The 288,358-nt window shown below is 36.2% G+C and overlaps 19 protein-coding genes across 21 annotated transcripts in view; 10 read left to right on the top strand and 9 right to left on the bottom strand.

Annotated features, from left to right (window-relative positions):
* The window catches only part of LOC120630834 (arginine--tRNA ligase, cytoplasmic), a 2,407-nt gene extending 1,973 nt beyond the window's left edge, over positions 1-434 (bottom strand). The window contains exon 1 of the mRNA XM_039900128.1: positions 1-434. This exon is cut by the window's left edge and continues 1,973 nt beyond it. Coding sequence (XP_039756062.1) covers positions 1-292 — 292 coding nt within the window. The 5' untranslated portion in view covers positions 293-434.
* Positions 435-841: 407 nt separating this feature from the next.
* On the top strand, positions 842-13,727 carry LOC120630966 (katanin-interacting protein-like). The gene is made up of 15 exons (XM_039900336.1): positions 842-933; positions 1,262-1,363; positions 1,462-1,568; positions 2,207-2,386; positions 2,544-2,848; positions 3,082-3,264; positions 4,013-4,150; positions 4,715-4,985; positions 5,482-5,715; positions 7,525-7,702; positions 9,030-9,214; positions 9,969-10,131; positions 11,219-11,312; positions 12,186-12,301; positions 13,499-13,727. The coding sequence occupies exons 1-15, from the start codon at positions 860-862 to the stop codon at positions 13,605-13,607; spliced, it is 2,439 nt and encodes an 812-aa protein (XP_039756270.1). The 5' UTR covers positions 842-859; the 3' UTR covers positions 13,608-13,727.
* Positions 13,728-17,787: 4,060 nt separating this feature from the next.
* Positions 17,788-43,847, bottom strand: LOC120630831 (DNA-directed RNA polymerase, mitochondrial). The gene is made up of 24 exons (XM_039900125.1): positions 43,601-43,847; positions 43,375-43,485; positions 42,519-43,056; positions 42,161-42,295; positions 41,700-41,874; positions 35,236-35,346; positions 34,702-34,863; positions 33,825-34,154; positions 32,990-33,130; positions 32,683-32,801; positions 31,969-32,143; positions 31,502-31,620; positions 30,358-30,576; positions 29,149-29,298; positions 28,061-28,255; positions 27,036-27,245; positions 25,698-25,852; positions 24,688-24,839; positions 23,496-23,655; positions 22,071-22,200; positions 21,182-21,322; positions 20,178-20,349; positions 18,922-19,013; positions 17,788-18,380 (listed from the first exon to the last, which is right to left on the bottom strand). Exons 1-24 carry the CDS (start codon positions 43,746-43,748, stop codon positions 18,254-18,256), a joined length of 4,167 nt encoding a protein of 1,388 aa, XP_039756059.1. The 5' UTR covers positions 43,749-43,847; the 3' UTR covers positions 17,788-18,253.
* Positions 43,848-49,746: 5,899 nt separating this feature from the next.
* On the top strand, positions 49,747-94,397 carry LOC120630882. Its single transcript, XM_039900200.1, is given in 25 exon segments — positions 49,747-49,862; positions 49,944-50,025; positions 50,629-50,716; positions 50,951-51,050; positions 51,200-51,281; positions 51,817-51,913; positions 52,547-52,757; positions 54,194-54,275; positions 54,356-54,446; positions 55,878-55,983; positions 57,598-57,691; positions 57,918-58,014; positions 58,915-59,250; positions 60,424-61,224; positions 79,642-79,706; positions 83,046-83,265; positions 84,228-84,461; positions 84,860-85,064; positions 88,430-88,597; positions 89,025-89,176; positions 89,721-89,866; positions 91,164-91,320; positions 91,961-92,020; positions 93,151-93,316; positions 94,265-94,397. Coding segments are annotated over 25 exon segments (3,900 nt in total). The 5' UTR covers positions 49,747-49,840; the 3' UTR covers positions 94,303-94,397.
* Positions 94,398-104,835: 10,438 nt separating this feature from the next.
* On the bottom strand, positions 104,836-109,091 carry LOC120631311 (UPF0047 protein YjbQ). The gene is made up of 4 exons (XM_039900814.1): positions 108,748-109,091; positions 108,408-108,544; positions 106,324-106,452; positions 104,836-105,718 (listed from the first exon to the last, which is right to left on the bottom strand). Exons 1-4 carry the CDS (start codon positions 108,902-108,904, stop codon positions 105,644-105,646), a joined length of 498 nt encoding a protein of 165 aa, XP_039756748.1. The 5' UTR covers positions 108,905-109,091; the 3' UTR covers positions 104,836-105,643.
* Positions 109,092-109,937: 846 nt separating this feature from the next.
* Positions 109,938-118,110, top strand: LOC120630960. Its single transcript, XM_039900331.1, has 4 exons — positions 109,938-110,061; positions 113,951-114,103; positions 116,256-116,345; positions 117,548-118,110. The coding sequence occupies exons 1-4, from the start codon at positions 109,938-109,940 to the stop codon at positions 117,712-117,714; spliced, it is 534 nt and encodes a 177-aa protein (XP_039756265.1). The 3' UTR covers positions 117,715-118,110.
* Positions 118,111-124,349: 6,239 nt separating this feature from the next.
* LOC120630881 (actin-related protein 2/3 complex subunit 2) lies at positions 124,350-146,932 on the bottom strand. Its single transcript, XM_039900199.1, has 9 exons — positions 146,757-146,932; positions 145,278-145,371; positions 144,825-144,924; positions 140,395-140,581; positions 139,158-139,293; positions 137,351-137,435; positions 129,323-129,423; positions 128,702-128,808; positions 124,350-127,896 (listed from the first exon to the last, which is right to left on the bottom strand). The coding sequence occupies exons 1-9, from the start codon at positions 146,828-146,830 to the stop codon at positions 127,869-127,871; spliced, it is 912 nt and encodes a 303-aa protein (XP_039756133.1). The 5' UTR covers positions 146,831-146,932; the 3' UTR covers positions 124,350-127,868.
* Positions 146,933-147,437: 505 nt separating this feature from the next.
* On the top strand, positions 147,438-163,112 carry LOC120630829 (serine/threonine-protein kinase mTOR). The gene is made up of 10 exons (XM_039900123.1): positions 147,438-147,834; positions 148,854-149,651; positions 150,213-152,788; positions 153,693-153,865; positions 154,529-154,814; positions 155,158-157,041; positions 157,679-157,894; positions 158,673-159,038; positions 159,700-160,014; positions 160,884-163,112. Exons 1-10 carry the CDS (start codon positions 147,615-147,617, stop codon positions 161,313-161,315), a joined length of 7,266 nt encoding a protein of 2,421 aa, XP_039756057.1. The 5' UTR covers positions 147,438-147,614; the 3' UTR covers positions 161,316-163,112.
* Positions 163,113-165,999: 2,887 nt separating this feature from the next.
* On the top strand, positions 166,000-168,317 carry LOC120631006 (cytidine deaminase-like). The gene is made up of 2 exons (XM_039900394.1): positions 166,000-166,104; positions 167,158-168,317. Exons 1-2 carry the CDS (start codon positions 166,068-166,070, stop codon positions 167,589-167,591), a joined length of 471 nt encoding a protein of 156 aa, XP_039756328.1. The 5' UTR covers positions 166,000-166,067; the 3' UTR covers positions 167,592-168,317.
* Positions 168,318-171,912: 3,595 nt separating this feature from the next.
* LOC120630904 (serine/threonine-protein kinase Tor-like) lies at positions 171,913-186,547 on the bottom strand. Its single transcript, XM_039900243.1, has 11 exons — positions 186,255-186,547; positions 184,024-184,785; positions 181,245-183,826; positions 180,996-181,159; positions 180,598-180,883; positions 178,779-180,520; positions 178,294-178,453; positions 177,232-177,447; positions 175,798-176,169; positions 174,329-174,643; positions 171,913-172,775 (listed from the first exon to the last, which is right to left on the bottom strand). Exons 1-11 carry the CDS (start codon positions 186,478-186,480, stop codon positions 172,341-172,343), a joined length of 7,260 nt encoding a protein of 2,419 aa, XP_039756177.1. The 5' UTR covers positions 186,481-186,547; the 3' UTR covers positions 171,913-172,340.
* Positions 186,548-187,410: 863 nt separating this feature from the next.
* Positions 187,411-218,886, top strand: LOC120630818 (ubiquitin conjugation factor E4 B). The gene is made up of 18 exons (XM_039900110.1): positions 187,411-187,595; positions 187,752-188,357; positions 190,182-190,323; positions 190,618-191,177; positions 192,980-193,228; positions 194,316-194,559; positions 200,140-200,313; positions 201,756-201,876; positions 202,405-202,536; positions 203,091-203,300; positions 204,115-204,457; positions 205,104-205,199; positions 207,837-208,103; positions 209,053-209,166; positions 210,646-210,766; positions 214,315-214,421; positions 215,014-215,107; positions 216,047-218,886. Exons 1-18 carry the CDS (start codon positions 187,572-187,574, stop codon positions 216,100-216,102), a joined length of 3,660 nt encoding a protein of 1,219 aa, XP_039756044.1. The 5' UTR covers positions 187,411-187,571; the 3' UTR covers positions 216,103-218,886.
* A 102-nt stretch (positions 218,887-218,988) lies between these two features.
* On the bottom strand, positions 218,989-222,171 carry LOC120631088 (ubiA prenyltransferase domain-containing protein 1 homolog). The gene has a single exon (XM_039900515.1). The coding sequence runs from the start codon at positions 221,849-221,851 to the stop codon at positions 220,853-220,855; it is 999 nt and encodes a 332-aa protein (XP_039756449.1). The 5' UTR covers positions 221,852-222,171; the 3' UTR covers positions 218,989-220,852.
* A 1,937-nt stretch (positions 222,172-224,108) lies between these two features.
* Positions 224,109-231,301, top strand: LOC120631033 (MATH and LRR domain-containing protein PFE0570w-like). Of its 2 annotated transcripts, none has more exons than XM_039900427.1 (2): positions 224,109-224,190; positions 230,787-231,301. In XM_039900427.1, the coding sequence occupies exon 2, from the start codon at positions 230,791-230,793 to the stop codon at positions 231,292-231,294; it is 504 nt and encodes a 167-aa protein (XP_039756361.1). In that variant the 5' UTR covers positions 224,109-224,190; positions 230,787-230,790; the 3' UTR covers positions 231,295-231,301. The 2 variants fall into 2 exon arrangements, with proteins under 2 accessions (XP_039756361.1, XP_039756360.1); XM_039900426.1 differs by lacking the exon at positions 224,109-224,190 and adding an exon at positions 224,204-224,452.
* On the bottom strand, positions 225,333-227,749 carry LOC120631032 (sedoheptulokinase-like). Its single transcript, XM_039900425.1, has 2 exons — positions 227,196-227,749; positions 225,333-226,783 (listed from the first exon to the last, which is right to left on the bottom strand). Exons 1-2 carry the CDS (start codon positions 227,474-227,476, stop codon positions 225,676-225,678), a joined length of 1,389 nt encoding a protein of 462 aa, XP_039756359.1. The 5' UTR covers positions 227,477-227,749; the 3' UTR covers positions 225,333-225,675.
* Positions 231,302-235,482: 4,181 nt separating the features above from the next.
* Positions 235,483-239,375, top strand: LOC120631147 (DNA ligase 1-like). The gene is made up of 4 exons (XM_039900594.1): positions 235,483-235,757; positions 236,673-237,740; positions 238,220-238,327; positions 239,202-239,375. The coding sequence occupies exons 1-4, from the start codon at positions 235,620-235,622 to the stop codon at positions 239,334-239,336; spliced, it is 1,449 nt and encodes a 482-aa protein (XP_039756528.1). The 5' UTR covers positions 235,483-235,619; the 3' UTR covers positions 239,337-239,375.
* A 264-nt stretch (positions 239,376-239,639) lies between these two features.
* LOC120630999 (SET domain-containing protein SmydA-8) lies at positions 239,640-248,128 on the bottom strand. The gene is made up of 8 exons (XM_039900386.1): positions 247,932-248,128; positions 246,226-246,433; positions 245,238-245,436; positions 244,049-244,173; positions 243,060-243,286; positions 241,779-241,942; positions 240,864-241,056; positions 239,640-240,286 (listed from the first exon to the last, which is right to left on the bottom strand). Exons 1-8 carry the CDS (start codon positions 248,062-248,064, stop codon positions 240,054-240,056), a joined length of 1,482 nt encoding a protein of 493 aa, XP_039756320.1. The 5' UTR covers positions 248,065-248,128; the 3' UTR covers positions 239,640-240,053.
* Positions 248,129-250,739: 2,611 nt separating this feature from the next.
* Positions 250,740-257,062, top strand: LOC120631026 (voltage-dependent anion-selective channel-like). 2 transcript variants are annotated; one of them, XM_039900416.1, is made up of 6 exons: positions 250,740-250,850; positions 251,619-251,777; positions 253,517-253,680; positions 254,492-254,719; positions 255,613-255,821; positions 256,417-257,062. In XM_039900416.1, the coding sequence occupies exons 2-6, from the start codon at positions 251,622-251,624 to the stop codon at positions 256,506-256,508; spliced, it is 849 nt and encodes a 282-aa protein (XP_039756350.1). In that variant the 5' UTR covers positions 250,740-250,850; positions 251,619-251,621; the 3' UTR covers positions 256,509-257,062. The 2 variants fall into 2 exon arrangements, with proteins under 2 accessions (XP_039756350.1, XP_039756351.1); XM_039900417.1 differs by lacking the exon at positions 250,740-250,850 and adding an exon at positions 251,168-251,186.
* Positions 257,063-258,541: 1,479 nt separating this feature from the next.
* On the bottom strand, positions 258,542-265,417 carry LOC120631206 (COP9 signalosome complex subunit 4). The gene is made up of 9 exons (XM_039900685.1): positions 265,233-265,417; positions 265,073-265,152; positions 264,421-264,572; positions 264,156-264,259; positions 263,255-263,440; positions 261,761-261,879; positions 260,376-260,530; positions 259,452-259,668; positions 258,542-258,719 (listed from the first exon to the last, which is right to left on the bottom strand). Exons 1-9 carry the CDS (start codon positions 265,313-265,315, stop codon positions 258,586-258,588), a joined length of 1,230 nt encoding a protein of 409 aa, XP_039756619.1. The 5' UTR covers positions 265,316-265,417; the 3' UTR covers positions 258,542-258,585.
* Positions 265,418-265,780: 363 nt separating this feature from the next.
* LOC120631041 (protein lin-54 homolog) lies at positions 265,781-286,761 on the top strand. Its single transcript, XM_039900437.1, has 22 exons — positions 265,781-266,167; positions 266,321-266,468; positions 266,700-266,785; positions 267,439-267,546; positions 268,116-268,356; positions 268,851-268,954; positions 269,210-269,285; positions 269,998-270,116; positions 270,584-270,692; positions 271,869-271,969; positions 272,422-272,496; positions 273,794-273,908; positions 276,630-276,713; positions 277,734-277,804; positions 278,774-279,046; positions 279,395-279,535; positions 279,769-279,859; positions 280,494-280,701; positions 281,587-281,698; positions 283,008-283,141; positions 284,926-285,124; positions 286,267-286,761. Exons 1-22 carry the CDS (start codon positions 266,120-266,122, stop codon positions 286,276-286,278), a joined length of 2,655 nt encoding a protein of 884 aa, XP_039756371.1. The 5' UTR covers positions 265,781-266,119; the 3' UTR covers positions 286,279-286,761.
* The last annotated feature ends 1,597 nt before the right edge of the window (positions 286,762-288,358 follow it).

Here is a 288,358-nt window from a genome sequence, read left to right as displayed (position 1 = left end):
CATCTACGGAATAGATATCAGTAATCAGCGTGGGTGGTTTCTTAGACTCCTTTTTTACCGCTATGGAGCTTTCTCCTCCTCGTTCCTTTTTGATTGCATTTTCTAGGATTACTAGGCGATGTTTTAATTTTTCGTTGTCAGTGAGCAGTTTATCAAGTCGTGGATCACCTATAAAACTAAGATCTTCCTTCGCCAACTTGTCCATTTCATCTTCAATTTCCATCACCTGTTTTTCGGCACTTTTAGTCCTTTCTTCTAGGAGTTCCGGATTTAGATCAGACATATTGACCATACAAATAACACTGGGTTAATAAAGTAAGTTTTTCTTTAATAAAATTTGTGAGTTTTTCACTAATTCATTGAAAAACAGTTGGTACAAAAATACTTTTTAGGTTATCTGCCGACGTAGATACAAAAGTTGAGCTGACTGTTGGTTGACACTGTTGACATTTACACAAGATGACAATAAAATATCTGTGACATTGACTCACAGGCAGATAATGTAAAGTCGATTGAAAGTTTAGCACGCTAACTTTTTCTCGGTGAGAATACAAACATCATATATTTTGACAGTTTGAACGTCACCATAGTAACCAAGGTCAAACAAACAGCGCCAAATTATGTTTCAAAAGTGGCAAGTGGCAATGAACCGATAAAATAACGCTGTAAATAAATAACTATTATAAAAGCAAATTAAATAAATTGTGCAAAACAGTTATTAATTAATGTCTTTTATAGTTCAGCTCCCAGTATAGAAATCGGCTAGAATGATTTTTAATCAAATATTTTTTTTATAAACCTTCGCAGCGCTTACAAAGGTTCTTGTTAATGGATAATCCAATAAACTGATGGCTGAAGAATGGCACAGCAACGCGGTTTTGAGCTTTCGGCTGAGGACGCGAAAGTTCCATTATGGCTCGAAGATATTACCAAGTAATGTTTACTTTTGTAGATTATTAAGTAATTGTTTCTTGGCATCAAAATATCAAATACGTTGTTAAAATGCCTTTATGTTTACCTACATTGGAAGTCGTTGCACGCTGCTTATACTTACTTACGCGATTTTCCTAGATATCTGGTTTTTGTTTATAGGCTTTTATGTATTGTTTTCTAACCTTAAGACTAACGCAGCAGGGCCACGCATTTTAGTAGATTACGTTACGTACTAACAAGTAGCTGCTTGCTCCTGACGCCTGTACCATGGTGTCCAGTAGATAATAGTTTTATTCAATAAATACAGATTATTATTGCTTTATTCCAGGAAAATCAAAGAGACGCACATAAAAAACAACATAGGTGATTCCTCTTCAACATACGAACTTCCAGGACCAAGATATGGAAATACAAAAATGGAAAACCACAGGCAGGTTCTTAACTAATAAGTGTAAAAATGCTTTTAATTTCATTTCGAAACTTAAAAAAAACGAAAGTGAATTTAACTTAAATTTATTACTTCTTTAGATTTTTACGACGAACGTCGTTAGATACGCCGATGGATATGATTTTGAAGCCCCAAAAACAACAAATTGCACATTCAGCTGGCACTTTACGGAGTAATCGTATAAATGGTAATAAACGACTATGTTTTCTTTGTTTTTTTCTTTTCACAAGCTTTTAATTACAAACTACGTAATTATACAAAAGTCGTTTTTAATCTATCAAGCAGTTGCGAAAAACCATAGTCATATCAAGCGACCCAACACCGCGCGCCTTAGTAGATTTACGTGAATTTTCGGTTAAATGAGTTTTCAGTTTATAAAAAAAATATCTATACAACTTCTCACAGTTCTATAAACAGCATTGGCTCTCTGAATAATTTATCTTTATGAAAATAAGAAGATAGAGGCTCCTAAGAAAGATAGCTAAGTTAGAAAGATAGATAGCTATCTCAAATTAATTGCATAAAAGCGGAAATATTGTGCGTAACGATAAAACTTTTAAGCATATTTAACGATAAAACTTTTTTAATTCTAATTTCATTGGAGCTGAATAGAAAGCCAATTATATATAATATAATATTCATAAATAATATAAGTTGCGGTTTAGATAGAAATGTTGAGGGCAGAAATGTGCTGATGTGAAGTCTCTTAAAATCTCTAGACGTCACGTAAGGCTGGCGTTACGCTTTACTGTTGGTCGTTTCCATCCTCGCCACTAAACGTACCTAAAAATAAAAACAATACATAATTAATGTTATTCTAATTAGGTTATACCCATAATGGACGAAGAAAACCAAATGTCAACGGCAAACTTGAATGGAGTGATTCTACAAGCGGTGCAACAAATGATTTCCTCTCGGACCTTCTTCCGCATTACGTGACGCCGCGGCACAGGGTCTTAAACAGTAATGGCGATGATGATTTTAATGACGTCGTTTTAGGATCACGTAAGATTATTTTTAGTATATTTTTTAATTAAAGAAAATCTCACAGTATCTTATTCTTATTTTACCATAAATTCAGATATTCTGCTAGGAGGACCAATTGTTATTCTATTTAATTTTCTGATTTATTTTTTACTATAAAATAGATGCACTATTTTAGGTTTCCATGAAGCTAACAGAAATAACCAAAAACTTTTTTCGAACGAAGCATCATCAAATGGTTCACAGCTTATCTATAAAAAGACTATCACCAACGTGAACCCAAAAAAACCTACATCATACATTTCAATGCCGAGTAAAAATGTCCAAAAGGAGAGACCTAAAACTGAATTTATTATACCAGAACTACCAGAAGGGAGACTGTTAGAGATTAAAATTTATTCAAACTGGGGAGACAAATTTCTTGTTGGTTTGAATGGCGTGGAGATGTTTGATTCGAATGGTCATCAGGTTAAGATTGAGAAGGTAAGTTATATCACTAATGCGTCTTGTAGAATACTCCCAAAGAGAGACTAACCGCATTTTTTTAGATTAAAAAGCATAAGAGCGTAGGCACTAGGCGTAAGACTTGAATTGGAATAAGTTGGACTGTTGACATTTTCTGAGCACCTATCCGATGGTCTACCGAAATACCGAAATATTGCAAATTTGATCTTCTAGAGACGTTTCGGTTTTATTTTTATTTATGTCACTCCTAGGTCTGGACCGATTCAGACACCGGAGATCATTCCAAGTACGGTCGTTTAGAGAACATAGTGGATGGCGTGTGTCGCACAAGGGATGACAAAAATGCGTGGAGCGCGTCCGCCCCTCGAGCACTACCTATTGCAGTTAGTGTGTTGTTGACGACTTGCACTAAACTCGCTGTTTTGAGGATATGGGTGAGTTTGGCTCTCGGCTTTAGATGGTCTTCATGCCTGAATTCCATTTCAGCGCTGGATTGGAACCAAAGCTATTCACCTAATTCCAGAAGAAATCCAGCACTGGATCAAAATGTAAACTAGGTATTGAGTTATAAGGCATACATTTTTGACTTGTCCTTGATGTCGTAGAAATTTTAAAGTGCATTTCTTATCATCCCATACTCGGCTAACTAAACGAATGTATTTGTTAATAGCTTTAACGGACTCGAATAGTTAAGAAACACTTTACAATGCAACGACAAAAGAAATTGGTTTTGTTGATCTTTTATTCTCATTAATGTGATAATGGACTGATTGTGATTGTGTCGTACAGATATCTTGTTATTGTCTCGAATTCCCTTTCGGGAGGCCGAGTTTGAATCCCAGCACGCACCTCTAACTTTTCTAAGTTTTGTGCGTTTTAAGTAATTATAATATCACTGGCTTCAACGGTGAAGGAAAACATCATGAGGAAACCTGCATGCCTGAGAGTTCTACATAATGTTCTCAGAGGTGTGTGGAGTCCACCAATCCTCACTAGGCTAGCGTGGTCCTACCTACCCATTCATTGTGGGAGGTGACCTGTGCTCTGAAGTGGGCCGGTAATGGGTTGATGTGATGACGATGATAAGGTTAACTTTGTAAACAAGCTCAAGTCTTCAGATTTCTATTTCCGCGAAGTGATAAACTACTTATTCAATGTGTACTTATTCAACTATGTCTATAGAATTACAACAAGTCACGTATCTATTCGAGCCGCGGTATACGCTTGGTTCAGATCAAGTTAGACGACCAGATTATATTCCACGGTGAAATTGCTCGTGCCAGTGGAGAGCTAGTAGGGTCGATGCAGTGTTTTGGAGACGTGAGTACCAATTTTTTTCGCGCTCTCTAGTTTATACTCGCTAGTTGACGGCCAATTGGCACAGCGACCCTGATTTCTGAGTCCAAGGCCTATTACAACAGCTGGAAAATGTTTGTGTGATGAACATGAATGTTTTTCAGTGTTTGGGTGTTTATATGTATATTATAAGTATTTATGTATATTATTCATTGAAATATTTATCATCCATATTAGTACCCATAACACAAGCTACGCTTACTTTTGGGCTAGATGGTGATGTGTGTATTGTCGTAAGTTGTATATTTATTAAAGTAGTAGTATATCTCCTACATACCGAATTGAGGTTTCTTTAAAAAAAATTATCACGCTCAGATATGGATTTTCACAATTTAATTCACTTTTTACCACGACCATTTGTCAATCTTTCGAGTCCAGACCTATTAATATTTTAGGATAAATTCTGGATAAAATGACGCATATATATATATTTAAAGGAGCACTGGCCTTGGATTAGCAGTTTAAATAAGCTTCACGCTTTGCCGCCGAAAATTGGTTGTTAAAATTGGATTTTGTTTTTATTTGCAGACCATTCTCTTCACCAAAGATCCCAGTATCCTCGAATCGATCTTGGCTAACGATAAGAACTTTCAAGAACTTTTGAAGGACGTTGAACCACTGGCTGATGCTTCAATTGTTGAAAAACGTCCACCTACAGCAAATGCGAGTAAAAACAATTCGAGTCCTACGACATTAGAGGATTTTGAGAGCAACGATCAAGAAATTAAATATGTTGTGAAGAATATAAGGTTGACTTTAATGTCCAATTGGGGGCAGAAACAACTTATTGGTTTGACAGGTACGCTCGCAATTTTAAGTATCCAACACCATTTATTCATACAACTTGTGGAAGAATTACGAAGTACTGTTGATGGGTGCATAAGTATATTTCAAGAGGAATTACTTGTACAAATATTAAATCAATAAAAGCATATTGATTTTTAATGAAAAAATATCGGTTTTTGATGTTTAATGAGCTGTCTTCAAAATGCAGCTCAAAATAATATTAAAATTAGAATTTTTAATTGAAACTTTCAGGAACTTATTTTTTATGGTCTATAAAAATATACCGAAACGAGAAAAAAATTAAAAAACTTGGAAAATCCAAAAGTGCACGCCTCATAGCGGTCATTCACATTAACAAAAACTACATTACTAAAAAAAAAAATAGTCGATTTTTTTGCGGCCACCCTAGCATTTTTGCAGCACCCTGCATAGGTACTTAGTGTCGGAATAAAATCCATCCCGATCGTGTGGAATATAGGTACTTTACATAACATGAGTTATAATTTCAGGCGTAGATATACTGTGCAATAACGATAGAATTGAAGTAAATCGCGCATATGCCTATTCGTTAAATATAAGCGATGATTTAAGTCCGACATACAAAAATTTCATCGAATGCAAAAGTTTATTTAACGGTAACAATATTACCACGGAAGTTGGTGATATGTGGTGCACTAAATTCGCCTCGGGATCTAAATTCTGTCATATCGTCATGGAATTTATGGTGCCAACGGAAATAACTAGTAAGTATTAAAAAAACTCTATATGCGTACTTAATATGCTTCATCAAAAAAAGATTGTCTGGAGAAGATGGCTTAAAGCGATAAGGACGCCTTCGCGCAAATAAATTTATTTACCTTTTGTTTTGTTTAATTTGTTTCTTTCTTTTTGTGCAATAAATACATTCTATCTATCCATCCTTTAGTGTTTTCAAATTTGTGGGTAGTTTTTAAAAGTTACTACTTACACAGCTACAATGTAATGAAATTATTTCTTTAATTGCTCGCAATATGAATTAAAAAAATACTCAATAAAAAATATGCATATTTGTTTGTATAGTTTTTAGTAATAACAAAGAAAGTAATTTGTAATACTAACAAAAAGAGTATAAGACGCTTGAAATAAAATTATTGTTATTATTATATGAATATATATATGGTTTTGAGGTGAGAGGACCGTATTCTGTGCTCCGTTAGAAAATATTGTTAATAATAGTGTTGTGTGGATTTGCAGCTGTACAAACTTGTGCAATAATATCAGAATATTCTTATTGTCCGAAATTGTATATACTTTCATCTTGTTTGTGTAGTTGTAAGCTAGTTCAACGCTATTAAATTGCATGCGGTGTTTACCTGTAAGTAGATTTACATTTTGTCTTCATACAGTATAAGCTAGTTTAAATTGTTTTTTTGAAATGTAAAGCTGTTGGTAAACCAAATAAAGAAAAAAAAAATATATATTAATACTAAAGTATTACCTACATCAATGTGGTAACTAGGCTTGCATTGGTTCTAATCTTGATCCTGCGGCATAGCCAGTTTAGAAGCAATTTATTTATTTGTATTGTACACTGTTTGGTGTTATTGAGTGAATCTGATCTAGTGGTCTAAATAATGAATAATTAATTACTAAACTTAATTATTTATTTTTTTAATTACTCAACCAAGGCCGGCTGCCTTAGCTTATTAATTATTTACCTAGTCAGGTTTAAGTTTACCTTAGTACGATGTTACGTAGAATAGGAACGAGAATCTGTAGAAATTCTCTTGCCTCTTCTAAGTTAGCGTACTTTCAGCTGAAACAACATTGCGAAGCTAAAGTGGTAAATGGGGCGTATAGGCCTCGGAGATTGAAGGGTCCCAACTCCCAAGGTGGTGGGACGGCTTCGCACCGATAAATGCAGCGTTTGTAGACCCTTGCGTCGCGGAGAGCCACTGGACCCAAACGGCACAAGACCGTGTTTTTCGGAACTCCCTATAAAAGACCTATATCCAGCACTAAACGGCCATTCCCCCCGATGTCATCGAGCCCTGGGGCTCTTCTAATGGCGAGCTGTCCCGCTCGCCCCACTCCCCCGGTGACGCCGTAGCAACCCCTCAGGTGGTTATCGGCAAGTGTCCATCCGAAAAAAAGACTAATCGTCCATTGTTTGACATGAAATGATGATGATGATGAAAACCACAATTGATAGATAGATAGATAGATAGATAGATAGATAGATAGATAAATAAATTCTTTATTGCAGACAATTAAGGGATAAAAATAATAAATATTGGAAACAGAAATACAATAAAAATAAAAATGTGCAAAGACAGTCTTATCGCTTTAAGCGACCTCCCCTAGACCACCCTTAATGAAAGAAGAAAATGATTATGGAAACGGGATAGTGCAATATTTCAAAAATGTTATATGTTATAACATAAACTACATATAACAATAATACATATACATATAAATATATATATATATATATATATATATATATAATTGATTTTGCTGTCACTCATAAAAGTCCAGATTCACACGTTTTTTGACTAAAACTAAACATGTAGGTATCCGTATATGGAATTACAACGCAAGCATGGAAATGTCGTACATTGGCGCGAAACATGTACGCATTTCGCTCGATGAGGAGCCATTACATCAGCAAGCTATACTACTGCGACGGGCTCCAGGCGACACGAGCTATGACTACGTACAGCACCTCGAACTCGCTACACTAGATGATAGGTAAGTTATACCTTAACTTTAATACGTTACTTTAAATACCTGTATTAAAAATTAATCCAGTAAATAATGTTTCTCTGAAAAATTTACTTAAGTACTGGAAGAAGTTGCTGAGTGATGAGACATCTCTGTCGCTAATTGCAAATATCAATATAATGACATACTTGTGTATGTCATCATATTTATATTACATAAGCACATAACCAGTATGTGCTTTTATTGCATTAGTATAAGATAGGAGTGAATCAATGAAAAATATAACTTTCGTGCAAAGAATTAAGAACCTACAGAACCCTCATTCCGCCATTATTGCATGCGCAGGTCTCACTTCACATCCACGAAATGTTGCTAGCTCATAAACTTTCCCGTTTTCCCCATTTTATGCAGTGCCGGATTAACCTCGTAGCAAGAGTAGCAATTGCTACGGGCCCCGCGCGAAAGAGGGCCCCGCATATTTAATACCACTCATCTCTGCCTGACTGACTGACCCACTGACACGCCCACGCACACAGACATCGCCTATAGCAATTTACTATAACCCACAAAATTGTAACCTATAGATAGCAAACACGTATTGTGTTTAAGATACGATTACACGTATTCAAGATACGTATTGAGTATTGAATTATATTTTTACTTCTTTATACTTAAGAACCCATAGCAGATCAAAGGCTTTTTTAAAGAATTTGCTACGGGCCTCGCGCTTGCTTAATCAGGCACTGATTTTATGTTAAATGTTTAGAACATTACAGGTAAAATAAATACTGCCAACTGCTAGTTGGAAGCGCCTAACCGATTGTTTGAGATACATTTCTAAAGTGGAGTGGTTTTTGATGCTTCAATATTAGTCGTGTACACGGTTTTTGTATCTTCTTAATTCTGTGATTTCGTGATGTAATTTTATTATATACAGAATTAACTTCATATTCAAAGTCAAAGTCAAATATTTCTTTATTCAAATAGGCACATAGATGGCACTTTTGATGCGTACATTACATGTAAAATATGACATATGAGTGAGTTGATAGCGATAAATAAATTCGTCAACTTAAAACTAAAGCTACGAGAGTTCCAAACGCGCCGTGGTCTAAGAAGAAGCCAGCAACAAACTTAGCCGGTTGTTATTTATTTTATTTTTTTACATGCAATGCAAGCCACTGTATAGTAGACGAGAATAAGTATTTCGTGACGTTTTATTTCATTTAATAATTTAAGACCATATAAATACTTATAAAATAACAAAATAGCGATTAATAATCTCATTTTCAACGTTTTTTTTTAAAAGGTGTCTTGTCATATTTTGAATACTAATTATTAACATTAATCCTAGGTCAAAAAGTCAGCATGTTTCTGACACGACTCCGGAATGGTACGGTACACTAGAACTGAAAGTACCAACGGGCTTCGTCCTGCAAATCAGTATTTATTCTACATGGGGTGATCCTTACTACGTCGGGCTTACTGGCATCGAGCTGTATGATCCCCACGGAAATATGATCAGCGTTTCCGAGTCTAGTAAGATTATGTTTTTATCTATCCATTACCTAAGTTTAAAAAGGTCTGTAGTGCATCCTGGCTATTTGTAATCTTATGAGAAAAAAAATAATTGACAAAAAAGAGACGACTTTGTCTTACAACTAAAAAGCAAGAAATTTTATTATCTTACAGCATTTTAAGTCGGTGCCAAGTAAAATGTAGAAAGTTACTATGTATATGTATTGATCATATATTTCGCATTTTTTTTTTATGTAGCCAGAAAAGTACCAGTAATTTAGTGGGTAAGTTGGTATTATAGCCGAATTTCAACTGCTCATAAACTTCTACAAAGTTCTATAGGTGTCCGTGTAATATTTAAAGAGTTCCCTCAGTTTCTCCAGGATCCCTAAACATATCTTGCTTTGATGAAATGGAATAACATGGGAAGTATACCCAATAATTTTTTAAATAAGTTTATAAATGACAGAGTTCTGAGCTAATACAATAAAAATTAACTTTTATGTAAGTCGGTTAAAAAGTTTCCCGTCAGAAACTGAATTATCAGTACAAGCGAAAGGATTCGGCTTGTTTGACATTCATAGCAAAACTTTCAACGGATTCAATTTCGGTTGATTAATATTCTGTAGACTTCATAGCTTATACTCGTAGCTAACGGTAAGCGGTATGCATACCGCGGTAAGCGCTTCTAAGTATGTACAAAAAGAAAATTAAAAATCTTAAAGTATAAAAGTTACGTACGTCTTAAAAATTGATGATTTTTCCCGTACTGTAGATGTATGCGCGCAGCCAGCCAGTGTGAATGTACTGGAATCGCGCGGTTCTCGTGGCGTCCGTGACGTCCGCACGCCCGCGCGTCTCGTGGACGGTCAGAACTCGCGCGCGTCGCACGCGCACCACTCGTGGCTTGCACCCATCTTGCCACATACACTCAACAGGTAGGGTACTCGCTGAATAAATAGTCACATTTCGCGAACATTAAAACATGGCGATTTGTGCGTTCAGATAACGGATAAACCTACTTGGATAAGTCCAAAAAAAATTTATAATTCATTTATTTCAAGTAGGCCTAGTTTATAAGCTTTTTGGAAACGTAATGTCATTCTGTTTGTAGTGACTCTACCACCGGTTCGGAAGGCAGATTTTATAGTTTAACAATCTTTAGAATTTTTCTGTTTTGTGAAAGATGAGAGCGGAGTGGCCTGCTTCTAAACATCCTTGTCGTTAAGGAATTCATCAATCGTGTAGTAACCACGATTGGTCAAATGTTTAATACATTGTTTAACTTAGGTAAAGGTAGATCTAATATTACTCGTACGTTCGGTATCATGTTATAAAAGCCCATCCCCACAGAGGATTTCTGTACCTACTTTTCTCAGACGATATGCAGATATCACTAATTCTCTACACTGTACTGTACACTGCATAGGTATCCATACGCCTGGACTACTTGTATTGCGTTCACCATAGATATATTTACCTACTACTTTAAAAATTGATCGCTAATAACATTAGTCCTCTGACGAGAGATATACTTTCATAAAAATATAAATGCCCGTTTTCACTAAATCTAGACATCGCCTTAAGCGAGTGCCTAATGATTTAAGTGATGTAGAAGTGTAGAAAAAAAACGTTTCAGCAACTCTCAGGTGATAACTATTGGTGAACGATTTATGTATGCCTATAAATCTTCGGCAATGTCATAAATAAGTTAAGCGTAATCTAAGATTAAGCCAAAAAGCCATTAATTAACCCAAAGAAGAAGAATATTCAGCTTAACTTTTTGCGGCATTGCCTAGATCGTCGTTAGAGAAAACGGGTAAATGTCTCCGAAATCTCGAAAATCATTTTTCCATCACGAGACTTTTATTTTGCTCAAATAACAACTAATTCTTAGTTTTTTCAATTCGTAGATAATCCAAAACAAGCAAAATCTTATTAGTAAATTTACTGTGGAATGATTGAAGATAACACAAAAAATACTCTCTTACTGTTATTTAAAATACTTACTTTTCATTTTTGCAGGGTATTTTTCGTCTTTGATACCCCTGTTTCAGTATACGGAATGAAGATTTGGAACTACGGCAAAACACCTACTAGAGGCGTGAAGGAATTTGGGGTAAATATACTAAATTATGGAAACCACTATTTGTGATCATCTTTGTAATGCTTTCTTTTTTCTTTCTAGACGTTAGTCACATTCATGACGTAAATAATAAACGTCTCTCTAGGAAATAAAAGTCTGTCCAGGAAATAAAAGTCTATCTAGGAAATTAAATTGAATCATAATCTGTTAAATTTTTAACTTATTTTTTTCTCATTGTTGTTACTAGTTGGTATGTATCTTGTATATAAGGCAATGTATTATGTTAATCTTTATTATTTCACTAGCTTTTGCCCGCAGCTTCGCTCACGTTAAGGCCAATTTTTGATTTGGTAAATTTTAACTACAAAGGTTTAAAAAAATGTCTTGCTGCTAACAGAAAAATATGAATGTAAATTACTTTAAAAATCAGAAACTTTCAGATAAATTTTTCACTCCTATTTGATGTATTTAGGGGTGGAATTTTTTAAATTTGTGAAACACGTATTTCTTTATTTTTAATCGAAAACCTAAAATCAAAGTTTTATGGACGTAACTTGAATAATAAATTCATAAATGAAGAATTTTATACAAACTTTTAAACCTCATAGGGTTGGAATTTTCAAAAATCCTTTCTTAGCGTGCAAACTTTCAGCCCGATCCGTCAAGTGGTTAGAGCTGTACGTTGATAGTTCAGTCAGTCAGTTGTTACATATATATATATATATATATATATATATATCTATATATATATATATATATATATATATATAGATATATAGATATATAATCTAGCATGTACTTTTAATAATGTTCATTTTGTCCTGTACTTTTTATCCGTTTTCATGCAATAAAGTTATTTAAAATAAAATAAAAGAATACCAATATTAAAGAGTTTTATGTTTCAAGGTATTAATGGATGACCTGCTGGTATACACGGGCTCACTGGAAATGGCCAAAGATGAAGAGTTAGTTGCCCAGTGGATATGCTTACAGGACGTCGATCTGGACAATCTTTCACCCAGGTATTCTATTTTACGTCGTTATTTCAAAAACATTGTAAACTTTAGAAACATTCTTATCATAATGAAAGAATGAATGAATAAATGGATGAATGAATGAATGAATGAATGGATGAATGAATGATTTATTATTAATTAATTACCGTACAGCAAATCCCTTTCAGATTCTGTGTGGAATTGAACTCTTAAATGCGCTTGAAATGATTTTCGTGACGTCAATTTTTACACTTGTCTTTAAAGGGAGTATCTAGCCAATACATCTGCATATAAATAAAAACATACAGAAACCTCATTTAGCCATGATTACATAAAGGGCATTGTGTCCAAAAACAATGAAAACGCCCCGCGCACGTCTCACTTCACACCCGGAATATTGCTAGCTCTCAAACTTTTTCTCAATTTCACATTTTTATTTCTGCCGTTAAGCAGCATTGTGCAAGCAAGGAGCAATGCTGTGTTCCGGTCTGGAGGGCGTAGTTGCCGGTGTAATTACGGACACATGAGCCTTAACACCTACGCCTCAAATTGATGGACACAGGGTGGCATGTTCCAGGATGTGCAATTTGCAGAAGTGTGAAGTGTTGTTTTTTTAAAGGCGATGGTTGTCCACTTACCATCGGGTGGCCCATCTGCCTAATCCGTCAATTATAACTACAAAGAAAAAAAGAAAAAAAAAAGCTCGATACTGATTAGTCTCGCAAAAAATACGTTTAAGTCGAATATTAACTATTATAATATAAATTTTTAGTAGGTATACATATATTCAAAACTAACTAACTATATTCTAACTGAAAGCCAACTAACTAACTGACTATATTCAAAACTAACTACAGTAAAAAACACAAAGGACTTCAATTAAAGGTGAAGAATTTGGGTTGGACAGTCAAAGTGTTAAGATGCAGAGGGACATATAACGGTTTATATACGATTGTTTATCTCAAGAAAAACTATTTTTTTCCTTTTTTTTTTTCTTTATTTGGTTTACCAACAGCTTTACATTTCAAAAAACAATTTAAACTAGCTTATACTGTATGAAGACAAAATGTAAATCCACTAACAGGTAAACACCGCATGCAATAAATAGCGTAACTAGCTTACAAGATACAACTACACAAACAAGATGAAAGTGTATACAGTGTGGGAAGGAAAAAATATATTATATTAAATATGTTTATGTACCCACGTCTTGTCTGCCTTCAGTCCGTCCGACGCAAGTCGCAGTACGACGAGTGGTAGCGCCGCCGATCCCGCCGCCAGACCTCACACCGCAGTACATGGGTTTACGTTTAGAAGCGATCACGCACACTGAGCGTGATTTTAGACGCTGCGCTAATGAACACTCTGTCTTAGCTCCAGATTTTCGAACTTTTCTTATAATGTTAACAATATAATATAATATTTGACGGCCGATTGGCGCAGTGGGCAGCGACCCTGCTTTCTGGGCCAAGGCCGTGGGTTCGATCCCCACAGCTGGAAAATGTTTTTGTGATGAACATGAATGTTTTTCAATGTCTGGGTGTTTATATATATTATAAATATTTATGTATATTATTCATATAATTATTCTTCAGTCATCTTAGTACCCATAACACAAGCTATGCTTACTTTGGTGCTAGATGGCGATGTGTGTATTGTCGTTTTATATTTATTTATTTATTACTTATTAATATAATTATTATTATTATTTATTTGTATAGTAGAGCATAAATTGAAAATAAAGGATAATAACGAAAGTTATAGCTAAATCAAATTTGCTGATTATTTTTATAGAATAACCAGTCTTTGACTTAAATGTTTATATAGCAAAAAAGTAATACTTAAAGGCTTTATAGCCGCGTGCAAATTACAAATAATAAAAAAAAAAATTATTTACTTTGTCCGGAATTTTAGTTGTTTATAATAATTTATTGGTGTAAAGCACAGAACTTAGAACATACAGAACCCTTTCTGCCATTACAGAATGCAGTGCATTGTGTCCAAAAACAGTGAAAACGCCCAGCGAACGTCTGATAATAATCATACGATAAATAATTAAATACTTTTGAAAACAGACCATAAAAAAAGCAATAATTAAAACATACTTTCCCATATCCCGGCCAGATATTCTACACGTAAATAATATTTTAAGTTTAAAAAGCTGTTGTCCACTTTCTCTAACGAATATCTTTTAAGATAACGTGACACTAGCACGGAAATTCTTAGTAACCACTTCTAGTTACGTTTTCCTTAATCTTTTTTCCTCGACATCGTTCACACCCACGTAATATTAGCTAGCTAACAAACTTTACTCATTTTCCCCATTTTATGGTGAAAATTTCGAACATTAGAAGTAACTTAATTACTGTCAACTGTTACATGGAATGAAGTGACTAACCGTGTTCGAGAGGCACTACTAAAATGGAGTGGTTTTTGATACTTCAATATAAGTCGTGTACACGGTTTCTTTGTGTTCTTAATTCTGTAGTAAAAAAATAATTTGTAATTATTTATTGCTCTAACAAAATATATATTTAATTGTAGTAATGCCTATACAGGACATAAGTCCTTGTTATAAGGAAAGCGTTTGTCCCAATGTTATAAATGTTTCTCGGCCAATCTAGGGTCATCAAACTTTCTAATTGTATGAAAAATAGGAAAATAATACGTAATTATAAAATCATAATATTGTAACTTGAACGGGCCTCGTGCAAACTTTTTAAAATTGCTTTTCAGTATTTTAATAACGCTGCAAAAAAAAGCAAAAAAAGCAAAAAAATTTTAATAGTAGACAACGAACCAAGAATAAAAAAATACCGTATTAGGTAGTTAATTCAGAAAAAGCCAATTTCTATTGCACCATACAAAACTTTATTAGGTAGTGTAGTAATAAGTTTCTGTTCTTGTCAGTATGAAAAGTTTTCCATTCTGTGTCCTGACTTTCGAATTTGTGAAATTACAATGTGTCACGTATACATTGACAGTCCTAGTATGAAGGGTCCAATAATTATACTTCACAAATTGTATTTAAATTGCAACATCAGAGTACCCTTAGTAAAAGATTAGTACCTCGCAATCGTAGTGGTTTACGAGTTTCAAAACGCTGGTCTACAACTCATCTACAATTTCAGCTAGTGCTTTCCGAGGACGGTTTGTAAAATAAAAATGTATATAGTAATTTATTGCTCAAGACAGTTTAATTTTTCGACACGCGATGGCTACAAAGATTGCGAGCGTGCAAAACATTTAACTAACGGTACGTGGCACTGAGAATGTGGAATGCATTTTGATGTCAATGTTGACAGCACTTTATGTCAGAACTGTCACGATTGGTCGAAAACTGCGTTCCTGCACTCGTAGACAAGTTATGTAGGACTGAAGTTGGCTCTACAAATGTCTCCTCATACTGGTGTTCAATAGTTAAAACTACTTAATAAGCAGCTACTCGCGACCACTTCTTACAACAACGCGTACAAGACTTACTCGCTCGCAACCGAGGAGTCGTTTTCGAATATGGAAATACATATAACATGGGAGAAAATATAGATCTTATTTACATAGCTTTAAAGCTCAATTTAACACTATGCAAATTGGGATTATTGGCTTTGATATGAGGAAATGAATCCTCGATTGCGAACGAGCAAATACTTTACCTAGGCTTATACTGTATACGTACTAAAGCATTTTGTGACTCACTTTCGTCAGTCAATTTATGACTATGTTCTTTACGTTCTGGCCAGGCGAAAAATCGCGTCGGGCTGATTTTTACCCGATTTTTGCCAATGTCCGAGGCATACTTGGTATATTTCGATACATTTGTTTCAGTCATCGGACGCGACACGGATGCCCCTTGGCCAGCTCGTTAGTTGTACTCATAAGCATATAACAGAATTGCAATCATTGAATCAGTAGACTGCACTTGCGCCAAATATTTACCATACCCCATTGTTATATTTTGTAATAGTTCTTGTAGCAATGTTGAAAATAATGTTAATTGTGTATTAAAAAGTTAAAAACAAATGTTATCTTAATTCGTCATCAATGTTTAGTGACTAGTCCGCGTAAATTCAATTGTATATAAATAAGAATTAGTTATTTCCTGTCACTGTCGATAGTAATTTTGTACCAAAAAATAAATTGATTTTTTCTATGAAAACAAATGTTTTAATATTTTGAGAGTAGGCACCCCGAAAGAGCAGACGATAAAACACTTTATTCATTCTTTATGTACTCAACTGATATCCCATATATGGGCCAACCCTCTGTTATACGTGAGAGATAGGGCTATACCTACAGAGAATACTCATACAGCGGTTTCTTTATGGTAGTACTTCTTAACTTAGCTTATTTGCGTTTTTGCCCAAAAACGGTAATGTGTGGAGGAAAACATAGCTTTATTTGTACTAACGCTACTAATTATAGCAGCAAAATGCTCATAATATTCCCATATAGAATTATTCCCACTACGCCGCTTCGCAAGATTACTACAGAAGTGGCACTAAAACATGTGCGTACGCGGCAAAAACCACATAGATTTACTCAGTCGCAGCAACAGAGCCATATGACCTATTAAAATATTATTTTTGTGTACTGACTTTGCAAGTTATGTGCGTTTTAAGCAATTAAAACATCACTTGCTTCAACGACGAAACAAAACATCGTAAGGAAACCTGCATACCTGAGAGTGCTCCATAATGATCTCAAAGGTGAGTGAAGTTCACCACTCCGCACCGAGCCAGCGTGGTGGACTACGGCCTTAACCCTTTCTCATTGTGGGAGGAGACCCGTGCCCTGAATATGATGATGATTAAGGCCATATTATAAAAAAAAACCCATACTGTATTTCATATATTTATTTTTATGTAACTCTACGTAATCATCACAGACTAATACTTGAACTATATATTTTGGTTTGTAAATCATTTCCATACAGTGCTAGCTAACTAGAACTGGGTATAGGGGGAATTAATTGCAGCTAAAAAGCTTTACAAAGTGTCATAGCAAAACAATCTTATTTAAACTTACATAAGTATATAAAATCAGAGTACACAATCAGTCTAGGTTTCACAAAAAACATATACCCAGGGCAGATTATCTATAACATTAGAAGTATAACACACGTAACTGCTATTTGTGACGTCAAAGAACAATGACCATTTTGGATTCGGAAAATATAGAATATTAATTTGTATCATCAGCTTATTTTTAAAAGAGCAGTGGAAAAAAAAATTAAATTTTTAATCTTGAATAAAAGTAAGAAGTCCATATGTTAAAGATTATTAAATTGATTCTTTATTATTTAATTAAATCCCAGATAATGGGAACCCTACCCATGTTTACATAAGTTACATAATTTGCTGATACAGAGATAGTAGTAATTCTTTAAATATTTTAAATATTTCCCGTTTTCCTAACTTAATTCTCTACCATAAAGGGTTGTCTGGAGAAGATCGCTTAGCGTTTAGACTGCCTTTGCGCATCATATATATATATGTATTTTATTTGTTTTTGTTATTTCTTGTTTTCACTTTTAATTTGCGCAATAAAGACTTTATCTATCTATCTATCTGTATACTTGAATTACATATAGACCACATCAGGTAATTTTAAAAACATTTTCATTCTGCATATTAATAGGAGATAATGTAACCCCAAATAACGTATTACATAATTATAAATTTCTCTATTTTTGAAGATATTTGAAATGCCATAATAAATTAACTTTTTAAAGTCAATAATAAATATTTAACAATGTTTCAAAAAGCGTCGTTTGCTCTTCTTGATTATTGTTCTTTGACAGTTATTGCACGTTATAAACAAAATTCATATTGTAGCGTCACATCATATCAATTATGGTTCTGTACCATATCAAATTGCGTCAACAGTTTCCATACAACGGCCGAAAGCTTAAATTTAAAATAATTACAACATGACCAGCTGTATTCACAGTCGCATATCATTTCACGGAATATTCTAGAACTAACTGAAGAAGTAAACTGAATCCAGCACACTTTTGATGTCAAAGTTCCCTTTTTCTGGCACTTTCTTTAGCAGCAAGTTCACCCGTCCTTTATTCGCCGCGCCTACGGTGCCATCTTCAAGCTCACTGGAACAACATGTTTATTAGTTAATATAGATTACTTGTAGCAATAAACTTTTAATTTGCTCTTATACATAATATTTATAAAACATCAGAAACACGGTCGCTTATGGGTCACGGCAGGTGATGAAGTATTTCTCCGTCATCAAGTCAAAAATGAGGAGTTCTATAGTAGAACCAGAGCAAAAGTGGCATATAGCTCGGAGAACCGTTGGACGTTAGAGTCAAAAGGTGTTGGTTGACCCCCGACGAGGTAGACAGATGACGTCAAACGAATCGCATGGAGCCAATAGACCCAAGCGACACATGACCCCGTGGTATTTAGAAATCACTATGTCTTGCACTAGACTTTTATTGGATGATGACGATGATTCTATTAATCAATAGCCTGTAACGCAACAGACCACTGCTGGACGTAAGGCCTCTCCAAATGGGAAGGTTTATAGGGGTGATGAAACTGAGGTGACAACTGCATTCTGATCTGCCGTCACCACACGACACATCCATTACTGTTATTAATTTGGTAAGCAAGTAAGGAATGAATTACCTCTCAGGATAACTGTATCGTTTTACGAGGAAGTCGGATAGATTTTCCAAAATCGGTTGCGAATGTAGAGCCACGAACTGCTCCCGACATATCTGGAAATAAACAATAACTATTTATTTACGTTAATCTACGGTAGTTGGCGCTTTTGTATAACATCGGATACTAAAAACCGGCTATTTGTGAGTCGGACTCACTTAAATAAGAATATAGATATACTACGACAATACACACTGCCATCTAGACCTAAAGTAAGCGTAGCTTTTGTTATGGGTACTATGATGACTGATGAATATTTTTATGAATAATATACATAAATATTTACTATACAGACGTATATATTATACAGACGATCACCCACCCACTGAAAAACATTCATGTTAATCACACAAAAAAAATTCAGTTGTAATAATCGAACCCACAGCCTTCCACCCACAGGACTCAGAAAGCAGGGTCTTTGCCCACTGCGCCAATCAGCCATCCACAAAAATGGCAAATAATCATGTCCGTTGTACGCGAGCCCCTTATATATTTAACGGCAACATAAATACATGTTGACAGATAGGCAGACGAACGGTCAGCGGAGTCTTAGTAATAGGGTTCCGTTGTATCTTTTGGGAACGGATTCTAAAAATGTTTTCCTCTTTGAATCTAGCGATAGTAAATATGCCTAAAGTTGGCAATAATGATGCGTACATTACATGAGAATGTGTACATAGTAGTGCGATAAGAGCGATAATCATATTAAGCGTAGTATGAATGAATGAATGAATACACTTTAATTGTACACCACATTAACATAAAGAAAAATTATAAATAAAAATTTAACAAAAAGTATATAATGTGGCGACCATATCGCTACATAGCGATCTCATCCAGGCAACCAAAGGCGTTAAACACAGCTTAAGAAGAGAGGTAGGTGGTGCATATAAATAAACATATATATATCCTAGCTTTAGTTTTAACTTGACGAATGCAGTTATCACCATCACAAACATCAGTGTAACATGTTAATTGTATGAACGCTTTATAAGTGCCTGTAATAAGGTAAGGTCTACATGAATAAAATAAATTTGAATTTATACATATATAATAATGAAATAAAATGAAATAAATATAATAAACTTACAATATAATATATAGATACTGATAATTAAAATATACCTATAGAATGAATATCAATAATACATAAATATACAATATTGTCAAACCAAAAACTACTACCCCGAAGTATAATGGCAAGCAGCAGATCTTCAAACCTGGTTCATCTGGTCGACGGTGTCGGGGTGCGTCCAGAAGCAATCGTGCACGGACACGAAGGTGACCGCGCTCGCTTCACAGTGTAGCGCCGTCAACATCATGTGCGACGAGTCCAGCGAGTGGATGAAGTTCGGCGGGAACGCGTTGCGCTGCTTCATTGTACACGGACGCCTGCGATACGTTCAATAGAATTTTATAAAAGCTATCATTTTTATTAGTGTCTTCACCTACTATATATCTTATGTGCATTCATACAAATATGAAACAGTTCCTCCAGGTGGGTAAAAACACCATAATAAATATGATTAAAAAGTAATGTGTTATCTCATGTTTCTAAGTGTTTTATAATAATACGGACCTTTGTAAAAGTAGATCGAAACTACAGTGTTTCCTACTAGATGACGCTACAGTCGCTATAAGATTGATATATATGGAGAGAGAGAAAAAAGGGAGAGAGAAAAAGAGGGGAGAGAAAGAAAGAGGGGCAAGGAGAGGGGTGAGAAGGACAGGGAAATAGAGAGAGAGAGCGCTCGTCTGGGGAAGTATTACCGCCATTCTTATTTCTGCCGCCAGCATTGCTATGTTCCGGTATGTAGGGCGTGGTTGCCGGTGTCATTACAGGCAGATCAGATGCCTCAGATTGAGCGACACAAGGCGGCACTCGTAGGACTTGTTGCGTGCATGTGCAAAGTGTTGTTCATTTTGAGGGGCCATCTTCTTAATCCGTCAACTATTATTATTACTAGCTGTGGAAACCAGCGGCCCAGGACCGTGGATTTTCGCACTAAATTCAAAATATCAGCAGTTGTCATCAATCGGTTGTAATGATGTGCTCGATTTGACTGTGCGTCACCACTCATTAGTTGTTTGAGTTTATTATAAAAGCATATACTAAAATAGATTTCTTCTGTCACAGACCATATGCAGCTGTCGCTAATTAATTATGCTAAGAGTTTACAGAACTAATATTGTATTAATAAATATATATGGAGTTGTCACTCACTGGTGCAGATCAATAGGGGCAGCAGGCGAATGTTGCGCGGCGTTACCCGTGGGAGAGCCGCGACGATAATACGGCTGCAGCACGGGCAACCCTAATGGAGTTACCCACTCGACACTTTCGCCGCAAACGCCCGATATCACCCTGTTCATTACAACATGTTACAATATATTATCTGGGGGATTACTCACATGACAATTTGTATTAATTATTTTTTATATGTTTTTAACCCAAAAAACCAGGCTGCGTTATTACAGATATCAGTCTGTTATAACGCAGCCTGGTTAAGGGGTTTTGGCCCTATCGATAAAGATGCGCCGTAAGCGATTTAGCAGTACGGTACGGATCAATGAAGTTAAAGCACAGTACACCAAAAAAACCCAAAATATTCATGTGTCCGATGAAACATAATTTTCCTGATTAAAGGTTTAACAATAATAGTATATATTATAATTATGACGCCACGGAAACTATAGTTCTTGGGCGTCCACCTCCATCTTGCCATCGCCAGCTAGGAAGAATGAGGGTTGTAACTGGAGTGGAGGGGAGCGCCCGGAATGGTAATGTGTAAATGGGCAGTCTTATTTATACCCTGTTCCCCTTACTTATAAACATTGTAAAGTTGTAGCATGGTTACACAATGTTTGGAGTTCTTCTTTCGAATATCAAACCACTGATGATGACTCATAAAAGAGAAAATATTGTACAACTAATCACCTGTTATACAAATTTTATTAATTAGGGCCTTTTCTACTGAGTTTTATTGTGTTAAACATACTAAGTTTTAATAATAGTTAAATTTTGGTAAATTTAATAAAAACCATTAAATTGAAAGCAGTTTTTTTTAGTTAAAGTTAATTTAATATTCTTGTTAAATAAATAAGTATCTTACTTGGCGCAGTCGGTAAACCAATCTTGGATGAGTTTGGTTGAGGAGAACATCTCTTGTAACGAATCAAACGTTCGCGCCGTCAGGTACTGCGAACACGCCCATACTTGATCCTTGGGGAAGTCGTCGATATCTGCGAATAAAACAAAATAAACTAATACCTGCACCTCGCGTTATCTACTATTATAGTGACGAATCTTACTTAATCTTACTCATAGATTTTGATGGCGGACTGGCGTAGTGGGCAGCGAACCTGCTTTCTGAGTCGTGGACGTGGGTTCGATTCCCACAACTGGAAAATGTTTGTGTGATAAACATGAACGTTTCTCAGTGTCTGGGTATTTATGTGTATATTATAAGTATTTCTGTGTATTATATTCATAAAAATGTTCATCAGCTATCTTAGTACCCATAACACAAGCTACGCTTACTTTGGGACTAGGTGGCGATATGTCTAATGTCGTAGTATATTTATTTATTTATACTATACAACTTCGAAAATAAGGACTGTAGGTCTATTTAGTCTGACATTTAGTGCAATTTTAGAGATATTTGCTATCGTCTGCGAAAGCAGATTGTAGCATTATCTTTTCTTAAAAAGTGCCATCTATTTATTTATACTCTTTTATTTGCACATGAAAAAAATACAGAAGAAAAATAAAAAAGAAAACAGACAGGAGCAGCATACAAAAGGCGGTCTTATCGCTTTGTAGCGATCTCTTCCAGGCAGTCTTAGGATAAGGAAAAGAAAAGGATACCAGACTGCAGGTTGCGCGTATTAAAAAAATACATACTAATACTTGAACTAGATTACATAAATAAAATAATACAAACGATAGTCAATATTAAAAAAATATAATAATAATATCTACTTTGACATACCATAAATACATTAACAACAGTGAATACTATTACAAGTCGTCTTTAATGTAAACTATAGTGATCTATACATGGCTGTTTTTCAGTGTCTGGGTGTTTATATGTTATATTATAATTATTAATGTATATTATTCATTAAAATATTGATCAGTCATCTTAGTACCCATAACACAAGCTACGCTTACATTGGGGCTAGATGGCGATGTGTGTATTGTCGTAGGATATTTATTTATTTTATTGTTATTAAACTCTTTATTTGTATACCACAACATTAACATATACAAAATATAATAAAAACAGAAACATATAGCGATCTCTGCCAGGCAACCTTTGAATAGGAAAATAGAAGAGGAAAATAGACTGCTGGTGGAACAAAATACATACATGCAAATAACTACATACTAATACATAAACTAGTGTACACAAATAGATCAAAAGTAATCAATGAATAAATATAATAATAAAATAATATATTTATAATACAACAATATATTTTATCTATTTCAATAAGGAAATATTTGACTTTGGTACACTCGATTTCAAAATTACCTTTAAGTTGCTTGGCGATCTGCAACCGAGCACCGAACTTGGTGACTCCGTACACAGTGGTCATGACGGTCTGCTTGATGACCTTCCGTCGCACGAAGTTCTCCAGTATTATAGCAGCGGGCACTCCAGCAGCCGCGTCCCGGACTCGCATGCTTTCCACCTAAAAAATAATAATTTTATTGTGTAACAAATAGCAGAAACAGTCATCCTCATCATCAGCTCAACCCATTTCCGGCCCACAACAGGGCACGGGTCTCCTCCCTCAATGAGAAGGGGAAGTTGTAGTCCACCACGCTGACCCACTGCGGATTGGTGGACTCCTCACACCTTTGAGAACATTATGGAGAACTCGCGGGCATGCAGGTTTCCTCACAATGCACTCCTTCACCGTTCAACGGCGAAGGAGTGCAAGTGATTTTTTTTTTTAAATATATAAATAAATATACTACGACAATACATACATCGCCTTCTAGCCCCAAAGTAAGCTTAGCTTGTGTTATGGGAACTAAGATGACTGATGAATATTTCTATGAATAATATACATAAATACTAAGAATATACATATAAACACCTAGACACTGAAAAATATTCACGCTCATCACAAAAACATTTTCCAGTAGTGGGAATCGAACCCACGGCCTTGGACTCAGAAAGCAGGGTCGCTGCAAACTGCGCCAATCGGCCGTCTAATTACTTAAAACGCACAATACTTTAAGTTAAAGGTGCGTACTGGGATTCGAACCGCTACATAACTATCACTGCTAATATTGGTATAATAAGATTATTAAATGTGTAATTGTGAATAAAGTGAATAAAGGACAAAGGCCACAGAAGAGTGCAATCAAGCGAACTTATACCCACTGGGCTATCACCGCTAGCAGAAATAGTACAATATTATAATTATATTTTAATACAAGTTAAATTAAATTATTTTAGAATTAATTGAGATACAAAATTGAAGTAGCTGATGTCTTCCAAACTAATTACAGTAAATTTTGTAAAGGGGGTAAATAATTAAAAACCTGCGGTCAAGCGATTTCCAGTACGTTGCTGCGTAGAAACCGACTAAACCGACTCTGACTGAAACGCATAACCTGACCGAAATGGGTTTTACCCAACAGGTTAACCCTCGTCCATATAACGTAACGACTAACGTTTAGAGGAATTTAAAAAAACCATAATATATACTCACCAGAGCAACAATTTCACTGTATACGTCTTGCGGTTTGTCGCGCGACGCCAAATTAACCGCAGCCGCACCGGACGCGTCACCACCTAGTGCCGCGTAATGTTGCAGACCGTTACAGGAACCGTCCTGATGTACGGGGAAACCGCACATGTACTCTGCGGACAAAATGATGAATGAATGAATGAATGAATGGATACGCTTTTATTGTACACCACATAAACTTACAGAAAGTTTTTAAATAAAAAATAAGATTAAATACGGTTAAGGTAAGGTTAAAGTAGGGTTTAGGCAAGTTAAGGATTAGGTTAATAAACTAATATCATCATTATCAACTTCGGGCTAAACCCTGCTCAGAATAAGAAGGGTATATATAGGTCATCCACCAAAATGACCCAGTGTGGATTGGTAGACTTCACACTTTTGAGAACCCCTTTCTCACTGTAGGAGGAGATCCGTGCCGTGTAGCGGGCCGGTAATGGATTGATATGATGATGATGACACGTCTTTTGAGAACTTAATGGAGAACCTTAGCCAGTTTCCTTACGATCTTTTTTTCAACGTAGATGCAAGTGCTATTGAAGTGCTTGAAAACTAATAATACAAATACAAAAGTGCGTTTGTTTTATTTATTTGTAATCCATCAATCTAACCACTGTCTGTACACATGCTTGATAAAATTTTGCACTTACATAGGTCTGATTCCTAGAGTTGTAAGTAGGATAATTTTGTTCCAGAAAAAGTAGAAAGGTAGCGGTTCCCGAAGGATGTTCAAAATAACCAAAATAGCGCACGACACATCTAGTTTACTATGATTGATTCAAATTATATGACTTCTGTAAGTTCGTGCGTTTCGAACGCAGAATTCAATATTCCGTATCAGCCAATCAGCGGGTCAGTACACGCGCAGCTAACTTCCGCCACAACCAAGTTTACATAATATTACTAAAAGGGCGCATTGGTTGTATATGACAATTTTTTTTTTCTGTATTTCTTTGCGTCACAGTAGTACAAACCTTCTGGGTTGGGCGACCTCATTGCGTTAGCGATCTCCATGCAGCATGCTAGCGTCTGCCAAGGCTCCTCTGATTTCTTCCACCAGCCTTCTCCGTCCAGCGGGTTGTCAGCAGAATCCAGGATCTTGTCTATGATGCTTTCTGCATATTCGAGTCTGAACACAAAGATTCGCGTGATAAATAACTTTTGATAATAAACCTCAACCAACAGTGACTGGCATCATCTACGCAAGTAATCCATCGCAGAAGTTATTATTACTTTATCCATAAATCAGACATGATTTGTGCTATTCACTATCTAAAAAATGGTGCATAAATCTGAAAATCTCAAATGTTTGTTTTTAGACAATCATCATAAGCAATCAATATAAATATTGGATATTAGCAGGCGTTACAGTACGATTCAAACTTAAATGCGTCTGCGTGAAGTAAGCAGACGTGCGCTGTTATCCTCCCCGGACACCCAAAATGTGTGTGGTGCTCAACGTCGAGCGCAAAATTCAGGGGCGCATTTACGTTTAAATAGTACTGTACTTTGCCGAATTCCATGATATATGATGATAATTAAGCTTAATTTGCTATACTCCGCGAAAAGCAGGAGAATCTGTATGGTGTTATTTATAATTACTTCAATCCTTATACTCCACAACAGACAGATCTTCGGCAATGTACCCTCTACGCACGTTTCAGGAGATGTTGACTTAACCGAAACCTGAGCATCGTCAAGAGTTGTTGACTTTACAATGAATAATTGTTAAGTCAATATCTCCTGAGCGCGGAGATTTTAAGAAACTTGGCTCAACTATTTCTGCAGCACATAAAATACTAATCATTGCGGGAAAACAAAACATATCTAAACAAAAAAAATGGTTGGGAAGATGAGTTAAATATTTACAGTATTTTAAATGCCCCAAGTGATGCCACGTTTGACATATGTTAAAAGTTAATAATAATAATAATAATAAAGCCTTTATTTCCAACTTTAAGTCAATAACAATTTTTAGTCGTACATAGTAATTCATACATTTATTCATTGTAATTTTAGTCAGTTTGTGATTTCAAAAATTTTACAATCATTTGCTATCTTAAATTTAATCTTAATTATTTTTGTTATTTTTCTTTGTCATTTATGAAATCGTTGTATGTCAATGTTAGGTATTTAATGTCAATGTTAGGTATTCTACGTCAATTGGAATGCCCATTTTTGGGCATAGGCCTCCTCCATCCTTTTCCATCTGTTTCTCTCTCTCGCCAGCCTTGTCCAGGTATTATTAAATTAATTAGGTATTATAATTAATTAGGTATATATGTTAAAAGTTATTGGTTTTTAATTCTCACCTTTCGGCAACGGTGCTTCGCTTCTTAGTGCCAGTGAGGTTGATAGCGTGTAGTTTGAGCCAGCTCAAGCCCTTAGGTCCGAGCGGCCTCTGACTGGCGAGTTGGAGTAAAGCGCGCGCCGCATCAGCTCCCAACACCGATACGTGCGGGCCCACCGCGTATACGCGTCCACGGAAATCCATGTTGTGAGGTAGCCAAAATAGGCAGTTTCTGGAAAAGGTCGTTTGTACTAGATAATTGTTTTTTGTAGAAGAGTGAAATTAAAAGAAATGCGTGGCACTGCAGGTTAATTTCAATGTGATCTACTTTTTGTTCAAGGTTAGGTTAGCAGTGATAGTTTGCAATGTTTAAAAAAACATTGATGGAATTCAACTTTAAGTTAAATTACCAAATATATGGGACTAAACCTGTGTGAAAATGCTTGCATTCAATCTCCCCTTTTGAAGAAAACCACAAAATGTTTTCTTCATTCTGTCCACCTACTTTTGGGTTATCCCAGGAATCGAATGCTACCCAGTCGAGGCAGTAAGACAAATCAAATAAAGATGTCTATCATCCAAAATAAAATTAATACAGACAGAATACTATTCCATCCTTTCTTGACCTGTATATACATCTATAGCTTAAATAACTTCATTAAAATTAAAAAAAAGTATAGGATATCAAAATAATTAGCATAAGTAAATACATTTAATAAGTTCAGACCATTGTATCGGATATGTTTAATCCGGTAATGATATGTGTTAGAGTTTAGAAAATAAATAAAATCAAATAATACATTTGATCTGAAGATTTTAGATAACATTGTTTTTTTTTTAATTCATTTATTTCAAGTAGGCGTATATTATAAGCACTTTTGTAACGTAAAGTATGTATGTTTGTAGTGACTCTACCACCGGTTCGGAAAGCAGATTCTACCGAGAAGAGCCGGCAAGAAACTCAGTAGTTGCTCTTTTCCAACATCAACATTTACAATCATTTTTGATTATTAAAAATAAACAGACGCGAACGGGCGTATATCTCACCTGTAATGGTTGGCCAAAGATAGCTTATAAAGAGCGTCACACCATAGAGAATGCATTTCGGCTCGCACGCGATTGATGGCCACACGTCGCCGCATCGCACTCGCCGGGCTCTGGTCACCGCCCACGCCCGCCCATTGCGAAGAATCCAAAGACGACGAAGGAGGTGGGATGTCCAATTTCTTGTCACCCCCTAACCTGGTTCCCACCACAATAGACATGCATGAAAATATTTGCCATCTTTTGTTTCTTATTTATCTATCGATACAAACAATTAAAATGTATATGTTTGTAATGTAAATATAACAGCTTGCCTATGAAATTATATTTAAAAAAAAAAGTTGTCGTCTGTCTGTTTATTCAGGCTAATCTTCAAAACTGCTCGGCAGATTTTAGCTGGGCTGTCGCAAGCAAAGTCCTAAGTTCTTGAAGACAAGTTAAAGACCAATTTTTTTTTCAAAAGAATACCTGATATTCCCTTTTTTAAATACCCTCAAGGGTGTCGAAATGTTTTTATGGAGAAATTTATGTGGGTACATTACAATACGAACGCGGACGAAGTCGTGGGCGCCCGCAATTATACATTTACATATGTAATAATATTGTTATAATAATAGTATAATAATACTCATAGTATTGTTAAATGTGTAATTGTGACTGAAGGACAAACCTTCTTTCACGCAGAAGCAAAGCAATGAATCAACGTGACTATTTGGATATAAGTAATTTAGGACCGCAAGGTGACAGGGATACTTTTTAGAATACATGATCATATCTTAAGAGACTATTATTCAGTGTACTAGTTAGTGCCATACAAAAAGTAGTACAGAATTTGCGACTTTAAAGCAGATACATTAGGTTCATTTTAGTTTGACGTCTTTATTTTTCGATATTCGAAAAGTACTCCAGGATTGCGAGCGTTAAATTTAATAATAAGGGTGCTAGAACCTGTAGAAGCGCGTCTACCTGAAGGATCGTTTATAAATAACGGAATAGTAGTATTTGCGACTTTAAACCAGTTACAATAGGTATATTTTACTCTGAAGTCTTATTCTAAAAGGACTGTACTAAAACTGGTAGTATGTGTGTACCTGAAAATTTTCATCTGCAAATCCAGTACTGGTTGGTTGATGACCCACGGCACTTCACCCAACTGGTTCAGACTGTCCATCACCGGGTACAGCGTGGCGGGAGACGCTTCCTCCAGCCTTTTGGTTTGAGCCATAACGTAGTACGGCATTCTGGAGACAGAGATAGAATTGACAATGTAGGTACAACCAACGTATTCTTGGAATGAAGACGCTTCTATTTTAAACTTTTACTCTACTCTTTCTCAACTTTAACATTGAAACAAGCAAATTTTTAATTGAAAATTGTAAACAAATAAACATATTGTTCTTCTTCATCTTTAAAATAGCAATATAATAAATATGAGGTAAAAAAAAAGCATTGAAATAGCGTATTAACATTAACCAAATTCAGATATTATATACTAATGTTATAAATGCGAAAGTGCGTTTGTTTGTCCTACCATCACGCCCTAACTAATCAACAAAACAACTAGATTTTTTGTATAGAGTTAATTCTAAAGACAGAGAGTATAGAGTATACATATTTAACTTGTCTTTTTATGTAAACAATATTTTCATTACTTTTTCGTTTAAAAGTAGGAATAGAAGAAAACCTAATATGTTAAAATAAATAAAAAGATATGGTCTTTATGAAAGTAATTTTTTTTCGAAGTTATACTTTAATGAATGAAGGAATGCGCGCGCACATGGTTACACGATTTGAACAGGATGAAGGTAGTTGCGAAAGTTACAATACATCGTCCGCCAGCTTACTTTTTACGATACGCGCACAAACCGTTACATAAAACCAACACCCTGAAGTTAGCTAAAGTCGAAATTTTTAATTTTTCAAAAAAAGGTTTGACAGTGTATACTTTCAATTGTCAAAGTTGCGGGCTCATTCCAGTGATTAAATTTATTCAATTGTACAAAATTGAAACATGAAACTACAGTGAAACGTGGTAGTCCGATAATGTGATAACTAGATAATGCGTTATAATAAAACTTTCAATGTATTAAATACCTTTTTTCTATAGTTAGTGCCGTTTTCTCTACAAACGTAGAATAAGGCGTAAGATAACATTTTTGAAAAGATTTTTATCTTGTTACGCCAAAGAAAAACGACCTTTATACTAAAATGTAACTGATAGATTGTTTCCATAATAAGACAAGTAACAAAATATGGAGTCTAAGTTTATTGTTAGATTTGAGAAGACAATAAAGTCATACCTGACCAAAGGCGTTGCAGTGAGTAGATAAGCGCCATTGGCCGTGGGAGCAAGCCATGGGGCGGGCGGGGCCCTCGTGGGCGCCAGGGCTGCGCGCATTTTGAGTTGTGGGCGCGCGGCCGACGCCCACAAACGACTTAGAGCCGGATGTGGTTTGAGTTCTAGTCGCACCAGCCTGCCCCAAGGTCGGTGCACTTTGTATACTGCGGGAAGCTTCTTCCTGCATATTTAAAAATAATTGCTTTCACTTCCTGAGCATTGCTAAATGAGGTTTAAAGAACTTAAAGTTATAATCCATGCTACTTATCATAGCGAAAAAGCCATGATTTGCCAAGAATAGACAAACAACCAAGAAAAATGAAATAAAAGTAAATTTTTCTAGAAAAACTATACAAAATTACTTACAAAATTACTTGTGTCGAAAATATTCGTTTTTTTTTAAGTTAAAATAATACTTTATAATATGTAGACATCACTGAGTATTTTGGTTATTTCAAATTTTGTTTATTACTAGATATCATCAACAATTTCGAATTGTAACATCACATACTACAATCGAATCTGGTCGTCAATAGAAAAGTTAATAAAAAAATAAATAAATCAAAATAACTGAGTGCCAGATGTGGTTTGAGATCTAGTTGCATTTAGTCTGCCCAAATCGGTGCACTTTGTACTCCTTATATCCTTAGAAAAGGGTATTTTTAGCAGTTAAAGAGATATAATTAGACAGCCAATTGGCGAAGTGGGCAGTAACCCTGCTTTCTGAGTTAAAGGCTGTGGGTTTAAATCCCACAACTGGTAAAAGTTTTGTGTGATGAACATGAAGGTTTTTCAGTGTCTGTATTATATATATAAAATAAGTATTTATGTATATTGTTCATAAATTATAAATCAGTTATCTTAGTAACCATAACACAAGCTAAGCTTACTTTAGGGCTAGATGGCGGTATTTATTTTTTTGTTTATATTTTAATTATATATTTTTAAATTTAGAAATTCGAACAATGTTCGGTGCTTTTTTACTGTTGAATGGAACATTACAAAGTTACCACTAGAAGATAACTTAATCTTTTTTAGTTATTACTATTAATAATCCTTTTGTTCAAAGTAAGGGAGCAATACTGTAGAAAAAAACAAATACTCACACTTTCGCTTTCTGTTTGAACATATTGACATCGATTTTAACATCATTTATTATTATGTTGTAGAGAAACTTTCCAATGTTTTGACGAATTTCTATTGGCCAAGGAGCTTCTTCAATATTCTGTAAAAAAAAAATCGATAAATCATGAAAAAAACTCCTTTGTTAACATAAAATCTACTTTACCTTTAGAATAAATTTCAACTTCAGTGCAATTGTTAAAGGATTAAAGCTAATTTACTCGTTTTGTCTCACATATAAGAAATATTTCGTAAAAAGGGTTATGTTATGTATCACGTTAGAGAGAATGTAATCCCACAGGTATTGTAAAAGCAACTTTATTTCTACGCAGCAAACCTTAATGTAGCTTATCAATCAACTTATTAAGTAAAACTCGCAAATTTTAAACAAAATCTGCGCCATGGTACAAAGCACCCTAATCACCCTAAAATAGAGTTAAATTTAGCTTACCAAACTGGCTCCTTCTCTGTGCTGGTGCACAAGTAACTGCCAAGCTTGTCGTCCGTTGTACGGTCTGTGCGTATCATCCAATGGATGCCTTTCGAGATACCATTTGCAATATTTCTCGTATATCTGTTCGATCTTTTCTAGGACGCCGTTACGTCGGTATTGTTCTATTTGATATCTAAAATTAAATAGGTATGTTACAGAAATAAAAATATTAGGAAGAGAAGGATTGTTTTTAAGATATGGTACACCAGTTATTATTCTCAGTTTCTAAGTAGATTTGCGTAGAGAGCAGGGCAGAAATTTCAATTTCATAAATTAATTTAATGTGTAGCACACGTGATAGAAGCGAAACTTCAAGAATAAACTATTTCTTAGGCGTCAGTGTATGTAAGATTTTTATTACATATGCAATGTACCATTTTGTTTTCTCTCCGCTTTATATTATGTTTCTTCTGTCGCGTATAACGAAACGCAATATGCCTAAAAGTGACCTTCCAATAAAATTTTCACAGCTTTAGATATTTCAATTAAAATATCCTACAATGGTGATAACAAAAGGCCGGAAAAGTATTTGTTATTGCTGATGTAATTTCTGTATCGCCAATAGCTCTATCTCATTTGCACAATAATAGCACACCCGTGCGAGAGAGAGCACAACATCTGCCACCTTTTATAAATCTATTTTTGAATTCCGCAGGTTATATTAAAACATACTTGTTATAAACTTGTGTTCCTAGGTCCCTCTGTAATAGTTTCAACGTGGGGCTGTATGACTCGCTGCCGTCTACTAGTTTACTGATTTCACTCATTATCAACTGTACAAATTGTTCAACCTGCAAGAATTAATTAATTAACATATTGTATGGATACTAGAAAATTGCAATTTTTTTTAACATGCTTCATTATTAGTTTATTAGTTTACTATTTGTCTTTCTTTATCTTATCTATCTTCTGTATATGTATACATAGTAGCATTACTTTAAATTACTATTTTTATATATAAAAAAATAGGTCGTATTACCTGTAGAACTTTCAAGTAAGGATAGAGCGTGATGGCGGAATGTGAGGCGTTGCTGCGTGACTTGAGTGTGCTCATATTGCGCTCGAACGCCTCGTGGATTACACTGCGCCACTCCTTCTCTATCTCATTGTACTTCTCTCTCTGGGACAATAAGAAACAATTAATAAACATAGAACTTTAAGAACAAGAATGATGAATGCCCTTTTTCACTAAACCTATAAATCGCCTAAAGCGGATGTGCCTCGTGATTTAAGTGATTCCTAGAGAAAAAATACGTTACACAAACTCTTATGTGACGATTGACAAACTTAGGCGCCATTGAAAGTTACGAGGCCGATTCGGCGGATAGTAATGTTTAGAGGACTCAACATCGACATAATCGACACTTGACAGATAAAAAAAAATATTTTGAATAATAGTTTGGGAAATACATTATTTTTGACATAAATTTATAAGAGATCTATATGGCTTAGTGGACTTTAAGGTATCGGTAAATGCTATTCCGACACTTTTATTGCTTTTTCGGATGTGTTAGCTTTTCTAGTAGCAAAGACGTGCTTCTAAGTGATTTATTGTTCTGGTACGATGTCACGTAGAAACCGATTGCAAACGGAGTATAAAGCGGGGTATGGATTTAATAAAACTGGTATACCCCTAAGAGATTGGCCCCTTACCATTGCGTCATCACTTATCAGTAGGTGAGATTGCAGCTAACTTTTAATGGAATAAAAAACCAAAATACGCTCCCAAAAACTTATTTATATACTCATACAGCTCATAGAGACAGCTCATATTGTATTATCGATCGAAGAATTACATATTATCAGTAACTTACAAATGACTCCACATTCGTCGTCGCTTCTTCCTTAACAGCTATATTCTGCACTTCAATCTCCCCAGCCATCTCCATAGCCAACTGCTCTTTGCCTTTGAGCTTCAAATCTTCTAAGGTCAATAACCCTTTTGCGGGGGATGTCATCAAACCCTTTCTATTTTCAACATTATCTAGTCTTATTCTATCAAGTAAAGGACAATCGTAGTCTAGTTCTGGGGGGGTATAATTTGGCTCGTAATGTGGATCTAATCGACGCACTGCCTTAAGTACCATTTCACGTTGGTTGTGGAGGAATTTCGTTTTGTCTAATAAGTCATTTAGTGTTAAACCCTGAAATAATATATTATAGATACATAAAAAATCAAAACTGTGCAAGGAAGAACATTAAGGTATGCCAATCTCCTCACAGTGTTTCTCTTCGCCGTTGAAGCAAGTCATATTTTAATTGTTTAAAACGCACATAACTTAGTAAAGTTAGATTTGGATGCTGGGATTCAATCTCGGCATCCCCAAAAGTGAAACTGAAGTCCACTAGGCTGTCGCCTCTGCTTCACAATGAGTTAACTATACTCTTTGATTGCGCGTGTAGTGCGTTTGGGCTTATAAACCAAATAACACAGTTGTAAATATTGTTTCGCCATAGGAACAGGGAGAATAGGAAGGTACACATAGCAATTAGTAGTTTGCACTCCCAGCACCTGAAGTTTGCGAACGAATGTGCAGTGTGTGTGTGTGTGTATGTGTAGCAATGTCAAAAATACACTGGTTGCGTATATGAGTTTGAGGGGTGAGGTAATGAGGGAAGGGGGGACAATGATAGGTAATAGAAACTATGTTTTGGCGTAGACACTCTTTACCTACATTTTGAAATATTTACCTGTTCCTGCATTTGTGTGTGGTAACAATGTAATGCTGAATTCTTATCTACTAAATTACTTCTTTCAACACATTCAAATACTGCGGCAAATGTTTGTGCGTTAGGCTCCACCCTATCTTCTGACATGAATGATAGTAATTCTGTGACATTTTCCAGTTGACCCTGTGGAAAAACATATTTATGATAATAATAATAACAGTATTCAAAAATAGAATTAGTATAGAATTATGTTAAATTTATGATGATAAACATACTATATGATAAGTAAAAAAGAGAGGAGAGAGTAAATTAGTTAGCATTACTACACTAGAAAACAAGAAATGAAAACTATTGAAATCATTGTAAAACAATTCAATTAAGACTACACATACAGCAGTTTAACTATTCATGATACAGAAAAACTTGGAACTAAAAATAACTTTCCCATTATGTTACCAGGGCCATAGATAAAACACAGAAACAGCTTTGTATTTTATCTATGGGCCTGGTGCTGATTATAATAAGACCAGAGTTAAAGGTACTACTTTTACTCACCAGTGAAGCAAATCCATGTAAAAGAGTATTATAAACTTTAACACTGGAAACTTTAGGGTGTTCTGGGGCCCTTGCATTCCTCTTTCTATAATACTGTAATACTTGCCGGCCCTGCAACAGATTGTACATCTATATATATAAAAGAGAAAGTGTGTGGGTATGTTCAGTATAGGCATCGAAACGGCTGGACCGATTTCAATGAAACTTTCAGGGAATCTCCGGATAGACCTGGCAAGTCAGCCTGTAAAGTTTGGTGACGATCGGCGCAATCCTATTTTTGAACTGTCAAATACAGCTTTTATTTACTATGATAATATTCTATTCTCGTACCACTCTATCCCCATCACAAGCAAACACTCACTCAACACAATCACACACAAACACCTCACAAACAACACAAATCGTAGAAAACCATGGAAGCGGATCCGAAAGATACACTACCCCAGGAGGGTACCGGACCCAGAGATGGGACCGGAGAATCCCTCTCTGCAACTCGAGCTCCTGTCGCGGACGGAACTCGGGCTGCAGGCTGCCCCTCGTATTCTGGGGGGGGCACAGACCCGCCCTGTGCTATGCACAACATCAAACGACCAAACGCTTTCCCATTACGGACAACGACCCCACACGACACAAGACAGACCCCCAGCCATGTCAACCGGACCCCGATACCCGCGCCCACCCGAACCACCCAACCGACCGCTTCCAAAGAGATCAATATGGCCTCTCTTGCTGCTGCGATACCTCATCCACCTGCTCCCGAGAGCGTTTGGACAGAGGTAGTCCGCAGACAAAAGCGAAAGAGGCCTAAGAAAAAGAAAACAGACAGACGGACTGACACACCCCAAACCCAAACCACGCAGACTGACGAGCAGACGATGGAACCCGGTAGGAACACGCACGCGGAAGTCCATCACCAGACTAGAGGCTTGTACGGACAAAGTGGGGAAGGGAGACAGCCACATCAAGGCCGTCAACCACCCGCGGCGACTGTCGTCTCTGGACAGGGCACGGACGCATCTGCGGGCGTGTCCCGACCGGAATCCAATCGTGACTTGCCCCAAAAACCAACATCGACCAACACTCCTGCTCAACGCCGGACACACCCTGTCGCCCACCGGTCGAATGCGTACTGGAGAGGGCGGAGCAGTGGTGAGACCGGTGACATGAGTGGGAACCCCGGAACGTCAACAAGCCAGTCCCTGAAAAGGGATAGGCTTGACGACACCATCTCGCCCCGGGGAGAATACAAAAGACCACGGACAGACAGACAAACGCGCACAAGGGACTCTTACGCGAGAGTGACCCAACCACACCTAAGTGTGGCCGTCACCCTAGTGCCCAGAAGCGACATGACCCAACCAGAGGCAAATAGCGTCCAGGGTCAAATCCAAAAAGAGATCCTCGCTATCTGCCTCAGAAAACCAGCGCCAGGAACGACACCATATGCCCCATCCTTTGTAGGGAAAGCTTTTCTCAACGAAGGAGTGCTGAAACTGTGGTGTTACGACGACAAAGCCCTCTCTTGGCTCCAAGAAATCGTACCTCGATTGAAGTCGCCAAGGGAGGGCACGGGGCTCACGCTCATAAGGCAGGCCGACATACCAGTGCGGATTAGGTCAGCACTATACGTGCCTGACTTCACGGAGGAGATAGCAATACTCCAACAAATGCTGTCCCTCCAAAACCCCTGGTACAAGGTCTCGTCGTGGACCCTGTACACATATAAAAGAACAAACAGCAACCCTCCGGGAGTGTTTCTAGTCCTAGGAATACCCACGGAGCAGGTCGAAGACATCCTGGCCAAGGGAAGGAGAGTCTCTTACTCCACCGGATCTATCTATATCCGGTTCTTCGACGGCGAAGGACTCAGCGACGTACCGCCTAAGAAGACCCCGGAGCCAGAAACGAAAAATGACACAGCGACAACAAACCTGAAAGCCACTGCGCCCGGACCCTCCGTTGAAAACGCCTCCGAGGATATCGACGCGATAGAAATGGAGACCGGGACAAACCACCCATCAAACATGACACCATGGGAGGGGGTGGCCGAGACTGAGACTGACGATGACGAGAACGCAAACGAGGCGAGGATACAAGAGTTGCTAAAAGGATGGGCCCCTGAGGCCGACCTTTAAACAACAACTCCAATCCATTATAATACACCACGTACGACAACATAAAGATAATACAAACCAACCTCCAGCACAAACAACTAGCAACGGCCACACTACGAGGACAGCTGGAGGTTGAGACCGATACCATCGCCCTAATCCAAGAGCCGTGGGTAAGGGCCCAAAACATATGCGGTTTCGGCAGCTGTAATGGTAAGTTGTACTACAACAGCCCGCAGGAACAACCTAGAACATGTATATACATACCTCGCTGTTTAACAGCGACACTACTAACACATTACTGTTACAGAGATCTAACGGCAGTAAGAATACAGAACGGAACAAAACAAGGGACAGTTGCAGCGGCCAGACCACTTGTCCTGGCTTCGCTGTACCTACCCATAGAAGGCGAAATACCTACAAAAGAGGTGATGGACCTTATAAAACAATGTGAAGAAGACGACACCGATCTGATTATCTCGGTCGACAGCAACGCACACCACATCCTATGGGGAAGTAAAACAAACAACAAAAGAGGTGAGCAACTAGTTTCATACTTGCTAACCACTAACCTAAACATTCTTAACAAAGGTTCAGAACCGACTTTTGTTTCAAGTAGATACCAGACGATTATTGATCTTACTCTAGCGTCAAACAACATATCAGACCAAATAAAAAACTGGCACGTGTGCGAAGAGCTCACACTCTCCGACCATAGGCGAATAAGTTTTGAACTGGATCTGATTAAACCGCAAGCAACTCCTGGAAGAAATCCCAGAAAAACAAACAGAGAGAAATACAAAACTCTTATAAAAGGAGACACAATGTACAACAACAAACCCAAAATAAAGGGAACGATGCAAATAGACCAAAATGTAGAACAAATAACAAAACACATAACAACATGCTACGAAAAAGCATGCCCACTAAGAATACAAAAAACAAAACATGCACCAAAACACAGTTGGTGGGGCCCCGACCTGGAGAGAAAAAGACAAAGGTTAAGGCACCTTTTCAACAGAGCAAAGAACACCAGGAAAGACGCAGATTGGGACAAGTTCAAAGAGGCTCAATCTCAATACAAAAAACTTGTGCAACAGAAAACTGTCAAATCCTGGCAACATTTCTGCACGAGCATAGAAAACTACGATAATGCAAACCGCATAAGGAAAATCCTGTCAAGGGACAATATCCGCACCATCGGATCTTTAAAGAAACAAGACGGGAACTACACTAAAAACGACAAAGAAGTGAGTGAGACACTTATCGAAACCCACTTCCCAGGCTGTAAGATTGTCGACAAACCAGTGTGGGAAGAAAACAACACGACACCAACAAAAGCAGACTGGGAAATAGCAAACAACATTGTGACATATGAAAGGGTCCGTTGGGCTATCGAATCCTTTCACCCTTTCAAATCTGCAGGTACAGATCACATTTTCCCCGCCCTCCTACAATGGGGCAAAGAACAACTCATACCATGGCTAGCAGAAATCTTTAGAGCATGCTTAGCACATAGATACATACCGCTAACATGGAGGGAGGTAAAAGTAGTATTCTTACCCAAACCAGGTAAAAGCGACTACACACAACCCAAATCATTCAGACCTATTAGCCTAACATCTTTTCTACTAAAAACCCTAGAAAGACTCGGAGATAGATACCTCCGGGACGGAACCCTGAAGCACATACCTATAAACCAAAATCAACACGCTTACTGCACGGGTAAATCAACAGAAACAGCTCTGCACTCTGTTGTAAGCAAAATAGAACACGACCTGGAAAACAAACTCTCGACTCTCGGGGCTTTTATAGACATAGAAGGAGCTTTCGACAAAACAACATTCAAGAGCATAGACTTAGCTCTTGCGAGACATAAAGTACCGGACACACTAAGAGCTTGGATTAGAGCCCTACTAGAATTTAGGGTCATCCAACTGGACTTTAATGGAACAACCAAGGGTATTGTAGCTAAAGGGTGCCCACAAGGAGGGGTCCTTTCCCCCATCCTATGGAACCTGGTAGTTGACGACCTAATAACAAAAATGAACAAAAACGGTTTCCTCACCATAGGATATGCCGATGACATCACCATCCTCATAAGTGGAAAGCAAGAAAACACCCTGAATTCAATAATGCAAAACGCACTGAAACTGCTAGAACAGTGGTGCAGGGAAAATGAACTTACGGTTAACCCGAAAAAGACAGAACTCGTATTATTTACCAACAAAAGGAAACCACAATTTCCAAAAACACCAACACTGTTTAAAACAAGCCTAAAACTATCAACCGAGGTAAAGTACCTCGGAGTAACGATGGACTCCAAACTAAGCTGGAAGACACATATAGATACAAAAATCCAAAAATCAACGATCATCCTCAGCCAATGCAAACGCATGGCAGGAAAAACCTGGGGGCTTAAACCATACATCATGAAATGGTTGTACTTAGCAGTCGTCAGGAGCTCACTAAACTACGCCTCACTGATATGGTGGCCGAGAACACTCCTTGCGACAACCCAACTAGAACTACAAAAATTCCAACGTCAAGCGTGCCTAGCTATCACAGGCTGCATGAGCACAACACCAACCACTGCGCTGGAAGCTATATTATGCATACCACCACTACACCTACACATCAAAGAGGAAGCCACACTTGCAGCCCTTAGACTGAGGGCTTACGGGCTGTGGAAGGATACAAACATAGGACATACAAGGATACTATCAAAAGAAATTAATAAATGCCCACAACTAGACTGGATATGTGACAAGACGCGGAAACACTATGTGCTAGACAGGCACTATAAAGTAGCCGCTGAAGGAGGAAAAACAGACAAAGCTGACACCGTCGTAATAGAGGTCTACACCGACGGATCAAAGACAAACTCAGGCACTGGAGCGGGGATATACTGCCCGGAGCTTAACATAAACATTGCCCAGCCGCTTGGTAAGAACAACTCCGTCTTCCAAGCGGAGTGCGTGGGCATAACAACAGCAGTCATAGCCATGCTAAACAGAAAGGTAAAAGGCTTCAGCATCAACATAAACAGTGACAGTCAAGCTGTACTAAAAGCCTTAACCAAACACACAACAACATCAAAACTCATACTTGACTGTCACAAGAACCTACAAGCCCTATCAAAATCCAACAGAGTAACCCTAAAATGGATACGAGGTCACAACGGAAACAGAGGAAACGACGCAGCCGACGAATTAGCGCGTCAGGCAGCATCACTAAGGGTAGCTGGACCGGAACCCATCATACCCATACCCTTCACTGAATACAAAACATGGCTCCACAACCAGACGCAAGCATCACACTCGGTACTATGGTCTAAAACAAAAGAGTGCAAACACACGAAGGAGGCCGTACCAGTTCTCAACCCACGACTAACAACAAAATTACTGCAACTGAATCGACCTAAACTAAGGACAGTTGTAGGTATGATAACAGGGCACTGCCCACTAAACAAACACCTTTCCATTTTAGGTATAACTGACAGCCCTCTCTGCAGAGCATGCATGGAGGCGGAGGAAACACCGATACACGTAATACTCCAATGCAACGGAGTAGCAGAACAACGCGCAGCACACATTGGCTCCTCAGCAACACTCCATGAAGCACTCGGCGACCTGGGCGGCCTGCTAAGCTTTTGGAGCGAGCTCGGCTGGCTGGAGTGATCCAGCGGGGAGCCGCATCAGTGGCCATACGTACAACGGACGGTCCCAGACCAACCAAGTGCGGAAAAGGCCCAGGAACAGAAGAAGAAGAAGAAGATTCTATTGTTGGGTGTACATGGGTGTAGATAATGATCTTCGCCCGCTCAAGAAGAGAATAGAAGAGAATGAATACGGAGAGAAATAAATGATTTAATATATTATGAGACTTAAATTAAAAATTTAATGATGTAAGTTTATTGTTTAAATAAAAAAAAGCTAAATCTAGCCCGGCGAAGCGGGCTGGGTACACTAGTAGTTTATAAAGTTAAATTGTTCCTTAAATAAATTGATCAAAGTTAAGTTCTACCATAAGGCACTTATAACATTTTATTCAGCTTGTTCTTTTTATAAAGTAGCAACTCAATTCTTGCAAACTTCTCATTCTTTTATTTTCCTAGCTCATTAACAGATAGAAAAATTATAGGTTGCACTCATAAATATCCAGAGCAAAAAAGATATTGTTAAATCATTAAGTATCACTCCTAAATCTTCCTTTTAAATTATCGTCAAGATTGATTATGTGAGCAATATTAGTTAGGACAAACCTACATACACTGAAGATTTTGAGAGCATTGTTTATGATGTCATTAGCTACTGTAATCCAATTACTTGACATTTTCATTAAAAAACTCACCTCCAATGTCATATCAAGAGAGCAAAGGAGTTGCAAATGAGATGTTAGTAACTTCTGTAGCGATTCCTCTTTACCGCGCCTCTCCATTTCTCGCATATCCTGTTTCATGTTCGCCTCCTTGGCGGCGCGGCGTTTTTCACGCAACTTTTTCTTTTTTTGTTTTATTGCTTGATGCCTGTAAAAGAAAAACCAACTAATAAGGAAAGGCAACAGGGCATTAGAATCATCTAAATAGCATTTTGAAGAATTTTTGGTCAATCAAAGATATTTTATGGTTAATTTAAAAGAAGGCATAATATAATCAATATAATACAATGGATAAATGTTGAAAATAATTAAATACTTATCTATGCTCCAAAAACAATTATTTATACTAGTAACTCTGCATAGTAAATATTTTATGTTAACTGACCTTGGCAATCCCTACATATTATATTAAAAAACAATTGGGTGTTACATACATTTTCTTAACATTCAGACTATTGATATGGGAAATTTCACTATCAATGCTCAAGTCTTCTTTGACATCTCCAATTTCCGTGTGCACTGAATCATCACAGATTTCTTCAATGGCAGGATGAGATAAACCTTGCATCCTACAATATATAAAACTATTAAAATCAAGAAAATTAGGACTTCAATTAGCAAGTAATCTTATTAAAAATTTTGATGTAAAACTGAATGTGGCAGGTCATGCCATGCTTATTTCTTTTAATCAACATAATTATATGCATAAACAATATTCTAGAAATATATTTTCTATACAAAATAGTTTTGATGTTTCACATTCAAAGTATGCATAAAAGTAGTTTTACTTACTGTAAGTTTGTAATTTGACTCATGAGCTCCTGATCATAGCTATCTAACTGTTTGTCAATAAACAACTCTCTAAATACTGTGTGTGGACTTTTTGGTAATGATTTTGAATCCGAGTTCACCATCTGAGACTTACTGGACTCAAAAGGAAATTCTTGATTCAAGCCTTCATTTATAGCATATCTGAGGTCTTGTAACCTCTGATCATATATTGTGGCTTTCCTAAAGTTGTAATAACTCTCTTTTACCATATCAATATACTGTTTAGTGTTTAACCTCTCTTCCAAACTTGTAATTTTGTGATTAGTAAATATAAGTGCACATTTATCATCTTCCAATTTAATATCCGACTTGGCTTTCTTCAAAATCTTTTCTCTAACAGACTGAAGGAGCTCTTTATCAACTTCTATGTTTTTAGTTGATTTTGTTGTTAGTTGATGCAGTTGTCCCAAAGAAACAGGGCTGGAGGCAAGTTTTGACAGATGAGATGCATTTAATTTGCTTATTGATACCTTCATTTCAGTCATACTAGTTTCATTCACTGTAAACAAAAGATAAGTTACAGTTCTTAGCATCCCTACTAATAATTGTATGGCATAATACTGCAACTGGGGTGTTCAACAATCTGCTGCAAATAATTAATAATTTGGATATTCCAATAGCATGCCCTAAGTGAAGATAGTAGAAATAAACATTGTTCCAACCAAGTAAACTGTAGTAAATTATGTACACCTCTAGATTAAGTAAAATTAGAGGTAACAAGATTCACGCGAGAGGGCGGACACTAGGTCTATCTAACATTCTTTTGAAATAAAGGGACACATAAATACAGTTTGTTTACAGTCCAAACTAAACTCACCTTGCATTAATTCACCATACTTTTTGTAACTTTTATGTTTGGTTTTTTTCTTAAGAGATCTCACAGCATTAGCCGTTCTTGTAGACTGGTGCCGAGCGAGAAATAAGTTTTCTAGAATGTTATATAATTAAAACATTTTATAGGTTATGTTTATATATAAACAGTCGTGAAATTAACATTTAAGTTCATATCATGTACTTTAAAGAGTCTAGGAAAACATGCTTACCTGTACAATGAGAAGTTAGAAGGACTTTCCGACAAAAAGAACATTTTATTTGCGAGAGTGATATACTTTTGAATGTATTGGTTGATGGCAATGTAACACCGTGGAAATTATTTTGACACAAGTTCTTTGCCGACAGTAGCCTATGCATTGTTAATTAGTTCATTAACATTTACCATTGAAAATTATAAAAGTACAATATCCATGCCGATAATTCAAAATTTCAAACCACGTGAAAATGAAGTAGGCCAAGAATACATAGACAAATAGCCAAAATTACCTAAAAGGATATTTGACATTGACATATTGGTTATTCTTGTCTATGAAAATCATAAAAAATCATTTAATGACAAAAAGCCTTTCATTTTATATTTACAACAAATTTGAAAAAAAAATAAACAGCCCAATAATGGATATTTGTCAGATATTCATTGTTTTTCGATTTAGATTGATACATTTCAATTCAATTCTTGTTTATGGCTTTTGTCTGTGCCAACTGGGCACAAGGTACTTCGCCAATGTCTTGTAGATGAAGAAGGCACGAAGGAGATTGATCGGTGAAACTAATGAAAAGTTAATTTTGAATTTGTACCAAGAAATAGTTGTTATTAGCTAGTTAGCTCTTTAACCTAAGGCAGCACAGACAACACATGCATATATATCTAACACAACACATGCATATATATCTAACACAGATATTTTTTGTACATTATACTTTAATTTTATTACTTACTATATATTTACATAAAAATCTACAATAAGGACTGAAAACAAACATTAAAAAACATTTAACACTCAAAGGACGGGGGACTTTGGGAGGAAGAACGTCATAGAGGGGATAGGTAAGTTTGGGACAGTTAAAAATAATATGAGTTATAGTGCCCTCATCCAAGCCACACTCACAGATGGAGTTGTCCCTTATCCGGAGTTTGGCCAGATGTACAGGTGTGCTAGCATGACCAAGACGCAATCGGGAAATTGTGGATGAAGTCCAGCGATTTGTACTCCGAGAGTGACAAAACCAGGGTTGTCTTGGTATGTTTTGTTGGATGGTAGCGTAAAACTTACCCTTAACCAATTTGGAATCATGCCAAAAAATTTTCCAGGCTGTTTCCATATATGTTTTGGCAAGAGTACATAGGTCCTGTGATGAATTTTTAAAATGATCTAGAGAACCTGACTCAACAGCTGTTTTGGCACATGAGTCAGCAGTCTCGTTTCCTGGAATACCTGAGTGGCTTGGAATCCAAACCAGTAAGATGAATAGTCCTTTTTGATTGCAAGAGAGCAGAGCCTTCCGGATTTTTAAGATAATGGGAAATCGTGATTTGCTGCGAAAGGGGTTTTCTTTAATAGACATTAAACAGCTTAAAGAGTCAGTCAGAATAACCGTCTGTTGTACGTTATGGGACAGTGCAAACAGGATTGCTTCCAAAAGAGCAATGGCCTCTCCGGTAAACACAGAAGACTCGGGAGGGCATCTAAATTTTAAAACAATTCTGTAAACAGGAACCCAACATGCAGCACCAACACAACCTTCTGGAGACAGCTTTGAAGCATCAGTATATATAATAAGATGATTTGACCAATTTTGACTAATATGCTTTTGTAGTTTGATATTGGTATCTGGGGATCCTTTACTCAGACCTAGATCTGTGATGATGGAAGGGTTGTATATTAATGCTTTAAATGGGGTTGAATATAGTGGGTTGATTGTGAAAGATGTCAGGGGATTAGGAAGGCTGGTATACTTTAGGAAACTATCTAGCAAGTAGGAAGACGAGTTACGGGAGCAAGGTGCGTGTGATAGTTGGCTTAGTCGGTGCCAAAGAGGATGGGATGACAGCTGTAACATCTTGCTGATAAAGCGGTCACATAGATATTGTCGACGGATGGATAGAGGAGGGTCAACGCATTCTACCTGCAAAGCATTAGTGGGGGAGGATTTCATTGCACCTAGAATAATTCTAAGGCATCTATACTGAATTTTGTTTAACTTTTCAGCAGCTGATTTATTAAAAGGCTCTAAAACAAACATACAGTAATCCATGTGGCTACGTACTAAGGCATTATATAATAATTTTATAGTATAGGGGTGAGCACCCCACCAAACTCCCGCTATTGCTCGTAGTACATTGATGCCTTTTTCACATTTTTTGATAATGTGTTCAGAATGAGCAATTCCATTCAGTCGTGTGTCTAAATAAACACCTAAAAATTTAGCTTTAACTGCAAGGTTGATTGCTTGACCTTCAAATGAGATGTTGAGGTTCGGGAGGTATCTCTTCCTTGTAAATACCACTGCCTGACATTTTCCCACTGATAGGGACAAGCCATGGTCAGACAGCCACTGGCCTAGATAATACAAAGCAGAATTGATACGACAGGATACTTCCTCTATACTGCCTGAACTGTGATAGAGGACAATATCATCAGCATATTGTAAAATGGTACAAAAACTAGAAACAGACAATTCGAGGTCGTGGGTATATATGCTATAGAGCAGAGGACTGAGAACAGAGCCTTGAGGGAGGCCTTTCCAGATTAATCTGGGGGGAAGAGAATTATTCTGATGCTTTACCAGAACATATCTGCAAAACAGCAGATTACATATGAAATGAACCATCCTCGAGGGAACACTCAGCTTAAGTAGTTTCTGCCTGAGCACCGGAAGTAGGACATTATCATATGCAGAAGCAATATCAAGAAAAGCACCCACAAGGTACTCTCCTTTTGTAAAGGCTAATCTAATATCTGTTGTTAATACACTGAGACTGTCTGTTGTACTCATACCCTTCCGAAACCCAAATTGGGAGGAGGGGAGAATATTTCTACTTTCCATTAACCATTCCAGTCGGTTTTTAAGGAGATGTTCTGTAACTTTAGCTAAAGTAGATGACAAAGCTATGGGTCTATATGAATTTGAATTAAGGGGATTTTTATAAGGTTTAAGGATAGGAATAACAATTTGAGATTTCCAGGAGTTTGGGATAGAACAAGTTTCCAAACATTTATTGATTATTTTAAGGTAATAAATTTTAGCTTTGTCATTTAAGTTAGCCAGGAAAGAATATGGAACGCCATCTTCCCCTGGAGCTGTATCTTTTAGACCATTGAGAGCAATTTGAAGCTCAGAAAAGGAAAAGGGGGCATCCATTTCATCCGTAGCTGGAGCTGGCGTAGTAGTTAGAAATGAGTCCACATAGGGAACATAAGGTGGAGCTAATTTGTCTGCAAAGTTGTTAAGCCAGTCAGAAGGATTATTTGAGGAAGGATCAACGTGGCTCAGGGAGCGACGGAATCTCCTCATATTTTCCCACACAATGGTGGAGGGTGAACGAGGGCTAAGCGATTCACAGAACTGCGTCCAACTTGCTCTTTTCTTTTTGAAGACTAATCTTTTAATTTTAGCATCTAGTTTTTGGTAACTATTAAAGTTATCCTGAGTCATGCAGGCTGAGTATAATTCTTCTGCAGCAGATCTTTTACCAAATAAATCGCTGCATTCATCATCCCACCAAGGAGAGGAAAGCAGCGGATTTTTCACAGGGTGTTTTTTTGGAATATGGGAATCGGCCGAAGATATAAGAGATTTTAAAAAGAGATCATAGCATACCAGAATGTTTCCATCACTTTCCAAATCGGGCAGAGTGTCTACAATGCAATCAACGGATAGGGCATAATCTTCCCAATTTGCTTTTTTAAGTTTATACTTTAAAAGGGGATCATAGTTAGGGGTAGGTAAGGATTTATTATTTAATGTAACAATTATAGGAAAATGATCACTGCCACAGGTTGACTGTAGCACGTTCCAAGTCAGGCGCGATGCTAGGTTAGCCGAACATAGGGTGAGATCAACCGCTGATTTAGGGTTCTGATTGGGGTATACCCTTCGAGTAGGAGAACCGTCATTGAGGATGCAAAGACTGACATCATCAAGTAAATCAATCAGCAATGGAGAAAACCCGTCACTAGCATGGCACCCCCACATCGTGTGGTGGGTGTTAAAATCACCCATGGCTATGATAGGGCTGGGAAGGGACGACAAGATTGCTTGTAATTCGGGAATAATAGAAGATGAGGGATGAGGAATATACAGAGATACAAAAGATATGTCTAGGGTACGGACAGCAACAGCATTGATCTGTTGACTGTGGGAAGGAAGAGCGATTTGGGTGTAGGGGAGGGAGTGCCGTAGAAATACAGCACTGCCTGCATACCCATCACTCCTGTCATCCCTCAAACAGGAGAAGCCCGGCACCCGTAATCGTGAACCAGGCCTCAACCATGTCTCCGAGATGGCAAGAATGGTGGGATTATGAAGGTTAATCAGAGAGATTAACTCATGTTTCTTGGGACGTAAACTTTTACAGTTCCACTGTAGCAGGGTTATTGGGCCCATTTTGGAGTAGTTTAAAAAGTTGGCTTAAGTTTTTGGCAACGTTGGGCGGTAAGGGAATTTCACTACATGGAGCGACAATACTAAGTAGAAATTCGGAGATAAACTCAAGCATTTTACCTTGGGAGGGAGGGTTCTCAACATTGTTGTTGAGAGCGCATCCATTAGGAAGGGATGAGGAGTAATCACCGACAATAGTCTGAACAGCTTTTTTATCGTAGCCCTTTGCTAGAGGAGCTCGGGGACGAGGAGAGCGGAAAACTGTTTGCCGGTAGGAGGTTTTGGTGGAAGTTACATTAGTAGGAGTAAACATTTCTTTTGTTATCTCAGCATAGGACCTGCGGACAGGAGGAAACTGAGATGATGCTTCAATGTAAGATTTATTATTCTGAGACATGACCATTTTAATAGATTGCTGCCTGGAGAATTCTGGGCAGTCTTTATCAGTAGCAAAATGACTACCAGAGCAGTGTAAACATGTAGATAATTCCTTGATGACCAAACATGAGTCACCTGTATGGGGCTGAGCACATCTGTAGCATCTGGGCTTAGATCTGCAGATTGTTTTAATGTGGCCAAAACGGCAGCAGTTCTGGCACTGTATTGTTGGAAGTTTATATGTTTCAACTGGCAGTGAGGTGTGGTATGAATATACCTTAGCAGGAAGCATTTGCCCCCTGAAGGTTAGGACAACAGATTGGGTAGGCACCCAAGTGATGACACCCTCTGTGACAGATTTTCTGTTCAGTCGCCTTGATTTCAGAACCTCACCACAGCCAGGCGGGAGCTCTAGCGAATCAACAAGCTCGTCCATCGACCAGTCCACGGGAACTCCTTTCACCAGCCCCATTCTGGTTATGTTGTATGTGGGAATTATAGCTCTATATTTGCATAACTTCAAAACTGGACTAACCAGAAAGTTGTTGGCAGCTTGGGCAGAAGTAAACTCTACAGTAATTTTGTTGCGGCCTATATTTTTGACGCCGTCGTGGATAATTGAACCAATTTTGTGTTTGTGCAAGAATTGACCGAAATTTATAGCCCGTAATGACGCTCCAGAGGATGGGTCCTCCACTTCCCGTGAGACTTGGACGATAAAAGGCCCATTATCCTCGTCAGAGTATGACTTGGCGCCTTCGGTGAAGGAAGGGTGTATGTAAAGGCTTTGAACGGATGGGTTTACCTGAGTAGGATCAGTTATAGTTTTTTTGGCCGCATATACGTTGGTATCCTCTCCTTGTCGTTTGCGAGACGAGGCTGATGCCCCCGGGTCGGGCGGCTCAGGAGGTGTATCTAGATCCATTTTACTGGAAACACTATAACTACAGACACATAATAAATATTTAACCAACACCAAATACGGTTAGATTTATACGAATATCACCAATGACAACTATTTCTGCTGCTGTGTAAATTCACATAAAACACCGAAATTACACCGGAATCTCACTAACACGTGTGCACAAATTGACAGGCCAAGTTACAGTTCAATATAAACAACACCAAATCCTTTTCAAGACGAGTTTACAATAAAATCAAAGAAAAATTTGAAAAAACCGCGTCCGCCATGTACGAAGTTTCCCGCCGAACCTCATTGATACATTTATTTAGATTGTTGTAACCTGTAAACCTGTCAAATAATCAACTGTCAACTTCACAGACTACTCAGGTGTCAACTTGGAATTTGTTGACAATTATTAGTGACTTATGTTTTTAATTTTTTCTACAAATTAATTAAATAAATTTTAATTAATTAATTAAGAAGATTTATTATACACTATGATTGGATTTATTTAGTGCAAATAAGCACATAATTTTTAGCGTAGTTAGAAGTGAAATAAAAAATGGAAGAAAAGAGTTTTATTTGTAAGATGCATATTGTGGCTATATTTGTGTTTTTGTAATAATTCTTGATATAATTATCGTTTGTTATATTCTTAATTGAAGGGACTGCAGATATAACGCAACGATTTTTTGAACTACGTTTTGAAAATGAGTGGCTCTTTAAACAGAAGAAGCAGCCTTGGATGTGAGTATAATTCTAAGTACTTATATTATATTTTCTTAAGTGTCTCATTATGATGCTCAAAAAAAATTAAAAGTTCATTATATTATTCTTTAAAGTAGTACGAGTATAAATAAATGAATTTTACAGATAATTATGTTCTCTTCAGCTTGTTTATTATCCCAATAATCTATTTCATTTTGTATTATATAAATATGAATTGACGACCAACTGGTGTAGTGGGCAGTGACGCTGCTTTCTGAGTTAAAGGCTGTCGGTTTGATTCCCACAGCTGGAAAATGTTTGTGTGATGAACATAAATATTGTTCAGTGTCTGGGTGTTTATCTGTTATAAGTATATGTATATTATTCATAAAATTATTCATCAGTTATCTTAGTACCCTAACACAAGTTATGCTTACTCTGGGACTAGACAGCGATGTGTGTATTGTCATAGTATTCTAGTATATAAATACTCCTATTTGAAACCCTTATTTTAAAATTCTCATAACTCTGAAAAGTTAAAGGTAAAGATGGTACTAGCAGGAACAAACACTGAAGTATTGTTATGGTAACACCACTTATCCGTTATACCTTAAAATAATGAACTTTCATTGGTATTTTCAGGGAATTCCGCAAGATTCTTCTTGAAGATGGATTTCCAAAGGAAATGACCATGAACCACATAAGAAAGAAATGGTCCTATACTTATGATGTAAGTATAGTTTTACCTGCAACTATGTCCAGAAATAAAAAATAAATACTACTTATTTTTTTTTAATTTTCTGTTGAAAAGCATCCCTTGTGATAATCCAAGGCAATATACAAAGGTGTGCTCATTTATATTACAGACTATTTTCTCAGAATACTCAATTATGCTGAAATAATCAAACACATATTGCAAACACATAATAAATACTTGGTGTGATAAAATATAATTTTTTTTCAGGCATACAGATTAGCTAAAAAAACTAAAAATAAAGATTGGAAATACTATAGAATGTTTGATAAACATTTTGGAAAAAAAGTTTTAGATAAATATGAATCATGTAAGTATTATTTTAGATTGCAAGTTTTTTTTATGTTATTATTTTAAAGTAGTAATAAAGTGCATCAATTTCAGAAATGGGATTACTCCTGTTTCTGTAAATGTGTTCAAACTATGTGCACTACTGAATTATGTAAATTTTGGTTTAAGGGAATGACGACTGGAGATTAAAATTAATAATATGCATATCTGAAGCGAAAGAAGTAAAACTCGACTTTCATAATATGTGGAGGTAATATAATATATTCCTAATTTTCAATATTACTGTACTTATTCTCTAATAGTTTTTTACTGGCTGCTTAATGAGAGAATTAATTAAAAATATTTTATTACTGCACATTACATAATGTATTTGAAAGTGACCTTACGTACGTATAGTACCTACGCTACGCGACGAGTACCTGTCACAATAAAGTGACAGGTGTCACTTGATTTTAATTTTGCATGTGATGTTGGGCTGTGTATGATTTCTTTCAATAAAAATTATGGCAGTGGTTTATTCAAAGACTAATGGCGTTTTGGTTACACAGATAAGTCTTAGAGACAGAGAATAATGTACCTAAGCTTATGAAGTAATAAGTAATATTTCGGTTTTCATTTGCACATTGTAGAATACAATTGAGAATGTTTAAATTTTTAAAAAAATGTACATAAAACTGGTTCGGAAAGAAATAAACGTGTCTGTTCAAGACAGCAAACGCTCCTGGTAACATTAAAATTAATAGATAATTTAAAATTTTAAGCTGTTTAAAGTTTTTTATTTTCAGGACTGTGGAACAAGCATTGAGATTTCAAGAATTACCGATAGACTGTTGTATTCAAGATCTGAAAGGACTGTGGCATCACATTAAAGTTACTTTTAATGTATGTACCAATATTAATGTTCTTAAATCATAGCATCAGATTCAGATTTAAATACAATAGTTTTCAACACTACTATATTTTTTTATCAATTTACAAGTTGTTGTTTGACGGCCTATTGGCGCAGTGGGCAGCGACCCTGCTTTCTAGTCCAGTCCAAGGCCGTGGATTCGATTCCCCCAACTGGAAAACGTTTGTGTGATGAATATGAATGTCTTTCAGTGTTGGGTGTTTATCTGTGTATTATAAGTGTTTACGTATATTATTCATAACAATATTAATCAGTCATCTTAATGCCCATACAACAAGCTATACTTTCCTTGGGGCTAGATGGCGTTGTGTGTATTGTCGTAGTATATTATTATATTAATTATAAGGAAATTTAGGATGTTATAATTTCTGAATTTTCTCTGGTCTGGTCTGGTGGGAGGCTTTGCCGTGGCTAGTGTTCCGGTGCGATGTCGTGTAGAAACCGATTAGGGGTATAACTACCATATTGCCTATCAGGTTAGCCCGCTACCATCTCAGACTGCATCATCACTTGCCACCAGATGAGATTGCAGTCAAGGGCTAACTTTTAGTGGAATTAAAAGAAAAAAGAAGGCCTAACTTGTAATGGAACTGAAAACATTTCAGAGAAAACATCGTCTTATACTTAAGAAGAGTTTGGATCCGGAAGACTGGCCGCTATACCCCACGGTGCTGGAATACTACCAGAAGTTCGAGCCGGAATACCTTGCCAGGTTGGAGAACATGCCTGCCGCAAGCCTGGCCAGTATCGAGCTGAGGAAGAAACACGTACCTAAAGGCACTTACAAACAGGACATAGAAGCTGAGGACTTTCAGTGTGAGCTCCATCTTTCTCATTCGCCTAAATTAACATCCGTGCCGTGCAGTATGTCTGTGTGTGTGTGTGCTTGTGTGTGTTTGTGTGTGTGTGTGTGTGTGTGTGTGTGTGTGTGTGTGTGTCTGTTAATCTTATAAATAAATAAATAGTTTTAAAAATTTAAATCAAGCTGTTTGCGGTTTAAGATATTTTATTGTTTTCATAAGAACAATATTCGCTTACATGATAACTTCAAAAAGATAAGTAGGTTTGCAAGTCAGAGAGAGTTTAACAAAAAAAAAACTTAATTCAATATGCCAAAATAATCATAGAACTTGTGCGTTCTTGTGACATCAAATAAATTCATCATGCCAAATCTTAATAAGTTTGACTCAAAAAATTGCGCTCAGGCTTAGATGAGTGGGTTTTAATATTCGGGGACCCCTTTCGCGCGGGGCCCGTAGCAATTTCTACTCTTGCTACTCTTGCTGATGTACCTTCACACGCGATACAATATTATTAGAGACGTGTCGACTAGTCGGCAGTGGCGTGCACTGGCTTTCTTATCCGGGCATGCATACAGTGGGAAGATTGCCAATAATGCCCCAAATACTCCTATACGAGTTATATCAATTTATCTCCTATACGAGTTATATCAATTTATCTCCTATACGTGTTATATTAGGGTAGGCAGTGCTTTTGTGAATTTAAGAAGTGCACGCCACTTCTAGTCGGTAAAACCGACTTTCCGGCCGCCATCGTTATGGCCACTAATTAGGCAAAGAGTGCTGAGCCGGGTAGGCTTATTACTTTGTATTTTAAAAGCCGGCAACGCATCGGTGGCTCCTCTGGTGTTGCAGATGTTTATCAGCGGCGGTGACCCACTTGCTCGTTTGCCCGCTATTAATATTTAAAAAAAAAAAACAAACAATAAAATGTATCTAGGGCCACGTGCTCGTTTGCCCGCTATTATAATTAAAAAAAAACAATAAAATGTATCTAAGGGGAATTGCATTAATTAAAAAACCTTGATTGTTTATTGATATTTTTTTAATTTTTTTTATCAATCTTACTGCGTGATGATATTTGTAACAATCGTCAAACCACTATTAAACGCCAAGAACGTTCTTTGTTATATACCTAAGTTTTTCCACAACATGTCAGTAGACATTGGTATTGCAGCTGTACTAATCCCTTCTTGCAGATTTATTGCCTTCGTATAGTTGAGGAATGATGTTCTCTGTCAAATACTTTCTGACCCTCATTATAAAGTAGAAAATGTTTTTAAATCCGCGAAACTGTTATTTTGGCTTGACAACTAGTCGACCTCTTTGCAACCGACTAATTTTGGACGACTAGCCGACGCTTAGATGCTATAATTTGTAAAGATGTGACAATTTCAGAAGTCGGATCTTTACAAATTTAAGCACCAAGTTCCATAATTTTTATCTTTTCAGGGTCCAAAGACATAACCGAATCTTTCATACAGATAAGACTGCAAAACGATTGGCTATTTAGAGACAGGAAATGGGCATGGAAGTAAGCTTTTGTTAAAATATATTTTTTAACTCTTATATTTGAAGAAAAGTATTTTTAAATGTAATTTTTTTTTGTAACAGTAATCTTCGGGCTATAATGATAGAGGAGTATGGTTTCCCCCAAACGCTGAGCTCGCGGGAGCTGTCTAGAAAATGGGCAGCTACTTACGGCGTACGTATTTGTTATTATATATAAAAAAATATACTATATATATACTACGACAATGCACACGTTGCCATCTAGTCCCAAAGTTATATGTACTAAGATAACTGATGAATAGTTTATATGAATAAAATACATAAATACTTATTAGTGTATAGATAAACACCCAGACACAGAAAAAATTCATGTTCATCACACAAATATTGTCCTGTAGTGGGAATCGAACCCACGGCCTTGGACTCAGAAAGCAGGGTCGCTGCCCACTGCGCCAATCGACCGTCAAATTCAATCACTTTTATTTTGAACCTATACTGCGTTTATGTTAAACTAATAAATGTAACTATTCCTGATTCCCGAATTGAACCAAAATATGCCCGCGATAATGAAATATAGTCGAGAATAACAAATTAATTTAAGTTTTTATACAAACAGCCGTTGCCCGCGAATTCGTCTGCGTTTTTTTTTTTGTTTTTAGAGCATTCTCGTAGGAACAGTTTATTTGGGAGATGTGTGGCATTCAGTTTAAGTGTGGTTCGAAATATAATTTAAATTTTTGTGTTGTCAAAAAAAATCGGGTTTAGTTTTTAAAAAGAACATTTTCATTTAGTATATCTCTAAAAGATCTGATTTTTAAACTAAATGTCCTACTGACATGCATTGAAAAGTATTTTACTGCTAAATATAAATACACTTGATGATAAAAATATTTATTTTAATAGTAATGCTACTATACTAATGTAACCCACTTTTGCTTGTACCTTATAATTGAAATAAAATTATAGAACACGAACGCTACTATTGTGACCTTACTATGATAGTACTATAATGTAATACATCATTTTTATGTATCATGAGAATTTTTTCAGCGCACGCCAAGAAATGAATTTTACAGGCAAAATTTTGCTATTTTGGTGTTTATATTTGTTGTTTTAATTTTTGTCATCTCTGTCATATAGGTAATTGGCCTGAATTAAAAGCATTTATTATTTACAATTTTCTTAAGGATCTCCATTTCTTTTTTTTTTGTTATAAATTAGAGCCTACGTTACTTTGTGGTAGTTTAGCTTTCTTTTGGTAAAGAAACTGTTACAATCGGTCCAGTACTTTCGGAGTCAAAGCACAGATCTTATAATTACCTTTTTATAATATTACTAGATGTGCCCTGCGGCTTCGCCCGCGTAATTTTGGGAAGCAGCGTACTGCTACATAGTCTACACCTATAGTCATATATGAGATTTTGAGATGTTTTCACAAATATTTTTTATCTTACGTAATTTTTTTTTCAATGTAAAGTATACTATGTTATTTCTAATACCTCCAAAAATATGTATTAAAAATTTCATGAAGATAGGTTCAGTCCTTTTCGCGTAAAAGCGGAACAAACAAACTTACATTCACATTTATAATATTAGTAGATCAATGAAGATTTCGATATTTTAGGATTACCAAAAAGCCAAGGCGACCAACAACAAGTCGTGGGTGTACTACAACCTACTGGAGTTGTATCTCGGAGAGGGGAGCTTGAGTCTCAATCCGATGGTGGGATGTGAGTACTATATTTATTTATTTATTTATTATTTACTAGCTGTTGCCCGCGACTTCGTCTGCGTTTGATTTTGTGTTTTGATGTGGCATTCAATTTAGTTGTAGTTCTAAAAAAAATAAAGTATTCGGTATCGCTAAGCCTTAAATAAGGGGTTTGCTGCTGTCCGCTGGGGAGTTTTGTGCTCTATCTCCAACCACATTCATCAGATCTACACAAAGTTTGGGCAAAATTAAACACATATTATAACCTCTATAGTACAAAAATAATTATTTAAATCGGTTATAATTTGTCGCAGTTATGGTGTAAAATCGTCAAACACTTTCATTCCCTCTCTCAAAAGAACCGAGCTTAATGTCGGGATAAAAAGTATCCTACATTATTTCTAACACTTCGAAGAATATGTGTACAAAGTTTCATGAGGATCGGTTAAGTAGTTTTTGCGTGAAAGCGAAACAAACAAACTTACATTGACATTTATAATATTAGTAGGGATAGGGATTATTTATGTACCATAAATTGTGATTGTGAACATAAGATACATGAAGCGTATAAAGGAAAGCTTATAGCTTACAGTGCAATATACTAGGTTACATAAAATTCATAATTCGTTTAAGGGAAATTGCATACAATTCTACAATAAACTACCAATTGTCATCTTGGAGATGTCTCTTAAAAAGTTCAAAGTTTGTATTAAACGTAAGCTTATAGAAAAGTCCTATTATAGTATAAAGGACTACGTAAACGATAAAAAAGCTTGGGTGTAAATTATTGCTCTAACCAGGTTGCTCTTCTAATAATTTAAAATGACATTGTGAGATGGATAACAAAAAAAAAAAAAAAAACACCCGGCTAAGTTTGTTGTGGGCTTCTTCTTAGACCAGGACGCGTTTGGAACCCTCGTAGCTTTAGTTTTAAGTTTACGAATGTGGTTATCGCCATCATCTCACTACCGTGTGGTTCTTATGTACGCATCAAAAGTGCCACCTGTGGGCCTACTTGAATAAAGATATTTTTGACTTTGACTTTGACTTTGACTTTGACTTATGCTACCCCAGGATGTTTCGAAGATGATTTGATTGTGGTATAGGTCAAATAAAGGTACAATATTATATACCACTATGCCTATTACACTATATTTCGCCCGCTCTTATGTAATACCTATATTGCAAAAGTTAATGTAAGGACAAACCCGTGATGTTTATGCAAAGCTATATCGAAAGCGAGTTTTTGAGCACCACCGAGAAAAAGTTTGTGAAGTGATTTCAATTATTTCAACACAACTAGTTAGGCGTTGACTGAAATTTCACCTGGTGGTAAGTGATGATGCAGTCTAAGATGATAGCGGGCTAATATGTTAGGGAGTATGGTCTAAATCGCTTAGCGGCACGTCTTTGTCGCCAGGGTGGTAACTAGCCACGGCCAAAGCCTCCCTCCAGATCAGAGAAAATTCAGAAATTATAAATTCCCACTCGCTCACCATAGCGTCAATTTTTATTTCAGTTTTGGCGGGATTGAGTACCATATATCCATTTAAAATTTTGTAGTTATAATATAAGTATCGCTATACAATTTTGCCAACAATTGTCACCACAGACAATCTCCTTTTTTTTACAGGGCAAGAGGAGTGGGTACAAAATTTGATAAGCGCGAGAACAGATTTGGAGCATTTGTTTAAGTTTTCCGAAAAAAATATACAACAGGCGTGGCGGTAATGCTTATTATATTACAGCACGCGTCACGAATGTTGAAGCGGCGCAATAATCGATTTTAAGGTACTTATTTGAGGTGCGGTGCGCTAGGCGATACAATTGCAGGCCAAGTGGACGCCATCTTTGTTCAAATTTCGTGGCGCGTCAGTACGCATTTATAAAAGCTTTTTAATGTTATTTTGTTGAATAAATTAAATTATTATTAAGATAAAATTTTCCTTTCAGTGAGGTAGAAAAAAGATTGCGCACAGTTGGTATTCCTGTAGACCACAGTTTGTTGGACATTGAAGATGTTTGGATACATTTACTGAGGACTTACAAGGTTAGTTTCTGATCTGCGGTCAGTTTATTTGCAATTTATTTTATTTTATTTATTTTTTATATATATAAATATGTACTATATAAACAAGGTTTACTATGACCCACGAATATTTGAAAAGATTAAGGTAAAAGTCCTATTGGGCCATGGTGTGGGTGAGTTTCTGACTCCTAACTAGTTATAACTGTATTTAGGATATCACATATTCTACTGCGGACTAGTGGCATGAACAGTATTCATACTATAAATACTGTAATGTAATTTGCTGGTAAAGTCACTGTTAAAACACATCACTTATTACTTAGAATTTTTTGACGGCTGATTGGCGCAGTGGGCAGCGACCGTGGTATCTGAGTCCAAGGCCGTGGGTTCGATTCCCACAACTGGAAAATATTTGTGTGATGAACTTGAATGTTTTTCAGTGTCTGGGTATGTATATGTATATTATAAGTATTTATATATATTCATCAGTCATCTTAGTACCCATAACACAAGCTAAGCTTACTTTGGGACTAGATAACGATGTGTGTATTGTCGTAGTATATTTATTATTTATAACTTAATATCAAAACATGATTAAATAGTAGGTCTATAAATTCAATAAACACAAAACTTAACAAACTAATATTAAAACAAGAAACTTTACATACTACTTGACATATTTTAATAAAAACTCACTCATACAATATACTCACTCATATAATTATAGTCTTTGTTACATATAAAAAGTACATACGACCAAATCAAAGCATTATTTTTCCATATTAGCTGCTTTTAGTGGCGTGCACTTTATATATGCACGAAAGCAATGCCTACCCTGAAATTTGTACAGAGGATATTAGATAGAGTAGCATTTGTCCATGCCTCGTAGCGTTTTAGTTTTACTATTGTTATAATCTACAGTGGAAGCGGAAATTCGCCGAGAAGGGAATATTGAACGAGCAATGGCCGTACTTCGAAGCGATGGCCAAATACATGGAGACACACGAGTTGCGCCAAATCAAGCAACAAAAGCACGAGGACTACGACGACGGAGCGGTCGACGATGATGTGGAGGACGATATGAAACTCTTCGACCTGAAACAGAGGCTGTCGCTCGTGAAGCCGAAGTTTGAGGTCATGGACGCGAACGTGTGCCGGTGTTGTTCCAGCGAGGACGCCTGCGTTGGCATTTACGATCAGAAGGACGAAAGCGGCGCCGATTTGATGCATAAGCTGAAGGCAGTTTGTGGTGTTGAGGTAAGTTATATAATATAAATATAAATAAATATACTACGACAATACACACATCGCCATCTAGCCCCAAAGTAAGCGTAGCTTGTGTTATGGGTACTAAGATGACATAAATAATTAGAATATACATATAAACACCCAGACACTGGCAAACATTCATGCTCATCACACAATAATTTTCCAGTTGTGGAAATCCGAACCCAAGGCCTTCGGCTCAGAAACAAGGTCGCTGCAAACTGCGCCATTCGGCCCTCAAACCGTTCTTTGACCTCCTTTGAAAAATAAGCGGAATTAATCCATAGTTCTATAGACTACATAAGTCAAAGTCAAAGTCAAATATTTCTTTATTCAAATAGGCACATAGATGGCACTTTTGATGCGTTATTATATACAAAATGTATACATAGCAGTGAGTAGTGATGGCGATAACTACAATCGTAAACTTAAAACTAAAGCTACGAGGGTTCCAATCTCGCCCTGGTCTAACAAGAAGCCCACAACAAACTTAGCCGGGTGTTCATATGTAAAAGACAAAGGTGACTGACTGAATGATCTATCAACGCACAGCTCTAACCGCTTGACGGATCGGGCTGAAATGTTATCCATCGGGCTGAAAATGTAGGCATCCGCTGAGATAAAGTCCATCATTTATCAAGTTAATTCCATGAAACTTTGATTTTAGGTTTTTGATTAAAAATAAAGAAATACGTGTTTCACAAATTTTAAAAATTCCAACTTCATTCCAAATATTTATATGAAAGTTTCTAATTTTTTAGGTATTATATTAGCAGCAAGACATTTTTTTAAACCATTGTAATTAAAATTTAACAAAATCAAAAATTTTACTTAACCTGAGCGAAGCCGCGGGCAAAAGATATATAAATGCGAAAAATGTTTTATTTTTTATGTTTGTTATCTATGTTCGGAAAAATCATTGCACCGATTGCTTGCAACCTGGATATGAAGTTAGGTTAGGTTACTTTTTAACTACACAGATCACTGCGTTTATGGGGCTGATTTAAAAAATAGACTTGTTTTAGTTGCTGTTGCTTAAATAATCAAATAAGCTGAAGATTAATTCAAATTTTCAGATAGACACTTCAATATTTTTTTTTTCAATTTTAATTGTGTGTTCTGTTCTCAACCATTCTTCTCACATCCCTGATATTATTGTTACAGGTTGATCCCTCCGATACACTGCCCTCACAAATTTGCCTTAACTGCCTTAAAGAATTAGAAAACGCGTACAAATTCAGACGGAAATGTCTAGAAACGGACAAAGTTTTCAGGGACCAAGCTAACAAAGTCAAAGAGGAGACAAACCAAAACTACCATCCAAACGATAGCAATGTCACAGATAACGGACAGGAATGTATAGAGTTCGAAATAGACACTCACTTCGACGACCAACCCGATGAAGTACTGACAACGGGTATACTAACTGAGTCGGTGAAAATCCAAAAGCCTACAATCAAAAGGGAAAGGAAAATTTCTAAAAAGAACAAAGTTCGCAAAGCTAGATACGATTATTGGAAGATTTGCGAGATATGCGGCAAAAACACCAGGAACCTTATCAGCCATTTGGAATCGCACTCCAGCGATAGGATATATTCCTGCGAAGTGTGCGGCAAGAAGTTCAAGTTCAAAAGCGGGTTGATCATCCACAAAGCCGCTCACGCAACCACCCCGAAGAAGACTTGCGAGGTTTGCGGGAAGAACTTCTATATAATGGCGCAGTATCGGAAGCATTTCGCCTTCCACGCGAACGAGAGGAAATTCGGATGCGAGACCTGCGGCAAAAGGTTCAATTCTATGGACATACTCAAAGTGCATACGAGATCTCATACGGACGAGCGGCCTTTCAGCTGTTCGGAATGCGGCAAAACGTTCCGAACGTCCGGCTGCGTTTCGAGACACAGGCGAATCGTTCATAGGAATATAAAAGTTAAAAAAGTCGAACAGAAATTATAGTATTTTGTTGTTCTAGTGTGTATTTGACCTCTTTATCGGCCCGAGTTATTTATTAAAGCACATTATCTCATATACGCAGTTCATCGTTGTTCACATTACATGCCTTTTATTTTTTATTTGTTTCGCTATGGGTTTTTGTTGGATTATCTACAAATTGGTTGATAGGTAATGATGTAAACTGGCCATACTGTAATCCCTACTTCCCTACTAATATTATAAATGTCAATGTAAGTTTGTTTGTTACGCTTTCACGCAAAAACTACTTAACCGATCCTCATGAAACTTGTGTTAGAAGTAATATAGAATACTTCTTATCCCGACATTAGTGTTTGACGATTTTACACCATAACTCCGACAAATTATAACCGATTTAAATAATTATTTTTGTACTATAGAGGTTATAATATGTGTTTAATTTTGTGCCCAAACTGTGGTAGGAGATAGAGGACAGAACTCCTCAGCGGACATCAGCAATCCCCTCATTTAAGGCTTAGCGATACTGAATACTTTAAAATGTTTAGATCTACGACTAAATTTAATGCCACATCAAATAACAAAATCAAACGCAGACGAAGTTGCGGGAGACAGCTAGTAAGTAATAATTGCCGGACCAGGCAGATTGCCCTCCTGATGGTAAGTGAAAACCCCTCGCCTTGAAAACGGAGCAACACTATTATGAAAATTAAGCTTACTTTGCTACACTCCGCGAAAAGCAGCAGAATCTGTACGGTGTAATTTATAATCTCATCAATCTTTATACTTCACACCAAACAGATCTTCGGCAATGTACCCTCTATGCAAGTTTCGTTCCGAAACCGGAGCATCCTCAGGAGATGTTGACTTTACAATCAACAATATAAAAAAACTACAATGTAAACATCCTGAGGTCAACATCTCGTGACCGAAGTAGGACTATGATACCCAGGGACATATCCAAATATGCCTATTCCCTTTTTAACTAAAAATAATAAAAGGTTTACAGAAGCAAAACTCTTCTATGGCTTCTGACATCTTCCAACGGTTTTTCGAGTTAATTGGTACTAAAAACTGTTAAAAATTTTCGTCTATCATCATCAATAGGCTATAATAGTCCACTGCTGGACTAACGGCCTCTCCCAACGGGAGGTTTTTCCCATAATCTCCACGCTGGGCAAACGGATTGGCGATCGCAGTAGGTGTTAGGCAGTAACGTGCATAAGATTATTGTCCAAGGTAGGCATAACCCCAAAACTCAAAAAGGCAGGGTTCAGGGGCTGCTTTCGATTCGCTGCGGCCAAGATCTGGAATGATCTTCCTCCTCCGTTCCATACATGTGATAATATTCTTGGCGAAATAGTATTTCAATACAAATTGAAGCAGCGAGATTTGTCTATGCAAAATGAGTTCTGTTTGGAATAATTGAATAAACAGGAAGTCATTTTTATCAGTTAGATATATTTGTTTTATTTATTAACTTTTTATATTTATGTATTTATTTTTTTCTACAATTTAATTTACTTACTTTTATTTACTTACTTGTTTAATTTAAACTGTTATATATGTACCTACTGTGTCTGTTAGTTTTATTTATTCTCTTTTACAGTTTATTTGGATATTTTTTTTATTAATTTTTTTATTTAAATTTACCCTAGTTATAGTAATAACGCAACGGGCGTCGCGGTTGTTTGCTCAGTCTGATACTGGTGCAGACTGAAAATCAGCGCTGAGCATTATTGCTAATGCACAGCATAAGGCTGAGTTTGCGGCCATTTGCCATATTGTTAATATTAATTGATAATCATTTAGTTAATAATTTTTTATTAACAATAGTGTATGGCAATAAAGGAATTTTATTATTATTATTTATTATAAAGCTGGAAAATGGTATAACATGGAAAAATCCTCTTCCTATTCGAGTTATATGAAATTTTAAGGGTAGGCAGTGCATTTGTGCTTATACGAAATGCACGCCACTGATGGTAGTAGTAGAACAGAGCTCGCTGCTGATGTGCTATTATAATAATATTACTGTTGTAACGAAGCTGGGTGACCTCCCTGGGTAGCGGCGAAATATACGGCAGCGATCGCTTCATAGAGGCATTGCAGCAAATTGCTTAATATCTAGTCGTCATGACATAGGTAGGTTCGGTTGTGTGCGAAAGAGTTCCCGTGGCCCCCAGGCGACTGGTTTGAACATCGTGCGGTTTTAGCCGGTACGAGTCATACATTCGGACCTATCCACCGTGCCTCCCCGTGCTGCGCCACGGAATATTCATGAAATTCAAAATTCAATTATTTAGAGTAGGCCTACTTTATAAGCACTTTTGAAACGTCAAGTATGTATGTTTGTAGTGACTCTACCACCGGTTCGGAAAGCAGATTCTACCGAGAAGAGCCGACAAGAATCTCAATAGTAGCTCTTCTCCAACATCATCATTTACAATCATTTTTCTATCTTGCGGGAGATGAGAGCGAAACTGGCTGCTTCCAATCTACCTTCTCATTGTCATGAGGATTTCCCTACGAAAAAAAAGGTTAATTGGCTAGTTGTGAGGCGTACCGATTGTTTCTGGTACGCCTATGACGTAGTTTGGAGACCTTGATAAAGTCACCCTGTGGAGGGTCTGCCTTGGCGCTGGCTGGGTTGCAGATGATTGCGCAAGTGTTCCCGTGACTCAGTCACCAGGCGATGTGTATCTGGGTTAGTGGATAATCTGGCTGCCTTTATGCCAGTGAGTCCCAAATACCCCTCCGGAGCGTAAAAAAAAAGGTTAATAGGCTAGTTGGTAGTCGTGACGTCACAGGTAGGTAGGTATTTTGCTTGTGAGTATATTGCCCACAACAAGGTAAGTTAACAGCCCGTGTAACTGCTCCTTTAGGTAACAAACGAACTTCTACCGACACAATGGCTTCAAATTTGTTTTACAAATATCGAACTAGATTCGAACCCATGAGTTAAGTGGGTAGTCGAGGTATGTACCTACGCATACTTTCCTACATCAGGAACACAGATCATCGACAAAAGACGCAAAGGTTTGCATTCTAATGATAATTTATATTTGTTCTGTATAACAATAGGCTTTTCCGTAACACATATACGCTGTGTTATGAAACTATGAATCGTCATGTTTGAATTTCGCAGAACGTTAAAATCGTGTTTGTTTATTGATGGCCTAAAATTGTTAGATCTTCTTTGTTAGGACATGAGGTAAATAAGTGGGTGTTAATATATGATACCTTAGCAGCTTACCTACCTACTCGGTGAACTTTCTAAGTTTCTAGACATTCAAAGACCAAAGGTCGACGTCACCCGTGTATTGCATAAATGTCGCACAAAAGGAGTAAAAGGCGGTAGAGATTTTCTAACAACTAATGTCAAGTTGAAAGGCTAATTAGCTAACATTCCCTTCTTAAAATTGGTAACCGTAATAAAAACTAATTCCCGTTTTCACTAACGATGGCAATGCCTCAGTAAAAAAACGCCTAATCAATTAAGATTCCTAGGCATACATTAAAAATTCAAAAATTCAAAATTAATTTATTTTGCTTAGGCCTAGTTTATAAGCACTTATGCAACGTCAAGTCAGTTTGATGGTTGTACTGACTCTACCACAGGTGCGGAAGGCAGATTCCACTGAGAAGAGCAGGCAAGAAACTCAGCAGATTACTCTTTTCCATCATCATTAAAATTAGTTATTAAAAATTTTTAGAATTTTTCTGTTTTGTTAGAGATGAGAGCGGAATGGCCTGCTTCCAAGCAGCCTGGTCGTTAAGGAATTCATCAACCGTGTAGTAACAACGTTTGGTTTAATGTGTTTTAAACATGCCTCACTTGTCTAAGAATCTTGTTACATCTCACATGGTGTGGTATTTTGGGTTTTATTATCACATTATATATTTTTTCCATTTGTCCAAGTGGCAGTTCACGAAACAATAAACTTTATATTCCATCGAATCGTAACTTTAGACGGCGTCTAAAATCGTAGGAATCACCTGACTTGGCATCCGATTAAGGCGATTCCTAGGTTTATCGGAAAAGGGCATAATATGCATACCTTCGTCGAGTCGGTTTTTAAATAATTTTATAAACTTACTAAAATAGGTCCTACTCAGTTATCTAAATGATGATGCGCAGAAATAAAGAGAAGCTTTGAAAAACTTTCATACTGTGAAGATGAGTGAATAAAGAAATTCGATACATTTTAAAATTTTACTCCAATAAATTTAAAAATGCAACGCAAGCCGCGAAAAAAATTTGCAATGTTTATGTATCTAGTGCAGCGTCTGTGAGAGTAGTACAAATTTGGTTTAAGCGTTTTCAATCCGGAAATTTTGATGTCAAAGATGCATCTCGCTCTGGTCGCCTTATTTCGCATAAAATGGATGCCATTTTTTAAAAAGTGGAGCAAGATCGGCATATCAGTTACAACGTAGCTGAAGAACTGGGAATTGACCACAAAACGGTTTTGGCGCATTTGAAAAAAACTGGGTACAAAAAAAGCTGGATATTTGGGTACCTCGCGAGGTCACTGAAAGAAACCTAATGAACCGTGTACTCATTTGTGATTCTTTATTACGACGTAATGAAACCAAACCATTTTTGAAGAAGCTAATAACTGGTGATGAGATGTGTATCATGTACGACATGAACGTGCGAAAAAGGTCGTGGTCGAAGGCCGGTCAGACTTTACAGACTGTGACGAAACCCGGGTTAACTCGCAACAAGGTGAATCTGTGTGTGTGGTGGGATTGAAAGGGCATTATTCATTATGAGCGGTTACCACCAGGCAGGACCATCGATTCTGAATTCTGATTCTGATCTACTGATGAGATTAAAGCAAGAAGTTGAGAGAAAGCGGTCGGAATTAATCAACAGAAGGGGTGTGGTTTTTCATCATGATAACGCTAGACCTCACACATCTGAATCACATGTTTAAATTTTCTTAAAAAAAGCGAAAAAACTTCTTCCCCAACTTAATATAAATCAACAGACTTCAATTACTGTTTGAGTCGTAAAGTCAAATGCAAAGTCAGTTCTCTCGACATCTGAATAAATATTCTATAAAAATAAGTCTGCCATCGGCTTAAAGCTACTAGGAGCGCAGCGGAGACCTAAGATACGTTCCTGGCTTTGTTTGTAGTCTCGACCCTTGCCGCTAATTAATGCGTCATGGCACGATGCACTATCTGCGTTGTTGACTTAACCGAAATTGTAAGAGCAATGTCCTTTATATTGTCTGATCGAGTGGTATTCGGATTAAAGTGTTTACATAACAATTTGAGCCCCTCCTCTGGTATCAGCTTAGTAATTTTTTTTATTCACAAACTAGACGTTAGTGCTTGTCGGCCATCTTATTTTAAGCTATAATTTAAAAGTTCTAAATTTCAGTTCTAAATTTTTTAGATGTTAGAAACATAATTTTTAAATAGAGGCTATTGCTCATGCAACAATATATGTATAGGTACTTATAAACAAAATGAATAAAAAACAAATAAAGGCAATTTCTGCGTAAATAATACCAAGGTACTTTGTCTTTGTGATCTAAACTCAAAATATATTAATTTTGTATTAGATCCGTCGAATAAACGAGCAAAAACAATTGTTTTAACGATTGTTTGTTCAAATATGTAAAAATAAATAGTGTATCAGATATAATCATTTAATAACGAGGTCTAGATATGTCTAACTTCGTAAGCTCATGTAGATTCTCGCCAGAACTCGAATGCTAATAAAGTTTTATTTGCCGACATTGAAAGCTCTCGCCCAATTGCGCCAATGTATATGGTACACGACATCCCCCATTTCACCATTACATTCTCATGAAAAATTACAAGATACACATATGTCGATTATACTATGAATGAATGAATACACTTTTATTGTATAACAGCGAAAAAGAGTTACAGATATAAGTATGAAAATTCAAAACATAGAGCAAGAGGGTACTATTTGGTTCTTTTGTTTATTTGTCGGGGTTTCAAAGATAAACTACTGACACGATTTCATTGTGGGATTCATAGCTGTTTGAATGTCATAACAATAATTGAAGTGGGGTTTATCTAAATGGGTTCAATTATACAGCGATAACGTCTGTATATAGATACCTAAATAGAAAAGGAGTCATTTTGACACAGCGTTAATATAACAATCACCTTATATTAATATACTCGCACCCGCTTGAATGAAAAACTTGGTAGTCTAAACGTAATCCATTTTAAACTAAGCTAGGGACTCGGGCCCGCTATTTCGCGGTATTCCAGCGAGACCTGCACGACTCTATATTCCACAAATACCAATGTGAGCTTCTCGAGAAAGGTTAACATTAGCATTAGCATTGAGCATCATATGATATAAGATGAAGAAAATACATCTGTCTTTAATCTTTACTTAATTAAAACGAAGTAATTTATTTCAAACTGATAAGTTTCAGCTATACATACCGTTCTATACGAACCAATGGTTTTATAAAATGGAACATATTGTAATAACTTATTATATACGGCTACCGTAATAGATTTACTGCTTCCTACAGTCTCGGCACCAGTAATGAATGGTTGTTAAACGTTGATTGACCGATAGTGTACCAAAATAAGGCTCTTTAACCCTATGGAATGTCGATCAAGCACGTCCGGGCATATTAAACAGGCATTCGTTCACCCTGCATCTACCGGCGCCAGCACAGTGGCAGCTACTGACAAGACAAAAGTTCACCGATCAGTTCGCGACAGACTGCGCGCGCGAGCGCAGCCCATCAGTTCAAATTTAGAACACGTTCCAAACTCGTACGCGAACGTCCCACGAATAAGCACAAAAAGAAAGTCCTAGATAAAATTAGAACTTAAAGGACATGGCAATACTTAGCACGGTGAGTTATTATTTTATTTTGCAGTCCTATTTTTGGAAGTTATTTGAATTATCAGAGTAAAGAAGACTTAACGATAAGTATTAAGAAATAGCTAATTTTAACTTACCTATATAATTCTATCGTGTTTGGCTAGACAAAAATTGGTTTAATAATACAAATGCGTGAATATAAAAAATTAAAGTCGAGGCGTTACTATAAGCCCGAGCCGAGGGCGAGGGGTAAACCCCTCAAATGGGAAAATGGGCTCAGAATTTAGAGATAAATACAGAAAATGCTGGAATAGAAAAGTAACTATTAAAGATCACCTACGTTTTTCAGTATTTTTGTGATAAAAAGCTACCCGATACGATAAAAATACATTACGCCCCTCATCTGATCTTACTACCAGGGACTGAAAAGGGTGGGAGAACTAGGTAACTAAGGAGAATACTTACATGATATTCTACTTAATATTAATTATACTGTGACTACGCAGTTTGAAAAGGAAAAAAAATACCACATAGTATTTGTAACTAAACTTCGATACCAACCGACAGTGATAGTATGGCATAGTTTTTGTAGACAGTCCGCGATATAGTGATTATAATATCTAAAGTACTCGGTTTTTTTTTTAATTCAGTTTTTCTTAATTCAATTTTGGCATATAAAAACAAGACAAAATACCACCTAGGTTCTTTACAATGGAAATATATTATTATGCGTATTACAATTTACAAAGCAGGAAAAGGGTGTTAAGTGTAAACAGTACCCAGTAATACAAGTTCATATTTAAATAATGTTAAAGCACGTCTTGATTATATTGTTTATCGCACTGAATTAATTACTAATAATAAGAACAATTTATAAACAAAGGATTTTAATAGAAGTTTGTTATGACTTGATTATTAAGTAGGTATTGGCGCAAGGAAATCTTTTGGACTTCTTATTTTAAAACAAAACACTCTTTAGGTGTACGATTTACGTGTATTTTGGACCTAAGTACCTACCTACGTATTTGTTTACAACCTGGCGAAATTGTAAATATAAAGACGCTATCACTAGGTATATAGGTTTAATACACACCCACACATAGATATTATAATACACAGTGCCTTCGCCGAGATTTTCCGATTATTGTGTACCGATTATTTCAAGTACGTACTTTTGTATTCGAAAATCCAGCTATTAGACAGCTCTTTACCTACAGAAGAAACATTAGATACCGAAAAATCAAAAATATTAAATGGTGTTTATTGCCTTATCCACATACCTATCTCAAATCTGATATTGCAGGTCTCTAAAGATTTTCTATTCACGATGATTGTGAGACGTACCTACTTGAAGACGAATCTTTTTTAGTTTAGTCTAGAAATTTTTGGACAATATACCTACCATACTGCCATCGTTTTAGTTTAGTCTAGTCATTTTTGAACAATATAATTACCTAACGTAATTCAGTCTAATTTCCTAACAATGAAGTTTCAGCCGGTTAAAGTATACGTCTTGGAAGTCTAATAAAATATTTTCTTTCACCACATTGAAGCTACAATACTAATGAAAACCCTTGGTCTATATGTTAACACAATCTAGGTATCTGATCTGGTATGTTTTTTCTAATATAAGTAGATAGGTTCGTATACCTATGCCGTGATTTGAATTTTATTTATCTAGTAGTTGTTCGATTTACTGTCATTTTTTTTTTGTTTTCAACCTTGCAACACTTTTGAAACTTCACATTGTTCAAAGGAGTAAAAAATGACACCAAGCTCATATCGAAGATCAGCTGAAACAAAAAACAAAGTTGTTGTTTGAAGTATTACATAAGACCCTATTTTTTTATGCAAGTACAACTAGAAATTAGTTTTTACTCACAACTGTTCTGTTCGCGAAAATGTTATTGCGTGATTAATCTTTTAAAACGGATGCTCGCAAAGCAAACTTTTATCTTAAAAGAGCCTTCGGTCGTCATTACCATCCTACCGATATAGACGTGCTGCTAAGCGATTTGGCGTTCCGGCACGACGTCTTCCAGAAACCGACTAGGGGTATGGGTTTTCTATAACTGCCATACACCTAACAGGTTGGCCCGTTACCATCTTAGACTGCATCATGACTTACCAAAAGGCAATAGGTGAGATTGCACTGAAGGCTAAATTGTAGTGAAATAAAAATGCCTCATCATCACATCATTACTCTATTAAAATCCAACGACTAAATGTAGGTATATTCTCCCATAGGAGAGAGGACGTCTTATAGGAGACAGAAGGTATGTTCAAGTCGATGATGCGTAGGTTATTTTTCGTATGTTGACATTTAGCGGGAAGGATGACGCTCGAATTAAAGGCGTAAATGAGCTTGGAAAGATCCCGTTGTCCCAATTTTAAGTGAAAAAATGGTCGAGCATGCACACTGTGGTTTCAACGGACTAATCGAAATCGAATCGAATCTTGACGACTGGTAGCATTAAAAAAATTATAAGAACGTTGTACATCCCTACTTTCATACAAATTTAATAAATACGAAAGTGTGTTTGTTTTTCCTTACTTGCCCTATGTAAAGCTAATGCCCTAGTTAAGCAATTGGTTGTTTAGTTAGAGTGTGAATGAAGGACATAAAACGACTTGATATTTGTCATAGAGAGTACTTACTCTCTATGAGAGTTAGTTGAAAGGACGTAGAACAACAGCAACAACTAGACAATTTTATTATCCCAAGAACTTTTATTTATTAACAGACGGTCACCACGGAGTTTGTAAAAAAACCGTTATAAACGCGAACTTTTTAGGTATTATAGATTACACCTAAATAGAAACAACAGCGTTCGGTAGGTATTATAATATACCTTCCTACAATATATGTGTACCTACATAAATATGTATGCTATTTACCTACCGATACCTAGATTAGTATCTATAAAAAATTAAAAGTAAAATGATCTGCCGTCTGTCTATGGTACGGCCAGCTACCAGTAACCTATTAAATTTCACTAAAATGCTTATAGGTAAATACCTTTTATTGAAACCATAAGCGCCATAAGTAAGCTTTATATAATAGCCAGCAAGAAAGTTTATTGCCCCTGCCTCGAAGTTGACGCACGCTTTTCACGCCTCCTCGTGACAAGAAATTGAGTTATTATACCTTTGGTGCGGCTCAGCATAAGTAATTAACACCAGTTTTAGCCACCGATGAACAAAGAGGTGTTTTATAAGCAGTGCCTAATTAAAATGCGCGGTAGAAAAATCTTTAAAAAAGATTATGAGAAGAGAGCAAAATCTATAAAAGAGCCCTTGGGCTCTCTTATAGATTTTGCTTTTGATTTTAAAGAACCCATAGTAAATTAAGGGATCTGCCATGGGTTCTTAAGTACAAAGTGGTAAAAATACAATTCAATACTCAATACGTATCATCAATACGTATAAGCGTATCTTAAATACGTATAAATGTATTTTAAATACAATACGTATTTGCTAGCTATAGGTTAAAATTTTGTTGGTAATTAATAGTCTAGTAAATTATTATAGTCGATGTCGGTGTGCGTGTGAGTGTCTGTGTCTGTCTGTCAGTCAGTCAGTCAGGCAGAGATATCAATATAGATATAGATAGCGGTATTCAATATGCGGGGCCCGTAGCAATTGCAGAAGGCACTGGTTAGAAGTTTTTCACACCACTCGCTCGACACTGCCTCATTAGTCCTTGACTGCAATTTTACCTGGTAGTATTTGATGATTCAGTCTAAGTTAGTAGCTGATGTTATGTCAATGAATTACACTAATACCCCTAATCAATTTTACTTGGCATCGGACCGGGACGGTAAATAGCTTCGCGGCACGTTTTTTTAAGTAAAGTGGTAACTAGCCACTGCTGAAGCACACCGGACCAGAAAATTTTCAGAAACGAAAAGGGACTTACCACTTACTCGTCGCACCAGGGATGTCGTCTAAGTTGGTATTGAGGTGCCCAAAAGTGTGGCAATACTGCTTTTAGCTCTATAGAGCGTAAGTTAGGCCAACTTGCGCTCTATAGAGCTGGAGCCTTTACTTGGGTGCAAAGAAGTGTTAAGCTGTGTTAAGCACTTCCAAATTTTTGGAAGCTATTTTAATCATCTCTCCAAAGTGACTGCGTAATCAGGTTTTAATCAAGATGTTTACATCAACTACTTGACGTAATTTTTTGAAGATTTTTTTCTATAATAATAAAATTGAGTGCCGTCATGTGTCCATCAAATTAAGGCGTATCTGCCTGTAATTGCTCGACGGCAGAAATAAGCATAGCGGCAGTATTTCTCAGGACGAGCTCTCTCAATAAGCTCTACTGCTATAATACTACAAGGCGAGTATTTTGAAGCGGTAACGCTGTGATGCTGTTTACCGGTGCAAATCTTACACTGGTCATTTTAGTAAAGATACTGTAAGGAACGGCGAACGTTAGGAAAGCGGTAAAAGCAGAAGTCGCAATAGATGGGGGACTTGACATGTTGAGCTCTGTCAGGAACTTTACGTTTCTCTTAGAGAGACCTACTCCGACTTGCCTCTTAAGGATGGCTCTCGTCCTTATCAGCGGTGTGTTACTTAATTACTGTTCATAATCACATCAACCCATTGCCGGCCTACTACAGAGCACGGATCTCCTCCCACAATGTGAAGGGGTTAAGGCCGTAGTCCACCACGCTGGCCTAGCGTGGATTGGTGGACTCCTCACACCTTTGAGAACATTATTTAGAACTCAATATTTTAATTACTTGAAACGCACATAACCTAGAAAAGTTAGAGATGCGTGTTGGGATTCGAACTCGACCCTCCGAAAGGGAAGTCCAGCTCCTGCCCAATGCTCTATCACCGCTTAGAATTATTGTTAAATAGTTTGGGTAATTATTTATAGTACCTAGGTACAATAGTTTTAGTTGGTACATTTATTTTACCAAACACATGGTAACAACAAGATTCCTAAGGTATTTATTCCGGTTAGACTAACATTAAAGTGACGATAGTTGCGGCGTTGACGGCTAAGTGTACCTAAGTTTCAAAACAGCCGTGCTAATAAAAAGGCGACTTTTTAACATATTGCTGAAAGTGAGTTTCAGACTAGTAAAATACAGCTCTTACTTCTACGTATCTTAGATAGAAAAAAAACGAGTGCTGTATTCATTAATCTTTGGATGGCCGATTGGCGCAGTGGGCAGCGACCCTCCTTCCTACGACCAAGGCCGTGGGTTCGATTCCCACAACTGGAAAATATTTCTGTGATGAACATGAATGTTTTTCAATGCTGGGTGTTTCTGTATTTTATAAGTATTTATGTATATTATTCATAAAATTATTCATCAGTCATTATGGTACCCATTACACAAGCTACGCTAACTTTGGGGCTAGATGCTGATGTGAGTTTTGTCTCAATATATTTATTTATTTAATTTTTGTAAGGGTTTGCTCAAGATCCTTCCAGTGCTTGATATCCTTTGTTTTTTTAACATTCTATTCTTGAGGTGTCAGCGGACAATGGTGGCGGGAGTGGTTCGGTGGGTATTCATTTGTGTACATATATAGCTATTGCAAAAGTCAAAGGAGTTAATAATTCTGCAATATTTAATCCTGGAAACGAACATAATATATTCATTCATCATCATAATCATATCAACCCCTTTACCGGTCCACTACAGGGCACGGGTCTCCTCTCTTAATAAGAAGAGTTTATGAGAGAAGAGTCCAGAACATTATGGAGAATTTAGGCATACAGGTTTCCTCACGATGTTTTCCTTCACCGTAGAACAATTACTTAAAACACACAAAACTTAGAATAGTTGGAGATGCGTGCGATTCGAACACGGCCCCCCGAATGTGAAGCCGAAGTCCTACCCACTGCGCTATCACTGCTTATACATATATTACACATATATTTTTGTTGCATATCTGAACCTTTGTTCGAAAGCTCAAAGCTTTGTGCGCGGCGTTAACCTGGATCGCGGCCAAGGTCTCAGCAGTAGTGGCCTGGAACTCCTTTCCCGCTGTCAACTCATTGCACAGTACATACCTACTTTATCCGTGAATAACGCCATCCGCAGTTAGGGCACAGAATTCATATGAATATTTTGAAAGTACTTGTATATATAAACCTGTGCCCGGCTCAACGACTGAAATGTGGTCTTAAATAAAAATATACTTCGACAATACACACATCGCCATCTAGCCCCAAAGTAAGCGTAGCTTGTGCTATTGGTACTAATATGACTGATGAATATTTTTTTACGAATAATATAACATAATAACATAAACATAAATACTTATAATTCACATATAAACATCCAGACACTGAAAACATTAATGCTCATCACACAAACATTTTCCAGTATATTTATTTATTATTTATTTAAAAAACAAAAGTTTTTTTTTTTTGAATGTTATAACATTCCTATTTAAAAGATTGGTAATTGGCCTTTTCCGCCCCGTGCCTTTAAGGTATTATCGCTAACATAACGTGATTATAACCATTTTTACCTGCCAACGCGTATTGAAAGCAGCTTTTTCTATTAAGATGGGAATGTTTTAATTCCCTCTCTTGTGAGCAAGCTTCTGCCCAGCAGTGGGAACTGACTTTTATAGGCTGAGGTTGATGTAATGTTCTAGAACGAACTAAAACGAGTCAACCGAGAAAGCCGAAACGCAGTCACTTGTATTAGAATTTAGAATAACAAAATACATACCAATTACCTATAACTACTTACGTAATCCTCATTATCTAGTTTTCCAAGCTGTATTCTAAGCTAACGGGAGCCGAGAAAATAGCTAGGAGAGACAAATTATAGCTGCCTGCCTTCATTATGGTAATTGGCAAACGATGCTATGCGTTGACAGATTATTTCAGATCTAGATATAGATACTTATTCATAGACCTCATAATAAAATCAATATCTAATCTTTTGCTCTCTCAAAAGTAAAATTTTTTGGAACTTCAAATTTTTATTAGAATGTTAAGATCATACGAACCGGATTTAAGAAGTGTAAAAGAAGTGATAGTGCCGGCGAGTGATGCGACTCGGTGGGTCGAGGTATATTTTGTAGAATAGCGGATGAATAGGTAAAAGCTTAAATAGTATCCGAAATTGTACGTCCTCCAGTTGTATGTGTCCCACCCGCTGCCGATTCTTCTTTCAGTAACTTTAAAACGGACAGCCGGTTGGCGCAGTTGGCAGCGACCCTGCTTTCTGTGTCCAAGGCCGTGGGTTCGATTCCCACAACTGGAAAAAAATGTTTGTGTGATGAACATGAAAGTTTTTCAGTGTCTGGTTGTTTATCTGTATATAACAAGTATTTTGTGTGTATAATCTTAAAAAAATATTCATCACCTATCCTAGTACCCATAACACAAGCTACGTTTGCTTTGGGGCTGGATGGCGATGTGTGTATTGTGGTAGTAGTATAGTGTATAGTATACTTTGATTCTTCCACAGATTTCCTCATTTGATCACGTAGGGATAATCCGAACATAGCACGGTCCGTTGCCCGCTGAGTGACTTTAATACCTTCTAATGCTTTTGGCCTATCAGTCATAACTTCAAACATGCACTGTTTGAAAACTGTGGGCTCCTACAGACCACAGTTTTAGGAAATCTGTGGAAGAAGAAACTAAGGAATTTTGGACGAGAAAATTTCCTGAACGCTGCGAAAACGAGTAGAAATCAGCCCTTTTACTCGGATTGAACTTGACTACAATTTCGAGAATGGTGTTCTCAATGATTAAGTACTGGCTGAAGGGGAACCTGGGCAGTAAACATAATCTTCTTCTTGCTCATTTGTGAACCCACATGTTGAGAAACTGCTGAAGTAATTGAACATTCTATTGAGGCTTCCCAGAGGCTCTGCCATCACTTCTTCTCGGCAAACCGAAGTTGAGTGTGTACTCGCTATAGGAAGGTAGGTTTATGAATACTGTAAAAGGTAAACGTAAAACATATATGTAAACCTCCTTATTAAAAACAATATGCCTAACTACACTAGCAAACCTAGAAGATTCTGAATTGTAAATATAGGGCTGTGTTAAATTCTTATCCTCTTTAGCATATAAATTGAAATAAAATCATTAAGTGTGTCTAGGATTTAACCATTTATAGATCGTGTTTTAAATCTTCCGCGATGCTTCATATAGTAAAACAACGTTCTTTAACTTTATTTTACGCTATATTACGCTCGTCAAGAGCTAAGCGAAGACTGCCTTGTTAGCTATCGATTACGTGGTAGACAACCTATAATGTGGTCTTGGGTTCGCTTCCCGGATCACGCCATAAAATCAGTTGCTTCTGCCACGGAAATCCTAGTCGGTACGTAAATACTCTAAGTTTTGTTCATCCCCATCGTTTGTGAAAACTGAGATTCAGACTTTTCCTGCATCTCTAAAAGGTGCACTACCCACGTGTCTTACTGGTTTTTTTCCGGAAACAACCAAGGTAAGTAGAGCCAGTGTGTTTCCAGGCGTAACAGCAGGGAGATGAAATTAAAATACCCATATCCTATACTGATTATATAAAAAGTTTAGTATAGGCAAAAGTACTTTTGGACATGAAGATCACGCTACTGGGTAGAGCTGCTTCCGCAGTACACGGCAAGTCTGAAGACTGTTTTTATCAAAAAGTCGAGTTTTTCAGTAGCACGGCAGGTGATTGCTAATTGTTAATGTTGGAAAAGAGTAACGTCTGAGTTTCTTGCCGGCTTCTTCTCGATTTGAGACTGACTTCCTTTTAAAAGTGCATATAGAGTAAGCCAACTTGAAATAAATGAATGTTAAATTTTGATGTAGAAAATAAGTTTATAGCTGACGTTATGCTCTGGATATTGACGAACTATTCATACACCCTCTCCATACAGACCTGTAGTTCTAAAACATAGTCCTAGGTCCTGATTAGAAATGGCTTTAATCAGAAGGGCAATGCAGAGAACTATGGTCGTAGTTTGAGAAATGATTGGATTTTTATTATTCAACCGACGACTCACGGATAGGGCCTTATATATACGCATTCCCGAACGTCGGAATAATAATGTAGAGTGAAAACCCACTGCATAATTATTTCGACGCTATGCCACGTTTTTTTTTTTTTTTAATATAGAGCCCTCAAATTATCTGTAAATAAGAACTTTTATCTCGAGAAATAAAAAAGACCATTTAGGGAACAGAAATGCGGATGGAGTCGCAAGCGTTAACTTGTGCCTACCTATACAATAGTGTACATTACAAGTTGCAACAAAAAGTACCTATAATGTATGTCATATCAATATCATTAATCATTATCAGTATGACTTTGGTAAAGCTATTAACTTAAAATAATGTTGTACTCAGCAAGTGAGAGGCGATATGTAGGTTAACTAATGTAAAATGGGGTTAATATGGCGGTCTATAATTTAAATTTGGCAACAATAATTATTAAAAGTTGACATATACTTATGGTATTAGCTAACAGTATAATTAATGAACTTAAACCATACTAAACTTTAAAATTTTAGGTATGAAGTAGTGTATAGTATTAGTACTTATTTCTACAGCCAGACATCATTGCTGTGTACTGGTCTCAAAGACGTGGTTGCCGGTGTCATAACAGGACCTTCGACGCCTCAAATTTATCAGACACAAGGCACTTTGCAGAACATACACCTCGCATACAAAGCAAAGTATTGCTCTGATTTATAGGCGTTGGGTTTCCACTTGATATCAGGTGAGCCATCTGCTTGGGTAGTCAATTATAATTTGACGGCCGACTGGCGCAGTGGGCTAAGACCCTGCTTTCTGAGTCCTAGGCCGTGGGTTCGATTCCTACAACTGGAAAATGTTTGTGTAATGAACATGATTGTTTTTCAGTGTCGGGGTGTTTATCTGTATATTATAAGTATTTATGTGTATTGTGTTCATAATAATTCCAATAGCTATCTTAGTACACATAACACAAGCTACGCTTACTTTGGGGCTATATGGCGATGTCTGTATTGTCGTCGTATATTTATTATTATTATAAAAAAATTATAAAAAAGGTACAAATATACAAATAATAGTGAGGTGTAATGCGTCTTCAAAATAACTACCTACTTAAAATTCTTAAATGAATATTTTAAACGATGAAAAATACATTTTTATCTCTCTTTTAAATGCCGACGACGCGTCGTCTAAACAGCTTCGCGATATTCCATCGTGGTGAGGAAAGGATCCTTAGTGCTGGCATTCTCGGAGAGTGTATAAAACTGTGGGAGAAGATAAACCATTTGTCCTTTCCCCGGGGAGGAATGACTCCTGCCCATGCCAGCCGTGTAGGTGTTTTGTAAATTTAAACCCTTGTTAGGGTATAAACATAATTTAAACAGGGGTTAACATTCTGGTCTCCTGCAGTGTGTCCGTAATATGGGACCTTTCCCCACCCAGCACCAGCCCTTACTACACGATTGCTCCCTCTAGACGTCTTCGTCGGACCTCTGTATGATTTTCCATACTCTGTGGTGGAATCTATATTGTAGTTTGTGGATTGAGTTGAGGAATGAACAATGTTTGAAGTGACCGACCTCGGAGATAAGGCGACCTAACCTCTCAATTATGAGCTATGAATTATGATATTATCAAAGCATTCACTAAGGAAGGTTTATAATTATTATTATTAATTTGGTAATTGGTGCAACTACATGTACACATATTAGACTTAATTCATATTAATAGATGGGTACAGTTCATTGGAAACTAGAGAATTTTAAAAGAAGATAGATGCATAAATACCTACTTTTATATACCTGAATTTAATATAGAGTCAAAGGAAGCTGATATTTGAATATTATAACCTTGTAGGTGGTGGCGAAATTTACCGCTTCGTAATCTAATGATATTTTAGCAGATTTTCATTGACTGAACACACGGATGAATCGACGGTTTCTAAAAATGAAACCTTTCTAGATGGACACCATCTTCATACTAAATTTCATGAATATTCTTCGAACCGTTACCGAGATTCAGAATATTTACAGAAAGCTTTCGGACTGTAGTTGTTTAAATTAAAACTAACAACTTTTATATTTAATTTTTAACTTCATAGTTTGTGAAATATTAAGTATTTTTCACTACTCTGTAATGTAACATGGCAACGGTGCGCGAAAAACGACTCTATCGTGCGGTCACTGACCCGACTACGCGTCTTTGTCAAATTACTTGTATTTGGTTCCACAGTGTAATGTCACTTTACAGAAGTAATATTATTTAATTTTTTTTTGTTTGAAATAATAAAAACTGAATTTCGAAAAGTCTTAGAACAAAGTTTGTTAGTTTTAATCATAGAAACTACAATGCCGAGAGCTTTTTGGTATTTTTTTTAAACCCTGTATATACATATATACAAGAATTGCTCATAGATGTACACGAAGATGTAACATTATTTAATATTTTTTTTATTTGAAATAATAAAAACTGAATTATGAAAAGTCGTAAAACAAAGTTTGTTACTTTTAATGATAGGAACTACAACGCCGAGAGCTTGCTGATATATTTTTTAAACCCTGTATATACATACATACAAGAATTGCTCATAGATGTACTCGAAGATGTCACGTTGCCTTATCAGTAATCAATCCTCATATTTTGTCCCCAGAGACTATGGTGGGTGGTCGGAGCCGTGCTGCTCGTGTCAACAAACACACAAGCGAGGAATGTCACGTAAGCATACCTACCTACTAATAATTACTACTATAATATTAAGCGATGCGCCTAGTTCCTGGGACTTCGGCTTTACTTTCGGGGGGCCGAGTTCAAAGCCTGACACGAACTGAAAAACTTTTGAATTTGTAGCATCAGTATTCATTTCCATTCCACTACAAGTTTCTCCTTGACTGCAATATTTTCGTGAGACAAGTGAAGATGCAGTATACGATGGACGCGGGCTAACCTGTAAGTTATGGCAGTTATATAACCCATACCTCTAAAAGCGGTTATTACGCAGTATCGTACCGGAACGCTAATTCGCTTGGTGGCCTTTTAGTCGGTAAAGTGCTTCCATAAGACCAGACCAGAGATACCTACTTCTTGTCATGCAATCCATTCGTCTGTAGTTACAATTACTTTATTATCAAGGCAACAACCAAAACTTCAAGATAATATTTCTTTTTTTCAGCTTAATTAATTTTGATGAAACCTATGAGACCATTAAACAAAAAGAAACATCAAAATCAAATTATAATTGGCGCGGTATTCGCGTACCGTAACTAATTTTAGAACCTCCTTCTTTTCTTGAAGTCGGTTAGTAAAACAAAAATCTATTTATAATTTACTTTTCAACTGACATCACGTGTATGTAACTATACCTACATACTTCGTAGGTTTGTTGTGTTGCGTAAAAACCCCTTTCTCTGTCCTAATAGTACCTAAGCTTGTTGAATACAGTTTAAACTTTAAAACTAAGGGCCGTTGCGTAACCGATGGGCTCTCGAGATATCAACACCGAATAGATAATAGTACTAGCTACCTATATAACATAATTTTTTTTTATCTTATTGATAAAAAAAAAATATTGCTCATATTCATATTATTACGGCTCATAAAAACACTGTATAAGCTAAGAGAGAGTGAATAGAAGAAAATTAAAACTGACTTCCGAAAGCAATTTCTAATCTTGTCCTTATATATGAACTTTATACAGCAGCACGGCCAACGTGGGTAGGAGACATTTTTCTCCCCGGGGACAGGATAAAATTTTATTTTCTTCCCCAGCTTTATGAATTCCGAGCATTGGCAAGTAATATCATATCCAAATCAAGATCCATATCAGTGTGTGTAATTCAAAATCTATTATTTGTTATATTAAAAGAAATTTATTTGTTTTTTGCCAGTTAAACTCCTAAACAGAACTTTCCCTCACCATATGCACCAAAACATAATCTGAATCGCAAATAACTTTGTATATATTAATTATTCATTAAAGACTCTCTTTTACAACGACTCGCCACAGATTTTAAAAAGGTATAAACATTTCTTTATTCATTGACGTTGAGTCAACATATAATTTCATCAATAGCTTATAACAGGCCTTGGCTGGACTAAAAACCTCTCTAAAGGAGACGGTTTCGGGTTTGCCCATTATAACCTTGCAGGGAAGACGGGTTGGTAATCGCAGAATATGGCCCCTAATAGTCGCACAGAGATACTGCTACCCTTTCTCCGTTAGATATATTTTCTTAGTCGCCTTGTACGACACCCGCTGTTGATGCATTCTTATTATTGTATTCCTGAATTCATGCATTCTTGCAGTGAGTTGCTGTCCCATAGAAAACATAATTTCAAAACTAATATAATTTATTCTTTCACAAGTAATGCTTCAAACACGAAACAGTTTTGCAGGAGATAAAAAAAATATCCTTAACTAAGCTTAAACACTACATTGCGAGATGCACTATGTATTTTTTAATCGCCACTCCGCCGCTCCGTTTGCATTAATCTCGCGGGAATGAAGGAGTACAACGTACTTTAGCGGTCACTATCTCCTGTACCATTATAACATACAATTCAACCATTCATAATGTTGACTGAGTGTAGGCCGCGTTTTTATAAACATTTTTATAGATTTTTATTATATACGAGCTCTTTGTGTAAATGTATTGATGTGTGATTTTACCAACGATTTTACCTTTTGGTATGCTTAGGTGGAGGTAGCGCTTAGAAAAGTACATTGGTGAATCCGGGCAAAGACACTGTAACTATTAAACTTTAGAAGTGTTTCTTAAACAGGCGGTTAGTCACTTTAATCCATTCAAAAGTTGACAGTAGTTATTTTACCTTTAATGTTTAAGATGTTAACCATAAAATGGGGAAAGTACGAAAAAGTTTGAGAGTAGCAACTTCCGCGGGTGTGAACTGAGAAGTGTTAGGGGCGTTTTCACTGTTTTTGGTCACAATGCACTGCATGCAATAATAAGGGTTCTGTATGTTCTTAGTTCTGTGGATATTTGCCTCACTCATAGAAATGACGGAATTAGAGCTTTGATCTGCAATGCAAGTTATTCGGCTACTTTGCAGCTACAAAGAATGGAAAGATATGTAAATACCAAGATTTTTGATAAATTTGATAGCAATTAAAGTCTCTAGGTTATCTTTTTTGCTAAAAACACCTAAGGACAAAAGAAGATTTTACCTTGCCTATAAAAGAGGCCGAATGTTTTCACTTTTATCGACCTCCCGGGCACACTTGGGTGATCCTGGCTGTAGTATGTATTTGATGATGTCCTCCATGACGTATCCGTCAACGGCGACACCTTGGCTTTATCGTCTCGAGTGTGCACGGATATGACTAGCGTAGCCAAATTTAGTTTTGAAGATTCGATTGCACGACCCGCAGTAAAGTTGACCGCTGTTATTATAACTATACGTATAGGAAGGCTTTTAGGCCTAATTTTTTTGTTGTAGCGCTTTGAGTCAATGTGGTCTAGACGTTTCATTTCGAAGGTTTTACATTTTTCACTTATCAGTTTGCGCCATTTAGACCTCTGCGTGGCAATTCGCTCCATGGTATATTGCATGATGTTAGATTGCGTTTTAGAACATCCTTAAAGCGCAAGTACTGACCACCAGACTTTCGTTTACCATTACTGAGCTCAGAGTAAAAAACTGCTTTCGGTAGCCGGGTGTCATTCATGCGCGTCAAAAAAAAAAAAACCAAAACCAGTGTCCCGAAGGGTATGTATTTACAAGTGTCCAGTGCCACGGCAGTCTCTCTCTCTTCACAAATATCGCATTTGGGAATGTGATATTTGTGAATTTTGTCTGGCCTGGCGTCAAGTCTGACCTCAGGTCTTCGGCTTCGGTCTTGGCTAGTTATCAATCTAAAGACAAAGACGTGTCGCAAATGATTAAGCGTTCTGGTACGATTCCGCATAGAAACCAACTCTAGGTATTCAATAAAATAATGAAAAACCCCTAACAGGTTTGTCCGCAACTGCATAGTCACATACCAAAAGGTGAGATTGCAGTCAACTTATAGTGATATAAAAACAATCTTTTTTTCAGACACGAAGATATTCGCGACGCGATGATGTCTCTAGTCCACATGTTCAGAATATCGGAGGACAAGTTGGAACGCCACGAATACAGGGAAAAGGCCCTCGGAGAGCAACTGAAGAAGATGATATTAGGTTTAGAAAAGAAGCATAGGAATTTAGAGTCCTTGAAAGGCACGATATCGAGGCTAGACGACAGACTTTATAATGTTGAGAATATATTCTTACAGGTACATCTTTCTAATAATTCTAGTTGTAACACATTATTTTCATTATAATCCAACGAAACTTATAAAATATATCATCTAGATCTTAGATTCAATTCGATGAAAGATGATGATATAAACCCTTGCCATTAAAGAATACCTGGCTAAGTTTGTTGTGGGCTCTTCTTAGACCAGGGTGCGTTTGGAACCCTCCTAGCTTTAGTTTTAAGTTAACGAATGCAGTTATTACCATCACTAATTAACATGCTAAATGTATGAACGCTTCATAAGTGCCTGTAATAAGGTCTTCATGAATAAAACATTTTTTGGATAGACAAAGCACAACCTCGTGGCTTGGGTTGTAAGTACCTAATCCCGGCTAAGTTTGTCGCACCTAGACTCTTTCTAAGAATGCGCGCGCGTCTTTTAAACCCACGAAGCTTTACCTTTATGTTTGTAGTTATAACCATGAAAACACTGCAAAGTACAAAATTAAATTTGCATGGAAGTGCCATTAAAAGATTAATTTTAAGGAAGGAAATGTTAGGGTGTTGACTAACTCTTTCGTCATTAGATCTAGTTCCATTAAGTTAAAGTTCAAAATAGATGTTACTGATATTGGCGCTATTTTTTTAACACCGCCATTTTAAAGTCAACTACCTCATAGTTTCTAATCATAATGAGTAGGTGAGGAAGTTCCCTACAATGTCGAACATTCTAATTCAATCCTAAATCACATGGTCTAGGATTAGATTAAGACAACTTTACTGACTGAGTAATCAAAAAAGAATCTTGACGCTCAGCCATCAAATTTATCAGACAGTCCTTCATCCGATTTCAGACTTTTTAAAAATTCTGCTGATATTATTATGATGATAGGTATTATCATAAGATATAAAACACCGAATTAGAAATAGGTAAATAACTATTGATGCACTAAGTTCAAGTAAAAAGGTTCACTAGACTAATTTTATAATTTGCCACAGAAGGAAGAAAGAGAAAAAGAAACACAAAAGAAGACAAACGAAGCACTAGACGAAATAAAGAAGTCAATACAGTCGTTAACGACTCTAGTAACAACTAACCTAAAACCTACCACTGAGTTAGACAATAGTTTGAAGCCCAACGAAAACCTGTTAAACAATCGACTAGATGCCACTGACGCTAAATTGGACGCTATAAAGATGGAAGTGGAAGCCTTAAAGAATAGCTTAAGCAAAGTGAGTAGAAGCTTTTTTAATGCTTCTTTTTTGTAAAAAAATGCCATGTTTATATATACTAGGCAAAATTAAATATTAGACGATGGTGCCTAGGTTTTCAGTTTTGGGTGCGTAGGTATTATGTGATTCACGCACCTTTAACTTTCCGGAATTATTTGCGTTTTTAATCTAAGCAAATACATATATCACTTGCTTTAACGGTGAAATAAAACGTCGTGAGGAAACCTGCATGCCTGAGAGTTAGTTCTACATAACTTTCTCAAACGAGTGTCCACCAATCCGAATTCGCCAGCGTGGTGGACTAAGGTATAAGCCCTTCTCATTTTCAGAAACTACGAACGATATTTTGGGTAGAAATTATTAAAAATTAAATGTAATGCCAACCGCTATAATTCCAGGATGCATTAAGAAACATGTGCCTAGACGTTGCAATAGAGATGAATCCATTCGAGAGGCATATATCCGAAGCAGAGAAACTCCTGAACAAGTACGACATGAAACTTAACGAGCTCAATGGGAATGCTAGTAAAGTGCAGACCGACTTTGTGCCGCTCAGCGAAGTTGCGCTAGCTGATGAGGCGTGGCATAGCAAAATGACTGAAGGTATGTCTTCTTCCTGAGTCGTTTCATTCTCAAGATCGTGGTTCCTAATCTATATAACCTCCTTAACCACTAGATGTTTATTTTTTTCAATAGTTAATAAATAGGCCAAGCAGATGGCCCAACGGATGGTAAGTGAAAGACCCGAGCAATTTTCGCAGGGCATTCAAGGAACACGTTCAGCAACGTGCAGCACTTTGTCAACCTGAGGCTTGGGTTTTAAGCCTCATTTCCCAGCATCTATACCAGCAACCTTGCCTTTAAGACGGGAACACAGCATTGCATTGCAATGTTACTTAGTGATAGAAATAAGCATTGTGGAAGTACTACCCTGGACAAGCTCTGTCATAAAAATGGACTACGAGTATCGAAATGTTTCTATTTCTTCCGACTCTCTGCCGTACAGCAAGCACTGTTGAGGTGATAGTTGAGTGCTTTCTTCATTCTGCTCCATCCAACGTCTCGTGCTACGTGCGCATGGCGTCTTTCCTTCGATCTTTCCAGTATACATTTCATGGTATCTAAATCATTACTTCAAACTATCAGCAAGTTGAAATTGCAATGGGCAGGCCATGCTTATCGTAGACGCAATGACTATTGCATCAGGAAAGTTCTCGAGTGAAGACCACGAACAAGCAAGCGTAGTGTGGGACGCACGACGGACCGACGACACAAAGAGAGGGACGGGGAGTGTGTGGATGGGGAAGCATGAGGACCGGCTGTGGCTGGAAAGGTGGGAGTGAAGATTTGTTTAGCAGTGGACGTCCGTAGGCTCAAAAGATGAATGATGAAATCATTAGTAGGTAGGAAAGACGACGGAAGTTCACTTGGTAAAAAGTTAACTGACGCTGCATTTTCCAGTGTGTAAGTATCGCCTTTTCAGCATTGATTTCGAAGGACTGCTAGACGTTGGGGATGATACAACGTCTCCCAGCCCTCCGAACTAATTGCCACGCCCATTGCCAGTTTAAGCTATTATCTAGAAGTTAATGTATGCGTAAAGATTAATGATAAAAGATTGTCAGTGTAAGTACCTACCTTAAGTAGTCTGGGTAACCCTCGAGAAACCCAACAGTTTCAGTTTGCCGTTATTCTTTAAGAGCGAAACCGTTTTTGGGGTAATTTTATTTTATAATACTTGTTCCTATATTATGTAACATTTTTATCGTAAGATTAAACAATAAGAACCTATTGAATAGAAATAACTGAAATGACAAAATGTTACTTAAAGTATTAGAAGCTCACCGTAAAACGTAACGGGTTAAGCTATAAGTTATGGCTGCAATCAGCTGTAAGCGATAAGTCACGATATCGGTTTAAAGTTTACGCGGCTCATAATATTGTGCCATTTAAGTTTATGGTCAACTATTCCCAATAGGCTAAGTATAAGTCCCGTTACTACCGACCTCGTAATTATTATTTATAACATGACTTTTATAATTCATTACCTTAACAAAAATACAGGGTTCCAATAATATATCTACATGATAAAACAAAAGCCCTCCGAGCCGCAGGCGAGGTTTTTATTATTGTCAATAAATAATGAATTCTCACCATCATCGCACATGTTTAGGGATGTAGGTACCTACAATGGTATTATTATTATATTACTAGCGGATTGCCCGCGACTTCGTCTGCGTTTGATTTTGATTTTAAAGTATTCAGTATCGCTAAGCCTTAAATGAGGGGTTTGCTACTGTCCTCTATCTCCAACCACATTCGTCAGATCTACAAAAAGTTAGTGCAAAATTAAACACATATTATAACCTCTATAGTACAAAAATAATTATTTAAATCGGTTATAATTTGTCGGAGTTATGGTGTAAAATCGTCAAACACGTTCATCCCCTCTTCCAAAGGAACCGAGCTTAATGTCGGGATAAAAAGTAATATCCTATATTACATCTAACACTTCCAAAAATATGTGTACAAAGTTTCATGAGTATCGGTTAAGTAGTTTTTGTGTGAAAGCGTAACAAACAAACTTACATTGACATTTATAATATTACGAGTAGTAGGGATAGGGAGTAGTAGGAATATTCAAGTCTTGTTCTTTGCATGCCCCGCGAAGTACATTGGCATTTATAATTTATAATAAACAATATTAGTAGGGATAGGGATATTGATAGGGATGTTTGTCAGACAATTTAAGAGTCATTTTGCGAAGTTTTCAAAACTGTAAATTACTTTTTGGCGTTTTTTCAAATCTAACCAATTTTATTATTATTTGAAATTTTGTGTCGTAGTAAAACTTAATTAACTATTGCAATAAATTTAGCTTCTTACGTACTTGTGAGGTATAATTTTTGAAGAATCGATCCTCATGTAGGTATTAATGAATAATGGTTCGCCAATTTTTTACATGCAATGATTGCCAAATCGATCTAACAATATCTACAAAGTAAATTGAAGCACTAAATCGATACATTGTACTTGATACTAGATAAATAAAATACCTGAATACCAAGTCTTGGTATGCCTATTGCGAAATGCTATAGGCCTAGCAATTTTGGGGAAACAGAGTTTTATCCCCGGCACGCACCTTTTAACCTTTTGGAGCTATGTGCGTTTTAAGCAATTAAATATAACTAACTATAACGGTTAAGGAAAATATCGTGAAGAAACCTGCATGTTTGAGAGTTCTCCATTGATTTCAAACGATGCTCATTTGGTCAGCGTGGTGGACTATGGCCTAGATTCTTCTCATTCTAAGACGAGATATGCCTTGGGTATAGTTTTGGGTTGACAATAGCGACGATATTATAAGCTATATAAAGATGATCTAACCAAGACTTACCTACCATGGATAATAATAATTAATTTAATCCAATTAGTTAAATAAAAAAAAATTGCAAATGAATTATGCTGCGGTAATGGCCCAGTAGGTAGGACTTCGACTTCACTTTCGGGGGGCCGAGTTCGAATCCCAGAACGCACCTCTAACTTTTCTATATGTAAATTTTAAGCAATTCAAATGTCACTTGCTTCAAGGGTGAAGAAAAACATCGTGAGGAAACCTGCATGCCTGACAGTTCTCCATAATATTCTTAATGGTGTGTGGAGTCCAACAATCCGCACTGGTCCAGCTTGATGGACTACGGCCTTAACCCCTTCTTATTGTGGGAGGAGACTCGTGTCCTGTTGTGGGCCGGTAAAGGTTTGATAAGATAATGATGATCAATTACGCTTTTAGGTTATCAACAATCCTTTTTTTATAGCGGGAAGAACTCTCTAGTCAGAGCTATTAAACTCTCTCTGATCATAGAGAATACACTACTTTTTAGGCAGACGCAGAGGCAAAGATCGACCGTCGACACACCACAATGCAATTTTTTTAAGAAATTGCTTACATTTTTTTTTAAATATAGTAATGGAGCGTCAAGAGAAGAGCATTAGCAAGATCCAACAGCTCTTGTCAGATGCGGAGAGCATGTGGAAGGACCTTCCTCGTACGGCGGACTTACAACGCAACGCAAACTACACGCTAGAAGGAATTCGTGACTTGCAATACAACCTCACTGGCAACCAGGACAAGGGTAATTCGAACTTAATTTTTTTTTCTATTACCTACTGTTAGGTATTTTTTTTTGAGGGCATTGATCAAGAAGGTCATCTGGTGTTAAACATAGCAGCGGCCTATCAATACCTAATGGCGTCCTATGTGATACTGCTACCACCTGCTGCGACCACAAACTGGTCTGCCCAGCATAGTGATTATGAGGACTTCTATAGGCTATTAACATAGGCGTACACAGCTTCCGGTCTAGGAGATGGGCAACTGAGATTTTTTTAGGTCAGATCGTCCGCGACAAAATTATTTTAGAGCCATCTTGGCTGCCATACATTTTTTATGAGAGTCCATACACTTTTTGCGAGATTTCCAGGCAGAGAAGGGCAGCTGCCCTCCCCTGCCCCCCCTGGGTACGCCCATGTCTATTGATGACCATTAACTTTTCTTTTTAGCCGTCACTAAAATTAACCTGAAGTTACGTGAAATGGGCGACCGACTAGTGGCGACCAATGAGGACATCCAACAGTCCCTCACGCAGGGCAACACGATGAGCGAGCGGGCCTACAACGACATCCAAACCAGCTACGACAGTCTACGAAAAGAGGTAACTAATTATTTCACTGTCCTCTACTAATAAATATGAATTATTAATTTGAATTAATTATGCTTAATTTGTTATATATACTAAGCGAAAAGACTAATTTATGGTGTATTTTCTTCAATCTTTATACTACACATCCAACAGATCTTCGGCAATGTACTATCTACGCACATTTCACTCGGACACCGGAGCATCCTCAGGAGACGTAGACTTTGCCTTTTTATTTGTTTACAAATAACAACAACAAAAATTTATTATTACATATTTAATTTATTATTTTAATTCAAATTATTTAAACAACTTACGCCTATAAGCTTAAAATTGTACGCTTAGTCAATTTGTCTTGAAAGAACTACGTGCGAGATTGAAAACGAGCAGTCAATGAACCCAGTCAACGCAAACATAAACTGCTAAATAACCAGTCAGTGAATTTCGTTTCCGGTTTGCTAAAATGAAGTAGTAAAGCTAATTTTTAATAACAAAACCAGCACTTTTAAACTTCTATTCTATATCTATCTATTCAATACGAATTTTAATACTATCGCAGGTACAAGCGTTCTCCAAAAACGAGCACGTGATGTTACAAACAGCGGACAACGTGTTGGCCACGAAGAAACGCCTCGAATACGGTGTCCAGCAAATATCACTTATTATGATCCAGGGCAGGCAACTGAACAAGACTATTAATGAGAGGTGAAATATTTTATAGTATATATATATATATATAGTTATTAAAATAATATAATTCTATGTATCCATAGTAATTATTCTCAACATAGTATAAAACAAAGTTTCTTTGCGAGACTCTCCGCGTTTGTCAGCTAACCAAGCAACGGATGCATATTTCACCCATAGTTCGGCTCCGAAAGCATGGACCGATTTTAATTTTTTCTTTGCTGAAGAAAAATAAACTATCACGAAGTAACATAGGTTATAATTTATTTAAAATAAAATTAGAGATACTTAAGAAAATTGCAATAATGTAACCCTAAAAGTAAAAAAAATGGTGTCTATAAAATTCATTACTTGGCGTGCGCGGAAGAAAACTTTTGATGATACATAAAAATAATGAACTACATGATTAAAGTATTAACTATTAACTACAAAAAGTCCGCGAGGGGATTTCACAACACACATGGTTAATTCGCAATAGAAGCTTTTGTGTTCTAAAATTTTATTAAATCGAAGGTGGAAACATAAGTGGGTTACATTAGTATCGCTGTATTAACTCTTATTAAAATAAATAGTTTTATCATTAAGGGTATTAAATATAGCATTCAAATACTTTTTAATTCATTCCAATCGGAAATTTAATTTTGAAGTTTTCGCGAGATAAAAATAATAAGGACTAGATACACCCGCTAAAAATCAGAAACTAAGAATATCTTAAGAACTACGCCCTAATTGAATGCCACACATCTCCCAAATAAACTGATCCTACGGGATGATTTAAATACAAAAACAAACGCTGATATATATATAACTAATTTTATATAAGCGAAATTATCCGTCTGATTCTATGTTCGCCTTAACCACTGCATTGATACTGGACGAAATATGGCACGGGGACTAACCTACTACGAACGATTGGCAAATTATTGTGTGAAAGTTTTTCAGTGTCAGGTTGTTTATCTATATATTATAAGTATTTATGTATATTATTCATCAAAATATTCATCAGTCATCTTAGTACCCATAACACAAGCTATGATTACTTTTAGGCTAGATGGTTATGTGTGTATTGTCGGCAGTGGCGTGCACTGAGTTTCTTACCAGGGTATGCATACAGCAGGAAAATTGCATAAAATAGCAAAAATCCTCCTCCTAGACGAGCTATATTAAAATTTTAGGGTAAGTAGTGCTTTTGCGCATGTATGAAGTGCACGCCACTGATTGTCGTAATATATATATTGTATATTAATTTATAGTGTATACGGATATCACTTACTCTCCCAAATTCTGTTTTGCAATATCTCGTTCTTATTCTCAGGTTGAACGGCCTAGAGTCAGAGATAATCACGAACCAGACGTTTGCATTGAACAACCTCACCGCTAAGATCGACTCGCAGATGTCGCAGGTGTGGCGGCAGATCGGCATCGTATACCAACAGCTGACTGCCAGCCGCACCGCGCTTGATGGCCTCACTGTAAGTACCTGCTTTTCAGCACCTTAATTGTAGCCAGTGGTCGCGTCATCGAATGTCTCGCTTGGCTGCAGTAGCTTTAGTAGGTAGATTTGCTCACTCGCAGTCGAAGAGTCATTTTTAAGTATGTAAATAAATGAACATCGGAGTAAAATGGATCTTATTTGCATCAGTTAAAGATCTAATTTGCCTGAAATTCTTTACCTCGGCATTTTGACGTATATTAGAAAATATTTTAGTAAGCACCCAATAAATAATATTATTGGATTATTAAAAAAAACCTCCAAAACCGTCCTCTGCCTACAGAACTGTGACGTGTACCTACTACCTACCTCGTACCTATATAGCAGTGGCGTGCATAGGGGGTATGCAGATGATATAAAATGAAGAAAATCTCCCGAACGAGTTATAAAAAACTTAAGGCTAGGCATTGTAAGTTTTAAAAAGCCTACCCTTAAGTATTTATAACTCGTTCTGGAGATTTTCTTCATTTTATATCATCTGCATACCCTGTGCATACCCCCTATGCACGCCACTGCTGTATAGTACTTTACTACTCATGAAAATTACACATTCCAATTTCCATTTAGAAGTTAGTAACTTTACATTTTTCAATTAACTAACAGCTGATTTCTATCTTCAGGAACAAACGGCGCGATATGTTAATGGAAGCACCACCACACTGGACAACATGAAAAAGAAAGTAAGCAAATAATAGTCATAATGGACTCGTTTTCATGTCGACCTCCCTTGCGCTGTGGTAAGTGCTGTGGCTTATAAATGGAAGGCCCCGGGTTCCATAATCGGCAGGGACAATGTGGCAATTTTTATTTTCTGAATTTTCTGCGATTGTCAGACTTGTGCTGTGACTAGATACCTACCGTCGAAATAGACCGACGACGAACTCCCTGGCAGTGGTAGCACTTTGGTCTTATGAGCGGAGGTGCCATGCAGGGATCAATCCTGGCACTCATTGTGTAGCTTAAGGATAAATTTGTCACATTATGTAGCTTGGATGGAGATGAATCTCGAGCAAGTTATTATAAGTACAAGTTATTTTTTCTTTTTTATTCATACTCTTTATTTGTACTTCAGGAGCGGTGATAGCCCAGTGGGTAAGACTTTGACTCAAAATTCGGGAGGCAGAGTTCTAATCGCACCTCTTAACTATTCTTAGTTATATGCGGTTTAAAAGCAATTTAAGTGTAGGAAAACGTCGTGAGGAAACCTGCATGCCTGAGATATTCTCTAAGGTGTGAGGAGTTCACCAATCCGCACCTGGCCTGCTTGGTTGACGACGGCCTTAAACCCATCTCTTTGTGGGAGGACACCTGTGCCCCGTAGTGGGTCGGTGATGGGTTGATATGATTTTGACGCGACATCAAGTTCAGAAAAAAAAATAACAGACACTTCGAGTAGGATACAAAAGGCGGCCTTATCGCTAAGTAGAGATCCCTGCCCGGCAACCTTAGGATTACCCGCGGGATAAAAAAAAGGGTTAACTTACCTATGTAACCTGTGATGTTACTTGTGGCTCGACCACCTAACTTATTTTGGTAAAATATTGCACAGTTTCCATCTTGGAGATAAATGGATACATATCCCGGGAAAAATAAATGGTGACTGTAACACCAAAATAAACGCAGACGTAATCATGATCAACAGCTAGTAAATGAATAAATGTATAATTGCCATCTAAATATTGATATTAAAAATTGAAAAATGAATAGAATATAATAAACTTTATTGCAACAAAACACAAAGAAAACAGTAATAGTACTTAGTGCTAGGATAGGAAAGCTATCTTTCTTATATTTTGTTTCGTATTCCCAGGTGGAGACTATAACGGACCGCATGGTGGAGGTTGACAGCAATTTGAACTATTTGCTCGGAAGACTGTCCTTAGTCACTCAGGAGTTCGGTCAGATCAAAACTGGACTTGGCGAAGCGCTGGAGAAGGCTAAGTCCAGCTTCCATGAAGTTCAAGCCAAATTAGAAGGTTAATTTAACTAATATAATGCTACGTGCTAGGGTTCGAAGATTTGGAATGAGAACACCTTACAACTCTTTGAGACTTATCTTTTCTTCGACACAAAGTTACTTACTTTCAATAGCAGGTCAATCGTAGTCCAGAAATGTTAGCTAAGGTCTTTATATTTTACATTTATTACTTGTATCGCTTAGATTTTACGTCGCTTCGCTCTCAAAACAGACGGATCTAGTCTTTTCTTTTTGGGAGGGACACTTGCTGATAAAAAGCCAACTGAGGGATTACTACGGTATCATTTAGGGAGAGGGGCGAGCGCAAAAGCTCGCCATGAGAAGAGCCCCAGGGCTCCGTAACATCGGGGGAGAAGGGTGGTCGACACGGGTGCCTCCTTAGAGTCCTTCAAGGAATCGCACCTCGGCTTGGTTTGACGTTAATCGGACTTTCTAACCTAGTCGCGCCGGTCTTGCGCTTTTATAACACTTATGGAAGGCCTAAAACTTTCTTTATTCGGAAATCAAATGAATCGAAACAAAAGGCACGATCTAGACTGTTCTCGTTATCACTTTGTTATTTCGTGGGCACTATAAATACCTAAACGTTACGTCGTCATTTACACGTTTGCGTCCCTGAGTTTTTTTTAAAATATACCTTTAATTTGATATCATAACTATATTTCGCAGTTCGTACACTCAAATAGTTTGTAGTACACCCACAAGCTACTTTGAAGAAATGGGTACATTATTATATTAATGAAAAATCGGAAAATCAAAACATTAAGTCATCTAATCGAAACGCGATACACCAATGTTTCACACTGTAAGTATACCTACAGTGAATTTAGAGTCTTTGAAGTAGCCGACGGCCACAGCGCGCGAACTATTTATTAGCATGCGAACTGAATTTATTACTGGTTTTTATGGTTATGTATAGGCAAATAACTAGAATTTGTGTTTACAGATAGCGGACCGGGGCCCCACGTTGCAGCTGCCATTTAGAAGTTGCACTATAGTTATACTGTACCAAATAATCTAGATAATACCTAACTATAAGTTTAATATGGTATGGATGAATAAAACACAGATTTAATATAGGAAGTTTTTTTTCACCATGTAAAAATTTATTTAAAAACCGCTGTACTAGCTAAGAGCTGAGAGAGAGCGTGAGATGTTTAAGGGGGGGAGGGGGTCGAGTCAAATCTCATCTAATCTTACGTTGGAGAGAGGGGGGTCTCGGCAAATAACACACAATTTTTTTTCCTGATTGAAACGAAAAAAAATTATACTATTTTAAACAGACCAATGGACTGGTCTTTTTACAATAACAATCCAACGCGTTAACGTAAGAAACCCAAATTTTGAAAAATCTCATATGAGATTGGGGGATGGGGGAGAGGGTTGAATAAAATCTCTCGACATCTCACCAGGGGGGAGGGAGGGACAAAAAATTAAAAAAAAACCTCTTGTAATTTATGGAAACCGCCTAATCCAGACTAGCATATCGACGGTTCAGTAACAAAGAAAATAAAAATCAATTATAAAATAAGTTATTTCAATAACCTAACCAAAATAAGTATTTTCGTAGGCAACCCTACCAGCGACCGTCATCGTCCTCTGCCAATCGGGCGGACGTAATGTAAGCCCCGAGACACAGTATATACAACGTGTAGATGAAAACTGAAATAATACTTCAGAGGCTCTAGAAGTACATTATTCACGGATTCTGAGACTTATCTATGAAACCGAAATTCTAGTAAATAGTCTTCAAGTAAACCACTGCCATAGTTTTTACTGAAAGAAATCAGATACAGCCCTAGCATCACATGCAAAAGTAAATACAAAGTGACTCCTGTAACTTTATTAGGTACGCGTCGTGTAGCGTAGGTACTATGCACGTGTCGGTCTTTTATCTTCAATAGGGTTTTCATAAGTTAGAACTTAGAATGTTTTTAATTATTTTGTACGGAAAAATAGATAAGCTTCTTTTATTTTAAAATTTTTACAGGGTGATTCCTTGGAAAATATACTTATGCACCCTTCAAGTATTTCGTAAATCCGTTACACGTTGTATATTAAGGCAGTATGGAAACCACGAACAAACGTTTGAACGGCACACTCACGCAGATTGACGTACTGACGAGACCCCAAATCTATTATTGCAGGATTTTAGTCGGGTGTACTTTCTTTGGGGCCTCGTCGGTGAGTGCATCTGTATGTGCACTGTTTCGAACCTTTTTCGTATTTTCCATACTGCTTTTATATATTTACTGTGACCAAGAGCCTGCCTCCGCTTTCAAGATATTAATTTTATTGCTGCAAATGTAAATTTTGATCTAAGTACATAAAATCCACAACGGATTTCATTGCATAAGAAATAATACTGTTTTTAAAAAAAGGTTGATGAATGAGAAGTATTTTTTTATCGGATGTTATAGACAAAAATGGTACTGTGGGTTATACCTACATAGGAGATAAACGGACTACTTTATCGATCTTTTTAAAATTTGCAATTATTTAGTACACAAATTTTGTCATATTGACTACACAGACCTTCCTCTTGAATCAATTAATCTATTGCTGAAAACCGCATCACAATCCGTTGCAACGTTTAAAAGATCTAAGCGCACTACAGGGGGAAGGAACCATGTAAAGATTATTATCGCAACTGAGATGAGAAAAAAGGAAAATAAAAAGGCAATAAATAACTTTTGCAAATATTTATTCTTCTTCATAATTGTGGATCTATAATATTTATATTGTACAAGTTTATACAATTAAATTATTGTGACTTCTGTCACACGTGATCTCATTAAACCAACTTGTGTGGCCCTGAGACTTGAGTTTTGTGTACTGTACAATCATAATCATACCATAAATATTGATCTTAAATAATATACACACAAATTATTTGTCTGTCATCTTTTTATTATATTGGTTAAATTTATAAATCCCGATTACAACCTCACTTTTCTATGTGCAGTATAATTAACAAATTAATTACCTTATGCTGATAAATAATTAAGATTAAAAACTCGTGCCTTTATAGTGAATTTTTTTTTTTATTAATTAATTAATATGTTTATTCATAATATTGAACACTCAAAATTTTCATACAACAGATAACAAATAAATGCGTTTATTACTTAATGTTATTTTGGCTATTTGTGTTTTTTTATATTTTATTATTTGGTAGGTAAGTAATTTGTCTCGAATCCACTAAGCTAAATTAAATTCTAAATTGCGTCCCTCAAAACTAAATCTTATTCAGAGGCCATAAGTGGTATTGTCGTTTTTCAAAATCAAAAACACTAAAGGCCAAAATTAATAACGAATCCACAATCCAATATTATAATCAAGCTCAAATGGTCAGTGCCATTATTTGACACATTTTAACATAATCTATAGATTATACCAGGATTTTTATTCGATGATTACTTACTTTTATGATACTTACCTGGTAAGTATTGATGCAGTCTATTGTGGAAGAACGCTTTACTGTCAAGAAAATGGCAGTGTCAGTATTATTCCAAACCTTTTAATCGTTTCGTGGTACGCCTTTGCCGCTTTTCGATTTTCGCCCGGGATATTTTGAATAAGATATAGATTATTAATTTCGGACGTTAATGCCATAACATTCAGTTTTAATGAACGAAAGGTAACACAAGATTCAAATCATCAAGGACTCATTGATTCATCTTATTAAAATAATTATAACTGTACACAGATCGAAATCTAATTAATTGGATAAATATCTAGAAGCAATGATCAATAAAACCTAAGGTAAAACTAACGTTTTCGTTGTAATTAAACAGCCTGGAATGGATTGACTCAAGCTAACTTAAAAAGATGAACTAAATCACCACAGAATATTTAAAAGATACATATTTCCAAATAAGAAAAATGTGGAAAAAACGGAACTCTACATTTCGTGTTAAAACATTTGATTTCTTATTACAAATAACGTCAAAAACAATTTTAAATAGATACTTCCTAGTAAGAGATATTTCACCTCACAAGTGCCGATATTTTACGAGCATCTAAACATATACGTCTGAGTAAAATTGACCTAATACCGTCCTTTAAAGTCACACTTTCTGTGTTACCGAATTTTATTTAACCAAGTGTCTGATAGAGATATTGACGGACTTGAAACTAGCTTTAAAACAAGTAAACCAAGGTCCATTTTACTCCGGCGTTGTAGAAAGGCGATGCTCGATAAAGCTCGACGTTTGCGAACAGTGGAATTTCCTACAAAGGATGTAGTATAGTCAAACGATAATTAGATTTATGTAAAATTACAAAAAGGGAAATCTTCAATGGCAGTGGCATACCTAACACTCATTCACAAATAGCACTTGAACGTTTTTTTTACATACTAATATGAACGTTTATTTATGTACACGAATAAATATACATGTACACTATATAATAGCAAAAAATATTTACAAATTACCGATCAATATTGTAAAAAGCACTTATTAAACTCCTCCCTAAAACCGACACCCAAATACTATCCAAGATAAAGCATACAATGTACATACTTTTATTAAAGCTATTGTAAAAGAAAGTGCAAAAAGTAGCAAAATGTAATTCAAAACAGTATGAAGTGCCTAACTATTTGTCAATCGAATGCTCAGAAACAAAAATCGTGTGTGTAGTGAGGGCGTATATGTGGGACACATTTAGCGTTATTGGGACGTAAGCAAGCCACAAGAATCTCGCATGCCTTAGCTCTTTTCCGGAAAAATAATAGTACTCTATAACTGAGGTTATTATCTATTCGATTTACGTGGATGATATTAAATTATCCTCCAGACAAACGTTTTAACGTCCCTTTTGAGAGCTCAAGCTCAAATAGAGCTACATGTGTCCATATTATAACAACAATAATATTCTGTTACAATAAAAAAAAAGAGGTAGATAAGTTTTATGCGCTACAGAACTTTGCTAACTAGCAAACATGACTTGCGTCGCAGATCATTCCGCTGCATCGCTTGACATTAATCGGAATTTGATTAACATTTGTAATCGGCAAGAAAATACATACTTTATTATTACACTCATATCACTTTTGCCGTAACATTGGATCTAATTATGTCTCGAATCGCAAATTTCAGTTATAATAAACAGAATTTACACCAGTGACTTTTTATTATTAATAGTCCTCCATCCAGTAAGTTATACTATTAACGTAACCCTACCTACCTCTTTTTAATTATAACATTATTTATATAAACAGTTAATAAGCTCTATGTGGAATAAATCTATATTGGTGTCAATTCAGCTGTCCTCAATCCTAAACTGAAATCAATTGGCGGGTTCAAAAGTTTTATCTTAAGTAAGCTTTGAAAGTACCGCCATAGTTTAAAATGTTTCCTGTTTAAAAATTGGAATATCCCGGAATCTTGGAATCGGATAACACTCCGCTTTTCAATCATTTAGGTTTAGGAAGCGATGTGTTATTCGATAGGTCATAGATTCAAATCTCACCAAAGCACTATTGCCATATAAAAAGTAGCTTAATATTCTTTATACAAAGTCATTTGGGTACAACGGAATTGGCACCATTGTCCATGGCACAAAACTTCGTATGTCTGTGACATCTACGCTGTACATTGCGGTATCAAAAAGTTAAAGGTTGGGGGCTCTTCGGAGCGAACAAACGCAACGAATACATGGAACGCATAAACGCAAATTGCTTGGTGTGCGTTTAAAATGGCCAACTCGTCATTCTATACTTCCTCGAAGTAAATATGTGTTTTAGTATTGTCTTGAGATACTTTGGATCGGATAGACAGCAAGCTGGCAAAGATAAGAAAGTCACTGTGTTTATTTGTCTGACTATCACGGTTTTTGGTTTGTTTCTTTTGGTCCGTGGGAATGCTTTGTTTTGTCGGCATAAACAATTTTACCTAGTTCCTTCCCTCTACAAAATGAATGTTAGATTTGTGCCAAACTCGACAAAATTTGACAGCTGCATACAAAATTGACAGAATTAACTACAGAATTAAGTTTATTAAATTGAAAAGTTAAACTAGGAACTCTTGTCAGTCCCTTACAAAATATTAAATGCAAGTGCAGTTATTTTATGCGTTTAGACTCACGAGAACACACACCAAACGCAAAGTGCGTATTGCGTTTATATGCACCAAGGAAACCCATACCTTAAGTGCGGCGCTGGCCATGGTTCTTGTGCGTATTATTCCCTAAGCACTAATTCGTACCTATAAAGTGGAAAAACGTTATTGGACGTGTCGGCGAGCCACTGCTGATAGTAGTGACAGATCAGCCGTGACAGACCAGCCGTGTTAGAATGGCCTTTTAAGAGTATTTATTACCTGTCTAGACAAAAACATCCACCTGGCCAGATTATAATCGAGTGGGCTGAATGCACAAATACGATCAAAGTTCACTCATACTTACGTCACTATATCCTTCGCTGGTTCATTGGTTCGGTTATAAGTATTTTGTACTGCAGATCTCTTAAAAAAATTAATGGGTTTTGGATTTTCTATCTAGACAATTCATTACCAGCCCAGAGTTATAAAATCGGAGCCGTCAGTCCAAGTTATTATCACTAACATGGAACCGCGTGTCCAGCAGTAAACTGATTGTCTGAGGATAATAATGTATTTGCGGAGGTCCTCTCCACCGATCCGCACTGGGCCAGCGTGGTGGACTATGGCCTAACCCTTCTAACTGTGAGAGACCCGTGCCCGTTCATACGAGTATGCGACAGGTAAGACTAACAAACCTACATTATGCGAACTGTACGACAGGTTGTTTGGACATTTTAGCGTTTGTCCTATTGACCGCCAACAGTGGTTTACAATCGCGTCTAATAGCGTTTTCAGATATGCTGCAAGCGCTGAAGTAGCATCAGAAATTTTATTGTAAAGCTTTCAGTGCGATCTTAATGCACTTCAGGCCGATTGCATTTTGATTATGGATAATTTGGAAATACATCCAGCCGTGCAGGCTTTTGGCGCCAGCGCCATTTTTATATTACAAACATCCTGCAAAGCACCCAATAGTAGGCGTGTTCTTTATGTTCCGAGACCCCTAGCGCACTCAATAAACAATCCCACAGCCAGCACCTCTAAAGTGATCTTAACCTTTGTATTCTATTTTTTATAATTTTAACTCCTAACTAGATATTTTGTGTCTAATTGTGCAATATCGGCAACTTCGATGGAACGTTACTGTGTAAAAATGCTAATAGAACACTTTGAAGCACTGTGATAAAGACCAGTGATGTTTTGCAACTGGAATGTATTTAAAAATTATATGAACTGATTCATATAATGGAATATCTCTTAATTTAAGTCTCACTACCATTCAATCCATATAAAAAGACATTCGCTACCAATTATTCCATTTATTCTATTTATTGGCTATTATTTATTCGACATGTCCGATCGAAGCCTTTTATCATTATTTTTGTAGGAACACATTGACAACATCACAGCCTACCGCGCGTTTGATTTTTTTTGTCACCCAGGTACACATTCCAGTTTGACTTGTCGTAGTTTTATTTAACCAGCGTATTTCTGAATCATTGACGCAGCTCGTCTGGGATTCAAAGTTGTTGGTGAGTTGTGGGTGTCGCACGTCAGATTGGGTGCTGGATACGTGTTCGTACCATATTTCATATGCTAATTACATAGACGTGGCCGGATAAGGTGACGCTGGTATACCTAAACCGTTCACATACATATAGTGCCTTTAGAGTAAGCTTTCAAGACTAACTTCACATCGGCGTTAACGCATGCCTATCATTTTAAATGTAATACCAAAGGTCATAGACCACTGTGACATACCATACAAATATGACAGTTGTACGTAACGCCATTGTCATGTTCGTTAAAGTTAAAAGTTACACTAGGGGCTCTTATACCATATTCCAATATACCTATAACACTAATCCTGTACCCCTTCGAACCTGATTAAACAGCGAGCGATGATGCATAGTATCCAAACATAAATTCAGAGTTAAAATAGACCTTATGCCACTTGTTAAACAAGCTGTTTTGGTTTAAAGAGTATAATTCGTATGGTCTGATTTATAACGACTATCACGTTTTTGGATATTTCATTGATTTTGGCTCTAAGAAATCCTTCTTTTTACAAAAATACTACTAGAAAATTTGATGGATCAAATCTTTTTATCTCTTATTGTTAGTTTAACTATTACACCATCGACTTGCTGGCTTATCAATTTCGCAAGCTAAGGGGTACTGATGGTGTACTTACATAGGAAGACATACATAAGACATATTATACGCTTTTACACATACATTACAAATTTCATTTACAAAGACCCGTTACCCGAAAACCAGTGCGTGTATATTGTCGATGGTAAAAGAAGCGAAAATTGCGTCAACAGAAATTACGAGCCGGAGTGCCAAGTGTGAGAATTTCTATCCACTACGTTTACTTATTCAAAGTGTATTTTTTTTATTTATTGATAATGTTACAATAAAACTAAACTGATTACTGTCACTGTAATGTCATACCCGCGTGTAATGGTACCAAGAACGCTGGCTGCATTTCCGCACTGAACAGCTAGGCTGATTCTTTGCGCTAATAATGAGCCAGCCCTTGTCACCAGAGGCAATCGCTGTTTAATGTCTCGCAAGCATGTGTATGCTCTTTGACTCCACGGTAAACGCAACAAATATGTAACTATCTATTAGAGAGGCATTCTTAAGCCTTTTGCCACTTTCAGCCATCTCAACTGCGGCTCCCGGTACGGAGATGAAGCCAATGTATAAACGCCAAATGTTGCGTGCCAGAACCAGCGTCAATCCGTCTGGTCTCTCACCATCATCACGGCCTGATGGCTCAATGTGTGCAGGAAAATCAATATGACAGTAGAGTTTCCCAATGTTGTAAATAGATGGCGCGCCCTTGATACCATATAAATCGTACTTAATTTTGGCGTTATCGCATAAGTAAACATAGATAGAAAATTCACATTAGGCACTCAGAGCAGCCGACGATTGCATGAGAGGTGAGCGGTGTATTGCAAGTGGAAGCGCCGGATACGTCTCGAAACGTTTCTCGAATGATACATACCACCCCATGAGTCCGAGGCACTTAAATGACCTTAACTGTTAATGATATACTACCTCTAACTAGTGTTACATTTTGTTAGCTCATTGTCATCCCCACAGGGACCCGTTGATACAACGGGCGCGACACATTTAAAGCTATGGACATATTTTCACATACTAACCGTTAATAGATTTCTAACCTAACACGGAGAAAGAAGGTCTATCGTACTTAACTATACAATCCTACATTTGGGTCGTAAAACTTACGCTCAGCTGATTTTTAACCAGTGCGATTACGTACAAAGTTTTGGTGTTGTCGATGAGTGTCGATCACTTATAAACGTCTAACGTATTGTGGTGAAAATATTGTGACCCCTGGTGAGCGTTGAAAGAATCAAAATGAGTGAGAGTGAAAAATAGTCGTGCAGTAGAAATAAATACGACCAAACTCTCGTATCTCTTAACGTAATAACGATTAGAAATGGTTAGGAGCGGTTTATATGCGGGTGGCGAAAACGGTGCGGACATATTGACCCATTACCGCCGACTTAGCGTAGCCGTTGTTTTTTTCTTCAATATTTTTGAAGATAAATGTGCTGTTAAATTGAAGTTTTAAATCATTGATTTAAAATTTTATATAATAGTTTAAATTTTAATTTAACAGCATGTTTTTCTGTAACAAAAAATATTTAAGTAGTAGTACGGTAGTGTTTTATCGGTTACACTTAGTCGGCGGTAATGGATCGATATATTGTCTTAACTAAGTACCCCTAACGTTAGTACACATAATACCTATGACGTTTGATCACCGATTATCGCCATCATTATTGGCACTATGGCACGCGCTTGCGCTTCATTTTAATGAATTAGAACTTTCACTCATACACAAGACGCAACTAGAAATCTAACTTACGCACGTTATGGTATGAGACACGACAAAATTCGAATAAAATAAAATATTACACGTAACATTTCTCTATTCAACTCCAATATTTACAATACTTACACACATGAAATAAAACGTATTTTCTTTCAGTAGCTGTATAATTCGGATAAAACATATGATGACGTTTGTCACAAGTATCGCCTATATTTTTAAAGCACCTACACTTAAAACATCTTAGCAGTACAGGTAAGGCCACGTTGAATGTCTATGAGGAGTATATACGCGTGCCACGTTTTCGCCCCTCGCCACTTCTGTATAAACCACGCCTAATATAGATGCTATATCGTCCCTTCAACAACCGAAACTACAAAGCATCACTGTTCACGTGAACTATTTACAAACCGACAAGTTGCCGTAACAAAACAACAATTTATTTCTTAATGTATACGTTTTAAAATTGTTGCACATAACTTTTATGTACAAATTAAATTGGTTCAGTTTTAATCGACTGAACAATTACATCTAGTGTCCGACCGAGTTAGCCAAAACCACATATGGCTAAAAGCACATTTGGCCAAAAGACAAACCAAGAGTTTTTTCAAGAACAATTAATTTTATACAACCTTTGTTTTGTTTTGTAACTGTAGATAATTCACAGTTTTTTGCGCATTATAATTGAGCTATGACAGCTTAATGAACACGATCTCATATAATACAAAACCTTTTGGCTTCGAAAAAATCTACCGCGGAAACCGAATATAGTCAACTATCATACTTAAAGTGGCCTAAATTCGGTCGAACACTAATAACATCTATAGGACATTATCTTTGCATGGCACTTCGCTACAGGTTCGGAAATATCCGAGTAATGGGAAACCAGTATCAATTCCTATATGAATGCTCCAGCAATCTTTTGTAAAACGCCACGAAATTTGAAAACCATAGATAATATAGGTGTTACATTTTTTTACTTGCGTTACTATTTAAACAATCTTTTCATTTATTTTTAGTATAAAATATGTTTTTTAAAATATGGAAACAAGTGCGTTACGATACCTTATATGAATAAATGTAGAAATATGTTTCTTTACTTTTGAATGAGTGTTTTTATTAATTTTTAATATATACAAAACTAAAAATGTATTAAAAGAATGTCTACAGAATAAGGCAAGTAAGAAAAAAATACCCTTTTTACTGATTATTCGTTCACTCCAACAGTTAGTTTTTCAAGTTTCGTGACGCGAACAGTAAACCATTATACTACAGGCTAACGATTGGCCACCCGCAAATATGCAGATTTCAGTTCTATTTTAAGTATAAAAATGTTTGAGTAAACGTTGTTCATGTTTACCCAGTGTTTTCTCAGTTACACTCGACATGAAATCAATCGAGGTGGCTTTGAAGGTTCTGTTCAAACTGCCATGCAGAGTTATATATCGAGCATTCAACCAATGGGAGTCATTATGATGTCAATTTTTTCTACATGAAGGAACTTTGTATCAATTAAATATATTTATAGTCCTATACCAAAAAAATTTACTGAATATCCAAAGTTTTATTTGTTCAAAACATAAAATTAAAAGGGTGTTTGTTAATTCTAAACTAATTAATTTATTCATCAATAATTAGCTAAATACCTATAAATCACAGAAAGTATTTATAGGTATGCATATCTGTTTGTATTCGCATTAATGTCCATTCATCAGAAGTATTCATAAGAATTCTTCACTTGAAGACTTACTTCAAGTGATGAATTTAGCGTACAATTCCCTACACACCATATTGACTCGCACTGAACTTAAACGAAATCATTGAAATATGAATGAGCTTTATATTCTGGAAAATAAAGTAAATTGTTGTTTAAATAACGAGTGAACCGATACCACTTAAACTGTCTTTATGTCACAAATACATTTTCAATGCTATCTTCATTTGAATCAATCAAGTAATTGAGTGTGTATGGTGTTTAAAGGCTAAATTTATATAAAAATGTAAATTAGACTGATTAATGTGATACTACTGCAACATTGGTTAACTTGAAAACTTACATTAAGGGCTATCATTGAATATAGGACATGTTTATCGAGAAACCGAACAAATTTCAAAAAAAAAGATCTAAGAAAAAAAATCCTACATACTCATTGATATTTTTAAAATAAAAGTTAAACCATATTATGACTTCGTATATGACTCCTATAGGTTGAACAGTCTTAGGTTACAAAAACATTTATCTTATGTACATATTGTCGTTTGAAGATAAGAGTAAGAACTATCGCCTAGGGTTTTGTTGCTAACTTGTTTTTGGTGTGAGTGGGGTGGGGTGGGTTTACCTCCGGGCGCTCTTTGAGGAGGGTCGCGAGTGAGACTGCGTGCGGGGGGTCGCGACCCCCCCCCGCTCCTAACTGGAACACGACGCTGCTGATACCGGTGACAGAGGTGAATCTCGTGGGCATCCCGACAGGGTCACCACCACCTGATAACATTTAACATTTGTTCAAATTATATTATATACAGCAAGAAATACTAATAGGTCATTTTAAGGTATCTTATACATTAATATTCATTTTGCAGGTTCTGCCAAGTAATAAATAATCTGGTGTGAGGGATACAAGTTGCACGTTTATATAAACTTTTTATACTTATAAAAAAAATTATATGAATGATCTAGCAATTCTTTAGTCCACCAACCTGTAGAGGGCAATATGGTGAGTCTAAGCTCTATAAAACAGAAGGCCTGTCCGGCCTGCCCAGCTGTACATTAAATGAGATTGAATTTAATTTGATACTTAATTTGACTTGGTCAATTTGGAAAATGTTATTGCAAGTCACAAAATCTGTAATTCATTTCATGAAAAGCAAAATGAGAATAATATTTTTTTAATTACTTTTTAATGGTATGTATGTTTTTACATATTGTTGGTGCTTATGATGAAATTTAGGATTCAGTTTAGAGAGCACAATGTTCAATATTTTAGACATAAAGATGTTTGCATATAGGTTACTCAATAATTGGACACTATATGCTAGTAGACCTGGATTTGTAACTATGTAGGATCAAAAGAAAACAAAAAATTATACCTTTCGGCTTCCAGCGTGATTCCTATGTTCACATAGCCATACTCCTTGCCAAGTTCCTAGGTTTAACTTTCCATCTGTGATTGGGATAGTCAGCGAAGACCCGAGAAAGCACGCTTTCACATGTGCAGGCTGTTAAAATAAAAAACATTATAAGGAACAGGTATAGATAACACTCTATTTGATATTAACATGTTTCATATTATTAGAAAAAATGTTGTGTACTCAATGCTTTTAAGCATGTTTAATCATAATAATAATAATAATCCACCATATTTGTTTACTACTGTCACCACAATTAATTAATTTTGTGTAACAATACAAGTACATAATATACCCTGTATCTTGACACAAGTGCAGTGGTGTCCTTTATAAAAGTACAGAAACACATCCTATGCAAATATTCCTTGCCTAAAAAATGTCTTTGGTTTTAATAAATTTCCAATATTAAGCCTATAAGGCAGTATTGTTGCTAATTAAACTTTTTTTATTATTATTACATAGGGGAGATACTGAAACATCAAACCATGAGGACCCTAAATAAGTCTACCGCACCACAGCAAGTAATCTCAAAACATCTATACTCTATGTTGTTTCAATGTTCGAACAGGCAAATCTCAAATAATAGTCTCTATTAAAAAATCATTTTGCCAATATTATTTTAATCTGAAGAAACAGTAATAGTCAGTTCAAATCCCAGCAGCAACCTCTAACTTCTCTTCAGTTATGTGCACCTTTAGCAATTAAAATATCACTAGCTTCAATGGTGAAGGAAAACATTGCCAGGAAACATGTGTGCCTGAGAGATCTCCATAATGTCCAACAATCCGCAACAGGCAAGCTTGGTGGACTACAGCCTAAACCCTTCTCATTGTGGGAGGAAACCCAAGCTCTGTAGTGCGCTGGTATAGGGTTTATATGATGATGATGAGTTTAATCTAAGGTTATTGAGGCTACATAATATTATATTATAGCCTTAGTTTTCAAGAATTAAATATAAGTGACACAGCTAGGCACTGCTAGTATTAAAGCTACCTTTACACTGTTTCAATAATGCTGTTCTACTTAAAATTGGAATTTCAAATTCAGATGTTTAACATAACCAATCAAGCTGCATTAATTAGAAGAAGCTATAAAGTGAAATTCTGCAATACTGCAAATTGTAAAGATAACAGTGTCAAAAAGTCAAACTGTTATCACTATATTCTCTCAAGGTCAGTTCACAATATAAATACATAACATACAAAGTTTACACAAGTTAAACAAGTAGTTTTATATGCCTACTAGTTCTAGCTTTGGCCTTGATTTTTCAGCACTATTATGTTAATTAAATATAGATATTCTATCTGCATTGTGACCTATTATGACAAATGGTTTAACTATTGCAGTTTACTTATACTTATATCTCTATATTTGCAGTGCAGTGTTAAATCAAAAATCATAGATGTACAAAGTATCATGGGATGAAAAATTTTAGCATTTTTTTTCCTTATTCAGTAAGCATGGTATCAGATGGCTGCCCCAGTATTTTAAATTATTTATTATAGTTTTTCAAATACCAAAACTGTGAACTCTTGCAACCAATTGAACACAAGGCACTGAAATTTTGACAACCAAATGATTGCCTGCCAAATTAAATTAAATAGGTAATAGGTGAAAAAGCACAACAGATCCTTTAAATTGCAACAACTATTAAAACCACAGGTTTGTCAGTAGCAACCTAGGTATTATAGTTTTGAAGACTCAGTAATGAGTTTTGATAGCGGAAAGGTAATATTGTAATAGGTTTGATATTAAAGCCTGGGGTGTAAGACTTCATCATTAAAGTTCAATAATTTTCAAGATGTGTTTGCTAAGATACACATATTAAATAAAGTGTAATGCTAAAAAAAAAAATTGAGAAATAGTTCCAATAATAGGTGTATTTAATGACATTTAAAATTGTGGCAACAATCAAACAAAACAAGCAATATCTGTGTCAAACTGGACAAACACAAACAAATGAAAAGTAAATAGGCAAGAATATATTTTAAATTCAGAATGAGTTGTTCTTACTTAATATTAGCGTATAATTTGTGTAGCCTTACCATGTCGTCAGGGCCTTCGCACGAGTGGCGGTAAGGTAATCCTTCTGGGACAATTTTGTTGAGCATCATTTCCATATCATCTCTGACATCAGGATCCCAGCTCTCGTTGAGCGCGAGGCTCGCCGATGTGTGCATTACTGGAAGTGTTTATCATGTATCAGAATGATCAGCTGTCTTCAATATAGTACCGAGAACTTTTCGTTTGACAAAATTATGTTAAACGATTTCTTAATCGTTAATTGAAAAGAAACATTTAGAGGTTGAAACCAGTTTGCATTAATAGCAGGCAATTTACAGCTTATATCGGCGGCAAGTGGCAAGAGCGGTCCCTGGTACTCACTTTGGATGTGGCAGAGACCGACCGCGAACTGAGACATCTCGGGCACCTGCTTAAGGATCTCCTCTGTGACGAGGTGCACGCCTCGGTGCTGCGGCCTCAAGTTGAGCTTCCGTTGAAACCACGCGGATCCAATCTGAATTCCTCGATTCGAGGCCATGTTTAATTTTTTAAATCGCTACAGAATTATCGCAAGAACACAAATGATCTTACACAACATCACTTTGAACAATCTGTATATGAATTAATCCACAATTATCATAAAAGATACATCTTCGATCTTTAAATTGTATTAAATTTAGCGGAGGTTATAAGACAGATTCGACACCCTATTTTCTGCGGGAAAGTGAAATAGCTTTTGAATGAAAGAGAAAAACGATCGGCCATATGTTGTCATTAGTAAAAAAAAAATGGATTCATTCGTTCATTCATAACTTCTTTACAATAAAAAAATAAATTACTGTATTTGGACGAGTATTCAACTCTTTTAAATTTAATTAACCAAACACTGTTTAATATAATAATTTTCAATTTTTAAAGCAAACGTTGAAGGCAAATCCTCTAATGGTGAACCAAAGAAACCGGAGGTTTCAAGCAAACTAAATTTCTATTTATTGTGAATCTGGTTTATAAATTATAATAATGCTTACACAACATGACATTTTTAATAAACAAGTGCATTTAAATTGATCATGAGAAAATAAAGTATTTTTGATGGCATGAATGGCAGGTTTTAATTATGGGTTCATTCGGCTTCATTAAACGTCACAATTTCGTATAGCAACACTAGTCACTGCTAATCTCGAGCGGGAGATATGAATTTTAATTCTCACGTCGCCCGCTCTTTAACTCAATCTATTTTATGAACATGTATTACTTGTTTAATTTTCATATTAATTATAACTAACTACGTATTTAAATTAATAAACAATAGATGCAATGATTGTTCTAGCTATGGTTTGTTTTGTAATAAACTTCAGGATGTGACGAATGACGAGGGTTGATGCTATTGTGTAGGTGTGGCTATCAACCACTCCTCGAAATTGGAACAATTAGTTTTTACACCAACTGTACTATTCTGCGGACGCGTATTGTCCGTTTTGTCCTATTTAACTTACCTACTTGTATTATAAAAGGTTATACAATACACTACCCAGTAATAGTAGGTATATATACCTACATACGGCTGTTTAATGGATCCCATAATGGATGTAATAAAAAATTCAGCGGAGCCTGAATGGCTTGAAAAGACAATAGTAGGGGAATTACGAGTTTGGCAAATAATGTTCCTTTGCTTAGCCGGTGTCACTTCTTTGAGTAAGTAATCAATTTTTTTATGAGATATTTAGTTTTTACTGCCTCGGTGGTTTAGTGGTTAGCGTTTTTGACGAAGACCAAGGTTTAATCCCAGTTTGTTGTCGTTTCGGATCGAAATTGACTGATAACCAACATTAAGGGTCGTACAGTGGCGTGCATTGAGGGTATGCAGATTAGGTATATAAAATGAAATCTCCAGTACGAGTTTTAAAAAACTTAAGGAGAGACTTTGTAAGAGTTATAAAAATCCTACCTATTATATATTAAGTATTTACCTATAACTCATACGGGCGATTTTCTTCATTTTATATCATATGCATACCCTGTGCATACCCTATATGCACGCCAATGGGGTAACCGTAACGTAACAGCGTCACCAACGGTGGTGTTACTACCGTTGGCGGGGCAGCGTCCCGAAGCACCTTAACTCAAGGGGTCCTTTGGTCTTCATGATCATCACTCGAAAAAGTTATGTAATATCCTAGTTGAGTTGAAGATATTTCGAATTTTTGGCCCCTTACCAACAAGCCTCGCAATTTTTTGAACTGAATAAAACATTGGAAGTACTTACCAAGTTTTGCACAATAAATATCTGATTATTATCATCATCTACAGAATTAAGAATATACAGAATCCTCATTCAGCCATTTTCGTAACTGTGCATTGTGTCCGAAAACAGTGACGCCCCGCACACGTCTCACTTTACACCCGCCGAAAGTTGCTAGCTCACAAACTTTTTCTCATTTTCCAATTCCATGGTTAACGTTAGAGGTTAATTACTTTCAACTGCTGAATGGTATGAAGTGACCATTTGCTCGAGAAACCACTCTACAATGGGTTGGTTTTTGATGCTTCAAAATTAGTCGTATACACGGTTTCTGTATGTTCTTAATTCTGTGTCATCATCATCATAAACTTATTAGCAATCAGTCCCACCGATTGGAAAAAGTATGGCTTAAATTACTGTCCGAAGCACGGGGGTAGAAACCGCCAATTTCCTAACCTTTCCAATAAAACTATTATAAATGTACTTATTATATTATTATTCTTACATAAATTACAAGAAATTTCCAAGTAATTTTTTATTGCCGCACCAACCCGTTTCTTATAATCATAATCATTTATTTGCAAAAAACATGTCAAATTATAGATGTTACAAAAAGTTATACAGAACAATGTTTAGCCCATTTAAAGGCATGCAAATCTTAACTTAAAAATAATTAAAAACATTCAGAATTTGATTAATCACAATTAATTTCATTAAAGCTATATAAATACAATTAATATTTAATTAGTTATGTTTTAGTTTATTTTGTTTATGAACTGTAGCAAAATATGACAGATTTTCATATGATAACAATTCATTATTAAATTAATTAATTCATAAAAGTTCAACATAAATCATATAAAATGTATATGTAAACTAATTTATTCGGTATTAATATGTCAGTAAAATTTTATGTCAAATAGTAAAATCATTATAAAATATTAATTAGTATAAAATTTCATTAAATAAATTATATAGTGCTTTAATTAGAGAGTGAAAACACTTACTAACTAGCCATTTATGCAGTTTTCTCTTGAACGCATTAAAAGGTAATTCTTTCAATTGATCAAGCAAGTTATTGTATATCTTAATAGACATACAATAACAATTTTTGCGATAAGAAGCAGTTTTTGAAACGGGAAGTAAGAGTTTGTTTAGATGGCTGTTAGGATACCTGGTATTGAAATTTACCACCTGGCTTTTCTTTGTAAAAGATTTGTAATATTTTTTCGAACAAATAGGCTTATCTCGTAAATGTACAAGCATGGCAGTGGGAGAATTTTAAATTTTTTAAACAGAGGCCGACAAGAATCTAACGGACTGGCTCCACAAACCGCCCTGATACACTTCTTCTGTCCAATAAATAAACGCTGTATGTCCACCGAGTTGCCCCATATGACCAACCCATATCTTAATGATGAATGCATGATATGCCATGATAGCAGCTCTTCACCTACTGTTTTGAAAAGGCGCCTAAGGACATAAACATATTGGTTAATTTTTTTACTAACTTTGTCAACATGTATTATCCAGGAAAGAGTGTTGTCTAAAGTAATGCCTAGAAAATTAACAACTTGCGCTTCTTTAATGTTCTCATTATTGAAGTGAAACTTCTTTATCGGGGTTGGAAAAAAATTTAGTGTAACATTTTTCGGTTACGCGTGACATTTTTTCGTTACGCGCCATATTTTTCTTGTCACTTTTCACTTTCAATTGTCAAAGTCTAAAATCTGAAACATGACTGTACAATGACAGTGAAGTATTCCGCTCAGGAGTTCTGTCCTCTATCTCCAACCACATTCATCAGATCTACACAAAGTTTGGGCAAAATTAAATACATATTATAACCTCAATAGAACTACACTACACTACACCCAACAGTAGAATATCATCATAGTAAATAAAAGCTGTATTTGACAGTTTGACAGTTCAAAAATAGGAGTGCTCCGATCGTCACCAAACTTTACAGGATTACTCGGCAGGTCAATCCAGAGATTCCCTGAAAGTTTCAGTGAAAAACTGAATCTCACATCGATGAGTTATAGTTGGCCTTAGAAAACTTTCTCGAACTAAGAATTAAATAATAAATAATAAATATACTATGACATTCCACATACATCGCAACCTAGCCCCGATTAAGCGGTAGCTTGTATTACGGGTACAAAATTGTTATCGGGAAATTAAGAATTTCAAATTAAATAAAAAAAGCATGCTGTAATGTGCGATCAACTTTGCAAGGCGTACGATTTGCCCCAGTTAGGAATAAGCTTTAATTGTTAATGAGTCAACAGTAAAGGCGAGGTTAGGTAATAGATGTTTGGTGGACTACTTTAAAATTCGTGAGCATAGGTAGGTACGGTGGCTAGGCACAGCTTTATACAAGGTATACCTAAATATATGATTATTTAAAAGGTTGTATCGCTGAGTTTCTTGCCGGCTTCTTCTCGGTGGAATCTGCTTTAAGTACATACAGACATCGGCGTATTTACCCTAGGGCCAAAAGGCCCTGACCCGGGCCGGCAGGCTTCGAGGTGCGGCAGTGCGACTCCGTGAATCCATGGATCAAACGTGATCCTATTTCAGTTTATTTTTTTCATTATCATCATTAAAAACCACAAATTAACACAACCCACAACCACATACTTGTTATTTCAAAATGCTAATAATGTAGACACTGCACTATTAGGTAACTGAGACTTTTATGGAATTACAAACAAATGTAGCATAACGTCACGTGTAGTGTTATCACACTTTAACTGACAGAACCTTTCCAATGGCATACCGCAAAAACACTGCGACCTATTCCGCCCTTATGCCACGTTTACCGACTTAGGTAGGACGTAGGTACTCGTACTTGTAAAACTTTCTTTCACTTTTCTTTGTAAAATTTCTCAAAACTACGTCAATCTGGGTTGGATCCCTTTCGTTTAACTATATTGTTTATTCCATTAAAAGTAAGACCTTGACTGCAATCCAACCTGCTGGTAAATGAAGATGCAGGCTAAAATGGTAACGGGCTAAGGCTAACCTGTTAGGAGGATGGCAGTTATATTAACCCCTCATCGGTTTCTACGCGACATCGCACCGGAACGCTAAATCGCTTAGCGGCACGTCTCTGTCGGCAGGGTGGCTACGGCCGAAGACTCCTAACAGACCAGACCAGAGTAAATTCGGAAATTATAAATTCCCAAATTTCGAACCCGGGACCTTCCACTTGACACCCCAGCGCTTATCACTGCGCCAGGGAGGTCGTATAAAACTAAGACTATCCTATTGTAAAAAAAACTTACTGATTTAAGCGATGGTAGTAAGCCACAAACCCAGTTTTTTTTAATTATACAGTCGTGATGGTTTGCTGCTGTTTCCGTTTCCGCATCCCGCGCACGAAGCAGCAGATCGAAGCCGACTACAAGCGGCGGAAGATCACGACTAAGTTCCGGCATGAGCTCGAAACCATTCAAGATTCCAAAATGGACACCATTTCCCTCAAAGATGGTAATTTTAAACGTAGAACATATTAAGTTCTTAAAATAAACTTATTTCTTTTTTTGCTGAATGACCTTTATCGCACCAAAATCGTCCGACTGCTTTTTAGACATAAGATTGAACTCCCCCTCAATAAGCTGTAAAACAAAACTGGGGCGATGTGTTTTTTATTTATTTTCATATAGTTTCCAAAGTTGTGTAATTACTACAAACTATTTAAGCAGACGAACGTCGACGACGTCCTTCTTTGTTCTGCCGGAGTGAAAAACAAAATGCAAAAAGAATATTGTATTTTTAAAAACTTTTCATGCACCTAATTATAGTAAATTAACAAATATGTTGTCGACAAATTCGTGGCATTCAGCATTTTCAAGTCGGTTCTCGTTTATTTTTTCGCGGAGATCTGAAAGGTGAGTCTACCGAGTACCGGTGCCGACCCTTTGTTAGACGTGCTAGATCGTTGTCTTTTGACACGAGGAATTAGCTCAGTGTCAAGTGAGAGCCATCGAGACTGTCTTTGTTATACGAAAAAGTCTCGATCAACACTTTCTTTTTAAGTTCATCGACTTAGGCATACTTAAGTAAGTGATTGGAGAAAAGAAAATTTATAATTTGAGGCTTTTTAGTTTCATAGTGATTATTAAGGTGGCCAAGTGTGTAAATTTTTTAAGGTTTCTAAACGAAACAGTAAAAACTCATCTTCGAGTGTTACTTTGTCTGTCCGTTACAGTAACGCAACTTTACTTAAGCTTTCGATCTGGAAAAGATATATTATACCTACCTATTTATAGCTTCCCCCTGCGTATGTTATTTGTATTGTCAAAATAAACATTTGAATCAATCAACGTCTGTTTAAGAAGACGTTATCAAGAAAAGTTATCTAGGAAAAGACAACAGGGGCGCCAGCAGGTAAATCTTATCGGTGCGTTTTACCCACCCTAGTACGTCAGGGTGGAGCAAGTAGGTATTGAGCTCCTTAAAACTGATATTATTCTATACAATTAGGAAAAATAACTAAGATTATGAACAAGCTCTGCCTCAGGCTGGCTGCAAATGCTACCTGAAAGGACAAAACACTCTCAGGTATCAGGAGATATAATATATTGGATAGAGGTAAAATTAAGCTTAATTTGATGATAAACCGAAGGCTTCGGGAAGAAATCTCTTTTGAGATAAGTTGTCCTTGTGCAGTGTACACTTCTTGTGCTTTTTCTTGTTAATTTAAAGGTTTGGTACGAATCACCTGGTTAGTTTCAGAATAATCCATAATTTAAAAAATAATCAGTTAGTCAATCAGTGTAATAACAGAATAGCGCTTTATAGACATCATTTATGAGACCGTGAAGTTTTTAGGTTTAAAAACCGACGTGCCAATAAACATTCTTACCCCTAACAGGTCAACCCGCTATGGTCTTAGATTGAATTACCCGGTTTTACTTTTAGTGAAAAAAAGAACGACTAACGACCGACGAACGAGCTTTGATCAGTTTGCTAGTTGCCACCGTGGAGGTCGCGGGTTCGACCGCCGCCAGGGGCATTTATTGTATTTTCTCTAGTCTGGAGTTGTGGGGGGCTTCCGCCGTGGCCAGTTAGCAACTTCCTGACAAAGAGGTACCACCAAGTAATCAATTGGTAAGTGATGATGCAGTTTAAGATGGTAGCGGGCTAACCTGTTAGGGTTATATTTATAATAGTCATATTATACCTATACTCCTTACCGGTTTCTATCAATTGGTAAGAGTAAGCGGGCTAACCTGTTAGGGACGGTAGGACAGTTTAAAGTGAATTTGCTTTTATATAAAAAAACACGTCAAGAAGTGAGTTAGACTTAGACTATACTTACTTAGAATAGACTATTCGCATTTACAATAAGTAGCAAGGCTAAAATTCGATTTCCGATTTTAATTAGAAATGCCAGGGTCCTAAAAGTTAGGTACATTCGTAAAACCAATTTAGGTACCATTTACTAATCCATTGAATGAAGAAAAACTTTAACAGTTGTTTTGAGTTACAAAATTGGAATGCACTATTTCCAACGCACAAACGCTGAATACGGCCCTGGAAAATATACTTGCTAGTATCCATGACTATTCATATAAATTCTAAGACGCAGAATAAGTACTTAGATAAAATCAATTAATTGAGGAAGTTGTTTTGTCAGCTTTGGTGCTGCTGAATGAGAAGACCAAGCCAATGGAGTGCGAGAATCAGCAGCAATCCCAGCCTAGCTCCATCATGTCGCCACAACAAAGTAAGTACTTATGTAAGACTAGCGGTCCCTCGCGACTTCGTCCGCGTATGAGTCAATCGAGAAGTTAGAATATATCTGATGCTAACAACATTACCATCTTGGCTAGCTATGTACCTACTATTATTTAACTTGGTATTTTAGTTCATACATACATATAATATCCATCCATAAAAAAATGCATCCTATAATATCCATCCATAAAAAAATGCATCCTATAATATCCAACCATAAAAAAATGCATCCTATAATATCCATCCATAAAAAAATGCATCCTATAATATCCATCCATAAAAAAATGCATCCTATAATATCCATCCATAAAAAAATGCATCCTATAATATCCATCCATAAAAAAATGCATCCTATAATATCCATCCATAAAAAAATGTTTTGGACTCAGTATCGATTATAAAGCATACAAAACGTCAAAATACGTCATAATTTTCATTAATTATATATTAAATGTACAGAAATCGTCCAGTTACAGAATTATAATAAGTACAGATGTAGGCTCTCCGAGACAGTAAAATAAATATTAAGTATTATATTTTGCTACACTTTTTATAGGAGAGGTTTCAATATAAGGTGTTTAAACTTTAAGTGTTACTAACAAGAATGCTGTTGCTACTACGAAAGCGCTGTTTGAACCGACTTCAAAGAAAGGAGGTTCTGTCAGGTTCCTTTGCAAAATAAGATTTTTGGTTTATTTATATAACTTTTATCTATATTCGATAAGGCTCTCTTATACTTACAAAACAATTTTATGGTGAACGGTGAAAAAATTAAAATAAACGCTTTTATAAATAAACTAAACTAAAAGGTAGATCTCTACCTCAGTTTGGTTTACCAAGCGTGTTTTTCAGTTTTTTTGGCTAGTTGGACCTACCTACTAATACGTGCCGCTAAGCGATTTAGTGCTTTGCTGCTTTGCCCCATGAATCATTATCCCTTACCACCACGTAAGGTCCTAAGGGCTAGCTCGTAGTATCTAGCAATCAATAACCTTAACAGAGGTTTTCTCATAATCACCACTCTGGGCAGATTAGTTGGGGATCGCAGTAGCAGAGGACGCTGCTAAGTACTGCGATTATCTGCGCGAATTCGGCGGTGTTGACAACTGACTAACTTGCCGTCACAACACGGCAAACAACTTTTAAGTCTTACGGAAAGTAAAATAAGAATAAAATAAACTTCTTTTTCAGGCTCACTAGAAGCTTCCTTCCAGCCCGATGGAGGACAGAAGCCGGAGCCGCAAGCATCTGGGCTAAACTTCGCTAAGTACGCTACCAAAGTGGCCAATTTGACGAAACTTGGCCAACCAAAGTCGCCCACTTCACCGACCACTTCAGATAATAAGATGGATTTTTAAGCAAAGTTACTTAGACTTGTTTAGAGAAACACGCTTTCCGCTTAAAGATTGTATCTACAATTTCTGGCTAGAATATAGATTTACATACCTTCTAACTATCCGTAGGGTGATAGATGTAAATGTAAACATATAAAAAAAATGCCGACCCAAACTGCAAAGACGTAGTACGACAAGTGCGTAATTTTTTTTCATACTATCTAATACCGTAGAACCTTTTTTGTTGTCACATAATTCCGTGTCTACCATTTTAACTTGAAAACATAATTTATGGTAGACACCGCGTATTTCCTGAAAAAAACTAGTTATTTCTCTTGAAGTACGGTAAGTAGGTACCTATTGATCTCAGGGAAAAGTTGTCGAACTAAAGTTTTTCAATATTGAGATATTTTTAAAGCTTTGAATCTTTTACCTACGAGTAAAAGTGAATTAAATACACTTATTGTAGTGCATATGAAATTGTTATTTTGTTGATTTAGACATTTTCTAAGCGAGATCACTCTATCCTAGACATCACAATTGCTTTTCATCAAGTTTGAAGGCCTATCTGTCATAAATAAAAAATTATAAACACAAATAAAAAGGAAACCTTGCAGTAAGATGTTTTCTTTAATCTAGAAAATAAAAAATACAGTATAAACGGATTTTAGATCACAAGAATAATTACATATTCACAAATAACTTCAGTAATCTGCTTGTTTACATAATCTCCTGTTACACTTAACTGACAGTTAAAAATAAACAATGATCAAATCGTAAGCGATAACTTTAAAGCAACTTACACTTTTATGATACATAAATAATACATCCTTGCAAATAAAAAATTACATAAAATTCAAGTTAGCTACAATTTTATTTTAAATAGATATAAATTGTTTCTACACGCTCATATCGTTTTTCTAAATGAACAACGTTCCGCCTCCGAGCCTGTCATGTAAATTAGTTTGTCACATTTATCTTCTATATTAATTAGTGACTTTGTTAATTAGTTATTTCCCGCAATCCGCAATAAAGTACCAACACTTTTATAACCTATGTTAGCAAGTCTCTCTGCTTCAACTCGATGTACAATACTGGGTATAATTTTGTTGAATGTATCTAAATTTAACTAAAATGGCAATTCTTAAATATTGGATAGAAGCAGGCGTTACTTTGCGGAAATCCATAACATATTATGAAAATAAAGCGAAACCGGAGCATCCTCAGGAGATGTTGACTTTACAATGAATAATTATTAAGAATAATTGTTTGACTTAACAATTATTCAATCTAAAGTCAACATCTCCTGAGGATGTCCCGGTTTCGAAGCGAAACGTGCGTAGAGGGTACATTGCCGAGGATCTGTTTGGTGTGGAGGATACGGATTGAAGAAATTATAAATTACACCATACAGATTCTCCTGCTGTTCGCGGAGTATAGCAAATTAAGCTTACTTTTCATAAGGCAAGTCTTAAAGTAGATCTATCCAACACAAGACAATGTGACAAGGATAGCACTACTTCTGTCATTGTAGTTTTGTCTAGAAATTTGTATACAACAGAATCAGAACGATAGTGATTGCGAATGCTGTCATCGATTTCATACGCGTTGCTTTAGTTCTGAAACATGTAGAGGTCAGATTTGTGATAGAAATATATTCTTCAATTTAAATTACCACACGTTACGTTGGAGAATGGTTAACCTCTAGGTGAATTATGTATGGAGCTAACTTACAGATGTAGCCTTCTGTGTATGGCTTTTATGTGGACCAACTCTGGGCACAAGGTACTTCTCCAATGTTTTGTAGACGGAGAAGGCTTCTGCCTTTTTTTTTTATTAACGATAGGCCAGCGCTTAACGTGCCCGTTAGAAAGCAATGATGAGGTCTAGGTTGGAGCACGCTTGCCTATTCACTCTAGCCTTGAAGGTACTCAAATTATACGTGGTGGCAGAAAACACAGTTGCCGGGAGGGTGTTCCACATCTTAGCGGTACGTATCAGAAACGTGGATAAAAACGTTTCGTGCGTGTCGATGGAATATCAACCACATAAGGATGCCACCGCTCGCGGTGTCTCGCTGTTGTGTGGTAGAACGAGGAAGGAGGAACAAGATTGTATAGTTCCTGGGCACACTCACCGAAGTATATCCGGTAAAAAACCGATAAACAGGCAACATTGCGTCGGTGCTGGAGACTATGTTGTTTGCGTGTGTTAACGATTGATTTTTGATCGGTGAAAATAATGAAATTTTGAATATGTAACCTTTAGGCTTAGTGTAAAGCTCCATTACTCTGAGATTTAAATAAATATCACATCCACGTGACAGATTAACGCTTGTTTATCTGTCATTTCGTTATAAGGGAGAACTGAACGTCAAAGTTTGACACCTCTATACAAATTTAACAGATACATTACTACCACAGTGACTTTGTTAACTTTGTTACTCTAAAGGCTAAGGTATATCTGTGCTTTAAACTACTTTACATAGGCGTTAGAGAGATTAACTCTCTTTTTTATGGGTTTGGTTATAACTTAACCGTATCGTCGTGATTGGTAAACGTTAAATAGATTGACAGATATACAGACAGACATTTGTTATTCATTTTAACAAACGTAGCTTGGATACCACTTTTCTACAGAGCATGCTAAATTTGAATATTAAATTTTAAATTTTTAAGTGTCGATACTTTTATTTGCGAATCCCTTGTTATTTCTTCCGGCGATAATATACTAAAAAAAAATTCAGTCCATGACTCGACTAATTGCCTTAATATCATTTCCTTTACCGCTAATACCTCTGTTCTAAAGTTCAATTTACATTTAACTTTCAATGCAATATACACCTTAAAACTATGTACACAACAGAGGGTCGCACCGCAACATATTTCCACATAAACTGTTAAAACATCGTGACTTACAGTAAATATTTGATGTATGGGCTATTAAAAGTTGGGGTCGTCAGGGTTGAGTTCATCAGATTTCCGTCGATGAAATTAAAATTGAAAAATCGATTAACAAAAACTCAAAGCGACAGAAAACACACCCTTGACTGGTTTCACGGTTCCAGTGGAGCCCGTAAATCCCTGACTCGTTATGTTTGGATAACGTTGTATAGTGGCAGGGTGTAAAATCCACTATACCGCATGATTGATGCTCTTACACTGAGGGGAACAAAGCGGCAGGTCAGTTTCGCGACCGCGTTAGTGATCGGTCGGTTTTTGCTGTAGCACAAATATGGACGAAATTGTCGCTCACTAAATGGAATGTACAGTCAAAAATGCCTTCGAGACAATATTTGAATCGTCTAGCATAGACGTCCAGGTCTGAATGATAGTATGTTATTAAATTGGTTTAGACAATTTAGTGTCGCATAGCAAATATACGACATACTTTCCGTTGCGGTGCGGCATCTTATGAGCACTAGCTTTTATAGGACATTATTTTACATAGCATATTTTAATTTATTACAGTAGGTATTATTTAAATATTTATATCATGTTTATGGCTAAAGTTTTCATCTGATTTCGCTTTTTTTTTTTAAATATTTGAGCAAATTGATTATAACAGTTATCACTTCAGTGAACAGACATTTTTCATAACTTTTTTTAGTTTTATCTTTACATTTATCTGTTATTTGTGTTGATTTTCTTTATAAATTTAGTAACTTGTAAAACCACCAATAAATGTATTTGACACATTTTAATAACAAGCGTGCTCTAGTCTATACACTGCGTCCGAAATAGATAAAATCATAAAAAACTACATGTTTGTCTCTGCTCCACACTTACATTTGATAGCCACTGACCGCCTATGTGCGAGTGACACAGCAAACTATTTGTAAGCGTAAATCAGATATACTTTTTTAATATTATTTTCCTATTCCGCACGCGTTTTGAAGAATCGATAATAATAAATAAATGCAAATGGAATATTAAGTAGCGAATCGCACATAAACAATCGATACGTAACGTATCACGAAAGTATTTAGTTATAATCATTTTCCAACTTCCGTGGCGTAAACCGAGATCTACACTAGCGACACTATCCAATCGAAACCACAGCGGTTATCGGAACTGAAATTAAAACCTTTTCCCTTAACATAAGGCCATTTATATGTCGAGTCACCCTCGTCTATGGAAGAATGTGTAGAGTTTATACAATTTTACTTACATATTAATAATTGAATGGGACCTACCTAAAAACATAATACACTTCGTGCGAGAGTCACTTTGAAAATCTACAATCTGACGAAAGATGATTAAAAGGTTTTTTAATTAGTTTTCTGTGGCACACGATATTTGTTTAAACTGAATGGCATTAACAACGCTTTTTTTAAATTTAATAACGCCACGAGAATTCAGACACAGACTTACACTATACCAATATTTTACATTTCATTCGAATGTTTATGTTGGCGACTATACATAATTTACATCTATTTGGTGTTCTAAAGTGAATTTTCAAAGCATCTCTTACGCAAAATTTTGTATGCGGCAAGTCAGAAAGTAACAAATCTATTAAAACTATACTGCTTTTCGAAAAGGCCATTTATTTGAAATGCCCTTTACTTAGCTGTCTTCTAAGATAGCACGATATATTATTATTTCTATATATATACCTTAGTCTATTTATTATTTGCAACTGTTCCGACTTTCCGCATAAATAGCTATTTTATTTGAAGGGTAGGCATAAAATAGGGCATGGTATCCACAAAATATCATTGGTACCTACTTAACGTTTCGAGTAATTATGAAAATTCGAAAATAAAATATATAATCAGACAGATGATAACAAATATTGTAGTATAGAGCACATAAGTCGATTACCTTACAATTCGGCAAGTTTGTGAAGAGACGTTGACTTTCAAACTGAATTATAAGAGATTGTTTTGATGCCATGCCATTTTTAGCCACTGTACCCTTCCTTTCATTCGTTCTTTTTATTGTTCGCATTGCATAGCTATTAAATTAAATACAATTTACGAGCGTTTTTAAAATTAAACAATGAATAATTCGTAAGTTTGTGCATGAATACCTGTCTCATCGCGGATTTACAATTTTTACATGTCTGTAAAACCGAAACAAAAAGCCTGAACGTAATTAGACACACAGGAGGCTTCCTAACGCGGAGCTTAGTAATTTTGCAGATCAAGGACTATGACACATGTAAATATGCGTTACGGAACGCACCTAGTATTAGATTCATCACAAGCGAGGCGCCACCTAGATTAAAATGGCGTGGGCCAATGTGTTATTGGCTGTAAAATTAATATGGTTATCAGTTACTCATATAGGATTAGTCAAATTCGTGATCTTGGACTGCAAATCAAAAGCAGTATTTAGACATTTTTTATTATTATAATCAATCTAACTAGCCACAATCTATAATCCATTGATCATCTTATTTCCGCCATTTTGGTTAAATGCTATTTTGCTCTATTTATATATAAAAAAAGAGCAGAATAAATAATAGTAAAAAGTATAGAAAGTGCACTCCTTTCATGCAGAAATTGTGTATACCTAAACATCGTACAGTCAAGTTAAATTCCACCTTAGTGCTGCGCGTTAGCGTGTATGTTTCAAAATACCGACTATTGCAGGGTTGTAACTGGTAATAAAAAAAGATACCGCTATTTGTAATAAAAAAAAACTAATTCGTTAGAATAACTAGCTTTCTAAAAGTCAAGACAATAAATCTGGATTAAGTACTTACATAAGAATAAGCGTGTACTAGACAGGTCACTGTTACTTGGTTTTTACCCATGATTGACGCCATTTTGGGCGCTGTAAGTCTGACGCTGTAATACGAGTGTCCAAAGAACTAAAATTTAAATAACGAATAATACTATTTTACTAGTTACTATAAAGTTCCAGATACACTCGGGTTTTACATATTGCTCTTCAAATAGTAACACAATATCAGCTGTCATTCGTATTGGAACAGCCAGTTCATTGTGTAAATGTCAGTCGTGCCTCGAAAAATAAATTGAATAATAAAAAAATATAAACAATTCAAAATTTTTGGAAGCGTTTCCCATTAACACGGAAATAATTAAACGCTGGTATAATAACTTCTTACAATAATTTAACTGAAAAAAAATACGCCACATACCCTATTGCAACAGCCTGCGTGTCTAATTTACGACCAGCCTAAGTATACTAAGAATTTTATAATACATGGTTACCCTACATGAGGATCGTTAATTGAATAACTTATATCAACAAATTACGTAAGCTAAACAAGTAAACACGCTCCGACGGACACCAGAGTGGTCCAAACAAAAGTGTACATAATAGGAACCTGTTACATCATCATATCTTGATCATATTGCCCGACGCTTGTCCAGTATCCTAAAGGGCGATCCTGGATTTTGTTACATATTTTCCATTCTGAAACCCAAGTTTCCAACAGTGCTTCATTTCAGATTGGTTGGCCGATACAATTACATAATGTATTTTTTGGCAACTTTCCAAAGTGAGTAGCGTAATTTGATGTAAACTGAGATACAGAATGGCCTATTCTGTATCTCAGTTGCTGGACAAAAAGTTCATAGTAGTAGGGATCGTTGGAGAGTAAGAAATCATCTCGTCACTGGTCTGATAAGATTAAGTAAATCACTGGCCGCGCTATTAGAGCTATATGAAAAGCCGAGCACATGGCCCCAAGTCTGGTAATAAATTAGTGTAACAGTGGTCGAGCAATGACAAAAATGTAAATAAAAAACCCTAAAAAGAAAACTGCATGGAAATCGACACAGACGGATTGTGCTTACTTGCAACTCGGTCTGCGTGAGATTGTTTGCCTTTATGTCTGCACTGTAACTTTTTGAAAAGGCGATCGAAATGCTCTGTCGCTATCACTTATCCTTACTTATACTACAGATGTATGGCAGTGATATTCAAACAAAAGTATTGGAAAGTGAAAATAAAGATTTAAATGTTACCTTTATTTTGATTCTAGAAGATTTCGAGAATTTCGCAATTCTAGGACCTGTTGAATGGTTTTCCTTAAATACTGATCGTAACAGACTTTCAAGCCGGGTAAGCTTAAAAAACGATGGTGAGGTTCATTTTACTCGGATTATAGAGTTAAGATGCTCGAATTCAACTCGATTGAGAGCGTGACTCGCGAACTAGCATCTCACACTAAAGGTAAAGGTTGATTAATGCTCAGTTTTTATGGACCTAACAACTCAAGGTATAAGTAATACCATGGTGAAATATTGGCATATCTTGAAAATATGATTTGACGTCATCAAAGTTAGAGTAAAATGAACCTAAACTTTCCAACTTTATAGTTTAGAATTGCCTACCTCCGATCTTACGAATTAACCTTACTTCCAATTTCGAAAATAACCAGGCCTAATGTATACGACAATGTGTACGACAATGTTTAGATGTGACGATGTGTATGATAATGTAACAGATGCCTTGTCAGGGCAGAGCACGGTAATTAGGAACCCGAGTCACGACTGCAATGCCTCCACTATAAATAGAACTAGATATATTTTTTTATAATAAAGCATAATTTTGTTATCAACAAGTACTACAGCAACATTATTTATTTGATTTCATCTATGTTAGGCATGGAGAATCGTTAATAATAATTAAATTATTGACACACAAAACCAAAGATACACAGTCTCAGCGTGTGTCCCGACATTTCTCAACATATTTCTCTTTATCTCGACGATTTTCAAAGGTTTTGTGACTTTTGATACTTTATCTTTAGAGTAAAATGTCTTAAGCCTTATTTTAAAGTAGTACATTATATTATGTACATTGGATGCAACAAGTTTTCGCTAGGAAGATCAAATTACATACTCGAAAAGTTTAAAAATACGAGAAGGATAATGTTTAATAGACTTGGCGTTATATATGCATTTTGTAGGGACACCCTCATATTGATTGGTGCAATCAAGATGGGGGATGAGGGATGAGTTCCTATATTTACAATTTTTACCTCACTGATCAGTTTTTATGCAAAAAGATGAAACAAGACATCGCACCAATAGGGGCCTAGTTATTTAGTTTTGGTAAAGCCGATAACGTCTTGATCTTGTGTTTGTAAATGTACGAGTAAAAATAATGGGCACTTTCAATTCAAGCCAACTGTATATCTTAGGTTTTATTATATATCAATTGTAATAAATATAGTATTTAACATGGTCACAATGTGCACTATGTTCCGGCAATCATATGGTTATTTACACCGAATATTGAGCATAATATTTGGCAATTCATTTTCCCGCGAGATGGCAACGAAAGACAAAAATGGGATAATTTCTCTGTGACAAGTGCTTATTGAACTGTCGTAATGAGCTGTGCGCTTTTGTGTAAAAAAGAAGATAGAGTGGATTGGTTAAGCCAGCTTTATAAATCGATTGCAATGGATGGGTTAGTTACGATAAGGGATAGGTGTGTTTCGATAGACCCTGAAAGCACTTAAAGCTGTCGGTTCCGGTCATTATAACTAACGCCTCTTTAACAATTGTCAGACTAAGCGACGCGAGTTCTTTACCGTATCACAATAGCGGAGTCTCTACATTTTATTTCTCCCTATGAGTAAAGAGGACTGAACGTTATGTATAATGAGAGTATAGTGAGTAAATTTGTTTGTATACTCATTGACAGTACCAGTGCGCAAGCAAAGTCGGACTACTTTGCGAGTAGAGGGTGACAACAAAGTCCCTATACAGGACTCACTCGTTGTCCTGCCAGTAAACTCACTATGTTCTCATAACACATGTCTGTAATGAGTTTAACCAAAAGTGGATGCTACTATTCTTTATCGCCCTATCGTCTTAATTGTCATTTAGATATGCTACTGCTGCGTACAGACTAAAAAGGGACATCTGCAGTCTACGGTTTTGTATTTAGCTACTTTTTGATGTGTATCAATTTACTTGCAGAGGCCTCCGGACTATGGACACTGTGATTTTTAGTTCAGTGGCAGCTTTGCCATTGTAGCACCTTAGGAGCACACGTCCATTGGTCTTTCAATCAAAGCACCCAACCATTGCCACCTTAACTTCACAACTCATTGATCTGTGTTGATTATACTCATTATTAGATCCCATTCCTGATATGACAATGCTAAGACTTACCGAACAATCTCTTTCGAACACCGTCCGAGTTATTCTGAACCATCTTATCACTCCAATAGAAAGAGACCATGCTATTTCTCACTTACAAAATCACAAAGCTCACATTTCGACGTTTCAACTGTTATGTGGATACAATAAATTAAAAACGAAGTGTGCAATGCATACTGTATACATTTACTTACACGGTGATTTAAGGAAATACGCACATTGTCGGAGTTTTTACTGAGGAAGTGTCCACTCGGAAAAAATCTCCATATATCACATCACGAATGTTGAGACTGAATTCAAGGTCACATGTGCAGACGCATAACAAAACCCTGCGCAGTAACCGCTACAATTTCAACATTCAAAACGTATACAATAACCGCCGCTTATATATTTATTTGGAACATGAACTTAAACTTAATAAATATGATACATACTGTCACTGAAGTCCGGTTATGAACACGGCGGTAGGTGGTAAGTAATTAATGGTAGCTACAGTTCTCGTCATGAAAGTTTATACGAGCGCAGTCTTGAAGCGCATCGACTCGTACAGGCAAATCCTGTACTCAGAGCGGTCGCCAATCACAAACTTCTGTCGGTATAAGAGTATGATAGGATAGTGAAGAAATCGAAGCAACTATCGACCTATTGCTTATCAAATCCATTAACGCCAAAAGTTAATAAACAATCTATTGCAATATCTTCAGATCAAACAATGAAGTTATTATAGCCATCCTTACCGATAGAATAGAGTACGAAATGGATACGAGATTTGGATTGATTGATTTCTTGATTGCGTACTTTAGTTAATAAATCGATTTAACTATGGACCCATCGCTCGTTGCGATGCAAGCTAAACTAAACGAAGTTGGAGCCAATATTCACAGCCAATGAAGCTAAGCAGCTTCCTTGGCGGTGAACATTACGCTTTTGCACATTTCAACTTTCATGACGCGTACTGTAGCGAGTGGTATCTATTAAGTGGTAAGTTGTATGGAGTGGTGTAGCGGCGACGGTCGGAGTGCAGTCGAGGGGTATCGGTGTGGGGAGCGATGTTCGGCGTCTACGTTTCGCCGACACGCAACACTCAATCTCGCCTCACAAACGTTCTTCCGCTGCAAGTAAAATACAACGCTATAATCGAATACAAAAAAAATATACAAGGCTAGTTGGATAGACAGATTGTTCAATGACCATGCCAGACCATACAAGAGCATACACAACTCTTTCGCAAATCGCAACCAATCCAAAAAATCTTTTGTGTAGTAACTTTGGAGCTTTGGATTATTATCGATAGAAGGCTTTCTTTAGATTGTATGAAGTTGACCAATTTCACATTGAAAATATTTTGTAGGTACAAATATCAATCGATTATTAAATAATACGTTTAACCCACGAAAATTTTTCTTCATTTTCTTCTTAATGAAGCGTTAATACTATGTGCTACAACTAGATGACAGTCGCGAAAATAAAACTACAACGTTGATAAAAAATATGGGGTGTACCCCAATAAACTGAATACGTCTGCGTAACCGTTTGGGGTGTTCAAACTTGATATTGTATGATTGCGTAAATATTTATGATCGCTGTCAGATCAGATCTAGGTACATAAAATTTAAATGGGACCACTCCGGAAAAAATCCTTTTCGAACAAAAAATGTCTATCAATTACGAAGTTATGCCCAAAGATACATTAAAAAAAATAACAACCGAATTGATGACTAACTCCTTTTGAAGGGAATCAATATTTTTTTTCCTTTTTTAATAGTAAAATACTAATCACTGATTGGTCGACTGTTTACTAGATGGGGCTTTTTCTATACAAATCGTAGTTTACTATCACGCGATCGAATAGGTACAATATCTCACACCAGGCACTCTACAAGACAGTCGGTGTTAATCGCGACAGTTTGTACTCACGTGATTGTCTTCCGCTCGGTGGGTCTGGTAGTGGGCTGCGGGCGCGCACGGTTTAACACCTTCAGCAGGTCGCCCGCCTTTGCGCGCATGCGTGAGTGCACGTATACCTGCCGAAACCATAATGTTACTAACGTACTTCCTTAGTTATAAGCCTATTTTCCAGCGCACTTTGAGCGCGAAGTAAGGACGAATTAAAGACCTCAAGTAAGGATCATAGATATCAGGTAAATCGTATAGCAATGAGAGTAACTACTTTGTATACTCATTGAGAGTACCAGCGCGTAAGAGTCACATAGCAGAACCAATATAGCATTGGTAGCGGGCATAACCACAGGACATTGTCTGTTTAATAGACATTTAACTCTAAGCAAGTTAACCTTGCTCTAAAAGTCATGGTATGTCATGGTAATTATGGCTTATTTATTATATGGTTTATCTTATGGAAATTTTATCATTACTGAAATGAAATTAGCTTTTTAAGTATAAGAATAATAATAAGTGAAAGAAATACTAAAATAAGTTATCTATTTTCGGATTTTATCACAGCCGTTTCCTCTTTATAATATAAGTTTATTAGCGTAGATGTCAGACAGACAGTTCGCAGGGGTGTGATACAATTACCTTAGAACACTTGATGTGATAATGGAGGTAGTCGCGGAACATGTGCAGTAAGTCGATGGTGTTGTCGCGCGCCGCCGCACACGTGTGCCGCGGGAACAGCACTGTATAACACAAACACACATTATACAACACAAACACACACAAGTCACACATGAAAGGGGTAATTCAATAATCGCAGTTTTTTTTAATGGATTCAACAGAACATATCATATCTAGACATCGGATTATATGCATTTGCATGTCTGCATATGCTAATGCATGCGTATGTACTGACGTTGCCAGTTGACGTCAAAACGTTCAGCCTATAAAGTAATATTAAGTAACAAACGTCACAAGTTTAAGCAAACCAATAGGATCAGAAAAGACAATTGCTACTTATGAAAGTAAATACAACATTAGATTAGGTACTCAGTAATAAATTTATATGATAATAATTATATACATTAGAGTTTATCAATGCATTCAATTGAATTTAATTCAAAAGGTTTTTGAGGTTTCTATTTTTATTCATCTCACTAGATTTAATTTAAGTGTTCTCGCTCCAGAGATGGGCGATAATAAGTGCGCGACTCAGTCTTGCACTATAGCAGTATTATCGAATGTGGGTTTCATGATACACATTACTTAATGTTCGTCTTATATTGTACTATTTTTAATTTACTGTGTAACTGTTAATTGAAATAAACATATTATTATTATTACATTTGGTTGCGCCAAGTTATAATTAAGTCTTAAATAATAATTTAAAATTTCATTGGTGTTCCTATTCTCCCATATCCAACCTAAAACAGCACTGAACGATTCTCCGTGAAGAGACTGGCGCCCTCATACGCCTCAAAAACACTAGAACGCAGAGCTGTCACTTAAATTAACGGAAGCAAACGATTAAGACGTTTGCGGACGATTTGCTTTCCGATTGCGAAAAGTAACGGGCAATACGAGTTTACTGGCTGCCTGAAAATAAGCCATAAAATATCATAATATACCTTAAAAGTTTCAATGAGATCCTTTTAAGCATAATTCCCATATTTATGTGTGTGCCGAAATATAACATAAGTGGTGGTGTTCGAGAAGAGAGGACTTCGTGAGGAATATTTGGATCAACGGACGGCGTGCTCCTACCCATGAAAAATAAGGTCAAGTAAGTGCTGTCTTCCTTGTGCTCTGATTCCTTGTATCTTTCTTTTGTACACCAATTTATCGCAAAAAATACAGTCCACTCATTCGAAATAAAAATCTTAAATAACTTAATATAACTTTGCGCATACATATTTATTTGGTTCCGTCGAGCCGGATATTTACAGCATTTCCTTCATATTAACGTATTGAAGCATTAGTTTCCTTGTTAGAATACTTCTATAGGCTCTAATAATTGAAATAATATAATTTTAAATAAAATAGGTCATTGCGTCATCTATTTTCTTTGTCGTAATACTGGCATAAGCGGCATTATAGCATTGAGCTAGCTATTTCCCCAGTTAGACATACTAATTATCTACACATATTTATGTATATTTCGATAAATATTAGTGTATTTAAATTGAATTAACAATTAAAACAAATCTTAAAACTTGCAATTATTAATTATTGTAGTACCTTCGGTTGTGAAACATTTACTCAAGAGTCGTAAGACCTAGCATATAAGGTCGAGATTTGTCTATACGAACCTCTGGTCGATCGAACATTCGATATAACCCGACCACGCGTAATATCGAACGAAGCGCGCTTGCGCATATTATCCGCACTCCGCGCGACCTACTTAATTTACCAGTATATGATTGGCTATTAACCTATCATACTCACATAAAAATATAGGTATTTCGTGATTGTTAGATAATTGTCTCACTTACACTTTAGTAAAATGCCTCCTAAAGTAGATTCTAAAACTAGCGAAAGTGATAAGGAGATTCAGGATACTAAACTGTCTATCTTAATTGCTAAACGTGAAGCTATATTCGGTATCATGCAAAATGTCTTTGACTTATCTCGTGAACCCGATGTTCATACGAACGTTGAAAAAAGAGAACATTTTCTAGACGAATCTTCACAAATTGATTCATTGCGTTTAAAGTACGAGTCTATTGTAGACGATTATAATACACGTTTATTAAACTTAAATTCAGATGCAAAACCTGATTACAAAAGTCTGTATGCTTTTGAGACTTTGTATAATAGGGTCAAACGAACTCATACAAAATGCTCAACTTTAAATACGACACCAGAAATACATAATGCGACCTCCGCGCTGCTAAAAGCCAAGCCGAAGCTAGCTCCCATATCGATATTAGAATTCGATGGTGACATTAAATCTTTTCAGATGTTTTATACGACCTTTAAGTCAGTAGTAGATAATAATCCATCACTCACAGATGCAGAAAAGCTATTTTATCTGTTACCGAAGCTGACAGGGAAGGCAAAAAGCGCAATCGCTGGAATTTCTCCGTGTGCTGAGAATTATCAGCTCATTTTACAAACACTCGTCAATAGGTTCGATGATAAACGTATGTTGACTTCCGCGTACCTACATGAATTATTTCGCTATAAGGGTTTTCAGACTCCCTCTGCGACTAACTTTGAAGATTTCATAGACCGGTTCGCTGGCGCAGTAAGCGCTTTAAAAAACCTAAAGTTAGAGAACCTAGCTGATCTTATCATACTACATATAGCTACACAAAGGGTCGATACTGAGAGTGTACGCGCGTTTGAAATTAAATGCGGCAAGAATATACCTACTTTCGACGACTTTGTGGAATTTATCACAACACGCGCGAAGGTGTTTGAGCGTACGAATACGAATGTCACAAACCCTTCCAATACGCGTCATAATAAAAATATAAAACATTTGAATAACGGGACTTCTGGCAATGCGCCGAAGTATCAGGCCTATATAAGCACGGTTGATAAGCCTACGTCCAAGTGTCTATGTAGAAATATAACACATGCGCATTTATATAAATGTGTTGACTTTAATAAATTATTAACTCCTCAAGAACGTTTTAAGTGCGTCAAGGAGAAGAATGCCTGTGTGAACTGCCTGTCTATAAAACATAAAGTCGGGCAATGTGAAGTCTCCCCGCACTGTTCGTGTGGTCAGAAACATAACAAAAGGCTGCACTTTGACCAGCGCGAGGAACATTCCCGCGCGCCTCAGTTGAATACCGTCATGCCGCCACCGAACGCACCTACCGTTACCGCGTCATCGCCCGTAGCGGATGATCGCGCCGACGTAGCACTGTGCGCTACGCGCGTAAGCCCGTCTACAAGCGCTACGCAGGTGTATAATAGCAATTTAATGAATCGTGTGGAAGACAAGCGAACTACTGTCTTATTGGCTACCGCACAAGTTGCTGTTTACGACTGTAATGGTGAACGGCAAGTTATACGTATATTGTTGGATTCTGCTTCGCAGGCCGATTTCCTCTCAAAAGAATGTTGTGATCGCTTGGGTTTGCAAACTAAATTCACAGAACGTACTATCGTGAAGGGGTTCGGTGGAATTGAGAAGGTTGTACAATCCAGCTCGGTTGACTTGACGTTTTATTCGCGTTTTGATGATAACGTTAGTTTTAATATCTCGCCACTTGTTGTTGATAAAGTGACAGACAAATTACCTACGGCTGTGATAGATACGGCAGTCCTATCACACCTTAAAGGTATTCCGCTTGCCGATGCGAGTTACGGCGTACCTGATAAAATTGATGCTTTAATAGGAGCTTCCCTATTTCCACATTTGCTTCTCCCCGACGACGTCCATACGTCACGTCGCGACCCGTCGGTGCCCGTTGCATTGCGCACGGTGTTAGGTCTGGTGTTCATGGGCAATGCGCCTACGATACCTACTATAAATACTCATACGGCCTTGACATGTTGTTTCGTTCAAGAGCCTCCTGCTATTGACTCTTTAGTCAAGCGTTTCTGGGAACTTGAAGAACTTCCTTCCGCTTCCATTCAGAATCCTGATGATAATGAATGCGAAGACTTCTACACTTCGACTACTGTCCGAGATCCCGATACGGGCAGATACGTTGTCGGCCTGCCATTTAAAGAGGATCTATATTCCCTAGGGAATTCTTTGGACATAGCTAAGAAACGTTTCATCTGCCTCGAAAGAAAGCTTGAAGCTTCGAATAAATTGAGGTCGGCATATGATGACGTCATAAAAGGTTATCTCGCGAAAGATTATATTTCTCCCGCGCCTTCATATGATTCTAAAGATCCCGTTCCGATTTACGTGATGCCACACACGGGGATTTTACGTGAAGACAAACTCTCGACGAGACTGAGATTAGTCGTCGATGCTTCTTGTCGTTCTAGTTCTGGAAAGGCACTGAACCATCTGCTACATTCCGGTCAAAATTTACAGGGAGATCTTTTTAAAATAATTTTGAATTTTCGTCTGCATGCAGTGGCAATGACAGCCGACTGCCGAGAACAGTTTCTACAAATCGTTATGCGCGAAGCTGATCGTCGCTATCAATGCTTCTTATACCGCTTTAATCCACAAGACCCTCTTGTGCTATACCAGTTCAATCGAGTCTGTTTCGGTCTCACTTCCAGTCCCTTCCATGCACTGCGCACGGTAAGACAGCTGGTGAATGACGACGGCGCAAAATATCCACGAGCGAATAGCATTGTGCTACCCGCGCTTTATATGGATGACGTAGCTTTCTCGCTTCCAAGCGAACTAGAGGCAGTCACTGTGTCGCTGCAGATGATCGATCTTTTTAAGGGTGCACAGTGGGAATTAGTTAAGTGGAACAGCAATTCTCGCGAGGTCTTAGATAACCTTCCTGCGTCCCACAAACTTCCGACTGAAGTGGAGTTTGACAAAACCATGCACCATAAAATACTTGGTCTGCATTGGTATACTGGAAATGACGCTTTCTATTTTAAAATTTCTGTGCCCGACGATGTGACATGCACTAAGCGCTCCATCTTGTCGACTGTTGCCCGTCTGTGGGACATAATGGGCTTCGTTGCTCCCACAGTCGTGTATGCCAAAATATTAATTAAAATGCTTTGGCAATTAAATCTTGATTGGGACACTGTAGCTCCACCACACATCATTAAGATGTGGAGACAGTTTTGCGATGAGTTGCCAGCTCTAAATAAGCTACACATACCGCGTCATGTGGGCGTGACAACAGACTGTGAGGTCACTCTCCTGGGACTATCAGATGCTAGTCTCGCAGCCTATGGTGCTGTCGTTTATTTACACGTTAGCTCCCCTACTGGTAACACTGTGCGTCTTGCTTGTGCGAAAAGTAAAGTTTCGCCGACGAAACCTCATTCAATTGCTCGTCTCGAACTATTAGGTGGCGTCCTACTGTCGAAATTGCTTCGTACAGTACATGACACTTACTCTGAGCGTATCCCAATCAAGGCTACATATGCATTTCTCGATTCCAAAGTCGCCCTATATTGGATAAAAAGTTCACCGCATAGATGGCAGACTTTTGTCGCGAATCGCGTTGTACAGATAACTGAGAATATCTCACCAGACAACTTTTATCATTGCCCTGGCACTGAGAACTCTGCTGATATTCTATCGAGAGGTGTAACTCCTGAGAAGCTTCTCTCACACCCTCTGTGGCTGCATGGTCCACCATGGGCATCAATGCATCCGTCTCAGTGGCCACTCAAAACTCTAGAGGGAGAGTCTATTGAAGACGTACCCGAGAAGAAGGTTCTTATACACACTGTGCGTAAACCTATACTCCCGAACGACTTACACGAGCTTGCTCTCCGTTTTTCTTCGTGGAGCAAACTTCTACGTATAATTGTATACATTTGTAGATTTGCTAAATTACTGCCTCGTCGCGGCACTAGTGCAGTTACCGCTGACGACTTAAATTTCGCAGAGAATAGAATGCTTCGCGCTCTGCAAAATCAGCATTTTGCTGAAGAATATTCTCTTATTAAAAATAATAAAACATGTTCACCGGCATTTAATCGCCTAAGACCATTTATTGATGATGGACTTATCCGCGTTGGCGGTCGTCTCGCCAACTCTGGACTTAGCTTTGAAAAAATACATCCGGTTATATTGCCTCGCAATGGCCACGTGGTAAATATAATCATTGATTATTACCACATTAAACATTTACATGCTGGACCCGAACTCCTAATGGCCCTGCTTCGTCAGAGGTACTGGATTCTGTCGGCACGCCGTATTGTCAGGCAAAGAGTACATATGTGCAATACTTGCTTTAGATTTAAACCGCGTCCAACCATTCCGCTGATGGCGGATCTTCCTGATATACGTACACGTCCAGCGTTGAAAGCCTTTAGTTTCACCGGCTGCGATTATGCAGGTCCTATACCATACGTTCCTGTACGCCGCCGTGGCGTACACAGCGAGAAAGCTTATATTGTGCTGTTCACGTGTCTCACTACGAGATCTACGCACATTGAGGTTGCTACCTCACTCAGCACCCCCAGTTTCCTCGCCGGGTTTAAAAGATTCCTATCACGTCGTGGTCCTGTTCAGGTGCTGCATAGCGACAATGCTAAAAACTTCCAGGGTGCTGCTTCTTACCTTCGGGACCTCTATAAATTTCTAAGAGAAGAATATTACCCGAAGCTAGAGCAGGAATGCGCTGAAAATCGCATAACTTGGAAATTCATCTGTCCCAATTCCCCACACTTTGGAGGTTCATGGGAAAGTATGATCAAGGTGACTAAGACGATCCTGTTCAAGGTCATAGGGCAACAGCTCCTTTCTTATGAGGAACTTTGCACTGTGCTCATTCAGGTCGAATGTCTTCTCAATTCGCGTCCGCTAACAATACTAAGCTCTGACCCTGCCGAACCTTCGGCTCTTACTCCAAGTCACTTCCTACATACTGCGCCTCTATTCTCCTTGCCTGCGCCTGATGTCAATCCAGACAAAATTAACTTGGTTGACAGGTACTCGTTAATAGATAAAATGGTCCAATCGTTTTGGAATCGTTGGAGGATGGAATATTTGCACGGATTGCAAGTTCGTTTGAAATGGAATACGCCTTCCGTACCTATTACGCCGGGAACTGTCGTCGTAGTTATAAATGACAACGTACCGCCTCTGGCTTGGCCTCTAGCAGTAGTAGAGAAAGTGCATCCCTCGAAAGACGGCGTCATACGCGTAGCGACCGTTAAAATTTCCGGGAGAACTTACGTCCGTCCGGTCGTTCGCTTATGCCCTCTTCCGACGCAATAAGCGTAACAATTATAGTTTCATAATTTAGTACTAAGTAGCTCATACGTTAAGACTTTATTCTCTTTTATAATAATTCTACAAATAATTAATATTTTTTAATATACTTTCGTAAATATACACATACTTATATGAAATACGCCCATGCGCAATACGCGTTCTTAAAAGAGGCAATTCTACCTCATACCTTATGAGAGCTTTTCTTAAAGGTGACCCTTTAAGGGCGGGTGGATGGTTGCGCCAAGTTATAATTAAGTCTTAAATAATAATTTAAAATTTCATTGGTGTTCCTATTCTCCCATATCCAACCTAAAACAGCACTGAACGATTCTCCGTGAAGAGACTGGCGCCCTCATACGCCTCAAAAACACTAGAACGCAGAGCTGTCACTTAAATTAACGGAAGCAAACGATTAAGACGTTTGCGGACGATTTGCTTTCCGATTGCGAAAAATAACGGGCAATACGAGTTTACTGGCTGCCTGAAAATAAGCCATAAAATATCATAATATACCTTAAAAGTTTCAATGAGATCCTTTTAAGCATAATTCCCATATTTATGTGTGTGCCGAAATATAACATAAGTGGTGGTGTTCGAGAAGAGAGGACTTCGTGAGGAATATTTGGATCAACGGACGGCGTGCTCCTACCCATGAAAAATAAGGTCAAGTAAGTGCTGTCTTCCTTGTGCTCTGATTCCTTGTATCTTTCTTTTGTACACCAATTTATCGCAAAAAATACAGTCCACTCATTCGAAATAAAAATCTTAAATAACTTAATATAACTTTGCGCATACATATAATACACAATATATAAACAAAATAATACACTCACCGAATGTGACGTAACTGATATTTTCACCTACTTTGGCGTCAGTGTCCAACAGTTCTAAGGGCGGCTCTTTGTGTGAGAACAAAACCTGTGGACAACGTAAGTCTATGCTGAAATATATAATATGCAATGATCTCAATAGGTTTTAAAACAAACCCATTGTACGTCCCGTCCACGGCGTTCTAAGGTTTTTTTTTAATACAAATGTTTACGGAAACCGAGTTTCCAATTATGTAAATCATCATCAACATCATCACTTCAAATTTCAATCGATTGGCGTCCACAGCTGGACATAGGTATTTTGTAGAGAATTCCAAAATCCACGGTACAGGGTCGTTTGCTTTCAGCGGCTCACAGCGACTCGCTTGATGTCGTCTGTCCAGCTCGTTGGGGGTCGACCAACGATGTGATTACCGATGCGAGGTCGCCATTCCAGCTCCGCGAGGTCGCATTTCCACTTCAGTAACGCGACTCACTTTATGTCGGTAACTCTAGTTCTTCTACAGATATCCTCTTTTCTTATTTGCTCACATGGAGATGTGCTCAAGTACCTAATTAAGTGACAGGGGTCAGATTTCAATTTCGCATGTGATGTAGGGCTGTATCTGATTTCTTTCAGTAAAAACTATGGCAGTGGTTTACTCAGAAACTATTAGGTTTTCGGTTTCACGGATAAGTCTCTGAGACAGTAGATTAAATAATAAGTATAAAACGACGACACACACATAGCTTGTTTTATGGGTACTAAGATGACTGATGAATATTTTTATTAATAATATACATAAATACTCAGAATATACATATAAACACCCAGACACTGAAAAACATTCATGCTAATCACACAAACATTTCCTAGTAGTGGAACCGAACCCACAGCCTTGGACTCAGAAAGCAGGGTCGCTGCCCCCTACGCCAATCGGTCGTCAAAACAATGTTCCTCTAAAGCCTGTGTTGCATTACACATTGTATATGTAAATAAATAAATACACAGTATTTTAAACTAACATTTTCGTGGTTAGTCAACATTTTTAAAATATAGTTCAACGGGTACATACCACGATAATATTTTTGGATTTGCAATGGATTGTGTTCCAACTTGGTCAAAATATCGACAAATCCAAAAATATACGTTAATATTTTTGGATTTTGTCTTGTTTGATTGTCGGTACATACCAATGTACCCATCGAACTATATTTAAGAAATACACAGTATACTTACATATCTTTATATATATACTAGCTGTTGCCCGCGACTTCGTCTGCGTTTGATTTTGTTTTTATCGTATTCAGTATTGCGAAGCCTTAAATGAGTACATGTGACTATCAATTAATTATAGACAAATAATTTGCAATAAAATAAAATTGCGACTATAATTAAATATCTAAGCTATCCTATCTCTTAAGTTGGAGCAGACTGCTCACGGTGTGCCAATTTAATTTAAAATCGGTTAAGTAGTTTAGGAGTCCATCGCGGACAAACATCGTGACAGGAGATTTATATATATTAAGATTTCTTGTGTGCGTGTGTATGTCACTGAACTCCCCCTAGACGGCTGGACCGATTTGAATGAATTTTTCGACATGCGTTAGGGTGGCACCCTGGATGGTTTAGATTCACAAATCAGCCCGACAGATGGCGCTGGGGTCAGCTAGTATATATATATATATACACACAAACATTTCCTATATATATATATATATATATATATATAGTTTTAACTTTTATTGGCAGTCCCCAAAGACGAATGTTTTTTTTTTTATTTCGGGGAGGTAACCCGGGTGCTACAAAGCTGACAGTGTTGTTTATTACCTGAGGTGCGGTGTGGGATGCTCTCCGGCCCTCCTTAAGCTCTTGCATGAACACCTTGCCGATCACAACGTCGTCCTCGTGACGGAACACTGTTGAGAACACCACTGTCACTCGGTCCTCCTGCGCTTCTACGTATCTGAAACAACAATTCCCTCATCATGGCAACAGCACCAAAGTTATTACGACCTTCCTGGCGCAGCGGTGAGCGCTGAGCAGTCAAGCGGGAGGTCTCTGGTTCGATCCCCGGCAAAATAAATTTTGGGATTCATAATACTCGAATTTTCTCTGGTATGGTCTGGTGGGAGATTTCTGTGCTGGCTAGTTGGCACCCTACCATCAAAGACGTGCCGCTAAGCCATTTAGTGTGATTGCAGTAAAGCGCTAGACTTTTTTTTAAAATACCTCAAAGTTTCTGCATCATGGACAGTTTGCAAAATCATATTGGCTGAAGTTTGCAATTGAACTCTTTACAAATGTCACTAGACTACAGTGGCGTGCATAGAGGGTATGCACAGGTGATATAAAATTAAGAAAATCTCCAGAGTAAAAAAACTTAAGGATAGGCATTGTGAGAGTTATAAAAAGCCTACCCTTAAGTATTTATAACTTGTACTGGGGATGTCTTCATTTTATATCATCTGCATACCCTATATGCACACCATTCCTAGACTAAGATAAAAACTGAATCCGATTCAGCCACTCGTAGTTCACTTCAGTGCTGTGCTGTCTAACTAAGATTATTCCTACTGTATTTGTACAGTAATGCCGATTCTTTTTTCAAATCTTTAAACTTAATTGTCAATACCAAAACTAGTGCTATCCTTTTCACACTATAGTCCGCTAATATAAGATTTACAAAGGAAGCCAAGAAAGCCTAAAGAAGAAGGAAGAAGATTTTCAGGGCTATATTAAGGCTACTGGTCCTTAATTGGATCAGCTGATTTGAAACTGCATCAAATGTTTTAATCAGCGCCTGAAGTAACTTTGAATTGGGGACTTAATTTTTTTTCCCATCGAACATCGATATTCCCTTTAACATATGAAACTACCTCAATTGACTTATTTCATACGACCGCCGCACACCGCCGCTTACACTCGATATAGGGTGTTTCTTAAATACCAAACTATTAATGTAATATACTCGTCATCTGGGTACGGGCGGATTAAATGGAACAATGTTATATGACGAAAATAAAGACAGTTTTACTTCCATTGATACAATATTAATTGCACTCACAAAGTCTCATCTTGCCGGTAGTTAATGACCGCTCGCTTGTGGCCCACATCGCCGTCCTCCTGCAGTCGGAAGTATCGCTCGAACACCGACGCGAAGCAATTCCTCTTAAGGAGTCCCACCTTCTTGACAGTCGCCTCCCAGTCGTCTGGGATGGTCTCCATATCCAGCAGTACTGATACATTGTAACCTGCAACAAGAATGTAGTCATCATCATCATCATCACATCAACCCATTACCGACCCACTACACAGCACGGGTCTCCTCCCACAAATAGAAGGAGTTACAGTAGTCATAGCCCACCACGGCATGTGAGGATTGGTGAATTCCACGACTTCCTCACAACGTTTTCCTTCACCTTTGAAGCAAGTGATATTTTAATTACTTAAAAAGTACATAACTCAGAAAAGTTACAGATGCGTGCTGACGCGTTCAAACTCGGCCCCCTGAAAGCTCCTACCCATTGCGCTATCACCGCTTCACAAGACGAGAATGTAGATTACAACAAAATTGGTTATGAATACCAATTTTGCTCTTAGAAGGAGCTCGTAACATGACAAAAATCGTTTTAAGAATGTTGCCAAGAAAAACGCGTCCTAAAAAATTACGTGGCCGCTCCGTGCACTTCTTCTTCTTCTCTTTTTTATGCAATTTTGTATGTTGAATTGCTAAGTTTGTAATTTATTTAATAATATTATAATTTCTTTATAGTAAAGGAGATAATTTTACTTAGTGTACAGCTTACAGGTTAACCAATAAGTCAGAAATTTACTGAAGAACTTCATAGATTTTATTATAGTATAGGTTTTTTTAACCTCATTCTGGAAGACCCAGCAACATAATTGGGCACATGTTTCAAATGTTTCAACTAATTTATATCATCTATAAAACTGCTGAGCGTGAGTCCTAAATTTACTCTTTCCTTTTTCTAGGCGAAATGAATTTCTAGAATGGATTCCTAGCTTGCCGTACTTCACCAATGCAATATGACGCGCCTTAGCATAATATTATCACGAGTTCGTGATTTTAACTGAAATGACGCTCTATCGGAACCATGGGTTGAAAAACGTAAATATCCTTACTCCAGACTGGTCTTACATAACAGAAAATTTTACACCAAAAACAATACTCTCCATTTCTTGCCCTTAACCCAAGAATGAAACCGAAGGAATAGTCTCTCAAACATCCTTAACACTTAACCAAAGAGGTTACTACAATATGGCTTCATCATAATTGTCACTACAGGGCACGGGTCTCCTCTCAGAATGGAGTTTATGCTACTTGACATACACTATTTTGCTTGAGAAGTAATATAATGAATAGTTAGTCTGTTTAACATAAGAGATCTCGGCCAGTGAACACTGGCAGTGAGAGAGGTTGAAATGGAACAAATTATTTTTACCAATAACAGTACAGTAACAGTAGTAGGAATTATAATTTTGCTAATTACTTTTTACTTCTAGTTTTAGTAAAAAGTGAAATCCTATCAAGGATTTTTTTTTTATTTTTTTATTTTATTTCACTAAATCACATAGTACAACCAGCTGGATATGTTGGTATGCATTATTTTTGACGGCCGATTGGCGCAGTTTGCAGCGACCCTGCTTTCTGAGTCCAAGGCCGTGGGTTCGATTCCCACAACTGGAAAATGTTTGTGTGATGAGCATGAATGTTTTTCAGTGTCTGGGTGTTTATATGTATATTCTAAGTATTTATGAATATTATTTATAAAAATATTCATCAGTCATCTTAGTACCCATAACACAAGCTACGCTTACTTTGGGGCTAGATGGCTATGTGTGCGTTGTGGTAATATATTTATTTATTATTTATTTATTTGTATTCAGAGAAAACTTAGTATGTTGTGGGATTTTCACAGTAATGTAAATGTATATAAAGTTCAACTTATATGATTAACAACAGACAAAATGTTATACATTTTATGTTCTGAAACAAAAAAATCGATAGGAAATCTTATCAGGGGCACACTCTTTCCACAGTCCAAGTTCTAATCTTATCACAACATTATTCAGTTATGACAGATAAACAATATTGTAGCTTGATTTTTATTTGTAAAGTTAACTTTTTGTTAATTCTTTTTTATATTACGTTTTGCTTACAGTCAGAACATAATGCACATTACTTCTAATACTGACTCAGTAGTAGCAAATGAACTAAATATTGCACAGACAATAGCCAGTGTGTTTCATGAACCATATCACTTTTCACTCTAATAAGCAGCTGAGCAATATGCCTGATATAATTATTAGTACTGTTAGGACTCATAATAACGAATTTATGGAAGTTTCGGATACACTAAATCAGCGGTATCGGCTATTACCACCGCCGACTTAGCATATCCGACAATTTTTATAGTATTCCTTAAATATTTAAATGTAGTGTTGCCCAAATTCAGTCTTGGTCTTGCAGTCTTGGTCTTGTTCTTGCGTTTTTGCAAGACCAAGACCAAGAACAAGACCGCGTATTTTTAGCAAGACCAAGACCAAGACTGACCGTGCAAGACTTGAGCAAGAACAAGACATAGCCTGCAAGACTCTTGCGTCTTGCAGCTAGGACTTAGCGCTATTTCACGGAGTAGTTAGGTGTAACAGTTCGGTGTATAGGTAGGTAGGTACGCTTAGGAATTCTATGAGACGCAAAAAACTATATCAAAGAATATGAAAAACTGGACCTATGCGCATTACGACTAATACCATAAACATAGCGAATAAAAAAATATCTATTAAAATCAAACTGAGTGCATGCATAGTTATGTTTTAACCATCGGCACTTTGATAATGCGGCATCAAAGGTTTTGTACTTACTTCTCAAAGAAATTTGCCGCTTTTCGGAAGTACATGGTTATGATACACGCGCCGGCGGCTTCTTTTGAAATCTAAAACGATCGTTGCCGCCGCGCCGAAATCATAACATTTGACACTATTCATGCAAAATAATTTCGAATTTTAAGAGTACCTACAGGTGTTCCAAAGAATAAATAAGTTTCAGAGTGCTTAGAATGAAAATGAATACATTATACTGATCACGCAAGTAGTATTATGATTAGGATAAAATGGTGAGGATAGGTAGTAGATGTCATAATAATTCATTCTAGTAAGTAATTATAATATTGATTACTTATATGGTTTTAAACTAATTACTTAGGTACTATTATTGTACATTTAGTCATTATATTTCTTAAGTTTTTACAAGTTGTTTTAGCAAATGTAAGCTTATAAATCATAAATGTTTATTAAGAAACAGTTACTTCCATGGAAAACGACATATAGGTCAGTTGATTTTTCGAATTTCTTATCAAATCTTCAGTTATTTATTAATCTGCTTGATCTTTACTAAGGCTATGTTAATTCAAGCTCACAATGTTCCAATTCTAATACGTTTTTCTAAGATTTAAAGTAAACTTTAATAAATAGTAATAGACTAATAGGTAATTGCAAGACTTGCAAGACTCTTGCTGCAAGACTTGCAAGACTCTTGCTGCAAGACCAAGACCAAGACCAAGACTGGGAGCGCAAGACCAAGACCAAGACCAAGACCAGGTGTATTGGCGCAAGACCAAGACCAAGACTGGCTAAGTCTCGTCTTGTTCTTGCATTTGGGCAACACTATTTAAATGGATAATATGATCATACGTTAAATTTCATTTCATAATTATTTTAGAATAAAACATTTACCAGTACAAATATTTAAAAAAGAACCTACATTTGTTCCTTTTTGATTACACTAGCCCACCACACACATTTAAATTAATGGTTCTTATAAAATTCATATAAATCTTTAGAGCTACTTAGCATCATAAAATTAAGGGCATCATGGTGTGGTCTACACTAAAGGATTATATATATGCTTGCTTTGCCACACCGCACACCTCTCCTTATATCCTAGTATATCTAAGGTAAGGTGTAATAGTATATTAAGCCCAAAGGAGTATAATAAGTTAAGATTGTTTTGTCTGTAGGTCTTCAGCGTAACGGAGCACTAAAATAGTTGGACCTTTATGGATCTGGTTTAAAATATTATGTATGTTTCCTTTGTACACTTGTATCTTATGTTCACAATCACAATTTATGGAACATAAATAATAAATAAATATGTATCACTTCTGAACAGGTTCTGAAATATGTTTTATGGCGATAAATGACATGGGATTGTATTAAACTTTGTAATTTCAACATATTGCTGGAAACTTCTGAGCTTTTGTGTTACAGTTATCACCTCACTGATTCTTTGATAAGTTTTAAAGTTATTGATAGCAGGGAGCGCCACATTATTGAATTTCGAAAACACACTTTATATAAAAAAGAAAAAAGTTACACTTATGTTTAAGGAATACTGCACTGTTGTCGCAACTAGTCACCCTTTTGGATATATTTAAAAAGAAAGTATATTAAACAAAAATAAATGGTTCTTACCAGACTCCGGTTCAGTGAGCAGGGGTCCGTATACCCTTTTAAGCAGTTCATCTGCCCCATGTTCTTCTAACTGCTTATAAAACTTCAGTGATATACTAACCTTAAAAGTGCAAAGATTATTGTGAGAGAAATGAACATCTTTGAATTGCAAGAAAGAAGAAAGGAGTCAAGCACCAAAATTTGTAATTAAATTATCTTCGGAGGTCAAAAGTTTTCATGCTGACTGCAGAGATTCTTTGTTTATGTTAAAAAAACATATCAATTAAGTCTGATATCTTAATCCATGGCATGTTAATTGAAATCAGTTACAGCCATTAATATGTTAATTAATTGTATTGAGTAATAAGACTATAAGTATAACTATAAATAAACTGAAACAATATTGTTTTACGTAGATGACTGTATAATTATCAGTATGAGTCATAAAACATTATAAAGAGGCCTTTGACTTACCCTAACTTTGGTTTTATCCCCATTTACATTGGATATATGAAAAAGCACTCCATCAAAGTCTGCTAGTGTCACATCTATGGATTCAGGCTTTAAACTGAAAAAAAGGAAAATTTTTTGCTCAAGGAGTCAAATTCATCCTTATTTTAAGTTATCTTCCACAAAATGTACTAACATTAGACTATGCAGTCAGTATTGTATTCAATAACCAAGGTTGTTATTAATACATGTAGCAAAATGTAATAAATGTGAATTTGACATTTTTCACAGGTATTGAGTATCTACTCACACCCTGACTATCTGATATGGACTGATATGGAGGTGCTCTTAGTTGAATTGTGACAAAACACTGAAAAATTATCCTAATTTTATACCACATTTTAGTACTAGGTTTAGTGTTTTGTATATTGTTGACTATTTGACAATTAAGTGAATTTGACAAATAGACAAAAATAAGCAAATAAGGTATTGCAATTATTTCATTGCATGCTTAATTTAACTAAGTGCCACTTTGCCATATTGCAATGAGCCCTATGTATTGAGCACAGTCAATCAGAAGAATTTTGATTATCAAATTGGTTATAGGGGGGCTGGGTCAGATTAACTTGTTAACCAATTTGGGTCAAAACAAAACATTTCCTGGGCGCTGCTAAATTTTTATTTGTTTCATTCAATGACCTGTAGCAGTAGCTATCTCACATAATATTAAGTGACCTCTAAAAAGAGCCACAGTTACTGCCATGCTATTCAGTAACTCTTAACAGTTACAAAGCATAAGAGCTTGTGGAGTTTGTTAAACCTTTTTCCCCTATGAGTTTGTATAATATAACACCATCTAAATTAAATCCTAAAAGATATAATCTATCTTTCTTTTAAACACTTGTTCAGTCAGGTTCTGGGGCGGTAGATAGTAGTCTCAGCCTCCCACAGAAATAAACCTCAGCCAGTTTAGAAAGCATAATTAACAGAATTGGCCCCTGCCAGATATCGAACCTAAGACCTCCTAAAAATCACAAGCCTCTGCGCCGGAGTGGTCATTGACATGCCCTCTATGTTTGTATGTGTTATAATAATGAAAATGCAATATTGTTTACCACCTACGGAATCCGAAAACAATTTATGGAACGTATCCGCAAGCAAGAGTGCCGACAAACAAGCGACATGAGTCATCTATGCTGATATAGACCGTATCACGTCACGTTACACCCATGGTTTGGGGAAACTAAACCATGAATACATTGACATAATGCCAATATGATTCGAATTCTTAATATTCCGCGGCCAACGTGGGCCCACCCTGAGCGAAATCTACATTGACATTTGTCAAGTTTCCTTCAGGTATGGGGTTATGAACAAAACTCTCTATAATAATTTTATAAATAAGCACTAATTACTGTAAACATCACGAATAGGAACCGCACAGCTAATAGAGATTGCAGTCGTTATAAAAACTGGTAAACTTTCTAAGCGTAACATACTCACCGCGCCAGTGCATTTTTATATTTAACTGTTAGTGTTTCCTCTATAATTCTATTATTGATCTCTAGCAAGATCATTATTTAACAATTTATAACCTACAGCTTTATCATAAAATCAACACTTATAGCACCTTCATTTAATAATTTATACGGATATCTTCAACGATGACCGCCCGTACATTAGGTACCTAAACGACAGAGAAAGAAAATGAAGCTTCAAATGAATGAAATATTGGCCATTCGACCATAGACACGATTTTTTAAATAAAATGAATTAAAAAAGTATTTTTGGTTTTGAATTATCGTTAAAATTAAAAGGCAAGGAATAGATAAAATGAAAAACAAAGTATTTGCCTATTTTTTTATTAAAATCATTAAAATTTTAAAATTATTTTTGTATATCTGTTTATAAATGTCAAAAGTCAAATAGACAGAATGTCTTGAATCAATTGTCAAATTTATTAGAGAAGATATTTATTTACTAATTAATTTAATTTATAACAACAAACTAAAAACTACAATTTACAAGACATAATAACAATTCAATTTCAATTATTTTATTTCTTTGGAGGTTTCTAAAAACTAGAGCTAAACTAAACTAAAAAGAAGATATGTGACATTGAATGTGTTAGTTTTCGTCTGTGGCTAGAAAAACAGAAAAAAAAAAGTCTTTCCGTGAGAAAAATTGTGTTTATTTTTATTTAAAAATATTGAATACATTTTTTTTAGCCTGACTTAGCTAAATTCTTTGCGTGTGATCGGTGGATAAATCGTTGAATCTATCATATTTCGTATATGAGTGTTAGTTCAGAACACATTTGCTATAAATTTAATAATGTTTGGTTGTGCGCCGTAAATAAAAATGTCAAATCAAGTGCCTGCGTTCGTAGCTGGATTGAAGTCTCGAAATGTTGATATTCAGACAAAAACTGCTCGAGAACTGTACCACTATGCAAAAACCGAACTACGGGAAGTACCTCAGGAGGAACTTACGCAGTTCCTCGATGAGTTTAACCATCAAATTTTTGAGATGGTCTCCAGCAATGATGTCCACGAGAAGAAAGGCGGTGTGCTCGCCATAGGTACCCAGTTATTAATATTAATATTGTTTTATATTTAAATAATAATACATTTTTTATGCTTTTGCGTTCTTATATTTATTATTCAAACCGAGAACTATTTAACTATCACAGGCTCTAATGATCCATAGATACCTGTTTTCTGAGTGACTTTGAGGGGAAGGTGATAACATTGAGACGAATGGGCATTCTCACTGGCTCCCTTGCACTAATTGCAAAAAATTAAATAGTGTTTAATGAGTATGCATGTTTATATTATAGTTATTGTGGTATATTATGATTTTGTTATGATTTTAAAATAATAATCAACTGTTGTTATCCATAGCCATGACCAACTACTTTTGAATGATTTAGCACCATACCATCAATGCAAGATGATGGATTAAGCCTTTGCCTACCTATATTTTATTTCTCTTCTACAAAATTTTGTTTAGTAGTCAACCAACAATTTTTTATTAGTTTCTACGCAACATCATACCAGAACGCTTAATTCAAATTCAAATTCAAAATTCAAAATTCAAAATTCATTTATTTCAAGTAGGCCTAATATAAGCACTTTTGAAACGTCAAGTCTGTCTGTTTGTAGTGATTCTACCACCGGTTCGGAAGGCAGATTCTACCGAGAAGAAGCCGGCAAGAAACTCAGCAGTTGCTCTTTTCCAACATCAACAATTTACATTTTGTATTTTTAACATTCATTTTTCTATCTTGTGAGAGCTGAAAGCGGAGCCGGATGCTTCCAAGCAACCTTGTCATTAAAAAATTCATCACATTCATCAATAATTGCATGGCAACACATCTTTGTCAATTGGGTGGTAACCAGTTAAGACCAAAGCCTTCCAGCAGGCCTGACTAGAGTAATTTCTGAAATTATAAGTACTCAAATTGCCATTCCAATTGCCATTGATCCAGTTGTGGATCAAACCTCACCGCTGACTGATGCACCAGAGAGGACGTCAAGATATCTTAAATACAGAGAAATTTTTTAAGAGTCCTTTATAGAAAATTCAATTTCTTTACAGTTTGTCTCATCGGAGGTGATTGTGATACTACAAAAACTAGAATTACCAGATTTGCCAACTACTTGAGAAACCTTCTTCCATCTTCTGATGTTGGTGTTATGGAACTTGCTGCAAAAACTGTTGGCCGCCTTGCAACTGTATCCGGAGTTAAAAGAGCTGAGTATGTTGAATTTGAAGTTAAAAGAGCTTTTGAGTGGTTATCAGAAGAAAGAAATGAAGGTCGAAGGCATTCTGCTGTTTTATTGCTAAAAGAACTGGCCATTGCCATGCCAACATACTTTTACCAGCAAGTATCTGGCTTCTTTGACCATATTTTAATAGCTCTAAAAGATCCTAAGCAACAAATAAGAGAGGCTGCAGCAAAAGCATTGAGAGCTGGATTGGTGGTCACAGCTCAAAGGGAAACAGCAAAACAATCGACAGCTAAACCCCAATGGTATATGCAGTGTTATGAAGAAGCTATGCTATCATTTGATGAGATACCTATCAGAGAAAAAGGAATTACTAAAGAGGATAGGGTTCATGGTGGTTTACTGATTTTAAATGAGCTATTGAGATGTTCAAATGCAGTTTGGGAGAGGAAATACACTCATTTAATGCGAAGTTTAGACACGCAAAAAGACATAACAGTGTCTGATGATATAATTTTTATAAGTTCAAAGCTCCACAGTCCCTCTGTTAAGAGAGGGTACTTGTGTGATGGCTTTAAAACCGAAAACGTTCAGTATCCAGTTCCAAATTATGAATCAGAAGTGTGTAAGAAATTATTGATGGAGAAAATTGAGAGAATTTGCCAAGGTAAGTTATTATATGCTATTAATTAATGAACTTTTATGTATGCACAGTTAAGAATTTGCAGTCATGTCCTGTCCTGTCCTGTTCTTTCCTGTCCTGTCCTGTTCTTACCTGTTCTGTCCTGTTCTGTCCTGCTCTGCTCTTCTTTGTTCTGTGTCTGTATTTATCTTTTATATATTTTTAAGTTTCATATTTCAAACTTTACTAGTACAGTAATATTTTACATAATATGTGCACTCAACTCGCAATATTATTACATAAGGGTTACTCGTAATCCTCTTTAAACCTTATTTGGTATCTTATACCACAGTTACCATAATATAGTGTTTGTAAGTGTGAAACTTAGCATGAGGAATGTGTGTCCTGCATAACTGGCTTAACTGGCTAAAAGTAAACATGGATATAATCATCAATGCAATAAGGTCCATCCATCCACTATTATTATATGCATACACTATTATATGCAGTATGCAAAAAAAAACAATCAATCACAATACCATCCATCTCAAATTAAGACTTCTTTTAAATAGTATTGTTAAAGTGGCATTTTAATTTGTGTTTCAGATATAATGTCATGTCAGAGGCTTCTTAAAACCCAAGGTGTACCACAAACTCTGCTTATTATAATTCCAAGGCTAGCAGCTTTTAATAAAGAGTTGTTCTTAAGAAAATATTTGCATACCACCATGCACTATTTACTCAATTCAATTAAGAGTAGGGAAAAAGATAGAAACATGGCTTTCACAACACTAGGTTTAATGGCAGCTGCTATAGAAGGTGATATAAAAAATTATATATCTAAAATAATGGATGTAATCAAACAAGCTTTGCCTGTAAGAGATACACAAACCAAAAAGAGAATGTGGATTGACCCATCCATTTTTGCATGCATCACTTTACTCAGTAGTGCAGTAAAAGATCTGGTGGTTACGGATATCAAAGAGCTCTTAGATGCAATGTTTGTAACCGGGTTAAGTCCAGCTTTGACTATATGCTTAAAGGAATTATGTAAAAATTTGCCATCACTAAAGCGTGAAATTTCTGAGGGTCTCCTAAATATGCTCTCACAAGTGCTACGGAATAAACCTTTCTTACATCCTGGTTTACCACGAAGCTTAGAACAACAAAGCAGTTTGGGTCTTGTGATTGAACAACAGGATACTGCCAGTATAGTTCTGGCATTAAGAACACTTGGCACATTCCATTTTGTAGGACAACATAGTTTGTTAACATTTGTTCGTCGCTGCGCCGATCATTTCTTACAGAGCGATCAACAGGAAATCAGAGTACAGGCAGTCAAGACTGCGGCCAAACTACTAGCCGATGCCTCCATGAAAACGCCTTCCAGAACCCTCACCATGTTAACTGCGGAAGTCGTGGGTAAAATGCTAGTTGTGTCAGTCACAGACCCAGATTATGAAGTACGGTACTGGGTTTTAGAATCTCTGACGAAAATATTTGACACTCACTTGGCACAAATTGAGAACTTGAGTTTCCTTTTTATGGCCATGAATGATGAACATTTAGAAATTCGGGAGCTAGCGATCTGTACTATTGGTCGCTTGAGTTCCGTAAACCCAGCGTACGTAATGCCTGGCCTGCGTAAAACTTTGATACAGTTTCTGACGGAGCTCGAACATTCTGGAATGAGCAGAAATAAAGAACAAGCTGCAAGGATGTTGGATAATCTTATTTTGCACGCTCCAAAACTTGTGAAGCCATACATGGAGACTATTCTTAATGTCCTTGTACCCAAATTAAAGGAGCCGGATTTAAATCCTGGTGTAGTGATCAGTGTTTTAAAAGCTGTAGGAGACTTGGCTGACGTCCATGGTGACAATACTGGTTTAAAAAAATGCCTGCCAGAATTGCTGTCGATTCTCCTGGAATTATTATCTGATGCTTCTGCAACAGAGAAAAGAAGTGTCGCCTTATGGGCTTTTGGTCAACTTATTAGTGCGACGGGTTACGTTGTTACACCGTATACAGAGTACCCAAATCTAATGGATGTTTTGCTGAACTTCTTGAAAACGGAACAACAACCTAAAGATAGACGAGAAACAATTCGTGTTTTGGGTCTTTTAGGGGCTTTAGATCCTTACAAACACAAAGTGACAAGAGGATTGATAGATGGTCAGCCTGATTCTAGTTTAGTGCCCGTCGCTGACAGTAAAGCAGAAGAAAATAATTTTGATATGACAACAAGTGAAATGCTTGTGAATATGTCTTCACCTGTACTCGATGAATACTATCCAGCAATTGTTATATCGACACTTATGCGCATTCTAAGAGACCCAACGCTTCAGCAACACCACAAGAATGTCGTCGAAGCTGTCACAGCTATATTTCAGTCTCTCGGCATAAAATGCGTGCCGTATATCTCACGCGTAACCCCGAGTTTACTTTATGTAGCCCGATCAACTGAAAATAACAATAATTTCAGAGAGTTCCTTTTTACTCAACTAGCCAAACTTATTGCGATTGTAAAGCACCATATTAGGAACTATTTGGATAACATTTTCGAACTCATCAAAGAGTTTTGGACACCAAACAGTCCATTACAGCCAACTTTGATATTACTGGTCGAACATATTGCATGGGCCCTCGGATCAGAGTTCAAAGTATATTTGCCACAACTGATGCCACAGATATTGCGTGTCCTGGCTCACGATACTAGTAAAGACAGATTTGTCACTGAAAAACTACTTTATGCTCTGCAAAAGTTTGAAGATAATCTCGATGATTACATTCATTTGGTGATCCCCTCGATGGTGAAATTGTTTGACGCATCAGACTGTCCCATTCCGGTTGCAAAAGTAGCAATGGAAACAGTCGATTATCTCTCTGACTCTTTGAACTACAGTGAACTGGTGTCTAGAATAATACACCCACTAGTCAGAAGCTTAGATACCTGTCCCCCTCTACGCACTACAGCCATGGACACTTTGTGTGCCCTAATTATTCAATTGGGCCGGAAATACAATGATTTTATACCGCTGGTTCAAAAAGTCGTAGTAAAACACAGAATTCAACATCACAATTATGAATTGATGCTTTCGAAGTTGCAATCGAATTCAACTTTGGCTGTTGATGATTTCTTACAAAGCACAAGACGAAGGCCTCGAAATAATAACCAAGAGGTTTGTATATTATTTACTAATATAGGCTGCTTCTCTATCAGCGAAATTAAATCAGATTTATGTGAAACCTATTATAAGGATGTTTTCATATTAACTTTTTGTCATAAACTTTTAGTTGATAAACAGACTGTCAAAATTAAGCGTTCCTATTATATCCTAATATAGTTGGCCACATATCCTTTGTCGTGAAGGATGAGTACACAGAACTTAGTGATTTAAAAAATAAATTATACTAATAATTGAATAAGATTTTGATTCAAGAATTAATCAAGAATTAATTATTGAATAAAGAATTAATGATTGAATCCAGTCGCGTGCATAGACGGTATGCACAGGGTAAGCATGTTATATAAAATGAAGAAAATCTCTAGTACGAGTTATTATAAACTTAAGGATAGGCATTGTAACAGTTATAAAAAGCCTACCCTTAAGTATTTATAACTCTTTCTCAGTGGCGTGCACTGGGTTTGTCACCAGGGTATGCATACAGCGGGAAAATTGCATAAAATGGCAAAAATCCTCCTCTTATACGAATTGTATATAAATTTTAGGGTAGGCAGTGCTTTTGTGCATGCATGAAGTGCACGCCACTGATTGAATCAAAATGGACCACCTGATTGTAAGTGGAAAAACATCATCTACAAACAGAGCAACACTTCACAGCGTATTTAAGAAACACGCCCGACAAATGGCCGCAATGTATCCATCAACCTGAGATATAGGTGTTAAGCCTCATGTGACTGTAAATAAAAAGGCAACCTTTGTGTCAGAAATACCGCGGACAAGCTGGTGTCGCAATTAGCTGTAATACTACTAAAAACTACTAACAATATAACTTACTTTAACTTTAATATCGGCTAGTTAGATTAATTAGACAAAAAAAAAATGATGGTTACCCTTTCAGACGCGTATAGTAGCTTGCGATCCGTCGCATTCAAGTCGCAAGCTTTACGTGAACGCGCACAGTCTAAAAGTGGCGTGGACTGTCAGCAGTAGAGTGTCAAAAGACGATTGGTTGGAGTGGCTACGACCCTTCAGTATTGGACTGATTACTGAATCACCCAGCCCCGCTTTGAGGTTAGTTTGCGAGACATTTCCAAAATTGATCAACTAACTATAAATACAGATGAAAAGTTGAAATACACAATAAATAATTGTAAAAATATCATGTGAAAAGGCTTAAACTTGAAAGCTTAGCGATGGCTTCGAGATTTTTTTGTTCCACTACAAGTTAGCCCTTGTCTAAGATGGTAGCGGGCTAACCAGTTTGGGAATATGGCAGTCCACTAATAAATTTCTACGCGAAATCACACCGGAACACTATATCGCTTAGCTGCACGCCTATGCCGGTAGGGTGGTAACTAGCCACTGCCAAAGCCTACAACCAGACCAGAACAGAGAAAATTCAAAATGAACCCAACACTTCGCGTTATGAAAAATCGTGTCTATTTTACTTTCGTTTCTCTACTTATATTTTTAATTTCAATTTTCCATTAGCTGGTCTTTATTATTTATATTCACATTTATTATAATGTCATAAGAATAAAATTAAAAAAAAAAAAACAATTTATTCAACAAACAAGTATTCACATACTATGAAATTGTACAGACTTCAGAAGCTTTCCAATTGCATATAACTAGTGTCTGTTTGTTGTGTGGGTCAGTATGTTTTAATGGTTAATATTTCATAACTGGCCGCTGCCAAAATAATAACCCTGTAATCAATTTGATATATTCCAGAGCTTGTCGGACTCTTGCACACAATTATTCTCAGTTATTACGGGACCTCTTCAACGCGGCGTTCGTCTCTTGTTGGACAGAGCTCGACAATACCTATCGCACAGAGCTTTCTAATGCCCTTGAACAGGCGTTAACAGCACCCGACGCCCCGGAACTAGCTCATACTGTACTAAACCTAGCTGAGTTTATGGAACACTGCGAAGGAGGTGCCTTGCCAATTTCTACACAACTTCTCGGAGAAAGGGCTATGCATTGCAGAGCGTACGCGAAAGCACTGCACTATAAGGTGGGTCGATCTATTTACTTGTTAAAAAAGAATACTTTTTTTTTTTAATAGTTATCTCTATAGAAGCCGCGGGCAAAAGTTAGTAATAAATATAATACGACAATACACACATCGTCATCTAGCTCCAAAGTAAGCATAGCTTGTGCTATGGGTACTAAGATGACGGCTGAACATTTGCATGAATAATATACATAAATACTTATAATATACAGATATACACCCAGACACTGAAAAACATTCATGTTCATCACACAAAAATACACACAACCCAGAAAGCACGGTCGCCGTCCACTGCGTCAATCTGCCAAATATTAATGACATTAAAAACTTGTTATCTTTACAGGAGGAGGAATTTCGAAATGGGGCGACCTCGCAGGTGGTTGAGGCTTTAATACACATCAATAACAAACTACAGCAAAAAGAGGCTGCCGAAGGATTACTCGAACGTGTAATGACCCAGCGCGAAGCCGGTGATACGAACCTAGAAGTTCAAATTCGGTGGTACGAAAAGTTACACAGTTGGGAAAAGGCTCTGAATCTGTATGGTGCTAAATTAGTCGGGGATGATGACAACGTGGAGGCCTATCTAGGTGAGATGCGGTGTTACGAAGCCCTAGGGGAGTGGACGGAGTTGTACAACACAGTGTCCAGGCGTTGGACCAGAATGTGTGACGATGAAAAGTTTAAAGCCGCAAGATTAGCCGCTGCAGCCGCATGGGGTTTGAACGAGTGGGATTCTATGGTCAATTACGTTAACTTCTTACCGGACAATACACAAGACGGAGCCTTCTACAGGGCCGTCCTTAATATCCACAATGCAGATTATGGTTTATCAAAAATGTATATTGATCAAGCAAGATCGTTATTAGATTCGGAATTGACTGCAATGGCCGGGGAAAGCTATCAAAGAGCTTACGGAGCATTAGTTAATGCTCAATTGCTCGCTGAATTAGAAGAAGTCATCACTTACAAGCTAGTGCCGGAGAGGAGGGAATCCATAAAACAAGCCTGGTGGACTAGGCTCCAAGGCGGTCAGAAATTGGTGGAAGATTGGCGCAAGATTCTCCAAGTTCGAGGTTTAGTTTTGACCCCGCAAGAGGATATGGCGACGTGGCTAAAGTTTGCTTCGCTGTGCAGAAAGAGCGGGGCACCGCGCCAAGCACACAAAACCCTGGTCATGCTCCTCGGAATGAATCCAAATGAGAATCGGGACAGACCCCTTCCGACTCAGAGACCACGACTTACGTTAGCCTACGCTAAGCATTTGTGGGTCGCAGACGATAAGCAATTGGCATACGACCAGCTTCAACGCTACGTCAATACCGTGGAAACGGGAGACGCAGAACATTGCAGACTAGTCGCCCGTTGCCATTTAAAGCTGGGATCGTGGTGTGAATCGCTGTTAGGTATCAATAAACTGTCTATACCCGAAATTTTACGGAACTACTCAGCCGCCACTAACCTAGCCTCCGATTGGTACAAAGCTTGGCACGCGTGGGCCTATATGAATTTTGAGACCGTTCTGTTCTACAAACACCAGGAAGTTGATAATTCCAATCCGGAGGAAACCATATCTGTCGCTGAATACATTCAGGCGCACACGGTACCGGCCGTCGAGGGTTTCTTCAAATCGATTAACTTGTCGCAAGGCAGCTCTCTACAAGATACATTGAGATTGCTTACGCTATGGTTCGATTACGGACACCATCCAGCCGTTCACGAGGCTTTAGTTGAAGGAATTAGGACCATCGAAATCAATGTCTGGCTTCAAGTGATACCGCAACTTATCGCAAGAATCGACACACCGAGAGCTCTAGTGGGAAAGCTTATCCACTCGCTGCTTATCGATATCGGCAAATCGCATCCTCAAGCTTTAGTTTATCCGTTGACAGTGGCGTCAAAATCCTCGTTCGTTGATCGTAAGAATGCGGCCAATCAAATTCTCAAATCAATGTGTACACATTCGAGTAATTTAGTCAATCAAGCGGCTATGATATCGGAGGAGTTAATCCGAGTCGCCATATTGTGGCACGAGCAGTGGCATGAAGCTTTAGAGGAAGCCTCCAGGCTGTACTTCAGTGAGCACGACGTCAAGGCCATGTTTAAAACGTTGGAGCCGCTACACGCAATGTTGGAGAGAGGTCCGAAGACTTCGAAAGAAGCTTCGTTCAGTCAAGCATACGGAAGGGATCTTAATGAGGCGCAAGAATGGTGTAACCGATTTAAGGTAAGGAACATCAAAAGATTAGTGGTTAGTTTAATACGTGAATCTTTACCAAAGATTGTACACTCCATTTTTTCTAACTCACTCTTTTTACTTCTGTTTAGTGTACAGTGTATTAAGAATATATTAAGAAATACAAGAGCGATTAAATCAATATAAACAGACAATATAGAGAGAGACTTTCCTTAAAAATTATTGACGGCCGACTGGCGCAGTGGGCAGCGACCCTGCTTTCTGAGTCCAAGGCCGTGGGTTCGATTCCCACAACTGGAAAATGTTTGTGTGATGAGCATTAAGTGTTTTTCAGTGTCTGTGTGTTTATATGTATTTTCTAAGTATTTATGTATATATAATTCATTAAAATATTCATCAGTCATCTTAGTACCCATAACACAAGCTACGCTTACTTTGGGGCTAGGTGGCGATGTGTGTATTGTCGTAGTATATTTATCATTATATTTATTTATTATTTATTATAACACAAGTAAGAAAAAATTTGTTCCTAGAATTTTAAATAAAACATAACTGCTGCGAAAAGAACTTTGATTTGTTAACATGCTTGTGGATTTTATATAATAATTACCTTTTTTTGATGTTTACTCTAGTGATTCCACCCGTTCAAAGTAATTTTTGTCTTCAGGAGTCAGGTTTAGTGAGGGATCTGAACCAAGCCTGGGACTTGTATTACCACGTGTTCCGGCGCATAAGCCGCCAACTTCTGCAACTAGCGTCTCTGGAACTACAGTTCGTGAGTCCTCGATTGCTCAACTGCCGGGATTTGGAATTGGCCGTGCCCGGCTCCTATGTTCCCGATCAGGACCTGATCCGGATTGCGCATATACAGAGCAGTTTGCAGGTAATTTTCATTGAAAAAGCTTTGTTATAGAGTAAGAGCGAGAATGTACAAATAAAAAAGTCATTGAAATAAACTACGACCAACTTTTACTGCAATAAAGACCAACCCGTTAAACAAAATAAAATAAAATGACGGGTTCGTGTTTGAAGCACCAATCCGTTCTTTAATTTTTCCCAACACGAAAGGCTGTCTTGAAGGGATTGCTTTAGCGATAAGACCGCCTTTGCGCGCCTCAATGTTTAGATTAAGTTTCTTATGCGTTTGTGACTCTTAATCATATCAACCCATTACCCACAATTAGGAGGTGTGAAGGGTAGTCCACCCACCTTTGAGAACATTATGGAGAACTCAGGCAGGTTAATTGTCGATGGTTTCCTTCACCGTTGAAGCTAGTCATATTTTATTGTTTAAAACGTAAATAACTCGATGTGTGTGCTGGGATTCGAACTCGGCCCCCCATAAGTAAAGTAGTCCCCGACCACTGACTTTTCGGAATTATGTAAGTTTTTTTTAAATCTATGCAATAAAAATTTGGTCTATCACTTGACTAGCACTAAATATACTTTAACGGTGAAGGAAAACATCGTGAGTTCTCCATAATGTCCTAAACGACGTGTTAAGTCTACCAATCCGCACGTGGCGAGCGTGGAAGACTACGCCCTAAACCCTTCTCATTCCTAGAATAAATCCCTGCCCTGTAGTGGGCCGGCAATGGGTGTTTGATGATGATATCCAAAAATGTATTACAGCAGTTGGTTTTCCTTTTGGTCCCTGTCAGGTCATAGCATCGAAGCAACGACCGCGTCGCCTCTGCATCCGGGGCTCCAACGGCAAAGATTACATGTTCCTACTCAAGGGCCACGAGGATCTACGCCAAGACGAACGAGTGATGCAACTATTTGGCCTCGTCAACACTCTACTCCAAGCCGACCCGGACACTTTCAGACGAGACCTGGCCATACAGAGATACGCTGTTATACCGCTGTCTACGAATTCTGGTCTTATTGGCTGGGTGCCACACTGTGATACATTGCACTCGCTAATAAAGGACTATAGAGAGAAGAGGAAGATTCTATTAAATATCGAGCATCGTATTATGCAACGGATGGCATCCGATTTGGAGAAATTGATGTTGATGCAAAAGGTATGTTATTGATTTAGCAAGAAGTATTTTTTTGGGATAGCGTCTGGCAACTAAAGTGTAAGAGCAATTTTTGTATTTGATATAAATTTTCCAACTTTATAACTCCAATTTTGTTTTCTAAATATAGGCCACAATATTTCTAAACAATCGTAAACATCAGCCTATTAAACAACCGGTTGCTAAAAACAAGAACTCTTATCTTATAAAAAAGAGTCTTTTAAAGACCACCTACACTGCACAAATTTTGTGGTGGGCTTTATCACATGTTAGTGTTACTAACCGGGGCAAAGGCGACGGCTTAACATACTTTCGAGACTACCAATTTTCTAACATCGAGCACTCGCAAAGCATGGATGGCCCGTTGCAGAATCGAACCAAGGAACTCGTTATCAGTAGTTAAACTTGCAAACAACTGGGCTGAAGATATTTATATTGATCTGGCATTGAGCTTAATGATAAGCACAGGTTTTATGCCTGTCCTCTATTTAGCAAAAAAATAAAATGGCGGATTCTTCTATTCGAAAATATTCTAGCCCTTAGAGCGTTTTAGATAGTAAAAAATAATAAAAAATAAATTATGTAGTTTTAAATGAACTACGAAGGAAACGAAACCCAATTTTAATAAACATAAGGTTAACTAATTTTCACGTTATTTTCCCAGGTTGAAGTCTTTGAACATGCTTTAGAGCACACGGCCGGAGACGACCTTGCTAAGTTACTTTGGCTAAAGAGCCCTTCATCAGAAGTATGGTTCGAGCGTCGCACGAACTACACCCGCTCTCTCGCCGTCATGAGCATGGTGGGCTACATTCTAGGGCTGGGAGACCGACATCCATCTAACATCATGCTTGATAGAGTCACTGGAAAATTCTTGCATATAGATTTCGGAGATTGCTTCGAAGTAGCGGTCACTAGGGACAAGTTTCCGGAGAAAATACCATTCAGATTGACGCGAATGCTGATTAATGCTATGGAGGTAAGTCTTTATCAGTACACTATCTAGATTATTTCATTAACAAAAAAATATAAATTAATAAAAATAAATAAGTAAATATACTACGGCAATACACACATCGCCATCTAGCTCCAAAGTAAGCGTAGCTTGTGTTATGGGAACTAAGATAGCTGATGAATTTATGAATATAAAACACATATTTACTTATAATATACAGATGAACACCCAGACACTGAAAAACATTCATGTTCATTACATACACAAACATTTTTCCAGCTGAGGGAATTGAACCCACGGTCTTGGACGCAGAAAGCAGGGTCGCTGCCCACGGCTTTAGCCGGCTGTCTATAATAGCCCTTGCAAAAGATTTGCTCGCTTGCAATCGAGTAGTCGTTTTGCATATCAAACTCTGTATCGTCAAAGTAAAATGGACCTAATGGCACTCTTTTGAGGGTCGCTAATCCTGTGCTTCGGACTTGTTTTATAATCGTTGTCAAAAGCTCGAGTAAAAGAACTGTAGGTAAATTTGAGCTTTAAAACTATTTGGAATGAGATCCATTTTACTCCGATGTTAGTTAGTTATCGAGTATGGAAATATGTACATACTTGAGTATTTTCATACTCAAAAACGACTCTTTATTGCGAGCTAGCAAATCTTGTACTAAGGCTACAGTTGTCTAGAGGAGATCGCTTAAAGCCATAAGACCGCCTTTGCGAAAATATGGATTTTTTTTTTATTTATTCTATAAAGGCTATCTGTCCCATGTTAACAGAGATAAAACCATAGAGGTATCGTAAAATGTAAAAAATGAAAAACCCAACCAATTCGGTATATTCAAATCATATGTGCAAATTTCTATATAATTTTTTTGTTACGTTTTTCTTTTTAGGTAACAGGCATTGAAGGTATCTACCGTCGGACATGCGAATCGGTAATGGAAGTACTGCATCGTCATAAAGACAGCGTTATGGCTGTACTCGAAGCCTTCGTGTACGACCCATTACTTAACTGGAGACTCATAGATGCGGGCAGGCGGTCTAGAAACGACGCCGACGCTTCGTCAACTGACGCCGCATCCCCGCAGCAAACTAGAAGCCGAGCTGTACCTTTGAACGATGTAGATCAGCCCGCTGAGACGAATCTAAACAAACGGGCTCTAGCCATCGTGAACAGAGTGAGGGATAAGTTGACCGGACGCGATTTCACGCATATAGATGACGCGAGCGTTTCAGTGCAGAAGCAGGTTGATTTGTTGATACAGCAAGCGACAAGTAATGAAAATCTATGCCAGTGTTACGTTGGTTGGTGTCCCTTCTGGTAGACTTTGACTACCTTTCATCCCCGGAGAAGAATTTGAATGCTACTTCTAAGTCAACATCGTCATCATCATATCAACCTATTACCGGTCCACTACAGGGCACGGGTCTCCTCCCACAATGAGAAGGGGTTAAGTTAGTCCATAACTTTACACACCTCCACACACTTTTGAGAACATTATGGTGAACTCAGGCATGTGGTTTTCCGCAAGATGTTTTCGTTCACCGTTGAAGAAAATGATATTTTAATAATTAGGATTCAACCTCAGCCCCCTCAGCTCAGTCAAAATCCTACCCGCTGGGCTATCACCGTTATTTTCTAAGTATACCTAACGGTCTAATCCGGATGTCCACAATTATCATAATTGTCAGGTTTACAAGGTCACAAGGGGTATATACCTACTTACTATTCTTTACATAAAATTTCCTGTAGAAAAGTATAGCAAAATTGATGAAAGTAGTGATTGCTATGCTAAAAATTGCTACTCTAATAAAGATTCTAAAAGTATCTCTATTATTGATACTAGTATCCTGTAGAGATTTTATTTTGCATCTGTAAGGTGTCATCAGTGGCGTGCACTGAGTTATTTACCAGGGTATGTATACAGCAGGACGATTGCGTCAAATAGCAAAAATCCTCCTGCTATACGAGTTATATATCAATATTAGGGTAGGCAGTGCGTTTGTGTATGTATGAAGTGCACGTCACTGGTTCTCGGGTAGACGATGTAGGAAGATTCGAGACACATTAGATTTCGAGACTGATATAAGCCATCCCATAAAACACCCTTTTTTGAAGCTATGTTGCTTAATTTTGAGCGTTATTATTTTAAACGTCAAAAATATTATAATTATAATGCTTTATGCTACAATAGTTAGGGTAATGCTGATGAGAGTAGCATGTAGATGCAGTAGTGAAACTTAACTCTATTCTATCTAACTGGTCATATTATGTATAAAAAAAAAAACATTACTTTATAGTGTAAAGCACAGAAATAAGAACATAAAGAACCCTCATTAAGCCATTATTGTATGCAGTGCATTGTGTCAAAACAGTGAAAAGAAAAACACCCGCGGAATGTTTCTAGCTCACAAACTTTCCGATTTTCCCCATTTAATGGAAAACGTTTAAAACCTTAGAGGTAAAATGTCTGTCAACTGCTAAATGTAATTACGTGACTAACCTCCCGTTCGAGACTACTAAAGTGGAGTGGTTTTTGATGCTTCAATGTTAGTCTTGTACTTGTTCTTAATTATGTATTCAAAGTGTTTTTTTAAAAAAAGTATGCGATTTTCTATATGAATGCATGTTTTATAGTATTTAAATATTCATAAATCACACTTTACACTAAAAACAAATGAAAAATGTTTACATTATCAGACAAGGGAGATAAAAAAAGGACTATACCAATATTGTTTTAGCTAAGAGTATTTGACTTTTGAATAGTTTATCTTGCCATCGAATTGCCCAATACCTTGCTGTTCACAAATAACCTGTAATCTGTGCATGTTTTGGTTTCAACTTACTATTTTTTTTTTACTATTTTAAGTTTTGTTTACTGAATACCACTCGAGGCACCGCTGTTACAAATATTAATGCCCTTTAAAAACCTTGCTTTTTGTGGCTGTAAATTATAAAATCACATGACGCAAGCGCATATTTCTTTAATGTTATTTAATATAAACGGTTATTATATACGTAGGATTTCCTAATATTATTTTGTTAGGTGTAGTTTAGGTTGCCATATGTTAAGTAAATCTATTATTATCGCATTGATTTACGGATATTGTAAATTTTTTTATTTTAGGTAAGTAATTATAGTTTTTTTAGGTAATAGTACCTAAACATTTTTGTTAAAATAAAATTTTAGTTAATTTGTTTATAGAATATCAATAAAATAATTATAGATTTTTTTTTACTATTTCTGATTAATGGTTATTTTTTTTGTTGTAACTTGTATAACATGTCTAAATGTTTAACCGTGTATAATTTTATGGTACACGCATTGTATAAAAGAAAAACAGCTTAAATTAATGTTAAAACATGTATACAGTTCTTGCATTTAAATAAAAATATACGAGCAATGAAATAAAGAATTTTACTTTTAATGTCTCAATCTTAAGTGGGCTAACTGAATTTAGTTATATAGTATCATATTATATCAATGTTAGTGATATTGACTGCTAATGGAAAATCTTTAACCTAGTGACAACTATTTTTTATACACAAATTGCTTTCTGATATCAGCAAGAATAATAAAAAATATACTTTACTGTAATTTGCGAGACAAGAAACATCTAACACGGCCACTCATTTACAGTACCTAGTCCTTGGCTCAGCGCCTTGACTTTCACCTCACAATCTTTGATCATATTTCCTCGATCGCGCTATCGAATTAATAATAATTAGCGATCTACAAATAAGGATAATAAATAATAATAATTTAATCGTTATTAGAGAAGGTTTAATAAATTTTATTGGTCAAAGAGCTCTCGTAAGTATAGGTGATGCCAAATATTCCAGCGAATTCCTAACAATAGTGTACGTAACAAGATGTAAAGAACTAATTTATTTATTTAGTTTACTTTAATCATCATCATCATAGATTCAACCGATTGAAGTCCACTGCTGGACAAAGGTCTTTTGTAGGGAGTTCCAAATCCAAGGTCCTGGGCCGCTGGAAACAACCAAGTTTACTTTAGAACAACTGAATGTTGGTATTTCCAATATCATTCTTCCATTCATCTGTTCTATCATTCTTTCTTCTCAGCTTTCACGGGAAGTTAAAATGCTAAACGAAATGATTTATGTAACTACGCAGCTTGAAGTGTAGTTACAAGTGGCGATACTATAAATTGTAAACTTATGAGGGTGGCATGTTCACTATTGAACAAACTCTTTAATAAAGAAAAGAAAAACTAATAGATCGGAGCTTAAAGTTCTGTTGTAGGAATATAATTAGGTTTTTTGAGCCTAACACGCTTACGGAAAGGATATGTTCGTTTAAAAACTCTGCTTTTTTTTAAACTTAAAACTTAAAACATATTAGGGTTTTGTTAGTTTTATCAGAATCGGTTTAGTCAAATTAATAACGAGGTACTACGCAAGAACATTTAATCTAGAGCTCTTGTCATCAATGAATGCAAACTTTGTATCCAAGTATTTTATATTTGTTTACGATTATGACTTCAATTAGATTTATTACGAGCAGGCACTATACTAACTTCAACAGTATTGGGCGTAAGTGCGTGTACGGTTACCATTTTGACCAAAGTCTCACGGACAATAAGTATATCCTTTTATTTCTGCAACATTATCTTAAAAGATCTTGCAGTTCTTTTTTTGTCCTTAGCTGCAAGATACGACCTTGTAACGGTGAGTTCGTAAGGTTGTTGACAGTAGGTATTTAGTTAATATAGTACCATTTTGCCTGTTACAAAAAGCTTTAAAAAATACTAAAAATCTGCTGAAGATGTTTTACTAAAACGTGTATAATGGTGAATATAATCGTTGTATCCTAGACATAAGTTTGCTAGGGACTTTGGAACCTAAGAGAAAACACGGGAGACAGTAGAGTAAAAAATTTTGAGAGATACCTAGAATTTTTAGTAATTTTAGCAAAATGACGCTATATTCACAAAATACTGTCAACAACCTTACAAGCTTACCGTTACAAGGGCGCATCCCGCATCTACAAAAAGAACTGCACGATCTATTTCATCGGTGAGAACATAATCCATTTCGTCACAGCGCAGGTATTTCGGACAATACATCTCACACTAATTTGTGAAAACTTTGTTTATGTGATATAAAAATACGGCATTACTCTTATGTGTAATAAATAGTACTGGTTGTTTCCCTCGCAAAGCTAATCCCTATCCCTACTAATATTATAAATGCGAATGTAAGTTTGTTTGTTACGCGAAAACTCCTGAACCGATCTTCATGAAACTTTTTATACGTATTCTTGAAGGTATTAGAAATAATATGGAATACTTTTTATCCCGACATTAAGCTCGGTTCCTTTAAGAGAGGGCATGAAAGTGTTTAACGATTTTACACCATAACTCCGACAAATTATAACCGATTTAAATATTATTTTTGTACTTTAGAGGATATAATATGTGTTTAATTTTGTCCAAACTGTGGTTGGACATAGAGGACAGAACTCCTCAGCGGACAGCAGTAACCCCCTCATTTAAGGCTTAGCGATACTGAATACTTTAAAGTTTTTTTAGAACTACATCTAAATTTAATGCCACATCAAAAAATAAAAGCAGACAAAGTCGCGGGCAACAGCTAGTAAATAAATCAAAATAACTATTAAACCATTTTAGCAGATATACTAACCTGGCTAAAGAGTTAACAGTGGGGAAGTTTGCCAGAGAGAAACAATCAAAGTTGGTAATGTTTAGGACCAATTAAGATTTCCAAGCAAGTGTCCTTAACTACACCACATGGGTCTTGTTTTAAGAAAGCCGAGCCTCGAGGCCTGTAGATACCTCTGACCTCACGTTCAGAGGAAAGAGCACACTTCGTCATCCCATATAGTTAGTAGAAAAAGATATAGGTAAAACACAAATGATAATGTATTCTGATATATGGACACCCTTGTTTTAAAGGACTTTCAATCATTGAAGCTGCGTATCTAATCAACGATCATTAACCATAATCAGTTAGCCGCCAACCGCACCGAGAGTTGCACGTCTCGTCCCACGCAATTTTCCAATTACGACAACACGAAAATTGCACGCCGATGGACAATTTCCAAATTGTGGACTTTACTTCTTTAAGTGAGTAGTTGAATAACTATGTAACATAACACCTAATAAGATGCATGTATTGTTATTTTGTACTATAATAATATTATTGTATAGAATATTATTTAGTCTCATATTTTCATTAGTATTTCTAATTGGGTTCTCGCAAAATTATGAGGCAATCTATTTATAAATCATGTCTTTAAATACGCGTTGACCTAGTTGCTAATGCTGTTTGTAAATAAACAATGATTTGTAATGTGTGTCGTTACTGTGTATAGTGACAAGGAAATTCATTTGTACAGCTAGATATTTTATAATTTACATTGACTTTGAATGACCATTTTAATCTATAGATAGAAATCGATTTCCTATCACATATTGTAAGTACGTGACATTATCTGAATTAATCTTGATTAAGAATATTATGTTAGTACAATATAAGTTACGATATTTATTTGGCCAAGCATTTGGTGGCACACTTTGCTTTATAAATATTTATAAGGTCTTAGGTAGGTAGGTCTAGGTAAGCTTATAAGGACAGATTTATAAATAGGCAGACTCGGGGTTAGACAGATTTTTTTGTGATTAGGTATTAAACATAAAATGAATTTCAGTTCTTGATTTTGATTTAATATCAATGTATTAAGCTAGACAACAGTAAAATAAAAATATTTTATAATTTATTTTTAATTGGTATTTCTCAATATTTTTTTTAATGTTCTCTTTTATAATTTCTGAAATAACTACAAAGATTTGATTATCACTCACGACGATGCCCAGTTACCTCCAACGTTTCCGCCTCGTTTCTGCCTTGAAACAGAAAGTGGATAAGAAGAGCTCTTTATTTTTGGACTAGCTGAAAACTACTGCCAAATGCTAAATGGAATGAAGCGACTATACCGCCTGCCTGCCTGTTCGAGAAACTACTAAACTGATGTAGACGGAACGAAACGGTTTTTGATGCTTTAATATTTGTCGTGTACTGTATGTTCTTGATTCTGTGGGACAAATATTTATGACAAAAGTACCTATTGCTTGCTCTTCAACGTGGCCCCTTAACAGATATAACGTTTTATATTTCAGGCGAAGAAGTCAAAAAATTAATACGAGAAGCGGTAGAGATACGAACCCGAGCGTATTGCCCGTACTCAAACTTCGCTGTTGGAGCCGCAATACTAACAGAAGAGGACTCTAAAGTATACACAGGGTTTAACATTGAAAACTCTACGTTGACGCCAAGCATATGCGCCGAAAGAGCGGCCGTGCCGAGAGCCGTTTGTGACGGTTATTTAAAATTCAAAATGGTCGCCGTCGCAGCTCATCAAAATGACTCGTACACAGCGCCCTGCGGTGTATGCAGGCAAACATTAAGCGAGTTCTGCGGTTCGGATGGCGACATAGAAATATACCTTAGCAAACCAACGATGGACAAAGTTTTGTGCACGAAGCTGTCGAATTTACTACCGTTATCCTTTGTCAGTTATAAAAAAGACAGTGTTATAAATAATTGTAAATAATAGTAATTAAACACTGGAAAATACAGGCGTAAGCAGACGTTGCTTTGCGAAAGTCAACGTATGATATATTTACAATGAAAATTAAGCTTAATTTGCTATACCTAAATCGCGTAAATCTAACAAATCTACACAATATTTTAAAATAGTATAAAACAAAGTCGGTCCCGTTATTTGTACGCTTAGATCTTTTTAACTTGGGAACGCATTTTAATGCAGTTTTCAGTATTACATAGAAAGATTCAAGAATCCTCATTCAGCCATTATTGTATGCAGTGCATTGTGTCCAAACAGTGTGACAGTGACGCCCCGCGCTCGTCTCACTTTACACCCGCAAAATGTTGCTAGCTCACAAACTTTTTGCCATTTTCACATTTTATGGTGAACGCTTAAAACATAGTTAAAATAATAACTGTCATCTGCTAGGTGGCTAACCGTTGTGAAACCATTCTAAAATGGAGTGGTTTTTGATGCTTTAATATTAGTTGTGTACACGGTTAATGTATTTTCTTAATTCTGTGCCTAAAGGTGCCTCCTCATAATTCTTCTTTCTTCCACAAGTCCTTCATTATTCAGGCTATGGGCCTTTGGAATGCCTTTGGCTATAAGATTGATCTTTGATACTTGTGAACGAACACTTTTTGTCTAAATCGTCTGATGACCTTTGTTAGTTCGATACTCCCTTCTTCTCCGTATGCATTCTTATTTTGTGTTTGAGTATAATCATTATATATTTTATATATATATCAAGTAAATATCATTTTTACATATTATATTTATATTGGTACGTATTCATTTAGTTGCAAGTATTGTTGTATATAACATGTAAATATATTATATATATATATATATATATATATATATATTTATTTCAGTAAATAAATATTATTCTACGTGTATGTGTATAAATATATATGCACCATTTATTACCTACCTATTATCTGCATTTGTTTTTATTCGCCATTGGTTGCCTGGAAGAAATCGCTTTGATAAGGGCGCCAAGTTGTCGTTGTATGCCGTGTTGTCGTTGTTTGTTATACTTTTCTTATACTTATATATAAAACTGTAACTGGAAAATTTCTGTACCTACTAATACTGAGTCCAAAACAGATTTTTGTTTAATTTTTGTCTTTCTGTCTGTCTGTCCGGGCATCACGTGAAAACTACTAAACGGATTTAAATAAAATTTGACATAGTGGTAGCTGGTATTCCGTGTCAACATATAGGCTATCCCGATAAGCTTCTCCCGGGAAATTAGATGAAATTTTTTATCAATTTTACTTCGTAGCTCCGTTAAATTTGAACCAATTTTAATAATTCTTTTTTTTTTTTTAAGTGTAAGCATGTATTGTGTAATTTTAATGGAGATCTGATAAATATTGTCGGAGATGAACGACATAACAACGACATACAATAAAGACGACAGAGATTAACTCTTACTCATATTTAAGTATGTTTTAGTATATATTAGTTTATTATTTTTTATATTTATTATTATTAATAATTTTATGTGTGTAATCTTTATAAGTATTAGTGTGTAATTGTTCGTAAGTATGTATATAATAATAATACACCCCACCAATCGGTTTCCCTTGGTTTTCCTAATCCTAAGGTTGCCTGGAAGAGATCGCTACTAAGCGATAAGGCCGCCCTTTGTATCCTACTTTTTAAGTTTATTTTTGTTGTGTCCATTGTTTTTTTTTTTTTTACTATTTGTAGTTTACAAATAAAGTGTATAAATAAATAAATAAATAAATAACTCTTCACAGATAACAGCGCCTCGCCAGGCATATGGGTCAACGATCGAATGCATGCGTACCGTCCTACTTATATTATAAATGCGAAAGTTTGTGAGTATGGATGTATGGATGGAATGATGTATGTATGTATGGATGGATGGACATGTTTAAAGTTATCATTATTACGTACAAAAAGTCCAGGAGGCTAAATGTCTTACTGTTAAGACACAATAACCGCTTTTTGTTATATTTCGTCAATCAAAACACGGGTAGAATCCTAAGATGGTAGCGTGCCTATCAACCCGTATCCAAATACTTGGTTTTATAGTTAAATTGATTATGTACCTGCAAATTCCTCTTTAAATTATTCAAATTTTTATCGTTTAGACGTTACGACAGGTATAGAAATGCTAAAAGATATTAAATCCTATAATAACCGATTTGATGCAGACGAAGTTGCGCGGGTCAGCTAGTAGATAATATCTTGAGTGTTGTTCTGTGGAATAACGAAATATATATAACACTGCAAACATTTGTCTTTTTATGGTTTAGAGCAAAATAAACTTTTTGTTCATTGAAAATAATGTATACAAGAACGCGATGAACAATGGAGACAAATACAGGTTGTGAGAGCGAGAGTGGGTAAAAAATTTTAAACGCAGATGAATAATAGCTTTTATTTATTACACTTAACAACTAACTAATAATATAAGTTTATAGTTATAGTATATTTATAAACACACTGTATTAAATAATAATATGTTTGTTTAAGAATTATAAACATAGTAACAAGTATATTACGAATAGTGTATTTTATTTTATCTAGGGAAGCTTACAATGAATTTGTTAAACTTACGAGAATTCCTGCGGAATACTATCCCTTTGATAAATGAAAGGGCAACAAATATTTCGAAAACATTTAATTATTCCAATCTGCTAAAATGCAGGAATTATTTTAGTTGAAGTAAAAAAAAAAACCGGCGTGCTTTTTAAAAAAGAGCGCCCATTTCTGCTACAAAGAAATGCTTTTGAATAAGACCCAAAATATCTACATATTTTACCAACAACTTAGTAGGATGAACAAGGTTGAAAGTAAACAATATGCTAGAATATTGCAATCATAAGTGTTTAAGGCCCTTAAAAACCAAAACTAAGCTAACATTTCATAAGTTCGGTATATTGTACCTATAGATCGGCCGATGCTTGAAAACATGTAGTTAGCTCGATTTTGGTACATATATTAAATATGTGTGTATGACTCAACTGACTAGACAAAAAATGATAGTGTTTAAATGTCATTGATTCTTAAAGCGAATAACGCGCGGGGCCACATATGTGGCATTTCCTGCATACGGTTGCTCAAATTTATATTAAAGTTGATTGCAAAATGATGTTGGAAAAGAGCAACTGCTGAGTTTCTTGCCGGCTTCTTCTCAGTAAAATCTGCCTTTCTAACCGGTGGTAGAGTCACAGCACACAGACTCATAATTATAATAATAAATATACTACGACAATACCCCCCTCGCCATCTAGCCCAAAAGCGTAGCTTGTTTTATAGGTACTAAGATGACTGATGTATATTTTTATCCTACTAATATTATATAAGCTTAACTAATATGTGTTATCCAGACTCTAATCAAACTCTGTGCTGAATTTCATCTTAATACGTTCAGCAATTTTGGCGTTATTTAGAAACAAATTTCAAAATAAAACTTACATTTAGGTATAGCATTAATAAATACGAGGTGAACTCATATTTCAGTGTTTTCGAGTCCGTGTTGAATTGATATAGTGTACAAATGCCATAATACGGGCCTTAGTGTAGTACTTTTATAATTTCCTTCCTCAAAGACAAATCCTTAATAAGTTAATAAGAAGAAACACCCGACGATAAATCAGTCGGCGAGAAAGTTTGGTGAGTTTTAATAACTACCTTCAATAAATATAGTGTAACAGCGTTGAAACATTAGCAAATTCTTATATTCTAAGATTTCAAACCAGAAACCTTCCAAAGCCTTTGTGGCTTAGAGTAAAAGTTTTGTTTGTGGAATATGCCAACACCAAAACGACTAGCTAGTGTTCGAGTTTAAAGAAGACATGTTTTGTCGGGGGACGGGGGCAAAAAGACAATTATATTGAAGACATAAGAAATAATTAAAGTTCTATATACATGAACAAAGAAATTATTTTCTGAAGTGAAATTTCTTTAGAATCTCTATGATTCGAAACTCGATAAAACGAAAATGTGTCACGATTTGGAAATAAACACATACTCGTAGGTGTATAGGTCAAAGCCAGCGAGAGAATGAGATAGAGTTCATTACAAATTTTGTTTTAGTTACCATGGAAACTACAACATGTAATATAATATTTTATATAAATCATTGGTAAACAATTATAAAACTTACGTTTATCCCAATATTCTATATCCATCTCGATATTGGATAGAAGCAGGCGATACATTAGGGAATTCCATGATATATCATGAAAATTAAACTTAATTTGCTATACTCCGCGAAAAGCAGGAGAATCTGTATGGTGTATTTTATTATTCTCTTCAATCTTTATACTCCACACCAAACAGATCTTCGGCTCCGAAGCCGGAGCATCCTCAGGAGATGTTGACTTTACAATGAATCAATGTTAATTGGCTTAACACATTGTTGAAGTTGTTTTTGTGTGGACTGTGGAGTATAAAGATTGAAGGAATTATAAATTACACCATACAGATTCTTCTGCTTTTCGTGGAGTATAGGAAACTAAGCTTCATTTTCATAATATCGATTTTTATCTCTCGTTGGCTTGTACTTTGAAGAAGTTTCACTTCTGTCGCGTTTGCACTTTTTTTTTCTTTGTAGTAGATTTGGAATTGGTTTTTAATAGCATTTTGTAACGTTTGTTTTTTTTTTTGCCTTGGTTTATCCGTCTTGTTACGGACATTATATCGGTCTTTGGGACACTGGTTCACTTACAAAACTATTTTGTTTGAAAAAAACAACTCAAAATTAAAAGTTCACCAAAACGGACACCATCCAATGTAGCACTGACACAAATTCTCATTGTTCGTAGCGATTTTAATCAACAAATCAACTTGCTTTGGTACACTTACCACAGCTTCTATTTGGGGAAAATCCCTTCCCGTCAGCTTGTCTCTAATACGATTTAAAATAGCAAGAGCTCGCTTATTGAGATTAGATTCTGGTGGCATTTCTAAGGACTCGTATCGCAGGTGATTTCTACTCCTGCTCGGTAGAGAATACGATGAATCGATGTCTGATGAGAAGGTCGATTCTGTGATAGAATGTTTTTCGTTGTCTATAAGCCTCCAGTTCAACAGCGGATCGTATACGAAAGCTTCTAATACTGCCATCACACTGTCGCGATGTTTGTGGAGTACGTGCATCACTGACTCGCAGGTGAACCTGTATGAGCCTTCTATTCCGGTAACCTGCGGGGAATAATACTTTTCGGATTATGGACGTTCATAAATAAATATACTAAGCCACAAAACACAATACACACGTATTGTGTTATGGGTACTAAGATGACTGATGACGAAAATTTTTATGAATAATATACATAAATACTTACTCTTATAGTAATAATTATAACAAATCTTTTATTTCGGAAAAAAACAACACATAATTTTAACAACAAGAATTAAGATATAGAATACACGCGACACAAAAACATATCAATGGGGAGTTAAACTATAAAAAAATAAAGGATCTTAAAATTAGGTAAATAAATAAAAATTAAATAAACTAAAAACAAACAAATATTATTCTACGTTGGCAGTGGCATATCTGTGGTGTTTGGGAGAAAAACTCCCAAACAGAGTATCGCCTCAGCGTTATGCTGTAGCAGTGGTTTAGTGATCGCTGCTACAGCGCTGATTTTCGGGCGACCTCTCTCGACATCCCGGGCCGGCCAAGAACTGCTATTTTAGTGGCAAGTGCAATATGTGTCTACTAAATAATGTCTTTAACTTCTTTCTACAAAACGTTACTTAGGCTTGCTCCAAGATATCAGACTTCCCAATTCCTCTTGTCTACAGATAAACACCCAGGCACTTAAAAACATTCATGTTCATCACACAAACATTTTCTAGATGTTTGATTCGAACCCATAGTCTTGGACTCAGAAAGCTGAGTCGCTGCCAACTATGCTAATCGGCCGTACATATGACTTGAGAGCTGGGAGTCATTATCAATAGTCCATAACAGTCAAATGCTGGATTAAAGGCCTCTCCTAACGCGAGGGTTTGCCCATAATCACCATGCTGGGGTTGGTGATTGAAGTAGATTACCGTCTACTTCGTCTACCATCTACGTAAGCAGCGTACCTACGTAAGACGCTGCTGCAAGCTCTCCGTTTTTGAGGAAGAGTGCCAACTGCATACTGAGCTACAGTTACTACTTGACACACAAGGGACTAGGTAAATTACCGACGAAGGCCAATTACTATAAGAATTTATTATGTCTTAATTTGCTCTAATTAGCCCTTGGTATTCTCAATCTCAGCAGGCGAAAGCGCATTAAGTAGGAGCTCGACTTCACTTTCGGGGGGCCAAGATCGAATCGCAGCACTTTTCAACGTTATCTGCGTTTTAAGTAATAAAAATATCACTTGCTTCACGGTGAAGGAAAACATCATGAGGAAACCTGCATGTCTTAGAGTTCTACATAATGTTCTCAAAGGTGTGTGGAGTCCACCAATCCGCACTGGGCCAGCGTAGTGGACTACGTTTGAGACCCGTGCTCTGTAGAGTGTAGTGAGCCGGAAATGGGTTGATGTGATGATGATGATTCAATATCGGCACAATATAATGGAAGGCATCGGAAGCTTAAAAGAAGGCATCGATGCCTCCGTTGCGCGAAGCTTTCTTTTTCCCATCCTGGGAAATAATGTTTCTGCGACCACGTACACCTCGCTGCGAGGCTGCGAGGCTTCGAGCCTTCGGCAAGTTTAATTTGATGAGAGTAGATTCAATTAAATTACCTCCATAGCATTTATCAACATCCTGGTCAATCTAAACGGTATCTTCTCCGGAAACCGTTCCCTCGTTTGCGTGACCTCGAAGCAGTCCCCAAAGTCGATATGCAACACTTTCCCCGTCACCCTATGCAGCATGATGTTAGATGGGTGTCGGTCTCCCAGCCCTAGAATGTAGCCCACCATGCTCATAACCGCGAGAGAGCGGATGTAGTTCGTGCGACGCTCGAACCAGGCCTCGGCAGATGGACTCTTAAGCCAAAGGAGTCTGGATAAGTCATTCCCTGGTGTCTGGGATAGAGTGTATTCGAAGACTTCCACCTGTAAGGTTTAAGGTTTGTTAAGCGATCAAGGAACCTATAAAATGCGTCACGCCACTATTTACGATACCTTTTTTATTCAATCGGACTGGCGATAGGAGGTAAAAACCATATCTATATACACTATATACAACATGTAACGGAATTACGAAATACTGTTAAAGGGTGCATAAATAAAATGCTAATAAATCAAAAGAAGAATAGTTATTTTTTCACACAAACTAATTCAAAACATTCTAAGTGTTTACTTATGACAATCCTATTGAAGATAAAAGACGTACCCGTGTATAATATCTACGCTTCGCGATGCGTAACTAATTCAGTGACAGGAGTCACTTGACTTTTGCATGTGATGTTAGGGCTTTACCTATGTTCTTTCAGTAAAAACTATAGCAATGGTAACTCAAAAGCTGTCAGCGTTTCACTTCAAAAATAATGTACCTTTTAAGCCTGTACAGAATTATTTCGATTTTCATTTACACGCTGTATACAACTCATGGAAAGCGTTCGGTGACGTTGACGAACCATGATTTTTGTTCACCCAAAAATTTTCCCAACGCACCTAAAGAAGTTTTTACTAGTAACTTTGCAGTTCTAATTTTTCAATACATCGATTAGCACTTCAATTATTCAAATAAGTAATAATGCGCCTTAAATAGAAGCGCCTGGAAGATGTTTATTAAAACTTGCTTTTAAATCACTCATATTGTAGGTGAAGATAACTGAAGCAGATTGCTGAACACGACTGTTGCGTGTAAAAAAGAAGGCAGGCAAGCGCTTCGTACGAGCCCATGGGATATCTACTACGTGACGGTGCAGATCCATACCAGGTCTCGCAATTGATATTAAAACGGTATTAGGTGACAAGAGGTATTAGACAAATATTTTTTGAGTAGGTTCTCTTCGCAATATTTCTTAAATATAAGTGATAGGCTGGCCACCTTGCGACAATGCTCTAAATTTTTGATTGAGTGCTTGTCCATCGATGTATTTTCGACGATGTAACACGCAATAAAAATCTTCTTGGAATATGGTTTTTGTATGCGAACATCTACGTGGGTTCGCCATTTCAGCACCTAGAGCTATATCCTAATCCCTTTACGACGTGTAGCATATGAATCCAAATCCTCGAGACTTTATCAAACATATACATACCTTGTGTTTCAACATCAATTTTTGGTAATCCGACGCCATCCTTAACATAATCTGCTGCTCAGTGTTCAATGCCATCTTATTAGATTTCTTATCTCTGTAATCGCTTATTAGATTGTAAAGGGTGTCGCATTGTGGCACCCAACCGATCAAGCCGGAGTTGGGAGACAAAGGTATGACCGCATATCTCTGTATGGCTAGATCGTGCCTGTATGTATTTGTGTCTGCTTGAAGTAGTGTGTTGACGAGGCCAAAAAGTTGCATTACTCGTTCATCTTGACGTAAGTCTTCGTGGCCTTTGAGTAGGAACATGTACTGCTTTCCGTCCGAGCCTTGTATAGTGAGACGACGCGGGCGTTGTTTTGACTTTATTACCTGTTACCAATAGTTTAAAGCTTTTTAGTTGTTCCATCGTAAGCAATCCCTTGTACTCAAGGACGGGTGGCATGCCCACTAAACTAAAGTATTCTTAAAAGAGACCCGTAGCGGTAATGGTTTTATGATGATGATGAAGATGATGTTGCTTCTTTAATAGTTTTAAATGACAATGTGAGATGGTGATAACAAAAAAAATAACAACCGGCTAAGTTTGTTGTGGGCATCTTCTTAGCCCAGGGCGCGTTTGGAACCCTCGAAGCTTGAGTTTTAAGTTGACGAATTTAGTTATCGCAATAAACTCACTTCTATGTCATATTCTATGTGCCTATTTGATAAAGAAATATTTGCCTTTGACTTTGATGATGATTATAAACAATTAAATTATCAACACAGTAAGTCATAAGAGATGCTAAAAATTTGTAAAAGCGACAGTTTGTAGGTCTCCTACAGTAATACAAGGAACGCCGTAAGAAAATTATTATTTTGAATTTATTAATATTTTGAATGTAAAATCTATTTTACATTCAAAATAATGAAAATTCTTATGCCCGTTTTCACTAACAATGCGTAAGCAAGTAACGTCTAATCGAAGAAGATTCTTTGGCACTTTTGGGCAACCTTTCACGAATTGATTTTCACTAAGCAACACATAACCTTACTTGTCTATGATTCTTGCCACAACGTTTTATATTTCGTGTTTGTATTATTATATTTTTCACTTTTCGTATGGATTTGAGATAAATAAAAAACGGGCATTTTTCATAAAGTTTGCTTTTGTAAATATGCACAAGCGGACTAAGAACTTTATAACACATTACTGCAGTAGCATTGTAAAAGAAGCATTGAGGGACGAACGTGTAACGTAATACAATCATTGTCTCGTTTAGTCAAGGCTTGTTTAGTACTTATCTTGTTTTTCACCTCATTTTTTTGACCAGTACACTAATTACGATTTATAGCGTAGAAATAATGCTCAAATTTCCTAGCAAGTTATTTAGGCCGAGGATGTCATATCGTAAAGATTCATCGCACCACCTGTGCCAGCTGCTCTCCTGGTACCTGCAAGTGGGTGTTGATGTGTGCGATGCGAATCACGCGCTCGTCGGGCACGTAGGAGCCGGGCACGGCCAACTCCAGGTCGCGGCACGCGTGGAGTCGTCTGCTCACGTACTGCAGCTCCAATGACGTGTGCGAGCGGAACTGAGCGCCGATGCGCCGCACCACGTGACAGTACAGGTCCCACGCCTCGTTAAGATACCGGTCCTCGCTGGTCTCCTGGTAGCGAACAGACAGCTCAAATAACACGACGATTGTCTTGTGGGCTTCGCCGATTTAGCGGTCAGATACAATGCGATGTAGAACTTTAATGGTATGGTATGTAGAAATTAAAACTCTTAACAGGTTAGGACGCTACCATCATAAGAATTTTGTTTTGATTACAATTTCAAGTGAAATTGTAATCAAAACTTAACATGTAAAATTCATAAAAAAATAACTTTAAGGTAAATAAATAAATAATAAATATACAACGGCAATAGACACATCGCCATCTAGCCCCAAAATAAGCGTAGCTTGTGTTGTTATGGTCACTAAGGTAGCTGATGAATATAATACACTTTAATAATTATAATATACAGATAAACACCCAGTCACTGAAAAAAAATCATGTTCATCACACAAACATTTTTCCAGCTGTGGGAAACGAACACACGGCCTTGGACTCAGAAAGCAAAGTTGCTGCCCATTGCGCTAGTCGGCCGTCAAGTGGCGTTCATTACCGATAAATCTTTTTCTTGATCATTTGTCCCACTAACGAATGTTTATTCTCATTAAAAACTATATAATTATTTCCAATTAAGAGTTTTGTTATAGCTTTGCAAACAATATTATTAAATTCAGACCGCGCTATTACAATCTTGTCTAGTTTTGTAATTGTTTTATATAACCATCTGAAAGGCGTCCGGAACGCACTCAGCGGGCGGATTATACGACATCTTGTGAACATTCTTTACTACTTTGTCTTTTAGGCTCTATAAACTTCAATAAACATAATTGAGCTTACAGCGCTATAATCCGCGACATCGTTAATACATCGTTAAATAATCGATAACTTTGGTTTACCTTGTACATTTCACACCAGCGCTGAGCTTCGTGCAAATCCCGACCGTACATTTGTAGAAATGACACCTCCTTTAATGTCTCTGGTGGCTGATCGAGCATTGCATGCATTTTGTCGAGGGTCCTAAACATGCCCCTGTAGTCCTTTTCACTAAAGTATAACCTAAAACCGAACGTTTAAAACTTATAAAACCGACGTATAATATAAAACTTGAAGTGCGATATTGCACCCTGAATTCCGTCCCTTAATGGTACCCCATTAGTTCTTTCGATAAATTTATTTACATGTGCCTAATTACAAGATTTCTAGGTTTTTAAACAGTTCTTTTACTTCGGTATGAAACTAACTAACTGTGATGAAAGGCTGTATCTTGTTATATAGAAATGTGGATCATTTAATATAAGTTTCGTTAAGCCATCAAAGTACGAAACCCTTAAAACAGAGTGGAAAATACAATAAATTATTGCAGATACGAATATAGGTATACCTGGAGGCATCTTCCAACGCAGTGTAGACTTGATCATGCCACAACATAGCAATTTTAATCAATTCCTCTGATATAATTTCAGCTTCGTTGACGAGCTTTTGCGAATGCGTACACATAGTTCTGAGAATGTAATTCGCGGCATTTTTTCGCGTCACAAACGAAGACTTTGTGGCAACGGTTAAAGGATAAACCAAAGCCTGCGGATGTAACTTGCCAATATCTATCAACAAGATATGCACTAATTTTGCTACTAAACTCCTTGGAGAATCTATTCTAGCAATAAGTTGTGGTATAACTTGTAGCCATATTTTGACGTCGATTTGTCGGATACCTTCAAACAAAGCGTCATACACTGCAGGATGATGCCCATGATCAAACCAAAGAGTTAGCAGCCGCAACGTATCTTGCAAAGAACTTCCGTTTGATAGGCTAATGGATTTAAAAAATCCTTTGATCGCAGGTATAGTATAGGTATTGATGAATTCAGACCTTGATACTTTTTTCTCGCTGGACCCCCCAGCTAAACTACTCTCAGACATATTATCTTGTTGCTTATAGAACAAGACAGTCTCAAAATTCATGCACGCCCATGCGTGACAGGCCTTGTACCATTCTGGTGCAAGGTTAGTCGCTGCATCATAGTTCCTTAAAATTTCCGGTATAGACAGCTCGTTAATTTCTTGGAGAGATTCGCTCCAAGAACCCAACTTTAAGTGACAGCGTGCTAGTAGTCGACAGTGCTCCTCGTTATCTGGTTCGGATGTATCCACAAATCTTTGCAAAACATCGTAAGCATATCGTTTATTTCCCGCGTCCCATAAGTTTTTGCTGTAGGATAAAACAATTCTTGGGTCTTGATTCCTTAAAAGTACGTCAGAGTTCGACATTGGATCGCAACCTAAAACCGAGAGAACTATTTTGTGCGCCTGATTAACGGCACCTGTTTTTCTGCATAAAGATGCAAACTTTAACCATGTCTGGAAATCTTCTCGAGGGGTCATAACTAAGGTGCGAATTTGGAGCATTCTTCGCCAATCCTCGACTAATCGCTGCCCACCTTGTAACCTTGTCCACCAAGTTCTATGAATTATGCCTCTTCTTTCTTCGACAAGTTTGTATGTTACAACTTCCTCCAATTCCGTTAATAACTGAGCATTTACCAAAGCCCCGTATGCCCTCTGATAACTTTCACCAACTACGGCTGACAATTCGGCATCTAAGACGCTCCTCGCTGTGTCGACATAATGTCTAGATTCGGACCAATTTCCCTCGTGGATTGATAATATCGCCCTGTAAAAAGCACCATCTTGAGTATCATCAGGAATACAATTTACATATTTTTTCATAGAATCCCATTCTTGTAACCCCCAAGACGCAGCAGCAGCAATTTTTGCTGATTTCTTTCGAATATCTTCGTTCATTGAATCCCATTCTTCTGTGGTAATGTTATAGAGTTTGTGCCACTCTCCCAAAGCTTCTAAGCATCTCATCATTCCCAGTTTCGATTCACTATCTTCAGGTTCGTCATCCAACTTTTTGTTGTAAAGTTCCAATGCTTGGTCCCAGTTATGCAGTTTCTCGTACCAACGAACGTGGACATTCAGAGAACAGTCTCCGTTCTTTTTCTGTGCAATTACTTTTTCAATTAGCCCATTTGCAGATTCTTTTTGTTGTAATTTATTGTTTATATGTATGAGTGCCTCGACCACTTGGGTCGAAGGATTTCTTCGGTACTCCTCTTCCTGAAAAATTAGTGACACGGAACCATAAGTAAGCTATAGTAAAGTATGGCATAAATATGAAATGGTGAACTAAATACCTTGTAATAAAGAGCTTTTGCATACGCTCGGCACGCTATACTGGTGTCGCCAAGAACTTTAATGGATATAGGTAGCGCGCCTTTTTCGCAATGTTCCAAAAATTCTGCCAAGTTTAGAACAACTAAAGCCAATTCTGGAGCATCAGGAACTCGGAGCACTCGTTCTAAGGCTATCACTAGTTCATTACGGGACTGTTCGCTTAACTCTGTCCAACACGACATAAAAGCCGCGTTAAATAAATCACTCGCTAGTTGTGGATAATTTTGCGCTAAGCTGGAACAAGCTCTGTAAAAAAAATTGTTGCGTTACGGACACGTTCATTAGAACATCTCATAAATTTAACTGGTAAAGTTAAAAACTTTCACTCGACTTCTCGTTGAAGTTTCGTTCAGATTACCTAATCGCTGGGCTGTTGGACTCAGTGAGAAATCCAATGCTTAGCTGGCGTAGCCACTCTAACCAATCTTCTTTTGATATTACATTGTTGACCATCCAACACTTTCGAAGTTTTTCCACGTTGAGTGCCAATTTCTGGATCGTTTGAGGATCATTACTGACCACCTATGAACAATTATACATATTACTATTAATCAATATTACTGCACAGTTATTATCACGAGTTGACAATCTTGCAATGAATACTTACACTTTTCTTTAGATTTCGAATGCGTAACCTTGTTTCGTCAAGATAGTCGTCGTCTGAGGCTAGGGTAGATATAACCTGCAGCCTGGTTACTAACACAATGTAATTTGGACACTGAATTTTATGTTTGACTAATATTCTGTCTATCGAAGCAATGTAGTCTATGTATTCACGCCCCATTTGGACGACTAGAGCACATAAAGTGTTCATGGCCGTTTGTTGCAGGGCTGGACTGTTTTCCAATACCTTGGCCAATGTTTGAATTATCATTGCTGAGTAAGGTTTAAAGTACAGATACATGGCCAAGTGCTCAATCGTTTCCATTGCCAATTTTGATATCGATATCGGTACGTTCCTTCCATCAAAAAGCCCGGTTATAGCCGGTACTACCGATAATAGAACGTCATCCAAATTATTTTCAAACTTCTGAATGGCTAACAATAATTTTTCGGTTAATATTTTATCCTTACTTTTATCATTTTTCAAAACTCTTAAAATGTTTGGTAGTATCTTCCTCAGATATACTTTGAATTCTGTACCGATAGCCACCGTTATATGCTCCACCAGTAATATAAGTGTGGGTTGCAAAGGACTCTCTGGGGTCCAATATTCCCTTATTAGATCAAATATGTCTTCTAAATACGCCCGAATATGGATTTTTACCACAGAAATAAGTAATGCCAACTGCGTGAATAGGAATTCTCTAAAATTTTGGTTATCCGTAGTTCGAATGACATATAAAAGACTCGGAGTAACACGTGAGATATATGGGACGCATTTAATACCCAGAGTTTGAAAAATATATGTGACAGAGTGGACTACACTAGTGTGGTGTTGAGCAAGTAAAGGATCACGTAGTATACGCATCAGCGACGTTACTGCGATGGCTGGATAGAACTCGTCCAAAACTAGTGGTGACATACTGACGAGCATTTCACTTACATTAATGTCGATGTTGTCAATTGAAGATGATGTATCTGGTACAGGAATTAATGTAGATATTGTTTGGAAATCAATTAGTCCCTGATTTACTCTATGTTTGTATGGATCTAGAGCACCTAGAAGACCTAGAACACGAATCGTTTCTCTTCTATCTACAGGATGTTGCTCAGTCTTTAAGAAATTTAGTAGCATATCCATGAGATTTGGATATGACATGTATGGTGTCACAACATAACCGATCGCACCAATAATTTGACCAAAAGACCATAGAGCTACACTTTTCTTCTCAGGTTGATTGGGATCTGACAAAATTTCGAGTTGCATCGATATTAATTCTGGCAACCAGTTAATTAAAGCATTGCCGCCACCATGTACCTCAGCCAGATCCCCTATAGACTTTAGAATTATAGATATCATAGTTGAATTTGTTCCCTCTTCTCTCAATTTCGGTACAAACACTTTTAAAATCGTATCTACAAACTGTTGCGTCAATCGCGGCGCATGAGAAATGATATTGTTCACCATTCTAAGGGACTGCTCTTTATTGCGAGCTGATTCCGAGTATTGCAATTCCATTAAAATTTGAACGAATAGTTGCCGCAGTACTGGTGTAGTGTAACTCGGGTTTATATTGCTCAATCTTCCAGTAACACATAGTGCCAATTCACTCACGTCGCTATTTGAATCATTGATGGCTACAAATAAACAACTTAGGTGTTCCTCCACTGCTAAATATTTGTCAAATATTGGATTAGTAAATATTTCGAGGACTTTATATCGTATTTCGTGATCAAAATCTGAGCGACCAATGGATAAAAGTTTACCAAGGGATTCGTCAATCAAAGTATTTAACGTTCGTGAATTAGTAACTGAACATCGTTCAATTGCCTTGATAAGCAACTTTGCAACAGTTTTAACTGCCTCTAGTCGCACATCCTGTTGCTCACATTGTAAATAATGATCAGTACATCTTCGAATAAACGACATTAAAGTATTGTTCCACTCAAAATCAAATGTACCCAAAGTATGCAATGCTAAGACTAATTTTACGGCATCGTGTGGTTCTACCAATAAAGCTTTAGATAGTGCATGTAGAGAGGGTGATTCTGCACTACTGGACATATATGGTTTCTTCCTTAATATCAAGGACAAGATATTAAGCAGTCTATCGGTTATATCTTTTTTCAAAGATGGCACTTTCTGACTTAACTCTTTAAAGCATGTTGTCAACTGTGAGCTAAGTCCAGTTGCACACATAGGGTCAAGAATTTCTTTTATTTCGTTTGCGACATTTTCTTTCATTGCAATACCTAGTAATGTGACACAATGAAACAAGGGTGAATCTATTCCATTTTTTTTCCTTGGTACATCTTTGAGGGGAAAAGTTTGTTTTATGATTTCTATAATTCGAGGCAAGTACTGTTTAATATCTTCTTCGACTCCAATGCAAATTAGTCCTAATGTCGTGAAAGCCATTGCTTTCTCTTTTTCCCTGCCTCTCAAAAAAGTAATCAAATGATTGATTGTGGATTTAAGATGTTTTCTAGCAAATGCTTCTCTATTAAATGCTGCTAGTCTTGGTATCAATAAAAGAAGCATCTGATGAACACTGTGAGATCTTGATATCTGTTGAGCCATTACGTCTAAAAAAACAAAAAAAATTATTCACCACTATATGAAACCAAAAATATAATTTAATATGTCTTTAGTTCTTTTACACTTTCTGTGATATGCAATAAATTATTAGCAAACATTCACAATTTTATTAAGCTAGAAGAATATTAATAACTGTATGATAAGAACCTTAGTTTGCAAAAGACAGGAAACAAAATTTACTCACCTACTGATGTTTTATCATAGTTTTCCATCAATAACTTTTTACATATTGACGATTCCAAAATAACAAGCTGTTGGTTTTTATCATCAAATTTGTATGTAAATGTGTTATAGGATTTCAGGTTAAATGTTGACATCTCATCAGATATTTCTTGTTCTGAGTCAAGTTTCTGCATTAGGGCAGTGTATTTCTTCTCCCAGTTTGAATTTGAACAGCGGAAAAGTTCATTCAAAATTAATAAAGCTCCATGAACATGCTCATCTCTACTCATAAATCGCTCTCTCATTTGGTCAGAGAAAGATTTGACAGCTTCCTCATAGCACTGAATGTACCAGTGAGCCTTGTTACTTTGTTCTGGTATTTCTCTCTGAGATGTCACTACAAAAGCGGCTCTTATTGCTCTGGCTGCAGCTTCTCTTACCTGTTCTTTTGGATCACGGACTGCTGTCATGATATAGTTAAAAAAACTGTTAATATGCTGAAAAAAGAAAGATGGCATGGCAATCGCTAGTTCTCTTAAAATGTGGCATGCAGAGAGTCTCTTTGCTTCATTTCTCTCCCCAGTTAACCATTCAAAGGCTCTTTTTATCTCCATTTCTACATACTCCCCCCTTTTAATGCCAAGCGATGTTGCTATTCTTCCCACTGTCTTTGCAGCTAGTTCCAAAATATTCATATCACTACATGGGAATATATTTCTCAAATAATGAGCATAGCGAGTTATTCTTGTTTTATTTGCCTCTGAATCACTGCATATAAGGCAAACTGAAATTAAATATAATTCAAAATTACTCTAGTAACACAATATTGCTTTTTTTTTTATACTACGACATTACACACATCGCTACCTAGCCCCAAAAGTAAGCGTAGCTTGTGTTATGGGTACTAAGATAGCTGATGAATTACTTATAATATACAGATAAACACCCAGACACTGAAAAACATTCATGTTCATCACACAAACATTTTCCAGTTGTGGGAATCGAACCCACGGCCACGACTCAGAAAGCAGCACCAGTCGGCCGTCGGCTTTGCTTGCAAAAAGAGAAACAAATAAATAAATGAACAAACTGTCATACTTTTGTATTTATATTAGTATTAATATATAATTAAGTCTTTTTTTTTATTATCTATCTTATACTATGTAAAAGTTTACATCTTAGTGTAATATATTATGTATTCAATCTCTGTCTATTTTATCACTTCTATTTTTGATATTTTACCACACTTGTGTTATTTCTTTGTCAAAACTTACTTTATGCTAAAAAGTAATGACAAGGCTTAAAAAGTTTTTCTGAAAAAAATCACATAACTCTCCTTCATTTTTGTTTTCTAAAACATTAACATAATAGAGTCAACATGAATTTAAAATGTCAATGTCAACGTAAATTTTAACTATCTAGGTTTAAAAAAATGTCTTGCTGCTAATAGAAAATTTGAATGTAAATTACTTACAAAATCAGAAACTTATAACTCATATAAATTTTCATCCCCTATTTGATGCTATTGGATTTGGCATTTTTAAAATATGTGAAACACATATTTCTTTATTTTTAATCGAAAACCCAAAACCAAAGTTTCATAGGATTACCATGAAAAATAAATTGATAAATGAAGGATTTTATACAAACTTTCATCTGCCATTTGACCCTCTAAGGGTTGGAATTTTCAAAAATTCTTAGCGGTTGCCTACATTGTAATAACTAACAGTGTGCAAAATTACAGCCCAATCTGTAAAGCTGTGTGTCGATAGATCAGTCAGAAAGTCCCCTTTGACTTTTATGTATACAGATAATCCTAGCACTTCTTGTTTTGTGAGGGCTGTATTAATACTGTTTGAAGTAGTTTTCGCAATACTATTTTAATGTTAATAGATTAATTCTAATTAGCTATATGGCAAAACAAGAGCAGGGCCATAAGGCATTCATCATCATCAACCCATTATCAACTACACTACAGGGCTCAGACCTCTTCTCACAATATTTTGCTTTTTAAGTGCATACAGTGGTTTGAAACTTGGTAATCGGCACCTCCGAAAGTGAAGCAGAAGTTCTGACCACTAGGCTAAACGCTAAATAAGGCATTATAAATATCAAAAGAAACCCAAACAACTTGTGACAATAATCTAACTCTTCTTTAGAGTGCATTATGTTTGTGTGCACAATGATTTACAAATAACCAGCATCCAAAATTATTAGCTCTGTTATAATGGAGGATATAGTATAATTTGTTACCTATGGTCAAAAGTCCTGCCTTTTTGTCGTTGCTGTCGTAGCTTGAAGTCATTATGTGAATTTGTTGACTGAATTCATCTAGTACTTGAGTTAAAGCATCTTGTGGCATCTCCCGAAGATCTAGTTTAGCGAAATTCTGCAGTTCCCGGATTGCTTTATGTCGAGTTTCTGTGTGGCGGGATTTCAAGCCCAAAATCAAATCCGACACTATTTGACTGCTCGTCATCTTGTATGTATTTTAATAATTATCAATATTTATCAATATTTAAGTTCTCTGTTAAATATGACACATTATAATGTAATTATTTTCATCGTTTCAGACATAATCCACATGTATTAATCCGCATTATTAATGTTCGTACAAAAGTTTAAGCACCACATATACTAACAAAATAAATCATTGCTAAATGATTTTTAATCAAAATGTAAACAAATTACAAAATGAAAACATGCGGGCATCATTAAAATGACAAACTTGTGTCAAATTCACACGTCAAATTGACAGCAGTGATTTTTCCAAAATAAACATCACCCACAGATTGCTTTCGTAGATTGAACATGACTTAAACTAGTGATGTTATTAAATAAAAAATGTATAACTTAATTAAATTATTGTTGTGTGTGTATACAACAATATTATAAAATCGGCCTATAATTTTTTCCTGTGAATGTATTAGTGGTAAATAACCCTAATGAATCACAAATCACTATTGTATTTATTTAATAGTGTTTTCACGGATGTGATTTGTGTCAAATTACAAATTCCATTATTTCCCATCCGTTACTCTGAATGTAGTTCATCTTCTTTTTATACAACTGCATCCATGGACAAAATGTATTGTGACATATCAATGTAATATTAGTTTTATAATAAATCTATGACCAGTACCGTATAGAGTAAGTACCGTATCGTAGCAGTACCTATAGTCATAATATTAGGCTAAATATTAAGTCTATATATTCCATTCCAGACTTTTTTCTTCATGGGCAGCACCTGGCAGCACTTATAAAAACCAACGTTAAAAATGACACATAGTATCGCAGACCAGTAAAGAAATACAGAGTATAACACAAAAGCTTTGTATGAACTTGGGGAGGATGACGCGTGTATTTTCAATTTTCATTTCGATACTTCTCGTCATCTATTCACAAGTAAACGTCAAATAGCCAATCGTCTCAGCTGAGCCAAAGGTGACTGACTGGTTGACGGTGGGGCTTGTGCTGTTGTTCTGTCTTATTCAATCAGAAAATCAAAATTATTACTTGTAGTGATATTACCATTTAATTGATACAATCTCTAAAAAACTACCTTCTATAATGAGTGAACTCAGTCAAGAAGAGGTGAGTCGTATTTTGTAAACGGCCCTTGGCATAGTGCGTATGGCCAATCTAATTTCGTAACAAAACAAAGCGTTAGTGTCGTGGTGTTTAGCGTTGGTGTGAGTGTAAATTTCTACACGTGCTCGGTTCCCATCGATAAATTTTGCTTCGTTGCAGATACGAAGGCGAAGATTGGCGCGATTAGCAGCTTTGGGTGGCACTGGTCCCTCTCCAGTTCCGCCTAGTCCTCCTATAACGCCTGGCGCCTCAGTGCCGCCCGACGTGCTTAATCCTGCACCTACATCACGTTTATCCCCCGCGCCTCGCAGTTCTAACGAAAATTCTGAGAGTTCAGACAAAGAACAGACGTTCACAGAGAACAAAAGTGAAGTGCCAGAGCAAACAAAAATACCAGCAGATGGCTTAATCGTAACGGAGAAGCCCGAGAGTAATTTATTGGATGAAATGCCAGATACCAAAATGACAGATTTGTCTCAAACAAGACAATATAATAGTTTTGATTCAATGGGTGAAGATACTTTGTTGACCTGCGGTTCTGTGAGGGGCTTGCCTCATTCCACTGTAACCAATTCTGAAGGTGCTTCTAATAGAGAGGACAGCACATCACGGTCAAATTCCCCGGCCCAGTTTGCTGAGCCACCCCCTGTTAGGCCACGAACAAGCAATGCTTCACCTAGCTGTTCACGTCGATCTCTGTCAATGGAGGTAGATGATGTATCAGAAAGGAATTCCCAGTCTGAACATCAACAGGAAGCTATGGAGGTAAGGGTTGGTGTTGTGTTGTCTGTCTGTTGCTTACTCTTTCCCATAGGGAAAAAATCCTTAATTATTATAAATGCGAAAGTTGTTTGTGTGTCCTTCACATCCTCACTAAGCAACTAATCATTTTGATTTGTGGCATAGAGTTAGTTGAAAGGACCCAAAGTAACATAGGCTACTTTTTATCCCAAGAAATCAATTAGTTCCCACAGGATTTGTACTATAATAAGAGCAGACAAGGAATGCAGGCAACTGTTAGTTAGGGAATAGATACAGTACTTGTATTTCTGACACACTTGTATTGAATCAAACACCTTTCTTCCTTTTCCTTATGAAATAAAGTATTCATTTGGTACTCTTAAAATTAAAGTACTCCTATTTATCCTTTCATCAAGACTAATTGTTCATTAGATTTTGATTCTTTGTTTGAATAATTTCACAGTATTGTAATATATAGCATGGCTATCTCAGGATCAACTATCCCTGGTTTGCTTTGAAAAAGTTGCTCTAAAGTGATCATGCTTTTCTTTTTTAATTAATAAGTTTCCAATAAAGTTAATATATAGTGCAAGAAAGCTACTCTTTCTTATAATATTTTGTTATCTCTCTCATGATTGACATGGCTATTAATGGTACAAATGTTTGTGTGGACAGCCAGTGTTTATCATTAATTGTTTATTACCTGCCTGATGTATATTTATCAGTTAATGCAGTTTGATTTTATTCATTACGTAGCTATATTGACCTAATGTTTTGCACATTAATACATAGTATAAATATATTATGCATAAATGTAGTATATTGTATGCAGTTTAATGATATCCTACATATTATATTATACCAAAAGTTTAATGATGATTTGCATGTTAATTTTATAATTCATGAAGAAGTTTGAGCCTGACTGCATTGCATTTTTTATGTCAAGCAGGCAGTAAATATATTTGCATAACCTGGGTTCTACCCCTGATATATTAATTAACGAAATGTTTATTTATGTGACAGTTTAGTGTAGGAAATCTTGGTAACTTTGGTACAAAACTATGTAGTCTGGTTAAGTTTATTTTCCTTTTAGTATGCTAAGGTGAATCAAATTTGCCTGCATGGATTTGCACTGAGCTTGGTGGCATAATGTACATTTTTATTCATAGTTAGTTGAATAGTTGCTGCCATAGTTGGATCTCTTGTGCTTTTAGCTCCCTAATATCCCATCTATTTGTTGTCCACACTATAGTTGTACTCTCACAAATTGTACTCCCTTGATTTGTATTTATATCTTTGTAACTACTTTTTGTTTCTTTGGTGTACAATAAAAGTGTATTCATTCATTCATTCATTATAGTTCTACTAGGAACCTTTTGCATTCCTTTATAAAAGTAATTATTTTTTTGGGCAACTGGGGCTCATGATGAAGTTAATGATGTAACAAGAAGACTTAAAATGATTTTTACTAATTTTTATTAACAAAAAATATTTTTTTTATTACTTAATTGCATGGCCTTACCTAGAATGACAACATTCAATCAAAGTGTTCTAGTATTATTTAGACCATATTTCTTGCTTTGTTATACTTCCGCCTACCTTTTGGGGAGGAAGCAAAACATTGTGATGAATACTGCAGGTCTGAAAGTTCTTCATTATGTTCTCAAAGATGTGTGAAGTCTACCCATATAGCTAACAGTTACATAGATATATCTCTGAATTAAAATAGACTTTTTATCATAAAAAATACAAAAGTTCCCACAGAAATAATTTTTATCAAATTTTGTAATGTGTGAAAAAAAAACACTACGTAATGTTTGAAACGTCTACAAGGCTAATATATTTTAGGTTGAAGACAGTGACCCGACACAATCACCTGCACGTAAAATACAAAGGTCTCGCACAGTAAGTTGCACAGAACTTACGGAAGAACAACTTAGGAATATTGTCGCAAAGATACTCCAAGTATCATGGTCAGATGAGAGTGCAGGTGAGACTAAAATTATGATAATATAAATACTAACTTGAATTTAAATATATAATATAAAGATATATTTCTTAAGGCTTTGCATGCATTTACATTTACGATTTTAAAATTTGGTTATATAAGTGCCAATGCTTAATCTTATGATGGAGTTAGTGCCAAACTGGTATTTAAATGTTTGGACAACTTTCAATAAGGCAACTTATTTTAATTACATTTGTAATATTCTCCTATCTCTTTTCTAAGTTAAATACAAGGGTTCATTTAAATTTTTATATCTTATAGGTCTTTCCATTTCAGGTGGAATTTTTGTACCGTCAATAGCAATATCTCTTCTTGACAACCCAAAACTCAGTTTGGAGGAACTAGCATCAGAGGCTCTTATGGACGTCCTAACACAACTTTTAGATAAATCAGATCCTCTAAATCAAAAACTGATTGCAGTAACTGAGATAACAAAAAGACTTAGTGAAGACTGTGGTGATGACCTTACGACTGGACATCTCCTTTCCGAAACTGATCCAGACAAAGCAGACTGTCCCACCCCATCACTGCCTATTCCAAAAACTATTCCCGCCCAGGGTCTAGCTGTTAGTTACATACTTAAATTCTACAACAACATTAATATTTATGAGAGGGAACACTCTAAGAAAAGTTCAGAACCACCGTTGAGTGACTTGCTGCAAAGTTTACGGACCTTACTTGTAAATAATTTAGTGTTAGTGCTCAGAGGCAGGTATGACTTCCCGACCTGCAATAAATCGCCATTATTACCATATATTTTAAACGGAAATACGCCGATAGGTCTCATGCCAGAAGTGCTTTTGGCTACATACATGGATAAAGAAGCCTTCGATGAAGTAAGTACAGAAATCATCTTTTTAAAGAAAAAAATCTGAAGTGATTCTTCATATCTATCTATCTATATATATATATATATATATATATATAAAAGAGAAAGTGTGTGGGTATGTTACGTATAGGCTCCGAAACGGCTGGACCAATTTCAATGAAACTTTCAGGGAATCTCCGGCTTGACCTGGCGAGTAATTCTGTAAAGTTTGGTGACGATCGGAGCACTCCTAGTTTTGAACTGTCAAATACAGCTTTTATTTACTATGATGATATTCTATTGTTGGGTGTACATGGGTGTAGATAATGATCTTCACCCGCTCGAGAAGAGAATAGAAGATAATGAATACGGAGAGAAATAAATGATTTCATATATTATGACACTTAAATTAAAATTTTATGATGTGCTTGTAAGTTTATTGTTTAAACAAAATAAAGCAAAATCTAGCCCGAAGCGGGCTGGGTACGCTAGTGTTTGATAATTTTTTCGGCCGAGAATTATTGAAAGTGACATTAAAGTCACGTCAGAGATCGAGGAAAGATGTAAAATAGAAAGAAAGATAGCTCATTGCATTACTAAAACGAATTGCGTTGCGTCTGAACGGAGAAATGATACGAAATATAAAATAATGTTCGTAACTTCTGTGCTACACGTGCAATTATCTTTGTATATTTTATTCAGTCTGTTCACTCTTGACAGAGCGTTCGTGGTTGTCACTTAAGATTTTATCTAGTGATGGAAATAACATAGTTGTGGTTAGAGACGTTTATTTTTCTCAAAAGAAATTATAATTTCACTCAATGAGAATATTTACAACTTATTTCATGTAGGTAATATTAAAACTACAAACAACGGCACGTACGAAACAATCAGAAATTATTTGAGGGTAAAATTATAAATAAATACTTAATACTGTCATACATAGCCAGGACCGCACTCAGATTTTGTCAATTACAAAAGTTTTAAGGTTTTTCATAAAAATATTTTATTCTATTTTAATGTTTTGTGTGTTCATCGATATTCTTGCAAGATATGCATGCCTGCAATTGTGCAGTCTGTTTCCAATATTGAAAAACTTAAGAAAAATTGTCCTTAAACTGACTAATTTTACAATAGGGAATTCTGCGAATTTACTATTTTTACTATTATTTCACAAACGTATCGACAAGAACGCTGTCTGTAGAAGTAAAGACAAATGTAGAGCCCTAAAGTACTGTACTGCACTTATGCCTTGAGTAAAAGTTGAGTATATATATACAGCGTGCACTAAGCGGGCAGATAATACAAAGTAAAAAATGTCCAGCACGGGTTATAAAAATATAACTCGTACTGGAGATTTTCTTCATTTCATATCATCTGCATACCCTCTATGCACGCCGCTGTACATGAATATATATATGTATGTGTGTATATTGATGACGATACAACAGTCCCTTAAAGGGCTTTAGTGCGGATGATGCTGATGTTTCTATACTTTATGATTACAGTACAGTATCTTTAGAAAAAGAAACACACTCCTAATCATTGATCGGTTTCGATTATAGATACACTGTAACGTCAGACTAAAAGTTTATTTATTACCGTTGCTTTGAAGCTGAAATTCGTCAACACCTAAGCAAGCGCTCCTTGCAGAATAAAAAACAAGATTAAAAAATTTGCAACTCTAATAAATGCAGCATTAGGTCCATTTTGTTTTGACGTTACAGTTTCGATAGTCGAAAACGACGCTACGATTGCGAGCATGCAAATTTTATACTCATCGTTAAGTACCTTCTGTATTTTAGTTGATGAATTCTTTCGTATGCGCAGATATTCATCCCATTATTAATGGGTATTCGCGAGGAGATGCGACGGTGCGTATCTCAGCTCGTTGGACGAGGACACGGGGCAGCGTTGCGAGCTCTACGATCTCTATGCGAGTTGAGAGCCGGGCCTAGACATTCGACGCGTCCTGTGTGTGCGTTGATTGCCCGTCTACCCAGCCTATGTCCCCCCGCGTTAACTACAGCGCCTGGAAGAGAGATCGCAAGAGTCAGCTTTCTGGGGCCTTTCTTTGCCGTGAGTACCATATTTGCTTCTTATCGAATCAAACTTGCATTAACTTTGGTTTTAGCCGACGGACTATCCTGGAAATAGGAACAAAAATTAACTTTACTTTGTTATATTTTAAGCGTTTGTTTTACGTTGGGTCACTGTTGCCAAATTTGATTATGTAGTTTATTTTATAATAGTACTTACTAGCTACCCGCCCCGGATTCGCACGGAACAATGAAGATACTAATGTGGGGCAGTTTGTTAGCAATGTTAACATACAAAACTATGTATCTTACAAAATAACATTACGAATCTTTTCTAGGCCTTTATTTACTATTATATATGTATAATATGTGTACTGCATGTAAACTTTCCTCTTTTATTACTCGTATCTATTGCTGAAGAGTACATTAAAATCCGTAAAGTAGTTTCATCAAATCAACCGACTGACGTCCACTGCTGGAGGTCTTTTGTAGGGCGTTCCAAACTCCACGATTCTGGGCCGCTTGTATCCCCGCGACTCGCTTGACTTCATCTGGTCACCTGTTTGGGGGTCAACCAACGTTGCGGTTGCCGGTGCAGGGTTGCCACTCTAACACCTTGGGATCCAACGTTCATAGGTTCTCCAAACTACGTGCCCCGCCCATTGCCACTTCAGCTTCGCGACTCGCTGAGCTATGTCGCTAACTCTAGTTCTTCTACGGATCTCCTCATTTCTAATTTGATCACGTAGAGATACTCCTAACATGGCTCTTTCCATCGCCAGCTAAGTGACTCTGAGCCTTCTTATGAGGCCCATAGTTAGCGACAAGTCTCAGATCCGTAAGTGATCAATGGCAACACGCACTGTCCGAAGACGTAAAGTAGTTTATAAGATCTAAAAACAGCGGGAGAGTCTTTGTTTTACATAATGTAAAGATAAAGATGCATACGAAAAGTAAATTTTTGCTTTTATTTACATTCCTCGAAAATATATAGGTACTAATCGCCATCATTACATAAACCGTTTCCTTTTAAAGATGGAGAATTGGTTTCGGTTGTGTATTAAACCGAGTATTAAATCACATAAAGAAAAAATATATCCGAGACTCGTATGTACGATTGTCTCCAGATATCCCTCTTCGCGGAGGAGAATCCCCGTCTGGCCGAGCGCATGTTCGGTGTCGGCACAGACCAGAGCCTGGTGTTCTCCCTCCAAAGGGAGGTGGAAGCCAGTCGCAGCACACTCCACGTCATCTGCCACAACATCCTGCTGTGCCCCGAAGCCAGGGAGCCGTTTCTCAACTACTTCGCGAACGTGTTGCAACGTAATGAGAGACGCGCGCAATTGCAGACTGACGAGAGATCACTTGCGGGTAAGCTCAATTTATTACTGCAAATTAAATGACTATCCGTCGACCAATCCACTCTGGGCCAGCTTGGTGGATTATGGCCTTAAACCCGTGCCCTGTAATGAGCAGCAGTGGCGTGCGCTGTGCTTTCTTACCAGGGTATGCATACAGCAGGAAAATTGCATTAAACTGCAAAAATCCTCCTCCTATACGAGTTATATATCAATTTTAGGGTAGGCAGTGTTTTCGTGCATGTATGAAGTGCACGACACTGATGAGCAGGTAATGGGTTGATATGATGATGAAAAGAGATCACATGCGGGGTAAGCTAGTTACCACCCTACCGACAAAGACGTGCCGCTAAGCGATTAATGTGTTCTGGTGCGATGCCTACAATACTCCTTAACAGGTTAGCCCGCTGCCATCTTAGACGCCATCATCACTTTTCACCAAGTGAGATTGCAGTCAATGGCTAACTTGTAGTGGAATAAAAAAAAATGTAATTGTTTCCTGCGCATTTTAGTGATAAAGGCGGCCAAGTTATTTCGGCTGCACAAAACACTAATAAACTCAACTCACGACGTATTTTAACATCGGGAAACAAACTGCGACGTTTATAAAATACCCGCACGGTCCGAGCCAGACTCGTGCACAAACGGTTCCCGTACCATTATCTGTAAAAACGGCTAGGAAAAACATCTTTTTTTTTAGTATGTGTTGTTATAGCGGCAACATACGAGTAAGTACATCATCTGTCAAAATTTAAACTGTCTAACTATCTCGCTTCATGAGCTACACGGTGACACGTCTGGTGACAGACGGACGGACAGTGATGTCTTAGTAATAGGGTCCTAATTTACTCTTTTGGTACGGAATCCTAGAAACGAAACAATACTGAAACAAATATAACCTACTCAAATTGACTAAATCCGAATCACAAATGGCCTTAGATTCAAATAGGTACCTTCTCTAAAAATTCTTTCGAATACTTCACAAATATATATATGTAACAGTTGGTTCTTTGGAGGTGAATAATAATAATTATATGCGAAAGTAATACATATATTGCGATAATTTTGTATGACGGTTTGTCCTTCTTTCACGCACCAACGAACAACGTATAGACGTGATGTGTTGCATAGTTACAGATTAAGAGCCTGAGAATTATAGGTAAAGGCTATTTTTTATCCATGAACTAAATATAATAAATAAATAATTATACTACGACAATACACACATCGCCATCTAGCCCTAAAGTAAGCGTAGCTTGTGTTATGGGTACTAATATGACTGTTGAATATTTTTATGAAAAATGTACATAAATACTTATAAAGTACAGATGAACAGATGACACTGAAAAACATTCATGTTCATCACACAAAAATCTTCCAGTTGTGGGAATCGAAGCCACGACCATGGACTCAGAAAGCAGGGTCGCCTACTGCGCCAGTCGGCCGTCAATAATATTAACTTACTGTAAAAATTTTAACATTTTTGAAATCGATATTGATTCGCATTATTGAATTTTGTAAATTTCCACAATTTTTTGTAATTACCACAATACATACATCGCTAGGGGCTAGCTAGCCCCAAAGTAAGCGTTATAGCTACTTAGATAACTGATGAATATTTGAATTGTATTTCGATTGACGTCTATGCGAATCTGAATTTACAATATATGTATTGTTTTTGTGTTACACGGCCAAATCTAAACACGCGCGTGTCTAGCCAAGCGGTGTCTGGACGCTGGTGAGTCAGTGCCGCGAAGGCATTGACTTTAATCTTTATACCTATGTGGAAAACGTGGATGTTGCTTATGTCGAGCTACGCTTCGATATATTTCATTTTCCATTGTTGTAATGGCCTATTTGGGGATTTGAGAATTTATAATAGACACGCAAACGGAGAACGAAGTGGTCTTAAATGATTCGTTCGAAAAATAAATGATTCGTTGTCAGTCTGTGTGGCTGTTTGTTTGTGCTTCTGTCTGTTTGTCAAAATTCTTTTTTCTGAAGAATGCGATGAATCAAGTTGAAATTTATGAAATTCTCATGCAATAACTTAGAGCTGCAAAATAATTAACCGATACTAAGAGGCTGAGGATGTTAATGAAATTTTCAATAATATCGCAAGATAGTTTCCTAAAGATCCTAATCCGGATACAAGTTAGAAGTTGCTTAAAAAACTTTTAAACCTGTGAATTAGACACATAATATTTAGATGTATATTGTTACGATTTAAAAAAAAATAAAAAATTGCAATTGTTCAAAACTTTAATTTATAATTCCGTATATTCTCTGTGGTTTCTCGAAATTTCTGACAGAACCTTTGTCCCAGTCTCACAGGCTTTCCAAGGGTATCATTTCTATTCTTTACTTGTCTAGCATTCAAATTTTGAGGTTCGGCTGATCTTGACCTAGTTCAAGGGTGTAACTTTTTGGGTAATACTCGAAGGTTCTAAGATTTCGTAACAGTTTTATGACCTTAATCGGCATAGATTATTGTGCAAAGTATTCCATTAATTTTAGTACTGTTACATACAAAGATTTCGCCGAATTGCGGCAGGCGGGTTGGTCATCGCAGGGCTAGACTAAACGCACCAGTGTCGCTGCTGCCCGACACCGGTCCGTGCCATTTGTTCAGTCTATTCGAAGTGAATAGACCACCTCTTATCTCATCGGTTAGACGGTAGAAAATGAGGTGGACTGACGACATCAGGCGAGTCGCTGGGAGCCGCTGGAGGCAACCGGCCCAGGACCCCCTACAAAAGACCTATGTCCAGCAGTGGACGTCAATTGTTTGAATTGACGATGATGATGATACACATAAAATTGTTTATACAAACAAATGAATACAGTTGATCGCGTAGCCAGACCCATCTAAAGTACTATTACGCCTAATGACTATAGTCGAAATAGATATTGCGTTGAATGTCGCTCACCTCACCTCGTTGAATGATTTTATATTGGCGTCAATCCAATTTATACGCTTTCCAAGATCACGGTGGAAACACCGGCTCTTAGAAACTTAAAAAAAAAAAAAACAATGTATTTTCTATTATTTTTACTAACAAACTCGACATAAATAGATTTTTATGCGACACTTCCGTTGACAAATGAATCGTGCGAAAAAATATGTACAGAATTAAGAAAGAACATAGAGGAATAAAATCGATGCGAGAGGCTCCATTCCTTGCAAGGAAACGTATATTTATTTAATGGCAGATGCTGCAGATCAGAATACAGTTGTCACCACCCGAACGTATGTCGTACGAGGCGATTAAGGGAAGCTAACAGAGAACGGTCAGCAGGGTCCTTCGTGCGACTACTGTCATCTGCTGCGTTCACCAATCCGTCTGCACAACGTGGTGATTAAGCGCAAAGCCGTTGGGAGAGTCCAGAGTCCAGCAAAACAGTTATAGACTATTAATATTAATAATGTATTCTTTTTGCAATGGAGTATGTCTACGAATAGTACATACCGTTCTTAAAATAGAGTTGAAACAGCATAAATCCTTTTTTTGTAATCTCTGATTAAAAGATGGGTTTAAACAGGAGTCGGGGTCAATGTATGATAACGCGCATTCTATAAAATTGCCTGTTGTTAGGGTGAAAACTGTAGATCGCTTTGGCATCATAGACAGATAGGATAGACAGACAAACAGCAGTGTTTTTTAATAAACCAAAACATAGCAACAGTTATATTTTCTACCGAATTGAAAAGAACAATTTATATTATTTATGCGATGTTTCTACTGTACCAGTTCATGTTCAATATAAGAAACCTTTTAACAAACTAAAGCGCTAGTTGTTGTTGTAAAGTTGTTTCAAGAACGTACAACACTTTAACCGTTAACGGAAGCTATCGCAATGAATAATGTTTACCGATTTTGCAACATTTTTCATTGATTCTTCGCTCATATTGGGCGTAGCGGGACGTTGTAGAGCCTATTTACTTTTACGATAAATGAACTATCCAATCTATTTTGCTTGGTGTTTATGCAGCGGTAATCATTTGACCGCTACCCGCTCATTGGTTTGCCTGCTATTTATATATATCAAGATAATCTCTGACTTGAAATTCAGTATTTAAAACCTGCCACTGTGTAATATACAATAGTTCTAAATTAATAATAGAACTGGCAAGAAACTCAGTTGTCATTATTTTTTAATTAAAAGCTTTATATTAGTTACAATAATAATGAATGCCAGGTGCACAGTGTATGTATTATAACGCTCTTTTCATTGTTATTGCAACATATTTCTATTTACCTGCATGACCTTATCCTTGATTGCAGCTATAGTAAACAATACATAAGCAATGCGGTATCATATATACGGTACTGCCAGTATCGAATTTATCTTTGAGTTCTAATATTATAGAATGAAGAATTCATTGGCTTAAAGACTCATTGGCTATGTTGAAAAAGTTTAAAAAGCTTGCGATCATAGCCGTGAGGAAGTATATTATGTATATATTATATGTAAACAAACAAACACTTTGAAGAAAAACATCGTGTGAAAACCTGCATACCAGAGAGTTCTTCCATAATGTTCTTAAAAGGGTGTGAAGTCTACCTATTCGCACTTGGCCATACTGCACTTGGCCAGTATAGGCAGGGGCTGATAAAATATCCCCCTATTATATCCACTCACAAAGGATCCAATTTACTTGTCCACCTGCCAAAGCACAGCAACAGGGGATAGATGAAATTTACCCCCAAGTATGTATATTATTTGCGCCCAAGCGTTTTTTAGTGGATAAAACTGTGGGAGAAGATATCAATTTTTTCTTGTCCTCATGGACAAAATGTCTCCATGATAAACCTACTGCAGGGCTAGCACGGGCAGGAGACAAAAATTATATCCCCCGATTATTTTCCCAGACAAGGGATATAACTTGCTTAAACACGGAAATATGGAATAGGAGAAGTTTACGCTCGTTTATTATTACACATATATTATTTGGATATTATTTCCACTTTTGCGCCAGTGCCTTAGAGTTGATATAGCTGTGGGAGTAGATACATTTTTATCCTTTCGCCGGGGATATAATTTTCTCCTGCCCTTGCTAACCGTGGTGAGAGGAGACGTGCGCCCCGTGACGTGGCTGGCAATAAAAGAGCACTCAAGTTTCTGATATAAATTATCAATATATATATATATAAAAGAGAAAGTGTGTGGGTATGTTCCGTATAGGCTCCGAAACGGCTGGACCGATTTCAATGAAACTTTCAGGGAATCTCCGGATAGACCTGGCGAGTAATCCTGTAAAGTTTGGTGACGATCGGAGCACCCCTATTTTTGAACTGTCAAATACAGCTTGTATTTACTATGATGATATTCTATTGTTGGGTGTACATGGGTGTAGACAATGATATTTACCCGCTCGAGAAGAGAATAGAAAAGAATGAATACGGAGAGAAATAAATGATTTAATATATTATGAGACTTAAATTAAAAATTTAATGATGTAAGTTTATTGTTTAAATAAAATAAAGCAAAATGTCTAGCACGGCGAAGCAGGCTTGGTACGCGCTAGTATTCCATAAAAATTTTGGTAATAAGAATTTTATATAACACTTGTTTATTTTTATTTCTCCAGGTGACGGGTTCATGCTGAATGTATGCTCGGTGCTGCAACTGCTGTCGGTGCGAATAAAGCTAGAACGTGTGTATCCACTGTACACGTTCCAACCGGACACATGGATCAGTGTGCGCGATGAAACGAGGCTTTACTTCACCGCACAGGAAGCGCAAGACTGGCTTGATGGACTCAGTGAGTTTACGTTTCAAAATTACAACTTCAGCATCATTGTAATCTTTTAAGGTAATTTTGGACCTACCAATCCATAAGTTTAAAGAATGTGTTAAAACACATTTATTACAGCGAGGTTATTATACAATTGATGAGTTTCTTAATGACAAGGTTGCTTGGAAGCATCCGGCTCCGCTTTCATCTCTCACAAGATATAAAAATGAATGTTAAAATATAAAATGTAAATTTTTGATGTTGGAAAAGAGCAACTGCTGAGTTTCTTGCCGGCTTCTTCTCGGTAGAATCTGCCTTCCGAACCGGTGGTAGAGTCACTACACACGGACAGACTTGACGTTTTAAAAGTGCTTGTATTAGGCCTACTTGAAATAAATGAATTTTGAATTTTGAATTTTTTGAATTTTAAGAACTCATACCGCATACTCAGGCATCAATATACCTTTTTACACGACTGTCCAAAGCAGTGTATTAATTTCAGAGTTTATTTATTTCTCAGTTTCCATATTACCTCTTGAAAGCCGTAGCCTTACTACAAGCTTATAAACGAAGAGTACCTTTTAGCATAACGAACTGTGTATCGTCAAAGAAAAAGGTATCTAATTTCAATTCTGATTTTTGTTTTAGTTAAGATTTAGTTACAAACGTTCCTGGAAATGTCCAAGCGAACAAATTATAAGCAAATTTGAGCGTTAATACTATGTTAAGTAGAGTCATATTTATCCGATGTTCAAGTATTTGTTTACTCGAATTCTCATTTGCGAACAAGCCATCTTGTACTTGATAAGTGAGTAACATTCGAATCTTCTACCGCTCACTTATGAGCCGTCAACTTCCTACTATCCACTTTACACGTATACTCTCGTCTCTCTTCTACCAAAACACACAATCATCTCTTTTATGGACTAATTCTATGTACTTTAAAATCTTTCTTTTCACTTCATCGTGCTAAACAACGGACGTCCACTGCTGGACTGGGACATAGGTACTTTGTAGGGAGTTCCAAATACCACGGTCCATAGGTACTTTGTAGGGAGTTCCAAATACCACGGTCCAGCGCCCAGCCACTGACTCGTTTGATTTTAATAATAATAATATTTATTTAATACAGGTAAAACCCATCTCAATAAACACGTTAAAAAACTAGTAGATTACTTTAAAAGTTCCAAAAAAATAGGAAATGTATACAATTAATAAATTCAATATTGTGGTAACGCGCAGGTAAATCGACGCACACAAGCATGCTGCTTACCATTGAACCATATTCCATTGTAATAAGAGTCTTTCCCAATTTCTTGTAACTTCCTATATTAGATTCTCTTATATCTTAACTATCTTTTTTAACAACTACTTCATGTCTCTATTGCTGCTACAATATCATTCGTCCACCTCGTCTGGGGAATTTTTCACTGGACCATAGAGTAATATAATTTTTTTTAATCGTCTAGATAACGACCCCGCGCACAAGTGGCCCGAAGCGAAGTTCCAGACGTTATGTTGGTTCCTAACATTGCACATGCATCACGTCGCGCTGATACCGGCCTTGCACACACATCAGCGACGCTTACGGTAAATCATATCAACCAATCGCCGGCCCACTGTAGGGCAAGAGACGCCTCCCACAATCGACTAGTGCGGATTCCAAAACGCTGGGCCAGTGTGGATTGGTAAAGATAAGGCCTTTATGTATTTAATGCGTAGAGGAACTTCTCCGGAAGTGTCCGAAATGTTATCATGCGTTTACTAACAATCCATTTTTTCTCACTTAACTTATAGTTTAATATTTTCGTTACTTTTTAGTGTAAAATATAATAAAAATATGCAATAAAATAAGTAAAATGCAAACGAAATAAAAAGAGATTTCTTTAATGTTAGTTTGATTTATTATTTTCTTAACAATTTTAAAATGAACTGTACGCTGAAAAGGATCACAGATCTAGACACGCAAAAGTGTGTCAGCCAAGATCCAGCCCTTTTTTTTTACATTATAAGACAACAAGTACTGTACCATACTGTAAATTGACTTTACGATTAAAATAAGGTTTTGTTGTAAATGATGCAAGCACGCGTATTCAAATTATTATTACTCTCCACCAGAGCTTTCCGTGACCTTCAGAAGGTGATCGAAGAGCTAGTAGTAGCAGAACCACAATGGCGGAACACGTACTCCGCGAATAGAAACAAGGAACTCCTTCGCAGGTGGAGAAAACAGATCAAACGTCTACACAGGTATGTACTATTACGTGCTGGAGTTCGAGGTTTTGGAATACGAACTATTTTTTTAATTTGACTGTAAAATAGTGATAACAAAAAATACCCGGCTTAGTTTGTTATTGGCTCGTCTTATACCTCAATTATAGTAACAAAAATGGTATTCTTTCAATACAAACTAGCACAGATCTTTATTTTTATTAACTTTCTTTAAGATCTCGGTTTTCCCTCTTTGAATTCCCACCTGAATTTATAATATAGATCAGACAGAGATTATGCATAATTTTTCCATTCTAAATATTAAATACGCTTTTGTAGACAAAGAAGGTAATAGACCTTCAAGTTGTTGTGCGGAAGTTTGTTTTCTTTGATATCAGTTATACTATGTATAGTAATAATAAATAAAAAATATTATATATTTAATAGAACTATATTTATTTGACAGTATTTGACTGACTTTTTTATCTTTCCAAACGAAACATAATGCAATTTTAAGCTAAAAATATGTTTATAAATCCCAGTGATATTTTTTATACAGATGAATATCTTATTTACCGGTTCTTCGTCCATAGATCAAAGCAGTGCGCAGAGGCGGCACTCCTGGACCTCGATTTAATGCGTCGCGGCGTCCAGTTCTACTCGTCGGTGTGCGCTATGCTAGTAAAGCAGTTGAAAGCTGCGGCGGAACCCACCACGTCACAATCGTCGACCGCGCACGCATTCCGTGCCACGCCCGAGTGGTATGTCGAGGACATCGCTGAGTTTATGCTCTTTGCTGTACAGTGAGTACTTTATATATTTTATATTATTATACTAGCTTTTATCCGCGTTCTTAGTCCGCGTTTATTACGACTTTTAACAAATCCCGTTTGTTTTTCCTGAGATTAAAAGTAGTTCATGTCATTATCCGTCTTTTCAACTAACTCTTTGCCAAAAACAAGTTAGAGCTAGCCAGAATGCTATTAGATTTTGGTATAAATTTCCGTAAACGTTCTTATTGCTAAGAAAAGTCCCGAATAAATAAAGAATAAAAAAAAAACTAAAAAACAAAATCAAGTTGATTGGTTGCTAATTAAGCAGACAAAAAAATAAACAAACACAATTTTGAATTTATAATATTAGTAAGGAAATAAGGATAGTGTGAGCACGGATGGAACTACGGCGTTGGTTTAATTATCGCAATTGCTGTTATCCTTATTTATGTTAAATTGCTTTTGGTACTATACAAGCTACTGTAGGTACCTTAATAATGGAATCTTGCCCGCCAATTAAGAAGCAGTAAACAAACCTACCACACAATAAACACAGAAAATATCTTTATTCGAGTAGGCACATGTCTCATTCTTTTTATTTTTTGGGAAAGAAATATTCATAAGTTCTTGCAAATGTATAAACACACAATACAAAGTGAATATCATTTTGTTAATCACTTCCGGATTTCTTAGTTAAAAAGCAAAATTTGCATCCATTGTTTATCTATTAAGGTATTGTTTATCTATTATTACTTTGTGTAAAATCGCTGGTACACCCCATTAATAAATTATTAAACAACCTTATATTACCGGCCAGTTGAAACAATTTAATCTCAATTTCCAGATACGTACCGCACACAGTTGCCAACTATATAGAAGACCCCATAGTAACGTGGCTGCTTAGTGCAATTTGCAATTCCCACCTCATCAAGAACCCGTACCTCGTGGCAAAAATCGTCGAAGTTTTATTCGTCATTAATTTGTCACTCCCAATGAAAATCAAGAACGTATACGAGAAATTCATGGACCACACGATGTCACAAACCGCCTTACCCAGTGCCTTGATGAAGTTCTACACAGATATTGAGACGACGGGCCAAAGCACGGAGTTCTATGATAAATTTACTATAAGGTTTCATATTAGCATAATACTCAAAGGAATGTGGGAAAGACCGATACATAAGCAGGTAATTTAAATATTAACTTAACACAGAAGGTAGAACAGAAATTACTAACTCCTTAATGACTCCAAAATTCATCATTTAATAAAATAATTGAAGAGAAGATGATATATTTTGAAAATTAAGCCTTATTTGTTATTCTCTGCGAAAAAAAGGAGAATCTGTATGCTGTAATTTTATAATTTTTTCTTTACTTAAATTGATGCATCCACTGGCTTCTGGGACCAGTGGGTGCGAGGGTGATTCGTATTTACATACACCCATGCGTTAGGGTAGGAATTAAATGTAAAAAAAATGTCGATACTATCTATGTAATATGTATCATAAAACTATGTAATATGTAAATTTAATTATTTAGTATAAATAAATACAAAATAGTTAAATTTAAACAATGCACTTTTTAAAAGTTGTAAGCAAGGGACATAGTTCAGTACGTATTGTTTTTCTTTCATTCAAGGTCAAGTTATTCATTTTTTTTTGTTATGTTGGTTAATGCATGGCCGCTTTTGTAGTGCAAATGAAAATGGTGGACAGGTAAAGGTAAGCTCCATACAGTCTTCATACTATAGAACGATTTTTTTTTTTTTTTACAAAATTATCGCTTTTATTGGTTTTAGTAAAGTTGTTTCAATCTAATAAATGTTTGTTTCAGGCAATCGTGAAGGAATCTCGGTCTGGCCGGCAGTTCGTTAAGTTCATCAACATGCTGATGAATGACACCACATTCCTTCTTGATGAATGTCTTACGGTGTGTATATAACATAGTGCTGCATATAATATAGTATCTTAAAATTTTATTGTATTAGTATGTAGAATTTTGTTATTATTTATATATATTGAATATCTTTAGTAGTTATTATGTAGTATATTGTACCTTTATTTGACGTATACAACAATTAAGTCATCTTACTCACATCCTCGGGTAGCTGGAAGAGATCTCTTATAGAGATACACTTTCCTTTGTACACTTCATGTATCTTATGTTCACAATCACCATTTATGGTACATATTTAATAAATAAATATGTATTTAATGCACATTCTTTAACCCTTATAAAATATTGGCGAGCTCTCAATCATATAGTCGTTTCGGGCATCGAATTTGGAGCTTATGTTGTTTATTGTAGGGTCGTTAATTCTTTAAAATTCATTTTTATTTTACCAACGCGGCGTTATGCCTTCATGCATTCAGTAGACGAATTTAAGCAATTAAGCAAGGTGTATATATTCCATTTTACTTTGATGTTACAGTGTTTAGATTGGTGTCTCGGTATTGTTTGTGTTCAGTTGCCTTGTACTAATTTTGTGCTATTTAGTCTATTGATCTAATGATCTAATTAAGATGCTAATTCCACTCATCATACTTTATTGTCTCTTTAAACCACTACGTTTTTGATGAAATTTGACTTTAGATAGAAATAGCATTCATCCCAGAGTCAGAATAGAATAGAATAGAAAAACTTTATTGCAACAAAACACAATAGGAAAAACACAAGGAAAACAGTAATAGTACTTAGTGCCAGGGTGCAAAGGCGGCCTTATCACTAAAAGTGATCTTTCAAAGGCAACCTGAGCGCAGCCGAGAAAAATTGGAAATTGGGTGGTGCATAAAGGATGTTACAAAAAATAAAATAAACTTACATGAACATACATACTTCTTTTACATATTAACTACAAAAATACCGATATAAATTTATGTATACTATTGTACATATTTATGATATATACAACTATTATAAACTTACATAATACTCAATTACATATATAAGTAATAATTCAGTATATATGCAGGTATATATTTCGGCATAAAAGTATCATAGAATACTTTTACGCAGCAACCAACAATCAATGGATTAAAAAAAAATAACATGTTACTGATTTATGGCTTAACCGCTTAACTGATCTTGACGAAATTTGCCACAATGTTTGCATTCTGGAGGCATAGGATACTGCACTGTAGTTTGTGATCGTTTTATTGTAGCGTTACAAATCATATTAAATTATTACTTTGCAACAATATTACAATGTCATCTCTTTTCGCTATTTTTCCTACATGTGTTGTCACTGTCATCCTTAAATAGTTACAAGTAACAAGGCCAGAGTGTTGAACTTAGCAAAGAGTAAACAAACATAATAGGATACTTTGTATCCCGAAAACAAACTTTCCGCGTAAATATTAAGTAAGTAGAAATTTCGGTCTCAATCATATAATTGACGACCTCCATGACGCAGCAGTGAGCGCTGTTTTATTATTAGTGGGAGGTCCCAAGTTTGTTTCCCGGCTATTTACAATTCCTGAACTTTCTCTGGTCTGTTGGAAGGCTTCGGCCGTGGCTTGTAGCGAACCTTCCGGCAAAAACGTGTCAGCCAAGCGATTCAGCATTCCGGTACGATGTCACTTAGAAACCAAATGGGTATGGGTTTAGTATAACTGTCATAACACAAACGGTTTAGCTAACTACCAGCTTAGACTGTATCACTAACCATCAGTACGGCTAGCATGGGCAGGAGACAATTATATCCCCGGGGAAAGTATAAAAATTTATCGTCTCCCACAGCTTTATAAACTCTCAAAGCACTGGCGCACAAGTGGAGATAATATCCAAATAATATATGTGTATTAATAAACAGGGGTGAACTTCTCCTGTTCCATGTTCCAGTAATTTAGCATGTGGGCACGTTAATTAAATCCCTCGTCAGAGGATAAAATCGGGGGATATCATTTTTATCTCCCGCCCGTGCTTGCCCTGCAGGGAAAGGATAAAAATGTATCATCTACCACAGTTTTATCGAATATTGATCGGTTGTTTTATCGATTGGCGCAGTGCGCAGCACCCTGCTTTCTGAGTCCAAGGCCGTGGGTTCGATTCCCAAAACTGGAAAATGTTTCTGTCATTAACATGAGTGTTTTATATGTATTATAAGCATTTTATAAAATTATTCATCAGTCATCTTAGTACTCATACCACAAACTACGCTTACTTTGGGGCTAGCGATGGAAGTATTGTCGTATTATATAATAATAAAAGCGAGTAAACTTCTACTATTCCATATTTCCATGCATGCATTACAAAATAATATAATCATTGCTTAAGTTTCGGAGCTGGTCGTGGCGACTAGAAAGCAGTTTTAAACTTTTCCTGACGCCATCGTCTCTGTTGTTATTGATCCAATATAATCTGATCATAAATAAATATTTTTTTTAATAAAAAAAAAAAAAAAATTATATCCCTTGTCAGAGGATATAATCGGAGGATATAATTTTTGTCTTCTGCCTGTACTAGCCCTGCAAGTAAGACTGCAATATAAGTTATTGAATGAATTAATACTTTTACTAGTACACCACAAAAGATATACCTACCATTATTATTATTGTTTTTTTTCAGTACCTGAAACGGATCCACGAAGTCCAAGAGGCCGAAACGAATGGCGCGAGCACCAGTTCAAGCGAGGCTAGTGTAAGAGCTCTCGCACAAGATGAACGCCAGTGCCGTTCATATCTCACCCTGGCGCGGGAGACAGTAGACATGTTGGAGTATCTTACCGTGGAAATAAAGGAGCCATTCCTGAAAGCGGAACTTGTTGAAAGGCTAGCTTCAATGCTGAACTTCAATCTTCAACAGCTTTGCGGACCTAAGTGCAATAATCTCAAGGTATGTTATTTATAAGGAGCACTAACAACATGCATATTACATATTTTTAAACATAGTTATCGTTCAACTTCCTATAAAATTCAAACAATTACTGATTCGGTCAATCAAAATTCGTCCAAAAAGTGTCACAAATACTCGATTTATTATTAAGAAATTATTATTCACTAGATGACCCGCCCAACTTCGTCGGCACCAAATCGGTTAATACCGGTTTCAATATCTTAAAAAAACCTAGACACGAATTGCAGCGCCAACTTCCGGATCCAGTTTTATTTCCAAACTATGGGGACATACTCAAACACATAAGTAACAGTAAAAAAGGCGAACGCGCACTTCATCGCTCGGTTTATATAGCAAAAGTAAGCGGCCGGGCAGCTCGTGGCATTTTTTCTTTCTTTTAGGATTTTTATACTCGTAACTTTTGAACGATAGGCCCAATTTGAATAATTGGAAAAGGACTTTGCAGGTACATAATCAATCTTAATTATAAAAGCATTTATTTGGTTAAGGATTAATGTTTGACGTCCGATTGGCGCAGTTTGCAGCGACCTTGCTTTCTGAGTCTAAGGCTGTGGGTTCGAATCTCACTACTGGAAAATGTTAGCGTTAATATTTTTCAGTGTCTGGGTGTTTATATGTATATTCTAAGTATTTATGTATATTACTCGTAAAAATATTCATCAGTCATCTTAGTTCCCATAACACAAGCTAAGCTTACTTTGGGGCTGGATGGCAATGTGTGTATTGTCGTTGTAAAAAAAAAAAAAAAATTAACGTCATGATAAGAATATCACCATCTCTCGGTTTTAGTCGTGTTTTGATTGACAAATTATAACAAAAAGCTGTTATTGTTGTATAACAGTCAGACATATAGTCTCGTGTACGTTTTTTAAGATAATAATGATTCAAGTCAAGTAACTAGAGTTAAAACGATATATATTGCTTCCAGGTGCGTCGTCCAGATAAGTACGGGTGGGAGCCACGGCGGCTGCTAAGCCAGCTTGTAGACATTTACCTACATCTCGACTGCCCGCAATTCCACGCCGCGCTCGCAGCTGATGAGGTGAGTTTTATACTTAAAAAAAATGTAATAGCTTTTTAATTTGACGGCCGATTGGCGCAGTTTGCAGCGACCCTGCTTTCTGAGTCTAAGGCCGTGAGTTCGTTTCCCAGTAGGACAATGTTTATGTGATGAGCATGAATGTACTTCAGTGTCTGGGTGTTTATATGTATATTCTTAGTATTTATGTATATTATTCATAGAAATATTTATCAGTACTAAAATTAGTACCCATAACACAAGCTACGCTTACTTAAAACTAGATGGGGATGTGTCTATTGTCGTAGTATATTTATTTATTAAAAAAAAAAAAAAAATTTAACATTGTTAAGTGCTCATAAACATTTCGTTGTTTTTTTACACACATATATATTTTTCATTTCTGAACATTTACTGAACGAGTGAGTGTTCAGAAATTATAATTTCCTAAGTATACCCAGAAGTTCGGGAAACTTGGCATCTTTTCGTCCAAAATCCCTTAGTGCCTGAAGACTAAAGTCTTCGAACAGTGCGTGTTGCCAGTGATGACTTACGGATCCGAAACATGGTCGCTTACTATGGGCCTCATAAGAAGTTTCAGAATCACTCAGCGGGCGATGGAGAGAGCAATGTTGCGAGTATCTCTTAGTGATCAATTCAGGAATAAGGAGATCCGTAGAAGAACCAGAGTTATCGACATAGCTCATCGAGTCGCAAAGCTGAAGTGGCAATGGGCGGGGCACATAGTTTGGAGAACCGATGGACGTTCGGGTTCCAACAAAAAATACCCTGCTGGTTTCGAACTCAGGACTGCACTCCTATAAGACAACAGCGCTCACCATTAAACCAAATAGGTCGTCATACTCTTATATCTAAAGCTACGAGTACGCCTTCTGGTCTACAAACCCCAAAAAGACTATGAAATAAAATTAATTTGCTTATACTCCGCGAAATGCAGGAAAAACTGTATGGTGTATTGTATAATTTCCTCAATCTTTATACTCGGCACGACAATTTACTCTTAACAATGAATAATTGATAAGTAACTCCCTTACTACGCGGAGAATAGCTAAAGCTAAGCTTAATTTTCATAATATACTATGGAATTCCGCAAAGTAACGCCTGCTTCTATCCAACTCTTAGTATGCGTTAACCTTTACCTAAGTTTAAACAATGTACTAAAAAACATTTAACCAATCGTGGTTACTACACGATTGATAAATTCCTTAACGACAAGGCTGCTTGGAAGCAGGCCACTCCGCTCTCATCTCTCACAAAACAGAAAAATTGTAAAGAATGCTAAACTATAAAATTATGCTGGAAAAGAGCAATCTGCTGAGTTTCTTGCCGGCTCTTCTCAGTGGAATCTGCCTTCTGAACCGGTGGTAGAGTCACTACAAACAGACTGACTTGACGATTCAAAAGTGCTTATAAAATAGGCCTACTTGAAATAAATGATGAAAAAAATAAGTTGCCATAATAAATACTTATTTATGTCCACAGAGGTCATTCCGCAAGGAGTTATTTGAGGAGGCGGCGGTTCGGCTGGCCAAGTCGTGCATCAAAACTCCCTCTGAAATTGAACGCTTCAAGACGCTCGCGGACAACGCATATCAGATAGCTGGTATGTCATTATTCCCTTACATTATTAAAGCCGAGAGAGATTCGAAGAAGCACTAGAGTTACCGTCATATCTCAGCGAGTCGCGAAGCTGAAGTGGCAATGGGCGGGGCACAGTGGCGTGCATAGAGGTTATGCACAGGGTATGCAGATGATATAAAATAAAGAAAATCTCCAGTACGAGTTATAAAAACTGAAGGGTAGGCATTGTAAGAGTTTTAAAAAGCCCACTCTTAAGTATTTATAACTCGTACTGGAGATGTTCTTCATTTTTAATCATCTGCATACCCTGTGCATACCCTCTATGCACGCCACTGGCAGGGCACATAGCTCGGAGAACCGATGGACGTTGGGGGCTGGAATGGCGACCCCGCACCGGTAAACGCAGCGTAGGTCGGCCCCCAACGAGGTAGAAAAATCGTCAGGAGAACATCAGGCGAGTCGCTGGGAGCCGCTGGAGGCAAGCGGCTAGGACCGTGGGTTGTGAAACTCCCTACAAAAGACCTATATCTCCAACACGTGTGCCCAGCGTAGTGATTATGGGAAAACCTTCCCGTTGGGCTCTCCCAACTTGGCCTTAAGTCCAGCAGTTAACTAGTATAGACTATTTATTGAAGATGAGGATGATGATGCAAATGATAAATCGGCCTTTAATGATTAGGATGATGATGATTGAAGACCGATTTATCATTCGCCACAAAACTAAATTTACTAATAATAAAGCTGAAGAGTTTGTTTTTCAGTTTGAAAAATCTAATCACTGAAAATACATGTCAGATTGATAAAATCTTTCTTGCATTGGGTAGCTTATTTTTTCAGAAAGGTGTTTAGGATTTTTGTCATCACGCTATGACCCTTAGGAGTTGAGCAACGGGTGGGCCATGCGACGCGGTCGCGTCGTTTACCGATGCAAGGTCACCATTCCAGCACTTTGAGATCCCAACGTCCATCTGTTCTACGAACCGTCTGCCCCGACCATTGCCAGTTCAGCTCCATCGATAACTCTGGTTTTTCTAAGGAATCATTCATTCAGTTAATGAGAAGAATGAGGTGATTCTTCTCATTAAATGAATGAATGATTTATTTATTTTTCCACTTCTTCTTCTATCTATATATATATAATGAAAATGGTCTTCGTTTGAGGCTCAATCACGCCTAAACCACTGATTGTATCGACATGAAACTACCACCATTCGATGCGAAATTTTTCCTAGATGGTTTATGGCTATCTATTTTTTGAATTCCAACATTCCTTCATTTTTTTATTGCTGTTTTACTTTTATGAACATTTATCCCGCTAATAAAAACAAAAGATAAGCATTTTCTCTTGATTCTTTTGTTTTCATGGATTTCAACAGAGTGTATTAAACGGATTATGGTATTTTACATTCAGCTAAGAATCTACTCACGGTAGTGGAGAACGGCTGGACCAATTGGGCTTTTTTTTATCTTCAGAATTGTCAGGAGAAAGTTTTGTATGTAAGAAAATTTTTAAAAAGCCCGATAAAAAGTTAAAAATTTCGATGATAATCGAAGAATTCCCATCTATATAGTCACTCACCACGAAATCTCGGGAACCATAAGACTTAGAAACGTGAAACTTGGTAGGAATATTACTTTTGCTATGTAGAGGTCAGCTATGAATAGATTTTAAGAAATTCATTCCCCAAAGGGGATTGCGGTGGCGTTAACAATGAACAATTCCCGTTTTTAAACTATAGCTCCTATAGAATTCAAATTTGGTAGGAATCTTCTGTAAGAGGTGTAGAAATAGGCTATGAACGAATTTTACGATAGCTCACCCCACAGGGGGTTGCGGGGGTGGGTATTAACAATTAATATTTTTAATTTTCCAGCTAAAGCTCCTACAAGCTCCAAATTTTGTAGGAATTTTCTATAAGTGATGTAAAAATGATTTATGAACAAATTTTACGATATCCCACCCCAAAGAAGATTGCGGGGGCGTTAACAATGAAAATTTTCAATTTCCAAGCGATAGCTCCTATAGACTCCAAATTTAGTGAGAGTGTTCTATATGTAATATAAAAATGATCTTCGGGCGGATTTTACAATGAATCACCTCCAATAAGGTTCGCGGGGGTGGGTGTTAACAATAAAAAATTTCAATTTCGAAATTTAGCTTCTAAAAATTCTAAATATGGTAGGAATCTTTTATTATTCACATAAAGAACATCTCAAAATGGATTTCAATAAAGTCTACTTCGGACAGGAATTGCGGGGGTGGGTGTTAAAATCTAAAAATTTTATTTCTAACCTGTAACTTCTACAGACTCCAAATTTGGTGGAGATCTTCGTGTATTTCCTTACAACAATCGTCTTTTTGGCAGCGGAGAAAAAGTCATTGAGAGGTTTCAAAAACTTAACTGTACATGTAGCTATCCAATCAACGGACTAAGAATTTTACATTCATTTTACTTTTGCAGACTACATATCCGACGAATTCTTTTATTGCGGGATCGCGGAAATGTAATAGATTAAAATGAATGCATTTTCCAAGCACATGAGATGTGGAAAAGAAATTTAGTTACTTATTCCAATAGAATTCATAAAAAACATGCACAATTAATTTTCTATAAAAAATTGATGTCACGGAGAAAATTTTAGTTAACAGAAAATTCGTCGCACTTGAACCTAGACAGATTTCAACTTCACATATGCGACTGGCAATGACTTTAACTTAAACTTTCAATGCTCATTTCAAATTTTTTTCTTCATGTCAATTATTATTAATTTTTGGAAGAAAGGCACGGAAATGATTGCACATTGAAAGTTACAATGTATATTAGTGAGAAAAATCACCTGGATGAAAGATACAGGCTAAATCGATGGAATTTGGAATTTGAGTAAGTCTAAACAATATCGATGCTTACAGTTCTATCCGCGGGGCCTATTTATGTTCATACAAAAATAAAAAAAAGGAGAATAATAAAAATATGAAAAAAATAAATAAAAATGAAACATAAAATGTAATTTATTTCCTTTTTCAATTCGCCCAGCGAAGCGGGCTGGAAACGCTAGTTACTTATATAACGAAAGTATGATGTTGCTTATGAGTTATAATGTGGGGACTGATGCTTGAACTAGGTATAACCTTTGTCTCAAGCCACCAGGCCGTTTCTCGAGTAAAACATTGTACAAGAATGTATATAAGAGAGTTTAAGAATTATATTTATACTGTATATAACATAATATATAATATAAAACGTGTAAGAGAATTAAAATAATAATGTTGAAGGATGCCTACGTTTCCATATAATTCAAAACATTCTAAGTGTTTACTTATGACAACCCTATTGAAAATAAAAGACCGGCACACGCATAGTACCTGCACTACGCGACGCGTACCTAATAAAGTGACAGGAGTCACATGATTTTAGTTTTGCACGTGATTGTAAGGCTTACTCAAACTATTAGGTTTTCGGTTTCACAAATAAGTCTTAGAGACAGTACATAATGTTAACCTCTAATTCCTCTGAAATATTATTTCGGTTTTCAATCACACTTTGTATTAAATATAAAATATTTTTTCAGTTTCCAACCAGCAAAAGAGCGATGAGTATGCGGACGCTCCGGAAGAGTTCAGAGATCCCCTGATGGATACATTGATGACTGACCCCGTTTTTCTACCCTCGGGAAAGGTGAGTCATAAGGCTTTTTATTCGCTACTAGCATATGGGTTGTGAGTATAAAGTGAGTCAAGTTCTTACTACGGTATGGTAAAGAGAGTACTCGCGCCCAAGCAAAGGATGGAAGGTGGGGGATTGACCGCACCGTACCGCACCGCCGTGTATGGAGGTTTATGTGACTCACTATGTTATACTCATTACATATATGCTACTAGTGGTACCAGAGTGCTACTACGAGTACTATGAGATATTCCATCTACGTTAACTCATTCGATCGCGTGAAAGTTTTTTGCGATTAATATGATGAAACGCCATCTAGTTACTTTATTAGAAAACTGTACTGTCAGAACGATGGTAAACATGAATCAAAAATACAGAATAAGCGACTCTGACATTAGTAATATTAGGTCCATTTTACTTTTAAGGTAGTCCTGGATTGAGAATGATCAAATCCTGGTTTAAGGCTACAGATGAAACTCGCAAGTGTTTAAAGACGGAAGTTCATTCTCTCAATGAGGTCAATACCTTCGCATAAACAGGCTGATGAATATGAGCGAGGTTAGGTTAATTGATTAAATCCTTTTATTGTTTCCTTTTTTTCAAGGTCATGGACCGTTCGATTATCCTGCGACATCTATTGAACAGTGCCACCGATCCTTTCAACCGGCAACCACTCACAGAAGACCAGTTGCATCCAGGTAACCATTTATTTTCGTCTTTAAGCAAAAACACTTTAATTTATTAATACTTGCATTATTATTAGGATACTCTGAATAAAGAATCCGTAACCTTAAAGCAAACGCATAAAAGGTTCTACGAGAAGACAACTCTTATACGTTTTTGACTTTTGCCTTATTCATATGTGTTTTGGTAATAGTAATTTTTACGAGGACATCCTGGCATCTGATTGAGCTTAATAAATTGGCAATCGGTGGGTATCCAATTATGTGGTGCGACAGAGCTGGTCTGATGGGTGCATTGGTAGATGGTCATAAAATCTATGTTAATGTCTCCAAGTCTGTCCGTTAAATCGGTCTTGATTGTAAAATGTGTTTGATGAACAGTTATAAGACAGGACAGATGCAAGTTGTTTGACAGATGGACGGATTGAACAGATTGATATCATTATGAAAATTAAGCTTAATTTGCTATACTCCGCGAAAAGCAGGAGAATCTGTATGGTGTTTCTTCAATCCCTATGCTCTACACCAAACAGATCTTCGGCAATGTACCCTCTACGCACTTTTCGCTCCAAAACCGGAGCATCCTCAGGAGATGTTGACTTTACCATGAATTATTGTTAAGTCAACTCCTGACTTAAAGTATTGAAGAAATTTTAAATTAAACTATACAGATTCTCCTGCTTTTCGCGGAGTATTTGGAGTATTTGGATGGAGCTGCTTCTATCCAAATTGATATCAGTTGATAAACAAATTGATATCAGTTGATGGATGGATGGATGTTTAACTGTTGTTTGATGCATGTATACCGGTTGATTGACAGATAGATATCAGATTCAGATTATGGAGCGAGCATTAGAAGCCCATTCTTAAATAAATCTTTGTCTTTTGCATTGCCTAATTTGAGTTAACACTATCCAAACGTAACAATAAAAAATGTTTTTTTTTCTTCCACAGCAACGGAACTTAAAGAAAGGATACTACAGTGGCAACGCGACAAGAAAACGTCTTAAACGTTTCAAACCAAAACAAAGTCTGATGTATATATTGTATAACATATATAAAGACTATGCTGCATATTTCCAGCGACCAAAGGACTATTGTCCACACGGATGGATGAGAGACTATTCGAAGCACTGTTTATTTCAAATTTGCGTGCATATACTTTCGAGCATTGATTATAAGTTTTCGATTATACAAACTCATCACTAGATTCTCATTCTCTATGAAACAGAAATCGTTAATACATCGTCATATTTGACACCTGTTCATAAAAGAACAGACGTAAAAGTCACAGTCGCGAGTCCACGACTTTTTGGATGTCTCTAAAAAGGGACCCAGGAGTTGGAACACACATATGAACTGCATATTCAAGCATAATAGATACTGTCGATGCTTGAATAATTTGGAATTTTTCAGTTGACTCTTCATTATAAGAAGTATATTTTGTTAAGGTTCGTGTAAATTTTGCCAGAATGTTATGTATAAATTAAAAAATGGTCTGAGACATAGTTTGAATTTGAATAAATAAGTTCATTCAAGAAGTGAGAATTGTTTTCAGAAAAACGGCCACTAAAGTTTAAACGGTCGTCTGTTTCGTATATCTTCTTAGTACTATAAAGATAGATTAAAATATACTTCATATACTATAATAAAAACTGTGTGATATAAAAAAACTTTAAAACCACTAAACAACAAAATTAGACAAAAATAAATAATAATTGTAAAAAGTTTTTTGATAATATACGTTTGAAAATCACACAGATATTCACTGTCCTTCTCTCATGCATGTATCGCCAAAGTTTGTTTACATAAAGGTTAGGTTATATGTCTTTTTACTCTGGTATTATTACATTATAACTTGCAGAAACCAAGGTAAAACCAAAACTTTATTTTTTTCAATCGCGTAAGATATTCGTTTTAAAAGCAAACGCGTATTTTCATACTTAATCAGAACTATAAACATCGATGAATATTACAAACATATCGGTTACGTGCTGAAACTCAATTCAAATATTGGCAAACATCTGTGCTCGAATTTATAGGTACCTAACTCAAGGTTTGTACCTACAATACACTTAAATATTATCTTATGCTTTCATAGAACACTTTCCATATTTTTGCAGCCTATTTTCTTTAATTTGCTAAATTATTAGGTGTATGTATAACTTTATTTACCATTTAAATAATCATAGTTAAGCATTATTTTTTAAAAGTCAGCAGACTGCAGTTGCTACGGTTGTTAACTTTCGTTGCCATCTCATACAAATTATAGATTAAAAATCGGCTACTAACCTTAATTTTGTAAGGAAATTACTATATTTCTTGACACTTAGCAACTCGCAGTTGCTTTTCGTTCGTGACCGGTCATTTAGACAAGCAATAACCGTTTTCAACATTATTTTGTTATATGTGACAGAAATTCCTACCAGGCTAGATTTAAGCAAGCTGACCGTAGCAATATTGAAAAAATTACCAATTTTAAAATCGGCAGTGCACCTCACTGGATGGTAGGTCGCGACTCTTGCGTGCGATGCAATCGATGCATCCTTGGATTTTTATATCAATGCAACTGAGGCCTAAAATATACCACCAATCACAAGTTTTCGCCAAATGTATTTATTATAAGCCACCCTTTTTAGAATTACGAAGCGTTGTATGCATGCATTTTGTTTGCCTGGATAAATTGACTTAGTCAGTTGTATTATGAATTAGGATTCATTAATGGAACTATTAGCTACGATGATTATACTAAGCGCGATGTCCACAGGATATAAGTAAAATCGCTCATTAGCTCTATGTATAAGTATGTGTTTATCTCTGCCGCACGCTCACAAATGTATTGCTCTCTCGCTTGCACAGAGGCGGTCTGCGACGCGCATGATGTATACAAGGATTTTAATGAAAGTATAAAGACTTTATTTTCATGAAAAATAGAAAGTAGAATGAATATATATATATTTTTTGTATTAGTTACTTGCACATAGTGATGTAATTAAGTTTTTCTTTAGCCATTTGGTTCTCATTATTGCATAGAATTATGTGATTTGTTCCTTTATCATAGTAATCAATTAAAATAATTTCCATGTGGAAATCTAGAAAATTATTAACTTGATAATAATTGTAATGCATTTCTATAAAAGATAATATTATTGCGTAAGTACATTTAATGTTTCTGAACATATATAAAATTAAACACGTCAAATCAGTTAAATTATTGAATTACAGTGTAAACTCTATAACACAGATTAAAATCTAGTTTGTTTATTCCCTGTTGGAAAGCCTGACTAACGAGCGGCTAACTTATTTGACAAGAAAAAAAAACTGTAACTATTACCAAATATTTCTTTAATGAATATTTAAAAAATATATGTGAATTGTGAAACTTCTTTTCTACTCTTTAATGATCAACATGGTACCCGCAAAGCATTTCAAAAGGGGGTATATCACCCCTAGTGGACACTGGAGCCTTTGAATTTATTTTATAGATATATTTAGCATTGGAATTTTTATTCTGCTTATTGTGGAGAACAGGCTGGGAAATTTTTTATTGTAAAGTCTGCACTGTACTTTCAATATAATAAACAGTCTGGCCAACAGTTATTATTTTTGATAAAGTAGTAATTTTCTCCTATCACTGCCAAGGAAATCAATTGTCTATAGATTGGGCATTCCTAAATTACAATATACACCTTTAAAATTACTTGGTCTCATTGTATTATAATTTGTCTCATAGTTATCTTATATATTATAAAGATTGTATTATAATTTAAAAAAGAACTTTATGTTGATGTCAATAAAATATAATAAACAACAAATATTGGTTTTAATTAAAACCTTGCAAATAAAACTTCAGCAATTACATTATATAATCTGTTTATTTTTATAGTTTATTGTCAGTTTAGTAACATTTTATCATATTTTTAAGAAACATTAACAGATGCAAATTAAAAATTTGCAGTAGGGAATTGGTCTAGCCATTTAGAAAAGTACATAATTGCAAGAATTCCTTGAAAACACGTCTAAGCAAGCATCAAAATAAATTATTTTTAAATATGCTCATGAATCCAAGTATATTCTGTATGATCAGTTTGAATAAACTCTCATGCCACTACCAAAATATTTATTAAATACATGTACAGAATAGATTCAAGATTATTTTTTATTTGTTTTGTAGTCTGAAAGGGTTTTGAATCCCAGGTAATTATTTATTTTCTTCAAAATAAAAGCCACACTTAAAACTTGTACTAATAAGATCAATACATATAAATTTTACTCAAGACAAATCTACTATATCTTCTGGTTTCCAAAATAACACACACAGCAAATACTTTTCAAACCAAAATTAAACATGCTGCAACAAATGAATGCTGTGAATACTATATAGAGACTTTATGGTTGACCTCTTGATTTTGATTATCATAAAACATTGTTTATTCATAAAAGATTAAGTTTACATGTATTTCAGTATTTACTAATATTAGATATTTTGATAGCACATTTTATCTCTAAACCCAAAGATTTAATTGATTTGATAGATTTTCTTAATTTCTGTTGATACTGGTAAATTGATTTATTTTTGGCCACTAATTTGAAACGAAAGCTACAGCTGGCGAGAGTAGATAATACAGGCTCTATACTAAAATATTCTAAACCTTTTGTTTATAACTAATACATAGGCTTAACAAAAGTATAATACCTGGTGCTTGTTTGTTGTAGAATGAAAGCGAAAATGGGACAATTGCAATGCCATTTGACTGGCTAAAATGGTGTAATATTTAAGCTAAATATAACAAGTTTTAATGAGACAATCTAATTTAAGATGAAATACTGCTTAACTTTGTAGGGTACATGTACATGCATGGGAAATTTAGAAAAAAGGTATTTCCAAATTTGATCTAATGCATTAATCTAACCTGGGACCTATCACTTTCAAGCCACAGAACTTCAGGCGTCATTTCATGACACAAGAGGGTCTTAAGATTTACCAGTTATGCTACACTTATGTTTCTAAACTGAGCACAATATTTTGTACCTATACTATATTGTATAGTCTACAAAGATAACCAAATATATAGTCAATCTTAAATACAACATACACTTTATTAAATGTTTAAAAAGGTATCATGATATTTAAAGGAGATTCATATTGACAACACAAATGTGGCACAAGACTAAAAAAAAAGCAAACTACTTTACATTTGTATAGACACATCACTAACGTCATAATTGTTATCAGTAACCTTCATCAATTTGACATAATTTATGTGTGTATATCATTAATCCATATCCTGTTAAGATGTTACCTCTCAGATAACTTATTTACTTTAACATGTTATAATTCTAGTTTAAATCTTCTTCAAACACTTTAGTTTAGTAAGACTATTCTGTAAAGAATTCAATGAAATATTGTATCATATGAGTAAATTATAATAATAGATGAACATCACATAACTGCCATAAATATCTTTAATTTTGTATAAAATCAGTCTGCCATTTATAACTTTCTAAAGTTCATGACACATAACAATAGTTTTTTATATATAGAAGACCTTACTATTGCAAATTTCAACATTAAGTAATATATAAAAAAAAATTTACTTAAAGCCAAAAAATCTACCAAACAACATTGTTAATACAGTCTCATAAATAAAAGGACCTTTATGATACTGGGCGATTTATTCATAGTAGTTAAAAATAAGCTCCATTAAGTACATAAATATTGTTATACACACTAAGCAATAAATTATAAACCTGTGTATTTTATCTTAGAAGAAATGGTAGTTTACTAGCAAACAAACAAGAAATCATATACAACATTCCAAAATAAAAATTGAGTCTTGCAGTTTGTCTTGGAACATACTGCATTGTCTCAGGACATCTGAACCTCCTCTCAATTTCAAAAGCTCGAGGTAAAGTCAACATTGGCAACAAAAACCAAAGAGAGCAGCGAACTGATGCCACTACAAACATTATGTATGGAGTAAAAAGTAAAAATGCATAAAGTAAATGAGAAGCAGTTCTACCTATTAAAATAGCTAATGTTACAATTTCAGCTTTGCTATCTGCTTCCAAGTCTCTAGTATTGTTACTATGTAAAATAGCCTCAGTGTTTAGAGCCAATGGTATAGCATAGTAAAAAATAGGCCAATCTACCCTGCCAGTTTGTGCCAGGAAGGCAAACACCACTGATACAGGCCCAAATATGACTAGAACTATAATATCTCCGAGGGCTATGTACTTCAGACCTATACCACCAGTATATAGAAAAGATGATGATAACCCACCAAAGTATACCAAAGCTAAGTGTTCCATTCTCGCTGGAGACATTATAATTAGCAATACAAAAAATGCACATCCTGCCATATAAAGTATAGCTCCTAGGGAAACAACTTCATCAATGCTCAAGATATGATCAACTAAAGTTCGGTCATCTGATTTTCTATTGTCTATACCTTTGACGAAATCGAAGTATGTGTTGACGACGTTCCCGGCGCCATGAACAGGAATAACTGTACATAAAGTGAGTAGTAATGTCACCCAATTGAACCCGTTCTCGCCTGGGAGACGATACGCTAGCGCAGCGCCAAGTAGGGTAGGCAGGAGGCTTCCACTGAGAGACCACGGCCGGAGTGCTAACACATAAGTACGTACTTTCATCAGCGGGTTTCTTGTTGGGATCGTCTTGTCCTTCGGCGGCTGTAAAAGATTCCCATCGGCAGTTGGACTGTCCACATCATCTGACTTTTTAATGTTTTCCATTTTGATTCAATCAGGATTTAACTTCTAGCACGATTTCTATTTCAAAAATGTACTAGACTTAATACCAATCTTTCATACTACTTGGTTCTGTAAATTAGCATTTTTCAACATTTCTTACACGTCGTTTGTAAAAACTTGAATGTTGAATGTAAATTAATGTTACGTTTGCAGTAATAAATAAATACTAACACCAAAACCCAATTCCTTACAGAAATTGGGTTATGTGTACACTTGAAATTTTAAACTTGTCAAAATCTAAAATGTCACATAACAGTCACCTTTTTCGAGTTTGTAATGACAATGATTAATGATAAGTAGACTTATCTAAGGTTAACCCTAGTAGTGGGTCTGTGAAGATCAGTAAGATTAAATTAATGTTGTATTGCCGGGTAAAATGCGAGTTCGGATTTTACATTTGACATTAAGCATCTCATTGCTTTTTTAATCCTGAACCCTTGTCTGAGCTCTATATTATTTGACACCACACATTTGACATTAACTCTGGATACTGGTGCCACCTGTGGCTGTGTCTGAGGTATAATATAGGTATCTAACGTAGACAGAGAAGTAAATAGACAAATGGATAGCTTCCGTCGCATTCACACAAGTAAGAGAACAACTTATGTATACGTCTTGTAAATAAACGAGATAAAGCGATAGGGTCTTTTGTTTCATACCGCGTGCCGGTTTTTTCATGGATTAGCAAAGCACTTTGCGAAACAAGTTTGACAGTTAGCCATTGTTTTATTAGTAAGAGATACTTTTATTAGTAAGAAATTCAAGATAAATGGATTGTGAGCACAAAAATACAGACCTAACTAATTTGACATTGTTAATAACCAGCTTCCGTGAAGAATTTCTGCGAAAACATGGTTCGGTGCAGTGTTTTAGGATGTAAAAGTGATAGTGAACGTAAATTTACGGATTTGTCGTTCCACTCGAAAGTACAATACTTTTGATTTGCTAAAAGTATAAATAATTATCGTTTATTATATTTCTATAATATACAACACAATTTGCAATAGAAAATAGATCGTTTATAAGGTTTTATGCTAATTTTAATCATACATAACCTAAAGTATAATAGAGTGCAGTGTTGCCTACATTCAACATGAAAATTGCCCAAACTGCGCAGTTTAATTTATTAAAATTATAGAATTTCAAGTTTTATGTGTCAATAATCATAAATTCAATTCCATGGATGTATGATACGATGTTGATGTATTAGAGAAAAAATGTATTTGGTGGATCTGTAAGAAAAAAACTTGTTAACTCCAACAAATATGCAAGCACTACGTTGTAAAGTCTAAAGCTAATTTTTTTTTATACTCCTCGAAATATTTCGGAATCCATCGAAGATAGTCTTTGACCATTTTCATGTACAGAAAAGTAAACTTAAAACTATACTATGCTGAGAAACTAATCTCCCAACTATTATTAAAAATTATGTTTAAAATATTTTGTTCCAGTTTTCCTACGGTTCATAATTTATTGTTGCTTTGGGTTGAATCCACAGGTCGCACTAATTGGACACCCAAAAAGAGTTCAAAGATTTGCAGCAAACAATTTCATAAAAATATGGCCATTAAAAAGAACAAGCTAACGGTTCTGTATCCTAACGCTGTTCCAACACTGGTCAGTGAATAATTTAGCTTTTGAGTTTTCATTGTACGGAGATATGCTGGATGATATAATTATGACACTTTTTGTTTATTAGCCTTCTATAAAATCATCTTTAGTTTGTATATATATAGATTTATAATGTTAATGACAAAGTTGCCTGGAAGCTAGCCGCTCCGCTTTCATCTTCCAACTAATCACGAGCCAGAAGCCTTTCTCATAAAAAAAACTGCAAAATTGCTTCACAGACCAACGTAATAATGTTATTCCATAAATGTTCCCTTTTTACAATTAAGTTAATTACGGAACATTAAAAATTATTTAGCAGTTCCTTTAGGATATGTTTCTAAGTGCAGCTGCTTCTAATGAAACAAATACCTACATTTTGCTACACTGATAAAGTTTAGTATGTAGGTAGGCATAAGTATCTACGCTAGTGCATTAGGAAAATTCCTGTAAAACTTGTCGTAAGTTGGAAATAAATAAATAAATTTTGTTTGGAACAAATAGTAATAAACAAATACCAACAAACTATAAGTGTGGTAGAAGACCTGAAATCTGGGACCTTAGAATTGGGGTAAAAAAAAATGTATGGCAACACTTCTCAAATATGCTCTGTCTCACAAGCGGCACGCCAACCATTCGTCTATTTACTTCTCTGTCTACGGTATCTAACCTAACTCTTAGACTTATAAGTTATAGTCTGTTAGAGGTCTGTGGTTAGTAAATAATATTTAATTTTTTCTATAAATATAAACAGTGTGATAAACGTAAGAAGAAATCTTAGAGCCTAAAAATAAATATTTAAAAGCCAAAAATAATTTGATAATACTAAAGTATCATTTAGTAGTTTAAAAATATATATAACCTATATGTATTAAGTAAAATTAACGCAAAGTTCGCAAATCTTACAAGTTACTATAAACTGCTTTCCGTTTATTTTTGTTACTTCGAAATCTAAGGATATAATCCATTACCAAGGTATGTAAAATATTTTTCCCAACATAAGTAATATAACCTATAAACATTAAAAATGCTCACAATAAAAGGATCTGTAGTGATTTGAAAGTGTCAACACAAACTAGATACATACACTACAACTTTCTCATTTCTGTTTGTTAGTTTAATCTTTTTATCTTTTAGAGCAAGCAACCTTAGGCTATATGATCGCTGGTCTAAAAATCCATCAATATGAATTTTCCTTCCTTTAAACTTCTTTAACTAAGAAACAGACTAATGTGAATTTTCTAAAGAGATAGATCAGCAAAATACAGTAGCATGATAATATTCATATAATGAGCTTCATAATGAATTCATAAGCTTCTGAGCATTACCTACCTACAAATATGCTGTGCCTTGCAGTTTCACCTGAGTTTGGGTTAATAATATATGATTGCAAATTTAACATGTTAAGCTGTATGCCTAAGAAATAGATGTACAAATCCAGTGTCACACTCTTCATCAAATAATATCTTTAAAAAAATAAATAAAATAACTGGTTGAGCCAAAGAACACATTTGTCACCACCTGTCCTCATCCGATTAAGGGAATAACAGACAATGGACAGCATAATCCTCTGAGCCACTACTGCTATCTCCTGCAACTACTAACCTGTCTACCCAGTGATTTTGGACAATCCCTTTTCTTGGAAGAGGCTTTTAGTTAGCAGTGGACTGTTGGCTATTGATTGATATCAACTGGCTAACGCTGTATATTAATTGATTATAAATACATAAGCAAGAAACACTGCCCCACTCACTTTATTCAGGTCTGTTATAGGGATATCTTTATTTCATAGGTAATTTTCAATGGATAGATGGATAGAGGTGACAAATTTCATGTACTGTTAAAACATCATATATATTCCTTATTAAAGGTATTGTATTGTTTGTGATATAAATTAAATATTGCATTATTGTAAAATTTGTGTATGTAGACAAGAAAACAACAATAGCAGTTTTTAGTAATTTGCTACCAAACCAATAGTATGGTTAGCAGTTTGTTGGAATTGTACAGGATATACAGTTTGCACTATCTCACTTAGCTTGCCAATACACTTGTGTGCCTGTAATATTTATAAATAAGCCAATGAACTTATATAACTTTACATATTTGTACTTTATTTAAATTTTACATACTGTACCCACAATATAAAAATTTTTTTCAGCAATAATTAATTACATTTTTAAATTATTTAACAGTATTTAAGTTGCTGTTATAATAGCTATAGCTGCACCTTTAGCTGCATCCCCACCTGAGGTAAATTCCAAAGGCAAACTGTAGTAGTTCTCTACAGCCCTTTGCAACACAGCATTTCTAGATAAACCAGAGCCATTCCCAACAATTCTCTTAATATTAGCTTTCCTCAAAATTTCTTTGGGCATCATGCAATGTAAATTTTCAATAAGACTGTCACATAGAGATCTGAAGACATGCCCTAATTGTATATTGGAAAGATCTATATTCTCCACTGAAGCTTTAGCAATTGGGGCATGCCTTTCACCCAAAAGTAAAGGGCTTATTTTCATGTTTGTTCCTTCTGGAGCCTCAAGTCCAAGAGCAATGAGCTTTTCCCACACCTTTGATTGAGGTATTGGGAATCCAAACTCCAGCATCCATTGCTGAAGCATTTTCACAAATGTAGCAAGTACATTCCCTCCGTTCAAAGATGCAGCAACAACCAAATAAGAATTATCAAAGTATGGCAAGTGCTCAATTGTCTCACATCCTAAATCACTTATCCTATCAGCTACAATCGCAAGCTGGGCTGAGGTGGACACATTCAACACAGCATCCTGCTTGTTTTCAAGTGTTGCAATAATAGAACATTGAAGGTCACCCATTGCTACACCTACTGGTGTTCCTTCAGGGATTCCATTCCAAGAACTGCTCAATACTCCTGCAATTTCTGCACTCTTCAATACTTTAGGCAAGAGATTAATTGGGAAGCCAATCGAATTTAATATATCTGTATTCCATTCGTTTTTTTCTGTGTTAAAGTAACCCCAACTGGCTGCATTTTGATCTGATGTAATTGGACATTCTAAATCACATAACATTGCTACAACAAAATCTTGAACTGTAGCTGAATATGTGAAACTTTTTAGTTTCTCTGGCTTGTGTTTGAGCATCCACAGCAAGGTAGCGCAACCATATCCAGAAAAGCATTGAAGATGTGAATCAGGTGTTGGTAAAGTATCCAAGAATTCTGGTTTACATCTTGTGTCCTGCCATGTGTATAATGCTGACATCTTCTCCCTGGTAGCCTCAAATCGAATTACGACGCCTTCCTTTTCTACCTTTTCCCAAGCTCTGGAAAAAAAATATGTTTTAAGCGTTTGCATTACAATTCTTACTCAATTTAATTCAAATCCATTTAGTTAATATAGCATGTGATCGACAATAACAGAGTTTAGGTCTATCCCAATGGAATCTTGCATTTTATTCAGTAAAAAAGTAGCCTATGTCACTCTCCGGAACTATATCTATGCAATAATCAGACAAATACGATTCTGTTTACTGATCGTCCTTGCGTTTCAAGGGACAAAAATGAACACTAATTAACACGCTGCATGCCCGCATGTTTATTGTATATCATGGAATTCCGCAAGTTACGCCTGCATCCATTTTTTTAAAATTACCATAACAACTAACACAATGGTCGCAATTATTACATTATTAATAATTTATTTTAAGTCTGTAAACAAACAGTTTTATCACCAACCTATCCTTCCACAACACGACTCCGTGCATTTGACCGCAAACACCGATTTTCTTAACATGCCGCAAAACATCTCTAGGCAATCTCGAGACACAGTAATGAACAGCAGACACTATTTTCGGAACATCCTGCTTGTTTCCTTCGATACCCTGGTCGCTGGGAATGTTTGCCGCGGTGTCCTTATTCTGTTTAGCCACTAATTCCTTGGTCTCGGGATCGTATACGCAGACTTTCACGGAAGTCGTGCCGATGTCCATTCCCAATATATATTGCTTCTCGGCCATACTTTATTCATAAAAGCAGAGTTTATTTAAACGTTTTATTTTCGCGCAGTTTGTTTACGCGATCTCTTAATCACTGCGGCACTAGCGAGCGGTAGCTCGGTGCAACGCGAGGCAAGTGGGAGGCGGGTGGCAGACTCACGAACAGTCGACCCGGCTAGTGACGTGGGCGACGTCGTTTGCAAATGGCAATAAGCCCGCTGCTCGTCTCTCACGTTACGTAAACGTACCTAGTGTTTATGTCATATCGCATCGAGTGGCCGATATGTTTATCACGCTGTTATACAAACTTATTGCTAACGAAGTCAATAAATCCACTTGTCAATTGTTCGTTTAGTGATAAAATACAAAAATTGATTAAATAATTGAATGTACTTGGCACTAACTGTCCTCTTGGTCTTAGAATATCCAACTACAGATGACGAGGATCTGCATTCGATTGTAGGGTCGGTCTATAAATTTTAGAGTTTCCTGCAAAAAGTCAGTTGGGTCTAGAATAATGGCGTTATGTCTACCACTTAATTATATTGACTCAATTATTAAACTCAAATTAAAAGCATTTGATTTTTGCTTTATAATCATTAGATAATTTCAAATAATGTAACCTTTTCAAAAATTTTTTTGCTAGTATAGTCTCTATTGTAGTACCTATACCAGGAGTTTTCCACACCTCGCACACTTTAAAAAACACTATATCGAACGATATAAAGATCACATTGCAATGCTTCTAATCGAGTCGAATCTGTGTTGAGTTAGCCACTGGGCATTTAAGCAGTTTTGTTCTCAGTTGAAGGTCTACATACAACTCTCCTATGAGAGAGGAGTCCTGAGCCTCATTATTAGGCCAGGTTTCTCGTATAACAAGAGATTCCTGTGGGATTGATAGTAAAGTAATAATTTTATAGACATTAATTTTCATATGTTACCTATATTTTTTACAAGAAAGATTGCTAAGGCAACTTACTTGTATACTTTAGTTTATTAATTATCTACCGCTTGTGTTTTCGAGCTATCTATATATATTCTTTTCGACAAAGACAGATGTAAAGTTCTTTAATGACTTAGTTTTTACCTACCAACATTTTGAAACTGCACTGCACTTGACATTTACATAACTGAGTAGTAAGAAGAAATTCTAATTATTATCGCAAGGTCACACGACATATACTAGGTAATTGTATATATCAAAGCGTTTACTCATTACGTCCCACCAATACATATTAGGAGTAATTAATCATTACGGACTATTTATTCAACGTGCCATTATATTTTAAGGCCCAATTCTAATTACTCTTGTTAGAAGTAATATTGATCGTGCTACTTGATCTTTAATATCGTCTAATTTCTAAGACAAAAACATGTTAAATGAAATATTCTATTGACACAAGAATAGTCGAATAGAGAATAGCCTGGAAGAGATCGCTATGTAGCGATAAGGCCGCCTAATTGTATATATCGTGTAAACTAGTTTTTTTGTAATTTTTTCTGTACATTTTTATGTAGTGTACAATAAAAGGGTATTCATTAATTGTAAGTAGGTATATAAATAGGTAACTATCGAGACATATGAATCGCGTATTATGGTGAAATAAGGTTTGAAGAACACATTATGTCATGGAAAATAAGCAAATGCGAAGTCGCGGTCCAACTAACTAGTAGTTGAATACTGAAATCTGAGGTTGATTCCGTCGCATTAGTAATAGGCTCATGCCTCATGACAGTAACAAAGAATCGCTGAAATATTGTATTTATCTAATGATATATTTATGATTCATAAAAAGCTTATTTTTATTAATATTCGAAGCGTGATTGGTATTTATGGAAACACCGAATCCAATATTATGACGTCACTTCTATATTATTTTTAATAATACCGGTAATTTTGTTCCGCTCGAAATTCGAAAATCACAGAATACTACGGAGGTTATAGCAAATATTCCGTGATTTTATACTATTAGTTGCTGAGTTCTTTGTTATCGATAGCAAAATCTATAATCATTATAGCTATAGAACACGGTGTAGGTTGTGATTTGTATATGACGTCACGACTGAGATCATGACACCCGGCAAGCGTTTTTTCACCCCAATTATTGACGGATTGTAGTAGCGGAGGGCCCGGCCTCTATCTCTGGCAGGAGCAATCTAGGAATTTATAATTTCTAAATTCTCTGATCTGGCTAATTAAACACCCTATCGACAAGCACATCCCATCAAGAGAGTCAGCGGTACGATTCCGTTTTGGAACCTATTAGGGGTATGTTTTTAATATACCCAATAGATCAATAATAATATAGGATCAATTAATATAACTATCATACCTTTACAAGGTACGACCACTAGGGGTGTTATCTTACCACCAGGTGTGATTAAAGTCAAGAACTAACTAATAGAGTAATAATATATTGTTTTTAAGTTTAGTGAAATTGTGTCCTCAATTCAGAAAGTATTGCAATCGTCTCATTGTTGATATTTTGAAATAAAAAACATTTGTAATTTTGGATGTTTTTAATATTTATTGATTTTACAATGATAACCCACTCTAATCCACTAAAGTTTTATCTAGCTGTTGCCCACGACTCTGTTCGCGTTTGTTTTTGTAAAGTTGTGTATGTTGGGTATAAAGAGACAAACAAACAAATAAAAAAAATCTCTCCTCTTTATAACATCAATAGAGACTTGGCTTATCACTGTGTGTCTTTCTAAAATTCTAAATAGGCGAGTCAGGACAACTATATTTTTTTATTCTCAACAGAATCAATGACAAAAAAATGTTACTAGCACTATTATTTCGCAATATATAATTATCAAATGATGCACGGATATTAGCCGAATAATTGAATATACGATACTAAAAAACGTGACCTCTTTATCATATTTCAAAGTATACGGAACGTTATAGTTCAATAGAAGCCCCTAAAACTGCAGACAGGCAGGCGTTTAGCGTTGAAAATCTGCCAGAACTGAACCAGATTCAAATAATGTGTTATTATTTGAATCTCTATAAATCTTTACATGTAAGAGATAATATCGGAACGCTGTTTAAACATTATTCAACAGATTTATAGTTTGTAAGTTTAATCTGCAGTACCGATTCGTCGAATAAACAGAACGTACCAAGAAATATTTTAGGTACTTTACTAAACTACGGAGCTGATGTTTAGCATTAATTTGATTTAATATAAAATCTTACAACTGCTACCATAATGATATTAAATTGGTTAATGCTTGTTTATCGTCGCGCTAAACTAAACTTATGGATTTATCGTGTAGGCCCCATAGAATGTAGGTAAATAACATGTAATTTTTGTTATAGGAATATGGGCAAAAGAAATAAAGGCGAACAAAATGACAATATTGTTAAGACGAAGAAAAAAAAATCTGAAAAGAACACATCAGTAAATGAGGAGGTAAAAGAGGAAAGATCTAGTAATGTGGAAACAACCAGCAACGAAAAGACGAAGAAAATTGTATTGAAAAATGATAAATCTTCTAAAATAGACCAAGTAAAGAAACCCACAGAAGAACAAAAAACAAACTCACTAAAAAGAAGCCGGAATAAGAGCACGATAAGTAATGGAAACAACGTAAATAATAAAACTAAACAAAACAAAAAGATTATATTTGCAGACGATAATGATGAAGGAACAGAAGTTACAACAAATAGAGAAAATGGTGCCACAATCAGAGAATGTGCAGAGGAAGGACCTGGAGATGAAGAAATCGATAAGTTTTGTGATGAATTAGACGAAGAAGATAATGTACATTTCGATAACTGGGTAAAATTAATAGAAACGAAGCTGTGTCCAAATAAAAATAAATAAAACTGTTCTTTTTTGTATATTTGTAACGCGAATACTCCGCCATTAATTAACTGAGGATGTTTTGGTAGGTCTTCAGAGTTTGTCCCATTTTTATTTGGTGAAGATCTTATGAATATCTTCAAAGATGGAGTACGGGACTTATCAATTTGATAAAAGTAAATTGTTCGCGATCAGTGTGATAGTTTAGTAAAGAGTAGGTTTCTATACATTAGCCTTTTATAATAGCTTCATATAAAATAGATATTATAGTAAACTATAGCTTCAGTAGTAAAGAAGCTGATAGGGAAGTACCAGGAGAACTACTTATTCCTTTTATATTGTAAGTTGTTTTCCCAGTGGTTTATTGAGAACTGTTTCCGCTGAGCCTTAAGTGAAGAATTTATCTGCTGTCTCTCTTATCCGATCTACACGAAATCGGCAAAACTAATCTGATAATAAGTTCCTTTCCAGTTAAAAAAAAATAGTATAATCGGTTCAAATCTGACGGAGTTATGGTGTAAAATCGTCTTTCATCACCTCTAATTTTACAATTAGAAATCTATATATATATAATGAAAATGGTCTTCGTTTGAGGCTCAATCACGCCTAAACCACTGATCGTATCGACATGAAACTACCACCATTCGATGCGAAATTTTTCCTAGATGGTTTATGGCTATCTATTTTTTGAATTCCAACATTCCTTCATTTTTTTATTGCTGTTTTACTTTTATGAACATTTATCCCGCTAATAAAAACAAAAGATAAGCATTTTCTCTTGATTCTTTTGTTTTCATGGATTTCAACAGAGTGTATTAAACGGATTATGGTTTTTTACATTCAGCTAAGAATCTACTCACGGTAGTGGAGAACGGCTGGACCAATTGGGCTTTTTTTTATCTTCAGAATTGTCAGGAGAAAGTTTTGTATGTAAGAAAATTTTAAAAAAGCCCGATAAAAAGTTAAAAATTTCGATGATAATCGAAGAATTCCCATCTATATAGTCACTCACCACGAAATCTCGGGAACCATAAGACTTAGAAACGTGAAACTTGGTAGGAATATTACTTTTGCTATGTAGAGGTCAGCTATGAATAGATTTTAAGAAATTCATTCCCCAAAGGGGATTGCGGGGGCGTTAACAATGAACAATTCCCGTTTTTAAACTATAGCTTCTATAGACTTCAAATTTGGTAGGAATCTTCTGTAAGAGGTGTAGAAATAGGCTATGAACGAATTTTACGATAGCTCACCCCACAGGGGGTTGCGGGGGTGGGTATTAACAATTAATTTTTTTAATTTTCCAGCTAAAGCTCCTACAAGCTCCAAATTTTGTAGGAATTTTCTATAAGTGATGTAAAAATGATTTATTAACCAATTTTACGATATCCCACCCCAAAGAAGATTGCGGGGGCGTTAACAATGAAAATTTTCAATTTCCAAGCGATAGCTCCTATAGACTCCAAATTTAGTGAGAGTGTTCTATATGTAATATAAAAATGATCTTCGAGCGGATTTTACAATGAATCACCTCCAATAAGGTTCGCGGGGGTGGGTGTTAACAATAAAAAATTTCAATTTCGAAATATAGCTTCTAAAAATTCTAAATATTCTAAATATGGTAGGAATCTTTTATTATTCACATAAAGAACATCTCAAAATGGATTTCAATAAAGTCTACTTCCGACAGGAATTGCGGGGGTGGGTGTTAAAATCTAAAATTTTTATTTCTAACCTGTAACTTCTACAGACTCCAAATTTGGTGGGGATCTTCGTGTATGTAGGGATATTCGTGTATTTCCTTACAACAATCGTCTTTTTGGCAGCGGAGAAAAAGTCATTGAGAGGTTTCAAAAACTTAACTTTACATGTAGCTATCCAATCAACGGACTAAGAATTTTACATTCATTTTACTTTTGCAGACTACATAACCGACGAATTCTTTTATTGCGGGATCGCGGAAATGTAACAGATTAAAATGAATGCATTTTCCAAGCACATGAGATGTGGAAAAGAAATTTAGTTACTTATTCCAATATAATTCATAAAAAACATGCACAATTAATTTTCTAAAAAAATTGATGTCACGGAGAAAATTTTAGTTAACAGAAAATTCGTCGCACTTGAACCTAGACAGATTTCAACTTCACATATGAGACTTGCAATGACTTTAACTAACTTTCAATGCTCATTTCAAATTTTTTTCTTCATGTCAATTATTATTAATTTTTGGAAGAAAGGCACGGAAATGTTATAATGATTGTACATTGAAAGTTACAATGAATATTAGTGAGAAAAATCACCTGGATGAAAGATACAGGCTAAATCGATGGAATTTGGAATTTGGAATTTGAGTAAGTCTAAACAATATCGATGCTTACAGTTCTATCCGCGGGGCCTATTTATGTTCATACAAAAATAAAAAAAAAGGAGAATAATAAAAATATGAAAAAAAAAAAAAAAAAAAAAAAATGAAACAAAATGTAATTTATTTCCTTTTTCAATTCGCCCAGCGAAGCGGGCAGGAAACGGCTAGTATATTATAAATAGAGAAATATAGGATAAAAGTATTCTAAGTCCTAGCTCAACATAATCCAAATAAGCATAAGCTTCTTTGGAATTCATTCAGTAGTTTCGGTGTTATACATTTTTTTATATTTTTGTTTTTCTGTCTACACAAACAAAAATTTAAACAAATATTAGTTTTGGCTTTAGTATCGACTAAACAGCGGGCGGGCGGGGCACATAGCACGGAAAACCGAAGTTGGTCGACCATCATGTGGGCAGACGACATCAAGCTAGTCTCTGGGAGTCGCTGGAAACAAGTAGTCCAGTACCGGGGATTCTGGAAAACAAAATACCAATGTCCAGCAGTGGACGTCAACCGGTTGAAGTACTTACTGATTATGATGATCTTGCAAAAAAATCTCAAAAAAATTTCAATGTTCAGAATCAAACCTCAATCTACTAATTACTAATCTACTAGCGGGCTCGCCAGATAATATGACGTCCTGCTAGTTAAAGCAGCGCCACGTAGATTGATTCAAAAGCGCCGGAACCGATTGAAAATTACACACGCATCCAAATCGGTCCAGCCGATATGGAGTTTATAAGTTATAGGTTGATATAATATTTTGTCTAACGTCGGTACCTACAACCGCAATACAAACTGCTCATACGAACCACCAAGTTCGCCCGCCTGTTGCCCGAATAATATATGCTGAAGAATCATAGCATGTTGTAAAATAGCACTTACATCACTCAAGAATTAGGTAATAAAATTCTAAAGAAAAAAAAAGATTGAATTAAATTTTTTTAACCCTGAAACATGTGTTTTCCATTTTAACTGTTAACCTAAATACCAATTTTCAGCTATTATCACTCACACTGGAGAATTTAACGGCTTTTCTACAAACTTACATCCCGCTTACTTATCTTTAGTGGTGGATTAAAAAAAACTGCAAAACATATTTTCATGGTTATTTTTTTTAATGAATAAACTACCGAGTTTCGTCCCTTTTTTTTAAATAACTTAAAATATCAGTAGAACTACACCTAAATGAAATGTTTTTAAAACAAAAACAAACGCGGATGAAGTCGCAGGCAACAGCTAGTATTTTATAAAAATGTGAATAATATGAAGATTAATATTAATTATATAAAAGTGAATGTTACCTTTGTTAACACAAACTATGGAGGGTAGAGGTAAGGAGAGTCATCTGTGTATATGAAAAAGTGTCGTCAAAATGTATTAAATTAGGATGGCGCCACATTTGCATCAGGGTAACTCTTAAAAGAAGCGCCAAATATAAATACCGTACTATTTACTGTTTACGAAATAAAATCACTCTAAAAGCACGTTTGGTTATAATAAATCTGTAAGGTTATATTTACCACAATATTTTGTACAACGTAAGTTGTTGAAAATCTCAATAATTAACTACTTTAGTCGATAATGACATTAAATTTTTTAACTCTGCATACTTCAATTCATCTACGATTGCTACATTCATACCATACCCTGTGCATCCACCAGCGCCATTGTGGAGGATTTTTGAACTGTTATTTAGCGCAACAACTGGACACTTTTTCAACTTTTCTCCCATATAAGATGACTCTCCTTACCTCTACCCTCCATAACACAAACCTCTCTGAAAGCTACCAACCTTCAGAAAAGAATTTGTTTTCCTGTCAATGTCAAATAATATTTCAAAATATGTCTTAAGTTATTACACTTGTCAATGAAAAACATGTTTATAAAACACGTGCGATTTTAAATAAAAATTGTGAATTGCGTCGTAGAAATTTGGTGCGTGTTCGATAAAAACTTCGTTAACTACTAAACCATGACCAGGTTTGCTAGGGCAAAGGGCTCTAAAGCCTCTAACCTAAAATCTCCAGAAGATAGTACACCATGGGAGGTAATGAAAGAGCAAATGTTAAAATCAAAAAAAGAAAATGAAGAAAGTAAAAATCGCGAAGAGGTAAAGAGTTCTAAGAATGTAACCGTTACTTATAACTGCATATTACCGTTATGACCTGAAACTAACCTGTGGCGACCAACCTAATGTGTACGTCGAGCTATCTGCTTCCCAATTGCTTTTATAAATTAAATGTATGATAAATACTCTTACTCGGTGATAGCCCAGTGGTCAAACTTAATAGGCTTCATTTCGGGCAGCTGAGTTCGAATCCCAGCCGCGACCTCTTAACTTTTTTAAGTTATGTGCTCTTTAAGTAATTAAAATATCACTTGCTTCAATGGTGAAGGAAAACATTGTGAGGAAACTGGCATACCTGAGTTGATGAGTTCTCCATTGTTCTCAAAGGTATGTTAAGTTCACCAATCTGAACTTGTAGACTACAACATAAACCCTTCACTTTGTGGGAGGAGACCTGTGCCCTATAGTGGGTCGGTAGTAGGATATATGATGATGCTGATGTTGACTCTTATTCAAATCAGTACTTAAGCCAATAGTGGACTAGTCAACTCTAGCCAGAAAGCTACTATGAATTCTGACTAGAGTTGACAATGCTATGTAATTCTAAACATTTTTGCTGTATTTTTCAATGACTATAAACCCTAAAGATAACCAATGTAACTCAAAAATACTTTATCAATAAATTTGCAGTCTCATAATCAGTAAATTGTCAAGTTAACAATAAAGTTATTGTAGCATTGTACATAGTCAATCTATATTATTTATAAAAATGATGTTGCATGTGTATTTTGCATTTTTATGCACAAAATTGTCTCCAATACTTACTACTTTTTCTCAAGTCCAGTATTTCTAAAAAATAGTCTACTAATCAGGATGTTTGATTGAGAATTAGGATTATGGATTGAAAAGCTGTCTCCCTTGATGTTATTAACTTTAACAATTATAGTGTTTTTTTAGGCTGAAAAACAAAGAATTGACAATTACAATAACTTTCTGAAAGAACATAAAACTCAGAAAAGGAAGGCTACATGGTGTGAGTTTCCTGAAGCGCAAACCAGCAATAAAATAAACTCAAACACAAATCAAGCTGAAAGTCATACCAAAAAGAAGAAGAAAGTATTAAATAATCAAAATCCTGCCTCTCAGGAGAATAAACAAAATGGTGTAAATGGTGACGACGAACAAAATATTAATAAATCTTATAAGAAGAAAAACAAGAAGAAATCAAATAATGTTGAATCAATACCTTTAAAAATAAATGATCAAGCAGAAGATGATAATGTTTCAACTAAACAAAATGAAGATACATCAAATATATCTCAACAAACACCAAGGAAGAATAAAACAAAGAAAAATAACAATAAAAAGCAGTTGACTGAATTAAATACAGAAACTGTTATCCCTAAAAACAACTCTGAGAAAGAAGTAATACAATCAGAACATGATAATAGTCAAAAGATAAATAATAAAAAAAAAAATAAGAACAAGAAACAAACATTATTAGAAGCAAATGCAAATGTAAATTCAGACAATATAGTAAAAGAAACGCAACAAAAAGTGAGCAATGCTGGTCAACCTTCAAAGAAAAAAAAAGATAAGAAAGGTCGCAAGAAACCTATAAATGATAACAGCTTTCAACTTATTATAAACACCAAAGAAGTACAATTAATAAGATATGATGGATTCCCCATTATGAAAAAAGATGCTGAAAGACTGGAGCAATTAAAGAAGAGTATGATACAGAAAGGTATCCCAAAAAGTGAGGTACAGAGGACCATGAAATTGGAGAGGCGAAGGGCAGAGAAAGCTCTTGCACGATTGAAAAGAGAAGTGTGCTATAATTGTAGGAAGGGAGGCCACAATTTGTCTGATTGTCCTGACCTGAAGTCTAATATACCTGGTGCAGGTGCAGCTGATGGTGTATGCTTTAAATGTGGCTCCACAGAGCATAGACAGTTTGAATGTAAAGTGCAGAAGGGGGATAAGGAGTTCAGATTTGCTACTTGTTTCATTTGTAAGGAAGCTGTAAGTATTCATAGCACTAGACTAATGATATACATCCTACAGATAATGAACGTGAAAGTTAGTGAGGATGTGTTGATGATGTTGGTTTGTTACTCTTTCAAAACCACTTGCAGGGATTTTAAATAAACTTAACAGTACTACATCCCGTACATCACTACTAAATTGTAAATTTTTAATACTCCTAAGACAATAAGTGCTTTCATTTTGGTGTGTGATGCAAAAACGAAGATTTATTGATTGTTTACCTATAGTTTATAGTGTAGTATCTACACAGACATTTTGTCTATCTACAGACACTTGTCTATGTAGATGGTCGAGACAAAAACTTGTATATTATTAATTATACAAAGAAGCGATAAATTGAAAGATTTGTAGCTAGTTATGGATGTCTGTTGAACTTGTAAAACAAAAACTTGCAAACGTTTTAGTGTTTTTAGTTGTTATTTTCATTGTGAACTCTTTTTTCTTGTATTTGACAGGGCCACATAGCCAGGCAATGTCCAGATAATCCAAAAGGTCTGTATCCAAACGGAGGAAACTGTAAACTTTGTGGAGATGTTACACACTTGAGAAAGGATTGTCCAACGGTAAGTAGTCAATGAGAAATTATAGTTTTCCATTCATTCAGAATATTATAGGCTAAGAGATGAATTGTGTCAATTCATATTACGTATAACAATGTCTCAATGGCTCTGTCAAATAAAAATAATTATGTATTGTCATCTATACTTCCTATACTTCTATTATAAAGAGGAAAGATTTTTTGTACGTGTGTTTGTACCCAATTGACTTTGAAATTACTGGACCTATCTTAACCATTTCTTCGCCAAAAGAAAGCTGAACTATCATCGAAGGAATATAGGATTGCATTATAATTTATTTTCAAATAAATTTAAAGGTCTGTAAGAAAGTTACTGGGAAACAAAGTAGCAACATTTTAGCTAAAAATTAATTACTTAGCGTGCGCTGAGAAAACTATTGATACATAAAAAGTTTGTATTACATATTAAAGTACTTGTTATTACTTACAAAAAAGTAATAGAGGTAATATATCTAACTGTCATAGTTAAGTCGCAATAGAAGCTTTTGTGTCGTAAAAATTTTATTAGATCCCGTAAAAAACAAAAGTGGGTTACATTAGTATCGCAGTATTAATTCTAATTAAAATAAATAGTTTAATCATCAAGAGTATTTAGATAGCAGTAACATACTTTTTTATCCATTCCAATCGGAAAATTAATGAAGAAGAAATCACGATGAAACAAAACAGTTCCTTTTAAAGATACATTATTTTTTACAAGATTACACAAACCTTAAAAACAGCAAAACGGGGACGAAGTCGCGGGCAAGAGCTACTACATAATAAGACACCATTTCGTGTACAGTGATTGAATTACGTCTATATTTATATAACGTATAACGTTTGATTCCTACGATGACGCTATGCTCCTTATATTTCAGGTGAAAGACCAAAAGGAAGGAACTTCCATCAAACTACAGACTTTGAACGACGATAATATTGAAGGTATCAGTCAAAGTGTTAAGCAGATATCTGAGGAGCCAGTGACTAAGAAACCGAAAAAGATAACGTTCTAATTTAAAATAAAAATAAATAAAATGTAAAATAATGTATAATAAAATTACATTTTAATTGTAATTTAAATTGTGTTTATCAAATCAAGTATTTTATTTATTTATTGTTTATTTAAGATAAGTTTTTTTATAGTTACTTTTAGGCAGTCAATACACGTGTAAATGAAAACCGAAATAATACTTCAGAGGCTTTAGAGGTAAATTATACTACTGTGTCATAGACTTATCTGTGAAACAGAAACGCTAATAGTTTTTGAGTAAATCATTGCCATAGTTTTTACTGAAAGAAATCAGATAGAACCCTAAAATCGCATGCAAAAGTAAAATCAAGTAACTCGTGTCACTTTATGAGAAACGCTTCGCGTAGCGTAGGTACTATGCACGTGTCGGTCTTTTATCTACAATAGGGTTGTAGATAAAAGCTAGCACCCTTTACCAGTATTTCTTAATTCCGTTACACGTTGTATATTCATGAAATTTTGGACTAACTGATTTATCTACATGTAGAAATTAAAATTTAGGCGTCGAAGGCATCCTGCCTTCACTTGACGCTTGACACGCAGGTGTTAAATTGGAATTGAAGCAACGTTAGCCTGAACGATGCAGGTTCTAAAATTTTGATTTCGGTTCGGCTTGTGGAACCTTGTTAACTTTATATAACATATAGGTAATAACAATAAAGTAGGTATGTATAAGACGAATACATAGACGCCAACAATACTACAAACAATCAAGACTAGATTTGAGTTGTTCCATAGACTGGAGTGCAATGCTGCCAGTAATGCCTTCAGGGCTCTGGGGGTCCTCTCTGCTTAGTATGCGAGCAGCTTCTAACAAACATTGTAACGGCTCTTGCAAACGTTCCTTCAACTTGTCTTGAGTTATGAGCCCGGCTGCGAACTCGCTTCTTGCTAGGTACATCAGCGGTGCATGGAGCTCGTATATCATCATACCTGTGGAAATAACACTTGTCAGTCTTGTGTAAAATCAAAGCGAAATGTAGCAGGCTCAATTCGCAACGTAGTAATGGATTTCAAGTAAAGAGTTTTTTTTCTGAGTTAATTCTGAGCACTAACATGGTGTCAGTTACTGCTGAGAATTTCTTGACTTCACTCTGGCCCTTGGAGTTAGATAATTTATGTTGCGTAGTCTGAGATAGGTAGATAATTTATGTTGCATAGTCTGAGATTGGTTATTTATGTCGCCTAGTCTGAGATAGGTAATTTATGTCGCGTAGTCTGAGATTGGTAATTTATGTCGCGTAGTCTGAGATTGGTAATTTATGTCGCGTAGTCTGAGATTGGTAATTTATGTCGCGTAGTCTGAGATTGGTAATTTATGTTGCGTAGTCTGAGATAGGTAATTTATGTCGGTAGTCTGAGATAGGTAATTGGCGTACCTAGTCAGTACCTTGAATTAAATAATTGGCGTAGTACTCCCCCGGAATTAGGTTATTGGCATAGTCCGCCTCCGGGTCTAGGAAATATTAGGTAAAGTCCGCCCCAGGAGTTAAATAATTGTCGGTGCTACCTCGCATTCTAGTTTCCCCCGGCGATATAACGTCAAGAGTCTTCAGTACTAATCGGCAGAACTCTTCTTTTCGTTCCAAAACGAGGTCTGGTAGCTCGTCCAAGGTGTAACCTTCGACGCGGCCGTACAGCTGTGCCAGTGCGTGCTTCATAGAAAGCAGTATGTAGTGTCGTGGATGAAATACGGATTTGTACTGCAACATACAACAGTAATGTTCCACAAATTGTCCACAAAAGACCTTATTTAAGATGTCGATTAATGAAATGTTTGGTACACCCTTTTATATGGATGTGAAACGTGGTTAAAAAAAGGGAGCATCCGACTTCAAGCAATTAAAATGTGGGTATAGGTACCGGTTTATGGTAACCACTGCCATAGTTTTTACTGAAAGAAATCAGATAAAGCCTTAACATCACATGCAAAATTAAAATCATGTAACACTTTATTAGGTACGCGTCGCGTAGCGTAGATACTATGCACGTGTCGGTCTTTTATCTTCAATAGGGTTGTCATAAGTAAACACTTAAAATGTTTTGAATTTGTTTGTATAACAAAAAATAATAGGCTTTTTTTGATGTAATATTTTTTCACGGTGATTCCGTATGAAATATACTTTTTTACAAAAAAAATCGTAATTCGGTTACACGTTGTATATAAAAGAAACCTCTTACTCTTACTGTTCAATGATTAATCGTTTTAAGTACTTATCTCTAATTACAGCAACACTCATTAAAATTTTAATATTGACACTTCTGCCCATTGCATTCCCGCCATTTTTTATGATTCCTGTAATTTCCAACTCAAACTTATATCGACCACAGATTATACATAATTTTGGCCAGTCTGTACCAAGATCCTTTTTTTTAAATAAACGTAAACGCGAAGGAAGTTTTGCTAATATAAATATGTAGGTACTTTGTTGAGAGTTGCCTCTCGCATTTCAATAGCACTGGGTCCGGGTTCCAAGGCGTCCAGTTGGTCCACCTCGGCCTGCACAACAGCCAGCATCTTTCGCATCGCGGCTCCTGATGTCTTGAACCCGCAGTTCTTGTCGGTGCAGTTCCACGAAGCTTCGTTATCTGTTTAATAATTGTTATTTATTTGCCAAACTGCATCAGAGCAGGGTCTATCATATCGGTCAATCTACGCTTAGGAGAGAACATTAAAACCTTTTTCGATCCCATGTCTGTTTATAAATCCGAGCCATTAAACTAAGACCTGTCAGATAGGATCACTTTGCCTAATTGTGGTACTCTAGTACCTACCTAACTAAAGAATTGCTTAAGCATCAATCAATCATTCAATAGCCAATAATAGTCCACTGCTGGAATAAAGGCCTATCCCAAAGTTTTGCCCAAAATCACTCGCTGCAAAGAGAGAGATAATCGCAATCTATGGTAGTAGTAGTACAGTGACGCTGGTGCCCGTTAATCGCCAAAAAAGGAAGCGTTGGTGAACTGTACGGCTTACGATAGGTACTATAAGTACTTATATACTTATAGTATGAAGAATTTGTGGCTTTTTTTGGGATATGGATAACAAGGATTGAGCATTAAGCTTTTCTAATAAAAAAATTCAATAGTATCTCGGAATTAGGAAATTAGCGTTAGCGTTGTCCACGTTAGCACATTTGCGTTGTATTAATAGCTTGGAGGGCTCCGAATCCTCGCTTCTACGACAGAGGATTCTTGTGCCCAGCTCTGGGACATAATTACAGCACTTTTGACAAACATATAACAAAACTGAGTACAATTAGGAACTCTTTTAGCTTCATAATCACTAGGTATGGTTGAGTGGAAGCTGGAGGAAAAAAATGTCACATGTTCAGTAAAATTAGTGGCATTATTTATTACCTATACTTAGAACTGCAAGAAGCGTTCGCGCCAGACAGTGGAAATTTGGTAAAAATTAATTCAGTAGACCACAGATACTATTGAAATCCATAACCGCATTTAACGTACCAATTCTCCTTGATTTTTTTAAAAGCGGTAATATATTATTATCTTGCTCAATAAGACAACTTTGTTTTTCCTTTTATTGATAAATAAGTATATATATTCTTATATATATATATATATATATATATATATATATATATATATATATATATATTAATATTCTTTCTTTATTTCCTATTCTCATTGTGTAGTGGTGTACGAATAAAGAGAATAAATAAATAAACAATCCTTCACTTACCTAAAGGATTGGTTGCAAGTATGACACCGTTGTCACATTTGCTGCACTTAAGAGTGCTCAGATGCGTCCCGAGTTCAGTAGGATCAGCGCAGCGGGCACATTCGCAGCTGAAGAACTTCGACTCCAGGATGTGTTCGCGTCGGACGATGGTAGGAGATAACACGTGAGTGTAGCTTATATGTAGGAGTTCAGCGGTCTTGATGGGAATTGCTGCTCTTATTTGCACCCTGTGAACGTCATAGGGTTTTACAAATAAACGTGGTAGGTAGGTCAGCATCATTATCGTTAACCATTACTGGCCCATTGCAGGTGGTGTGTTCCCAACGAGTCACATCCGATCGTGTCAACACTGTGACTCGTTAGGATTTCTTTTCCTATCGAGTCACGCTGTTTCTTGGGTGAGACTCGTTGGGAACCGTAATGAAAGCAAAAGTTGCAACGAGTACGTATCAAAATTTTTAAGATGATAAAGGCCACAAAACAAGCGTAGCTCGTGTTCGTCGTGTAATCAGTAGTATCTTAGTACTAATATAACTGATGAATACTTTTATGAATAATTTACAAAAATAGTTAAAATTTACAGAAAGTTTAATGGTGAAAAAATAAGTCTGACTATTCATTGACAATCCCTATCGTACCCTTATCTCAAGACCGTGGTATTTGGAACTCCCTACAAAAGACCTATGTCCAGTGGACGTCCATTGATTTATTATAAAAATTAAGCTTAATTTGCAATACTCCACACCGAACAGATCTTCGGCAATGTGCCTCTACACACGTTTCGCTCCGAAACCGGAGCATCAGGAGATGTTGCTTTTACAATGAATAATTGTTCAGAACTTACCATACAGATTCTCCTTCTTTTCGCGGAGTATAGCAAATTAAGCTTAATTTTCATAATAAGTATATCATGGAATTCCGCAAAGTAACGCCTGCTGTCGACGTCCATTGATTGACATGATGTTATGATGATTAGTGATAGTGCTTACTGGTAATCATTCTGGAGAATAGTGTGTACGATATTGGGCACGCAGCAGTGAGCGGCAATGGCCAGCCGTGGGTACACTGCTCGAATGCTAAAACCACCCCGCGAAGGAATTTCCACGGCATTCACCTAAAAGGTAAATTAAATTAGGTTCAGTATCCTAAGTTTAGTTATTGCGTAACAAATTTTTTTATGTTTTTTTAAATGGATAAAATTAGAAACTAACATATCCGTGGTACTTTTAAGTCGCTAAAATTCGTGAAAAACTTACCGGCTTTAGGTAAGTTTTTCACTTACGCTGGTACGGTCATGTGATTAAGCGAAATGATGACCGTATGACTAAAAGAGTAATGAATATACGGAATCCAAATGAATTGGGATAATAGCCAGGAGAAAGAAGATGACAATTTCTGAATTTACTCAGGTCTGGTCTGGTGGAAGGCTACGGCTGTGGCTAGTTACGACTTACGACCCTTTTTTTGTATACCACAACATTAACATATACAAAATATAATAAAAACAGAAACATAGAAAGAAGTAGAATACAAAAGGCCCTACCGGTGCGATTTGGCGTAGAATTCAATTAGGTGCACCAATGGTTTCAATATAACTGCCCCGTAACTGGTTAGCCCGTCACCATCTTAGACTATCACCACACATCACTTACAACCCGGTGAGATTGCAGTTATGGGTTAACTTGTAGGGGAATAAAAAAAACACACATTGACAGCAAAATCACCTAGCATTAAGTGATGATGGCTAAGATGGTAGCGAGCTAACACGTTAACTGTATGGTAGGTATATTAAGCCCAAAGCCCTGATCAGTTTCTATGGGACATCGACCGGTAACACTAATGACTGACACACGACTATCCAAGACCGATGCCCGTAGGTTTTAGTGACAAAATATCTTTGCCTATATATATGGCCTATATTTGTGTCAACAACTCTCGAGAGCATGCGTCTCCCTGTTTGAAGCGGTCTACCAGATAGTTGTAGATGTTGGCATCGTAGCGGAACGCTAAATCGCTTGGCAACATGGCTGTCGCTAGTAACTAGCCACGACCGAAGCCTGTAGGTTCTAATTACAAAATATTTTTTTCCCTACCTCTAAAATTCCGCATACAACTCTTCCAGCGGTCTACCTAATAGTTGAAGATGTTGGAATAGTAGCGGAACATTCTTATCCCTACCTCTAAAATTCCGCATATTTGTGTTAACAACTCTCGGGAGCATCTGTCTCCCAGTTTGCAGTGGTCTACCAGATAGTTGACGATGTTGTTCTGGTCAGCATCCCAAGTAGGTCGCTTCTGTCGTTCCTCATTGTGGGTTTCCATAACGTTTACTTCCTCTTTCCATCTTTCTGGATCCTTCTCTTTTGCTAAGAACAATCTGTTGGAATACGATATTACAAAGATTAGATTATATAAATTTGTTGTATATTCTATTATTTTTTGGTTTAAATACTTGATAAGAATTGTACTCTCTTTGTAGTGCTTTGTAGTTATATCTCTGAAACTACTTTTTTTTTCTTTGGTGTACAGTAAAAGTGTATTCATTCATTCATTCATTGTAAAGACATAGTTTTTAAGAAATCTAATTTGCATGCCAATCGATGGCGATATAATATAATTAATAATATTGTACCTATAATATATTACCTGTAATATTATAATATTGTACCTACCAACTATGTAACTCAATCTGCAAATAAAGAGATTGAAGAATCTATTTTTAAGAGCAGTATAGCTTATACTCTTTTAGTAGTGGTAGAGCTTTTGGTGACTGAGCTCGTCCCGGAAAGTACTACCGTCATGCTGTACACTCCCATAACTCTGCTCTTTAGAGCCCAGCGGTTAGAGCTGCTGTCCCAGTTCCAGGACAGCAGGTCTAACTGCTGAGCCATGGAAGAAATCTGTTCAATTCAAGCAATGAATTTGTTAAAAAAGCTATCGATTTTGACATTTCATATCGTGACTCTGTGTAAAATACTTAATAGAAACTAACACTAATTTTTGTTTCACACACCAGTGATTCTTTAAATATTTTTATTAATCATTATACTTAGACATTAATTAATCTATTTTGAATTTTGAAAGTGCATTTTGATCGGCAAATTGTTTTACTAAAACTACGAGGACCCCCAAATTTTTAGGGCACTAAAGCTACTTTTAATGTTACCTCAAAGGAGTAATGCAGTCAAGTTGAGGGGAACTGGCAGCCCAATCTTCTACCGGTTGAAAGCGCACTTTAGCTACACTAAACACTTCGCACTCGGGCAGGTGGTGCGGAGACTGTTTACACTCAGCGCTGCAAATCGGCCAACCACATCGTGTGCACAATGTATTTTCCACGGGACAGTAACATCCCAAGCATAGCGGTGGAGTATCTTTAATTGAAAAAGAAATAAGGTAAGTACGTAGGCGCTCCCGCTTAGATCTTTCAAACTACACTACGCAATCGATTTTAACGCAGCAGTTTTCAGCAATAGATACATTGATTTAAGAAAAGATTTATATGTAGTAAAAATACATATTATAAATTATAATAGAGAAAAAACTAAGAAACACGCATATTTTTATGCGCTTAGGTACATTGCAAACGCTGACTTCAAACTTACTACGGAATTGTATTATGAATCACTCCAAGTCCAGACTGCCCAACATTGGTATCTGCAATGCTACCGTGCGAAACCGGGTACTCATAAATATTAGAAACCCTGAGTCAAAGTCAGCCTACTCATTACAGTACATTCATTGGGGATACAGGTAACATCATTATCATCATCATCAATCTGGGCACAGGTCTGCCTCTCAGAATGAGAAGGGTTTAGGCCATAGTGGTGGAATACTGCGGGTTGACATACTTCATCCGCCCTTGAGAACATCGTGGAAAACTCTCAGTCAAGCTAGTTCACTCGCGATGTTTTCCTCCACTATTAAAGCATAACATATTTTTGTCCCCATGAGAAAGAAAAAAGTGAATAGATATGTAGTATCCTGGACTAACAATTGTCAGTCCAAATTCAATCAAAGCAACAATGTGGGTTCAGAAATCAAAAGGACAAAAATCAGTGGAATCTAGGCACGTTTCATATCCGTCAAATAAATAATCCTCTATTTTTATTAAAGAAACTATTAAGCTAGAATTAAGTAGGTACTTTGCTAGGACACTCAAGTAAACTCAACGTTATCCATCTACCGTGGAATCAATTTATCTATACTAACGTAAAAGCGCAAGCGTGTCTGCTTGTTTGTTTGCTTGTGCTTTAGCTCAACAACTACACTGTGACGAAATTTGGCACATAGATAGCTCGCCTGGAGACAGACAGGGATAACTTTTAGCCCAGAAAATATACATAATGGTTCCCGCAGCACGGCTTGCGGCAGGAGTCAAAATTTTATCTTCGGATTTTATCCCCAGTTACCAACCAAATCACGGTAAAAGGCAATAGGAACCTTCTTTTGGATCCTTAGTTTGGAACCTTTCTAGCTTTAGTTTTAAGTTAACGAATGCAGTTATCACAATCACGTTACCTAGTGTTAACATGTCCAATGTATGAACGCTTCAAAAGTGCCTGTAATAAGGTCTACATGAATAAAACATTTTTGAATTTGAAAATTTTAGATGTTTACCCCCGTTTATTATGGTGCCGACAGCTAGTATCGCAATGAGTTTCATATTGTGGTAGGCTGTGGCAGCGTATCTGAATTCTAATTCCACAACTCGTACGTGAGTTTTGATGTGAATGATATATTTATGATAATTAACATAAAAGTATATACACGATCAGGAAGTTATGTATTCCTTTTAACTTGGAAAATAAAAATAATCTTGCACGTTTCATATATGCGTGAGATTCAACATTTCGTATTGGAAATACTTGCCTGGTTTCGGTCCCACAGCCAGTGGAGTATCTGTGAAAATTAATTCGCCGCATTCCAAATCCTTATTCGCGACAAGATAACGGCCGTATTTTTCATTTCTTAGAACATCATAGTGGCACACGTCTACAGCCATTTTCGTTAATTGTACGGTTATTTGCGTAGGAAGAAAGCGTTGTGTCTTTATGAGACGCCAGACGAAGATTGAAGACCGAAATGTCTATGTAATTAGGATCGTCCTAAAATAAGCGGACGTTGCCAGCCAGTGTTCGAGACACGTACTGAATAATCGAGAAAACCGCCTATATGTGGTACATATGTGATGCTATTTGGGATTGAAACAAATGAAGTGTATTGTATATTTTATAGCTTTCCGAATGATACCTTATAGAAAAACAGAACCCTTAAGGGTTGATTTTGTTCTCTGACAAATACCCGTGTCTTGGCCCTTTTTTACAGTAACGTATACTGAATACTTGAAAGTCAATAAATAGTATTTTTGGATAAAGCTATAAGAAGGAATAAAAAACAAAAAACGTCTATTCAAGTTTATAGCATTATTGCATTATATGCATTATTTTTACCAGTAGAAATACTAGAATTTCGTAGAGGATCGTAGCAATTAATGACTTTCTTTATTCCACTAAAAGCGCTATCTCGACTGGTCACCACGTCCTGCATCCTAAGATGGTAGCGGGCTAACCTAAACCCCTACCCTGGTTAATCATACTCGGTTTCTTGGTGACTGCGTACCGGAACGCTTAATTGCTTGGCGGCATGATAGGTTGGTATCTAGCCAGGCCGATGCCTCCAATCAAATCAGCCTAAAGAAAGTTCAAAAATTATTCCCTATTTGATCTTGCTGGGTACCATCCGAAAATTATTATGTATTTAATTATTTTAATAAAAAGTAAGAAATTTCTTTCCTTTTTAAATAATAAAAAATATGTATTCTGATCCTAAAAGTCGAAATGAGGGGATCAGGAGATCAAGTTACCTAATAATACTTTTACGATGCGCTGAAATCTGTAATGAGCTTCATTGAAAATCCGCCATGAATTTCAAGCCATATAGATTAGTGCTTTCAATTTTTAGTAATCTAGATGCAACCGTATATAATGTTGTGTTGTTAAATTAGTAAATAATAATTTCCTTTAGATTTTTTCTTAAATTATGACAATTTTTAACTATGTACTGAACTCGTTTAGTGTTTTTAATGTCGACGATTTTTTGAGTTTTTTTACTTTTCCTAAAGTGGTTGCAGTAATTTATAAGGAGACTGTACCATGTCGTCGTTTTGTAAGTTTCAAATCAATTATATGGTATCACTTCTCTGTGCGTAATATTGATTATAATTTATCTATACTAATATTATAAAGAGGTACTTAAAGTTTGTAGGGGGTAGTCTCTGGATCTACTAAATTCAAAAAAAAAATCCAATAGAAAACTACATTATTTGTAAGTATCATATTACAAGTAAGTCGGAGACAAAACGGTCAAACGAAAACGTTTCTTACGATTCGAGTTCTAGAGAAAAGTTGCAGTGTTTGATAGATAGAGCCTTGAAAAGTCAGCGGCACCATATAATATCTAACTTTTATTTTTCTATCTGGTTTGTATTTGGGTCCTAATGGGTTAAGTCACATTATGTAGTTTTTTTTTAGTTGTTTATTTATTCGGCAGGATGGGACATTGGGCGAGATGACAGTCTGCAAAGACGAATCCGGTTGTAGAGTTGGATGTCCCTGTGATGACGACGATGACGATGCTACTAGTGAACTCCAAGAAGAACAATATGTTCCAAAGCAATCGGTAATTTATTATTTAAAACAGTAATACACTCATATGTTCATACAATATGCATGTACCTATTTACCTGTGGGTATCTTTAAGATAAATAAATAATTTGTGGAAAATTGGAACGGTCGCAAAACTACGGGAAATTGTCAAGGGAAGAAAGAGTCTTTATTACAGAATTGTAGTAGCTGAATTGAATTAGTTTGCTGCTTTATAACTTCCGAGTATCTACTCTATCAGATGGTATAATATATTGTTATAAGTACTTGCAAAGTTAGCAACGACGTAATCTATGTGCCATTCATTACCTAAGCTAGTCTTGTAGCTAAACACCAGGTGTGGGATGACTCTGCATTTTTTGACGCCACATATACCCTACATTTGGCATAAACTAAAGGCGCCAAATAAACTAGAGGCAAAAGCATTTTATTGTTTCCAGACATCTGTAAAAAAATGAGAACAGTTTTAAAAATATTCTATCAATTTCATGATCTTTCTACTATATTACAGTAATATGTAATTGTTTTATAAGAAAAATGAAAATGAAGATAAGGGCCTAAAATATTAAATTAGTATTGTCACGCGTGTATAATTTGAAGTTCGCGGGCATTACTTGTCTTCCGTCTACTGACAAATTAGCCTCCTTTCTCAAGCCACTATTATAACATAATAACTTATAGTAAAACAAGAATTTTATCAATATAATTGAAGCAAATGGATTTGTTAATAAATTGCATAAGAATATTTTAGAGCAGACAATTCGTTGCTGTATTGATTAACCTCACCTTCTGTTTCGCGCATGAATCTGCTGCATTAAAAATTAGTCAAATTGAGTCTTACATAAGTTACTTTTTTCTAAAATAACATAAATATAACAACTTAATAACTTGAAATATTACTTAAATATTTATGGAATACTTCAATGTTTAGTTATTCGTTTTGTGAATATAAAAGATAGTCACAGAATATGTCAATACTGAAATATCCGGTGTGGGAAGCGCCCTCTCTAGCATGACACTTAAAATCAGAATTGTCTTGTGGTGCGGTGCAGGAGGTGAAGTTACTGCCAAGAATTCTCTGAATTCTACATATCTTATTTCAATAAGTGTATTAATATAAGCTACAGTGAGTATTCAAGATTTCTTATTCGTCACGGGTTTAAATAAAATTGTGGTTTTAAATTTTTATTAGGTTACACTAAGATACACTAGCCGGGGAACTATCTACGTCACACACGTGATTTATAAATTATTTAAGTTATAATACGCAATTAAAACAGTATACAGGCGTAAATTAATACATTAGATACATGTCGAAGTTGCTTAAGGCTAAATCTTCAACGTTTTCTGCCATGTTATGGGAGACTAGTTAGCATGTGATTATAGCCTCTGGAACCCCATTTTAGCATAATTTGACGAAAGGTCAAGTTTACGGTCATCATAGATAATCGATTTTCGGTCGGTAGGTTGAATAACTAAGATTTCTGTAAGGATTTGCGTTTAGTTCTGTTTTATAATCCTTGAATGTGTTATGTAATACCTTTAGTGTAATGTGAATTGGAAATGGTTTATTGCGAATTTGTTGACCCTGACATACCTGGCACACAGTGCTGACTGCTCCCATCTACCGCTCTTGACTAGCGGAAAATCGTGATGTGTGGGGGATGGATGTGGACTTAGGCGTTAAATTTAGAGTTCAATGACCTATGGCATTCGTAATAGTTAGTTGAATGGGTTACCTATCCATTTTTAAATTATACGAGATATCACGTTTTTCTTATTGTAGCACTTTATGATTTTAATAGGTAACAGTTTTATTTTGTGAATGCACACAAAAAGACAGCTTAGGTAATTTTATTTATGTATAAACAAAAATTAATTGATCTCCTTCTAGGAAATGGCTCCCCCATACTATGCTGATCTGGGAAAGAAGTCCAGTGATGTCTTCTCAAAGGGATACCATTTCGGATTTTTCAAACTTGACCTGAAGACCAAGAGTGAGTCTGGGGTTGAGTTCAGCAGTGGCATCATCTCCAACCAAGAGAGTGGAAAGGTAATAAACCATAATCATAATGAATATTAGCATAAATTGTCTCATTTATTTAACTTACTGTATTCAAAAAGTGTTTTATATGTATATAGATTAATAACTAGTAATCTTACAGTAGCTAAATACTTAAGTTGCCATCACACAGTTAGCTGGATGTTAATGATTTGGAGTTTCAGTTAATTTGAAAGTAGACATGTGGCTTGCCAAAGTAATTTGGGTGTAAATGTCTAATCAATATAGTAGTTGCAAAGATTCACTCAGAAGTTGCGATCTAACTCTTTGGGCATATTAAATTGATATGCACACATAATAGCTTAGAGCTATACTGGTCTATGTAAAATTTGTCACTTAAATATTATTATATGTGGACACAGATGATATTTATATAAAATAGATTCATCTAAATTTACTTACTATGTGAAGAAAATAGATGTACAGACTTTAATGTTCTATCATTGCAATGTAAGATCTAACTTCATGCATATAGAATATGTGTATATGCACAGGTAAAAGGCACTAAAAAGCCATACTAGTCTTATGTACAATCTGTTACTGGTGCATAAAATATGGTCTACATGCACAGATAATAGTAACATAGAGTACATTTATTTGCAAGTATTGATCTTATGAAACCTTGGCATAGAAACCTACTTACCAGAAAATCCATACTGGTCTATGTAAAATCTATCTCACTGGTGCATTACAGAATTGTTCTACATGCATAGATAATATAACTATATATTATCCAAATTAAGCTTAATTTGCTATACTCCGCGAAAAGCAGGAGAATCTGTGTGGTGTAATTTATAATTTCTTCAATCCTTATACCCCACACCAAACAGATCTTCGGCAATATACCCTCTACGCACGTTTCGCTCCGAAACCGGAGCATCATCAGGAGATGTTGACTTTACAATGAACTTAACAATTATTCAATCCTTATACCCCACACCAAACAGATCTTCGGCAATATACCCTCTACGCACGTTTCGCTCCGAAACCGGAGCATCATCAGGAGATGTTGACTTTACAATGAATAATTGTTAAGTTCATTGTAAAGTCAACATCTCCTGATGATGCTCCGGTTTCGGAGCGAAACGTGCGTAGAGGGTATATTGCCGAAGATCTGTTTGGTGTCGGGTATAAGGATTGAAGAAGTTATAAATTACACCACACAGATTCTCCTGCTTTTCGCGGAGTATAGCAAATTAAGCTTAATTTTGATAATATATCATGGTGTTCCGCAAAGTAACGCCTGCTTCGATCCAATATCCAATATAACTATAACCTTGAGATACTTCAGAGGTTCAAAAACATTGACGTTAGAGCAATCTCTGGTGCACAGAATATGGAAACCCACAAATATTTTGAATCACCAACTTCAAAGTTGGTGATTCAAAATATTTGTGGCTACAAGAGGCTTGAGAAACATCTTAACACCTTGACACAGAGATTGCTTATAGACACAAAATACTAAATGCCTGAAAAGATAGCACATACTAAAATTGGACAGAAGATAAATTTATCAAACTACAATTAATTCAATAGGGGAGGACATTTGCTGGAATAATTCTCGCAATGAAATACAACAAACTATAACATTTTACAATCTTATTATGGGTGGAATAGCCAATGGCAGATGGAAATAATAAATTGAAATAAAAAAAAATTATTGATCTCTCTCAAAAACCTTGACATAGAAACCTACTAGTCAGAAAATCCATACTAGTGCTCTTTTGCAGGTTTTCGGAAGCCTTTCATCCAAATATGCTGTGAAAGACTATGGTCTGACATTCACAGAGAAGTGGAACACTGATAACACTCTTGCCACCGACATCACAATCCAGGATAAGATTGCTGCTGGACTCAAGGTCACACTTGAGGGCACCTTTGCACCACAGACTGGGTAAATAATACTTTCTATTTAATTTTACCCCAATTGTCATTACCATATAAGGCTTGTATTAAGATTGAACCTTGAGCCATTAATGGTTGAAGCCCTCAATTCCTCTCCTGTAAAAAAATTAGATAGAGAGTGATGATTATTAACAATGACTGTCTTTGTTAGTTTTACTGAATGAGGTGAATATTACATAAGTTAGTCAAAACAAGGAATCTCTTCATCGTTTACTTCCTTCATAGCTTTATTTATTACAGCCTTCCATCATGTTCTATACTCGACCTAGCGACGAGCGACTAGCCTGTGATTGACTTAACCTGGTCCGACTAGCGACGAGTTGATAGGGCGCGTTGTCTTTTACCATTCACCTTACCTACCTATATTACCTTATCCAAATTACTGGGCAGGCGTCTTTTTTGTGCATATGTTCATTTGCTGAATTCTTTATTTCTAGATTATATAAGCGAGAAGCTTTAGCAAATTGCAACTTACTAACTTACCAGAAAAGAAACTGTTAACTGCATTTCAACCAAAACCAGGAATGATCTATTACAAAGATTTGGCTATTTGTAATTTTCTTATTTACTAGAACAGAAATACCCATTAGCGAAGGTTCGTTTAATGATGCCATGCAATTAGGAATTTAATAAACTCTTTTATCCCATCCTTGTTAGCTTCTTCTAATCTTACACATCATCATACACATCAGGTGAAAAGGCACTAAAGTGCTAACTTGTGTTAAACCTATTGCAAAATAGGAAGGATTGCATGAGCGACAAATAAAATTATTGGTTTCATGTGTTGTTTTATTTTGCAGAAGCAAGACGGGTAAACTCAAGTCCTCATTCGCAAATGATACTGTAGCAGTCAACACCAATTTGGACCTTGACCTAGCAGGACCCATTGTTGATGTAGCAGCTGTATTAAAGTACCAGGGCTGGCTCGCTGGTGCACACACACAGTTTGACACACAGAAGGCAAAGTTCTCCAAGAACAACTTTGCTTTTGGCTACCAGACCAACGACTTTGCACTACACACCAATGTGTAAGTATGTTGTTATAAGTGTATCATTACCGTAATTGGTTTTGTCCTACTCATATTTGCCCTTACTGATTGATAGACAACCTACAGGACAAATTGCTGAATGTAGAATTTTTATATCCGGAGACATCTTCGATCATTCTAGAGGTGAACTAAGAAAAGGCAATAAATTTTATATCTTAAATTTCTCAAGTTATATCAATGAAACTTTGTATGTATTTGAGCTTTTGGTGAACAATAATACATACACATGTTTCACAGTTTTGAAAATACTACATTCAAACTAGAAATGTGGTGATAAAAGTTTTCTTGATCTCATAGGATACCAAAAATTTACCACTCAATGATGGTAAATTTTTGGTATCCTATGAGATGGCTATCCACTAGTTAATGCAGCTAAAGAGAAACTTGAATCACACTGTGACCACTGAAATGTAAATGGTTCGAGTTAGCATTACATAATGGTACTTTGGCAAGGCAGAAAAAAAAACATAATATTAGTTAGAGTGCAGATAAAATACAACATAGTTGACTGCATCTATATAGAAGGCTAATTTTTACATGTACTTGGACAGTTTCATAATAATCATGTTATACAGGATAAATTTCAGTGTTACTCTGCAGTTTTCTTTCAATTCTTAAATAACAGGTAAAACAGGCTAAAAACAGCTGCTTGTATAGTATGTGGGGGTTTGTGCACAATCCCATGTTCCAGTATCATGTTGAGAGTAACAACTTGTATCTATTAATCAATTGTTCTATTTTTAAATTGTCACCTCACTACAAAGAAAAAGAAATATGAATGTAAATCATTGAAAGTGGTATATTTGAATAAATGAAGTTGTTGTCTTGTCTCATTATGTTTCTTTACCACACTATGTGTGTGTATTTAACAGTGACAATGGCAAGGAGTTTGGTGGATCCATCTACCAGAAGGTGTCAGACAAGCTGGAGTGTGGTGTGAACATGAAGTGGACATCCGGTTCCTCGGACACACTGTTCGGAGTGGGAGCCAAGTTTGCGCTGGACTCTGACGCTTCCCTCCATGCCAAGCTCAACAACAAGTCTCTTGTCGGTCTAGGATACCAACAGAAGCTACGTCCAGGTAATAAGATTCTATTACGAATATGTTTCAAAAACCTAAAACAATTAAATTTCTCCGAATGAGAAAAAAAGTTATTGTTATCTTATCACCTGATCATCAAAAACTCTCAAGTACTTGCCAATCCTAAAAAATAACAATATTTAAAAGTGGAGCAATAGATACAGAAATCATAAATTTCATATTCTGTGAGATTACAATACAAAATTATATTACATTTCATTTCAAATTAACAAGATATCTCTTGAGTTACATATTATTTTATTCTATATTAATTTTTATTAGATTTTCTTTATAATAAAGCATTTGTTTGTTCTTTAGTTTGCTGCGATTTTATAAAGAAATGTAATAATCGAACTTGAGCAGAGTCAATCTGTATCGCCACTAGCATTCTAGCATCTGTATAACCTTCGGTTGAAATTTCGCACGTATTTGCGATTCCTTAAAAAATCATAAAACCAATAGATAGATCTAGTTCTCTACGTTATCAAATGCCACCTGATAACAATCACATCATACCATACATTATTATCTCACGTTATATCTAGTTGTCTAAGTATGATTAATAGCAAGTTCTAACATTTTATCATTTTTCCAGGAGTTACCTTGACGCTGTCCGCTGCCATCGATGGGCAGAACTTCAATGCTGGAGGCCACAAAGTGGGCGTAGCCCTAGAACTCGAACCCTAGGCATTTACTAAAGCCAGCGGCTTATAGATATGTAGATTATACATAAAACATAATACCACATTAAATGTTATATTGTGAAAGCGTATGTATCACATAAAACCATACTTTCCAAGTGTCTCTTACTATACAGTATTTTATCCGTCTAACGCATTCTTATTCGTTCTAAAAGTCTTTTTTGGGTGCAAACGCTCATGCATAGCGCCACTACAGGGTTACTTTGAGAATACTTTCGAATTTAATTCAATTCTTATGCTTGGGGAGTCGAAAGATTCCGAAACATCAATAAAGTTCAGAAACATTTGTAGAGTTGATTTTTTTACTGATCTGTATTCTATAAATAAGTTCTTTCAAATATACCAGTAGCGCTTCGACGTGTAGCGTATCTTTATATAACGCCAAAGCGATCTGCCCAATCACCATTTTGTTGCGAATTAATTTTATTTGAATAACCTATTTACTATCTGTATCATCTTGTAAATAAATACACCTACGGTGTGTATACTATTGATTGATTGTGAATTAAATGAATAGTCTGTTGGAATCAGTATAATATTTGTTTGTGTTTCATTGATAACCTGTTTCATGACTTGTTCCTATTTCCCCATCCTTTAGTTCAGCATACAGTTACATTTTTTTAGTATCTTCATTCTCTTATAAGATTGTGAAAATAAACTTTTTTAAGTATTGGTCTTGTTTCTTAAATATATCTGGTACATTTCACGATAATATTTTTGGATTTGTCGATATTTCGACCCAAGTTGCATGGATCTGAACTGTGGATGATGAACTGTGTTAAAATGTTGATTAACCACGAAAATCTTAGTTTCAAATCTTTAATTGGTCTTTTTCATTTCTAGAGTAATTTAATGCCGAAGCTGAGATTTTTTTAAAATATCGACACTGGCGGTATATTATAATTTCCTTAGTTTCTTTTTTTTTTTTAAGTGTTATTTTTCAAATAGCGACACTGACTGACAAACGATTTTTTTTCTGAGGTACATAAATGCGGCACCCGATGTGAGACATCGACGGCCTAGCAGCGGAAATTATTAATCTATAGCAAAATTTATAATTTTACCGAGACAATCGATAGCGTAAAGCGTTGCAATTAAACAACGTTGACGTTATTGTTAACTGTATGATGGGTGTAAGAATTTCTAAGTCTATAGTAAATCAATGATCTAAACCTTTTCTCCGTGACTATCAATATGCACAGCCATCGATCCCGTTCTGTATTAATATAGTATTAATAACACTTCAGTAAAAGTGTGGTGTACAAACCATAAGCAATATCTCATGTAGAGTGAGGTCAGTGTGCCCAGTATTCAAAAAGTAACGCGTTGATCTGTGCAATGTCTTGCATGGGGCATTTCTATTTATCATAGGTCGACGCCATCCCCATTTATAGTATAAATGCGAAAGTGTTTATTTGGTCTTCCTTCACTCCCTAACTAAACAACCAATCAAGTTGATTTTTAGCGTAGAGTTTATTGAAAGGACGGAGAGTAACACTGTCTTGTTCTTTTTATCCCAGAAAAACAAACAATTCCCACGGGATTTTTTATACCATAAGGCACTTGTCTCACCGGCAACGATTAACGAGTAACGAGTAGAGCTAGAACTAGAAACGAGTTAGCGAGACGCGGGGAGCGAGTGCGTAGTTCCGATATTTGTGTAGCTCGGCTATAAGTGAGTGTGTGTTATCTTTCATGGCTCTTGTCGCTCAGCGACAAACTAGTGAAGCGATTGCTCGCCGGCAGTGTGAACAGTCAGCGATCAACTGTTTGTATATGCATCTCTTTTGTTCACACGGAAAGTATATCTATTGTACGTTTCTGAAGCGAGAAAATAGCCGATAGTTAGTCGTTTTCTCGTCGTTGGTGGGACAACTGCCTAATAAAGGCGCGCAACAGCTAGTACTTAATCTAAAGACTTAAAAATGTGCGAGTATGAAGTACCTTTCTTCTTATGCGTTGTCTAGGGCTAATCTTTACCCGCATAGTTAGTTAATGTTCAAAGAAGAAGACTTTGGATGGTTAAAAGTACGTTTATTTTAAGTATACATATGAATTAAAAATTACTGGATCATCTCTTCTTCCATAAGTTTGGCCATCCACTCTGGTTCAGCTGCGGCGATCTTCTCAATGAGACCGTTGACTTGATAGCAAAGACTTTGAATTTGCTTGTCCCATTGCGGCAAGATCTCTCGTGCTGTGGACGACAAAAATATACTTGAGCAATCACAAAATCGTATAGCCTACGTAAACAGTCCTAAAAATCCTTTGTCTTACTGACTTTCTTAATAAACAACATTAAGAAAATGATAGCATGTAGCAGTAGGTATTTCTAGTGACGTGATCCGTTTATCAGCGCCTCGCTGAGTATGTGGAAAGTATGCGCGAATTTAACAATACAAATATCCCCCATATTTGAGGCCATAATAGCATTAAGTGAAACCTGTTTGAATAAAGATATATATATACTCAATCTCAAAACAAACATCGCTACGCTCAAGGCACGCAAAAATAATAAATGAAACCTGTTTGAATAAAGATATAGATACTCTATAAACATGAAAAGCGTTGCGCTCGAAGCATGCAATAAATAAATGGAACCTGTTTGAATAAAGATATAGATACTCCATTAATATAAAAAGCGTTGAGCTCGAAGCACGCAAAAAAAAATAAACCTGTTTGAATAAAGATATAGATACTCTATTAACATAAAAAGCGTCGTGCCCGAAGCACGCAATAAATAAATGGAACCTGTTTGAATAAAGATATAGATACTCCATTAATATAAAAATCGTTGAGCTCGAAGCACGCAAAAAAAAAAAATAAACCTGTTTGAATAAAGATATAGATACTCTATTAACATAAAAAGCGTCGCGCCCGAAGCACGCAATAAATAAATGGAACCTGTTCGAATATAGAATATACTCACTCTCAAAATGTACAACAGCGCTGATCTGATCGATGTATCCGTTCATCCGCGCCTCGCTGATCATATGGGAAGCGATGCGTTCGGCACGAGCTGGGGGTGTCTCGAGCAAAGCGCCGAGCTCTTCGAACGTTATGTTGTTATAGAGTTTACTCGCTGAGAGTAAGTTGTGCTCGAATACGGCACGGTCTAGTATCGTTGATCCGTCCGGTGTTGATGCCTGGGGAACAAATAGGTTGACAGTATTGCTAAATGGTTGAAAAAAACCAACAAATCTTTGTAGTACAGAAAAAAAAAATGTCAATCTTAACTATATTTCTGACTTAAAGTTAACTGAAAACCTCCCTGGCGCAACGGTGAGCGCTGTGAATTGAAGTAAAAGGTCCCTGTTTCAATTTCCGGCAATTTGGGCATTTACAATTTCTGAATTTTCTCTGGTCTGGTCTGGTGGGAGGTTTTGGCCGTGGCTAGTTACCACTCTACCAACAAAGACGTGCCGCTAAGCCATTTAGTACTCCGGTGCGATGTCGCATAGAAACCGATTAGGGGTGTGACTACAATACTTCCTAACAGGTTAGCCCGCTACCACCTTAGACTACATCATCACTTACTGCTAGGTGAGATTGCAGTCAAGGGCTAACTAGTAAAGCAAAAAAAAAAACTGGCTGAAAGCAGGTTGTACTCGAATACGGCACGGTCTTTATTAAAAATACATACTATATATCCCATCAAAAACTGGTCAATAAAACGAAGTCTCGCAACTCATTTCTTCTACCGTCAAAAGTTGTGAGATCCATGCAATAACAAAGTCGGTTATTTCATTAATGTCTATTTAACTTCTGTCCTAAGTTATTACGTAATTAGCTAACCTAACAACGTCTTATAATGACGATATCAATATTAAAAATCTATTATTGTTGATGTTACCTTCTGATGAGTCTGCATTAATGCTTCAAATTCATGAAGTTCTGAGCGACGGATGATGCGATCCAAATACATCTTCTCTAGTATGGAATACGCCGGCAGTTGCTGGCAACGCTCGTCCTTGAACAGTGTTGCCAGCATTCTAGAGCGTTGCTGACCTTTAATTAAAGGAGATATTAAGTACGGGCCTTAGAAGAGAGCCACTCAACACGGGATGGAAATAGTGATGGGAGTTTCTGCAAGTACATTACGTATCGTAAACGCGTCCAAAGTTAACTATATACAAGTTTAGTACGCAAAGTATACAGGAAGAGAGTGTCTTTTATGCAAGTTCAGTACGTATCGTAGACAGGTTGAATGTCGTTTATGTAAAATTAATACGTATCCTAAACACGTCGAAAGCGTATTTTATACAAGTTTAGTACGCATCGTATACAGGAAGCAATGTCTTTATAGATGCAAGTTTAGTACGTATCGTAAACAGGTCTGAAGTGTGTTTTATGCAAGTTTAGAACGTATCGTAAACCAGTCGAAAGTGTATTTTATTCAAATTTAGTATGTCTCTTACAAAGTTCGAAAGTGTATATTATACAAATTTAGAACGTATCGTATACAGGTATAAAGTGTCGTTTATGCAAGTTAAATACGTCTCGTATACAGGTCGAAAGTTTATTTTATACAAGTTTACTATGTATCATAAACATTAGACAGATTGTAAGTGTATGGCATGAAGTAATGCCCAGCGGTTCCGTGCAGACCTGGCAGATAGGGGGGGTTGTTTTAGTCCGTGCAAGTCGGACATGCCCTGCCATTAGGCAGAAGTCCGAAGAGATTTTTTCCTCTGCGATTAAAAAAAAAAAAAAGGCTGCAAGTATATGTATATTTCATCATCATAATGAGCCACTGCTGGACATAGGTCTCTCGTAGGGAGTTCCAAAATCCAAATTCCTGCACCACTTATTTCCAAGGGCTTCTTGCGACTCGTTTGATGTCGTCTATCGACCTCGTAGGGGGACGACCAACGCTTCGTTTTCAGGTGCTGGGTCACTATTCCAGCACCTTTGGACCCCAAAGTGCATCGGTTCACCGAGCTAAGTGACCCACCCACTTTAATTCAGCGACTCGCTGAGTTATGTCAGTAACTCTACAGACCTAATAATTTCTGATTTGATAACAAAGAGATACAAATAACATAGAGATACTCCTAACAGAGCCCTATCCATCCCTCGCTGCATGACTGTGAGCCTTCTTATCAGGTCCATTGTAAACGACTTGTTTCGTTTTATTAGCGATCGATGATAATGCTTCAAAACTAAGAATGCATGATTGAAGAAAAAAATCACGAGTGCAATAAACACTCAAAGTATATTATTACGCAGAAGGCGTACCTGCAGAAGCTAGTACTGTGCAAATAAGCGCATTTCTGAGGCAGGTCATTCTCTCGTCATCATGTATGATATTGCGATAGGAAAGCTCGTTATATCTCTGTGCTGCTTCTATGAACTTCCTGGAACACATGCAAAAATATAATTTTTATCATCATCACCTTAGCCCATAAATGCCCTAGTGGTCACGGACCTCCCTTGTCCTCATAAAAAATGAAAAAAAAATTAATGTGAACATTACAACTTGTTTGAAAATGAAATGAAATGAATATACACTTTATTGTACACCTAACAGAAATTAAATTATAAACAAAAACAACACAATAAAACATAGGTACAATGGGCGGCCTTATCGCTAAAAAGCGATCTCTGCCAGGCAACCCAATCAAGGAAAGGAAAAAAACAAAAAAACACAGACTTAAGGGTTAGGTTGTACAAAAGAGCAGAGAGAGAGAGCAGTTAACAAATTAAAAATATATATATATATCAATTACTATATCATACAAAGTACAAGCCAACACAAAGAAAAGTTTGTTTGTTACATACTTTAGGTTAATATTGTTATAAATCACAACAGAATAAATCGCTAGCGAACACACTAAGCTGAGCTTATTATTGTGCGCAAGCATAGCAAGCAATTCTCGATTATATAATATCTCGATAGATATAGCAAGTCTCGATTTGTCAGTACTTTTATCAAAGCCATATGAGTACTTTTGAAACTTCAGGCTCCAGACTATCTGTTTGTAGCTGCTCTAACACCAGTTAGGAATACAGACTCTACAACGAAGAAGTTGGTAAAAACTCAGGAAAAGACCTGGGACTTTATCCCGAAAAAAAATGAGACAACGGTGCTGGGGGATATGATTTTTTTTATTATTACAAGACCGATAAAATATAGGGAATATCTCCTGTGAGCACTTACTGTTGCAGCGGTTATGACGGGAATCACATGTTAAATAGACAAGTAAGCAGGTTATATATCAATACATTTCGTAATATGTATTTTTTAAAGCTTCATTTGGATAGAAGCAGGCGTTACTTTGCGGAAATCCATAATATATTATGAAAATTAAGCTTAATTTGCTATACTCCAGAGAATATGTACGGTGTAATTTATAATTTCTTCAATCCTTATACTCCACACCAAACAGATCTTCGGCAATGTACCCTCTACGCACGTTTCGCTCCGAAACCGGAGCATCTTTAGGAGATGTTGACTTTACAATGAATAATTGTTGAGAGAGCTTCATTTGTTGAAGAATTTGCAAAAATTCAATATAAAAATTCAATAGTACCATTTACCTTTTAAACCATGCCAAATGGCATTAAAAAGATTGGAGACATCTCTACATATCTATACTATTACACTGTATAAAGAGAGTAAGGATCTATCTTACTATTAAGGCTAGTAAAGGTCCTTTTTTCACCCCACAATTGCTCTGTTTAGTAATTTTGATAGTGGATCTCTGTCTATATCTTATAAACCATACCTACCTTCTATAATCCAGTACTCTAGCATAGCACACTTTGTAATATATCTGCAGTTGTTCATTAGTTGTCTCTGCTTGCAAAAGAGATGCTCTGTTCACATAGGCCTCTGCTTGCACTGGATCATCAACTTCCAAGTAAAGGCGAGCAATCTTCAAGTATGTCTCCAGTTTATAGTCTACTGAGTATTGCCTGAAAGTTAAAAGATGCAATCTAAATTAGCTTATGTGTTTAATTTATAGAGATTTTTAAAATATCAATTGTCTTTTTTTTTTTTGGTATTCTACCAAGCTGAAACTGAAAAGAGAATGTGCCATGCATGTAAGATAATTTAACAAAGTATATCTTTAGTATGGTGTTCATAGCAGTAACCTTTTTTGTTACAAAATTTTAGTTACTTCTATCCAGACAATGATATAGCTGGCCTAGTTGATTAACAGGAAAAAACTAGTGTATTTGCGCTGAGCCTGTCGTCCCCTGAAGAGTGTGATAGGGGCAGATGTAGCTCAGACCAATTTGACGAGATTGTTGTTTCATATTCCCCTGTTTTCTCATCAAAAACTGAACAGATTAAATTATTTTTGACATGAAAATTATGTATAGGTTCCTTTTTTCATATTTTCTTTGAGATCTCTGAACATTGCAGTAAGAGAAGTGTATTTTTGGTCATTTCACAGTGCTTGATTTTCTAAAGCAATTAAAATACAAGCCAGCCAATCGTACGCACACTGCAATCCTTAAAACTAACAAACTTTACAATGAATACTACCAATAAACCCGAAAATGATGAAAAAGACAAGTAATGTTTTCAGTAAAAATAACATTTAAAATATTTAATTAAGGTGACCTGAGCGAACTTTACATGATTTAACTTAGTTCACTTAGTATAACTATAAAGAGCTCTTACTTCTGTCCAGTCTCTAGAGGTATTCCAACAAGAACATTTGCAGCCTCCTTCCAGTTTTGATTGCGCTCATAAATGTCAGCCAGATGCTGTCTGATACTGGCAACCTGAAATTATAAAAGTTGATGTGTGAAGAAGAACTCCTTATCTATTCCACAAGTATGCACTTTTATTGTACGTATGTTTTACAGGATTGTGTGTAGTTGACATAAATTCCAGTTACATATTCAACTAAGTAATCTATTCAACTAAGTAGTCTATTGTTTACCTGTTCCTCAAATGATATAACTCTTGGTTGTATCACATCAAGCGCAGAGTGAGACACATCTTGTGACACACTATCTGGTAGCACAGCTAGGTGAGTGCTGACATCTGTTAGAAGCTGCCGGGATATCACCAAGCTTACATTTTCATTTACAACTGAAAATTTATTATTTATTTATTAAGGACACTAACAATATACATATATACCAACTCATTCACTTACATGTATATTGATAACAAGTGACCATGATATTCACAAAAAAAAAATAATAAACACATGTAAATACAGCAAAAATAATCATAAAGACATGAAGGAATAGGTGTATGTACAATAATAATTTTTAAATCAGTTTAATGCAGTATGGTTTCTCAGGATAATCCTATACTTGACCTATGGCCCCATCTGAGAATCCAATCACTAGTTGAACATGCTAAAACTGGACTGAAAAGGAAATTATGGGTTGATAAGCCCTTTAATGAATTTATTTACTTTCTTATAGATCCTTACTATAGTCATTAGACAGTTCTTAAAGCAACACACCAATTGGTACGACAGCTAGGAAACTGAAATGATAAGTGAAAATTTTTGAACAGACCGAATCTTACTTCATTTTGCACTGTTATTATAATAAAACCTAAATAAACTTAAAACTTACTTGCTTCCACAAAAGCTTTTAAACAATCAGCCACTTCTTCCTCAGGGTTTTGAAGTATTTCTCGCAATACGTTGCGGTATCTAAAATAAAATAAATTTTATATTTTTAAAACACTGCACTCGTAATAAAGGCAATTTCGCTTTGAAATTAAATAGCTTACTTTTCAGCCTGATCTTTGTGTAAACCACCCCAAATCCTTAATTCACCTAAATACTGGCGTACGCCTGATAAATTGAGGGGCATAATTATTAAAATTTATTAATTTATTATCGCTAGGTATTTTAGTAAAAAGGTTACCAATTTGATTTACGACCGTGTTTTGACTTTTGTCTTATTTTTCAGTGACAAATGACAATTAAATGCTACTACAAAATTTTGACATTTGACAACAACCTTGCCAGGCTAAATAATTAGTTATTGTATCATTTGTAATGAAAATAATGCCAGTTACAAACAACTTCCAAAAATTCATCCTAAGAAAATACTAGTACCCAACTACACACTGAAACAGTAACTTTCGCCAATCACTTTTGATGGATCCGCTATGAATAAAACACAATTTATGAAACTCTTTACTCTTGTGACCTATTTGTGTCAGTAATATGGTATGGCCTAAAACGAACGCATATTAATTTAGGACATAGACAAATCATAGAATATAATTTTCAAGTTTTAGTATGTTGGTAGTTTTTGACATTTTTACAAAAATTAAATCAAGCGCCATAACATTTTGTGTTATTTTTCCTTATATTTGCATTCGATTACCGTAATGTCTATTGGAAACGCATGAAATATTACCTATCTTGCTTAAGTGCATAAAAGTTTATATTCTACATGTTTGTGTTTTTCATGAATAGTGTTTTGTATTTGTGACTATTTGTTTTTAACCGTGGCAAACTGCGGGAGAGGCTGATATTATTTGACAATTTAAAATGGCGGCCACTTTTGAACTCAAAAATGTAGTGTTTTTGGAGATGATTTCTAAATAAATATTGTATTAAAGCTGTGTAACATTACATAAACGGATAAACACAGCATACAATCAATATGGATCACAATTTGGAGGACTCGTTAAACTTGGAAGGTGACATAGGAGTAAGTGTAGAATAAATCAACTTCAAGTTTATTTTTGTATTATTCATTTCCTTCAGTCTGAAAGAAACGTGAATAATACTATTTATCTGTATGTGAACTAAAGTTTTGAATTGATTTGATTAATTATGATATTTCATGAAACTCTTTTGTCAGGTTGACTTTGAGCAACCTGAAGATATTATAGTGAGCGAAGCTGGTATGACTCTTGAACATTCCCCACATGAAGACAGTATTCCAATGGAATTTGAACATAATGAAGATCAGCCTATTCTCATGGATACAGGTGGCGAGGAGATCATTGGTAAATAAATTTTAGTCTAAACTTTGTAGTCTAAAGCCCGCACTATTATGTTGCTACCATTACATTTTCTAGGCTTGCCGGCTCCGGCTAGCATGATGCTTAATAGTCTATAACTATAACCATCCAGCATTGGAGAATGATATGTGATATAAAGAATTAATAAAAACAAAATGATTGTTTTATACAGGATTTAAAATTCTCTTTCTAAATAACATTTTTCTTAATTTACAGATTTTATGGGGGATCAGTTTACCCTTCAGGAGTATTCTGTGCAGAGTGACCAAACCACTGGACTGACTACAACTGTGGAATCAAATGTAAGAACTGTGTCAATTGTATAGTCTTTGTCTACTGAGTGCCTAGTGTTAGATTTCTGCCTATGTTAACTCATTCAATTGTGTGAAAATTAACTACATTTAGTATGGAATCAAAAATCAATGTAGGTCTAGATTGGGAAGCAGTATTGTAAATACATAGATGGTGCTTTTTCAATTCCTTACTAATAATAGTTAACTTTGACATGATTGAATAAGTAAACTTATTTAGAAAATATCACCCTAGTCATCTTGAACTATCATCTCATACCTTATTACAGCTGTACTGGCTGCTGATACTTTGATGATATTTCTTGAATGAATTGTCACTATTTTGGTGCTGTAAGTGTGACACTGTAATAAGAGAGTTCAAGGAACTTAAATATGAATTACGTAAAACTGTTTAAAGATATGTTTATGAGTTCCTGAGCCACATTTGTCATTTGCGCCATATGGTGATAAAATGTAAGTTGTCATAGCTATAGTTATCTAGTCTAGTGTTTTAATAATGGACATCAGTGAAAGATAAAATTGTAGGTTTGGCTATTTGCTCCGTGTTCTTATTCCTGCCAATATTTGTCTCAGAAACTGCCTGGTGATTTCAGAACAGGAAAATAAGTATAATTTGCATAGTTTTTTGTTATTACAATTTGCAGCAGCAAATACTGACATCTCAGTCGGACTCTATGTTGGAATTGCGGTTCCCGCCACAAGTTGTGAACACTGTTAAAACAGATGGGCTGCCTAAACTTATAGCGGTTAAGGTGAGTTCTTTAACTGTTAGTAATAACTCTGACCCTTTATTAATAGATGTGGTTACAACTGCGTAACCACTGTGACATGTCTGTGTCACATTCTGACATTTGGATGATGCTGTTCAAAGTGTGACATCACTATCATGTTATCCCACATTTATTAACATAGGTGTAGAGGTTAAGTGAAGCGACCAAGTTCAATCTCAGGCATGTACCTCTTAACTTGAGTTATGTGTGTTTTAAATGTATAAATATCAACCTTAGGGAGGAAACCTGCATTCTTGAGAGTTCTCCATAATGTTCTGAAGGGCATGTAAAGCTAACCAATCTGCACTATGCCACCATGGTGGGCTAAATCCTTCTCATTCTGAGAGGAGAGCCTATGCTCTGAAATGGGCCAATGGGCCATAATGATGATGATCAAATTTATGTATGTGTACTTTTAAACAAAAATCATAATTTGTTTGAGTAATTTTAAACAAAAATCATAATTTATTTTTTAAACTAACTTTGGTTAGTTACTCCGCAGTACTGACAGTAAAGAATTGTAACTATCTTACCATTCATTATAATTGCAGTCTACTACGACACGTCCCATCGCCAGGAAGATCGAAACACTCCTGGCAACAGTGCCGCGACAGGTGGCGATAGCTCCCAAACCACCCAAACTTGTCACAATGAAATCATATACTCCACCCAAACAACTGGCCATTGCTCCTAAACCACTTAATATGCCCAGTAACAGAGGCCAAAGTCTGGTGAAGAAGGTGTCTATAGCCAATGTTGTGCAAGGCACTACAAAAGGGAATACTGTTTTGGGTAAGTTATGTATTTTTATAGTAATACCTTGATATATTGAGAAATGTAGAGATTAGGTGACGCATTGACAGAACGTACATTTTAATTATTGGTGTTTTTTTTCTTCCTGTAAGAGTTATTGTTGTAAAGGTTAGTATTATTATTATTCTTAAATTTATTTCATTAAAAGTGAAACACTTTTTAGACGACTGATTGGCGCAATGTGCAGCTACCCTGCTTTACAACAAAAACATAAATGTTTTTTAGTTTCTGGGTGTTTATATGTTTATATGTATTATTCATAAAATTAGAAATTTTAATCAGTCATCTCAGTACCCATTATACAAGCTGATGGTGATGTGTTTATTGTTGTAGTATATTTATTTTATTTTAATGTTTCTTATTAAACTCTTTAGTACTGTCTTTAGCAATCTTGTTTGGAAAATTAACTGGAAATTTTTGTTTAGTTGCTTTATGTTTTACATTACATTTATAGAAGAAATACTTTGTTACAGCACAGATAGGAAAGCAGTTAATAATGGTGCCTTCTGGATCTCAGAAGATAAAACTTGTATCTTCTACTAAAAATATGCCCAATATACAGTATATAGGGGATCAGGTAAGGAAGATTTTAAATTTAATTTTTGTATTAAAAACTAATATTTTAAGTGTTTATGAACACTCAAAGCTCTAATATAAATTATATTGTAAATAGAAGGAGTTTGAATGGAAATTCCACAAACAAACATAAAGAATTTAAGATTTTACATACTGTGCTATGTTCGAGCCAAATCAGTTGAGAACAACCCAAAGTAAAAATGGTCCTGATTTGCCCTTACTATATTTTTAATATTTTTTGTATTTTTCCTTTCAGGCACAGCTGATACCAAATAAAAGTACCAGCAATACACAAACCAAGCCTGTGGTGACCAAAGTATTCACAGTCCAAGGTAATATAATTTTATCAATATTGAAATAACTATGTACCAAAAGTTTTATCTTAGTTTTCTAGTCATAAATACTTTCATTCTTTATCATTCTGTCTCGCTCGCACGTGTTATCGTCAAGCGTTGTCACACTGGTGATTTGCTAGTGGGTTCGCTGCGGGTACGTCTCAGGTGCGCAAGGGTGGACCAACGTTTTTGCTTGGGGTACGTAACCAGTGGCGTGCACTTCATACATTCGTAAAAGCACTGCCTACCCTAATTCTTTGATATAACTCTTAAAGTAGGAGGTTTTTCCATTGTATGTCATCTTCCTGCTTCTATATGCACGCAACCAACGTTTGAGTCTTGCTATGCAAAAATAAGAACGTGCGTAGCGATTGGATTCTGATTCATTGTAACAATGAGGTTTTTACAAGTTCTATTTAAATTATAAACTAAGACTACTCAGATGAGATTGGTAGTATTTATAGAAAAAAATATTGGTAAGGCCTTATTATATTTATATATATATTTATGTGTATGGTGTAATTTATAATTTCTTTAATTTTTCCTTATACTCCCCACCAAACAGATCTTTGGCAATGTACCCTCTACGCACGTTTCGCTCCGAAACCGGAGCATCCTCAGGAGATGTTGACTTTACAATGAGGATTGCTCCTGATTGCGGAAATCCGCCTACTTCTATCCAATGCTTATTATATTTGCGTTGTTGTAGGTAAACAGAATGTCGACCAGCCGGCAGTAATAACAAAGATAGCGCCTGCCAGTGGCGCCAATAAAGCGCGATATGTCACCATGCCACCGAAGGCTATGCCCATTACGTTGGGAAATAAGGTAACATTAAAAAAAAAAAAAAAACAAACAGAACAAATAAATTTTTCACTATATTTTCATTCATTATTTTTATGTAGTTGACGAAACATATTTTGAACATAAAGTAACGAAAAATAGTTGTTCAATTGAATTTTACGGCTGAGTGGCGCAGTGGGCAGCGACCCTGCTTTCTGAGTCCAAGGTCGTGGGTTCGATTCCCACAACTGGAAAATGTTTGTGTGATGAACATGAATGTTTTTCAGTGTCTGGGTGTTTATCTGTATTATAAGTATTTATGTGTATTATATTCATAAAAAAAATACTCATCAGCTATCTCAGTACCCATAACACAAGCTACGCTTACTTTGGGGCTAGATGGCGATGTGTGTATTGTCGTAGTATATTTATTTATTTATTAAAAAAAAAAAAAAAAAAAATACAAACCTGTGTTTATGTATGGACCACTTGCAAGATTTCAACATTTTCAGGTACTGATGGCAGCGACTTCGAAGCAAGGTATGGTGAAGTTGACGAAAAAGCAAGAAATTATAACCATCCAACCGCCAACTACAAAGTTATTGCCTGCTCCATCACTGGGTATTTGATAATTAATAATTATATTTCGTCAATCGTGCTAATGTTATTATTTATGTGTTATATAAAATTAAATAATCGCCTTATTTCAATTTATCTTCATGACATACCACAGTTATTTTTAACATAACTTAGTGACTAAACAGTTGGCTGAGCAATTATTTAATATTATAATAGATTTATTAATTTGACGATCTTTAATAATATCATCTAACATATATTTCTACTAACACTAATTAGAATCCTGAATTCGTGTATTTGTAATAATTATAAGGGTCAAACTGTTTCTTAGTGCTACGCCCTAACAGGACCAAATGACTTTAAGGGCATGGATGCAAGTAGATGAAAAAATAAATAATTAAATTATGCTGGGAACGAAATATCCTTTTAAAACTTTCCATGGCCCACGTTGCTCTAAAGCGGATTGGTGGGCTGTGCATTTTACGGGTTGGTGGGCTGTGCATTTGTCGGGTTGGTGGGCTTAAATCGGCAGTAGACTTTTCAAAAGAGATTATAATAAGACCTACTTGAAATAAATGAATTTAAAAAAATAAGCGGAGCATACAGCTTAACGTGCTCCCCGAGATACGGGGGTGTATGATGCCATTTACCGTACTACGGGCTGGCACTGATAATTTCACGACGAAAAACCTAAATATAAACCTAATAGCTATAAATTTTTGAACACATCGGAAATCGAACTCAAGACACGACACAGAAAAAAAAATTGGCTCAATGTTCAATGTATGTTTTGGTAATACAAAACACTAAGAATAATTTTACTAAACCGCCATTTTCCTTACAACGAAAAACCCAATAACTATAAATTATTGACCACACCGGACCGCACCAGAATTAAACTCAAGATTGACACAAAAACAAAATTGGCTCAATGTTCAATGTGTGTTTTGGTAATACAAAACACTAAGATTAATTTTACTAAACACGCGTCTAATCGGCGTCTCATGGGGTGTGGTGAGTTTTTGCCTATGTTTCAAGCTAATATATAAAATAAATAAGTGCAAGTGATGTTCATATTACCAGAAGCTATTTTCTATTAGCAATTTGGAGGTTTTTGAGTATCAAACATTCTCCATTACAGTACAGCAGTATAGTACATTATTTCTGTAACAGAATTAAATATTTAAATGGTTTCAAATCCAATCATTTTATTTTCAGTGCCGGTGAGCAGTGGTCCCTCGAAAAGCAAAGTAGTAATAACAAACGCGACGAAAAATGTTATTCTCAAATCGACAAATGCTCAACCTAAATCCTCCGAGGTAAGGACAAAGACTAAGGGCTGACCCTCCACGAGTGAGACTATTTCGTCCAAAAACTTCGCGATATTTACGCCATCTTGAATTTGCGTATTTCTAGTCTATCGCTGCGTTAAACTCGCTAATGCAGCCTAATTTGTGAGTTCAATCTGAGGCGAGATCTTTTCTCATTTTATTTTTCCACTACAAATTAAGTCTTGACTGTAATCTCACCTATTGGTAAGCAGATATGCAGTCTAAGATGGTATGGGAGGTATCTATTAATTATTTTTTTAGTGTTTTTTTTTTTGTAATTCGCGTAATTGGCTTTTGGCCGTTCTAATTAATAATAATAAATAAATTATAATACATATTGATATTGACTATGGATGACTATGGATGATGGATGATTATACTTTGAAATTATGCTTGCTATCGCTTTACCATTAGAATTAAAATGGATTTTCGTGTTTCAGGTGGTAAAAAACAGCAATGTAGTTATAGAAAACCAAAAGTCCCAACTACATCAGATCAACGTACCTGGCAAAGGTGTAAGTTATTTTTTTCGACTTAAAATGAGCTTTTTGTGATATATTAAGAGACTCGCGGACCCCAGCGCCATCTGTCGGGCTTATTTGTGAATCTAGAAGCCGTTCAGCCGTTTAGAAGAAGTTCAGTGACGCACACAAGAAATATATATATATATATATATATCTTAATATATATAAATCTCCTGTCACGATGTTTGTCCGCGATGGACTCCTAAACTACTTAACCGATTTTGAATTAAATGGGCACACCGTGAGCAGTCTGGTCTAACTTAAGAGATAGGATAGCTTAGATCTTTAATTATAGTCGCAATTTTATTTTATTGCAAATTATTTGTCTATAATTAATTGACAGTCACATGTTATATATGTTATATATATATACTACTATACTCATTTAAGGATTAGCGATACTGAATACTTTAAAAACAAAATCAAACGCAGACGAAGTCGCGGGCAACAGCTAGTATATATATAAGAGATAAGAGATAGGTATTCGTGGATTTAATCTGCTTAAGACCAGTATTTTCAGTGGCTAGTAAGTCAGCGCATAACAGATCGCGAACAGATTTTCTTCTGGCTTGGTTTTGAATACCATTAGGCCAAAATCTTATTATTATTGACAAAAAAGCTTTCTAATGGTGAGTGGATTAATAGTACTATTCAGTACTTTAAAATTTATCGACGACAAATATTTAAGTTCTGAGTAATTTATAATATAAGTATAGTATTAAATTTTATTTGTAGCGGTGATAGCACACTGTGTAGGAACTCGACTTCACCTCCGGGGGGGGGGGGGGGGGGGGGGATTTCGGGCAGGAGACAATTATATCCCCGGGGAAAGGATATATATGTATCTTCTCCAACAGCTTTATCAACTCTCACAGCATTGGCGCACAAGTGGAAATAATAATAAAAATTATAAACGGGGGTAAACTTCTCATATATGGGGATATAATTTTTGTCTCCTGCCCATTCTAGTCCTACAGCACGCACTTCTTAACTTTTCTATGTTATGTGCGTTAAAGCAATTAAAACATCACTTGCTTCAACGGTGAAGGAAAACATCGTGAGGAAACCTGCATGACAGTTTTCCGTAATGTTCTCAAAGGTGTGTGAAGTCCGCCATTCCGCACTTGGCCAGCGTGGTGGACTATGGCCTTAACCTCATTGTGGCAGGAGACCCGTGCCGGTAATGGTTTTATATGACGATGATGATGATTAAGTTTTTTACAATACTTTCGCATGTAGTGTCTTCTATAGATCTATTTGAAGTACATTCTGCCTTTTTTGCTTGTAGGTCCAATACGTTCGCATCTTTACCAATCCAAAGTCGACACCGAAGCCAACACCGAAGCCGCCTCCTAAGCCCTTGACACTCAATACTAAAACATTTGTACTTACTGATAATAAAGGTAAGTACACATAAAATTACTTTTGTACCAGTGACATCAAACCGCATAGAGAAAATGAGAACTAGCCTCGTCAAAGACCTCCCGTTCTTACAATCGGGGACAAGTCCGAATGAGATGTACAGCTGTTTTTTCAACACGTTTCAACGACTATTTAATTCTATATTCACTAGTAAGTCGGTTGTGGTGACTGATGCTTTAGTTTTTAGTGAGTGGGCATCAATTGAACTGCATAAGAGTAGGCAAAAAATGTACGAACTTTATGCAGAACGTCAATACAATACTGATGCTGAGTTTAGAGATTGTGTTAAATTATGTTCCAGTAGTTTTAAACGCGATTGCTTCTTGGAAAAGTCCCGATACATACAGAATAAAATAAAAAATAGCAATAACGTAATCAAAACTACTTGGAAAATAATTAATGAGGAGACGGGAAGAGTACCACCGCGGCATAATAACTTTAAACTTAATGTAGATAATAAAGACTTAACATCTGATTTCGAAGTGGCTACTGCTTTTGAAATCTTTTTTACTAACATTCCTATCTCCACCACTAAATCATTGAACTCTTCACCAGATATTGCTCTCTCTCTATTGAAGAATAACGTGCCCGAGTGTAAAAACGCTTTTAAATTCAGCCATGTTAGTGGCTCTGACGTTATTAAAGCCTTTAAATTATTAAATAATAAAAAAACAAGTGACTTGTGGGGCATTTCCGTTGAAGTTCTCAAATCACTAATTGATATCGTTGCACCCGATTTAGCATTAATATTTAATAACTGTATAGATTGTGGTGTGTTTCCTGACTTAATGAAACATAGTAAAATAGTTCCTTTGTTTAAATCGGGTAGTACTTCTGACCCCACTAACTTCAGACCAATATCAGTACTGCCCACTTTCAGTAAAATTTTTGAAAAACTTATTTTAAATCAGTTACTTGCCTATTTTCATAAGTATGATTTACTCCACGTTAAAGAATTTGGTTTTACACGGGGTCGCTCAACTATCGACGCTGGTGTTGAGCTAATACATAATATATTTGAAGCTTGGGAGGAGTCACATGATGCACTTGGTGTGTTCTGTGATTTGTCTAAGGCGTTTGATTGTGTTGTACATGAAACGTTAGTCAGAAAACTACACCACTATGGAATTCAGGGTGTAGCTCTCGACTTGATTAGTTACTACTTGCGTGATAGGGTGCAAATGGTAGACGTTAATGGAAAGCGGTCTAATGGGTCATTTGTGAAAATTGGTGTTCCACAGGGTTCTATATTAGGACCTTTTCTATTCCTTATTTACATTAATGACCTGCCTTACCTTGTTAAGGACAATCACGGGATAGTATTGTTTGCTGATGATACATCACTTATGTTCAAAATTAAGAGACGTGAATTAGCTTTAGACGATGTAAACAACTATCTCGCTAAAGTAGTACAATGGTTTGAAGCTAATAATTTGGTTTTAAATGAAAATAAAACGAAGTGCATAAAATTCACATTACCAAATGTTAAACATGTAAAAACCACTATACTACTTAATAATGAGGAATTGAACCCGGTGGATACAACAGTATTTCTAGGAATAACGTTAGATGCTAAACTTCAATGGGGCCCTCATGTAAATAATTTATCGAACAGGCTTAGTTCTGCTGCCTATGCAGTAAAGAAGATACGCCACCTGACAGACATAGAAACTGCTAGGCTAGTCTATTTTAGTTACTTTCACAGCATTATGTCATATGGAATTTTACTATGGGGTAATGCTGCTGATATTGGCACTATTTTCGTGCTGCAGAAGAAGGCTGTTCGTGCGATCTATAAAATGGGTCCGAGAGAGTCATTGAAAGATAAATTTAAAGATATTAAAATAATGACACTCTATAGCCAATACATATTTGAAAATTTAATGTATGTTCACAAAAATATATCAAAATTTAAAAGAAAATGTGACTGCAATAATTTGAACGTTAGAAGCAAAAATAAACTTGCAGTGCAGTACACTAGACTACACAAAATAAGCAATTCATTTAAAGGAAATTGTATACAATTTTACAATAAATTACCGGTTGATATCTTGGGGATGTCACTAAAGAAGTTCAAAGTTTGTATTAAGCGAAAGCTTATAGAAAAGTCCTATTATAGTATAAAGGATTACGTAAACGATAAAAAAGCTTGGGTGTAAACAATTGCTCTAACCAGGTTGCTTCTTAAATATTTTCTAATGACAATGTGAGATGGTGATAACAAAAAGAACACCCGGCTAAGTTTGTTGTGGGCTTCTTCTTAGACCAGGGCGCGATTGGAACCCTCGTAGCTTTAGTTTTAAGTTTACGATTGTAGTTATCGCCATCACTACTCACTGCTATGTACACATTTTGTATATAATAACGCATCAAAAGTGCCATCTATGTGCCTATTTGAATAAAGATATATTTGACTTTGACTTTACATTTTATTACACTTTTCTGCTAGGCGAAGTCAAACTGCAATTTTTTAAATATATTGTTAGGTACATACTACGATAATATTTTGGATATTATTAATGGCGACTAACGTTAGGGATGCCCTAACGTTAGCCGCCATTTTATTATCGACTTAAAAATTTAACTGGGCACGCTTTTTTCTTAGTAAAAACAGGTCCTCTACTTTTCTAAGTCATTGGGAGTTATATGTGTATCCGAGTGTCAGTGATTTTAATAAAATGTAAATACTTAACCTTTGGCAGGTAATGTTATTCAGATGACAGCTGAGAAAATGACAGCCGGCCAGCCGCCCTCGCTCGTGCTCACCAACAATACAAATCAAAGCAGTAAGTATTATTTTGGCTGGACGTTGGCTGCACGGCTAGCATGGGCACGAGTTACAATTGTCTCCCCGGGGAAAGGATAAAAATGTATCTTCTCTCACAGCTTTATCAACTCTCAGAGCATTGTTGCACAAATGGACACAATATCCAAATAATATATAATATGTAATAATAAAAGGGGCTAAACTCCTCCTATTCCATATTCCCGTACGCAGGTGGAAAATTATATCCTTTGTCCGGATAAAATCGGGGGTTAAAATTTTTGTCTCCTGCAAAGGCAGCCCTGCGGATACAATAGCCTGTGTCTTGATTTTATAACAATTTATTTTACTAGCACGACCTGGGTGGGTGAGATTTTCTTCTAACGTTAACTTATTCGATCGCGAAGTAAACTACGATTTGGGTGTTATCGAAAGAGCGTTATCTAGTGACAATAATGTTTTCCGGTATAATTTCAGCATTGGAGAAATTAATAGGGATATCTAAATGTCGATCGTAATTTGCATTATTGCAAAAGGATGCAATGTACTCACTTAATGTATTTGAACTTTAACAATGGTAAATACAACGCTAGTTCAATTTAAATCCTAACATTAGATTAGGGCGCGGGCGCCCTGAAAAATTTAACTTAATAAGTTTAACCTAATAATTTTGGGAACCCCTGGCCTGGATTCCATTGTTTATAGATCGACCCGGGAAATCATCTTTAATGCCTAAGGCATCTCTATAAAACACCGCTGGAATTTAAAAATGCAAGAACCTTAACACCATAAAAAGTTTTAAAATGCAAAAAAAAAATATGTATATTTATCTAAAAATGGAAGAGTAAATTCAAATATTTAAATATCTTGTGACAGTTTAGTTTAGTTTGTAAAAAGAATATAAAATTCGTATTTGAAACAATTATAATTAAGAATTGAAAACTTTGGAACATTTTAAATGTTTGAAGTCAATCAGTTGTCACTTTAGTTAATAAGAGTTAAAAATTGTGTTTGTAGGACAAGTTGGTATTCTTTTTTGCAGCGGCGACAAAACCTAAGCATAAACTTGTGAGGATAGCGCCAGTTTTACCAAAAATTACACAAGTAGTATCGGTAAGTGAAGTTTTTGTACCTATGAAGTTTAGTCATGTACCTAACTAAATATTTTATATCTAATAAATAATCCTAAAAGAGTACACATAGGTTATCCTCGTATAAGCATTTACATTTACTATCACCAAACCTTACATTAGAACAATACCTTTACATTCTTTGGAAAATATATCTCCTATCCCTAGCTTGGCCAAATATTTCTGCCCCGTCACTCTTTTTTCGCCTGACAAGCATATTCCTGGCCTGCCAGACGTCCGTTCCGCAAAAAGTATTTAACCTCACGACCCTCTGATCTCAAATCCTTGTTTTTTCATGATGATGGCGCTTCGGTGGCATTCGTAAAACTTCGCTATATTTGTCACGTGGCGCCACCGTTTCCGTTCGGAACAGCGGCAACCGACAATGCGACAACAATCCCTTGTGCGATTAAACTTGTAATAGCATTTTTTATGTCTATATGTTGTTTGTGCGATGAGCATAAATGTTTTCCAGTGTCTGGTTGTTTATCTGTATCTGTATTAAAAGTATTTAATACGGTCTGGGCGGGGGTGAATTCGAGTTTTCTGTGAATTTTTGTAAAAATTCTGAAAACGGATTTGCTATCGGAGTCCACGCGAGCGAATTTGTGAGCAATCGGTATAATAACAAAGAACTTTGAAACAAAACAAAAAACGAATGTTACGTTTTTAAATTATTTTTGCATATATCTGTGCTATTAAATTGTTTTTTTTTGTGATTTTATGTATTTTATTTGAATAGCACAATTTATTGTAATGTTTAAATATTAAATAAATCTTTTTAGATAAATTGCATGTTTTCGACGGTAATTGCATGATTATGTGATAATAATCGCTAAAGACCGATCGGGGTTCTTTGCTCTTAAACCCATCGGTCCCCATGACAAAACAAGAGACATGAGGCCTGTGTCAGTGTGACATTAATCGGCAAAGGGTGATGATGATTTTACAGCAAAGTGGACGTTCATCCCAAAGTCTCCTAGCCCCACTATCGCCTGTCCAATCAACGACAACGGAGAGTTCTTCTCTACCAGAAATCAAAACTTTATTAGAAGAAGAGGAAGAGCCCTATCAGAGTGCGGGCGAAGAAGAGGTGCGGGGGGTGGAATCGGCGGAAGAGGAAGTCGATTCTAAAGCGGCGCTGCGTCAACTTATAGAGAACGCAGTGTCTGACGACGCAAACTTGAGCGTTAACGAAGTTGAGATCGAATATAAGCAACATCATGTGAGTATTGGAACTTATCATTGTACTACCATTAGTAATACTCAATATTGTTTTAAACAGAATTTAGTTTCTACTAAGTCTCATCTTTTCGCGGGTGTCGTAAGAGGCGTCTAAGGAAATATAACGGAGTATACTAATCCGAAATGGGACCGTGCCCTGTAAATTTATAATTTTAATGATACCATTTTGCTAATCCTCCAATTAATAATATTGCTACATACATACACATACTACATTCTGCATGCATCCTACAAGCATATAACTGATTAATATTAGATTATGGATTTTAGTCTTAACCGTTGGGCTGTTGGGGCTTCAAATTATTGAAGTAAAAGTATTTATTTACAGAGTCCACCCGATGACAATAGCACAGACAGTATGGAGCAACACGACTCGAGCGGCCAGTCAGAGCAGCATCCGTTTATTGTGCTTCCTACCAAGTTTGAGCCACAGCAGCCCGAAATCACAATAGAGGAGCGGGACTCGTTGGTGAGTTGAATACGTTTATTACTGCGGGTAAGCGTTGATAGCCCTACCCACGTGACGTGAATGTTAACTACGATATAAATGGTATCGGAAGAGCCAGTAGTGGCAGTCCCGTTTTCTGAGATGTTCTACCTACGTAACATGACGTTACGTAGGCATAGTATGAGTAACCAGTCGCGTCGTCCTTAAGTAGCATTGTGAAACGTTGTGTTAAATATATTATTGTTGCTCTGCAGGATGATTCACATCCAATGGATAATAGTACGATAAATATGGACGAGGAAGCGATGAACAATACTTACCAGACGACCGCCCTTTCGGAATCAGGTAATTAAATCAAAATATTATACTTGTACCAAATATATTCCGAAGGCTAGCTAAAGCTTGAGAACAAGTTTTTTTTGTGCCGTGCGTTTTACACAAAATAATTTATTGTTCTTAAAAATGCTCGCTTCATCCGGTTAATAATTGGGATCAGTATACCGATTGTCGGTTAATGAGCAGTTTCCTTGTGTGAGCGTTGACTGGGTTGATTGACCTCTCGCAGTGGCGTGCACAAGGTTTTTCACTGCACAAAGAAAATGGCATCAAATGGATAATTTCTCCTCTATACGAATTTCGTACATATTTTAGGGTAGGCAGTGCTTTTGTACATGCATGAAGTGCTCATATTTTATCTTGTACATAACATCACTGTCGACAGGCGCGTGCTTGCTTTCTTTCCTCTCTGACACCTCTTATAGGGTGGTCATAGATACCGTTTCTAAACGTAACCTAAGTAACGAAAACTGATAACCTAAATAAATATCAATATTTTCCAAAACTGTTCAATCCTTCACTTATCTCATTCTTCTGTTGTCGTATCTTCTTATTCTAATTTAGCCTGTAGCCCTTTGAATGCACTGTTTTGTGTTTAATTATTGGGTTTGAAGTAACATGCAGGTTATATTTTCTATTCCAGACATGGTATCTTCAGATTTTGGCCTCCGTCCACGCAAGGCTTGCAACTGCACAAAGTCTCAATGCCTCAAGTTGTACTGCGATTGCTTTGCAAATGGGGAGTTCTGCAACCGCTGCAACTGTGTCAACTGCCATAACAATCTAGAGAACGAGGAGTTGAGGCAGAAGGCCATCCGGGGCTGCCTGGATCGGAACCCTAACGCTTTTAGGTAATATTTTTTATTTGTAGAATTACCCTACCACAATACATTTAGTTTCAGACTTATCTATACCCCATCATGGTCTTTCTAAATTCTTCTAGGTCCGTCTAGTTTTTTCTTTCTAAGTCTTTTTAAATTATTCAAACATTAGAAAGTTAATGTACTGAATGATAAGTTAATGAATGAATGAGTTAAGGAATATATGAGGAATAGGTATAGATTAGAGGTACCATGTTTTTAATATACCGGGTTTAGCAGTCATTCAATTGGATTTTTTTTTTATTTTTACTTATTAGGGACATGAGAATTTGGTTGTCTAAAAAAATATATTAAAACTCACTTACAGTTTTTAGGAAAATGATTTTAATTTCTCTTTAACATTGATCTCGTAAGGATTAAAAAAAAAAAATTTTGTTATTATATTATATTATTATTTATTTTTTATTCTATCTATAACATTATATTACAAAATAGCCTTTGATTGCAATCTAGCCTCGTGTGGTACGCTATGTTGCAGGTAAGATAGCGTGTTAAACCTGTATCACAGTTATATTAAGCACTACCTGGTGCCATACCATGCAGTAATCTGTGCAGATCAATTGACTCTGTTGGCAACGATCCTGCTTTCCAACTCAAAGGCTGTGGGTTCAATTCCCACAACAGGGAAATAATAAATAAATTATAAATAAAATATAAATATAACGTCGCATGCTTTAGAGGTGCATTATTTATTGTCTGTGGGAATTATCTGTGAAACTGAAAAGCTAATAGTTTTTAAGTAAACCATTACCATGAAATCAGATAAGTTTTTAGCGTGAAAGAGTAAAAAACATACATCCATTCAAAGTCTCGCATATATAATATTAGTAGGATCTAAAAAAAAATATTTTTCAGGCCCAAGATTGGCAAATCGAAAACTGGAGGTCCGGAAATTATTCGCAGGCACAACAAGGGATGCAACTGTAAACGAAGTGGCTGCCTCAAAAACTATTGCGAATGCTACGAGGTAAATTATTTTCAGAAGCGGTGATAGCCCAGTGGCTATGACTTCGACTTCATTTTCGGGGGGCCGATTTCGAATCACAGCAGGCACGCGATCCCAGCGACTCTTATTTTTCTAAGTTATCAAAATATTACTTGCTTCAATGGTAAAGTAAAACCTACATGGCTCAGGCTTCTCCATTATGCTCTCAAAGGCTTGTGAAGTCCACCAATGGGCCAGCGTGGTGGAATACGGCCTGAACCTTCTTGATGATCGGTTGCATAGGCGGTGGACTTAGCTCGAAAAACCGATAGACGTTGGGGTCCCAAGGTGCTGGAACCCCGGAAACTGGCGATTTCGCACCGGTAAACGCAGCATTGGTAAACCTCGAACCTCGAAGTCGAAGGATGACATCAAGCGAGTAGGATCCACAGGACCGTGGTATATGGAACTCCTTACAAAAGACCTGTGTTCAGCAGTGAACGCCCATTGGTTTTTTTTTGGGTGGTAAGTGATGATAATAAATAAATAATTAAATAAATATACTACGACAATACACACATCGCCATCTAGCCCCAAAGTAAGCGTAGCTTGTGTTATGGGTACTGAGATAGCTGATGAATATTTTTTTTATGAATATAATACACATAAATACTTATAATATACAGATAAACTCCCACTGAAAAACATTCATGTTCATCACACAAACATTTTCCAGTTGTGGGAAACGAACCCACGACCTTGGACTCAGAAAGCAGGGTCGCTGCCCACTGCGCAACTCGGCCGTCATGCAGCCTAAGATGGTAGCGGGCTAACCTGTTAGAGAGTATGGTAGTCATACCGCTAATAGGTTGCCACGCGACATCTTACCGGAACACTAAATCGCTTATCGGCACGTTGACGTCTTATAATTCGATGGAGCCGGCTGCACGCACGAAAAAACATGACGTTACCTCGCTCTGAGGCGTTCCATTCCTCCTACTTGAGTGAGCGATGCGTCCGCGTGGACAGCTTCTATACAATAATACATTTACATGTTTTCGGCAAGGATGAAGTGCAGTGAAAAGTGAATGTGGTGTCAATTGTTAATAGCAACGATAATATCTATCAAACAAATAAAATTAAAATTTTCTTTTGAAAAATGCAACCATTCCATCAGTATTTATTTTTGTATTTTCTTACGACGTTGTCACGTTCAACTATCGTCAGTAAGCCGATTTTACAGTCAACCAATTTTTTGTTAAATTTTTATTTATATGGTATTATGTGTTGTACAATAAAAGTGTATTCATTCGTTCATTCATGATGGTGATGATGGAACTTATTTGTGCAGGCGAAGATTGCGTGCACGGCGATGTGCAAGTGCGTCGGCTGCCGCAACGTAGAGGAGACGCTCGAGCGGCGACATCGCAACAACGTGCCGCGACTTCTGCCCGCACCGCCGCCCGTCGCGCCGCTCACACCCAAGTTAGTACCACTGATAGTCTCAATGGCGCATTCAACAACAGTGACATCTTGAATTTTCAATTTTCCCTTCCCTTGAACTACTTAAGGAATCGGGATAAAAGGTAACCTATGTTCTTTTCCATGTCAAGGGCTACATGCATGCCAAATTTCATGTAAATCCGTTCAGCTGGTTTTGCGTGTTTGAGTAACAACCATCCACACTTTCACATTTATAATATTAAGTAAATAATACATAAATAAATAAATATATATACTACGACACACATCACCATCTAGCCCAAAGTAAGCGTAGCTTGTGTAATGGGTACTGAGGTGACTGATGAATATATTTATTAATAATATACATAAATACTTATAATATACAGATAAACACCCAGACACTGAAAAACACTTATGTTTATCACACAAACATTTTCCAATTGTGGTATTCTAACCCACGGCCTTGGACTCAGAAAGCAGGGTCGCTGCCCACTGCGCCAGTTGGCCGTCAATTAGTAGGAAGTAGGATATTGTGTACATTTCAGCTTAAAGACATTTGAAGTATTTGTGTAAACTAGTTTAGAATGTAGTTGCATTCGCATGTTTGTAGTTTAAAATTTGTACCACCAGCAGTCTGTTCTCCTCTATAGTCTCTTTTTTTCCTAATTCGAAGGTTGCCTGGCGGAACACTGAAAATCATAAAGTCTTAGAGACAGTACATAATGTACCTCTAAAGCCATTTACACATTGTATATGTAATGTGTGTTTGGGTAAATAAAATTATTGTAAACTTTTATGGCTTGGAGCGGGCCCAGTGGCGTGCATAGAGGGTATGCACAGGGTATGCAGATAATATAAAATGAAGAAAATCCCCAGCACGCGCTATAAATACTTAAGGGTAGGGTTTTTATAACTTTTATTACAACGCCTATCTAAATTTTCTTCATTTTTTATATAATCTGCATACCCTGTGAATACCCTCTATGCGCGCCACTGGGCTCCAAGACATAAAAGTTTATATATATACACTCATATATATATATATTCCTCTAAAGTCGGTGTTTATTTACACGTTGTATATATATATATATAGATATATACGTTGTATATATCTAAACATCGTATATATATATATATAAATAAACAACAAAAATATAGATATATACAACGTGTAAATAAACACCGACTTTAGAGGTACATTATGTACAGTCTCTGAGACTTATCTGTGAAACAGAAATGCTAATAGTTTTTGAGTAAACTACTGCCATAGTTTTTACTCAAAGAAATCAGTTATAGCCCTAACATCACATGCAAAAGTAAAATCAACTGACTCCTGTCACTTTTTTAGGTACGCGTCGTGTAGCGTAGGTATAAAACCTAGAGCGTGTAGGTATTTTATCTTTAATAGGTTTGTCATAAGTAAACTAAGAATATTTAGGATTCGTTTATATGGAAAAATAAATATACTTCTTATGATTTAATTAATATATATACGGGGTGATGAAATATACTTATTCATCCTTCAATATCATTTCTCTGGCCATACTGGGGGTCGATCTAGAACATGATTCATATATATCACATGCCAACGACCAGACTGGTATGCCCTTCCAGCTTCCATTTTCCCCACCTACAAAATGAGTACCTTCAAATCAAGAGTGAATAGGCATCTTCCAGCCATGCGCGTTCCACGCGTTGGGCTGCATCATCACTTACCATCAGGTGTGATTGCACTCAATCGCTCGTCCATCAACATAAAAAAGACCCACGAAGCAGTTTTATCTATATTTTTGTTGTTTGCACAGGCAACCGTGCAGTTTCATGACGACAGAAGTGATAGAAGCCGTGTGCCAGTGTCTGATAGCAGCTGCGGTGGAAAACAAGGATGAGCCGGAACAGAGGGAGATAGATCCAATGAGGGATGTCATCGAGGAGTTTGCGCGCTGTCTGCAGGATATCATCAGCGCCGCACACCAGAGTACGCCGCCCGGGCTGATGGAGGAGGTGAGTTTCACTAAACTACTAGATTAGTCTAGAAGTTTGATAGATAGTAACAAATTCCAAATTCATTTCATATTCATAATAGAAACAAAATTCAAAAATTCCTTATCACTTTAAACATTATTGTGATTTCACGGTGATAACTACATTCGTTAACTTATAGGTAAAGGTAGGTGGGTTCCAAACGCGCCCACAACAAACTTAGCTAGGTTTTTTTTGTTATTACCATCTCACAGTCAATCAATAATTAGCTATGAAGTTAAGAGCAATTCGCACCCAAGCTTTTTTATAGTTTGTTGCATATAAAGTAGGCTTATTTTATGCGCTTGTGAAACGTCAATTATATGTTATTTGTGCGAAAAAAAATTATGCAGTTGTGGGTGGTAATAAAAATTCTTTTACTAATAGAAAACTACATTATTTGTGATATGACTCTCACAAATAATATAGTTGACTATAAATATTAACCGGAATAATGATAAGATTTTTTTTCGGTTAACAGATTTGCAAACTAAGTCGGAAAAAAACGGGTAAACGATAATCTCTCTTACGAACGCTGCCTTAACCTTAAATGAGAGATATATTATTGAGTTCTAAAGTTAATATTTCTAACTTGTCTATGGAAACAATCTTTTCATTACTCTTTTTTGTAAAGTATGTTTTAAAAATAGAAAAAGAAAGATATGAAAAGAAATAAATAAAAGCAAATCAAATAAAAAGAGATATTCGTTCTGATATTTTTAATATTTTCGGAACGATCATTACACTAAAAAGTAATTGAAAGATTGTTTACATAATAAGATAAAAAATGGAGTGAAGAGACAAGTTTTAGAGCTTGATAATACCTACAAAAAGCGACAGCACATGTTTTAACTTTTATATTTAAAGCACAAGTAATTGTTTATACGAAAAATAAAATTTTCAAATGTATATCTATCTATCCCGAGCAAAGCTGGGGCGGGTCGCTAGAACAATATATTTGTGCATAAAATCGTTGTTCCTCTTGTAACGTAAGTTTAGCTTTGTTGTACTGCCCCTTTAACATGTGACATAAATTATGGATAAAACCCATGTTCGCTTTAAAATTGAGGTGTTGGATGTATATATCGTGTAGAACATTTTTAACGAATCTAACCTTGTTTTAGGAGCCGGCATGATAAATGAAGAGGAATGAGTCCATTAAGACTAATATTTATGAGCAATAATATATTCCAAAAGTGATAGTTAAACATAAAGTTATATAGAGCAATCCAATGTTTATAAAAGGTGCAATCAAATATTTTTAAAATGTTCCTAATACAGATTTGCTAATAGTTTCTGCGTACTTAATAGGTCAGTACTAAAACTAACCAACCAATAAAGGCCATGCTTCAAAACTTAAACAATGTAACCGATCGAGAGGCTTTATTTGCAATATTATTTAAGTTACCACCCCCGGAACGCAAAATTGATGAAACTTCTATAATGCAATAGAAGGTGCTTTTTGCGCATACTTAAGTTTCAAATGTCGTAGCTAATAAGACCTCATGGCAGTAAACTGGGTAATGATTGCTTAAAATTGTAAATTGTTTTCAAACGATCGACATCTACGCTATTAAAAAAAATATGTATGGATTTTTTTATTTATTCGTTTGTGCGTGCGTGCGTGCGTGTTTGTTACACTGAACGTTTGAAATAAAACTTGAGATAAAGGCGGCTGAAAAGCAATTTAGACAAGACTGCATTTTGGTAAAGCCGTGGGCATTCTAGCTTTAAATTAAAAAATCTAATGAACGACACAACCGGATTGACAGCGACACGAAACTTGGTTTTAATAAAGACATAATTTTTAAATGTTTGATAGAAGCAGGAGATACTTTACATTATCCATGATATATAATTAACATTATGTACAGTGTACATAACATAACATGTATACGCATGTACAATGTACATAATGTAACTTGTATATCATGTACAATGTACTCTCTGTGCATGTTTTGCTGCGACTCCGGAGCAACTTCAGGAAATGTTGACATTACAATGTACAATACGATATACAAATGCTTTTTTTATCGTCTCAAATTAATGATCATTATGATTAATTTTGAAAGGATTCATTGTACATTTTTATATATCAGTGTGGTGTGGTGCATATACAATGAAGAAATTATAAATTGCACCGTGCAGATTTGCCTGGTTTTTGCAGGTCATAGCAAATAAATTGTTAATAGCTTAATTTAATTATGTATCATGGAATTTCCCAAAGTATCGCCTGCTACTATCCAATATTTAAAAAATCTATGCTTTTATTAAAACTAAAACTCCTTGTTGACGACAATCCGGTTGTTATATATAATGGCCCTGAGTAGTGAATATGAGGTGAAAAGCATGGCCTTTGCACACCATATAGACTCAACACTACTCTACTCAAATTAAAATATTGAAATGTGAGCTTTACATTATACGACATAAAGTGTTGTTTGGAGTGTATAACGCATGGCTCACTGTCAATGTGAAATTTCACAAACATTTTGAATAGTTTATAAATTTTTAAAAGAAGGTTTATATTAGTTATGGCACTGGTGGAATGAGTGCCGTAGCTTAGTCGTAGAGGACTCGGGCCACTATTGCCAGAGAGTCGCAGGTTCAAATCCTACAAGTGTAGGATTGATTGATCGATAGATGATAGATTGATCTACACTATAATAAAATTTATAAAAAAAACTATGTCATCTATCGTTTCAAAAAGTCTCTCAAGTATAACATGGACATTTGAAAAGTAGATCGACACTGCAAGGTTTCCTACTAGATGGATAGTATTATATTTATGTATCATAATAGGTCACATTGCGATGCTTAAGTTTACTCGGGTCGCTGTTGGGTGGATACGGTGTGAAATCTGGTTATGTGACTAAAATACTTAACGTTGATATAATCAATGAAATATTCATTTTTATTGTAAATTAGATGCATGAAATGGAACGCTTTTTGTATCCTGTAAATAGTTTAGAATAATTCAAATATAGGTTTTATTATTATTTTTTGTTGTATGTAAAATGTAAATAAATGTATATTTTATGTTGTACTAGTCATAAGTATGTACGTTATGTAAAACTTTTTGCATAATGTAAAAATGTAAATAAAAGTAATATAATAAATGAGAAATTTTTACTTCCGAAAATGATATTGGTTTTATTTTTTTACTAAAAGTACTAAAACTATGAACGGATTTTATGAGATTTGGTGATAAATATT

The sequence above is a fragment of the Pararge aegeria genome, chromosome 17 (assembly GCF_905163445.1).
Source record: "Pararge aegeria chromosome 17, ilParAegt1.1, whole genome shotgun sequence".
NCBI classification, from domain to species: Eukaryota; Metazoa; Arthropoda; class Insecta; order Lepidoptera; family Nymphalidae; genus Pararge; species Pararge aegeria.
This window is presented reverse-complemented; position numbering and strand designations above follow the sequence as displayed.

Excerpts from the sequence above, each read along its gene's own strand:
- LOC120630966 (XM_039900336.1), top strand. The coding sequence starts at position 860 with ATGGCACAGCAACGCGGTTTTGAGCTTTCGGCTGAGGACGCGAAAGTT. Across the intron at positions 9,215-9,968 it reads GATCAGCGTTTCCGAGTCTA|ATGTATGCGCGCAGCCAGCC; the intron begins GTAAGATTATGT and ends CCCGTACTGTAG. Across the intron at positions 12,302-13,498 it reads CTGGACAATCTTTCACCCAG|TCCGTCCGACGCAAGTCGCA; the intron begins GTATTCTATTTT and ends GTCTGCCTTCAG.
- LOC120630831 (XM_039900125.1), bottom strand. The coding sequence starts at position 43,748 with ATGCATAGGCTACTGTCGGCAAAGAACTTGTGTCAAAATAATTTCCAC. Across the intron at positions 30,577-31,501 it reads TTCAAACAGAAAGCGAAAGT|GAAGAAGCTTCCCGCAGTAT; the intron begins GTGAGTATTTGT and ends TTAAATATGCAG. Across the intron at positions 28,256-29,148 it reads TTGCAGATGAAAATTTTCAG|GTTAGGGGGTGACAAGAAAT; the intron begins GTACACACATAC and ends GGTGGGAACCAG.
- LOC120631311 (XM_039900814.1), bottom strand. The coding sequence starts at position 108,904 with ATGGCCTCGAATCGAGGAATTCAGATTGGATCCGCGTGGTTTCAACGG. Across the intron at positions 106,453-108,407 it reads GCGAAGGCCCTGACGACATG|CCTGCACATGTGAAAGCGTG; the intron begins GTAAGGCTACAC and ends TTATTTTAACAG. Across the intron at positions 105,719-106,323 it reads ATCACGCTGGAAGCCGAAAG|GTGGTGGTGACCCTGTCGGG; the intron begins GTATAATTTTTT and ends AAATGTTATCAG.
- LOC120630960 (XM_039900331.1), top strand. The coding sequence starts at position 109,938 with ATGGATCCCATAATGGATGTAATAAAAAATTCAGCGGAGCCTGAATGG. Across the intron at positions 110,062-113,950 it reads AGCCGGTGTCACTTCTTTGA|TCGTGATGGTTTGCTGCTGT; the intron begins GTAAGTAATCAA and ends TTAATTATACAG. Across the intron at positions 114,104-116,255 it reads CACCATTTCCCTCAAAGATG|CTTTGGTGCTGCTGAATGAG; the intron begins GTAATTTTAAAC and ends TTGTTTTGTCAG.
- LOC120630881 (XM_039900199.1), bottom strand. The coding sequence starts at position 146,830 with ATGATCTTGCTAGAGATCAATAATAGAATTATAGAGGAAACACTAACA. Across the intron at positions 144,925-145,277 it reads GGGATAAAACCAAAGTTAGG|GTTAGTATATCACTGAAGTT; the intron begins GTAAGTCAAAGG and ends TGCACTTTTAAG. Across the intron at positions 129,424-137,350 it reads TATCAGTTACGTCACATTCG|TGCTGTTCCCGCGGCACACG; the intron begins GTGAGTGTATTA and ends TGTGTTATACAG.
- LOC120630829 (XM_039900123.1), top strand. The coding sequence starts at position 147,615 with ATGTCAAATCAAGTGCCTGCGTTCGTAGCTGGATTGAAGTCTCGAAAT. Across the intron at positions 147,835-148,853 it reads AGGCGGTGTGCTCGCCATAG|TTTGTCTCATCGGAGGTGAT; the intron begins GTACCCAGTTAT and ends ATTTCTTTACAG. Across the intron at positions 154,815-155,157 it reads CGAAAGCACTGCACTATAAG|GAGGAGGAATTTCGAAATGG; the intron begins GTGGGTCGATCT and ends TTATCTTTACAG.
- LOC120631006 (XM_039900394.1), top strand. The coding sequence starts at position 166,068 with ATGGACAATTTCCAAATTGTGGACTTTACTTCTTTAA. Across the intron at positions 166,105-167,157 it reads TGTGGACTTTACTTCTTTAA|GCGAAGAAGTCAAAAAATTA; the intron begins GTGAGTAGTTGA and ends TTTATATTTCAG.
- LOC120630904 (XM_039900243.1), bottom strand. The coding sequence starts at position 186,480 with ATGACGAGCAGTCAAATAGTGTCGGATTTGATTTTGGGCTTGAAATCC. Across the intron at positions 180,884-180,995 it reads TCCAACAGCCCAGCGATTAG|AGCTTGTTCCAGCTTAGCGC; the intron begins GTAATCTGAACG and ends TTTTTTTTACAG. Across the intron at positions 180,521-180,597 it reads CAAAAGCTCTTTATTACAAG|GAAGAGGAGTACCGAAGAAA; the intron begins GTATTTAGTTCA and ends CTAATTTTTCAG.
- LOC120630818 (XM_039900110.1), top strand. The coding sequence starts at position 187,572 with ATGAGTGAACTCAGTCAAGAAGAG. Across the intron at positions 187,596-187,751 it reads GTGAACTCAGTCAAGAAGAG|ATACGAAGGCGAAGATTGGC; the intron begins GTGAGTCGTATT and ends GCTTCGTTGCAG. Across the intron at positions 200,314-201,755 it reads AGACTGGCTTGATGGACTCA|ATAACGACCCCGCGCACAAG; the intron begins GTGAGTTTACGT and ends TTAATCGTCTAG.
- LOC120631088 (XM_039900515.1), bottom strand. The coding sequence starts at position 221,851 with ATGGAAAACATTAAAAAGTCAGATGATGTGGACAGTCCAACTGCCGAT.
- LOC120631032 (XM_039900425.1), bottom strand. The coding sequence starts at position 227,476 with ATGGCCGAGAAGCAATATATATTGGGAATGGACATCGGCACGACTTCC. Across the intron at positions 226,784-227,195 it reads GTCGTGTTGTGGAAGGATAG|AGCTTGGGAAAAGGTAGAAA; the intron begins GTTGGTGATAAA and ends TTTTTTTTCCAG.
- LOC120631033 (XM_039900427.1), top strand. The coding sequence starts at position 230,791 with ATGGGCAAAAGAAATAAAGGCGAACAAAATGACAATATTGTTAAGACG.
- LOC120631147 (XM_039900594.1), top strand. The coding sequence starts at position 235,620 with ATGACCAGGTTTGCTAGGGCAAAGGGCTCTAAAGCCTCTAACCTAAAA. Across the intron at positions 237,741-238,219 it reads GTTTCATTTGTAAGGAAGCT|GGCCACATAGCCAGGCAATG; the intron begins GTAAGTATTCAT and ends TGTATTTGACAG. Across the intron at positions 238,328-239,201 it reads TGAGAAAGGATTGTCCAACG|GTGAAAGACCAAAAGGAAGG; the intron begins GTAAGTAGTCAA and ends CTTATATTTCAG.
- LOC120630999 (XM_039900386.1), bottom strand. The coding sequence starts at position 248,064 with ATGGCTGTAGACGTGTGCCACTATGATGTTCTAAGAAATGAAAAATAC. Across the intron at positions 245,437-246,225 it reads GACTGCATTACTCCTTTGAG|ATTGTTCTTAGCAAAAGAGA; the intron begins GTAACATTAAAA and ends GTATTCCAACAG. Across the intron at positions 240,287-240,863 it reads GGGGGAAACTAGAATGCGAG|GTATGATGATATACGAGCTC; the intron begins GTAGCACCGACA and ends TTATTTCCACAG.
- LOC120631026 (XM_039900416.1), top strand. The coding sequence starts at position 251,622 with ATGGCTCCCCCATACTATGCTGATCTGGGAAAGAAGTCCAGTGATGTC. Across the intron at positions 253,681-254,491 it reads ACCTTTGCACCACAGACTGG|AAGCAAGACGGGTAAACTCA; the intron begins GTAAATAATACT and ends TTTATTTTGCAG. Across the intron at positions 255,822-256,416 it reads CCAACAGAAGCTACGTCCAG|GAGTTACCTTGACGCTGTCC; the intron begins GTAATAAGATTC and ends TCATTTTTCCAG.
- LOC120631206 (XM_039900685.1), bottom strand. The coding sequence starts at position 265,315 with ATGCCCCTCAATTTATCAGGCGTACGCCAGTATTTAGGTGAATTAAGG. Across the intron at positions 261,880-263,254 it reads AGAGTACTGGATTATAGAAG|GAAGTTCATAGAAGCAGCAC; the intron begins GTAGGTATGGTT and ends CATGTGTTCCAG. Across the intron at positions 260,531-261,760 it reads CACAGTACTAGCTTCTGCAG|GTCAGCAACGCTCTAGAATG; the intron begins GTACGCCTTCTG and ends CTTTAATTAAAG.
- LOC120631041 (XM_039900437.1), top strand. The coding sequence starts at position 266,120 with ATGGATCACAATTTGGAGGACTCGTTAAACTTGGAAGGTGACATAGGA. Across the intron at positions 270,117-270,583 it reads CCATTACGTTGGGAAATAAG|GTACTGATGGCAGCGACTTC; the intron begins GTAACATTAAAA and ends CAACATTTTCAG. Across the intron at positions 279,047-279,394 it reads TCGAATATAAGCAACATCAT|AGTCCACCCGATGACAATAG; the intron begins GTGAGTATTGGA and ends ATTTATTTACAG.